This window comes from Colletotrichum fructicola, assembly GCF_000319635.2.
Source record: "Colletotrichum fructicola Nara gc5 chromosome Unknown KSG_Nara_v1_contig10, whole genome shotgun sequence".
Classification (NCBI taxonomy): domain Eukaryota; kingdom Fungi; phylum Ascomycota; class Sordariomycetes; order Glomerellales; family Glomerellaceae; genus Colletotrichum; species Colletotrichum fructicola.
Window position 1 is genome coordinate 1 of NW_027094060.1, and position 236,019 is coordinate 236,019.

The 236,019-nt window shown below is 51.9% G+C and overlaps 74 protein-coding genes across 74 annotated transcripts; 41 read left to right on the forward strand and 33 right to left on the reverse strand.

Annotated features, from left to right (window-relative positions):
- Positions 1-9,496: 9,496 nt before the first annotated feature.
- On the reverse strand, positions 9,497-14,772 carry CGGC5_v015514 (Bloom syndrome protein-like protein; the record flags this gene model as incomplete). The annotated part of the gene is made up of 5 exons (XM_066153279.1): positions 9,497-14,243; positions 14,298-14,315; positions 14,481-14,488; positions 14,559-14,614; positions 14,748-14,772. The coding sequence occupies 5 exons, from the start codon at positions 14,770-14,772 to the stop codon at positions 9,497-9,499; spliced, it is 4,854 nt and encodes a 1,617-aa protein (XP_066007110.1).
- Positions 14,773-16,007: 1,235 nt separating this feature from the next.
- Positions 16,008-16,923, forward strand: CGGC5_v015515 (uncharacterized protein; the record flags this gene model as incomplete). The annotated part of the gene is made up of 2 exons (XM_066153280.1): positions 16,008-16,808; positions 16,909-16,923. The coding sequence occupies 2 exons, from the start codon at positions 16,008-16,010 to the stop codon at positions 16,921-16,923; spliced, it is 816 nt and encodes a 271-aa protein (XP_066007109.1).
- Positions 16,924-22,848: 5,925 nt separating this feature from the next.
- vrtE-0 (Cytochrome P450 monooxygenase vrtE) lies at positions 22,849-24,318 on the forward strand (the record flags this gene model as incomplete). The annotated part of the gene is made up of 1 exon (XM_032028057.2): positions 22,849-24,318. One exon carries the CDS (start codon positions 22,849-22,851, stop codon positions 24,316-24,318), a length of 1,470 nt encoding a protein of 489 aa, XP_031875637.2.
- A 1,760-nt stretch (positions 24,319-26,078) lies between these two features.
- CGGC5_v015517 (uncharacterized protein) lies at positions 26,079-26,494 on the reverse strand (the record flags this gene model as incomplete). Its single annotated transcript, XM_032028056.1, has 3 exons — positions 26,079-26,225; positions 26,280-26,382; positions 26,436-26,494. The coding sequence occupies 3 exons, from the start codon at positions 26,492-26,494 to the stop codon at positions 26,079-26,081; spliced, it is 309 nt and encodes a 102-aa protein (XP_031875636.1).
- A 2,460-nt stretch (positions 26,495-28,954) lies between these two features.
- CGGC5_v015518 (Maltose permease MAL31) lies at positions 28,955-30,550 on the reverse strand (the record flags this gene model as incomplete). The annotated part of the gene is made up of 1 exon (XM_032028055.1): positions 28,955-30,550. One exon carries the CDS (start codon positions 30,548-30,550, stop codon positions 28,955-28,957), a length of 1,596 nt encoding a protein of 531 aa, XP_031875635.1.
- A 2,544-nt stretch (positions 30,551-33,094) lies between these two features.
- CGGC5_v015519 (putative phytanoyl-CoA dioxygenase) lies at positions 33,095-34,668 on the reverse strand (the record flags this gene model as incomplete). Its single annotated transcript, XM_066153281.1, has 9 exons — positions 33,095-33,226; positions 33,289-33,371; positions 33,430-33,628; positions 33,673-33,759; positions 33,822-33,878; positions 33,937-34,001; positions 34,052-34,158; positions 34,221-34,384; positions 34,444-34,668. 9 exons carry the CDS (start codon positions 34,666-34,668, stop codon positions 33,095-33,097), a joined length of 1,119 nt encoding a protein of 372 aa, XP_066007111.1.
- A 5,531-nt stretch (positions 34,669-40,199) lies between these two features.
- On the forward strand, positions 40,200-40,760 carry rmt3-0 (Ribosomal protein arginine N-methyltransferase rmt3; the record flags this gene model as incomplete). Its single annotated transcript, XM_032028052.1, has 1 exon — positions 40,200-40,760. The coding sequence occupies one exon, from the start codon at positions 40,200-40,202 to the stop codon at positions 40,758-40,760; it is 561 nt and encodes a 186-aa protein (XP_031875639.1).
- A 286-nt stretch (positions 40,761-41,046) lies between these two features.
- Positions 41,047-43,314, reverse strand: CGGC5_v015521 (uncharacterized protein; the record flags this gene model as incomplete). The annotated part of the gene is made up of 2 exons (XM_066153282.1): positions 41,047-42,899; positions 42,963-43,314. 2 exons carry the CDS (start codon positions 43,312-43,314, stop codon positions 41,047-41,049), a joined length of 2,205 nt encoding a protein of 734 aa, XP_066007136.1.
- Positions 43,315-44,308: 994 nt separating this feature from the next.
- CGGC5_v015522 (uncharacterized protein) lies at positions 44,309-45,218 on the forward strand (the record flags this gene model as incomplete). The annotated part of the gene is made up of 2 exons (XM_032028048.1): positions 44,309-44,563; positions 44,649-45,218. The coding sequence occupies 2 exons, from the start codon at positions 44,309-44,311 to the stop codon at positions 45,216-45,218; spliced, it is 825 nt and encodes a 274-aa protein (XP_031875633.1).
- A 410-nt stretch (positions 45,219-45,628) lies between these two features.
- Positions 45,629-47,169, reverse strand: CGGC5_v015523 (uncharacterized protein; the record flags this gene model as incomplete). The annotated part of the gene is made up of 2 exons (XM_032028047.1): positions 45,629-46,338; positions 46,389-47,169. 2 exons carry the CDS (start codon positions 47,167-47,169, stop codon positions 45,629-45,631), a joined length of 1,491 nt encoding a protein of 496 aa, XP_031875629.1.
- Positions 47,170-48,006: 837 nt separating this feature from the next.
- CGGC5_v015524 (uncharacterized protein) lies at positions 48,007-50,048 on the reverse strand (the record flags this gene model as incomplete). Its single annotated transcript, XM_032028046.1, has 3 exons — positions 48,007-49,575; positions 49,629-49,925; positions 49,977-50,048. 3 exons carry the CDS (start codon positions 50,046-50,048, stop codon positions 48,007-48,009), a joined length of 1,938 nt encoding a protein of 645 aa, XP_031875630.1.
- Positions 50,049-56,229: 6,181 nt separating this feature from the next.
- ustP-2 (Peptidase S41 family protein ustP) lies at positions 56,230-58,545 on the reverse strand (the record flags this gene model as incomplete). Its single annotated transcript, XM_032028043.1, has 2 exons — positions 56,230-58,044; positions 58,102-58,545. 2 exons carry the CDS (start codon positions 58,543-58,545, stop codon positions 56,230-56,232), a joined length of 2,259 nt encoding a protein of 752 aa, XP_031875631.1.
- A 3,020-nt stretch (positions 58,546-61,565) lies between these two features.
- Positions 61,566-62,030, reverse strand: CGGC5_v015526 (uncharacterized protein; the record flags this gene model as incomplete). Its single annotated transcript, XM_032028359.1, has 2 exons — positions 61,566-61,882; positions 61,940-62,030. The coding sequence occupies 2 exons, from the start codon at positions 62,028-62,030 to the stop codon at positions 61,566-61,568; spliced, it is 408 nt and encodes a 135-aa protein (XP_031875356.1).
- A 1,285-nt stretch (positions 62,031-63,315) lies between these two features.
- Positions 63,316-65,046, forward strand: CGGC5_v015527 (uncharacterized protein; the record flags this gene model as incomplete). Its single annotated transcript, XM_032028360.1, has 1 exon — positions 63,316-65,046. The coding sequence occupies one exon, from the start codon at positions 63,316-63,318 to the stop codon at positions 65,044-65,046; it is 1,731 nt and encodes a 576-aa protein (XP_031875357.1).
- Positions 65,047-66,266: 1,220 nt separating this feature from the next.
- Positions 66,267-66,589, reverse strand: ustYa-4 (Oxidase ustYa; the record flags this gene model as incomplete). Its single annotated transcript, XM_066153283.1, has 2 exons — positions 66,267-66,380; positions 66,446-66,589. The coding sequence occupies 2 exons, from the start codon at positions 66,587-66,589 to the stop codon at positions 66,267-66,269; spliced, it is 258 nt and encodes an 85-aa protein (XP_066007230.1).
- Positions 66,590-75,169: 8,580 nt separating this feature from the next.
- On the reverse strand, positions 75,170-76,858 carry CGGC5_v015529 (uncharacterized protein; the record flags this gene model as incomplete). The annotated part of the gene is made up of 1 exon (XM_032032037.2): positions 75,170-76,858. The coding sequence occupies one exon, from the start codon at positions 76,856-76,858 to the stop codon at positions 75,170-75,172; it is 1,689 nt and encodes a 562-aa protein (XP_031888279.2).
- Positions 76,859-77,430: 572 nt separating this feature from the next.
- CGGC5_v015530 (uncharacterized protein) lies at positions 77,431-78,876 on the forward strand (the record flags this gene model as incomplete). Its single annotated transcript, XM_032032038.1, has 1 exon — positions 77,431-78,876. One exon carries the CDS (start codon positions 77,431-77,433, stop codon positions 78,874-78,876), a length of 1,446 nt encoding a protein of 481 aa, XP_031888280.1.
- Positions 78,877-79,271: 395 nt separating this feature from the next.
- On the reverse strand, positions 79,272-81,246 carry CES4A (Carboxylesterase 4A; the record flags this gene model as incomplete). The annotated part of the gene is made up of 3 exons (XM_032032039.1): positions 79,272-80,349; positions 80,415-81,044; positions 81,107-81,246. 3 exons carry the CDS (start codon positions 81,244-81,246, stop codon positions 79,272-79,274), a joined length of 1,848 nt encoding a protein of 615 aa, XP_031888281.1.
- Positions 81,247-83,646: 2,400 nt separating this feature from the next.
- Positions 83,647-84,213, forward strand: BCHE-1 (Cholinesterase; the record flags this gene model as incomplete). The annotated part of the gene is made up of 2 exons (XM_032032040.1): positions 83,647-83,929; positions 83,981-84,213. 2 exons carry the CDS (start codon positions 83,647-83,649, stop codon positions 84,211-84,213), a joined length of 516 nt encoding a protein of 171 aa, XP_031888282.1.
- A 172-nt stretch (positions 84,214-84,385) lies between these two features.
- ache (Acetylcholinesterase) lies at positions 84,386-85,465 on the forward strand (the record flags this gene model as incomplete). Its single annotated transcript, XM_032032041.1, has 1 exon — positions 84,386-85,465. One exon carries the CDS (start codon positions 84,386-84,388, stop codon positions 85,463-85,465), a length of 1,080 nt encoding a protein of 359 aa, XP_031888275.1.
- A 616-nt stretch (positions 85,466-86,081) lies between these two features.
- Positions 86,082-86,762, reverse strand: CGGC5_v015534 (uncharacterized protein; the record flags this gene model as incomplete). The annotated part of the gene is made up of 1 exon (XM_032032042.1): positions 86,082-86,762. One exon carries the CDS (start codon positions 86,760-86,762, stop codon positions 86,082-86,084), a length of 681 nt encoding a protein of 226 aa, XP_031888276.1.
- A 2,894-nt stretch (positions 86,763-89,656) lies between these two features.
- CGGC5_v015535 (Transposon Tf2-6 polyprotein) lies at positions 89,657-94,551 on the forward strand (the record flags this gene model as incomplete). The annotated part of the gene is made up of 1 exon (XM_066153284.1): positions 92,038-94,551. One exon carries the CDS (start codon positions 92,038-92,040, stop codon positions 94,549-94,551), a length of 2,514 nt encoding a protein of 837 aa, XP_066007349.1.
- A 1,803-nt stretch (positions 94,552-96,354) lies between these two features.
- On the reverse strand, positions 96,355-97,636 carry CGGC5_v015536 (uncharacterized protein; the record flags this gene model as incomplete). The annotated part of the gene is made up of 3 exons (XM_066153285.1): positions 96,355-97,086; positions 97,171-97,263; positions 97,340-97,636. 3 exons carry the CDS (start codon positions 97,634-97,636, stop codon positions 96,355-96,357), a joined length of 1,122 nt encoding a protein of 373 aa, XP_066007335.1.
- Positions 97,637-99,936: 2,300 nt separating this feature from the next.
- CGGC5_v015537 (uncharacterized protein) lies at positions 99,937-100,424 on the forward strand (the record flags this gene model as incomplete). The annotated part of the gene is made up of 3 exons (XM_032032044.1): positions 99,937-100,223; positions 100,276-100,286; positions 100,348-100,424. 3 exons carry the CDS (start codon positions 99,937-99,939, stop codon positions 100,422-100,424), a joined length of 375 nt encoding a protein of 124 aa, XP_031888278.1.
- A 596-nt stretch (positions 100,425-101,020) lies between these two features.
- CGGC5_v015538 (uncharacterized protein) lies at positions 101,021-102,415 on the reverse strand (the record flags this gene model as incomplete). The annotated part of the gene is made up of 1 exon (XM_032032045.2): positions 101,021-102,340. One exon carries the CDS (start codon positions 102,338-102,340, stop codon positions 101,021-101,023), a length of 1,320 nt encoding a protein of 439 aa, XP_031888283.2.
- Positions 102,416-104,244: 1,829 nt separating this feature from the next.
- Positions 104,245-105,169, forward strand: CGGC5_v015539 (uncharacterized protein; the record flags this gene model as incomplete). The annotated part of the gene is made up of 3 exons (XM_032032046.1): positions 104,245-104,381; positions 104,439-104,534; positions 104,617-105,169. The coding sequence occupies 3 exons, from the start codon at positions 104,245-104,247 to the stop codon at positions 105,167-105,169; spliced, it is 786 nt and encodes a 261-aa protein (XP_031888284.1).
- A 941-nt stretch (positions 105,170-106,110) lies between these two features.
- On the forward strand, positions 106,111-106,656 carry CGGC5_v015540 (uncharacterized protein; the record flags this gene model as incomplete). Its single annotated transcript, XM_032032048.1, has 1 exon — positions 106,111-106,656. One exon carries the CDS (start codon positions 106,111-106,113, stop codon positions 106,654-106,656), a length of 546 nt encoding a protein of 181 aa, XP_031888231.1.
- A 454-nt stretch (positions 106,657-107,110) lies between these two features.
- Positions 107,111-107,735, forward strand: AAED1-0 (Thioredoxin-like protein AAED1; the record flags this gene model as incomplete). Its single annotated transcript, XM_032032049.1, has 3 exons — positions 107,111-107,308; positions 107,363-107,589; positions 107,651-107,735. 3 exons carry the CDS (start codon positions 107,111-107,113, stop codon positions 107,733-107,735), a joined length of 510 nt encoding a protein of 169 aa, XP_031888461.1.
- Positions 107,736-108,238: 503 nt separating this feature from the next.
- Positions 108,239-109,195, reverse strand: CGGC5_v015542 (uncharacterized protein; the record flags this gene model as incomplete). Its single annotated transcript, XM_032032050.1, has 1 exon — positions 108,239-109,195. One exon carries the CDS (start codon positions 109,193-109,195, stop codon positions 108,239-108,241), a length of 957 nt encoding a protein of 318 aa, XP_031888463.1.
- A 1,700-nt stretch (positions 109,196-110,895) lies between these two features.
- On the forward strand, positions 110,896-112,999 carry bznB (Benzaldehyde lyase; the record flags this gene model as incomplete). The annotated part of the gene is made up of 5 exons (XM_032032051.1): positions 110,896-111,004; positions 111,052-111,920; positions 111,973-112,330; positions 112,386-112,807; positions 112,856-112,999. The coding sequence occupies 5 exons, from the start codon at positions 110,896-110,898 to the stop codon at positions 112,997-112,999; spliced, it is 1,902 nt and encodes a 633-aa protein (XP_031888462.1).
- A 134-nt stretch (positions 113,000-113,133) lies between these two features.
- On the reverse strand, positions 113,134-114,459 carry CGGC5_v015544 (uncharacterized protein; the record flags this gene model as incomplete). Its single annotated transcript, XM_032032052.2, has 1 exon — positions 113,134-114,459. One exon carries the CDS (start codon positions 114,457-114,459, stop codon positions 113,134-113,136), a length of 1,326 nt encoding a protein of 441 aa, XP_031888460.2.
- A 945-nt stretch (positions 114,460-115,404) lies between these two features.
- On the forward strand, positions 115,405-116,132 carry CGGC5_v015545 (uncharacterized protein; the record flags this gene model as incomplete). Its single annotated transcript, XM_032032053.1, has 3 exons — positions 115,405-115,730; positions 115,854-115,897; positions 115,957-116,132. The coding sequence occupies 3 exons, from the start codon at positions 115,405-115,407 to the stop codon at positions 116,130-116,132; spliced, it is 546 nt and encodes a 181-aa protein (XP_031888459.1).
- An 88-nt stretch (positions 116,133-116,220) lies between these two features.
- Positions 116,221-117,954, reverse strand: pdcA-0 (Pyruvate decarboxylase; the record flags this gene model as incomplete). The annotated part of the gene is made up of 1 exon (XM_032032054.1): positions 116,221-117,954. One exon carries the CDS (start codon positions 117,952-117,954, stop codon positions 116,221-116,223), a length of 1,734 nt encoding a protein of 577 aa, XP_031888562.1.
- A 641-nt stretch (positions 117,955-118,595) lies between these two features.
- On the forward strand, positions 118,596-119,654 carry CGGC5_v015547 (NAD-dependent protein deacylase; the record flags this gene model as incomplete). The annotated part of the gene is made up of 1 exon (XM_032032056.1): positions 118,596-119,654. The coding sequence occupies one exon, from the start codon at positions 118,596-118,598 to the stop codon at positions 119,652-119,654; it is 1,059 nt and encodes a 352-aa protein (XP_031888561.1).
- Positions 119,655-120,315: 661 nt separating this feature from the next.
- Positions 120,316-120,927, forward strand: CGGC5_v015548 (uncharacterized protein; the record flags this gene model as incomplete). Its single annotated transcript, XM_032032057.1, has 2 exons — positions 120,316-120,588; positions 120,661-120,927. The coding sequence occupies 2 exons, from the start codon at positions 120,316-120,318 to the stop codon at positions 120,925-120,927; spliced, it is 540 nt and encodes a 179-aa protein (XP_031888458.1).
- Positions 120,928-121,062: 135 nt separating this feature from the next.
- Positions 121,063-122,424, reverse strand: CGGC5_v015549 (uncharacterized protein; the record flags this gene model as incomplete). The annotated part of the gene is made up of 3 exons (XM_032032058.1): positions 121,063-122,028; positions 122,096-122,124; positions 122,322-122,424. 3 exons carry the CDS (start codon positions 122,422-122,424, stop codon positions 121,063-121,065), a joined length of 1,098 nt encoding a protein of 365 aa, XP_031888457.1.
- Positions 122,425-123,189: 765 nt separating this feature from the next.
- On the forward strand, positions 123,190-127,565 carry CGGC5_v015550 (uncharacterized protein; the record flags this gene model as incomplete). Its single annotated transcript, XM_066153286.1, has 2 exons — positions 123,190-126,291; positions 126,600-127,565. The coding sequence occupies 2 exons, from the start codon at positions 123,190-123,192 to the stop codon at positions 127,563-127,565; spliced, it is 4,068 nt and encodes a 1,355-aa protein (XP_066007270.1).
- Positions 127,566-128,605: 1,040 nt separating this feature from the next.
- Positions 128,606-129,756, forward strand: CGGC5_v015551 (Secondary metabolism regulator LAE1; the record flags this gene model as incomplete). Its single annotated transcript, XM_032032061.1, has 3 exons — positions 128,606-128,966; positions 129,018-129,222; positions 129,291-129,756. 3 exons carry the CDS (start codon positions 128,606-128,608, stop codon positions 129,754-129,756), a joined length of 1,032 nt encoding a protein of 343 aa, XP_031888596.1.
- A 741-nt stretch (positions 129,757-130,497) lies between these two features.
- On the forward strand, positions 130,498-131,016 carry CGGC5_v015552 (uncharacterized protein; the record flags this gene model as incomplete). The annotated part of the gene is made up of 1 exon (XM_032032062.1): positions 130,498-131,016. The coding sequence occupies one exon, from the start codon at positions 130,498-130,500 to the stop codon at positions 131,014-131,016; it is 519 nt and encodes a 172-aa protein (XP_031888430.1).
- Positions 131,017-133,193: 2,177 nt separating this feature from the next.
- On the forward strand, positions 133,194-134,400 carry CGGC5_v015553 (uncharacterized protein; the record flags this gene model as incomplete). The annotated part of the gene is made up of 2 exons (XM_032032064.1): positions 133,194-134,217; positions 134,351-134,400. 2 exons carry the CDS (start codon positions 133,194-133,196, stop codon positions 134,398-134,400), a joined length of 1,074 nt encoding a protein of 357 aa, XP_031888263.1.
- A 594-nt stretch (positions 134,401-134,994) lies between these two features.
- CGGC5_v015554 (uncharacterized protein) lies at positions 134,995-135,362 on the forward strand (the record flags this gene model as incomplete). Its single annotated transcript, XM_032032065.1, has 3 exons — positions 134,995-135,093; positions 135,145-135,204; positions 135,291-135,362. 3 exons carry the CDS (start codon positions 134,995-134,997, stop codon positions 135,360-135,362), a joined length of 231 nt encoding a protein of 76 aa, XP_031888429.1.
- Positions 135,363-136,491: 1,129 nt separating this feature from the next.
- Positions 136,492-138,433, reverse strand: CGGC5_v015555 (uncharacterized protein; the record flags this gene model as incomplete). The annotated part of the gene is made up of 7 exons (XM_066153287.1): positions 136,492-137,150; positions 137,204-137,292; positions 137,483-137,709; positions 137,760-137,919; positions 138,116-138,121; positions 138,310-138,355; positions 138,424-138,433. 7 exons carry the CDS (start codon positions 138,431-138,433, stop codon positions 136,492-136,494), a joined length of 1,197 nt encoding a protein of 398 aa, XP_066007269.1.
- An 8,003-nt stretch (positions 138,434-146,436) lies between these two features.
- On the forward strand, positions 146,437-147,765 carry CGGC5_v015556 (uncharacterized protein; the record flags this gene model as incomplete). Its single annotated transcript, XM_032032068.1, has 1 exon — positions 146,437-147,765. The coding sequence occupies one exon, from the start codon at positions 146,437-146,439 to the stop codon at positions 147,763-147,765; it is 1,329 nt and encodes a 442-aa protein (XP_031888586.1).
- Positions 147,766-150,416: 2,651 nt separating this feature from the next.
- On the forward strand, positions 150,417-151,124 carry CGGC5_v015557 (uncharacterized protein; the record flags this gene model as incomplete). Its single annotated transcript, XM_032032069.1, has 1 exon — positions 150,417-151,124. The coding sequence occupies one exon, from the start codon at positions 150,417-150,419 to the stop codon at positions 151,122-151,124; it is 708 nt and encodes a 235-aa protein (XP_031888587.1).
- Positions 151,125-152,150: 1,026 nt separating this feature from the next.
- hpm9-0 (FAD-linked oxidoreductase hmp9) lies at positions 152,151-154,047 on the forward strand (the record flags this gene model as incomplete). Its single annotated transcript, XM_066153288.1, has 2 exons — positions 152,252-152,287; positions 152,344-154,047. The coding sequence occupies 2 exons, from the start codon at positions 152,252-152,254 to the stop codon at positions 154,045-154,047; spliced, it is 1,740 nt and encodes a 579-aa protein (XP_066007138.1).
- Positions 154,048-154,133: 86 nt separating this feature from the next.
- Positions 154,134-155,598, reverse strand: fdh-1 (S-(hydroxymethyl)glutathione dehydrogenase; the record flags this gene model as incomplete). The annotated part of the gene is made up of 3 exons (XM_032032072.1): positions 154,134-155,102; positions 155,158-155,390; positions 155,445-155,598. The coding sequence occupies 3 exons, from the start codon at positions 155,596-155,598 to the stop codon at positions 154,134-154,136; spliced, it is 1,356 nt and encodes a 451-aa protein (XP_031888467.1).
- Positions 155,599-156,852: 1,254 nt separating this feature from the next.
- CGGC5_v015560 (uncharacterized protein) lies at positions 156,853-157,771 on the forward strand (the record flags this gene model as incomplete). The annotated part of the gene is made up of 2 exons (XM_032032073.1): positions 156,853-157,456; positions 157,536-157,771. 2 exons carry the CDS (start codon positions 156,853-156,855, stop codon positions 157,769-157,771), a joined length of 840 nt encoding a protein of 279 aa, XP_031888466.1.
- A 644-nt stretch (positions 157,772-158,415) lies between these two features.
- Positions 158,416-159,933, forward strand: nadA-2 (NADH-dependent flavin oxidoreductase nadA; the record flags this gene model as incomplete). The annotated part of the gene is made up of 3 exons (XM_032032074.1): positions 158,416-158,609; positions 158,702-158,961; positions 159,014-159,933. The coding sequence occupies 3 exons, from the start codon at positions 158,416-158,418 to the stop codon at positions 159,931-159,933; spliced, it is 1,374 nt and encodes a 457-aa protein (XP_031888465.1).
- Positions 159,934-160,464: 531 nt separating this feature from the next.
- Positions 160,465-162,639, forward strand: fsdR-5 (Fusaridione A cluster transcription factor fsdR; the record flags this gene model as incomplete). Its single annotated transcript, XM_032032075.1, has 4 exons — positions 160,465-160,492; positions 160,562-160,724; positions 160,778-161,516; positions 161,572-162,639. 4 exons carry the CDS (start codon positions 160,465-160,467, stop codon positions 162,637-162,639), a joined length of 1,998 nt encoding a protein of 665 aa, XP_031888443.1.
- Positions 162,640-163,554: 915 nt separating this feature from the next.
- On the forward strand, positions 163,555-165,248 carry aif1 (Apoptosis-inducing factor 1; the record flags this gene model as incomplete). The annotated part of the gene is made up of 2 exons (XM_032032076.1): positions 163,555-163,771; positions 163,828-165,248. 2 exons carry the CDS (start codon positions 163,555-163,557, stop codon positions 165,246-165,248), a joined length of 1,638 nt encoding a protein of 545 aa, XP_031888442.1.
- A 3,795-nt stretch (positions 165,249-169,043) lies between these two features.
- ecdD-3 (Major facilitator-type transporter ecdD) lies at positions 169,044-170,703 on the forward strand (the record flags this gene model as incomplete). Its single annotated transcript, XM_032032078.1, has 2 exons — positions 169,044-169,169; positions 169,234-170,703. The coding sequence occupies 2 exons, from the start codon at positions 169,044-169,046 to the stop codon at positions 170,701-170,703; spliced, it is 1,596 nt and encodes a 531-aa protein (XP_031888464.1).
- A 910-nt stretch (positions 170,704-171,613) lies between these two features.
- On the forward strand, positions 171,614-171,904 carry CGGC5_v015565 (uncharacterized protein; the record flags this gene model as incomplete). The annotated part of the gene is made up of 1 exon (XM_032032079.1): positions 171,614-171,904. The coding sequence occupies one exon, from the start codon at positions 171,614-171,616 to the stop codon at positions 171,902-171,904; it is 291 nt and encodes a 96-aa protein (XP_031888446.1).
- Positions 171,905-172,337: 433 nt separating this feature from the next.
- On the forward strand, positions 172,338-173,990 carry CGGC5_v015566 (uncharacterized protein; the record flags this gene model as incomplete). Its single annotated transcript, XM_032032080.1, has 1 exon — positions 172,338-173,990. The coding sequence occupies one exon, from the start codon at positions 172,338-172,340 to the stop codon at positions 173,988-173,990; it is 1,653 nt and encodes a 550-aa protein (XP_031888445.1).
- Positions 173,991-175,681: 1,691 nt separating this feature from the next.
- On the forward strand, positions 175,682-176,799 carry CGGC5_v015567 (uncharacterized protein; the record flags this gene model as incomplete). The annotated part of the gene is made up of 5 exons (XM_066153289.1): positions 175,682-175,706; positions 175,990-176,131; positions 176,195-176,230; positions 176,613-176,677; positions 176,783-176,799. The coding sequence occupies 5 exons, from the start codon at positions 175,682-175,684 to the stop codon at positions 176,797-176,799; spliced, it is 285 nt and encodes a 94-aa protein (XP_066007258.1).
- A 37-nt stretch (positions 176,800-176,836) lies between these two features.
- On the forward strand, positions 176,837-178,675 carry Bco1 (Beta,beta-carotene 15,15'-dioxygenase; the record flags this gene model as incomplete). Its single annotated transcript, XM_032032083.1, has 2 exons — positions 176,837-176,968; positions 177,023-178,675. 2 exons carry the CDS (start codon positions 176,837-176,839, stop codon positions 178,673-178,675), a joined length of 1,785 nt encoding a protein of 594 aa, XP_031888510.1.
- An 821-nt stretch (positions 178,676-179,496) lies between these two features.
- Positions 179,497-182,009, reverse strand: CGGC5_v015569 (uncharacterized protein; the record flags this gene model as incomplete). Its single annotated transcript, XM_032032084.1, has 2 exons — positions 179,497-181,530; positions 181,809-182,009. The coding sequence occupies 2 exons, from the start codon at positions 182,007-182,009 to the stop codon at positions 179,497-179,499; spliced, it is 2,235 nt and encodes a 744-aa protein (XP_031888243.1).
- A 2,642-nt stretch (positions 182,010-184,651) lies between these two features.
- RFT1 (Oligosaccharide translocation protein RFT1) lies at positions 184,652-186,379 on the forward strand (the record flags this gene model as incomplete). Its single annotated transcript, XM_032027237.1, has 2 exons — positions 184,652-186,252; positions 186,310-186,379. 2 exons carry the CDS (start codon positions 184,652-184,654, stop codon positions 186,377-186,379), a joined length of 1,671 nt encoding a protein of 556 aa, XP_031876379.1.
- A 65-nt stretch (positions 186,380-186,444) lies between these two features.
- Positions 186,445-188,367, reverse strand: DBP3 (ATP-dependent RNA helicase DBP3; the record flags this gene model as incomplete). The annotated part of the gene is made up of 3 exons (XM_032027236.1): positions 186,445-186,601; positions 186,657-186,769; positions 186,823-188,367. 3 exons carry the CDS (start codon positions 188,365-188,367, stop codon positions 186,445-186,447), a joined length of 1,815 nt encoding a protein of 604 aa, XP_031876377.1.
- Positions 188,368-189,627: 1,260 nt separating this feature from the next.
- CGGC5_v015572 (uncharacterized protein) lies at positions 189,628-190,605 on the forward strand (the record flags this gene model as incomplete). The annotated part of the gene is made up of 2 exons (XM_032027235.1): positions 189,628-190,232; positions 190,293-190,605. 2 exons carry the CDS (start codon positions 189,628-189,630, stop codon positions 190,603-190,605), a joined length of 918 nt encoding a protein of 305 aa, XP_031876378.1.
- Positions 190,606-190,995: 390 nt separating this feature from the next.
- On the reverse strand, positions 190,996-192,040 carry tropG-0 (Short-chain dehydrogenase/reductase tropG; the record flags this gene model as incomplete). Its single annotated transcript, XM_032027234.1, has 2 exons — positions 190,996-191,110; positions 191,163-192,040. 2 exons carry the CDS (start codon positions 192,038-192,040, stop codon positions 190,996-190,998), a joined length of 993 nt encoding a protein of 330 aa, XP_031876373.1.
- Positions 192,041-193,234: 1,194 nt separating this feature from the next.
- CGGC5_v015574 (Iron sulfur cluster assembly protein 1) lies at positions 193,235-194,178 on the reverse strand (the record flags this gene model as incomplete). Its single annotated transcript, XM_032027233.1, has 5 exons — positions 193,235-193,384; positions 193,443-193,509; positions 193,564-193,683; positions 193,885-193,980; positions 194,039-194,178. 5 exons carry the CDS (start codon positions 194,176-194,178, stop codon positions 193,235-193,237), a joined length of 573 nt encoding a protein of 190 aa, XP_031876401.1.
- Positions 194,179-195,697: 1,519 nt separating this feature from the next.
- ubp14 (Ubiquitin carboxyl-terminal hydrolase 14) lies at positions 195,698-198,237 on the forward strand (the record flags this gene model as incomplete). Its single annotated transcript, XM_032027232.1, has 4 exons — positions 195,698-195,731; positions 195,803-195,870; positions 195,926-198,042; positions 198,099-198,237. The coding sequence occupies 4 exons, from the start codon at positions 195,698-195,700 to the stop codon at positions 198,235-198,237; spliced, it is 2,358 nt and encodes a 785-aa protein (XP_031876394.1).
- Positions 198,238-198,800: 563 nt separating this feature from the next.
- mad2 (Mitotic spindle checkpoint component mad2) lies at positions 198,801-199,803 on the reverse strand (the record flags this gene model as incomplete). Its single annotated transcript, XM_032027231.1, has 5 exons — positions 198,801-199,315; positions 199,385-199,413; positions 199,501-199,539; positions 199,606-199,631; positions 199,723-199,803. The coding sequence occupies 5 exons, from the start codon at positions 199,801-199,803 to the stop codon at positions 198,801-198,803; spliced, it is 690 nt and encodes a 229-aa protein (XP_031876395.1).
- An 825-nt stretch (positions 199,804-200,628) lies between these two features.
- Positions 200,629-202,120, reverse strand: mtr-5 (N amino acid transport system protein; the record flags this gene model as incomplete). The annotated part of the gene is made up of 2 exons (XM_032027229.1): positions 200,629-200,688; positions 200,747-202,120. 2 exons carry the CDS (start codon positions 202,118-202,120, stop codon positions 200,629-200,631), a joined length of 1,434 nt encoding a protein of 477 aa, XP_031876376.1.
- A 2,871-nt stretch (positions 202,121-204,991) lies between these two features.
- On the reverse strand, positions 204,992-206,790 carry CGGC5_v015578 (uncharacterized protein; the record flags this gene model as incomplete). The annotated part of the gene is made up of 4 exons (XM_066153290.1): positions 204,992-205,727; positions 205,798-205,919; positions 205,990-206,276; positions 206,346-206,790. 4 exons carry the CDS (start codon positions 206,788-206,790, stop codon positions 204,992-204,994), a joined length of 1,590 nt encoding a protein of 529 aa, XP_066007125.1.
- Positions 206,791-207,638: 848 nt separating this feature from the next.
- sdnS (Transcription factor sdnS) lies at positions 207,639-209,874 on the forward strand (the record flags this gene model as incomplete). The annotated part of the gene is made up of 2 exons (XM_032027226.1): positions 207,639-207,699; positions 207,821-209,874. The coding sequence occupies 2 exons, from the start codon at positions 207,639-207,641 to the stop codon at positions 209,872-209,874; spliced, it is 2,115 nt and encodes a 704-aa protein (XP_031876387.1).
- Positions 209,875-211,158: 1,284 nt separating this feature from the next.
- Positions 211,159-212,112, forward strand: eglD-6 (putative endo-beta-1,4-glucanase D; the record flags this gene model as incomplete). The annotated part of the gene is made up of 6 exons (XM_032027225.1): positions 211,159-211,309; positions 211,379-211,514; positions 211,566-211,681; positions 211,732-211,950; positions 212,004-212,047; positions 212,101-212,112. 6 exons carry the CDS (start codon positions 211,159-211,161, stop codon positions 212,110-212,112), a joined length of 678 nt encoding a protein of 225 aa, XP_031876402.1.
- A 754-nt stretch (positions 212,113-212,866) lies between these two features.
- On the forward strand, positions 212,867-213,842 carry eglD-7 (putative endo-beta-1,4-glucanase D; the record flags this gene model as incomplete). Its single annotated transcript, XM_032027224.1, has 6 exons — positions 212,867-212,930; positions 212,984-213,162; positions 213,224-213,431; positions 213,494-213,638; positions 213,690-213,744; positions 213,798-213,842. The coding sequence occupies 6 exons, from the start codon at positions 212,867-212,869 to the stop codon at positions 213,840-213,842; spliced, it is 696 nt and encodes a 231-aa protein (XP_031876398.1).
- Positions 213,843-214,003: 161 nt separating this feature from the next.
- On the reverse strand, positions 214,004-215,083 carry napA-0 (AP-1-like transcription factor napA; the record flags this gene model as incomplete). Its single annotated transcript, XM_032027223.2, has 5 exons — positions 214,004-214,015; positions 214,091-214,097; positions 214,298-214,641; positions 214,702-214,905; positions 214,970-215,083. The coding sequence occupies 5 exons, from the start codon at positions 215,081-215,083 to the stop codon at positions 214,004-214,006; spliced, it is 681 nt and encodes a 226-aa protein (XP_031876397.2).
- A 4,968-nt stretch (positions 215,084-220,051) lies between these two features.
- Positions 220,052-221,373, reverse strand: CGGC5_v015583 (putative peptidase; the record flags this gene model as incomplete). The annotated part of the gene is made up of 3 exons (XM_032027222.1): positions 220,052-220,692; positions 220,749-221,277; positions 221,347-221,373. The coding sequence occupies 3 exons, from the start codon at positions 221,371-221,373 to the stop codon at positions 220,052-220,054; spliced, it is 1,197 nt and encodes a 398-aa protein (XP_031876396.1).
- Positions 221,374-221,699: 326 nt separating this feature from the next.
- Positions 221,700-223,379, reverse strand: faeB-1 (putative feruloyl esterase B-1; the record flags this gene model as incomplete). Its single annotated transcript, XM_032027221.1, has 1 exon — positions 221,700-223,379. One exon carries the CDS (start codon positions 223,377-223,379, stop codon positions 221,700-221,702), a length of 1,680 nt encoding a protein of 559 aa, XP_031876384.1.
- Positions 223,380-223,938: 559 nt separating this feature from the next.
- RPO31 (DNA-directed RNA polymerase III subunit RPC1) lies at positions 223,939-228,482 on the reverse strand (the record flags this gene model as incomplete). The annotated part of the gene is made up of 4 exons (XM_032027220.1): positions 223,939-227,958; positions 228,013-228,162; positions 228,220-228,331; positions 228,394-228,482. The coding sequence occupies 4 exons, from the start codon at positions 228,480-228,482 to the stop codon at positions 223,939-223,941; spliced, it is 4,371 nt and encodes a 1,456-aa protein (XP_031876374.1).
- Positions 228,483-230,172: 1,690 nt separating this feature from the next.
- On the forward strand, positions 230,173-233,423 carry CGGC5_v015586 (putative phospholipase; the record flags this gene model as incomplete). The annotated part of the gene is made up of 6 exons (XM_032027217.1): positions 230,173-230,418; positions 230,475-231,643; positions 231,696-231,928; positions 231,983-232,403; positions 232,451-233,242; positions 233,297-233,423. 6 exons carry the CDS (start codon positions 230,173-230,175, stop codon positions 233,421-233,423), a joined length of 2,988 nt encoding a protein of 995 aa, XP_031876389.1.
- Positions 233,424-233,561: 138 nt separating this feature from the next.
- CGGC5_v015587 (uncharacterized protein) lies at positions 233,562-234,409 on the reverse strand (the record flags this gene model as incomplete). Its single annotated transcript, XM_032027216.1, has 2 exons — positions 233,562-234,207; positions 234,270-234,409. The coding sequence occupies 2 exons, from the start codon at positions 234,407-234,409 to the stop codon at positions 233,562-233,564; spliced, it is 786 nt and encodes a 261-aa protein (XP_031876403.1).
- Between the last annotated feature and the right edge of the window lie 1,610 nt (positions 234,410-236,019).

Below are 236,019 nucleotides of genomic sequence, written 5' to 3' on the forward strand. Positions count from 1 at the left end.
CCCCCCCCCCCCCCCCCCCCCCCCCCCCCCCCCCCCCCCCCCCCCCCCCCCCCCCCCCCCCCCCCCCCCTTCGCTATTTTTGCTACTCCTATCTTCTTATGGTTCTGATCTGCGGACTTCTTTATCTTTTAACGCATTCTATATAACCTCTATTGTTAAAATCCTTTTATTTACTGTCGGATTTCTTTTCCTCTATTGCTACCTCTTAACCCTAACTTTTTCTCTTTGAATCTTTTGCTTATTTTACCTTATTACTCTACTTTTCCTTTTTTTATTGCTGCTTTGGTCCTTCTGATTCCCTCTGTTATTTTTCTTTCTTTATCTGTCTTTCGATATGAACCTATATGATCTCAAAATGCCTTGTACCTTTACTTATCTATCCTACTACTCTGATTATACACTATGTGCTATGGTATTATGGACACTTCTTAATACATAAACTATATCGTCTTTACTACTTATATCTCTAATGTAACCTGCTACTTACTAATTATTCTCATAATAACTATAATAACTTTGGAATATATATGGAAAACCATCTTGTATACTGCTATTGTTCTATCTTGACGTACTCTCTGGCTTGATATTACTTCCTCTGAACTTAATGTTGAATCATATTAAACTGGTTCTGTTTTTTTCTCTTGTTAATATGGCCTTACTAATGGATGATATGTCTATATATATGTTCTATATAACTTCGAACCTTTTAACTATTTCTTTCTTACTATTTCCTCTTATTACTCTTTTATACTATTCTGCCTTTGGCTTTAAACTGACGTTCCTTTTGCATTTCCTGGATGGTTATTATTGTTTTGGGGTCTATACCCTTATCATTGTATTATTTCATATCTAACCCTTGATTCTAATTAACCCTAATACATAACCCTAACTTTGGACGGTTAACTCCATCTGTTTTATCTTACCTTGCTACTTATACCATGTTTTTTATATGTGTGAATATCCCCCCTCTTCGCTTGTTGTTGTTCATATACCTCTGGCCTCATGCTATTTGATGCATCGTCTGTGTCTACTTTAAACCTCTTATCCTTACTTTTATGTTTCTTTTCCTTCATCTCTCTCTTTTCGTTTTGTTGTTTTTTTTCTTTCTCTTTTTTTTTTCTTCCTCCCGCATACCCTATGTACTACCCTATCCTCTTTAAAACTATTTGGTATAAATGCTTTATTCTCTCCCTTCTCCTTAATGGGTACGAACTAAATGCTATTTCACTTTGGGCAAATGCTTTGAACTTGACTGTGCACTATATTGCCCTGTTACTAACCTTAACCTTAATCTCTCTGCACTATCCCTAACCCTTTTCTTTCATCTGTCCCTAACTGTCTCCTTCTACTCTGACCCTAACCCTTTCCTTCCGTCCCTAACTATCTCTTTTTTGCTCTGACCCTACCCTTTTTCTTTCATTTATCCCTACCCCTCTCCCTCTACTATTATCCTAACCCTTTCGTCTCTACATTTTCTTATCTAATCCTAACCTTGCTCTTTCCTCTGTCCCTAACCTTTTTCTTTTACCTGTCCCTAACCCTTTAAAATCTATCTGTCCCTAACTGTCTCTTTGTCCTCTGACCCTACCCCTTTCCTTTTGTCTATCCCTAACCTTTCTCTTTGATCTGTCCCCAACTTTTTTCTTTTATTTAACCTTAACCCTAAAAACTTTTGTATAACCCTACCCTTTTTGTCTTGTATAACCTTAACCTTTTGTCTTTACTTTCTCTCTTACCCCTCTATATATATAACTTGAACTTGTAAATAAATGTAAATTAATATGTTTCCCTCCTTCTCTATAAATTACTTTGCCTTCCTATCTCCCCGTCTTAACTATCCTATTTACTAACTTATCTTTATTTCTTTTCTTCTTATATTCTATATCACTCCTTACCCTAAACATACCTTATTATGCTTACCTCTTTTGTTTACTGTGGAATTTTGTTTCTACTATTGCTACCTTTACTGTCTTACTACCTCTCTTCTTACTTTCTACTTACTTCACCCTATTCCTATTATTCTGCCTTTCTTTTCTGACTAACTTGTTATCTGACCTTAAAACTAACCTAAAACCCTAAAATCTTATGTCTATATGTTATACATATTGGTTTACCTTCTCTACTGCTTATCTGGACCTTTTGTACTATATCACTCTGGGTCTAAAATCCCTGGTCTCCTTACCTACTTACTATTTCTTTCTATATTATACCTCTTACTTTTCCTCTAACTCTCTCCTTCTGGCTGCTTCTTGACTGCTTATTCCCTCTGTTACTATCCCCTCTTTAACTCCCCTATAATATTAACCCTTATGGTGGTAAAATGCCTTATGCCCCATTGCATCTATCCTACTACTGTGATTGTGTGTAACCCTTGATGGCATTACGAATCACTTCTTGATACATGACCTGTATGTTATTTGATGCTTGAACCCTGTAATAAAACCTGCATTCTGCTTATGTTTTATTGATTTATACTATAACCTTGAAATATATAAACCCTGATTATATCTTGAACTATACTCCTGTTATCTTATATTGACCTCCTCCTCCCCGCTTGACTTTGCTTTCTCTTAACTCTGTATGTAACTATATATGAACCGGCTCTTGTGTTTGTATTATGGATATTGCCTTACTAATGAATAAAACGTCTATCTATCTTATGTATCACTACGAACCTAAAAATTACATCTTTGTTATTGTTCTTCTTTTCTTTATTCTGGGATGCTTATCTCCTTTTGGCCCCCTGTTGAATATCCCTATTATATTTCCCGAATGATCATTATTACCTTGGCGTCTGTGTTGATACCCTCATCGTTATTTATTCCATATGTAATCCTTAATCCTAACCATCTTTAACGAATAACTCTCACTTCGGACGGTTATCTCTATCTATCTTACCTTAACCTACTTATATTACGCTCTATTCCTGTGTGAATGTTCCCTCTCTTTGCTCCTTTTTATTTACATGCCTCTGGCTTCGTATTGATATACCGTCTATATTTGCTTAAAACCTTCCATCTTTACCTTTGTGCTTTCGCTTCCCCCCCCTTTTCCCCCTTTTTTCTTTTCTCTTCTTCTCATCAATTGTTTATTTCTTCTTTTATTATTCTTATACCTTCTATATCACTCTAACCTCTGTAAAACTATTTGGTATATATACTATATCCTCTTCCTCCTCTGTGATGTGTACGAACTGAATGCTGTTTCACCTTGTGGAAATGCTTCTAACCTGACTGTTTACTGTATTACCCTGTTATGTATGTATACCTTGTTTTCCTGCTCTTTTGACTTGACCTCCCCGCCCTTTCCCTGCCCTTTTTCTTTTAACTGTTACTAATCTTTTCCCTCCATCTATCCCGAACCTGTTTGTTTGATTTTATCTCTAACCCTAACTCTGTCCGCCCCTGCCTATTTCATTCTATGTGTCCCTAACCTTTTATTTCTCATCTATCCCTTACCTGTATTTCTATCTTCTTTCTCTACCCCTAACCCTTTTCCTTTCTCTATCCCTAACCTTTTCCTTTTCTCTCCCTAACCTTTTCCCTTCATCTGTCCCTAACCTTTTCCTTTCATCTGTCCCTAACCCTTTGCTTTTATCTACCCCTAACTATCTCCTTCTGCTCTATATCTTACCTTTTTCTTACATCTATCTCCACCCCTGTCCCCCCTGCCACCAACCTGACCTTTTATCTCTACCTTCTCCCCATCCCTCCTGCCTATATCGAACCTGAACTTGTCATTTAATCCCTTTTCCTCCTTCTTTGTTCCTTTTTTTGCTTATCCTTATCCCTTTCCCCCTCTCAACTCCTCCACCTATTAACCTGTTTTTCTTTCTTCTTTTCTTTTTGATTTTATTTTTCCCTTTTCTTTTTTTTTGCTTTCCTTAACTCCTATCCCTATCTTCTAAACCATAAAACCGCCCCTCTCTCTGAAATATACTCCCTAACCCTAACACCTGCCTCTCTTGCTTCCATCCTATTCTCCTACTCTTATATGTCTTATGCGTTTTGCTGTGTAATTATGTCTGCGTAAACTATACTATTTACTTTGTCATGTTAACCACTTTATTTCTTCTCAACCTTTGCCCTCTTCCTTACTCTTTCCCTTATGTTCATTCTAAACCATCTTTATCCCTCTGGATTGACGCTAAATACGTCTGTTCTATCCTTAACGTTTTCTTCATATCTAACCCTAACTATCCCCTCTGCTCTATCCCTAACCTTTTCCCTTCATCTGTCCCTAACCTTGTTCTTTTCTCCGTCCTTAACCCTGTCTCTCTATTATAACCCTGACCTTCTATCTCTTCCTTCTGCATCTATCCCTAACCCTTTGCTTTTATCTTTCTTGAACCTTTGTCTTATCTCTACTTTTTCTCTAACTCTTCTGTCCATATTTGACGTGAACTTATCATGTAATCACTTTGCTTCCTTCTTTGTTTATTATTTTGCTTCCTTCCTTCCTCCTCTTAACTCTTCTACCTGTTAACCTGTTTTCGTTCTGCTTTTGTTTCTTTCTTTTCCTCTTCCATTTGACTGCTATTTCTATTTTCTATTGCTTTGTTTGTTTTGAACTTTTGCCCTTCTCCTCATGCTCCTTTGACTGAATCTCTTCCTTACTCTTTCCCTTATATTTATTATGAATCACCTTTCTCTGAATGAACGCTAAATACTTCTGTTCTATCTTTACCATTTCCTTCGTACTTGATCACTGCTATTTCCTCTGCTCTATTTTAACCTTTTTCTTTTTTCTTTTTTCTATCTAACCCTAACTAATATTTTCTTTATATTTAATTATCACTATTTCCTCTGCTCTATCTTAACCTTTTCCTTTTTCTTTTTTCTATCTAACCCTAAACCTTTTCCCTCTACCTATCCCGAATCCCTCTTCTCTTTATATTTAATTATAAATCTTTCCTCCTGCTCTCTCCCTCTACGCTTATAACCCTACCCTCGTCTATCCCTGACCTCTCCTCTTATCTGTTCCTGACGACCTCTATCTGGATTAACGCTAAATACTTCTCTTCCATCTGTAACGTTTTCTTTCCATTTCATTCTCACCGTTCCCTCCGCTCCATCTCTACCCTTTTCCTCCTACCTATCCCTAACCTTTCCTCCCTATTTATCTCCTCTCCTGTCCTCTTTATATTGAATTGTGACTGTTTCCTTCTGCTCTCACCCTAACCCCAAAAAAACCCTAACCTTTTGTCTCTCATCTTTCTTATGAATCCCTATCCTTTCTCTCTGCCCTATCCCTAACCTTTCTTCCCCATCTGTCCCTTCCCTATACCCCTCTCCTCTTCATATTCAATTATAACCCTAACCCTTCTGCTCCCCCCCTCTATTTTTATAACCCCAACCTTTTGTTTCTAATCTTTCCTATCTATCCCTAACCTTTTTCTTTTCTCTATCCCCTCCCCAATCCCTCTACTTTTTTAACCCTAACCCTTTGTTTCTAATTTTCCTTGTCTATCTCTAACCTTTTCCTCTTACCTATTCCGACCTACTTCCTCCTGCCCGAACCTTAACCCTTTTCTTTTACCTATTTCTACCTACTCCTTCTATAACAACTCTAACCTTCCCTTTCTCCCTTTTGCTTAACTCTTCTGTCTGTATTCAAACGTGAACTTACGAATAAATAACCTAACCTGCTATATCACTTGCCTCTCTCACTCAACTCCTCATCTTGACTTCTTTGTGAATTGATCTTTTTTGCTCCCTACCTCTCTCTACCTTATTTCCTCTCTTCTAAAATTCCTTCTGACCCGTAACTCTGAAACCTTCCCTTATCATCCCTTATTCTCTTCCCCCTCATCGCTATCTCTACTACTCCTGTATCATTATCGTCTTATCCCTAAACTCCGTTATCTTCCGACGCATTCTACATAACCTCTGTTGTCTTCATCCCTCTGTTCACCGTTGAATTTCCTCTCCTCTCTTAATATCTGCCTTCACCCTAAACTCTATTATTCCCCTCACTCCACTTGTCCTAAACTCTTTTGACTGGAACTCTTTGCCTACCCTTCCCCTTGTACTAACCCAAACCGACTCTCATCTGAATGAACCCTCCAAATTCGCCTCTTATCCTTGACCTTTTCTTCCCATCTATTCCCCACTATTCCCCTCTGCCCTGTCCCCACCCTTTTTCCTTCATCTATCCCTTCCCTTTTTCTTTTATCTGACCCTGACCCTTTTCTCTCACCTATCCCTAACCTTTTCAACCCTCTGTCCCGACCCGTCTCCCTCGTCTGTTCCTGACCATCTCCTCTAACCCTAAACCCCCACCTTTGTCTCTCCTCCATCCCCGACTCGCTCCTCCTGCGATAACCCCTACCTCCCCTCCCCTCTTTCTCTAACCCCCCCTGTTTATGTTGGACTTGGACTTGTGAATAAATTACCTTACCCGCTGAATGAATCATTCCTCTCACTTACTTCCCCGTCTTACCTACCCTGGCAACTGAACCCTTTTGGTTTTTGTTTTTTCTGTTTTTTCTGTTTCTTTGTTTTGGCTTTTTTTTCTTTTCCCCTACTAACCCTCTCCATCTCCACATCCTTTCCTCCATCCCAAAACTCCTTCTGCCTGGCGACCCTGACCCGAAAAATATCCTTCATTCTCTCCCTCCTCCTCCCCTTCTTCTCCTCCCACTCTATCCTTAACCCTCTGCCCTGTTTTTCCATCTCATCCCTCAACCTCTACTCCTAATATCCTTGTTGGGCTGTTCAATGCCTTAACTTTCCCTTTCATCTGTCCCTAACTACCTTCTTTCGCCTGTCCCTAACCTTTTCTCTCATCTGTCCCTAACCTTTTGCTTCCATCTGTCCCTGAATATCTCTCTCTGCTCTGTCCCTAACTACCTTCTTTCGCCTGTCCCTAACCTTTTCTCTCATCTGTCCCTAACCTCTTCCCTCCATCTATCCCTAACCTTCTTTTTTTATCTACCTCTAATTATCCCCTTCTGCCCTGCTCCTAACCTTTTTCTTTCATCTGCCCCTTCTCTCTCCCTCTACCGTCATAACCCTGACCTTCTGTTTCTTAATAACCCTAAAATCTATCCCTAACCCTTTCCTCTTATCTATCCCTGACTACCTCCTCCTGCTCTGACCTTGACCTGTTTCTTTTGTCCGTCTCTACCTGCCCCTCTTGCGATAATCCTACCCTTCTCTCTCTCTCCTCTTTCTTTAACTCTTCCGTCCATGTTGAACGTAAACTTACCAATATATAACGTGACCTGCTATATGTAACTTCTTTGTCTTGCTCATCTCCTCGTCTTAACGGCTCTGTGTTTATTCATGACCCTAAAAACCTCCCTCTCTCCACTTGATTTCCTCCGTTCTAAAATCACTTCTGACTGGCTACTCTGAAACCTTCCTTCGTAACCCAAATTCTCTTCCCCCTCCTCGCTATCCCTGCTACTCCTATGTCATTATGGTCTTCATCTGTGGACTCCCTTATCTGCGTCGTCTTTATCCCTTCATTCACTGTTGAAATTCCTTTCTTCTGTTGCTACCTCCATCATCTCACTCCTTCTTTCTTAACTTTTTACCTGCTTCACCCTATTACTCTACCTTTTATTTAACCCTGGCTTATTATCCAACTGTGGAAATTGTGAACTGTACTTCCACCCTAACCCTAAAATCTTATACCGCTATTCTGGCTGTCCTGTATTATGTAACCTTGATATGTATCTCCTAACCCTTTTTACCTGCTTGGTCTCTCTTGCTCTGTTGGACCTCTTGCTCTCCCTCCTACTCTCTCCTTCTGCCTGCCTCTGGACTTTTCAACTCTCCCGTCAATCTTCTTTCTTCACCTCCTGTGTAACATTAAACCTTGTGATGTGGAAATGCCTTATACTTTGTTCTGCTTATCTTTCTACTGTTATTATCTGCTGTGTGTCGTGGTATCATGAACCCTTCGTCATATGTGGACTATATATTCTCTTTGCTGCCTGTGTTTTCTGATATAACCCTAACCTGCCTATCATTCTCTTAATAACTATCATAACCTTGAAATGCGCATCAAAAATCGACCTTTGAACTATACTATTATTATTCTATTTTGACGTCCTCTCTGGCTTGGTATTGCTTCTTCTGAACCTTATGTTAAATTATATATAAACTGATTTTGCTCTTTTCCTTTTGAATATCGCCTTACTGATGATTTTGTATACAACTGTGCATCTTTTGATAATATCCTAACCTAAATTTCCTCTTATTACTCTGTTATATTCAATCTTCTTTTGGCATTATACTGATGTCCCTGTTGTATTTCCCGGATGATTATGATTATCTTGGCGTTTGTGCTTATACGCTTATCGTTATGTGATTGTATATATAACTATACAATCTGACGATCTTCAATGTATAACCCTGACTTGGATGGTTATCTCCATCTATCCTACCTTAACTTACTTATACTACGTTCTATATATGTGTGGATGTTCTGTCTCTTTGCTCCTTCTTATTGGTATGCCTCTGCCCTCATTCTGTTTGATATATCGTCTGCATCTGCTCTCAACCTCCTATCCTCTACCTTTATGTCTTTCTCCTCTTTCCTTTCTCTTCTCCTTTTCATTTTGTTGTTTTTTCTTATACTCTATATATCTGGTATATATACACTGTGTCATCTTCCTTCTTTGTGATGTGTACGAACTGAATGCGATTTAACCTTTGGAAAATGCTTTGAACCCGGCTGTGCACTTTATTGCCCTATTACGTACGTACACTACATTTTTCCGCTCTTTTGACTGACATCTCTGCGCTGTCCTTGACCCTTTTCTTCCATCTATCCCTAACCTTTTCCTTCGTCTATGACTCTGACCTTTTTCCCTTCTTTTAACCCTGCTCTATCTACTTACGCCTCATATATCTACTTATTGATAAATAAATCTGCCTCCTTCTTTACTAACTTGTTGTGTTTATTTCCGTTTCCTTACTGATTCCCCCGTCTCTTTACTAACTCTGAATTTCCTTATCCACACTCTCTCCTCTCTGTGAATCCCCGTTCTGCCTTATTGACTGAAATCTTCCTTCATCGCCCTCCATCGACCTCCATCGACCTTCATCGATCCCTATCGTCCTCTGTTGTCCTCTATCTTCTTTTCAACTTACTATCTATTTCTGATACTGGCCCCTGAAATATCTAACACTGCCTCTTTGCTATATTATGTTTGAATCCTTCCCCTGCTCCTCCGCTCCTCGTGACTTTCTATTCTACATCCCTTTTATATTTCTATCCCGCCCTTCGTATTCTTCCCTTCCTCACCTTTACTAACCCTGCTCCTCTGATTATCCTCTTCCTTCCCCTTACTAACCCTATGTCCCCTCCGTCACTCTTTGCTGTCTTCTTTCTGCCCTCACTTGTTATGCGAACTTATCCTGTGTGAAAACGTTTGATACTCCGTTTGCTATTGTGCTTCCCTGCTCTACTTCTCTACCCCTTACTGTCTAACTACAATACTCTTATATACTACCCTTACTCGCCGGCTTTACCCTGCCCCCTCTCACCCGTCTGCTACCCCCTCCACTGCCCTCTGCCACAACTGACTCGTCAAACGGCACAACTTGCTTGACTGCACCCCTCCCCATTGGATCATCTGCCCTAACCACTCGTACACCTCCTTCTCGCTTGACGCCCACTCCTCTAAACCGTCCGCCCTACGCATCGCCCTCACCGTCTCCTCGTACACCCTCGACCCTACACCGATTGTTGCGACGGCGAACATCGCAACCATCAACCCTTGGTACTGGCATGAACCGCCCTCGACCTCCCTGAACCGCCCGCCGTCCTCGCCCAACGGCTCCCATCGCTGACACCAACCCTGCGGCAATCCGCAATGGAAACAACTGCTGAAATTCTCCATCCTCCGTCCGTCGAACATGGCCTCCTCCATCTGCCTCCTGTACTGCGCCGTCCACCCCCACGCCTGCTCCCCGCGGCCTGGGCAATCGTCCAACGTGTGCCCGTCGCTCTCTCTCCGGCGTATCCCGCAATACGTGCACCGTCCCGCCCATCGCGCCAACTGCTGCTTGAACGTCTCCCCCTCCTCCCCTAACCCTGAACGCTCTGCCCTGGCCTGCCACCGGCGGAACTGCCTGGCTTGCTGACTGGTCTCGAACGCGGCCCTGATCTCTTCGTCTCTGGCTCCATGTCCGTCCCCGTCATCTGCCCACATCACCTCCGACGCCCTCTGCTGGCACATGTCGCATGCCTCTTCACCCTCCTCGCATCCTGAACGGTCCGTCCGCCCGTCCATGACCTCGTCCAACACGATCCGCCGGCATACCTCTCCCCTGATGTATGTCCTCGTCGACACCTCCCATCCCCCTCCGGCTGCCCTCCCATCTTTCGCTGCCTCCCCTGCCTCCTTCTCTTTCTCCTCCTCCTCCACGGCTGCCCTACTGCATATAACAACCGACCGGCTTGGCTGGCCGTCTCGCCCGGCACGCCCGCTCTCCTGGACGAAATCCCGTAACCGCCGCGGCATGCCCGCGTGGACCACCAACCGCACGTCCGGCACGTCGATGCCTAACCCCAACGCGTTCGTCGCCACGATGACGCCCCCATCGGCGCCGTCGCCCCTCCTCCACGCCTCCAACCTCGACGCCTTGTCCTCCGTGCTGCCGATGCTGCTGTGGAACGCCGCGCACCCCAACGCCTCGGCCATCCGCTCGACGCCCTCGATCGTGCTGCTGTACACCACCGCCTTGCCGCGTGGCTGCTGCCGCAACCAATCCCTGACCTCCTGGCAACCGCGCTCCTCGACGGCGCTCAACTCGCCGTCCTCACCTTCTTGACCTGACCATAACCCTAACCCTGACTTTGCCCGGCGGCTGCGGCTTGCCGCCCCACGACCACGACCACGACCCCCTGACCCTGACGCAACGACGACAACCCCATACCCGATATTCCTCCGCGTCGTCGCCTCGCGGAACACCCGCACCCGCTCCGGCCGGATCCCCGTCACGGCGAAAAACTCCCGCTCCTCCGCCGGCGGCAACGTCGCCGTCAAACACACCAACTGCGCCCCGAACTCCTGCACCGTCCGCCCCAACGCCCGCAACGCCGGCCGGAACCCCCTCGACCCGTCCAACACGACGTGGCACTCGTCCAACACCACCCGGTCCAACTGCTGCCGCCGCTGCAACCGCCCGACGAAATCCCGGAATCCCTGCGTGACGGCCGACTCGGGCGTCACGAACACCACCGTTGCTGCCGTCGTGTTGGCCCGCCCGCCGCCGCGCCACGTCGTCGACGTCAACCCCGACCTCGAACACCGCGCGTCCATGTCGGTGCGCAACGCCACCAACGGCGTCACGACGATCGTCACCCCGTCCGGTGCGCAATACGCCGGCAACATGAACGACAAACTCTTGCCGCCGCCCGTGCCCGTCACCTGCACGATCGGGTCGTCGCCGCGCATGATCGACCGGATCACCCGCTCCTGCTGGCCGCGGAACGCCGCCCGCGGGTCCCCCATCATCTGCCGCAACTGCGCGGCGGCGTTGGCCAACTGCAACCGCGTGAACCGCCGCCGCCGCTGCCCCTCGAACTCCTCGTCCGCCGCCGTCGTCGCCGTCCGCCGCCGCTTGGTCGGTGCCCCGCCGCCCCGGTCCTCCGCCCCGAACCCCAACAAACGGTGCCACTGCCGGCTGACGGCCCGGAACCTGTCCCGCAATGCCGCCGTGCCGAACGGTGCCTCCTGGTACAACCGCCCGTATATCATCCCCGCCACGTGCGTGCCGTGCCCGGCCTGCAAATCCAATGCGCTGTCCTCGACCCCCACGTCGTCGTCGTCGTTGTCGTCGTTGTCGTTGTTTCTGTCGTCTGCCCGCCCGAACGCCTCGTTCAAATACCGGTTGGCGATGGCGACGGCCATGTGCCGCCACCCGCTGATGTTGATCTTGCTGCCGACCAACCGCTCGCTGTGCTGCTGCATGATCCGCCTTGCCTTGTCTGACGTCCACAACCGTTCGTCCGTCCACGGGGCCCGGCCGGGGGTGGCGGGGGTGCTCTCGTCTGTGATGGTGTTCTCACGGGCGTCGTCGTCCTCGGTGTTGTCACGGGCGTCGTTGTCCTTGGTGTTATTGCGGCGCTCGTCGCCCCTGGTGTTATCACGGCTCGCCTCGCCCGCCGCCCTGCCCCTTACAACCACGTCGTCCGCCCATAAAAATGCGCTCTTCCGGTCCGTCTGATGGATGATGCCTCCTACCTGCTGCCAAAACGGCAACACCAACCATAAATACCACACCAACAACTCGCCGACCTCGCGCGGCAAATACCGGTGTATCACCTTGGCCGTCCCCGTCTGGCGGTAATTCTTATGATACGACGTGACGAAACAAATCATGCTGTCGTGTGCAAACACGTTCCTGACCCCGCCGTTGGCCGTGTTGCTGTGTCTGATTCCTGCTAACTCGGGCGCCCGCGCCGGCTGCCCTGCCACCATGTGCATCAACATCCACAACCGCTCCCGGAACGATTCCAACGCTTGTCTGTATGCCTGCACCGTCCTCTCGCGGTATGGGTGGTGACTATTGCTGCGGTTGGACGTGGCCTCCTCCGTCCTCTCGCGGTACGGGTGGTGACTATTGCTGTGGTTGGACGTGGCCTCCTCCGCCTCTCCTGCTGCTGCCACTGCCGCCGCCGCCGCCGCCGTCCCTCGCGTCGGGTCTAACCACGCCCGCCGCCGTGCCTCCGACTCTGCGATGCGCCGTGCGATCCACCCCTTCCCCTTGCCCACCCACGCCTCGTTGCGGTCATCGTGTAAAAACGAATACCCCGGCCGGTCCTGGCTGTGGTCGTCGTGCATGCTCTCCCACCTGATGGCGGGCAACGCTGCTGCCAACGCTGATCGGCCTCCATACCCATCGCCATGCTCATCGCCGTGCTCATTATCCCTGTCCCCATCCCCATCCACCACCGCCAACTGCGCCAACAACGACCGCGCCTCCTGCGCTAACCCGTGGAACATCTCGGCCAACTCGCACACCCGCACCTGCACCCGTCGGAACGATATCCGGTCGCCGCTCCAATCCACCATCCCCGGCGCCACCGTGTTGAACCGGATGTGCATCCCGTACGTGCGCGCGTCGTAAATCCAATTCATCGCCCTGGGCTCGTCGTCCGGCCGCCCGGGCATCCGCGTCATGAACCGCCGCACCTTGTCGCGCACCAAATGGAACACGCTGCTGGCCTCCTCGTACGCCGCCTCGGCCCCTTTGGTCGCCGTCAACTCCGCCACCTCGTCCTGCCGCTCCAACCACGCCTGGTACACGACGAACATCTTGGCCACCTTGATCACGGCCGAATAATTCGTCGTGTACTCCGTCGCCTGGTGCCACCCGCCGTCCTCGCGGATGCCCAACACCGCCAACGCGCCGATCATCGCGCTCTCCTTCTGGCTCTGCTTGTACGGGTCCTCGATGATGGCGATGATGGCGTCCAAACACATCCTCTCGACCTCCTCCGCCTGCGCGGCCTGCCTGCTGCCGACGTCCGCCTCGACACGGCTGGTGAACGCATCCCACAACGACCCCTGCCGCATGGTGAACCGGTACGGCGGCCGCTCGCGCTCCGGCCACTCGTCCATGCGGAACCATATGCTCACCATCTTGCGCCAAACCTCCTTGTACCGCTGCCACGTGTCGTCCTCCATGCGGTTGTCGAACGGCCGCACCGGCTGCTGGCTGATTTCCTTCCGCTCCGCCTCGAACAACGCATCGTGCCCGACCTTGTGCGGTGCGGCCGTCGCGCGCGCCTTGTCCGCGACGCTGTTGAACACGGCCCACACGAACCGTAACGTCTCCTCGCCGTCCTCGATCGGTCGCGTGGCCTCCTGTAACTGCGTCTTGTTCAACCCTTCCAAATCCCTCGTCCACCCGACGCGGTATAACCACCCGTTCGGCTCCAACTTTTCGTCTACTATACTAACCTCCTCGCGCGCGTCGGCCTCGAACCGCTTCTCTTGGTTCTCGTGCAACGCGACGAACCACGCCGTGTTATCCGTCCCCGGCTCTGGTGGCTCGCTTTGAACGGCCATCCCTAACCCCCGCCCGACCTCGAACCACCGGCTCCCGGCGCGCGATGGGAAAAACCGCTGGCACGGCACCCCCGTCGTCCACGGTAAATCCCTTGCTACCGTGGCCCTCTTACGCACATTGCCCCCCTTCTGCCAATCATTGTGCCATCCGTGCTCGGCCCGGCAATGCCTTTGGATGACTTGTGCTGGGGGATGAATAATGATGAATCTATTCTGCTGTTAATGGCTTGTTAAATGGCTTCCTCCTATGCTAAATACTAACATTACCTGCCTCCTGAAACTATTTACTTCTAACCTGTCTCTGCATCCTGCCCCCTTGAATCATCTTCTCCTGCTGGGTGGTGTGTTATCTGATTCGCTGGATGGCGCGCTCTTCCCAACTCGATGGGTCCGTGCGCGCCCAATCACCAACAACATCCCAATTTCCTCCTCATACGAAACCGACCTGTTCCTCTGTTACGGTCAGCTATCCGACAGTAGGGTCTGCTAACAGAAGCTGGGGATTGAGACGTAATAACAGTACACTTGGTCGTGGTCTGGGTCGCAGGTGGTAGACTGTAGTAGATCGGTCTTCAGAGGCTAAGGTGATCAGTCTTAGGCTCAACAAGTAAGTCGCAGTGAAGGTAAGCTGAGAGTATCCGTGAGGATGAATACTAAGTTGATTGCTGAAGAGCTATGGAAGTCTGACCATGAGCCAGGCTCAGGGTCATACTATATACAAGTCTAATTCCGAACATGTTCCTTTGTACCTTGGGTCGATCTGGATCATTCTGATCCAGAATGATCGTTCGGCCCCCAAGTCGTGTTGGATCATATTGATCCAATATGATCGTTATCTTATCGTCACGTGACTTGGACCATAGTTCTTCCGTTTACCGAGTGAGTCCCTGTTGTTCCCGTGATCCTGCAGTACAAATGTCCTGTCCTAGCCGCCCGCTGCCTAAGTGGGTTGGTTATCTGTTATTCCTGCATATCGGGTCGTAACATCCTCCTTTTACATGCATCGAGCACCTTTGAAAATATACCTCTGACTGGATCTACATTATGGCTTTTGATGCATCCTACTTTCGTTTATTTTGGGGCTGAAAATCACTATGAACTCTACTACCCTATTTTCAATGAACCCTACCCTATGCCTCTGCGGGCCCACTTTAATCTGGCTGGCCGTCTTGATGAACCCGACATCAGTTCATCGTGGACGTGATGTCAGGGTTAGGGCTAGGGTCAGGGTTTCATTTCGGAACGCGTCGAGATTTCAATTGAAGGTGGAGACACTGAAGTCAATCCCGGCCAATCAGAGGACCCAGGGAACGCGTCGAGATTTCCAAGTCGGGCAGGGGGTGACGGGTGGGGCTCCGGACAAGTCGGGCCAATGGCTGTACACGGACGGCCGTATCTCGACGCGTTCCGGCATGGAATAACTGAGTAGGGTTAGGGTTAGGGTCAGGGTTCTCTTTCGGAACGCGTCGAGATTTCAATTGAAGGTGGAGACACTGAAGTCAATGCCGGCCAATCAGAGACCCTAGGGAACGCGTCGAGATTTCCAAGTCGGGCAGGGGGTGACGGGTGGGGCTCCGGACGGGTCGGACCAATGGCTGTACACGGACGGCCGTATCTCGACGCGTTCCGGCATGGAATAACTGAGTAGGGTTAGGGTTAGGGTCAGGGTTCTATTTCGGAACGCGTCGAGATTTCAATTGATGGTGGAGACACTGAAGTCAATGCCGGCCAATCAGAGACCCTAGGGAACGCGTCGAGATTTCCGAGTCGGGCTGGGGGTGACGGGTGGGGCTCTGGACGGGTCGGGCCAATGGCTGTACACGGATGGCCGTATCTCGACGCGTTCCGGCACAACATCACTTCCCTCCTACATACCACCCCACCGGCACCCACTGTTAGTGCCGCGCTGGGTCCGCCACCCTAACACTAACACCACCAAATCTACCCCCCACGACCAGAACCCTCGCCCGCGATGGCCTCACAGCCAGCCGCGGGCCCCTCGCAGGGCCCTAACGGCCTCCTACTCTCTATGCATAACCTGCCGAAGACCCCTCCCCCCCCTACCTCCCTACCCCCGCGCCCGAGGGGCCTCACGCCCCCCCCTATCCGGCCCCTGGGAAGAGGGCCACGAACGGCCACTGCCGCCCTTCAGCAAGCCCGGGAAGGCCGGGCCCTCCAAGATGAGGCCCTGGACCTCCTCGCAAAAGGTCTAGATGCCCTCATTGGGACGGCTCCAGCACGTCTGAAGGCTACAGCCCAGGACCTTATCAACTCTTTTGCCAGATTTGCAACCTCAGAAATTTCTGGACCCACCCCTATCCCCGGCCCCGGAAAAACATACGCCCAGGCCGTCGGAGGCCCCACTACAGGTGGACCCCTCTCCGGCCCCGGCCCCGGCCCCAGGCCGAACCGAACAACAGGCCGGCAGGCCACCAACAACGCAAACAAACCAAAACAGACCCAGGACCTCCGCCTACTAGTTCGGCTCCCTGCAGAACATATCCCTACGTCCAGAACCCTAGCCCCCCACTCAGTCAAGATGGTAGTAACAAAGGAGCTCAACCTACAGCCGCAAGACCTAGTTGAGGTCCGCCATACTGCTACAGGCTTCTCACTCCGGCCCCAGAATAAGGAAATCCAGGCCCTACTCCTCCAGAGGGCCCCTGAGATCAAGAACTGTCTCACAGCTGAAAAGGTGGAGGTGCCTACAAAGTGGTATCAGTACAACATCCCATTCTGCCCCCTCTACTTCACAAGCCTTGATGGTAGTAGGGTAGGCTTAGAATCTGAAATAGAGGAGGAGGTCCTTCTAAGGACAAAGCAAAGACTTCTCTCCTGGCGCCCAACCCGAGATAGCCCTAACCTAGCTACAGCCACGCAAAGCCTGATTATTGCCCTCCCTCAAGAGGTTAAGGAAGGCTTCCGCCTGTTTGGCCAGTCAGGCCCTGCCCGTCTGCTTCCCCCAAGGAAGCATACCCCTAAGCGACACTCTCCTGGCTGCCAGGGCTTTCACTCAAACCGCTTTTGCACCAGGCAAGCCCTCTGTGAGAACTGCGGCAAGCCCTTAGATACTCATGAGGCTGGGCTATGCCTAGCCAGATCTAAGTGTGCTAACTGCTATGGGCCCTTCCCATCAAGCCATACAGACTGCCCAGCTAGACCTTTACTAGTGAATGGGAGCCTCACTATCCCAACTCAGAAGGAACTGCGAGGGATCAGAAAAGCTGGAGAGGAAGCAACCAAGAACCTCTCTACTAGTCAGACCTGCCCCCCAGGAAGCACACAACAAGCTAAGGCTAGGCTAAGCGCTACACAGAGGCAACAGCTGTCATCAAAGCGCCCTCGCCCCCCCACACCTACACAAGACTCAATTGTTGTTGCAGATACTGCTAGCATGGCTAGAAGCAGCAGCAGTATGGATGAGGATGAAACTGAGGACTCTGATGCCCTCCCCCTAACTAACCGCCCTATCCGCCCGCTTCCAAGCAGCAGCAGAAGCCAGAGGGTAGCACAGAAGCCTGACTATAACGTTATTAATGCCTATACCCACCTCGACCTCGACTCAGAGCAGTAGGCTCAGAACGGCTACCCCACGGGTACTACGGGTCGCCCAGTGTAACGTGGGGAAGATAAGTCCAGCTCACACAGCTCTCCTAGAGCTCTGCTGGGCAGATCAGATCGATATAGTACTGATCCAGGAACCCTGGATAGGCTATAGAGATAAGATGCAAATTAACACACACCCAGGTTATAACTCATATGTGCCAATAGACTTCTGGAACAGCAGGGACACAAGGCCTAGGGTTATGACCTATACACGTAAAGGTCTAAGGCTGCAGATACAACAACAAAGACCTACCCAATCAAGGGATATCCTATGGGTTAAGGTTGGCAACTTCACTATCATAAACGTCTATAGGCCACCAGGCGAGCCTATAAACCATACAACAAGTACCCTCCTAGGCTATCAACCGCCAGCAGGAGCTCTTATAGCTGGGGACTTTAACGCGCACTGCTCATACTGGGAACCTGGCTCCCGAAGCCGGAACCGGGGAGACGACATCGCGGAATGGGCTGAAGGCCACGATCTTGAGTTTATTGGGGAGGTTGGAGCTGCTACCCACACTTATGGGCACACCCTCGACCTAACCTTCTCAAACATCCCCTTTGCTGAGGCCTATATTAGCCCACATATACACCCAGGGGCTGATCATCAAGCTATTACGACCATTATACCGATAAGCAAGGCCCAGGAACAGAGGCGTCAGACTAGCCACCCTACAGTCCCAGACTCAGCTATACTCCGGCTAGCTGACCTAGTTAAGCTGGGGATCCCAGCCCTACCTACCCTAGGGGATACACCTACTCCAGCAGAAATAGACTCTCTAGCTACCCAACTAGTCAGCCTCCTCTCTACAGCTATAGAAGCAGTAGGGAAGAGACGGACTAACCAGGGCAGGGGAGCCCCCTGGTGGACAGAAGAGTGTTCAGAGGCCCATCGAGCAGCTATTGAGGCTAGGCGACGACAAGCCCAAGAACCTGGGCTAGTAATACCACTGCCTATCCTAGAGGAGCAGAAGGCCTTTCTGACTATAGTCAGGAAGGCAAAACGCGCCTACTGGGCTGCTAAGATTGAGGAGGCTGGGTCTAACCAGAACTTATACCAGATACTAAGCTGGCGTAAGTCTGGGCTAGCTATCAAGGCCCCACCTCTAATAGTGGATGGACAGGCTATCAACAACAGTTACAATAAGGCCCAAGCCCTGCGGAAGGCCTTATTAGAGAGATTTGATGCTGCAGACGACCTACCTGGGAACCCGTTCACTGTTCCTATAGTTGCAAGGCGTCTAATACCCTGGCAGCACATAGTCAGCATAGAGGAAGTACGCCAGGCTACTCTCACAAAGGCTACAACCCCTGGGATTGATGGGATCACTACTAAGTTACTACAATCTATTTGGGGCCTAATAGCTACACCGGTACAGCAGCTTTTCCAAGCCTGTGTCCGCATAGGCTACTTCCCTAGGACTTTCCGAAAAGCAGAGGTAGTTATGATCCAGAAGCCGGGGAAAACAGACTTCTCAAAGGCTGGATCCTGGCGGCCAATAGCCCTCTTATCCTGCCTAGGCAAGGGCTTAGAGCGACTGATAGCAAAGAGAATGGCATATCTCACCATTCTGGAAGGGGTTGCTAGCCCACAGCAGGTTGGGGCATTGCCAGGGAGGGCTGCAGTCGACCTAACAACCTGTCTAACCCATGAGATCGAAAGGGCTCTAGACTTAGGGCTTACCGCAACTCTAGCAACAATGGATGTTAAGGGGGCTTTTGACTCTGTTCTACGAAATCGACTTATTCTTAGGCTACGACAGCAAGGCTGGCCCAGTAGTCTGATTAGGCTGATATTTACCTTTGCTTCTAGCCGGACCGCCCGAGTCAGGCTAGAGGAGACTACTACAGAGGACTTCCCCCTATCCTGTGGGCTCCCTCAGGGCTCTCCGCTATCCCCTATCCTTTTTCTGCTCTATGTAGCTGATATCCTAGCTGATAACCAGAAGCTACGGTTCGGCTATGCAGATGACATAGGCCTGCTGGCTACTAGCCCTTCTCTAGAGGGAAACTCTGCAGCCCTTGGCCAGGAGATAACTCAGATCCTCAACTGGGGTATTGATAATAAGGTTGCGTTTGACCCAGCTAAGTGTGAAGCAATCCACTTCAGCAGGAAACATAAGCAGAGGGAAGACCTACCAGAGATACAGGCAAAGGACCTAACTATCAAGGCCTCAACTAAGCCTATACGATGGCTAGGGGTCTGGTTTGATAAGAAACTCACCTTCCGGCACCACGTCGATACAAAGGTAGCAGCAGCAAAGAAGGTAGCCCAGTTCCTACGCCATCTATCAAACACCAAAGGGGGGCTCCCAGCTGCTGCTGCCCGCCAAGCTGTTATTGCCTGTGTCCTCCCAACCGCCCTATACGGAGCTGAGACCTGGTATGCAGGTTTAAAGAGACCAGCCAGAAACAGCAGCACTACTGCTACTAGCAGCAGTGCTAATAACCAGGCAGCTACTATTAGTACAAGGCAGAAGGGCTTAGTAAAGAGGGTAGAGAAGGTTATGACAGCAGCAGCAAGGGCTATCCTACCCGTCTGGAAGACTACGCCCACTAGTAGCCTCCTTCGAGATGCTGGCCTGCCAACGGCAAAAGTAGCCCTCGAAGGGGCACGCCTACGCTTTGCTACACGCCTACAGAAGGTTGACCAACAGCACCCTTTAGTCCCTAGGCTTTCACAGCCAGGGCGGCAGCAAACAAGACTACAAAGAACAGCAGCCCTCCTACCTAGGTGCCCAAGGCCGTTACTCCTACAGCCGCAGCATCTTTCAGGACTACAAGACCCTACAGCTGGACGAAGCAAGGAGAAAGCAGCTAAAGCGTTTCAAGACTGGCTTAAGACTGTGCCAGATAACCATACGATCATCTACTCAGACGGCTCTAAAGCCCCTAACGGGGCTACAGGTTTCGGCTTTGTTATCTACCGCAGTAACAAACGCATAGCTCAAGGGTGTAGCCGCCTCGGCATTGCGGAAGTGTTCGACGGCGAGGTAGAGGGGGCGAGGGCAGGGCTCCGAAGGGCCCTCCTGACTTCCCAAGGCCAGCCTATACACATCTGTATCGATAACACTAGCGTTATCCAGGGGATCCGAGGTGAGGCCCCGGAATCCTCACAAGCTGCCTTCCTAGAGATCCAGGAAGCAGCTAGGATACACAATATACAAACCCACTGGTCCCCAGGGCACCAAGGGATAAAAGGGAATGAGGAGGCTGATAGCCTAGCTAAGGAGGGTACAACGCTACCAGTCCCCAGAGGCCTACTAGCTACCCTAGCAGGGATCAAGCGGCTTGCTCAAGAGCGTAAACGACACCAGTATGGGAAATGGTGGAGGCAAGAGGCAGCCTCTCGCTATATACAACTAGGGCTTAAGGCTACCCTGGCCTGCCCCCCTGAACTAGCCTTACCACGGGTAATCGTACATCATCTCCTAGCAGCCCGATCAGGCCATGGGGACTTCGAACAGTATCATCAACGCTTCAACCATACAGAAGCACTGCTCACCTGCTCTTGCGGGGAGGCTAAGGAAGTAGACCATCTGGTCTACTGCCGAAAGACCTTAGTGAGGAGGCAACAGTGGCCTACCCTCTACCCTTATGGTCGCCAGGAGCCTATAGGACCTATAGGATCTCTTGAGCGCTACTTCAAGGGGCTAATCACTGACCATGAAGGCTTCCAGGCCTTCCTTAGCGTGACAAACTTCTTCCAGAAGATCTGCCCGCAGTACTGAGAGATAGGCCATAACCTATACTCCGAACAAAAGTCTACCTCATAGGGGAGACCAGACTACTGTAACGGAACTAGGGCACCAGTGGGAACTAGGGATGGATAGAACACGGAAGTGACTCACGAGTAAGATCTGGAGGACGGGAGGGACAGCGTGTACTGTATAGTATATAGCGAGAACCTACGGCCCTCCACGCCACATACCCTTCGGGAGGTCGGCCGCAAGGGCGGCTGCGCCCTTGCCGCCACGGCGTTAAATACAAAACAAAAAAACAAACAAACAAACGACGCGTTCCGGCATGGAATAACTGAGTAGTTCATCGTGGACGTGATGTTAGAGAGCCCATTTAGTCCGGGTTCGGTGACTAGGGAGGTCGTCTCGGTAGGCAATGGCACTCTGACGACAATGTCGGTGCCACGGCATGTGCTGTTTGAAGCCCCGCAACAGTACGTCGCGGTGACATCGTTGCAAGCCGTCAGGATGGTCGCGTTGGAGGAGGACCCACCGGACTGTCTCCCGATAGCTGATGTGCGGCCGGCGCCGAGGCAGAAAAGTCAGGCGCCGGGGGGGGAAACGTCGGCGCCGTACCTCTTCGTCTATGCAGATGCGCGGCTCTTCCAGGCCTTGTCGGCACGCATGCCTCGGACTGGGTCCCCCGAGGGCTATGCATAGACTGATGATCCGCTAATGTCTGTTTTCACGCAGCAGTTTGCGAAAATGCCTGATTGCGTTATCCTCGTGGCGGTTGTGTTACCTATGGCGAGCTTTCAACGCACTTTACATCACCAAGACCCCAACCACCATAAACCCTGCGCCTCTAAGTCGCGGTCGGAAACCGGACAGTCGATCTATCCACATCATCACTGTCCCATATAAGAAGGTTCCCTGAACCCTTGTGGGAACTCGGAAGTCCTCGATGGATGAAAGGAATTGCACAGCGTCTTTACACCTGCACCTAGTCTGGCATGATCTGAAGAAAACGTAATCGAAAACCCAGACCAGGTTCAGTTCCTCAAATCATTCGAGCCTCGGTCAATGTGTCGCCATTTCAATTGTATGAAAGAACGACACTTGGTCTGTGAACTAAACGTTAGTTCAATAATACGCCGTCTTGAAAGCGCGTGGTAGAACCTGTGTCGAAATCTTCCGTGTTCTGTGTGCGGGGTAAGTGACATTACCAATCCTTCCGAAATTCCGATCATTGCGATCTCCTCATTCTGAGACGGAAACCGGACCAGAAAGCTCGGAACGTATCATTGCAACATTCCGACCGTTATTTAAGAACAATGTGTCGTAATCTTCTCCCGCTCTCACCGCAGGCAGGTTCCAACAAGCTTATATTAACACAACGTAACTAGCTCTCAAATCACGTTTGGAATTACATCGTCACTCCTCGATCTACGAGTAAACAAACGGACTTCCTATCATCAAAGTTCAAACAAAGTGAGGTTCGGCGTATTACCAGAACAGATTGACAGAATGGCCATTGCATTTCTCCAAGTAGCGTTGGCAGCAGGTTGCTTGGCCTTCATTCATCTTGTGAGCAACCACTTCGCAGCTGGCATACGGAAGGTACCTGGGCCATTCTTGGCAGGTCTCAGCAATCTATACCGCGTTTACAACGTTAGCAAGGGAAACAACCAAGCATCCCTAATTGCACTCCATGATGAGCTTGGCGACAACGTGCGGCTCGGTCCTCGCGTGGTGAGCATTAGGAACCCCGCCGACATCGCAAAGGTCTACAGCGTGAAGAATGGATTCCCAAAAAGCGGCTTCTACGCCGTTCAGCAGCAGCTTGTTGACGGAAAAGCGACCCAAACACTCTTTACGACGCTCAGTGATGCCTTCCACGCCCGCATCAGACGGCCCGTGGCCAATGCCTACTCTATGACGACCTTGACCGACTACGAGCCGCTCGTCGACTCAGCCATTGTGTCGCTTCTATCTGAACTCGAAATTCGATATGCCAGTACCGGAGTACCGGTTTCTCTTTTCGAATGGTTCCAGTTCTACGCCTTCGATGTCATCACTGAGCTCACTTGCGGCAGACCCTTCGGATTCATGCGGGAAGGACGTGACCTGGAAGGAATCATCGCGGCGTTGAACACGGCGATGGATTACAATGCCATCGTAGGGCAAGTCCCCTGGTTAGACCGTTGGCTCAAGAAAAATCCGATCATCTGTCGTTTCAGTCGCTCCACTGGTCCGGTAGCTCTGTTTGCCAATCGAAGGTTACAAGAGCGATTGATCGCAGAACAGAACCAAAAGCCTTATGAATGTCAACTCAATGGACAGAGCTTGGACTTTGTCCACAAATTCTTCCGTGCCAAAGAGGCTCATCCCGACATTGTTAACGACGGCCAAGTTCTCTCCTACATGATCACAAACATGTTTGCAGGTTCTGATACGACAGCCATTTCGTTACGTGCTATTCTTTACTACACGACCAGGAGTCCTCGGGTCTATTCCAAGCTCATGGCCGAACTTGATGAAGCCCGCGATGAAGGTCGGCTGTCCATTCCAGTATCTTGGAAACAGAGCCAGCAGCTCACATACCTGATCGCCACTGTTTCTGAGGCACTGCGACTTCACCCGGCGGTAGGCTTGATACTCGAGCGTATAGTGCCTGAGGGGGGGCTTGAGCTTGCGGACGGAACCCGCCTACCGGGGGGAACCATTGTCGGGGCCTCCCCATGGGTCGTTCACCACGACAAAGAAGTGTTCGGAGACGATGCCAATTTGTTTAGGCCGGAACGATGGCTACAAGACGGGAACGAATCCCAAGAGGAGTTTGACAAGCGCTTCAAGACGATGGCTGCCGCTACATTTACCTTTGGAAAAGGCCACCGTACCTGCATCGGCAAAAACATCAGCCTACTCGAAATATTCAAAATGATCCCAAGCTTCTTTCTCAAATTTGAGGTCTGTATTATGTGCGAGAACCCTTAATATCTCTCTTATTAACGATAGATATCGGCAGGCCCGCTCTACTCAACCCCATGAGGAATGGAAACTACAAAACTCGTGGTTTGTGAGACAAGAATGTCCGGACTTTTGGATTGGTTTACGACAAAAGGACTAAATCTTAAGGTATTGCGATCCGTATTTTCTCTGGCTTATTTCCCCTGATCGTATTTCTACCTACGGTGGAGTACCTCACATTGCAACGCTTTGTCTGTCGATATTCATTAACCTCGTTTTATTTGTCTTGATCTCGATATTCGAAGGAGTTGTAAGCTATGGATACTTTTGTCCAGATGGCCGTCGAACTGTCGAGAATCAGTGTCTCTTAAATTGCAGTTTGGGATTGGTTCGGGATCGTTCGGGCTGGCGTTGTTCTAGACCCCGTGCTTGGACCACGGACAGTGTAGAGACGTGTGCACCCCGTTCGCCAAAGCCGTGCGTCAAGTTGAGCCAGTAACCTTGCCACTGAAACTGTCCTAGATGAGAACTCATCATCGCTGCAAGGAGCTGGGAAAAGGCTAGCGATAAATACATTGTGGCCTTTACTACCACTTGTTGCAGACCACTCGGTCGTGTTGGACATCCCACAAACCTTGTCGACCTTGCCGATATTGAATTGGTACGAGTTTAGGGCCTGAGCCAGCGAGAACTTCCGCGATATGTATTGCGTTACTGATGCGGAGATAACGCCAGCAACCATTGCAAGCAGGCTGATGAACTTCACGTTTGAATTGAATCAAGGTCAGAGTTTCAAAGGTCAAAACAAGATATGAAATTATAGATGCAACTACCTCCGCTTTCTTTCTTCCAAATGTTTCAGTGGAATTTAGCCTGTCTCAGAGCTCGTGATACAGAGTGCAACCCAGGCGGGGACTTGGTAGCCCAGCGATGCCATGTGGTCCAGTGAAGCCCATAGCCCACCGAAGTCACCGCCCTTTCATGATTTTGAGCGTGTTGATGACGCCGAGAAGTACAGCGTGACTGTGAAACGGTTAGTTCCCACATGTAGGCTTTCCCCTCACAGATAGCCTCCGATTCTGCGACACAACCCACGCCAGATATTGACTATACATTGAACGAGGTACTTGAAGGCGGGCACCATGATCCTCTCGTCACTTCATCCAGCGGCATCTTGCTTCAGTGATGGGTCACGACCGCCACTAAGCTACTGAGCTGCTCTCCTGCCCATGGACAATCGCCAATGGGAGGCACATTGCAGGTATCTGCGCTGTCTTCGAAGCTTAATTAGGAACCATCTATGATCTAAAAGCAAGCGTTGGGCAGGCGTGGCAAAAGGAAGTCATATGTGGTTGGCAAAGTGGGGCCGAGCGATTCGGTGCGCGCAACACTTGTCAAGACTGCGAGTAGTGGGGAATCACCAGCTCTGCCGCACCTTGTCCCGCAGTCCGCCCTCTGAGCACAGAAATGTTCTGCTGCAGTGGACAGAATTGTGTCACCGGCATAGCTCCGGGCTATCCTGATAACAGGGCCCGTCTTTATTAATGAGTGCGTTCCTCTGCCGCGTGCGATTGAATGACAGCGCTGACGACTTTAGGGATTTCCAACGTCTAAGAACGACCACCCCAATGTGTAATTATTGTATTATACCAGAATATCATCCAAGATGATTTGGACCGAAACAAAACATTTATGAGCACAAGACGAGCTGCACTTCGAAACAAGGCCTTTGCACGACGAGGCTCGCACCTCGGAGCTCTACGTCTGCTTGAAAGCCTTCAGTGCGTTCAAGAGCAAGTGCCCCGGTAGCCAGCACCCCTCTCCCACTGCTCGTAACCATTTACCAACCCATAGAGTTTGCATGCAGTGAAGAAATCGTCGCCGCTGATGACGTTGCCAGGCTTCTGGATGCACTTTACGCCATCAAAGGTCGCCTAGTGCTCGCGTTAACTAGGTCGATAGACAGCAAAAGATATGAAGATACTCACCACTGATCCCCATCGATCTTCACACACCGCCTTCGTCCAGTCATTCCTTGGAATCCATCCCTCCGCAGTCAATAAACAGCAGTTATGGCTGCTGTGGTCCTTGCTGGTGTCTGACATTAGCATATGCGTCTTGGTTCATGGGAATCAAGCGTTTACCTTTCAGCAACCTGAACAAGAAGGAATGCAAGGGCGAGGGTCTTCAAAAAGGCAGCCATTGTAGCTTGTTGGTGTGTGGTTGTTCTTACGTGTTGCAAAGGCAGGGTCGACGAAGGAAACAATTCGAAGTCCCGGAGATGACGGCGGAATGCATCTATTTAAGAATATCTACGATGTCACGCTCTACACACCGCCTGTTGACAATCTGTTTAGCGTCAAATCTGTCTCCATCCGAATGATCCTTTTGCTCTGGGTTGACAAGGGCTTCTACATCAATTTCAAAGGCTTCTCATAGAGCCGATAGACTGGCTGGAAGATCCTGGTATCACCCGCACATGTCTGCGAGAAATCTAGCAAAGGTTACCCAGTTCCCAACGTCGTAAACAACAGGCAGCGATTTAAGGTTTTCCACCTGCGGATACGGATAGGACGGACATTGCGGCGAGTCGGGCGACTCCCACACAACGGTACGTGTGGGATGTTCTTCATTTATCAGCCATTCGGGTTTAATATCAACGTAATAGACCCAGCATACTGGCCCCAAGCCAACATTTCCTGTTAACAACTTGAACTGGACGAGGATTGGGAATCCCCTTGTCGTGGAAGTTGGTATTGTCAAGGCCAATTGGCTGAAGCGGTCAGCCAAAGTTGGGTGAGTCCGCAGTCAATGTTGTTATGTGAGTAGTTCGTCACGCCAGATATCAACCTCAGTGAAGCTAAGCCGCATCTTGACAATTTGGTGGCTGCTGTACGTGCACGAGGGCTGCTGTAGCCAAATATCTGCTGCCCAATGTTTACTTCAGAAGGCGTTCAGTCGACTCGTATGGGGATCCATATTCACACATCCAAATTGTCGGCCACCCCCGTTGTCTGGCTACTTGCATCTGACTCGGCGGTATTGTGATCGTCCCTAAGTCTTGCGAACCCCACAGAGGCTTGCTGAGGAGTACTTTTCCTTCTCCTTTCACATAACCCTAAATCCTTTTCGTAGAAGCTCAGACAACTAGAGGTAAAATCTAACACGCTTCTGACTGCATGAAGAATAGCAGTCCTCGAAGGAAAACTGCAACCATACTTTGAAGACAGTTGTCCAGAATGACATGGCTAGCGGCTGTTCTGCTGTTCCGTCACGAGGGTCTCGCGAGTCGCGTCGTGATAAATGCCTGGGTGGTGGGGCTTGTCGAGTCATGTCTAAAGCTACGGTCCATCACCTCCATTTTCCCTTGCGGTGAGGCACGGTTGAGCCTAGCGCATCTTACGTCCGTACTGACCTCGCAAGGCGCTCTAATCGCTCGTGCGTTTCCGTGGCAGTTGTTTCCACTGGTGGTCAAACCTGCAGCGACAACGAAGTTCACGGCAAATCATACAATCCACCAGTAGAAGTCACCACCGGTGTGCCATGCTTGTCAACACAATTGAACCAAAACTCATGTTCACAGCGACGTATCTGTTTGCAGACACGTACACCATCGCGCGCTGACTCATAGCTGCACTCCCAACGCCGTGGATCAAAAGGAAGTCCACGGTAGCATCTTGTGATTGAGGTTACGGCGCCTCGAATTGGCTCGCTCTCATATCGACTTAGAGCACACAGTTGATGCAACATAACCCTTCCTCGTTGCTGTAACCGTGCGCTGAATGAAGGTGTTATCCTTTGCTCGGGATGGCTCTGTTGGGTGCATGCTTTGTCTTACACAACCATGTCTACATCGTCACCAGACATGGATGGTGCCGCAGCTCCCTACTGCGTACACACACCATTCTGCCCGGAAGTTTCCTGCAACTTCAAAGAGGCACAAACAAATTAGCAAAGCTACTGCCCCCCTAACAAGTGTCAGTAGATGCCACATCGCGGTCGGCTTTCCTAAATTCCATATGCAAAAGTAATGGCTTAAATTGTGCGATGTGACACGAAGTTGCATCTCACTGGTCACTCAGAGCGTCCGTCGTCTCGTGGCTGACTTGGCCTGCGTAGACTGGTAGAAATGAACTTTGATGTCTTGACTATGAAAGAGGCTGCACCTGTTGCAGATACCGACAATATTTGTGAGTCCATGAGTAGGTAACCTAGCGAGGGACGAGAACTAGCTACTGTGAGTTGTTCTTTTCCAATGATTGATTCGCAGAGCTTTCAACAATGTCCAGTCGGTTCGTCAATAAGCAAAGACTCAGAAGAGCATCGTGTGGGAAGTCTGAGTAGCGACGCAAGGCGTTCATCGCTTCTGCGTCCGACGTCGGAATCACCGAAAAGATGGGAGTGCAAAGCACATTCCATTGTCACCCACCCAGAACGTTTCAGCACCTTGTATGTCCACCTGAAGATGCAACAGCTGGTCGATCCGGTCTAGCAGCAGGCCTCAATTCAAAGTGTTGACCCGGTTTCTAAGTTAAAACTCCTCTTTTCAATGATAGCATGCGTAACATGGCATTCTAAAAGCTCACACGCGAATATTTCCAGAAATTCGTTCACAACTTCAGCTTTATTAACTTTAGCTCCTAGTGAAGGATTGACTGCTGAGTTATGTCTTACTTGACCCAGTTGCTACAGCCTCCGGCTCCGCATATGGGTCAATTTTGATGTCTTTAGACTTCCGCGCCGAGAATCCGGTCTTGAATAAGATATCCAACTCTTGATACGTGCGATTTTTCATCTCTGGAAGCCGAAAGTAAGACCAGACTGCAGAGAGAAAACATGTGCTCCCGTAGACAAAAAACGTCTTCCCTTTCAAGTTGAGCTCACTCGGGTTCAGGAGGTATGGTGTGGCGATGCCAAAAATGATGAACCAGAAGTAGAACGCGCAGCGACCAATAGCAATAGTTTTGGAGCGCAAACGTGTCGATCCGACCTCGCTGACGATACAGAAGGCCAGAGGGCCGACCGAAACGTCATACAAAAACACCCATACAACAAGGAGAATTGCCTGCGCCCACATCGCCGGGTTATTTGAGCTTGGTGCAAGTGCTGCAAAGGCAATAGCAAACATGACAAGTGACATGGTGCCGAGTCCGACGATGAAGATGCTGCGACGTCCAAAGCGTGTGATGAGAAACCACGAGATGATCGTTCCGAAGAAGCCAATTGCGAAGTAGCCAATGCTCATATCAAAGGCCGTTTGGTGACTCATGCCTGCTTGCTCGAAGAAGTAAGTGTTATACTGGTTCATGGAGATTCCCGCGAACACTTGGATTGACCACGCACAAAAGCCAATTTCAGTTCTTCGCTTATCGGGTCCTTTGAAGCAGTCCCAATATGAGCTTCCTTCTGATTCCTTCTCTTCTCGATCCGTCTGGGCCATCATAGCCAAGGTTTTCCTTATGTCCATCGCAGATCTCGAGGATAGGCGCCTCAAAGAGCGCTCGGCCTCGTCCATGCGACCTTTGCGCAGGAGCCACCATGGAGATTCAGGGCAGTAAAACATGCCAACGAGCAGAGGAATGGGCCAAACCCATTGGATGGCGAAAGGAATGCCGTAGGCCCATTTTCCATCCATCCCCTGCACACCCCTAAACACACCCGCAGAGATCAATTGCCCGATAACCCATGTCAGGTTGATAAATGTCGTGAGGTAACCACGCAGCACGGTTGGGCAGACCTCAGAAGCGTATGTGGGAGCTGCAGCAGTGAAGATTCCCCAAGGAATACCGCATAAAAGCTGCCCCAACAAAAGAAGCATATTGTTCTGACCGAAAACCAGTATAAAGGTGAAAGCTGTGATGGCAACATAAGCGCCAATCATGGTCCTTTTCAGTCCGAATCTTTCCGAAATGATGCCGTTCAGTAATATTCCGAATATGACGCCCACGTAGGCGGCATTGCCGAGGATCGTCTGCCACATTGCACTGAGTTGGTATCCGCCGTCGAGTGGCTCTCCAAACTGCTTTTGGAATGCTTTCATTGCGAACAATTGCCCAATGACAGCCATATCGTAGCCTTCCATAACGCAGGCCGTCGATACGAGAACAGACCAGCCAATAGCTTGCGGGTACACCCTCAGAGCGTCTCGTAGAGTGAGGTTGTGCTCAGCTTCAGTAGCGTCTTTCGCATCGTTCAGGAGTTGTTGATCCGGATACCCTGCGATCCCTTCAACGAGAGATACTCTAGGAATCGTCTCCATGGCGTCTTTGGTGCTGTCATTAACAGCGTCGCGAGTGTCATTCATAATAATAGAGAGAATGGTCCTCGAAAAGAATAACAAAAGTAACTATTGGTGTGCAAAATGTTGTATTTTTTGGGACTCGATATTACTGGATGTCTAAGGGAGCTGTTAGACGATATCGTCCGAGGATTCAAGTCTAATATAAGAGGTCTCACTCATGCTCTTCCCCGCACTGTTCAAAACCCCTAGAGGATCTCAAGTACATGCCCTTCCCTTTTAGGAAATCCCCGCATTCCGCCTTAATGAATCGTAGAGGTCGTGGGCTTTTAGACCGAACTTTATCCAAGCCCAAGCGGAGTCATGTCTTTGGCCATAGAGTTTAATTCTACCTCATAATCGAGACATCAGCAAGTCTTTATCTCAACATATAAAGGGCCAAAAAAGTATCAGAAGAGATTATCTTCACGGATTCTTAATGCTTTTGTAACTGATGATGGTGCGTATGAACGGAATCCTTGACTTGAAAAGTGCCCAGTGTATAGGTATAGCGAAGAGTATTCATAACATATGTGGGAAGTTACACAAATCAAGGGTGTTTGCTTTTTCTTAATATCAAGGGGGAATAAGGGAAGACGTTCTACGTATAAAAAAATAGCCACCTAACTAACTTCTTCTTCAAACCCATCTGATACTACTTGCACGGAAATCGTTAGGGACGAATACTTCAGACAGCATTATGCTTTCACGATCGAATCACCCAAACACTACAGTCTAGATATATGTATCACTCAAGTAAAATGAAAACAGGTATGAACTTGGGTTTGCAACATGGATACCCGCGGCAATACTGCTCATTAGAGCAGATGAAAGTGTAAATCACGTCACCTTATTCCGGGAAGCGTGATAGCAATGGTTGCATCCGGAATTGTTTTCCTCTTGGGGTAAAGGTGGGTCACAAGTAGGTAGGCCGTCCCACCCTCTATCGTTCTCAGTATGGATTTTTCAGGCCTCGGTCACAGGGTCGTCTCCTACAATACCTCGCCTTTGCGCGATACTACAGCAATACTTTTGTCTGGCTGTCACAAAAGGTAACCCTCAGTGTCTCTACCTGTGGTTTGCTGACGTTATTACCACACTAACTGCTGGTCTACAGCTTTTACATATTCCAGAGGATAATAACGGCCAGGTGAACCCAGCGCAGCATCTGTCATCATGACTTTCGCCTCTTAGGCTAGCACGACCAGATTTACATCTTATTGGTTGATGGATATGTCAAAGACTGGAGACAAATGCACCACTGCATACTTCAATCCAATGGTTTCGAGATGTGAGAAAATGATGGGGAGTTGACCGCAAGAGCTTGTCACGACACCGTAGCACGACGATATGACGGCGCGGAAATCAACCGCTGTGACTAGCAACCTCCTCAAAGTCCTCGCCTGTTCTGAGGATCAAGGCACCAGCTTGATACCTCGTTGACCATCCTAGACTGGGCGCACCTATACTGATGAAGATGATAATAAAAACGCGACGTTGTCGAGTGTACCTGCAGCTCGCAAGACATTTTGCGGAATATGAAAGAAGAATCTGCCGATCAAAGTGCTTATGGAGCATATCCGCACAGTTCGTCATGTCCCTCCCAGACCTCATTGGGTCATTTCCTACTCACGTTAGATTGATTGAACAGGCACAAGTCCAAAGAAAAGCACCTACAAGCAAGAGCGCTCAGTGCTCCGCGCTTCTTGCTCGGCAACCCCATTGCAGATTTGCGGGGTGGAGAACACACGCAGATTACCAAATGGGGTAAACGATATTACAGCCGCTCCGTAAGTATCGGTCTACATTTTTAACACAGACGGCACGGTCTGGGTTTTATTACTCAACATGCAGTTCAGTTCATAGAGGCTTGGAAATCGGGGATGATGGGTTATGTATCTCATATACACGTCGTGAATTACTACAGATGACATGAGACAGAATCAGACAACACACAAAGCTTGGTTATGAGAACTACCTCTTATGGCTTTCTTCGATTGATTCGCATTCAGCTGCTGAGTATATCAAGGCATATATAGAAATCTCAATGGCCGCCGAGACATAATGCATGCTAATGCTAACGCAATTACTGCTATAGTGACCATCCACTCTCGTGTCATTAGGAGATTACCATAAGAATTCCGTGATGATTGATTGGGGTCACGATGTGACACATCAGCCTTGACTTGATACCCGATCACCGAACGCATTCATCCACTTCATGATTTATTCTCGGAGACACAGGAAATCAAGGTCGGACAGAGTTCATATAGTAGCTGCCTGTTTGCTGTTCTGTGAACTTATACGACGTGTCCAACCGCGGTCTGGAAGCGATCATTGGTGAGGATCACAGATGTCACGGTTTTTGTGGTCCCATAAGTTGGTCAAAAATACCCCTAATCATTCATATGCAGTCCATCAACAAGTGGAGGAAACCCAAACGATATGCCCACGATTTGCATCACTGTTGCAATTTCAGTGCGCAGCCGCTTCCTTGCCATAACACAATTAAATGCGATCGCTAATCTAGGAATCATATGGGATAATTCCAATAGCCTGTTGTGTAGTTTTATTGACAGTCGGCGGGCCGTAGGGATGGAGTATGTTCCATTTCGCCATCTGATGTTCCTTGAGAACAAAGTCGGTGGGATCATGAGACTGATATTGATGTCAATAATTGTCCATTCATGACCTAATTTCTTGAGAATGTCTTTGCTTACAGTCATATAGCCACGCTTGAAAGCCTCCACTTTGCGCTGTCTCTGTTCTTCAGACAGAAACTCAATGGGCTTGTAGCAGGTATCTGGACAGCTGTTAAGCTTTGCAATATCAAGATTGTGCGAGCCAGCGGTTATTCTTACAAACAGCCATGCGCTTGTTGTCATTGATAGGGGCGGCGCCATAATGGACTGCGCGGGAGTCCCAGAGAATGAAGTCCCCAGGATCCATAGTAGGCTTCAACCACCGGCATCCACGCTCTTCGAACCACTTCAGTGTTTGGTCATCCCAATTGAAAAGATCGCGCTTGATCCAACCACCTTCGGGCTGCAGATATTCATGCTATCAGTGGATCAACTTAGAACAACGTTGGGTGTGAGATTTACTGGTGTATGTTCTTTGAAGTACTGCTCAAACAACGGGGCAGAGCCATCCATGACAGCCAGACCGCCATCTTCTGGTCCGTTGGGAAGCTACGGAGGCAGAGTCAGTGTGCTTTGTTAGACTTTCTAGTATGAATCTTGAGAACACATACTAGGTTCAGAAGGCCCTGAATGCAATGAGGATGAGGGCGGTAGGCGCTCTGATCGGACTAGTTCTCAGGTCAGCATTACACACAAGCGGACATGGATGGCTGCTGTGGTGCGTACATGCGGCCAAGGTGCCCTGCCGTGGTCAGGCTCGTCCGGTGTGGGAAAGGCCAAAGTGCCCCCATCTGAAAAGATTTTAGTTCACGTCGTCTAACAGTGGGCGATCATCTGTTACCAAAGGACACGGTGAGCTTATCGGTTCCCCAAATCGTTGCAAATATCTGGCGGACGTTGGGTTCGGACTTGCAATCCCAGACAAACTGAGCGTGGGCAAATGAGAAACTGGCCCAATTTGAATCAATCATCCCTGACAACTTGAAAGGAGTGCGTCAAGTAAGACTTACTGGTCAAAAAGACCCCCATAACGGTGTCGGGGAATGTTCGTTGACCTCCACGTCGACGGATCATCACGCTTGTATCCCAGTTTGAATCCTTCAAGCCACTCCTCACCCTTCTCAGCGTACGTGAGAGCTCTTTGCTTCGGTACAGCTCCTTTGACTAGTGCCCACTGGTCCGCTTGTCAGCATAATCCGGCCTTCTACTTGGTAAACTTGAAGAATGACGAACACCCCTCTTGTGCAGGTCGTGAAGCCACTGTGGGCTTTCGGGTGTGAGAGGAGCGAGCTTTGGACTCGGTCGATTGATGCCCAGCGGACCTTTCGGGTCTTCCCAGTTATCTTGTTCCAACCAAGTGATGATGGTCCGTTTGGGCTGTGCCCGGATAACGGCTTGGGTGGATCGAAGCTTGCAAAAAGACGGGGTTCCGCGACGGCACAGGTGGTTGAGCAACATGATGTGGGAATGGAAGAAGGGCAATTTAGCACAAAATTCATAGACTACCGGAATAAGTGAAAAGCAGATCGCCGGCAAGTTTGAATATTTTTGGCACTCCTTTATTTTGCTACAGCTAGCGTGACTTGTATTATAACCCTAAGGACTCATCCTTCAGCTACCTTTTTAGACACTTCCTCCCCGGCGACGGCGTGGTTAGATCATACTACATTGCCTCTTGAGTCGGCATGCTTTTACAGGAAATTTCGACCGATGCGGGGCCCCGCACTCCATGGTGGAGAGAGCCAAGGGGGTGTGATGAGGGCCACATGGTGGAGTGTTACATCTTGAATTACAAAGCCATTCGCATGAGTGGGAAATCAAAACCTTTCAGGTGCTGTCTTAGACTAGATCAGCTACGTTGCGGTTTTCATGTTACTATCGTTGTAGGTCGGCCTTCACTCAGGGTTTCAGAAGGACACCTTACTTGGGCTGCATCCTTCTGCTGATTGTGACATGCGAATAATTGCTGTGAGTACCACATGAATTTCAAGCACACATCATTCACCCTGCCAACATAACCTCTAGCGGGCGGAAACTCGAATCAGTGACATACTCAGGAACCAAAGGCCGAGCGGTTTCCAACTGAACGGATAATTTCTTATCCGGCCACACGGCTGATATTTCACGCGGCCAATTTTCACACGTACATCTACGATTTCTGCATTCTCTCCAAGCGTTTGTCTAGAAGTGGAACAGTCTCGCTGCAACCATAGGGTTTATTGCCGCAAACCCACATATCACACGTTGACAATTCCCGGTAGGGCTCGTCTTCTCCTGGCCTTCCCCGGATTTTCCATCTAAGGCAATGGATCATCCAGCCCAGGTTCTAGAACTACCCCATCAGGCAGTTTACTCCGCTTCCCCAGACGCTATCAGATTCCCGCCAAGGGTTTGCGATCGGTAAATTGCCACATCTCCACGGCGGAGCTTCATTGTTGCATGCCACATCAGCCTCGTATCAACGTCCAAAACAGAGGTAATGACGTGGCTTAAGCCCAGTATCGGCGGGTCTGCTCAGATGATGTCACCAGCGTGGACAAGAAACTCTCGTTGTCATTGCCCCCGTTAATCTAGATGACTCTGTACACCCTCATCCCATTAATCCTATCCCCCTAAGATGCTCTAAAATCTTACTAAAACAAAATGTCGTCCAAGTACGTCTTTGTACCGCAGTCAAAGTTGAACTTGGATGGACGAAAGCATATCCGTTCTCGAGTTGCTTGCGAACCGTGTCGCAACAAGAAGGTGCGTCAGCTCTAAGTGATGACGAGTGCCAGGCTTGTTTCATGAAGGTGGTCCGTAAACACATGTCTGACCGTATAATCTGTTGTCCAGAGACGGTGCGATCACCAGCACCGAGAGGCCTCTTCGACCATCAAGCCCGCCGTCATCCCGAAACGTATTCAGACGAGTGCACTCGATATCACTCAGGATGTTTGCGAAATAGATGATGATATTGAAGATGGCCCGGCAGTAGAACAAGCGACTACTGTAACCCAGCGGTCAGAAAAGTCAAAAGGCGACGATGAACTATCCCGTCATACGCCCGACTCTGGTCCTGGGCCGACTTCTGGCTCCGCCTTGGACGTTTCTTCTGTTCCCGAGACCGCCAGCATTCAATCTTCTGTGCATCCCCCTCCAATATATTCTATACGCCGAACTTTCACGTCTGCATCACCCTTAGTCGATGCGGGCTCAAGCACGCCACGTTTTGTCAGCGATCTGAACCCAGAAGCAAGACTCTTGGATGCAGAGAATTACTGTGAGCAACCAAAGAACCAGTCGCCCGAGATCGTGGGCATTTGGGTGCAACCACAACCTGGGCTTGGATCCGTTCAGAACGACTTTCAACAAGATTCTCCCTGGAGAAACCACACATCGAGTGAGGTCGGAGGTGCTGCTGACTCCGACGTCTTAGCTTTCGATACCATCGTGAAGCTTTCTGACATTTACTTCGACAATATCCAACCCATATTACCCTTGTTGAATGAACAAGATTATCGCCAATGTCTAGCAAAGGCAACATTGCCCGTTACACTAGCGCATGCTGTATGCCTCGTAGCTGCAAAGGCTTCAGCTGCCGAGCGACATCTGAGGCTTCGCCACGCCGGGAATATACCGGTATCAACGAGGCAATTTTGCAGCCACTTACACGCCTCTCTCATCTCTACTCTTCACAACACAAAGCATTTACGGAAGATAACGGTTATCAGGATTATGGCTCTCTTGTCGCTTCATCACGAAGGAGCTGATGGCGCTGAACAGGCCTCTGGGTTTGTCGCACAAGCCATCCATTCGGCGCAAAGCATTGCGTTACATCTCTGTCGTCCGGTTGATGATGGTTACGAAATGAGGCGTCTCTTCTGGTGTCTATGGATACTAGATAGATTAAACTCCTCTATGCATTCGAGGCCCTGCTTTCTAGCCGATGTGGATATAGCCATCAAGCCACTTACTCCAGAGCAGTCCGGATCGGTGGCCTTTGATATCTTGTTCAAGATAGTAACAACTCTGTCCAAAGCCGTTGCACTTTACCGCCCGACGAATCCCCTCTCCATTAATGGCCTTGATTTCGATTATTCCGGCTTTGAACAGATTGTCGACGAGTCGGAAGGCTGGAAACTTTCGTCATCGACTCTTGGTAGGTTCTTTTTCTTAGATTACTGCCACGGCGGGGCGGTTTCTGCCACCCAAAAAAGCCTCAGGATCAAAGACATGGGGGAAATCGGGGATGCGAAATAAAACTGGCCAAGTCGGTTTGTGTTTTTGTTTCTTCTCGCTTTTGTTTCTTTGCATTTTACATATAAAGCTAGCTTCACAGGGGACTTACTGACTTATTCACCAAATTATTTAGCCACCCTTCATATCTTTTGGCTGACGACAGCCATCCTATCTCACCGACTCAAATCGGTCACTATACTACCGGCTCCAACGCCCTCACGCCTCAGACAGCAGCTGTCTGCAATACAGGTTATTAGACACATGCGAGATTCACAACGTCTGAATGCCCTGCACCCCTTTCCCACCGTTGTTTACGCTGTGTCCCTCGCGCTCTCGGTCTCGTATCAGCAACTCAGGTTCAGCCGTTTGCGTTCTGAACGGGAAGATGCCCGCGAGGACTTTGACGCTGCGTGTGGCATTCTCCAAATTCTGCGGCAAAAGTGGGCATCTGCAGACGTTGTTGCAGCTCTCTCCCGCCGAATCTCTACAGGACTGGCTACTCTATGCAATCTAGACGTCCTTCATGTCTCCCGTGGGCGTATAAACTGCGAGTCTGCTAACGTCGCACAATATCGGAGACAACAGGGGCCTGAAGCAAGAACCGATGAACATGCAAACATCGCTGTAACACAGCAACAGCTGCACGATGAAGTCGGCTCAGATACCAATCAATCGGCTGCATGCAGGGAACCGTGGGGGCCTGTACCTGCTATGTTTGATATCTTTAGCGATATGGACGATATGTCGTGGGCATATCTGGAAGTTGGAAACCCGGTCGGCTTCGATGTGGCATTGCAAAACCTTCCAACTTGATACAGAATTGTATTTATGTCTGATTAAAACCATCGTACAAGCTATACAACCCAGTCTCACACCACTTATCTCTTGAAGTACAGGCCATAGCTGCTTGATGGCCAGGGCAGCATCATTACAGCTCATCTTGTTTCCATTGAATTAGGCTGAACTGGTTTTCACCAGTTTTCGGTTGTAAAGTTTCCGTAACTTCCAAAATCTGCACATACCTGGTCTTGGACTTTGAATTTAAACTCACGTCGTCCGGGGTGATCGGAAAGTAGCAATGCTTGATTTTCCCGACTGAGCTTGGAGAGAATCTCGTCCAGCGGCTTTTCTGAAATGCCGCAACTTTTAACCCGCATTCAGGTGATGTCGAAACGTGGATGTCGCTTAACAGGTTTCCAGTTTCATAATCGGAGCACTGTGCTCCGACTCGGCTTTACCCAAGCCGACAGCCCGACTCGGTTGACGGCAATTCGGCCGGAGTTTCTGAGAATGGCAATAAGTTCGGAAGCCAAGATTTATGGCCGTGCTCGGGCGCTCCTTTGGGCAAGACCGAATAACCAGGTCATAAAACAACTATGCGATAATTCAGCGAATGCTTGTATCGGCACTTCTGTAGTTATTTTAAGCATGAGATGGCGATGATAGGGATTTCTGATCAGAACTGGGCTAAATGAGCAACCCTCAACTGCCATATCACAAACAACTTAACCAAGCTTGTGTAGATTCAGATACTAGCAGTTCAATAGATTAAATGCCTTTAGACTGGACAAATAGGAAGCGGCTGCGGAGAGGTCTAGGCCAGATGTTCGACGATTCAGACAGGTGACAGGTCAATGTTGATTAACTCTTCCAGACGTTCATCGTCAATTTGGCTGAAGACATTGTCGATCCTTCAAATTATTTACGGTCTGCATATGTTGTCTTCTCCTTTTCCGCCTTACACTTAAATCTTCTCCCGACCTAGTGTGCCTGGGACAGCACCGCGGTCTGTCTTTAATGTCTCGTTACCAGCCCACGAAGCCATTCTATTATCAACAGAGGTTGGCATTTAGTGGCCCACAACGCAATCTCAAATAAGCCTCGTGAGATTAAAAACGAAGTGATACGCCGCGCAAGGGCTGCTTATTAAGTAATAGCTCGCTCAAAAAAATATCCTATAAGGGGAACCGGTCTGACAGTGTTTTGAGACAGCGTTGTCAGGTTCAGGGAGCCGGCATGCACCGCATGGATGTTGCATAAAGTCTCCACTGCGACCAGCTGCCAGTGGCTGGGATTGGGGATACAGTGTATAGTGAGATTCAGCAAATCCACCTTCCACATACGACCATACCCTTTGGAAAACTCGGGATCCCGTCCGCTCTCCCGTAGATAAACCAATGAGGGATAGAGTAGTAGTCGGGTCGGTGACGACCGGTGAATGCCTGTTGTTGTATGTCATTTGGGTTTCCTTTTTGCTTGTGAAGACCTCTTGGGTTGCCTTGTCATAACCAACCTGCCTGAGATGCATGAGATGCAAGGGCCATGTATAGATTGGAACTCGCAGGTCAGTCGTCTCGAGGCGTATATCAACTTGACAGACGTCTAGTGGTACTAGTCTGGATAAGGTCTCTGCAGAGGATGAAGACTTGGAGTCGATACACTAGCTTTCCGACCCGTGATGTGATAGGATGATGCTCGCATGAGGAGGCTCTCGGTCAAGATTTGCCCCATGAAAATTGTTTCCCGCAGCGGGGCCGCAGGTCGCAACCTCCGGGATCCGTCTGTCCGCCGAATCCCTGCGATATAAGACAGGCCACTTTTGAATGTTTCACAAAAGGATCATGGCCGAGCCCGCCGCCGCCGACGTCGCCTCTGACGCTTCGTCCGAGGTGGACATCCTCGACCCGCGCTACGTCGAGGGCTAAGAGGACGTAAACCAATCCGACGACGAAGACAAGGTCCAGGTCAAGAGCCTCTTTGCCGACGTCATGCACTCCATGGCCGACGCGTTTAGCAGATGGGGAATCGGGTACTGGGGTAATGTCTGCAGCTTCAACCTATCCAACATGTCCAGCGGCACCGAGCAGCGCAAGATTTACATCAACAAGCCCCAGCCGGACCATCTGGCTGCGCGCGGGCATCGGTTCAAGGCGTCTGATTTGCATCGCATGAAGGCGGAGAACGTGGTTTTTGACGCGCCGTTTTGGATGGATGTTGAGACTAAGCCGGACAGTCTTGATGCGTGGATGATTTGGTACGATACATTTTTCCTCACGGCGCCGGGCACGAATCTCGCTCAGAGCGCTCAAGGCCACCGGGATCTTAAACAGGATTGCGTTGATGGGGTTATCGTTGCGACTGGTCCGCATGGCAAAGTGGCACATTGGGGCGCTGGGCATCTCCCCGTCGTTCGAACACCAACACGGGCACCAGCGGTCCCGCTAGCACTGGGAGATTCCATCACTGGCACGGTCAAGTTTGGGCAACATCGCGGATCGCCTCGCGATGTGGAGATGACGGTTAGCTGGACGATCCGAGACGCGGCGTAGACGGGTGAGCAGGCGTGGCATACGGGCAACGCCGTGGAACATCCGCCGAGCATGGATCAAGATGCTCTGGAAAATAATGATCTCCAGACACGTCCAATCCAATATTCGACAGACACAAGGCTGCATCGATCGATATCACTGGTCGAAGCTCCGCGAGGCCAGTGTAATCAGCGAGCAAGCTCAACCGCACCCATTCCCTTTCTGTCTTGAGATCTGAATACATGCGAGCGGATCAGGAGCCATCGTGTCAGCATTCGCGAGCAGCTTTCTTGCTCCGCCACGTCACTTAGAGAATGGTTACGGCTTGCTTCTCCGCTCCCGAAAACCACGATAATGCCGATATCTCGTCTTTTTGATACTTCCGGGACATGCTGGTAATCAGGCCGATCCGCTCGAATGCAGCCAACTCCGCCCCCGACGCCGCATGATCGCGCAATGAGCGCTCGATGGACGTCTTCCCCGGCGCCGCAAGCACGAGTCCATAAACGGCCCGCGTCACCACGTTGTGGAGCACCCACAGACACGCGACGGCGTCGCCGTGGCTCATGGAGGATACACTTCGCTGAGCGGACTTGGACACGGGATCGCTCGACACATCGTGGCCATCGGCAACCGTGTTGGTGTCGGGCGGATTCTGGTCCGGCACAAAGAAGATTCGGTCACCGTTTTCGTTGTTCAGGCCGACGACAGTGTTGGGGCAGGCGTCAAAGTCCAGTGTTGCTCGTTTCACGTATCCGGTCAACGTGAGGCTGCCTCCTTTCACCCTTCCAAAGCCGTCCAGACCCTGGGGGATCGTCGTTGCGTTGAGGACCTCCACCTGGGCGGCTGCGTCGTAGAGGCTATAGTCCCAGATTACAGGCGTGGTAAGAGGCGCCCACGACCACGTCGGCGCGCAGTACTCGGCCGGGCGCTGCGCGAAGCGCCGTTGGAATGCGCGCCAGCAAAGCAGCCATGGAAGATCAGTTAGCCACAGGCCGGCGAGATAAATCTGTTGGGTGGCGGGCGGCTGTAGGGTGCTGGGTCCCTGAACTTGCGCCGCATACCGCCGCGCCAGGCCTGCGATGGCGGGTAGTTTGTCTGTGACGAACGTCAGGTTACGCCCGGTGTACCCACCAATGATCAACGTCCAAGTCTTGATCGTTTCCAGCATCCGTGGGCGGTTGGCTAGGCTGAGATCGCGGTCACTGTCCTCTCGTCTAGACATGACCTCGCGCTCTTGTCGTTGCCGAACCATTGCTCTCTTATACGAGACTTTGGGACCATTGTGCCCATCTAGTCCATGAAACTCGCGCGCAATGCAATCGCATTCACAGAAGAGCGTCTGCTTGCACTCCCAGATTAGTTCAAAGGCCGTGAGGTGCAGCGTACGGCGCGCGAGCAAGCGTTCTTGCAGCGTCCAGGCTCTGGTGAGGAGCGGATAGCTAACGTCGTGATAGGTCCGGGGAAAGACGATGTCGGAATGTAACAACGGCTCTCGTACTTGGATGATACATTCCGCTCCCGTGTCGTCTTTAATTGGTACACTCAGCACATCATAGCTGCGCTTCCCTCGAGGCTTGTCCGGTTTGGCGATAGCGTCTTGCACAGAGATCTTTTCGAGATGCCGAGGGGTGAGGATGCCCCAGGTTGGGTCCCGAGCCGCATCGGTGGCGATGGTCAAGAAGGCATTCTCATATACATCGGCCATGCGCGCCGCCTCCTTCTCCCAGTCTGACGGAGAGTCCTGGATAATGCAAAAGGCGTCGATCCACATGTAGCGCACCCCGAGACTACGACATATCAGGATAGCATGCCGGAACGATTCCGAGAGGCCGTCCCAAGGGATGCCAGCTTTCCGCTGCGCGAAATTTGAACTTGTGGTTGTCAGATTGAGAACTTTGCCCCAATAGTAGCTGAGAGCAATGTAACACGCCTTTGAGCTCCGAAGAGGCTCGTACAGACGTACATTGACAGGTCGGTCAGATTGTCCAAGGTCCAGAACTCGTGTTGGAAGGGGTTGGACGCGGTCTGATTGGCATTGAGGATGCTCCTGTTCGCATGCAGTAATCCAGCGTTTGCAAAGCTCGAGGCAGCGCTCGAGGTCAAGAGACGGCGCAATGTCTCCCGCCGGACCGATAATCGGCCAAGACGTTGCCTGGTCTGTACTCAGGCGGACTTGTTAAACATTATCGCATTTTGACAACATTCAGATGATGGACCTACTGCTGTACGTGAAGAACTCTAGTCCTGGGAAGTGCTTCTCCTTGGGGAGCGGGTATAACGACAGCAGCAACGTCTCCCCGAGGATGCCGCTGAGGCTGATATTCACGGGTTCGTCCTCATCAACGGTCGTCCCTGCAAGCTCCGAGGCCAATTCGCCGTGGAAGTAGAGTAAGGCGTCCCAAACCAAGCGGCAAGTTGGGCATCCTCCGTCGGCCGACTCACGCCATTCTTGCATGGGAACAAACCATTTAAACGTCTTGAATCGATCTGGGCCGGGCCAATTCGTTTCATCAGATGATTCGTTTGTCGTAGCATCGACTTGAAGACTGTTGCAGATGCTGCAGAGTGACATGGTTGAGCCAGCTATTGAACACCAAATCTCCGAGAAGAGTCATAGTGGAGCCCCAAGCATGGATGTGGTGTTTCGAGCACGTGACATACTGCAGGGGAGCGACCGGGGTGCATCTTTGATAAGATAGCAGGTAGCAATGAACGTGGCGCACGGCACGGTCACAGCCCCATCACACGTCAATCCACTTCAGTGTCTCTCCGGAGAAGATGGACGTTTGTTCCTTCGCGCGAGGGGTCGACTCCAGGCCATACTCGTGCCTGGTCGGTCGCCTGTTCGATAAATTCTGGACGCAAGGAATGGTGAGCATCAGTCCTCGGGGCACCCACTGCAGTGGCTGGCCTGAGGAAGCGGCCCGGCCCGTTTCCTCCTCCATGCGGTGAACTAGGAACCCCCCGCAACACCGTTAAGTACACGTGTACAGATAGTTCACAGAGTAGGGCTGTTCATACCTAGTCCCCGGCCCCTTGGACTTTTGGTTCAATCAGCATGGACACTGTCGCCTGTAGTGCGATAGGCTGCGAACAGATTGGCGTCGGCAAGGAGTCGTCTGGAGCTTTTTGGGCTCTGCGATGAGGTGGGGAATATCAGGTGATACGAATTGACGTACGTAGCGTTGTCAGCCATCAATCACTGCTTGAGCTGGCGCCAACCCGCTTCCCCATGCCAAACGTGACTGGCTCGGTTGAGCTCGCCGAGCCTGCAGTAATCCTAACGCGTGCGGAAACTATGGGTCTTGGGCAGCAAAAGGCTCCGAATGATTGGCTTGTTGGCGAGATATGCAGAGTGTGTCTCATTCCTTGCAATGACAGACCAATCAGTGCGTGGAATCGGCCATTAATGCTGCATAAATCAATTCAACCAAAATGAACGATAAAAGGGGGGAAACCCTATTCCATCATAGTTAGTCGAATGAAGCGGCCGTCCCTCAAACGTTCCGGTTACCTTGCAAGCGACTCATGACTTTCTGATTGGGTCCTTCCCGTCGTTATTCAACATGTTTCCGTTCAATTCCGCGCTAAATCCGGCCTCCGTGGCGAAGCGCCAACGGCCAGAACTGCCGTCGCCACGCCATGAGGAGCGTGCCTGCATGGAGGTCCCTGAAGATGATGAAATGGCCGACGCGACGGAAGATTTGGATTTCCGCTTCCACGACATCGACACCGAACCCGGCACGCGGGCGAGAAAAGCTCCCGTGCCAAGAGAGATGGCCGGCAACGAAGATGATTTTGAGTATGATGCCCGCGCACCGGTAAGCCTTCCCATGGAGAAAGAAAGAAATTGGTAAAAGATACCTACCTACGAACCTGTGTTAACGATGGTTGCCCAACGCAAAGTCTGCTCTGAGTTTTGATTCCGGAGGTGTTGAAGGCTGGTTCCCTTACGTTCGAGAACGACTAGGCCAGCTGGAAACTATCACCCTCAATTTCAGGCATCTATCTGGCCAACGGCGGACGGCCAACGACCAAGCAAGTTTGCAGCACCTTTATGAGAGTCTTGTTATGCAAGTCCATTCGGAACAAGCAGAACTAGAGTATACTTTAGGACAGACCGATGGCACAAGACATGACTTTCCTATGGGGGATGGACTCGACTCGGGAGGCATCTTGACATGGCGGAAACAGTGGCAGAGACGCAAGAGGATACGTGAGACGATCAAAGAGGCCTCTTTGACGCTCAGTGAGTGTTACAGAGGTTTGATGGAATCGTCTCTCACCACAGGGGCTAATGTTACGGGGAGCGAGACAGAGGAGGCGAATCTGCTGGCTAGACTGGAGTCCGCTCGCCAGAAGCTGGAAGAGTCAATTGATCCGCAGGGAAGCAAAAGGATCAACTATCCTCCACGCGTGCGACGCGAAAGGTTGGACAGGGGTAGGAAGGCAGGGTCATCATCGATGCCTGATTGAATACTGCACAAAGTTCGAGCATTTTCAACTTGCTTGTCTCGCATACAATGAGAGCAGATACAATGTCCAATAAAAACATAGCGAGAGGCTTCAACCACATCCTTCGGGTGACCGAGTTGACAGGGAGATTGTTAATAACATCAATCATGGAATGAAATTAATAGCTAAGCATCCTGACAGAGTGGCACATGGAGATTAGAGTCCACAGCACTCAACAAGAAGAACCGGCCAAATGCGAGTTTCAAGTTGAAAAATAGCAACTCATAGCAGTCAGAAGTTCAAACACTGGAAAGAATTTGTTTGAAATAAATTAGCAAAAACTGCTATATGAAGTCGACATTGAATATGCAACTTCGAAAGCGAGCGCTAGGTAGGCCTTGTTCCCATAGGCTGAAGTACACGCTCGGCTCTCACACAGTTGCACCAGTAACCTGCACCGTGGGCATTTCTGCTAGCAACCCAAATAGCCTTCTCTTCCATAGACGCCCCAAACCAACGCAAACCTGCTGGATCCACAGCTTTCCGTCGACCTCAAAAACGTACGAAGACGAAGATCTTGCCGTGTCCCCCTTCATTTGCATGATGTCAGTCAACATGCGATCAGCTGTCTGCTCATCCGCGGCGATCAGATGCATCACGGGCTTCTCCTGGTACATCGTCTTCACCATCTTCTGCACAACTGCACGACTGAAGAATCCCGATCCCACGATCACCATGAGAACCATCTGTGCCATTGGCATAGCCAGCAAAGTCACCGCCGCGAATACTGACGTGGCGAATACGTAGCAAGTGAGGCCACCTGCGCGGAAGAAGAGTCGGAGACCGGACAACCAGTACGGTGGGCGCTTGTCGTCTTGAGAGACGGAGATAACAACTAACATCTGCCGACTTGGTCGAGACGAGCCGTAGTTGTGCCTGTCTACCGCGTTCCACTTTGGTTCAGCAGTCTTGATGCTCTCCTTCATCATTTTGTCTTTGAAGCCATCGAGCAGAAAGTTTCCCTCCTCGGGGGCCGCTCTGTCGCTTCCGTTGAGCGTCACATCTTGGCGAGTGATGTATAGCTTCCAGTGCTCATGGAAAGGAATGTTGACATATCCGTCCACGATGGCAACGAATGTTACTATTCAAATGCGTTAGCAGTGCTCGGCAACGGTTTCCAGGTCGACGTACCGACGAGGTACCAAATGTGAGCCCACGAAGTGAGAGTACACCAATTGGCATACACTGCACCCTGCTCAATGACGGCCAAGGAAGCCTGCGAAGCCCCTACGAATACTGCCAGCACAAGGCATCCAACGATGAAGAACCATTTCGCGGAGAGTCCTGCGTATCCCAGCGATCCTTGTTGCTCCTGATCCATCGCATATCGGATACGCTGCTGGACCTCATTCGCAGTTTGTTCGTAGGTCGCTCCTTCGTCTTCTTCTCCCTTTTCCGTCGCCCGCGGGACACGCATCGCCGTGCATCCCTGGGCTTTAGAGACCTTTAGATAGTCCTCCGTCTCAGAAGGCACCATGGTTGCGCCAAAGGTCAGACACTGTGCCAGGAAGCCAGCTATCGGAGACATTCTCAGCAGCGCCCACAATTCTGCCGTAGGGCTCCCGAAGAGAGCGCCAGCGGTGGGAAGGAGCGTCAAGACGCCCGCCGAGGCGCCATACTCGGTCTGCTGGAGGGCAGACAGGTCATCGAGGACCGCGATGAGATTGCTCCGACAGACGGCATAGGTATCAGTGTTGCGAATGCATTGGCCGCGGCGGAGCCAGACGTCGCTTGAGAAAAGGCCGCCTGGGTGCTGGATTGTTGGGTCTTTGAAGTTGTCAGAGAGACATGGTGAGGTATAATTGTCGTCCTGGGCTAATGCACTTGTTATAATCCATGTCAGGATTAGGAAGATGGATGTGCGGATATGCTGGAATGGGGTAGTGAATCTAGCCCATGTAAGCGAGTCCATTTTGGCATGTAACCGGTGGTGCTTCAACCATTTCCGTTGATAACTGTCAGCCGCAGCGAGAATGATGACTACTTGTAGTTTTCATATGTGATGGGGGATACGAAATCTGCCAACCACCAAAAAAAACGCTCGTTGGTTTCGTCAGCCTGCTGAATGTAGGCAGTCGTAAAACCTTTTGTTCAGCTGCTCCACAAGGCTGCGACGTCAACCAAGTCCATGTCAGCCGATGCCGGGATAGACGCAGTGAGACCCTTTCCTGGGTGCGAAAGAGTGAAATTGACGTATCACGAGCGTTCATTGACGCAGCTCCAGAAGGCTGTGGGATTGAAGCCCTGTCGGTGCAGGGGTCAGCCACGGGTGCCTAGAGTGGTTTCTAAGCGCGAAGAGTGTGCGAGATGCGTGATAACCGCTAATGGCGTGATCTTATCTTGGATTGTGCACTGCAATTCTGTGAAAGATAAGTGAAAATTGAACCAAAGTACTTCCGCTTGGGTTCTGCGATTGGACGGGGTCCCGGCCCCATGACCAAAGGCAGCCATCTGCTTGGCTCGCCAAGCTGAATGCTGCAGCATCACGACCAACAAGGGTACAAAAGTCCCAACAAAAAGCGACACCATTCAAGTGCTCCGCTTTACTCACAGCGGCATCTCAACGATCTGAAGGTTTATTTCCTATACTGAAAGTGAACTGGAGAGATCATACAAGACTCAATTATTCGCAAGCATTACTCGAACTGAGAATAACTAAGTTGCTCATCCGCCAACGTCGCAAGCGTTTCAATCTCCTCGTTGCTATTCAAATCCAGCAACCGTCTAATGCACCAGCCCAGAGTGGTCTTCAATGCTCGCAAAAGTTCCACGTCACATCCTCCAACCTCTCCTCCTCCTCCTCCTTGAGCCAAGTCCTTTCCCTCATCACCTTCAACCTCACCTCCTTTGCCTCTGCCAGCCCCATTGGCCACTCCACCTCATCGGCAACCAACTCGCCAAGCTCAGCTGGTAAGACTCCCTTCCCGCCGTCCAACCCCGTCGTCCCAAGCCACCAATGTTTCTGCTGTGGTGGCACGTTTGAGGTACTCACAATCTCAATCGCGGGGTCCACCAGGAATAACGCCAAGATTTTCCGATGTCCCTCCTTCGTCGGATCTGCCAACCTGAATGACGAAACGTGATGCTGCAACAAGTTCGGGAAGAACAGCGCCCGTCCCGACTTTGTCACCACCGAACCAATGTCCTGGAATATGCTTTGGTACTGCTGGACGGCGAAGGTGCGCTCGATGCTGCAGTGGTCATATTGTTCGTACGAAAGTGCACCTTCGTCGAGTTCATCGCCATTGGCGGACGTGCGAAAGTCGAGAGTGCACTCGGTGATATTTTCAGAGTCGTAATAGAACAAGGCGGTGCTGACGATGTGCTCGTTGAGCTGGCCCTCAGTATGCCATGACCCACCCGCGTACGAGGGCTTGTCGGGGGTGAGGTGAATGTTTGCGAGCTTGACAATAACCTGGACCTGGGACTTATTGTTGAAGAAGCCATGTGTCTTGACATGCGAGCTGTCAATGCGGACGTACTTTTCCGCCAGAGGATCGGCGTCGGGGAGTTTGAGGGCATGTGTCGCAAAGAACCAAGCATCATCCAGCTTCTTCCGCTCAGAGTCTTTGTACTCGTCGTCGTACTGCTCTTCGTCATCTGGGTCCCTGGGCTCTTCGTCCTCTCCGACGGGACGTTTCCATGGCTCACATGAACAATCCATGTCGTCCAACTGGCACAGTTCAGGGCAAGGACAATCCCCAAACCCGGCCTCGTCTGTGCGAAGACGTTGGACTGAGAAGTCTTTTTCCCAGTTGTAGATGATGTCCCACGCCGGCAGAGACTTTTCGATGAATCTTTCAATTACAGCATACAGATCGCTGTGTTCCTTCGGGTGCAGGTTGTTGATGTAGCTTGCAATCTTGGCTTTTCCAGTCGTTGGATCGATTTTGACATCACAGGGGAGCCACTGGAACAGGTCCGAAAGAATGGTGATGCTTTCCTCGCAGAAACTGCCCGCTTTTATGAGAAACTCCGTCTCCTTTTGCTTCCGCTTCGGTAGAACCGTCCCCATGCCGCAATGCTCTAGAGCGTCATCCAGGCCGATAACGCGATCTCGGAGGACCCTAGAGCGGCCGTACATCAGTGGCCAAAGAGAAGGGTGCACAAGATCCAAAACTTGTTCATTGCTGTTGGGGTGCCAGTCTTTGTCCTCTGCAGGGACTTCTTCCAGCGGTTTGACGCCTTTCCGAAGAGACTCAGCCACATCGGGTGTCATGATGGCGTCGGATTTGATGACGGCGATGGAGTAGTCAAGTACAGGCATCAAGCCCGTCTGTTCGTATAAAACTGCCTTCTTTTTCAATTCGCTGATGCACTTGAACGCTGTCAACAATCCGTCCGCATCAAATGATCGGTCGCATGACTTACGGCGTCGGCCATCGCGGGAGTGAAATCGGCGTGCTTCAGATACAGCGTCCAGTCCATGCTCAAGGCCTCTTTCTTCCACTTTCCGGCAATCTCGTCATCTTGTACCTTGCGCCACCACTCCGGCTTGTCGGATAGCGCGTTGATAAACTTCATCATGCAGCACTCGCGGATGAGCAGCGTGGCGGCGCGCCATCCTCCGCCCCACCGGTCGTCCATGTACAACAACGGGAACCGGTTTTCGGCATCGGGCATGTGGCCAAGGGGCAGACCAAAGCCGGGCTTGCGTATGATCCAGTCCTTTCTCAAAGTCAGAGTTTGGGAGAGATAGCGACCTTATTGATAACTCACTAGCTCATTTTCCTTCGCCTTGTTTTCCTCGGAATCAAGGGTGTTGGATCGTATGACGAGTTCGTGAGACATGGTAGTGCAATGAGCGCCGTGGTATGGAAAAAGATGATGATCTAAGCTATGAGTTTTGTTGTTTGTTGGAGGCTGAAGACAGATTAAATACACACTCGCCGCTCATATTTTCGCTGAAGTCCCATGGTGTTACAAGTTCATGATAGGCAGCAAGGTGGGGCATTTACGGAGCTTGGCAGACCCTAGATGTCTTGGGGTCTTGCTGTACCCAGCAAATCTATGTTAAAAAGTCTGAGAAACCCCGTTCTTTTGTATATTTTCACGCAGTCTGCACACGCGCTAGTGTGACCGACTCGGTTTGGCGTTCGGGGCTGAACCTTTAGTGTCGAAGTCAAATCCCTCGACGTACCAACGACGTTGATTTAGGCATCATAGTCGGGGTGACAGCACTTTCGTATGAAATGGATTGAAAATTCGCTCTAATCAGTAAAGAATTTCTTGCGTAGCATGTGGCGATAGTATTACAATGATTCAGCGCCGGGTTGATAAATACACAGCAACGCAAATCCTTCCTCGATTCTCGTACAGATGCTGAAGTCTACTTTGAGTGCATGAGCATTGGCGCTTTCTTGCGTCGATGCATATGCATGCCAAAAACCGCCCGAATTCGCGAGATTGTCCCTAGGCATTATCTTCGGTAGTTTCAGCTGCCTGTCCAAGTGGTCGATCGCGCGCATGTCTACTTCAGGTCCAAATCAATGAAGAGCAAGAGTCACAAGGCCAAACATCCGCAATATTATTCATGGGTCAACTAGTGGTTTGCAGTCACGCTCCTGTAGTGATCATTTGTTAGGGGACGTGTACCGCGTTAATGTCGTCCTCACTGAGTAACAGAAGAAAATAGGATTTGCGTGATGGCTTTAGGGCTGTTGTATCACCAGAGATAAGACTGATTACGGGACAAACATCGAGAGTCAATTTGGACGTCTCTCACGGCCTCCCTATCATGTTTTGAAAACCTCTCCGCCTCAACCCTTTCAACGGTTGCTCCAATATTCGTAACCTGGCAAGCATCCAGCAACGTAACAGCTAGACGCCGACAGGTTCCGCACCCTCTGACGTATGATAGCAACAATATGCCACAATGCTCCTAATCAAGGAGTAAGGTGAGCATTAGGATTCGGATTGAGGCAGAGCCATCCGCCTTTCGGGATCTAGATTGTTGAATATCGTCACTTACAATTTAACATTGACAACCGGCAGGGCGGGGAATGATTCCGCAACAGTTTGGAGACGGCGCTCCGCCACCACCTCTCTGAGGAAGTGCCTCTCGGGGCTGGACATCGGCCTGGTTCCGGCCGGGTACTGCGAGCGCCGTGGAGGCGAAAATGATGGCAAGAAAGGTCTTGGGGTTCATTTTGAGTTTCTCTAAGTGTGCTAAAAGAGGCTGTAAGCTAATTGAAAGGAATGAGAAGTTGATTGGGATGAACGCTCATGTCGCAACTGGGGCAGCGTATTTATAGACTTCTGATTGTTGACGCGAATAGTCGAAACAAGCATTCCCCCGCCAAACGAAAAGTCATAAATTGTACAACATCACCGAGATCGCCTTCCAGGTTCCGCGGAGACTGGGCAATCCGTCCCCCGAAACTCCGAGATTTTGACGTTGCCGCAGTTGACCACCCCAACGCATGCGCGGAATCCGTGGAGCCTTCGGTAAGAGGGGCTCTTTCACCGGACAGTCGGGTCTCCTACGAAGATCTTATCCCGAGCGCATCAGGGATTGCGAAAGCGAATATCTGAAAGTAATTATTCACGACTCTTGGATCACGGAAAATAAGGCGTAGTCTAATAAGTCAGGTGCGGGTGTTTTGTAATGTAGGTCATCAATCAAGTTGACACCTTCATCTTTGGACTCGTGCCATTTGCCACAACGTGTGAGTGTTTTCTATAGACCTGAGAATGTCATTAAAGCAAGCGGAAATCCGTGACTGATGTCGCAGTTAATACAGTTAATATCATGTTCGAGCCTCCGCCGAGCCTTCCAGAAAAGTCGGTAATTATCCACGGGTCCCACGGATTTTGCAAGCTCGGAGTCGACGATTGCTCCGAAGACCGCGTTATTTTCGGCGAGACGTTTAGAGATCCTGACTCATCAGCAAACCATCTTATTCCAAGATTTTACAGCGTTTAGAAACGACAGTATACGAGCATTTGCTCACATGGGCGGCGCAAAATCTCGGCCGATGCGTGACGTATCAGTTGTCCTTTATTGCACGCGGGTTGGAAAGTTGCCGAACGTTTTTAAAGCATCACACGCTACAGTTTCTGCAAGCCGAACCACAATGTCAACTGTCAGGGAAGAACTAATGAACAGGTTTGGAACGGTCGTAGGCAGTTGTCATCATACTATTGACATTTTCAAACAGCAACTGTTGAACAAACAAGCTAAACAGAAGCTTGCACTCCAAAATAAAACAATGAGGCGGATATAGAACCCCGATAATCATTTGGAACACCTCATCAGTATTACAAACACCTACAACAAAGGTACGTCGCCGTTTGGCATTCCTCGTCTCAAAGCCTTTAGCAGCTGTAGTCTGCAATCTGACACAGAACTGACTGGGGACGGTGCCGCGTCGACTGCAATATGGGATAGGAACATAGGAAGCTTTCTATTATTCAGACTTTTGATTATTTTCGGGTATTATCGGATGCGCTGTCTTGGAGTATGCCTCGCAATAAAGGTCGGTCAATCATGCCGTGGTCTTAGCGTGGCGGTTGGGGGGGTAATGAAAAATCATTTCTACCGATCGGAATCATGGAAGCACACTCACGACGCACAAAATGTAGATGCATGTGCATTGAAATCCTTTGTGAAGATGCGCAGTGAGTATGGTGAGACACGGACGATATTAATCTCCGATCACCAGCCACCAATGAAACCACAAAAATCTTCCAAAAGAAGCAGGTCCCTGGGCCTCAGGATACCCGTTTGGTGGGGTTGGCGCCTCGAAAAAGGAAACTAACTGGGGTTGTCCTGATGCGTGATGGGGCCGAGGAGAGGGTTTAAGAAGACAACGGCTGTATTTGCAGGCAGTCGGGTGGCCACTGGTCCCCTGGCGCATGGCCGACCGGGTCTTCAATCACGCGTATGATGTTGATCCGTGAATATTTCACTCGTTATTGACTTGAGGTGTCTAAAATCATCCGAAAAAACGCATCTTGGACGGTCACGCCCCGTATCCCTTGTTATATCTCTCCTCCTATCGACCTTCACGCGTCACACACGGACCGGCATCCCCCACTCGACCAAAGCCCCGTTACCTGGAGCGTCAACCCAGAATGCTTATCGAAATCAATTGGCTTCTGTCACACAGTCAGCAAGCAAGTTACCGGCGAGCAAGCGAGGAAGAGGGAAGAAGCAGGTGGTGAGTATAGGTAGAGCGCACTCTCACTAATCGCCTTCCTCGCGGCGCGTGCGTGGGCGGCACGCGCCTGCAGCGCCGCCTTGAGCTTCTCCTTCTTGGCCTGCTTCTTGGCTCGGCCAGCCGTCATGTTGGCCACCCGGCTCTGCGTCAGACGGCTAGGCTCGGCGGTCTTTGTGGGCGTCTTGGCCATATTTGCTGTGATCCGATATCCTTGAGGAGGGGATGTGAAGAGTGTGAATGGCTGAGTGGGTTGGTGGATTGAATTCAGTGAGTGTGAGTTGTCATTGGGATGTTCGATGCGATGAAACGCGGACGCGCGAACGCGCTGATAACACCGATAAAGGATTATGTCATGCTTATGTGGGTCACTTTTAAGACTGCGGCAATGGAAAGTGGGTGCGCGTGAGGGGCTGTACCTTAGAGTTTGGGAATGAGGGGTCAGGGGTAGGTTCCTTATGCTGTCGAGACACAATCATCGCTGATCATACATGCATGATCTAGCACTTAACAGTTTGTTATTCTAGTAGAGGAACTGAATCATACTTGCCAGGGCCTTCTAACAGGTAACTGCGAAATTCTGAAATCTCCAGACACATTCAGTGTGTAGCAACGAAGCATTGCCTAGCAAGTTGAACAGAACCTTTGCTAGAGACTCTTGCATCAACATGCGGCACCATAACCCAGGAAACGTGGCGCGAGAAGCCCGAAATCAAATCGCCTCTTCTCGATGTTAGGATACTTTTCAAGGAAAGTGGGTGTTTAGGGAAAATCGCTTTAGGAAAAATCGCTTTCAACGGAGACGTTTAAACAACGTATATTTTAATCATTTTCTTCCCTCAAACCAACGCTGCGTTCGCTATAGGCTCATGCTAATATTGCTACAGATTCCAACCTAAAGTCAATCCAATTGCTAGCTATGGACGGGCGCTGCATGTCGGAGTTAAGCATCATGACCGTCGTGAGAACTGCAATCGGAAATTCTCTTCACATTTGAAGCCTCGGATGCTAAGGCTGTTATTAGGCTTGGTGACCGGGCGTAAGACTTGTGGAAAGATTTTCATGTTTAGCCTAGTTTTTAGGCTCTTCCAAAACTGCATCCAGCTACCCGTTACGTTCATCACAACCTCGAAGGCAATTGCAGACGCGATCCCGACGATCCAATTGACAGAACCCGATGTATGTTCAGCACTGTCACATTGAAGTTAGTTGAATCCTAGAATGAATGCTTGCTGGATCCTACACAAGAAGCACGCTTCTCAAACCATTAGCACAGTCCAAACCGAATCTCATTCACGAGCAAGGGATGCACTTACGCCGTACAGGTTATTTCCCGCATCGTTTTTGACAGAACACTGAATACCCTCTCCGCCGCAAGAGCGGCGCACGGGGAAGCCCTGCTTAAGTGACGAATCTTCCTGTACGTTGAGAAGTGGGATGCACTATTGGGTGGTAAGAACATGTAATTGAAGCAGTCGGAAGAAACACCTACGCAGTATACAAACTAGTCCGAGGTGGACTGGTTAGCAGCCGTTACTCAATGATGTTTTGGATATAAGCTTACATTGCTGCATTCAAGTGCTGAATCGCTAGTACCGTAGTTACAGTACTTCACATTCTGGCTCTGAACGACAGTAACCACGCTAGAGAGCAGGAAGGCTACGGAATGAATCTTCATATTGACTTGGCGCACGTTTAGGTTGGGAAGTAATAAGTAGCAAAGTTGGTGGCTGATAATTCTCACAATCTTTATCGGAATGGGCAAAAGGGTATAAATACTCAATCGTAACTGAGTCTCAAAGAACATCCTCTTCACTAGAGCTTGAATCTGGATCTGATTCATCCGGAAGATCCGGTAGTCAGCCGTTCAATGTGGGCCGCTGCTCAGCGAAATATACGGATCGGGTAAGAAAACCCCGGGATTCGGAGGGATGCTATGGACCCTCTGCTAGCAGGGCCATGCCAGAAGCCTTGCCCAGAAGTACCTGGCAAGCATTACTGAATTCTCATGGTAAACTCGATTAAATTTGGGTCGGGTTTTGTGTTGATGAAGCGGTGAGCTGGAAGCCGCAGTCTGGAACCTTCGGCCCGCAATCACCAAATGCGGTAATTGACTGGCCGAGTGAACTCCTTTGGACATTACTTCAATTTGAAGAACAAACTTTCAACCTCCGCCGAGACGGAAACTCAAATATCTCGTATTGCATGGTGGCGAGTCCGACGTCATTGTTCTGCCCGTTGACTAACATTGTGTGCCTCGGAGTATTCCAACTTTCAAATCTGACGTGCTGCGTATTTTGATGTGTCTCGAACTTACCTCGGACATAAATCTACCCAAAGTGATTTTTAGTTACGTCCTTGCACTGCGAATATACGCGTGAGAAGAGACCAGGCCTCTTTGAGTCGCACTATGCCAAAGTTGGCCTTGAAGAGGCAGGGGCTTGGATACATAAATACATGTCTTCAATCGTGAACAAACGGCAGCAACAACTTTGAAGCCATATTATTGATGAACGGTAGATTACATGATATGACATTGTTATCACATTGGCCATGTGATGGAGGCCAATGTTCGCCTTTGCCCAGTCACACGAGGTTGATTTCGTTAGATACTCATCCCTCTAGATGTAGCCCCGCAGCTTAACCACAGCGGTGCCAGTGATGTATTGCAAGAACACGTTGATCTTTAATGTCATGGCCTTGCTGATTAAACATTTACTTATATTGCACATGCTCTATTCTTTTTATATACACTGTCTATGCAACTATAACCATGTCAAACTTCAGACTTTGCACAAGCACTCTTAATTGTCTCAAACCGAGGCCATCTTGGGCTTCACCTCATAGACAAAGTCCTCAGCGGGCGTCAAGTGATCCATAATGGACCGCTTGCTGGACTTCTGGGTGTACGGTTGGGGTCCCTCGTAGTCGCCCTTGAAAGATAGACTGCCCGGTCCGTCATAGGCTTTAACAGTACTCAAAACTTTCTTGTCAAAGCCAACAACATCACTACTAATAGTATTGTTGACGTTGGCAGTGGAACCGTTTACACACTGGCCGCCTCCCCATGCAGTCTGCGCCGTAGTATTCCAGATAGCAACCGGATCGACAATCATCTCCGCCGTATAAAATAGACGGCAGTTTGATGCCTCGTACTTGAACTGTTCCGGATAACCGTTGAAGTCGCCGCGTGCGTACGCGTTACGGTAGTTGAAGGATCCGGCCTCTGCGAGAGCAGGCAATAACGGTGGCTCTTCAATACTGGGAAGCACATCGAAGGCAGCCTCGAGGTACTCTGTAAAGTTACTCTGAGAAGCGTTGAGGCCGACCTGCGCAACGAACTGCTGCAGGTTGATAAAGTTGAGCACTTGAGCGCCCTCTACACCACCAATAACCTGCATTGCCGACTCCATGGGGCGGCCGCCAAGGGTGATGGATCGGACACCCTGCTCGCGAACCAGCAGGCCAGTGAAGATTGTGCAGGTCGACGCGCATTGGCCATCTGTAACGACGACAATATTTTCAGCATCGAAAACTTGCTCCTGCGTGCTGAAGTCGAATTCTTCGCTGAGATTGTATCTCAGGAGGTGGGTCACATTCTGTTCTCCAATGAATTGCGGTCCATAAAGGTCAGCCCAAGAATCGTATGCCTCATGATTCTCGTTGTAGACAGAGGTGACTGCGTCTGAAAGAATCTCTGGAGCAACCTTCTCAGCTGTGGTACCGAGAGCATCCAGAGCGGCGTGGGCGCGAAGACGGTTTCCGTCCCAGATGTCGGCTCTGGGAAACAGTTGGTTGTAGAGCTGGTATCCGGCAAAGATGAGGCCACCGGGATTTGCTTGCATGTCGATGATCAACTTTGTCTTGCCAGCGTCCTTAGCCTTTTGCAAGAACTCCGACACCACTGACTCGGCCTCAAGCGTCTCGAAAGTACCGTTGATCTTTGTCTCCGGAATTGTCCACGGAGAAAAGGCGGGGATGGAAAGCACGGCGATGTCCTCGTATTCACTGCCGTTCATGAAGTATCCAGAGATCCAGTCATGAGCATGCTTGACAACGGGTACAGGGTAGCCTCTCAGCTGGGTACTTGTCGGCGTCGCTGATGATGTAGATGACGCTGTAGAGCTCAACGAGGATGACGAGGTAGGGGTCGCTGTGACAGGCAGCTCAAAATATTCGTGGATCACCCCAGCAGAGCCGATATAGTCGACAGCCTTCACCGAGATCGAGGCAACAAGAGTGTCGTTAAAGGTCGTGCCGTTGGTGAATTTGATCACCTGGACATCGGGGGACTGGCCAGGGAATCTGGGGCTGAATCCATCCCCAGATCCCATTGCGAGCTGCGCGGGGTTGACGAATAATGTGTTGTACTGGGCATCGGGATCTTGGCTGAGCGCGCGCCATGCCTGCGCCTCGAGGAATTCCACGATTGGGACACCATCGATACTTTCGATGTCGTACACATCAGTGTCATTGGCGACATACTGCTCAAAGTCACTCCGAAGGTAGACTCTAGGAAGAGCAGTGGCGTTGTCGGCCACAGACACAACGGATGAAAGGCTGCCGAACTGGAAAACGTCCAGGATAGCGGGTTTGTACACGAAATGACCATCTGAGGCTTGGATGAACTACTTGAATATTAGCACCTCTCACCTGTCCAGCAGAGGCAAGTGATGTGAACATACCAAGTAAGACAGCTCAAGTGCAAAATCCACTTGACTGTCATACTCGTCGTTGGTGAGCTTCGCTCGGATCTGGCCGAATCCAGACAAAACATCTACACCGGGAATGAGATAAAAGTCAGGAGGGGCCGCGAGAGGCTCCAGTGTACTTTGGAATTGAACATAGGGTTCCAAATAGTTGAGGAGGCCCATATCGTTTTCCTTGTCGACTGGAATCGACTTGAGACAGTTGTAGGCTATCGACGGAAGCACAAAAGCCCTTGTCGCCTCGGGCTCCGCCGACATGAAAGCCTCAGCCCGTGATTTTGCAATGGCACAAGGCGTATCCTCCGTGGAATGCGGCTGCGGCGCCGTCGTTGTGGCGTGGTGGTCGTTGGCAACTGTGGTACTGACAGCTGCTGCTGCAGCGGTGCCAGAAAGGCCCAGGGCCCAAATGAGTGAACGCATGATGGGTGTCGCAAGCCAGTGTCTGAGCTTCAATATGAGGAATGGTTATCAACAAAAAGGTGAAAGAACTAATACAGTAGTAGCTGTTGAAGTTGTTAATTATTCAGATTGAGAGAGGATTTCCTGCGGCTCTTATACAAACTGTCAATCGGCCGAGAAATGTCCCACTCCACGAATTCGGCGCTCTGCTTGGATTGACTCCATGCCTAGGTATCCACGCTTGGGGAACAAAACCCACACAGAGAGCCTGGCATCCTGCGCGTGGTGGGCATCCGGGGCATCATCGCACAAAGGACTGAATTCGGGTAAGCGTGGTTCGAGTCTGCGCTACTGGCTCTAGTACACAGACGGCGTTGCCGTTGATGTTCATGAAAGGGCCCACCACGACATCATAAGCCCCAGTAGGCAAACAGCATCAGCACTTGAAATACCAATGGGGTCTTTCTCAATCCTTCAAAGGATGGCGCGGAGGCTATGTGGGTAGACACGTTCAGAGCGCAGAGCTTATGCCGGCAAGAACCTGTCCGAAGGCGATGACAGAAGAATGCTCTCCTAGACCCAATGCACGAAACGGACAAGTTGTGGGTTGCGAGGTAGGCATATCCGGAAGTTCGTGTCGGGGAGAACTGTAAAGTAATGCAAAACCAAATTCGCTGGAATGACTTCGCTTAACCTACGCACCTAGCGTATGAAGGTTACTCTTGACACGATATGGGAATGTTTAGAATGCTTATTTCATTGGCAGGGGGAGTAAGACACTGAGGAATGCGGTCCACTGGACTATGGCATTCACGAAAGACCGACGAAACGGTACTAGGCCCCCCGAAAATGAAAAATGCCAGTCTCAACATTGTTGAACGGATGAACAGGTGTAGAAGAAGGCCGGAGTTGGGCGTTGGATTTGCTTGACCCATGAGCGCACCCGCAAAAGCCTTGTATGGCAATCCACTTACCACCGTCCGTCCATAGCTATCACCTCCGTGTTGGTGGAATTGTGAGACTGTGATTTCGAAATTCTAATTGGATCTCGGAAAATCCTTAGGTAGCTCGCGAGTTGTCGTTGCAGTAAAGCGCTTGCTTTGAACTGATCGTTGACGTCAGACAGTCCCAATATCGCTACAAAGTCGACGTGACAGCGGGCAAGCTCCTCGGCGGGCTCCATGGATGCTAAAACGCCAGGATTTAGCGTTGGCCCATCCCGCAATCGCTTCATCGAACGACTCGCGCCCCGGATATTCTGAGCTGGCACTGGCCGGCTGCCGATGAGACAAGTCACCAACTTTTGGTGGCGGTGGCTTACAGCGCCTCCCGCCAAGAACTACGTTTCGCGTTTCAATTCCCAAATACATTTGTACCTGTGTGCCTGCTGGCCACTGAGCCTTGCATCTGTGGAGAGGCTCGCGGAATGCCCCTAATGCGGTAAAGCTGCAGACTAAGAAGATGCAATTGACGTAAATGGCGCCAGGCAGACGGAAACCACGGATATACTCCGGGCATATGAGACATTAACCGGCTGAACGTTTGATTACCTCATTTTTTAAAATCTTCCCTACGAAGGAGCCAAATCCAATGTGATCAGTTCTTAACAACTGGAACCATCTGCTACCCATGTTTGTATTGAAACGGGGGGTGGTTGTTTGTAGGAACAAAATGCAGGGTGCGGTAAAAGGACTGCTGCAAGATGTTGATATCTTAAGAAGAACTCTACTAATCTGTATATACGCATAGGCATTAAATGTTAGACATGTTAGACAAACGATGTTGATTTAATGCAATACCACTGAGGTCCATTGATCAAAAGGTGATTGTTCTGCTTGATTGAGGGATTTCGTCCTATACCGGTCCGAGCGGGGTTCTGTCTTGTATTTACCCATCATCATCGGTTCTTGCATATTATTCAATGCATTTCTAGCATCCCTTTATCCAGACACAGTCGTCAATCCAACATTAAATACGTACGCATACTACTTACATACGCATGGTTTCTAGCTAAGTATGCGCCCTACCCCACTTCCGTTGGATTGACGACTGTGTCTGGATAAAGGGATGCTAGAAATGCATTGAATAATATGCAAGAACCGATGATGATGGGTAAATACAAGACAGAACCCCGCTCGGACCGGTATAGGACGAAATCCCTCAATCAAGCAGAACAATCACCTTTTGATCAATGGACCTCAGTGGTATTGCATTAAATCAACATCGTTTGTCTAACAACTTCAGTATACCACGTGTAATTTAGAGTATCAACGAACATTACATGATAAACTTTAAAATCAGACCTAGCTAGGGACCAGGCTGCTGGACAGACACTTCAGGACGCCAAAAGAAACGGAACATATAACACCGGGCATTCGCCGGTCGTCACCGATCCGACTACTACTCCAGCCCTCACCAGCTTATCTATGGGAGAGCGGACGGGATCCCGAGTTCTCCAGTGGGTATGGTCGTATGTGGTAAATGCCAAGCCTAGGTTTACTTATGATGCGCGTGGGCTGAGGTCTCGTATGCGGTAGCACACAGATGACGGGCTCTTTCAGCTTAGCGGCCTCATCCCAGGATATCAATTGCGCCAGGTGAACCATTCCTGCAATGTGAGCTGCTTTACCTTTAAACTCTAAATCCGAATCAGACGAAAATCGGACGTGGCCAAGTCCTAGCTATCGACACCTCGACTTGCCAACTTCGACTCAATGTCAGGAACTGGGCCAAGCTGTAACATTTTTGGTAAATCTGCTGAAATCGGAATGTGTCTATATTATTTTGGCTGCCTGCAGTTCAGATATGCTATGCTTTGGCTGATGGATTGTCCAGGACACCTCAACGTCACTGCCGGAAGATTCAAGTAGACGTCCAAAATGTTTGTTTTCTACCATTGACGTTAATGAGTAAATGGGCTTGTCAAGATGACGCCACCGCCAAAAATTACGCCAGCATCTCTCCCCCTTGTTACACATGCCTCGGCTTGTCTTTCGGATTAAAACACCACGCCCCATGTCTGATTGATTCGAAGCTGCCGCCTAAACAAGACGTCTTTTCTTGGTCTCCCCCTCTTCCTGGATCGTCTTAGACATGCCTTTGCGGCAACTGATGCGTGCGTCAGGGAAGGTTCGACGAAGGCTGTCCTCCAAGTCTTTGACCTTTACAAATGAAAGCCCATTCTTGCAGCCTATATCAAATGAGGCCCAGGTGAATGCCTCCTGTTCGTAGGCAGACTGAGCAGTCAACTTCGGTTTATCGGAGTCGGGTTTGTCGGAGTCGAAGGCGGGGGCCTTGATCTTGGAATCTTCGGGAGATGCAATGCTTGTGCGGATGGGTGTAATGTCGGGCTCAGTGTCTGGTATGTGGTATCAGTGAGGGTGGCTCGGGATGGGAAATCGGAGAGAAGACTGACCGATCTCGGACTTGATAGCTTTGGGCGCGGAGCAGGCATTGACGGCCGTGTTGCTTGCGGCAATCGGCGCGGAGTCGAGAGCGGGAGCCATGATCTAGGCGTGGTTCTGACGATCTTGGTAGACGTTTGGGAGGGTTAGACAGGCCAGGCAAGATCGTTGGAACCTGAAGTAGGAGGCTCGCAGTAGGATTGGGAGCTTCGGGGAGGATGAAGCGGGGAGGATGAAACTGGACAGAGGAGCGCGTCCGAGGGTGGAAAGGCGCCCGGTTTCGAGTGGCAGATGACGACGAGGGGTTGACTGGAGGAGAAGGAGTTGGGAAGGAAGAGGATTTTGGGGTGGGTGTGCGAGGTTGAGAGGGAGGTACGGTCGCTGGTCACGTTCGAGGATACTGGGAAGGTGCCCCTGGAGAGAAACGCAGCTTCTGCAAAAGAAGTGGAAGATTAGGCAGGCAATTTCTCGGTGTACCTCGAGGGAATGTATCGTAGGAAGGAGCCAGTCCGTCCCAGACAGCTCTTGCTAACGACGTTATTACTTCTGAGAATTCCCATCGCATGGGCGACTTCCGGTGCACTCGTCAAATTGCACCTACCCTCCTCGTATGACGGCTTGCCTGTGGGACTTCGCGCCGTTGCGATCGACTGTGGCCTCATCCTTGAGGTCTTTCATTGGAGCCGCCTGCATTGGTTTTTGTCTCACAGCCATTGCCCTGGCCTTGGTCCATGCCCGTTGTCAGTTGGACGAAGGCTTTCCTGGGTCTTTCAGATCTCACTGGATCATAATAGGTGCAGTGACGACAGGGTTTGTCTAAGAGTTGTATAGAAAAAGCCGGTGTGGGAGAGGTTGCAGCTGCTGGGAAAGAGCACCTTGATCTTCAGACCGGCAAAGAAGGTGCTGGCTTGCTGAGAGGAAGTCACCCGCTTGCTTGCCGTAGAGAAGATTTTGTGTTACTAGGTGCCTGAAAGGAAGGCATGGGGAGGGGGGGGCTGTTACCAGTCGCAGGATTCCGCATTTCGCAGACTCCAGTGTCTCTGGAAGTGTACATGTCTTATCAGGTGGAAAATGGGTGATTTTATACCTGCAGAAGGATTCGGTTCTATGTATGTAAATCGCAGGTATCTCCAGCCGAGCGTGGAAGGTTTTTGTTCACATGTTGAATGCAATATGAAATGTGGGGTAAATTTCGGTCTGCGTCCAGTGATGTTCCATCGCGCGGGGGCACCGGGACTAGTGTCTGCGGTGGGTCGTCGGTGACTTCCTCAACACTTCCATCTCTCCTCCCTAGGTAGGTGTTCAACAAGCAACACCTCCTGACTTCTACCGACCGACGAGACGTCAATCCATCGGCAACGAAACTTCCCTCGTGGATGAGTGCATAATGGAGGCTGTTGACCCGGGCTTCGTCCAGGAACTCCATGCCGACTTGGCGCGCAAATACAGAACCCACGCCGCCAAGCTCGAGACGGCATGGCGTTCTTTCGACAAATCGCAGCGAACACGATGCTTGAAAGCTGGAGCAGCAAACGGTGACATCTTGCGACACCCGTTGGACACGAGCCTCGGCAATGTGTACAAATTCATTCCAGAGTGGAATATCCGCGACCTCACCGAACCCGACTCCGACCTCCTCTTGGACCTTCTCAAACACCATGCCACTCTCTCCCTGGAGGAGCAATACTTCCGAGGATTGGATGGTAGCGACGGCAACCACGACCATATTCTTACGATGATGAAAACCAAACGACTGCGCCACGTCGCTTCCTTCGAGAACTGCTTCACTACGTTCATGGATAGCAGAACTTCCAGATACGGGCGCTCGTTCCGTCTTTTACGCGATATCGATGAATGTTTGTCGGACTTGGAACCGGCATTCCGAGCAGGTGTTTGCGTCCCTCAGTCAGTCGGCGAACTCATCTTGCAGAGGCAATTGTACATGCTGCAGTGCCTGAACATCGTGGTCGAAGATGTTCTAGAAATCGACTCTCGAACCCGGAATCAGAGCCAGCGACCAAAGAAAAGCAGCGACGACGCAACACTCAGCAACCTCGCCAAATTGTCTGTGCAAGATGTACCCACCAAGGTCGCAATAACAGATATCGCCGCAGACGCCCGCGACCGGAGCGCAACACTCCTGGAACGGGTAGAGATGTTGTCAGCAGAGCCCGTTGTTCTCGCTCATGCCACGAACATGGCTTTCTTCAGCCGCACAGGTCTTGTCCCTGACAAAAAGGGCCGCAGTCTTCCTGTCCACACCGACAAGCACATTAGCGGCGCCGTTTTCGAAGCCGTTCATGGCGAGGTCCAAGCCGCGGCAATCTGGGCCTACATTACCCGCCTTGTCGAAGCCCTCGAAGCGTCGGACCGCGACAAGACGTACCGCGCCCTCATTCTTCAGGAGCTTTCAAACGTGTGTCAGTTGGAGTACGAACGCGCACAGGCTCTGTTCCGGCGTCATGTCGCCACCGGCGCTGGCCCCAAACGATTCAAGCGCATCTCCAATACCTACGACAACGCAGGCAACGCGCGTCTCGCCATGAAGGGCAAGCCCGAAGACCTGACGAGAAGTGACCCCTTGTTCAGCTACCTTCTTCGCCTCTGTCAGCCTAGCACCGCACCCTCCAATGATACGGACTGGATGAAAAGGCTGGGCGATCTGTACACGGCCCATCCAACGGAGCGTGAAAGGCTGGAGGAACGCCAAGCTAAAGCGCTCTTCGACCTGGCCGTCATCGTTGGGTTCGTTCAGGATCTATCATCTGCTGTTACCCTTCCATCCTGTTCAAGCAAAAAGGGACGAGCGTTCGTCAAAAGATCGCGAGAGTTGGAGGCAGAGCTGACGGCTTTGAAAAACGAAATCGACCTGCGTGACTACGCCGTGCCCATCGACAATCTCTTGGAACCCGGGATGGCCGAGGGAGCTCTCGCAGCCCTTGAGGAGTTCGTGGTGGCTAACGCCGGCACAAAGATCGGTTTTCTCTACCAGGATCTCATCACTGAGTGCTTCGCTGACCTCGAGAGTCGATATGAGCAGATGAAGATCGACAAGGCAAAGAACACACTACCCGCAGCTTGCATTGACTTAGCCGTCGCTGAACCCAAAGAGGGTTAAGGAAAAGCTGAAGACGCGACCGTCCCAAGCATCTACTTACGAGCTGAGCCCCCGACATTCCGTGACCGCAGAGCAACCACGGCTTAGCGCATCATCGGAGACCATTCAGGTCAGCGCGTCAACTGCTGACTTCTTTGCCAACTTGTTCTCAAAGTCCCAAGCACGGAGATCGACAACTTGGACATCGTTCGAGACCGCCATGGCAGAGCTTGGCTTCTCTGTCTACCCTCGGTACGGGTCCGTCTACACCTTCCGGCCCCCCATGCAGTTCAAAGTCGAAAGGCCTTTGACCATCCATCGCCCGCATCAATCGCAAATTGAGGGATACAGACTGCTCATCCTTGCACGGCGGTTGAATCGGACGTACGCATGCAGTGAGAAAACTTTCAAGCTTCAGTGAGGGCATTGGGGTTGGTGGAGCCCCAGGATTGATACTACGGGGGCGGAGAAGGACACGAACTAAATTGCAAAGGAATACCAGAGTCGAGGCTTCACTCGTTGGCATTGCAAGGTCTTCTGAACTCCGACAATGTGTGAGTTTGAGTTGAGAAGGGAGAGGGTGGGGGGGGGGGGGGGGGGTTGGGGGGGGCCGGGTCCAACACAGAAGAGATTGGCTGCTGAAAAAGAGAACCAACAAGATGTGAAGAGAAGAGTAATATGCATTGAGCCTTTGCTGACTTGCTAGTGGGTTGCTTCAAAGGATTGTGAATCTTGACGGAGAAAGTAGCCGTAGCCAAGCTCAGGCAATATAGCCAGTAATGAGTCCAGGGTTTATTATTTCAACTCCCAGTAGCACCACGTTTTCAGATCTTTGGCTAATAAATAAAGCACTGTTCCATTGCCGTATACCCGTGTCAGCCGCACTCCGTTCATCTCACTACTCGACAAATTTACGGCCGATCACATCTAAAAGCCTCGTCTCCTCCGTCACTGGCGGAGCCTTTTAGACGATGTTGCCCACCTGCTAGGTTTCCTCCTAAACTCTATACTGAGGTACAGGCCCAAGTGTCGCACTCTTCTATGGAAAATCGTCGGGCGTATTCTTTCGAAAGGTGCTCTGCGAAAGGCTGTTGGGACATGCTGCCGTTGCATTCCATGCGGTCCACACTAGGGGCTATCAACACTGCTTTACCGTGCCTTGGGTCGCAGCAATATTCGTCGCAAGACTTGATTAATCATTCACATGTGACTATCTATTTGTCCGTGCCTGAGACTGCTGCTCACTCAAACATCTTCATCCAATTCATTAAATCTTCCCAATTTATGCATTGATGCTCAGTGCCAAAGCCGGTGACACCATTGAGCGTTGTGTTCGCGATTTCAACTGTCAAATCCTATTAAAGGCGTCAACTAGAATTCTCTCATTCGGATCAAGACTGTCGTGTATGACGAAACCTACCGGTTTGCACATGATGGCCTGGCGCAAAAGATCAAAACAGTGCCCCAGGTGGTACATGTCGTGCGCCTCATTGATTTCTGTGGTCTTGTCCCGTTTTCCGTGGCCTGATGATGCCGTGCTCGACTTGTTCTTGCCTTGGTTCATGATATCTGGACGCGTTTCGTAGAGAGCCCGACGAAGCATGTCAAGGCAGTGGATTTGATGAAAAACAGCCAGACAGCTCTCCTTCGGTGCAATCGTCGGGTGTGTAAAGAAGCCGCCTCGTTCAGGGAGGAGGGATGACCAAGCCTTGTCGACCTTTGGCGATGGAGGCATCGCATAATTTAGATCAAGGAGGAAGGTTCGAGGGGCGGTTTTCACTGCCGTGTTGTCAGTTTCAACATATCGACATTCTGCTGTTGCTTTCATCATTATCTCATTGACCCACGACGCATCTCTCCTCGTAGGGGTTCTTCGCCGTATAACGCACTGCCGCTGTTGAGCCGGGAGGCGCTATTGCTGACTACGGCGACGAAGACAAGGAGCAGGGTGTAAATGATGTGCACCTTTCCACGATCCCAATTTCGCTTGAACCAATGTCGTTCATGGTGTTGACTCTGTGTCTCTTCTCGTGCAATCTTTGAATATTGATAAGAATCAAGCCATAACGCCATTGTGGCGCTTCCAAAACGTCGAAGAACTAGCAGAGGGAAGTAGAAAAGTTTCGGGCAATTGTGATGGACGACAGGAAAACAATCTGCCCGAAAGTTTTGCTGACTTTCACTTGCACCGTGGCAGGTGAGGGGAAGAAGATGCAGTTGGAAACTCAATGCGTAGAGTTGGAGGCGAGGGTTTGTCTAGTGAAGCTTGATCCTCGAAGATGCGAATCCTTCTCATAAACTTCCAGACCATGCAGACCATGTTTGGAATCGTTTTATTATATTTGCACCGAATTCCACGGCAAACACTAGTGAGAAGTGGACACTCATAGATTCGGTGGCTAACGCAGCCAAGCTTTCCACGTTCCGTCATTTTCGGGTGGTGAAGCTTCCTGTCGATCATACAGTCGCAAGGATTGGGCTCCGAACGTGGGCTAGGTGAGCATGCCGATCATCCGTACCCATAATGTCAAAACGATGGGCCAGGTTGTTCGCGGGATCATTAATTCCATGTTCATAGAGTTTAGTGGATCGATCAGTTCGTCGCATCATGGTGTGTGGTTCCAATGGCCACATGGACGTGATGCATCGCAATTCTAACGCTCGCACCTTTCGGAAGCTTCAGCGGGACCCGGCCGGGCAGATAGGCGGGGCTGAGCCAGTGTCACGACTGCCCCCCCGGATGTGGAACTTGCAATTTGATCGCTCGGCCCGGTAGGTCTTGGTGCCGTCAATTTCCCGCAAACCTCTTGTTTGACGGCAAGCCGGGCATGGCCCATGTCGGCGGTTGCGGTCGCTTATCCGGAACCATGGACGGGAAGACGAAAGGATTGGCAAAAGGCTTCTGCCCATGATGTCGAGGTCACGGTCATTTGTTTCATGCAACTTTCTCTTGTTCCCCTGGTTCCTCTATCGTATCACAGCAACACCTTGGCCCAGAGCATTCCCATCGCAAACACGGTGGGGTTCTCAACCACGTCACCCATGATTCCAGCCACGAACGAAAACAATTCTCCTCCACCTTCCTCCGCTCTGTGTCTACACATATAGGCGACCACAGTGATGAACCACAACCATAGCTGATGACACGCCACAAACGACAAAACCGTATGGGCAAGGGGCCCAGCTCGAGGTACGGGCAGCATGTTTGCGAGCCCAATAGCACCCCGCTGTCCAATGGAAGATCCGGCCGAGCGTCCGAGTGCCACGCGTGTATGAGGCGTAAGTCCAGAGATCGTGGCCGCGGGTGATCTGAGTGCTGATCGCTCCTGGATCTTAGGCGATGCAAAGCGGATTGGTCCGCCCCGGAAAGTGGTCGTTACGAGAGCATTGGCCGTGGTAGTCTGGCTACGCCTTAGACCCGGTCGGATTGATCCGTCTTCACTATCCGTGGAGAGCTCAATTACCCTGACCCGTCCGTTCGGTCTGTTTGTGCGTGACGACGGGGAGGAGAGTGTTTGGCGGGTTCGCAGACGCGATTGTGTGAGTCGATTCTGCTGTGACGAGGGTCGTTGTGGCATTGCAACGGGAATTATTTGGGAGGGTGAAGCTGCCAAGATGATATGAGGATTGGGCGACCGAATGAAGAAAGATGGGCGTTTATGAGCTTCCCGAGGGGTAACATGAATACTGCTGATCCTCCATCATTACGCATCACTAGAAAAGCGGTGAGTTGGACATTTGCCGGAGTATGCCCACATGTCTTGGTGTTCATTGTCTGAGATGAGACAGAGTGTTTGACACGGGCCTAAGCCACGACAATCAGACACCCAAGGATCCAGTTACAATGAACGAAAACTTAGTGACGAAGTTCGCTATGAATGGCATTCAAGTCATGGATTAGGTTGAGTAGGTGTTGAAAGACTAAAGGACAGACGATGTTGTTTCATAGATCGATAGTGGAACCGTTCCATCAGGTAGTTAACCCATTTCCATGAAATCAAAAATTTCGAAGGAACCACTTTGAGTAGATTTGCGATGGAATGGTCGCAGAATTAATCCCTGGCCCTTCTCATTCGTTCGCTTGTGGTTCGATTTCCGTCGCATCTGCATGTACCCGTTGACGGTGCCTTGATGTTTGCCGCCGTGAACGACTCAGTGCGGAGCTGGCCTTCCTCGTAAAGTACCCGAAAGGTGGTCATTTTCAACGGGTTAAATGAAAAGCAACACTACTATGCGGTCCTTCGGCGCATACTGACCCAGACTGCCACCATCATCGGTTCCGAGATGTCAAGAGCACGAATTACTCTTCACTGAATAATCAACGAGTACCGTACGAATCAGATATCCAGCGAGTGATGCTTTCGAGGCAGTTCGAGAATTCAGATGGAACGCTTGATACAGTATTGTGCAGGGAAGTGTGAGGTCGGCTATTGTGAGGCTTCCCAGCAGTTAAAGCACACTTTGCGTACTTGAAGAAAAGAAACGCTAGATTTTGTGTGTGATGTAACCAATGCTAGGAAGACAATGAAGATGACTTTCAACCATCCTAGCTCTACGCAAGCTGAGCCAACACCTTCGAAATGAACTTGTCCTGATAGAATAGCCCCCATTCCTCAGCCAGCAAGCACCAAATACATGAATCACAGTTGACCCCTAGCCGGTTGACGGTTCTGTCGCCACGCAAAGCCCAGTTTTCGGTTTTCCATCCGACATCTCTACGGTATTCGAATTCGTAAGCCTCTCACGGTAGAAACCAGCTCGAACTGTTTTTCTGATGTATCGCAAAACTTGACGAACATGCGCACCCTATGCGAGTACGGCTGCCAAAGTGCATGGAACCGAGTTTCCAGAGATTGCTCCATGGCCTGAAGTCTCTTCGCGCTGCTTGGAATGTGGTGATTCAATGCGTTACTGGTCCGGTTGCGGCGCTGTAATTTCGGGCCTCTGCAGTCCTCGTCAAGGATAATCTCTTTGAGCGCGAGAATTGCCGCCATTGGATTGCGGTATCTGGTGTCGCGTACACCAGCAAGAGCATAGACGAAGGCCTGAGGTTGCATCCTCAGGTGGATGTTATGGAATGCAGGCCGTAGATAGGCTAATTGCGCAACGAAAGGGGCAACTCCTGGTCCTGTTCGATGGTTGATAACCACGTGGCAAGAGTCAAAGGTATCAACACCTAGGAGCACTACGGCGAGAGCGATTGGTTTGCCACGGTGAAAGACTTCGAAGTCTGGTATAAAGACTTTCAGCACAGTCTTTCTTAAAAGCTGATTGATTTGGGATACGTCTCGAATCATCTTGAAGCGTAGCGATGCGAGACGCCTTTGACGGAGGTTGAGGTTGAGCTTTGGGCCTGTGTCGTTCGGGGAATCATAAGTCGCATTCCACGTCAATGGCTGAGCAGAGATCTCGGCATCATCTACCATGGTCTGGGCAATGAGAAGGACGACCTCGAGAGGGAGACACTTTGGCGACGTTTTCCCCGGAGTATTATTTAGGTGCAAGCCTTCTCGATGAAACAAACGGGCTGATCTTCGGCAAGCCATGGTTGAGAGGTCTGTTGTGGTCGATACTGACAGAATGCTGTGTTGTACGTCTCTCAGAGAAGATTCTCTTCAACTGTACAAAAGTGGATTAAGTATGCCAAATCCATTTTCCGCTCATGGAGTCTTGATCCACGCAGACCATCTTAGAAGATTCTGGGAACATGTGGTGTTGCAAAGAAGGTCAGCATGCACTCCGATTGACGGCGGTTGTAGGCGACTAAAAGGGAGGTTTCAAAGGCTAGGTACACCAAAGACAGTGCGGACAGCCCGTCTTCATCTACACCGCGCTGGCTCTGTCACTGTCAAAGCCACAAAACATCAGAGCCTTTCCATCCGATTCGCAACGGTTGGTCGCGAAGCATCTTGCTCTGACGTAGTCGACAAAGAATGTGTCTAGGCGGCCGGTATGTATCATATCTCTGGGTCCTTTGAGATCATTACTCGGTTGCCAAGTCCGGTCTTCCAGAGCGAGTACACTTATCAGCTGGCCGGCCACTTGCCGAGGTTCGACCGGGAAGTCGGGGCCTGGTCCGGGAGATAAACGCCAACGACATCTTAAGGAACTATTTTGTTGTTGTTGTTATATTTAACGCCGTGGCGGCAAGGGCGCGGCCGCCCTTACGGCCGACCTCCCGAGGGGTATATGGCGTGGAGGGCCGCCGGCTCAAGCTATATACTCTACAGTACACGCCTCTTCCTAACGTCCTCCAAATCTTGCCCATGGGCTACTATGTGTTCTATTCGTCCCTAGTTCCCGCTGGTTCCCTAGTTCCGTTGTGGTCTTCCGGTCCTCTACGAGGAGGGGGTTGTTACTAAGGTCTAGGTCAAGACCTAGTCCCTAGTACCGCGGGCAGATCTTCTGGAAGAAGTCTGTCACGGAGAGAAAGGCCTGGAAGCCTTCATGATCAGTAATTAGCCCCTTATAGTACTGCTCAAGAGATCCTATAGGCCCTATAGGCTCCTGTGAACTAGAAGGTTGGAGGGTGGGCCACTGAAGCCGCCTCACTAAGGTCTTTCGGCAGTATACTAGGTGGTCTACTGCCTTTGCCTCCCCGCAGGAGCAGGTAGGTAGTGCTTCTGTATGGTTGAAGCGTTGGTGATATTGCTCGAAGTCTCCATGCCCTGAACGGGCTGCTAGGAGATGGTGAAGGATCGCCCGTGGCAGGGTCAGTTCAGGAGGGCAGGCGAGGAAAGCCTTAAGCCCTAGTTGGGTGTAAAAGGGCGTTGCCTCTTGCTTCCACCATCTTCTATGCTGGCGGTATATTCGCTCTCTAGCAAGCCGTTTGATCCCTGATAGGGTAGCTAGTTGGCCCCTAGGGACTGGCAGGGTTGTGCCCTCCTTAGCTAGGATGTCTGCTTCCTCGTTTCCTTTGATACCCTGGTGCCCTGGGGACCAGTGGGTTTGTATGTTGTATATCCTAGCTGCCTCTTGGATCTCAAGGAAGGCAGCTTGTGAGGAGTCTGGGGCCATGCCTCGGATCCCCTGGATAACGCTGGTATTGTCGATACAGATATGTATAGGCTGGCCCTGGGAGGTAAGGAGGGCCCGTCGCAGCCCTGCCCTCGCCCCTTCGGCCTCGCCATCAAATACTTCTGCTATGCCGAGGCGTCCGCAGCCCTGGGCTATGCGTTTATTCTTACGGTAGATAACAAAGCCAAATCCTGTAGCGCTATCAGGGGCTTTAGAGCCATCTGAGTAGATGATAGTATGCTCTTTTGGCACCGTCTTGAGCCAGGCCTGGAAGATCCTGGCTGCTACTTCCTTCGTCTGTGTGACTATAAGATTATTGGACCCTGGGAGGTATTGCGGCTGTAGGAGTGCTGGCCTTGGGCACTTAGGTAAGAGGCCAGCTGTCCTTTGGAGCCTGGTCTGCTGCCGCCCTAGCTGTAGAAGCCTTGGGACCAAGGGATGTTGTTGGTCAACCTTCTGTAGGCGTATAGCGAAGCGAAGTCGCGCTGCCTCGAGGGCTACCTCTGCTGTAGGTAGGCCAGCATCTCGGATGAGGGCACTGGTTGGTGTGGTCCTCCAGACAGGTAGGATAGCCCTTGCTGCTGCTGTAATAACTCTTCCGACTCTACAGGCTAGACCCTTCTGCCCTGTGCCAACTGTAGCTATCTGCGAAGCAGTACTGCTTCTAGTACCGTTGTTGCTGCTTAGAGCTGGTTTAGTTAGGCCTGCGTACCAGGTTTCCGCTCCATATAAGGCTATCGGGAGGGCGCAAGCAATAGCTGCTTTTCGAACTGCAGCTGCTGGGAGCCCCCCTTTTGTGTTTGTAAGGTGCTGTAGGAAATAGGCTACCTTCTTTGCTGCTGCTACCTTTATTCCTACATGGTGTTGGAAGGTGAGTCTCCTGTCAAACCAGACCCCTAACCATCTTATAGGCTTTGTTGAGGCTTTAATAGTTAGGCCTCTCGCTTGGATATCGGGTAGGTTTGTTGTCTGTTTATGTTTTCTGCTGAAGTGGATTGCCTCACACTTAGCTGGGTCAAAGGCGACCTTATTTTCTGTTCCCCAGCTGAGGATACTGGTGATCTCCTGGCCTAGGGCTGTAGCGTTCGCTTCTAGCGAGGGGCTAGTAGCTACTAAGCCTATATCATCCGCATAGCTAAACCGTAGCTTCTGATCATCAGCTAGGATATCAGCTATATAGAGCAGGAAGAGGATAGGTGATAGCGGAGAGCCTTGTGGTAGTCCACAGGATAGAGGGAAGTCCTCTGTAGTAGTATCCTCTAGCCTGACCCGGGCTGTTCGGCTAGAGGTGAAGGTGTAGATCAGCCTGATCAGACTGCTTGGCCAGCCCTGCTGCCGTAGCCTGATAATAAGTCGGTTTCGCAGGACGGAGTCAAACGCCCCCTTAACGTCCATTGTTGCTAGCGTGGCTGTAAGCCCTGCATCTAGAGCCCTCTCTATCTCATGGGTTAGGCAGGTTGTCAGGTCGACTGCAGCCCTCCCTGGTAAGGCTCCAACCTGCTGTGGGCTGGCGACCCCTTCTAGGATGGTAAGGTAGGCCATCCTTTTTGCTATCAACCGCTCTAAGCCTTTGCCTAAGCAGGATAATAGAGATATCGGGCGCCAGGACCCAGTCTTAGAGAAGTCTGTTTTCCCCGGTTTCTGGATCATAACAACCTCCGCTTTGCGGAAGGGTCTAGGGAAGTAGCCTACCTGTACGCAGGCCTGGAAGAGCTGCTGTATAGGCCTAGCTACTAAACCCCAGGTGCATTGTAGTAACTTTGTAGTAATCCTATCAGTCCCAGGGGTTGTAGTCTCTGTTAGAGTAGCCTGGCGTACTTCCTCTATACTAACTGTATCCTGCCAGGGTATAAGACGCCTTGTGACCACTGGGATAGCAAAAGGGTTCCCAGGTAGGTCATCTCTAGCGCTAAACCGTTCGAGTAAGGCCTTTCGTAAGGCTTGGGCTTTGTCGTAGGTGTTGCTGATCGTCTCTCCTTCTACTATTAGAGGCGGAGCTTTAACTGCTAGGCTTGACTTCCGCCAGCCTATGATCTTATATAGATCTTGGTCTGTCTTAGCCTCTTCAACCTTAGTAGTCCAGTAGGCGCGTTTTGCCCTTCTAACGGTTGTTAAGAAGACCTTTTGTTCCTCTAGGATAGGGGGAGGTATGACCAGCCCAGGTTCTTGGGCCTGTTGGCGCCTAGCCTTAATAGCAGCTTGGTGGGCTACTGAGCATTCTTCTGTCCACCAGGGGGCTCCCCTACCCTGATTAGTCCGTCTCTTGCCTACAGCTTGAATAGCTGTATAGAAGAGGCTGACCAGTTGGGCAGCTAGGGTGTCTAGCTCTGCTGGGCTGGGCAGTTCCCCTAGAGTAGGTAAGGCTGTAGCCCCAGCCTTTACTAGGTCGATCAGCCGTGGTAGGGCTGACTCTGGTACTGAGAGCTGGTTAGCCTGGCGTCCCTGTTCCTGGGCCCTACTCATAGGAATAATTGTTGTGATGGCTTCGTGGTCAGCCCCTGGGTGTAGGTGTGGGCTGATATAAGCCTCAGTAAAGGGGATATTTGAGAGGGTTAGGTCGAGGGTATGCCCGTGGGTATGGGTAGGGGCCCCAACCTCCCCAATAAACAGAAGATCGTAGCCTTCCGCCCATTCTGCAATATCGTCTCCTCGATTTCGGCTAGGGGACCCAGGTTCCCATGAGGAGTGGTGGGCGTTAAGGTCCCCAGCAATAAGGGCTCTCTCTGGCGGTTGGTAATCTAGAAGGAGGCTGGTTGCTTGGTTTATAGGCTCATCTGGCGGCCTATATATATTCATAATAGTGAGGTCGCCAACTTTCACCCACAAGATATCTCTTGATTGGGTAGGCCTTTGTTGCTGTATTTGCAGCCTTAGACCTTTGCGTGTGTAGGTCATAACCCTAGGCCTTGTGTCTCTGCTGTTCCAGAAGTCAACTGGTACGTAGGAGTTAAAGCCTGGGTGTGTGTTAATCTGCATCTTATCTCTATAGCCTATCCAGGGTTCCTGGATCAGGACTATATCGATCTGATCTGCCCAGCAGAGCTCTAGAAGAGCTGTATGAGCTGGGCTTCTCTTCCCCACGTTACACTGGGCGACCCGTAATACCCGTGGGGGAGCCGTCCTGAGCCTACTGCTCCGAGTCGAGGTCGAGGTGGGTGTAGGCATTAATAACGTTATAATCAGGCTTCTGAGCTACCCGCTGGACCCTGCTGCTTGAGGTAGCTGGGGTATGCTGGGTAGGTAGTGGTGGTAGGATAGGGTTGCTGTCAGAGACGTCTGCTTCAGCCTCATTCTCATCCTCCTCCATACTGCTAGAGCTTGCTGTATCGCTAACGTCCGCTACGATGATTGAGTCCTGGGTAGGGGTAGTGGCTCGTGGTCGCTTAGAGCCAGGCTGAGGGCTCGTCAGGCTGTTGCTAGGTTGCTGGGTGCTGCGGGCGTGGGTGCCGGCCTGACTGCTCTGATAGAGGGCCTCATAGGCCTTCTGCCCAGCTTTACGGATCCGGGAGAGTTCCTTCCGACCTGGGAGGGTGGGGGAGCCGTTAACCACTAAGGGCCTTGCTGGGCAGTCCTTATGGTTGGCTTGGAAGGGGCCGGCGCAGTTAGCGCACTTCGGTCTGGCTATGCAGGGCCAGGTCTCGTGGGAGCCTGCGGGCCTGCTGCAGTTGCTACAGAGTGGCTGTCGGTTACAGTACCGGTTTGAATGATATCCCTGGCAACCAGGGTCATGTCTGATGAGGGTCTTTTTCTTCTGGATAGGCTGAGATCTGCTGCTTTGGTTGAAGAGCCTGAAGGGTAGTACTTCTACAGAGAAGGAGATGATCCAAGAGACTTCGTTTGTGATAGGATTCACGCCAAGTTGGGATTGGCGGGCCCGGATAGGCTTGCATCCTGTCTGTGCAAAGACCTCCTCTTCAACTAGAGTAGCTAGGTCGAGGGTATCCCCATCGATAGTCCATAGCTTAGCAGGGCAGCGTGGGACAACATAGGTGAACCACTTAGTAGGGGTCTCAACCTTATAGGCTCCAAGACTGTCTGCTAGTTTCTGTTTGTCCGTAAGGAGAGCTTGCTGAACCTGCTTATTCAGGGGTCTCAGTGAGTAGCCAGTTGCAATGTGGTAGATATGTGGGATATCTGCTAGCTGCAGGCCAAGGGCCTGGCAGACCTTCCGGCGAAGGGCAAAAGGGGCATGCTTCCTAGCAGCCGTTAGGCCCTCCTCGGGGATGCGGGCAAAGACCCGGAGGTCCTCCTTTGGCTGGGCTAGAGTCTGAGTCTGAGCCTGGGGATGGATTGGGTTTTGGGTGCGGACCGGGGCCGGGGCCGGGGCTTGGGCTGGGGCTGCAGCTGCAGATTCAGCCGAAGCTACCACCTTAGCCCAATTCCGGCTCGGGGTCGGGGCCGCCGTTCCGTTCCCCATGATCCTCTTCAAGGCTTGAACTACGTAGGTTGTAGCCTCCTTCGCGATCTGCTTCCTAGGCCCCTCAAAGCAAGAGACCACGTTGTCTACAGACTGGGCGATAGCCATAAAGACATCCTTTCGGGCTTCGTAGAGCTTGGCCTCTTCACTAAGGGCTGTAAGGACAGCTCCAGCAGCTGTCCCATTCACAGTTGAGGGTCCCTTAGCCGTTAAGGGGGTTGTCGTAGAGGCGTCGGGCTGGCTTCCCACGAGGCTGGGCCGGGCTGGCTGGGCCTCGGTATCGCGGCGGCGTTTAGCCCTTGAGGTTGGGGACGGCTCCGGAGGGGCTCCAGAGCCTCGATCAGGGCCGGCCGAGGAGGCCGGCATCGGTCCAGAGCCCGCCGGAGGCTGCGAGGCCATCGCGGGAGGGCGCTGGAGGCGAGAATTGAAGTGTTTTCCGCTGTTAAGAATTTTGGTGGTATCCCACGTAATACACTAACAGTGGATGGCAAGAAAAATTAGGCGAGAGGGAAGTGCTTAAGGAACTATCCTACCTTCGAGTTAGTCTAGAGAATCATCCTCGTAATTTCTTAATAACTACTTGACCAGCGTTGCATCGCTTCTGCAGGCCTATGCATGCTACATCGTACGGGAGGCCAACGCGGCAAGGTCGCTCTTGGCTATGCAGGGGGTCCGGAATGCGAAATGCGGAGTGCGAGATGCGAAATACGGAGTGCGGAGTGCGAGATGCGAAATGCGAAGTGCGAGGGTGAAGATGTCCAGTAGCAGGCACACACCCATATCAAGCACCATGCAGATTCACATCCATCAAGCTGAAATGTACTCATCTAGTACAAATACCCTCTCCTGCTAGGTAACTAAGTCTTTCGTGAACCATATTCTGAAGACTCCCTTACAACACTCGCTCGCAGTCTTTAGTCTTGAATTATAAACCAGAACTTTGCTCGTTTCCACCCCTTCTACGCATCGTTATGGCTCACACAACCATTCCCACATGCAGTCATCGGCCTAGCACTGGCACGCTGCGAAGGTGGCAAATCGACCGTTTCGCTGGAGCCTTCCAGCTGTTCGCCGGCGCTTTGATTGGGTTATCTGCGCCTTTACAGACCTTTGCTTTTGACAACCTTGGTGCCAACCAAGAGTTTTGCAGCAGTACCCTGCAACTTCTCGAATCTCGAGCGTCTTCGATTCGCGAGATGAACATGACTAGCAGCATCGCCTCGCGTGAGGGCCAACCGGTCGTCGCCATCAACCCCACAAATCCGGACAATATTGTCTTCGTCTCCACACGCTTCCATCCTCTGCCCGAACTTGAGCCCGCGGGGGGCTGCTTCCTGACCTACACGCTTGACCGCGGAATTACCTGGAATAACATCACGGCGAATTATCCTTTGGGGACCGCTCCAAAGTGCGGCGAACCACAGGTCTTTGCCGACGCCAATGGAACGTTCTACCTCCTGAACAACCAAGTTTTCTCCGGCTTAGAAGACAACATGGCGGCCCATCCCCAACTGTCAAAGTCCGTCGATGGAGGCAAGACGTGGAGCGTCCCATCTGTGACGCCGCTTCATATGCAAGGTGCGACAAAGCTGCGGGTTGATGTGGCTACAGGAAAGGTGTACGCAAACGGCGCCTCGTCTTGGGAGTATCCAGCAGCTGTGTCTGTCAGCTCTGACGGTGGCGAGACTTGGGCCGCCTTCAACCAAATCCCCGGTCCCGTCGACGTTTGCCTAGACTATCAAATTTCTGACCTGCCTCCCATCTGTGGATTTCCCGGCAGATCGATTGCAGTACAAGATGGCATTCTGGTTTCGGCTGCGGAGGGCTCAAATGGTCACCCAGAGTTGTACGTGAGCCGTGATGAGGGCGTGACATGGACCACGTTTCCCTTGACGGATAGCCGAGGAAACCTTGTGGCGAACGGTACGGGCCCGATGCTGGCTGTCTCTGGCATTGGTCTCCCCAGTGATCCGACGCCATGGGTGTCGGCCGACCCTACCGCAACTGGCCGTTTCGCGCTCATGGTCCCCCGCGACCTCACGCTAGAGATTTATATTACGGATAACGCGGGTCAAAACTTCACTGGTCCGGCTGTCATTCAAACTCCTGACGCGCAGCGTCCTGCCTTCGACTTCGGCCCAAATGGCCTACTTGGCGTGATGTGGCGCACTAACTCGTCGGGTGTCCTCGACGTTTACTCGACGGTATCCTTTGACGGCGGACGCAACTTTGTCGCACCAATCAGGGTTACGGCGCAGCCACAACCTGTTGGTCAAAATGGACAGCCAGGCGATCGAGCTTCTTTTGTCTCGCTCACCGATGCGTATGCTTACGTTGCCTGGTCTGACGGCCGCGATGGCCTACTGGACGCTGTTCTTGCTGAGGTACCCCTAGATCTCTTTCAAGCCATGGCTTAGGTCTGGTTACTTAGAAATCTCAAAGTATCAGAAGTTACATTATGGCGGCGTAATATCTGCGCAAATGTGAAGAGGGGTGCGTGAATTGGATGGAAAAAATCAGTCTCCTCACACTGGCCGGTATTATCAACTATTATAGGATTGGTTGCTAGAAAGAGTCAACTGAAAGCTAAAGCTTGATACTTGCTCTTAGAGCTGTCGAACTCTGATATGAAGACATCCCATGGCTCTACCGCCTACGCCTTTGGAGTCCTTGAACCAATCAGTACTCATAGTACTATTTATTCGAGATTCCACGTGTATCAGTTTCTTTGCCATGTGCTCAGGAGTCGCTATTGTGATATACAGAATATTTGTCACACGATGACTTGTGGTAACCCCGCTTTCCTCTTCCCCTATTCAGCTAGCCAATCAGCCAAGGCAGCCAGCAAGCGGCATCGTTCTCCCCGACCATCCTCCCATTTGTCCCCATCCACAATATCTAACATGGTCTTCAGTGGTGGGTCGTTGTCGCTGCCAGGTGCATAACTGGTGATTTGTAAAGTGACCATGCCGTCAAAGGAGGACTGCTTTTCAATCGGCACACCCCCTGTTGTGTTCGTGTTCAACATCTGGGCAACACCACCTCCATCCTTCTTCCATTGAGGCCAATTCGTGATATTTGATTCAGCGCCGCGCAGTGTTGGAGCTCCGTGGATAATAAAGTCGCCCCATGCGACCTGCAAGCCCCGTCGAAGGGGCGCCGTGATAGATGTGTTAGGTGTGTTTACATCCGCGAGAAGCACATCAGTGGTACTTCCGGAGCCCACGTCTAGACCATGATATGCAGGTGGTACGCTAAACTGGTATCGCCATGCCTGACCTCCAGGCTTAGATGCGTATGCGTCTGCAAGCCAGTGCGATGGGCACATGAACGTGGCTTCCGCGTAAAAGTTGTTGGCTACTTGCTGCCAACCCGTAGCATAGTTGGATACGGTTGTGGCGAAAGGCGAATCAAGGCCATTGGTTTGAAAGCCCGGGTCAGTGTTGTTCGCGTCCTTCGAATTCACTGCCAGGAATTCTTCGTGTTTCTGAGTGTATGTCGCAAGAATATCTGTAATGTTGCTTGTCGCCAGCTTGGGATAGGTCGTCTGCAAGAACGATACAAAGCCTGCCTGGGATGTAATGTTCTGCGGGGTGAAATACGGACCCTCGTCCGCAACATTGCTGGTGAGCAGATTTACACCGTGGGCCTTGGCCTTCGCGAGTTGATTCGGAGGAATGTCCTTAACGAGTTTCCCATCAATCACTGGCCCCCATGCCCACTGCCCGTAGCGACCCTGTATACTCACCCAGTCACTCGCATTTTGAAGAGTGACTGAGTCGACGTTTTGCAGGCAGGAAAAGATAGAAGTGGAGTCTTTCGTGGTTATGCACCCAACACGCTCAGCCAGACTTTGGTATTGCTTTGTGGGCCGAGCGCCATCGAATTGACTGCAATGCTTGCTTCAGACAGGTTGCCCCATGCCTCGAAAGTTGAAAAGTAGAAGTATACTTACGGCTGAGTCGCCATGTATGGACTGCTTGCAATCACACCTCTGAAGAGACCATCTGCCTCATGCGTCGTAGCCAGATTTAGGATCGCTCCAGCTCCGGCGGATTGTCCAGCTACAGTCACTTTTCTTGAGTCCCCGCCGAACTTGCAGATGTTTTTCTTCACCCAACGAAGCGCATACACCATGTCATGCAAGCCGGCATTAGGAGTGCCGTTGGCCGCAACTTCATCCGATGATAGAAAGCCAAATGCTCCCAGTCGATATTGGATCACGACAGCGATGTAGGTGTTGCTGTTGGTCGCAATCTGAGTAGAGAAATCAAACGAAGCCGCCGAGTCAAGGCTGTAACCGCCGCCGTGGATCCAAACGATAACAGGCAGGTTCTTTGCATCTGCAGGGGCAAAGACGTTCAGGAAGAGACAGTCCTCGTCACCTGTGAAATTGAACGATTTCAAAGAGGCTTCCTCGGATGCGGTCTTGGGATACTGCAGAGAACGGCGTGCCCATGGGCAACGGGGCGGATCGGACGTAGCAGGCGTGATCTCACTATTGTTGCCGGACTTGTTGCTGCTTTCTGGTGCCTGAGGTAGTTGCCATCGAAGGGCACCTGTTGGAGCAGCCGCGTATCGAATGCTACATTACGTCAAATTCTGTCTAGATATCAAATATTGCCATGTGGTTTCTGGAGCACTTACCCTCGGAAGATGTTGAGATTCAAGGTCGAGTTATGCGTGCCCTGGTATCGGGCGTAGGAAAGATCAACCGTGGGTCGGCTCAAATCTTCTGCTGCGGCCACAAACGGCAGAAGCGCGATCAGCCCCGTAAAGAGCCTCATGATTTCTTGAATATCCAGAAAATTCAATTGCAAGAGGTCGGGTTGAAACTTGTCTGGACGTGAGGCGTCTCGTATGCCTAAGCGTAAGTCAAGAAACAAACGGAACAAGCAGAGAAGACACCAGCGACGCTCATGGATTACTACGGACCAATAAGTAAGGGACTTGAAATTGAAGAAAGTAGTGGAACTCACAACAGTTATGTCCTCCTTTTGGGACTCGAATGGGGTAGATCATGATTGACGCGTAAATTGACCGAATTAAGTTTAATTACCACCTCGTCCTTACCCCACTAACACAAAGTGCATTTCTCACGACTCGCGCGATGAACGTTAGACTTTCCGCGGCATATGTCAAGCGGGATTACGTTTGGTCCATAATCCCGACAGTCGTTACATCGCCAATTGATCGGTGACAAACACCGCAACGCTAACACCGAAAGTCAAAATCGTCTGGGAACACATCTTTCGGTCGGCTCGGGTGAAGTCTCGGACTTATGTAACAGCGGTCCGCTGCTGAAAGCTGTAGTAAGTCGATACTCTCCCATTGGAACAAGACGAGCGACTGTCATCGCGGCAAGACTAGATTGAGGAGGCCGAAGAAATGATGATAACCCTTGTGGACGTCTCGGTCGGACGTTCACGGGCGAATTAAACACAAATATTTAATGAAACATTCCAGAAGCAACAAAAATCAAATAAAAACACGGCAACTGGGAGGGAATGAAAGACATTGGGCTTGGGGATGAGTGTTTGATTGAATTAGTGTGGTTCATCGTGTGCAAGGACAGCCCGTGGCTGATCCCTCAGGGCTGGCGCATGTATAATCCCCAATCGCTCGATCGGAAAGCGACACGAAGATATAAACATCGATTTTTGGTAGTGTAATGTATCAATCGCTCCGCGATTATCTTCTACTGCGAAGGCCGTAGTTGGTCGGGTGAAAGGCGGCTGGGAAACATCTGACTGAGATAAAACCCAACGTGTCGGCAAGTGGATCAGGGCGACATACAGGCTGCCGAACGAATTACACCCTCAATCCAGAATATGAGCATTGTCGTGATACTGATAAATTCCGTGCGAGAGTGAACATGGTGTTTCGGGGTCTACAAACTCTTCGTCATGATACTGCAAGCCGCGTCCATATGCTAGGTTCAGAAATGCAGATGCAATCAGAGTCGGTCTTTACGATTTGATGTCCGGTTCAAATATTATTAGGACCCAAAGCAATAATTGGTGATTGCATGTGCTCTAGACATTGACGATGCTGACTTTCTCAGCCGAATTTCACACGTTTATAACCATGCTTTTCACGACCGATAACTGGCCAACGCCGACGCGTGCCTGTAGATACTGAGTAGTGGAGGTGGCCTTGACATTTGATTAAAGTCGCAGGAATTTGCAAGTGTCGTGCTAACGCATGAGCCTGATAACACCACTAAATGTGCTGCAAAGAACGAGAACAAAATGACATCCGCTCAACAGTACTGTGGTCTCTGACAACCACAATTTGACTTCCTTGAAGCCGTTGAGGTTGACGGAGAATTGAAAACAAAATGTGATTGCAAAATTCGCAACAGGCTCCAGTTGTTGATCATGTAGCCTGGCATGAATTATTCAAGTATCCACGAGATGAGGAAGATCATAATTGATTGCTTCGTGGCGGAGAAAGACGGCTTGCTTGGATCGAAGTTAAGTAGGTATTGACGATCATTCAAGATTTAAGACATCGTTACCAAGATGGTAATTGTGGCGAGTGTCAACGCAGTCCGTGTGTCTGCCCAGGAAACAATCGCATCCACTCGATCGGAAAAGCCTAAATTTAAGCTTGGTGAGAAATCTGCAGTGGCTTACATGATGCTTTTCAATCATTCTGTAGACGAACACTTCAGACGAAGTCGACTGGGACGGACTACTCCTATCCTTTCGCTGTGTTCCGGGTGTAAAAGGATCATTGTGGGGCGCCGAAACACAGCGCTGCTCAACGTTGACGTTCGGACTTGTCCACCAGTATCGCCATGTGGTCAATGGTTATCCCGCCGGCGCTACCCCGCGGATCTGTTTCCATCCACCAATCCCAATGAAGGTTTTGCGACATAAAGTCAAACATAGAAATTCCCTGCGTAAATGAGTCTTGCTGCAACGCCTATGGTATCGTGAATACGTTTTGTCCACCTGGGCAAGGTCGGGAAACAACCGGAAATCCCTAACTTGAGGCACACCAAGGTGGACAACAAGAAATCATTCCACAACATTTATTGGGCCGATAACGTGAAGCATTTCGGGATTGCCGACGCCTGTCGGCTTTGTACTGGTATATGATGTTATGGAGGCACCATCTACGCCTCTTTGGAAAATTAACCACAACATACCATCGACAACATTGGCTAGAGGACGGTTATCATGGCATTTCATCCAAAGTCGGCTGCCTTGGCCGACATCGCGCGGGTCGCGTTTGTCGTCATGTTCTGTCTTTCTGCCGCGACTGCTCAGCAGCCGGTACAAGTAATGCTGGACGATGGCCCTTACTCTGGAGTCACAATGGCCGGGGTCAACAAGTTTCTAGGGGTTCGGTATGCTGCCCCTCCTGAACGATTCGCACCTCCAGCTCCTGCATCTATGACGCCCCACAGCGATGCGAAGGACGCGACCAAATTTGCTCCTTCTTGCATCCAAGCTATTCCAGGTAAGGTGCCCATCTGGAAGGTGTCATGGCACTTCACTAACTCTGAAATAGCTCCCATTGCCGCCCAGATGGGCAATATGGGTCCGCAAAGCGAAGATTGCTTGTTTGTGAACGTCTTCGCCCCGTCGTCTCCTCCGCCTCCCGAAGGAAGAACTGTAATGGTGTGGTATTACGGCGGAGGCTTCCAATTCGGTAGCGCCAATACTCCGATGTTTGACGGTTCAAGCTTCGCCCAGAACCAGGATGTGATTGTTGTAACTCCCAATTATCGGACAAGTGGTTAGTTCTTCTTATCCAGGAGTCCCTCCTGAAGTGAAATATCTAATGACTTTTCTCTCTAAACAGTCTTTGGGTTTCCGGGAAGCGTTGAAGGAATCCCTCCTCAGGCACGTAATGTTGGCCGTGAGTCTATTTCTCTCCTTTCCTCAAATGCATTTGCTAACTAAGAGAAACGTCATGGACCAGAAGCTTGCTCTTCAGTGGGTTCAACGAAATATCAAAGCGTTCGGAGGCGATCCCAAGAAGGTCACCATCTTTGGTGAATCTGCCGGTGGAGCCTCTGTTGATCTGCTCCTCCTGACCAGCGGCATGAACCCTCCTTTCCGAGCGGCGATAACGGAATCCGGAACCTCGTACCTTGTCACAGCGCCACAAGCCGGTGGAGATATTGTTGGGTTGATGGCTGGCATCAATACGGGTGCGAGCATGCCAGGAAACTCTTTCAAAACTCTGGCCAAGGCTTTGAACTGCAATGGAGGCCAAGCCCTCGCTTGTGTCAAGGCAGCACCTGTGGATGCTGTTGCCTCCGTGATCTCGAACGGACCCTTCAACTTCCCGCCGGTTGCCGACGGTGACACGAACGTTCCTAGCTCTCCCGACGCTACACGATCCGCCGGTCGGGTCCCCAAGATACCACTGATGCTTGGCACCAACCTGAAAGAGGCTGAGATCTTCACCATGATGAGGCCCCCACAGCCAGTGAATGCCTTCGTTGCAGCAACCTTTCCTGGCGATACAGCATTGCAACAGGCGGTTGTCTCTGCGTACCCTATCGGGGCAGGTACTCCATTCGCAACGGAAAAGGATGCCATAACTCAGATAGCTACGGACCTGGATTGGACTTGCAGCATTAGCCATGAGGCCCGTATATCCGCGCAGGCAGGCGTTCCAACCTGGAGATATCTGTTCAACTCCACCTCCTTCCCCCCAACTCCCGGAGGCATTCTATCACGCCCAGTGCACGGCTCAGAGATTAGCTTCGTGTTTGGAAACTTACCTCCACCTCCAGCGACGCCCGATCAGGCAGCTGCGCTCAGCAAATTCATGCAGACAGCATGGGCTAGCTTTGCGAAGAATCCAGCCAACGGGCCTGGTGTTCAAACTTGGACACCACACACTGGCATGCCAGGAGCCATGGACTTGGCTAATCTGGGTGGAGTTGTTGGAAATGGAGTGGCCATGGTAGATCCGCGCACAGTTGATAGTCGGTGTAACCTCTTCGATAAGGCGTACGCTGCCGCCATGACGCCGTCTTGAAGTTCTATAATCAATCAACCGCTTGAATCTCAAGCATTATTTCTTTCATTAAGTGAACATCCCTACAACAGAAAATTGTGCTAGGACAGTAGCTATAGACTATAGCAGAGTCCCTTGTGTCAGTTCAATCACTTCGCAGCCATGTCCAAAGAGAACTCCTTTATGGGGCTGGGTCTACAATGTCTGCAAATGACACTTATCCGTCATTCGAGGGCGTGGCGCTGATTAAACATCAGAGAAGCAGAAGGCCACCTCGCAGGGTAGTCTAACTGGAGTTGTCTGCACACAATGCGAGCGATAACCTTTAGCATTACGTGGACGACATGATGGGGTATGGTTTGAGGTTTGAGTCAGTAAACTCTTTCAAATAATTCATCAGAGTATCAGCTTGTGTTACGAATTTCCAGTACGTAGATGAGGTATTTACTTCGAAATTAGCGCATGAGACACCGCACTCACGGCGACTACTGGGCAGGCCTGGCTTCTCTGGAACTATTGCAATGATCATTCGGTAACTATCGTCGTGCAAAATAAGTTTCTACTTGTGTCGATAACCCCCGACCGCACTTCAAGCCACGGAAAAATACATCTAAGTTGTCTTTGCCCAAGGTCAAAATTACTTAGCACAGCTGAGTGCCTGAAATACCCCATGAAGCTTGCCTCCAAGCCTCTTCCAAAGAGGACCCGCCTGAATGCCCTTCCAGGCACGCTGGCGATCACCAGAAGCAAAGCCTCCCGGTGTCTGTACCGCGGATAGCCCCGCCTGCAGGTTCTCTGCATGTTCCAGCAGCTTCTTCTCGAACGTCTTGGAATATCCAATCAATGAAGAACGAATGCAATGCAAGTCGTCTCCAGACTCCAGACCGTGCTTTTCAAGGAACAAGTCGTCATCCTCCTCTTCCAGAAGGCGAAGGTGCACGAGGATCAAGTCTTTCAACTCGACGAGAACACCACAATCGGCACAAGATGGATACAGCTGGCGTTCGGCCTCCGAGAAGTCGCGGCAGAGAGCATGACCGGGACTGTTGGTGTGCGGCCCGCAACGCCCGTACGCGTGGTTCAGCTTGGCATGCCAAATGGTACGAACGCAAAACTCGTCGTCCGAAACGACAGAGCAACTGTGCCCGAGCTTGCAGGCTCGATGAGCGGGATCCGCGATCGCCCACTGTGGGGTGTTCTTGAACTTGGCTAGATTTGCCATCGTTGGGAGAACATCGGCAACACAGAACTCACCACAATCACTGTGGCAGGGTACGTTGCTGTGCATGTGGGCTACCTCGATGATATGAAGAGCCATGCTGAAATTCGATGTGCGGTATGTCTAGAGGACTAGGTGAAATGAGGTCCGGAGAGATGTTCGTCCAATGACGAAGGACCAATGCGGGATTCTGAGCCCTGCGGAAGGCTGGATTTTTGAAATTGATGATGGTAGACCAAGAGTCAAACCCATTGAGGACAGGTAACAATCTCATTTTATACAAAGAAGAGCTCCCCCGCGGCAGAGGGGCATCACATGCCTGGCGTCGATATCATTTAGGTCCCCTTACCGTAACCCATACCATGTCTCGACCGCCCGGAGACACAAGGATGTCCATTACCAGGATTGAGATAAAAACGCTGAGAAGGGAATCCTCATCGTTGACACGGACGCACCTGGTATGTTTGCTGTTTCTAGCGTTCTTCATATTGCACAGCGAATCGAGACGGTCACTTGGGCCCGTCATAACTTGTCAGAATGAGAATCCGCTGACCCCTGCACACTGGGTATGCATTGGTCCAATCAATACTAACAGAACTACTTCCCCGAAACCCACCAACCAAAGCCTTGTCGACAAGGGTTCAGCGGATTCTCATTCTGACAAGTTATGACGGTATACCCGCCGTTCAAGTGGCTCTAGCGCCAGCGCATCTTGCCCAAACTAGGGGCATTTTGATCTATGTTCAGCGGGGGCTGCATTTCACATCCCAGCAAATACCACCCTTGCCTAGCACAACCATCGGGGCGGGCTCCGAAAGCCGAAACACCCTTGTCATTCAAAAAGACACACGACATTGAGCCATAAAACTGAGGGGTTGGGAGCTAACGAGCGTTCAGATCGATGAGATAACTTCAAGCCCTATCATGGATGGGGTAATGGGTCGAGTGATTGGTAGACAGGAGGCTCATCGAAAGCTGGTCAAGTGTCGCATTAAACTCCCGGGGCACGTTTCAACAGTTTCCGGAAAGCTGAAGGCTCACAGAAAAGAGTTGCTCGTAGACTTCTGTTTGCAATTGTGAGCATTATTCTAGTTGCCTCGTATGATAACATGCGCAGAACCTAACATCTTGCAACCGTACTTGTGCAAGTCTATTGCCTCATTGCAGATGCCACTTTTATTTCGAGGCGGGGGGTCAATGCAACGACGAATGCGCCGTCCGTTTACCAACTAGCTCACAGGTTCCATTTCATGCGCCGTGGGCCACGACACGTTGACACCGTCACTGGTAGCTTGTGATAGGTGCTCCACTCGGATGCACAAGTGCCAAAGAGGGTATTTCCAACCCTGGCCATCCTGCAAGGTTATGTTTTGTTGTCTCTTAGCCGAAGTAGTTGGTCACGGATTCCAACGATGACAGACCGTCCTGCCAAAAGAAAGCGTCTCCCGGCTGGTGAAACCAGAAAATGGACCTGTTACTTCGACTCATCCTGGTCGAAAGTGGCACTGACAACGTACGGATACACGATATTATTCCGGCCAAAAGTGACACTTGCTGCAGGTGATATGTCATATCCCAATAGATATTACGCGGGAGCGTGGTGGGAGCCGGAGCATGCTCAGCACCCAAGACCACTAAGGCATGCAACCGCATCCAAATGCGTGACAGACGTAATAAGGTTCGGCCCACCACCTCTACCACGGATCGTCAGTAGATGAAGACGTTCAAGGGCCTAGATCAAAGATTGATGCGTTCTATGTGATGAGTAGGCTGCCACTGCTGCGGACACTAGCTGTTGAGGCCTGCTTCCGGCCGAGAGAGCATCCAGATACTTCCTGTTTCCTCATCCTACTTAGTGTGGATCAGTGCTAATAACACGGAGGCTAGTTGAAGTTTTCTGATGAAACGCTCCAACATCACTCATAATCCGAACCGTAGCCTCGCAGAGGCATTTTTGAAGAGTTGTGCGAGATCGCATTTACAAGGAGCCTCGTTCGCAGTACAGAAGAAGAATGACAAGTGTAGTCACAGCGAAATCCCAGCGGTAGGGATCATGTAGGTTCTGGCTTGTCTAGTGTTGTTATCTCTTCTCACTAGGACGTATCTGAATAACAGCCACCACTCCTTACGCCTCTCCCTAGAGGCACTCCGCACCCACGCACGCAATTGAAATGAAACCATAATCGATCGATTCACGGCGCTGAGCTCCAAGGACTTTTGATCATTCAGACTTCGGGATGGGCCTCTCTTGGTGTGCCCGTAATCGGCGTCGCTCTCATGACGCCAGCCCGGGCCGCGGTGGTGGAAACCCCGGCTGCAGGTATCAGCACTCACCCAAAAAGGCCCATCTGCATATGCTCCCCGCAGGAAACCGTCGGAAGGGTGACGGAAACAGTAGAAGGCGGCACACAGCATGCAACGCGCTACTTTTGGAACATAGATCTTTGCATCGGCACCGATGTCCGGGCTTGGCCCACTCCGATTCGATATCCAGCCACAAGACCCCAACGAGATTGGCGGGAGGGGTTTGAGAAAGATGATGGAAATCACACCTTTTGCTGGAGTGTCAACGTGTGAGTCGAAGTGGAGGTGTAACGGGCTAGAGCCCGGCCGAGATCTCCGGCTTTGCCGGAGCAGCTACCGAGATCCGGCTCCGCCGGATCCACTATTCTGCTGTAGCACACCGCCTAGCCCCGGTCTGCATCACTGCTGCTAGGCGCCTATCCCTGTAAAGTCCTTTCCTCCTTCTTCAGCTTAGAATAGTCAATCGACGGCACCTCTACGTTGAACAAGCCTAGGGGCCAGCCCCTTACATATTCTAAGCTCGACAACAAAAGACGCTATACGAAACCTCACGAGAGCGATATGACGATTCGCTAGAGGGTAGTGCAAACGAGAAGACGCTATACGGAACCTCACGAGAGCGACACGACGATTCGCTAGAGGGTAGCGCAACGAGAAGACGCTATATGGAACCTCACGAGAGCGGCACGATGGATCCGCCAGAGGGTAGCGTAAACGACGCGATGAATGCTGAGATTGATCGCCGGATCAACGAAGCGGTCAACGCAAGCGTCCGTCCTCTTCAGGACCAGATGGCCCAGCAGACGGCCCAGATGACGCAGCTCTTGACAGCTCTGAATGGGCTTATGTCAACGGATAGAGCAACCCCTACGCCGCTTGCGAGCAGCGTAACGACCCCGTCCACAGCCGATACAACTATACAGGCAACGAGCGACGGTATAACGATGGCAGCTAGAGGGCGGAGGAAACATCAAATACCAAACCCACCAAAGTTTAGCGGCATACGTAAAGATTTCCAACGTTGGTTCCTAGAGATGAAGGGAAAGATACGAAGAGATAGGGAAGCTTTCGACTGTGATGCCGATATATTCGCATACATCTACGCAAGGCTGGAAGGCACAGCTCAAACCATGGCGTCACCCTACTACGCTCAAGGCGGAGCAGATGGAGCGGAATCCTCCGATCAGTTTATGCAATACCTTGAGACTCGCTATGGAGATCCCAATGCAGAAGCCAGGGCACTGGATAGGCTACGTACTATCCGACAGAAGGAAAACGAAAGCTTTGCTACATTCCTCCCAAAGTTTGAGAAGGAGTTAGCAGAAGGTGGAGGAGGACACTGGGCAGACGCAGTCAGAATCAACTATCTGAAAGGAGCCCTGAACTCCACTCTGCGGGACCGTCTAATTAGTGTAATCGATCCCCCGAAAACCTACCCAGAATACGCCCGGGTCCTTATGATAATAGGGTCAGGGCTAGATAGTAGGACCTACCAGGAACGTCACGAACGACGACGATACCGAGATGCCGATGGGGACACCCTCATGGCTGGAGTCAGCCGGACTAAGGAGCCCAGAAGAGCCGCAAAGTCACAGCGCTACCGCAGCGACTCTTCCTCATCAGAAGACAACATAAGGCCCCAGAAAGATAACCGTAAATGCTATAACTGCAATAAGATCGGCCATATTGCTACACGGTGCCCTAAGCCAAGACGTTCAGGGCCTAAGAAGGTCAAGAAGGTTGAGAAAGCTAAGAGGCGAGAGGAGAGCAGCGATAGTAATGCTATAGAGGAGCTAGGAAGCTCTGAAGCTGAAGAGAGCTCGGGAAAAGAGTAACTCTAACGCGAAGTCGGGCGTTAGAGGCCAAGCCTAGTGACATTACAGAATGGAAGCAGTTCAAGCATCACATGAGCAGCAAATCAGCAGTGATCACTACCCGCATACACAAGGGCACTCAAGCAGACGCCCTAGTAGACACTGGGTGCGATCTATACTCCCTTATCGACCACGACCTCGCCCGTAAGCTCCGCCTACCGGTAGTAGACCGCTCTGAGCGGCTGCTAGGCAGCTTTAGCGACGCTACAGGCGCTACAAAAGCAACAGGTGTAGTTGTCTTCAACCTAGAGCTGTGTGGTTATGATGAGAAGATCTTTGCATATACCGTACGTAGCCTTGGTGACGACCTGTTCCTAGGGAAGCCTTGGATGGAGAGGAACCGTATTCTATACGATGCCGCTGCACAACGGATACGGCATAGGAGGGGTGGCGTAGACCTACGCTTAAAAGGCGAAGAAGAACCAGATCGAGTAAGGGAGATCAGAGCCGCGCGTCTCCTTCCAGGAGCTCCTTTCACTGCACTCTATAGGAGAGCACAACGAGACACCAAACGAACTGCAGGATACGAAGTCCGAGCCATCAGCCTAGCAGATATACAGAAGGCCCTTACGAAGAAGACTGAGAAGGCAGATCTAAAGGCCCTCCTTCCGCCAGCTATACTAGCTGAGTTCCACAAGCTGTTCCAACCTGACGAAGCCGCCAACCTTCCACCACATCGTCCTGGGGTCGACCATAAGATCCCTATCAAACAGGATAGTAGTGGTAATGAGACTGTACTACCATGGGGGCCGCTCTATAGCATGTCACGAGAAGAACTCCTCGTCCTCCGTAAGACCCTACGAGACCTACTGGATAAAGGCTTTATCCGCGCCAGCAGCTCAGAGGCATCAGCACCAGTACTGTTCGTACGTAAACCAGGGGGAGGGATACGCTTTTGTGTTGACTACCGCGCCCTTAATGAACTCACTAAGCGCGACCGATACCCTCTCCCCTTAATCCAAGAGACACTACGCACTGTTAGTGCTGCTAAGTGGTTCACGAAACTGGATGTGGTTGCAGCGTTCCATAAGATACGAATTGCTGAAGGAGAGGAGCATAAGACGGCCTTCAGGACAAGATATGGGCTATTCGAATGGCTAGTTGTACCCTTTGGGCTTACAGGAGCCCCCGCTACATTTCAACGATATATCAACGGAGTGCTTCGAGAGTACCTAGACGATTTCGCTACGGCATATATGGACGACGTACTGATCTACTCAAACGGCTCACGGCAAGACCACGAAGCAAAGGTTAAGCTAGTACTACGGAAGCTTGCTCTTGCAGGGCTCCGGCTAGACCCTCATAAGTGTGCGTTCTCTGTGAAGACAGTCAAGTACCTAGGGTTCATTATCACCGCAGGAGTAGGCATCTCCTGCGATCCTGAGAAGCTGAAGGCAATCAAGGAATGGGCTGCGCCAAAGACGGTTAAGGGAGTTAGAAGCTTCCTAGGGTTTGCAAACTACTATCGGATCTTCATCCCAGCATACTCAGAGATTGCTGGACCCCTTATATCTCTTACAAAGAAGGGCGTCCTATTCCACTGGGGTAAAGAGCAGGAAGTAGCATTCCAGGAGCTTAAGAGGATCTTTGCAGCCAAGCCTATCCTACATCAACTAGACCCTGAGCGTACAACCTACGTTGAGGCTGACTGCTCAGGCTTCGCCCTTGGAGGAGTACTGTCACAAGAAGATGAGCATGGGAGACGTCACGCAGTAGCATACCACTCGCAGCGGCTGAATGCCGCCCAGTTCAACTACCCAATCCACGATAAGGAGATGCTAGCTATTATTAGCTGCCTACGAGCATGGAGAGCGGAACTGCAGAGCGTCAATAAGTTCAAGGTTCTATCTGATCATAAGAACCTGAAGTACTTCATGACAAAGCAGAGGCTCACAGAACGACAAAGCCGATGGGCAGAGGAGCTGTCTCAGTACAACTTCGAGATACAGTACCGGCCAGGAAGTGAAGCAGTAGTGCCAGACGCACTCTCTAGACGCGAACAAGACGTACCTACGTCTCTAGAGGACGAGCGCGAACAAGGCCGGATTCTCCAGCTTCTTCCCGAAGTAGCCCTTACCTCAACGCGTACACGACGCGTAGAGGCAGCCCCATCAGTGCTTGTGTTCACCGACGATAAGGAACTACAGCAACTCTGGGACCAGACCCAAGGGCAAGACCAAGTCTACCAGCAGGCATATAATGCTGTGAAACAACGAGAAAGAAGCTTCCCTCCTAGCCTCAAGCTAAAGGTCCAGATTGCTGAGTGTGAGATCGATAATGGCAACCGACTACTATTCAGAGACCGGATCTGGGTACCAGGTAGCGAAGACCTAGATAGCGAGGCGAACACACTACGTACTCGTATCGTTCAAAGCAGCCACGACTCAGTACTTAGTGGCCACCCTGGTAGAGATAATACCCTCGCGTTAGTCAGTAGGCGCTTCTACTGGCCTGGCCAGTCACAGCTAGTACGACGCTTCTGCCGCAATTGCGATGGCTGCGGGCGAAGCCACATCTGGAGAGAGCATCGAAAAGGACTTCTGAAACCTCTACCAATACCGCAGCGTATACGAAGCGACCTCGCTATGGATTTCATTACCGACCTTCCCCTTACGGATAAGGGTGAGCGATACCTTTGGGTAATTATCGACCGGCTAGGAAAAGGCGTAACCCTTGAAGCTATGGAAAGTATGGAAGCTGAAGCCTGCGCTGAACGATTCCTGAGCTGCCACTTCCGCTTCCACGGCGTCCCTACTTCAATCGTGAGCGACAGAGGAAGCAACTGGACGAGCCGCTTCTGGCGGCAATTCTGCAAGCTTTTAGGAATAGAACAGCGGCTCAGTACTGCCTATCACCCACAGACTGATGGCGGCCCAGAAAGGATGAACCAAGAGATCCAGGCCTACCTACGCAATTACATTACCTACTCGCAGAAGGATTGGGCGAATAACCTCCCAGCAGCTCAACTAGCGCTCTGCAGCCGCGATAGCAGCGCTATAGGCATGAGCAGCTTCTTCTTAGAACACGGATACCACCCAGAGCCTGTCCGGGTTCAAGAGGCAGACCCAGAAGACCATGGGGGCCGTCGCGAGGACCTGGCACGCAAGTTGGTAACAAGGCTCCAGGACGTGATGGATATGGCACGGTCGACCCTTGCCTCAACGCAGCAACGCTATGAGGAGCTGGCTAACAGGAAGCGCCAGCCTACGGAGAGACTAGAAGCAGGCGACAAAGTCTGGCTTCACATGGGCCACTACAGGTCTCCTAGGCCATGCAAGAAACTGGATTGGTTGCACCATAAGTATACCGTTACGAAGGTTATCTCACCATACGTGGTAGAGCTTAACGTGCCAACGGCTATATACCCACGCTTCCACGTGGATACCCTGAAGCGTGCAGGTAACGACCCTTTACCTGGGCAAACGCTAGACGACGAGCAGCCGCCCCCAATTATAGATGACGAAGGCGAGGAGACCTGGAATGTAGAGAGTATCGACGCCGCCGCCTGGAAGCGTCGAGGGCGTGGGAGACGCCGTGAAGTGCTGGTTAAGTGGGAAGGATACGCAGAGAGAACCTGGGAGCCTATCGAGACGCTCCAGGGGACGGAAGCGATGGAGGCTTACGAACAACGTTACGGCCCTGCGATGAAGCACGACGGAGACCCAGCTCTAGCGCCACGGACGCGCCGCCGGAGGGGAGCGGGGAGGTAATGTAACGGGCTAGAGCCCGGCCGAGATCTCCGGCTTTGCCGGAGCAGCTACCGAGATCCGGCTCCGCCGGATCCACTATTCTGCTGTAGCACACCGCCTAGCCCCGGTCTGCATCACTGCTGCTAGGCGCCTATCCCTGTAAAGTCCTTTCCTCCTTCTTCAGCTTAGAATAGTCAATCGACGGCACCTCTACGTTGAACAAGCCTAGGGGCCAGCCCCTTACAGGAGGGAACCGTTGGAATGGGGCGCCCCATCTGCGCAATTAAGTGTCCCCGAAGTTCTGGGTACTGAACCCGCGACTAGCCTTGAACTTGATTTGATGAAAGTGCTTCGATTGAATTTTGCAAACGGGCGGCTAGAGCTTGACTACTGTTTCATCGCTGCCTGATCCAGTTTCTTTCGTGGATAGGGGCATGAAGAAGGGAGTCGTCACTGAGGTATGACATATCAGCATCCAGTTTCTCCTGAGGCCAGCCAAAGAGCAATGGGTAGATTGGACTCAAGTTGCAGTATCGACGAGCTGTCCGTGGTGTTTGGATAGTGGGGTCTAAGACAAGGGTCAAATGATGCGAAAAGGCGCAATGGGAATATGGACATGGAGGTGGTCCAGTTTCGAGATCAAGACAAAGAGGTCATCCTCGTGAGGCTTAGTCGGGCACAGATACATTCGAGCCCTCTGAACAACTGTTCTCTCGGTCTTTTACTTTCCTGATGTGTCTCGGAAACACCGACTTTGATCGTCTCAATTGTCTGAGTGGAGAGGACGGAGTGACGGGTCATATGTGAGGTGTCATAATTCCTTGCGGGGTCCTGTGGGTCTCACACATCGCCAAGGCCTCGGAAGATTGATCCCAACGCCCGCCTTTGCAACGGAACCAACCACGAGAGGTTGTTTCTTTTTCGTGTTTTCCACGGTTCATTTTGGCCACGGTGTCGGTCCGGTCTGCCTTGACCGGAGAACAAGGGAATTTCCTGCCCATGCATGCTGCAACTAGTGCCGCGACCCTCACCTTGTTGCCTGCCGGCTTTCGTTACTGACGATAAGCTCCTCCATGGCGGCCAGGCGCAGTCAGCCTCCCAGGATGTGAGAGATAGAGCGGGGATTATGGGTATCCTGCACAACTTGAGTCGAGCGCCGCGGAATTTGTTTTCCCTCGCCATCGCGCTGACTCCCCATTCTCTTCTAGCGGAAGCGACAACAAGACTAGCAAGGATGACCACGCCAAACGGCTACAGACACGCGGAATGACCCTGACAACTAGATTTTCAAGTTTCAGCTGATGGTGTCTCCATGGCCTTTGCCGTAACACAAGTGTATGCCCTTTTGACATCAGTTGTGGTACACACCTACAAGGGAAGGGGGGCTGAGTGACTGCACCTGGCCGAGGCATTTCTCCGCGATCTTGATCAGCAAGATCTCACTCACATGGTCATCGGCACTCATGGAGGCTGCACCATTACCCGCAGGTATGGCAGTCGGGTACACATTGGAATGGCCAAGTTTCCAAAACTGGTTTGTTGTATAGAGTTGGTGGCCTGTGGCTTGACTCGTGGCTGTGCATTTTTGACAAAGGCATCTTCGGACATGATTCTGGAATGATTCAAGTTGCGTGCATGACCCGGCCAGCGATTCGGAATTCAGACTTGGCTCCAAAGCCGTTCAAGGTGTTGGGTGGAAGTAAAAGTCGCAGTCGCGTTGCTTGAAGTCAACTTCTCCTCAATAAATGACAATCTCAGCACTCAGCTCTATCTATTATCAACCCGCATCCCAATGCAAAAACCCTCATCAACCCAAGCAGCTCGTCACAAAGAAGTTTTGAACGCATCGAAAGCCTCGTTCTCGGCAAGCAGATCAGCATACGCTTTCTCAGCCGCCTCAAGCTCGGCTTTTTTGCCATTGACAACAACTCTGTGGTGGTCCATCTCCTCCTGTGCAACTCTCTGTGCCTTCTTGGCCTTTGCAGCCTCTGTCTCCATGGCCACGGCCTCGGCCTCAGTGCGGTGGTTGAGGAGCTCGAAGATGGTGCGGCAAGACTCCTGCACGACCTGTCTGTGTCCGTCAGGGGCAATCGCCGTCGACACGGCAGCCTTGCTGTTGCCGAGGAGAACAGCATACTTCTTGCGAAGCTTGAAGATGTCATTCTGAAAGGCTCGAAAGCCCTCGAGCTCTGTGAGCTTTTCGGACTCGGTCGGCAGACTAGCAAGGGCGTGGGCGGCCTCCCGCTCGTGTTTCTCAGCCATCTGCTGCTCGAATCGAGTTTTCTTGACAGTGGCCGACGCAATATCAACCTCCAGACGAACACGCTTTCTATGGCTCTCCAGCTCCTCGTCTAAGCATGCCATCATGGCGTCTCTCTTGCGCTTGAAGCCGTCTGCAGCTGTCGTTTCGTTTGAAGGGGAGCATGCGGGAGTGCTAGGGTCAAGTCTGCCAGAGCCTCTAGGGAACGATGCGGGTGACACAGAGTTCGGGGTCACTGGCGCAGGAAACCTGGCCGGACGATGATCGGTGATACCGGGAGAAGGGCTCGTGTCTGCCTGAGACTGGTGGCAACTAGTCAGCTGTTGTTCCCGTCAGAGTACACTGTACTGATGACACCATCTGGGTGAATATCAACATACCTTAGGCGACGGAGTGCGAGGAGATGGCAATGCAGGGGCGCGGGCTTGCAACATCCTCCGCGCATGCTTGCAACTGTCAGTGTCTCGACCGCCCTAAGCCGCAAAGTAATTAGCAAGCCAGAAGCTCCAAAGACCATGTTTGATCTTCGAACTTTAAGAAGGGACATACCTGAGTCCTTCGAACGTTGTCAACGTCCATTGCGGAAAGGAATGGGCGGTGCAGGAAACCGTTTGACGGAGTATTGCCGACTCGGTGCGTGATCTCGGCCCTGAGCAGACCACGGACGTCGGTATGGCTGAGATTGTGCGCGCAAAGCAGGTCAAGACTTTTGAGCAGGCTCAAACTCCACAGCGAGGGCGAGAGAGAGCTGCCGACGACGTCGTCCAAGCTGGAGATGTTCCACGTCTTTAAGATTCTTTCGGTGCATTCAGCCTTCTCGGCAGCGGTGTTGGACGGCGTTTGCATTGTGGGGACCCGTCTCAAGAGTGATTGGCTGACTGAGAAGAGCCAGCGGAATGGTCCGTGGGAGATGCTCATGGAATCTGATTGAGGTGTTCGCTCTAGCGGGAAAGGGTGGAGGGTGATTGCGGAGAGGAAAGGCCTAAAGCAAAGCTTCTGAAATGCTGGGAATCATGGCGTTGAAGGAGAACAGCCGGATATTTGAAGGGTGATGTATCTTTTCAGCTGCATGGTGATGATAAATGACTTCATCCCATAACCTGGCGCTTCACTATTGAAGAAGATAGCTTGTCTGAGTTACTCAAAGAGACGCGCTTCGCGTTGGCGCCTGGCCTGAGGCCACTGAGAAACACATGAGCGCATCAATGGATTCCGACTAAAACAACTGGATCTCTTTGAAATGCCATACAAAATGTCCCGGGCATCTACATTTTCATCTTGGACAGAACGGGGCATCCGAACCTGCGTTCGCTTGAAGGTGGGGCTTGTTTGCGAGTAAGACCGCACAGGTGCGAGGCTTTTTGAGAGGGGCATCCTCCAATACGGGTCCTAGATCGTCTTCTTCGACAGAGTAGAAAGTGTAACGGCGGGGGAGCAACAGCAGATACGTGTCAACGCGAAGGCTTGACCCTATTCCGTCACGGCCGGGTGGCCCACCGCAGGCCGGGCTTTTTCGTCGGAGGAGTGGGGCCGGTCGCAAAGGCGCAAGTGATCGGCGCCCGCCGATGTCCCGGCTTTGTGAGGATGAGAATGGAAAGGCCACGCCAAAAAGCCGACCGCATACGGGGATCTGTGGCCTGAGATTGAGACGTTTGAACCGCGTGGCTGGCTGATGGGTGTCGGGGTGTCTGCAATGTGAGTGAGAAAGCATCGGCGATCCCAGCCCTTGGTGTCTCGGATGTTGTCCCGCTCTTCCGCACCCTCTGCCGTTACGTAGGTCGGGTATTTTAGGGGCGGCAGCGGCTCAGTCACCGCCAGACGGGGTTTATGATAATTCCTGCTCAATATGCATGGGGGAGACATCAAGTGGGCACAGCGCTAAGTCAGCCGGAGCACCCGACGAGCGGTTCGCTATGTAACAAGCTCTTGTGGGAGGGAAGCCCTGGCGACTAGTTGCATGTTCCAGCAACGTCTTCCCGTCGCCGCCAGCGACGTTCCTCTGCTGTTTGGGAACAAACAGAATGACTACACCAAGTCCCACTCCCTGCCCAACAAATGCGCTGCAGCCGTGATTGGACGCCACACAGGAAAAGCCCCAGCACATTCATCTACTTACCGAAACACCCCAAGCACAGCTGAGCAGCAAAAAGAAACGACGCTCTCCGACGAATGAAGCGCGGGATGGATGGGATGGGATGGGATGGGATGGGCATCCACCGCCACGGCCTCCCCCCGGGCCTCCAAAAGCAAGTTGAGCCACCATCATCACCACCACACCATCACCACAACCAGCACCACCCACCCACCACGAAGAAACAGCCACGCCGCGAGGAGGAAAGGCGCAAGAGATAACGCCTCGGGACACTTTGGAGGAGGCAACCACAACTGATGTATGTAGATGTAGGTATGTAGGTATGCGTTGCCTCCGTTACATTCCATCCCGCGGCGGAGTCAATCTTGCTGCTGACCCCGCACCCAGTTCTATGTAGTTCCCCCCGTGTCCCCCTTGTCCCTTGACTGAAGCTCCCCCCCGACGACGCCGTCAAGCCATCTCCTCCCAGTCATCCCAGTCATCCCAGTCATCCCATTTCCATCTGCGGAAATATGACAGGGAGGGCTGTTGACCGCGGGACCGGCCCGGACCTCGAATCGGCGGTCATCCTGCACATCGGTCACCAGGCGAGCGGATGAGGTCCCCATCCCCTCCACCCCCCTGCACGCCAATGGCCCCCCCCGATGCTCGTTACTGGCTCGCCGAGGCCCCTCGATGCAGATGGTCATTCGCAAAAACGTATCGCTACATGTTTAGCAATGTCTCATTCGCTTCTGCCCGTCGACCGTCCTTCTTTTTTTTTTCTGCCCTTTCCTTTTCTCTTCCTTGTGAATCGAGGGCTCTGCCAACTTTCCCCCTTCTTCCATTTCTTCCCTTCTCAACCTCTCTTCCGAGCTCGAGGATGCGGCATCCGTCTTCTGGGGGAGACAACACCGTCGCTATCGGGCACCGCCAAGCTTTCCTCCTCGTCCTCGTCGTCGTCGCATGCGACCGGTAATTACTTTTCACCATAAAAGGTCCTCCCGTCAGCATGACCACGAGCCGCCAGACTGCATTACCGCCGCGCACGACCTAGATGTCCTCGTCATCGCCCATGCTCACCATCCCGCATCACCCCGCGCGCTCCGCCAAAGATGCCGCCGCCGCCGCCGCCGCCGTCTCCATCGAGCCGCCGTGTCCCAGCTGCACCCTGCGCTCGCGCCAGACACAGCCCTACACCACGCCCACCCCGGGCCACCCAGACTACTGGATCGAGAAGCTTGTCCACCTCGTGCTCGACACCGTCCCTGGAATGGAGGAGAAGATGACCGAGAGACACGCCGAGCGCAACCAGATCCTGAGACTCGTGAGGACGTTTTGCGGCGTGGAGGTGGGCACGAGGTTATGTCCTCACTGTTGGCAGTCGAGTCCGGAATGGGAGGCCAGGGTCTAGTCGGCGCACGAGTAGGTACCATGGCCAAAGACTATCATGAGAGGTTGAGAGCTGACCATGGTCGTGTGGCAGTTTCAGGCGAAGAAGAAGGAGAGGCATCAGACCACCAAGACGTGGCTTTTATACAGTGTACACAAATCTCCAACTAGGCGAGCAATACCCAAGAGCAAATGCATCCACATCTATCTGCCTCTGCGACCGACAGAAATACTCTGTTTCGTCTCAAGGACTGGGTGGCGGCGTGCTGTGGTAATCAGTGGTGATGGGAGGAGACGAGAGTTGAAAAACAGAACAGTGCAACGAGCAGGGATGCGTCAGGTGTCCCCTCATCCCCCCTCCTGCCTCGTTGCGCCTTTGATACTGCCAGCACATAGAGAAAGACCCTCTGCGTAGATGCAATCGCGACGGAAGGTAGTGCTTTGCCATGTATCGGCCTAGAACAGCAGACAGAGCGGCACGTACTTCGGTATTGGGTTCTTTCATCGCTCTGTCAATTTGCACATCTCCTCGGGCATTTTGTCAAGTCATTAATCGCCAATCTGAAGAATCTGCGGCGGACCGAGACTACAGACAGCCGTGTCTTGAAGCTATCTAGAAGTCTTGTTCGTCCAACATCCGCTCAGTACGATTCTCCAACAGGCGTGGGACTCTCCAGGGGCTCTCACTCATTGCCCAAATAGCCCGAGTACAAGTTGTCGCAAGCTAGCAAATCCATCCTCAATTCCGTTCCCAATTCTCGAGCACCTCAGCGTCTCTTCTCAACCAAGCCCGAGAGGTCCTCCATTCCTTTTGCCACCACTCCCACCAGCCGCTGCATTTCAGCTTCGTCCGTCAAACGTGCCACATCTGCTCTCATAGCCTCAACGGCGGTAGACAGTGCCTCGACCTTCTCCTGTGCTTCTCCCTCCAAGACCTCTCGTGTGCGCTCTGCCGTAGCAAGCAGCGATGCCCAAGCCTCGCCACTCGGTCTGTCAATGCCGATCCCGTCGCCTTCGTCTCGGCCAGGGGCCGCAGCTGCTATGAGCTTGTCGATGGCCTCAATCTGTTGGTGAGTCTTGTCGTGCTTTTTCTGAGCGAGTGACAGTCTCTCTTCTAAACGCCGAAGTTCCTCCTTGCAATCTCCCAAGGCTCTCATCTTGTCTCCGTTATTCTGCTTCTTTTCAGTGGTCGCAAAGGCGGACCACCGAGCGAATGCCTCCTTGAATGCTTCTCTGGCGGAGATGTTCTTGACGCTCGTGCTTGGTTGGTCCCACTGCGTCGGTGCAGTGCTTTCCTGGTCTGATTCACTTGTAGTAAGCCTTGCCCGTCTTGGGCGTCGTCTATGCAGTGATTCCGGCGACTGTTTCTCTGACGAGGCTTCAACTTGATCAAACCGTCGCTTCGCTGAGTTGTGCTGGGATGTGTCGATTTGGATTTCCGAACCGCCTGGCGAGGGGCTCATGAAACGGCTCATGGAATCGAGAGTCTGCGGCAGCATGGGTGACGGTGACATGGAGTTTCTGGTCACCGCGGTCGGCGAATCGATTGATTCGGCCTTGACCTTCGTTGCGGACGTGACAGGTCGCGACAGGTCGCTGTACGAGAGAGGAGTCTTGGGACGAGAGCTGGATCTGGTAACTCTCAGAGTAAGATGGGCCCTCTCGTCATAGGTTGAGTCGGAGTAGCACCCAGATTCAGACTCGGACTCGGATTCCGACTTGATCTGCTCTTCGGCGACGAGGGTGGTGCTGTGATCAACTTCGCTGGCTGAGATTTGACTCGAACCGTCTTGAAGGTCGACGATGGCGTCGACGCGGGATGAAACCGACTGTTTGCGAGCGCTGTTGTACTCATCGGAGATGCCAAGGCTGCGATTGACCTTTCTCAAGATGCTGTGAGTGAGCCTTGCGGGCTCTCTCTTCGAGACCGCTTCGAAAAGCCAACCTCCGTCGGCCCACAGGGTCGCAAGCTGGATGCCGCTGTTTTCGGCATGTTTCGTGATCTGGTAGAAGGCGTGGATCCACCGGCGGTGGATGGTGTCGAATTTTCTCTTGGAAGATCCCGGTCGGTATTTGCTGGGGAACATTGCGTCAAATGATCCCCACGCCTCCTCGAGGTAGGCGCGGCGGTATCTCGACTTTCTTTCTCCGGGAATCTGCATATTGAAGGTCTAAATTGGCCTGACGACTCCAGAGTCAGTTCCAAAAATGAGGAGAGGAAAGCGAAGAAGGCCGAGTGAAGGTAGCTCACCGAGTCCGTCGAAGAAGTTGCTTTGGTTGCTCCCAAGCTCACGAAGTGCTGCTAAACGAGCAGCGAAAGGTGGAATCCGGGAAACCGAAATTCAATTGGAAAGAGTGCAAGGAAGCCGGTTGCGTTGGTAGAGAACGCGATCTGGTGAGGTAGGTGGGAAGCTTCGATTAAGCCCCGCCGTTGGAGTCTCGGAAGAGTCGAGACAAAGGTTTTCTGCGGGTGAGATTTGGTGCTGGATAGCCACCTACGTTAGGCAACTGCGACGGGTTGATAGCGGCTGCTAGAAAAAGGGTCAGGACTCCAGGACTCCAGTCTTGTTAGGACGAAGTTCTTGCAGAATGGCAGGTACTTGCCGCAACCCCAAGTTGCTTGAAGATTGGCAGAGGAAAGAACATCAGCGAGAAATTTAGATCAAAGAACTGATGACATGGTCTATTCCCAAAAGAAGACAGTTTCTTAGGTGACGATATTTTCTGAGGAGAATAATTTATTTACACTAGATAACATAACAATTCACAAACAGCAGCATGGCTATTTGATTTCCACTGCAAAATGACAACACTAGAAACTACAGAAAAGGATTTCTAACGAAAGCAAAGAGGTCTTGCCTTCATCATTACAAACGCCGCAGCCTAAAACCTCTTGGTGTAACAAAAGCTTCCAAGGTTGGCCGACGTTCGCGTAACATGCAAACAAAAAGACGGACTCCTCGGCTTGAAAAAGGCTGCCAGTATTCTACGAAGCGGTGACCAAGATCTGCCTCAATCATGCTCAGTTTCGGTATGCCAGGGCCAGTCATTGAAAAGGTGCCGTCAGGAGCTGGCTGCGCATTCTGGAGTAGCAGGGGCAGGTCGAACCTTTCCACCACCAAAGTAATATCTTGGAAACTGCTAAAAGTAGACAAGGGCTGGTTGCTGGTGATTCCGCGGGCAAGAGCCCTTGAAAAGCACGAGACGTCCATCTCAAGATGATGGACAGTTATTAGGAGCTCCCTTGGCTGGATCAGTGGTGTCGATGGGTCGACCGATGGAAAAGGTGCCGGGGTAAATATAGACCATCCCGGACTAAAAGTGTCGACCGTTGGAAGCACCAGTGCGACTGAATCTCGTCTCCAACCGCCAATGAATGGAAGGCGCCCAGATCTTCTCTGAACAATCCTATTGAAAAGTTTACAGGCTTGGAGAGGTCCGTGGATCATCAACATTGCAGAATTACTTTTGGAAGGCATAGCCTGAATACTACCGTATGCAGAAATGGCTTTCCCGCTCACTCCTTTGGCGTGGGCAGGCGAGAATCAACGCTTACTTTGGTCATGGGAATCAAATCAACCCTTTCGTAGTGAATTTGTTACTGGCGGAAGGTTAGCTCTGGATTTCGTACCTATTGCCACTCACCCTGCTAAAATATGACCTTGTGTTAATAATCTACCAAGATGGTCGTGGACCGTCAAGTGATGCGGACCTGGGAATCCGGCTGTGAGGTCCTTCTTTGGCTGAGTTGGGAGCTTAACACTGTGTTTGTGGTGACCTTTGCGACCACCCTCACAGTGCTTTCTCCGCCCCAAACAGTGCAGACCTTTTATACAGCAGGTGCCGTCGACAGCTCCTTCTCTTTCCATCACCATCCCGCAACTCAATCTTCTCGACCTGTTCAACTCTCGATCAACTTTCTACTCTCATTCCCTCAATCTCACTTCACAATCTACTACATTCTCTCGACTCACAAGTCACGACCGCCGCCATGTCGAATAACTCTCTCCATCTCGTTGACCTCAGCCGCAACTCTTGCGTTGATGCGGAGCAGGAAGATGACTTTGTCTTCTTCGACCGACCTGAAACTGCCATGGACTGGGATATCGTCGATGCTCAGAACAATGAGTACGTCCCCTAGAATAATTCGCCTTGAGCCGGTGTACTAATCATGAGTCCCGCCAGTGCCGAGGAGATTTGCCAGGACAGCGGCATGGACAGCAACTTCGTTGACGGCGAAAGCTGCGGGGAGATTGACGCCGAGCCTGAGATTGAGAAGAAGTGAGTTGTTTCCTTGCATCCACTCTTTTTCCCAGTACGGAACCCGTTGCTGTCAAGTGCCTAACGACTAACTGCCCATCAGCAATGAATTCTTGACAACCTATGAGACCTGCGGAGTTACCTCGTGGAACGACGGCGTCCATTGGTGCAAGAATGAAGATGACACCTGGATCACGGAGATGGAGACGGACCTTGACGACTTATCTATTCACTCTGGCCTTTGGCATGCCACAAAGTGTGTCAATACACCGTCGCCAGCCCCCGACCCCAACCATGAGTACTCCGAGCTGCTTGGTGCTACCGAAGGCGCAAAGAGCACCGGCACTAGACCATCGATCCCCATCTTCTTTCTAGAGGAATGCGAGTTGGGCAACGGTCATCCGTTTTACGCCGACAACGACGTCACACACACCGAGCAGGCCGCGACCAAGGACAAGTCTCCCTCTCCAAGCAGAATCCCACGCTTGATCAAGACCATGAGCCTGTCGAGCAACACCGATGTCTCGCCCAAAGTTTTGGGGGAATCCAAGACTTGCTCGTACTCATACTTTGCCGGACATCGGGCGCTTCGTCGGGCGCTTCCTCTTCCATCTGGCGGAAGGGCCACGTATAGAAGGTGCGAGGCCTGTCTCTGAGAGCCATTTACGGAATACACGTTAGCTGAGGGCGCAAGAAGTTGCCGCTTTCAAGTGGTCGGAGTTTTCCCCTACGATTCTTGTCTGAAATCAAACACGCGAATGTTGGTACGGCACTGTCAGGGTTTATGGATGATTTGGTGTTTTATTTGCAACGGTTGGGGTCTTGGGTGCATGGCTACGTTATGGGTTGTAAGATATCAACTTGGCGATCCGTGGGCAAGTTGGTCATGTTGTTGGTCCGTTTCTCACAGGCTGAACGTTTCAGGGAGAATTTACTTTGCTACAGTGGTGGAATTGACGGGGATTCTATCTCCAACTTGCCTCTACTTGAAACTTTCCAGGTCCTGTTGTCCGTCAAAAGGCTAATAACTATCCGAGTACCTGCATGCCCCCACAACGCTCCTCGAGGTGACCCTTTCGCACGTCTTCTTTCAAGTAGCGGCCACAGAACCCAGTGGGCGATTCACCACTGACAGCAAAGGTGTCTCCGAAAGTGGTCCCCGAGTTACCTCTGTGGCGCTGCCCACTGCCGGCGCTGAAGAGGCAAATACTTGTTCGCGTACCAAACTCTTGGGTCTTGACGCAATTCTCTTCGTGCTCTCCATTGAGTGGAGATTGGGTGGTACCAGTCGGGTTCACGGTCCTGGAGAGCTCGATCTTGCCTTTAGTGGACAACCTGGAATGAAGACCTTGCCTGACGCCCGTCAAGGTAGCTAGCTGCCTGAACACCTGATCGGTTCAGCCTTGAATTAAAATTTCAACAAAGTTTCAATATTTTCATCTCTCGGTCTACTTGAAAGATGGAAAGAAGGACATGAAAATAGTTTATTTCTCCCATCTCCATCCATTCTGGTGCTTTTCCTTCTCATCATACCTCAGCATCGCCAACCCAAAGCGAAATTAATTGCTACCCATTCACCAAAACCTTTTCATCCAACATGGGCCACGGTGGCAACTCCGCTCACCACACGAACGGCTGTGTTGATAGCAGCATACATACCAATGCCAACACAAACGTGAGTGGCAATGCGGACACCAACAGCAGTGCAACGTCCAAGACGAAGGCCGCAGACGACAAGACCTACAGCCTGTGCCCTCGGGTGTACTTTAAGCAATTCCATGAGGCATGGATACCCACCAAGACACCACACATAAGATCGATCGAATTCCAATTTCAATACCATCGTCTGACACCAGAAAGATACAACGTCTACAAAAGATACATCGACGCAGCGTATGGCATAAGCAACGCCATCGAGCGAAATATGCACAACTGGTGCCAGGAGCAGCTGCGTCAAGGCAACCGCGTCTCGCGTCGTCAGGTCTTGGCGAATATCCGGTCCACATGCAGAACGATCGACGAGCGCCTGGATGTCCTCAAGGAGCAATTCGATTGGGAGATTATGGATCTCGAAAGGGCTGAGGCTGAGAGTCTGAGGCGCAGACTTGAGAGTTGCAGATCTAGACATGAGGGTTGGATGTAGACATAGATACACCACTTCTTGGGTGAACTTCGCAATGGATCAACGAAAGCAAATCCGCACAGAGGAGTTAGTTTGGGAAAAGGTGCAGGAGACCGTTTCGTCTGTCACTAATCTTCGAACATGTATGGATCCATTAACACCAGAGGAATCTTCAGCTCTTGACTTTAAGTATGACGCATTTGTGATGCAATTTTTTTCGTCTTTGAATTTACGCAATCTAGCTTACGTCAACGTAGGTACTTGGAAGGCAAGGCACCTTGGTCACTGAACTTGGCGGGCAGTTGAAGGATGCACTTTGGCTCGCGCCAAGATTCGAAGTCGCCAATGAAAAGAGGCCGTCAACGCCCGTCAGCTGACTCCCTTTCTTAAGTACGACCTCATCTTCCTCTCCAAACGTCTCGTCTCTCCCCATGATACATTGAGCGAGACGCATTTCATCGCATCCAAACTCATGATGGCAGAGTGCAAGCTCGACGCTGTGGAGGATCTCCCAGTTACCGACGACCTCCCTTCGACCCAGATCCTTGCCGATGCGGCCGAAATCGAAGTCCTGGATCATAAAGAACAGCCGCACCTTTTCCGATCGGTGTATGACGGGGAGGAAACATCCTCAAGAGTTGTAGTGGTCTTCATCCGTCACTTCTTTTGCGGGGTGAGCTCCGGTCTTTTTTTTGTTTTGATTCGTGTCAGATACTGACGTTGAAAGGCATGTCAATCGTACATTGAGCTCCTCTCCTCCACCGCGACGCCTGCTCTACTTTCTACCCTCCCTATAGCCACCACTTTTGTCATCATCGGCAACGGCGAGCCCGCTCTCATCGACGAGTATGCAGAGAAAACAAAGTGCCGTTTTCCAATCTTTACAGATCCCACAGGGATGCTCTTTGATGTGCTGGAAATGGCCAAGACCACGGCTGTGGGTGCCAGAACGAGGTACTCGCCCGAGAGATGGCTCTGGCTCTTTGCAGACGGGCTCAGTAATATCGTGACCCAGTTCTCGAAGCTTCTCCTGGCCGGGAACCCCATGCGTGTTGGCGGGGAATTCGTATTTGAGCCCAGTGAGGCGGGTAAAGTTGTGACTTGGTGTCATCGAATGCGGAACCATCGAGATCATACCGAGGTTGACGAGCTTTTTACAGTTTTGGGGATTCAGACACCAGGGGACGATGAGCCGAGCGAGTAGCTTCTCGGTCCCATTCATCGCAACAATACTGTATCGTGAATAAACCGGCGTGTTGGGAAGCTTTGATTTCTCGTTACACACCTGAATCTCCAAGGGTGACAAGTGTAGAAACCCGTATTCCATTGCAGCAAGCTAACTTCAACCTCGCTTCCCAGAAGGCAGTGGCATGGTAGACATCTTGAAGTAACTACCCGAGGTACTTGTGATCCATCCTGATTTTGAAACGAGCAAACGAGATCTCGTACGCCATCTTGTAGAGTCATTCCTCCCAGCCCAAACGCCTTGCCGATTTCGAACCAGATCCCTCCCGTCCTCCAAGCCTGATCCAAATGTAGCATTGCAACCTGAAAGATACAGTCTCTGTCGGAACCAGACCGACTCTCCAAGATATTTACTCACCTAGTTCTCGCCATCCTGCGACTCGGAAGACTCAGAGAATCGAGCATCCGGGCTCAGGTACCGAATCCGAATGCCATACGGCGTCCGGAGAACCTCCAAGATGGGCTGCTCGTCGCCAAAGATGCACTTGCCCAGCATCTTGACACCATTCTTCTCGAATGCGGGCCACATCGTCATGAACGCCTGCTCATGATCGTCGCACCACTGAGTTAAAGAATCAAGCAGCGCGGGTATCTCAATGATGTCGGGGGAGCGCGGGCTCAGATCATCCTCTACAACGCCTCCAAAGTCGACGTTGCAAATGATGCTCTTGAGGTTGGGCAGGGTAAGCAGACTGCCGACGCCTCTGGGGTTGTCGCTGGCGAAGAAGCCAGGTGTGTTGAGGTGGATTGTGCGGATGCAGTTGAGTACCAGAACCGTTTGCGGGGGCGGTAGAAGAAGGGTGTTGGTGAAGATGATGTTGTTCAGGCAGTCGGGGTAACCGTAGCCCATGGTAGACTGGGGCCTGAACCTGTCAATCTCGGTAAGGACCCAGGCGTCGACGATGAGGTTCTGGGCAAGGTCTGCCGTGACCATGGGACGGCGGGTGAAGTGCTGATGGACGAGGCCGCGGGTGGCCCGGCTGATCTCGAGGGGAAGGTGGATGCTGTTGAAGCGGCACTTGTGGCTGTCGTACGTTTCAGGTGCGGCGTGTTCCCTGGCGTAATCGCGGAGGACGAATCTGGTATCAACGCGGGCGTCGTAGCTGAAGCACCACAAAGCCGGGGTCTCTTCGTCCTTCGCGTCTTGAATCAGTTGATCGATGATGAGGAGGAAAATGTCGAAAGACAACGACCGGGGGCCGGCTCTGCCGGGAATATTCTGGAACACAAAGCTGTTCAGTCTCGGTCGGCGCCGCATGGGAGCTTGAGTGGTTGCAAATCGCCAGTCTTGGCCGTCGACCGCCATTTCTGCCATGTTTGCACGAGGTAGTGAGTCGCGAAGGTTATTTGGCAAAGTAGAGCACGGAATCGAGGGCTCAAGGTTCTGAGGAGAATGTTGGATCAGAGCAGAAACTTTTCGAGAGCAGTTGCTGGTGTTCAAGCTGGGGGATTCGCCTTCCGCAGGAGGAGATTAGGTTTGGAATGAAGATTTTGAAAGAGGAGGGAAACCACTGTTGCTGGTCGTCAAGTCTTGAAAAGCAAGAGTTCCTACTTTTCAATCCAGAGTTTGGCGCTCCCTCCAAAGTTGTAGGTGAGGTGCCTGGTGGAAATGGAGGATTGCTGTTGACGTGTTGTCTGAGGGACTGGAGGCCAACGAGAAGGAAGGAAGACCCAGATCAACTGAAACAGAAGGCAAGATATTTTCTCCAAGGCCAGCTATGCTCTCCCTTCCTAGAGGAGCGTCTGGATTCTGAGATTGAGCGGGCTTGAGACAGGAAATCTCATGATAAGGCCCCGCAAGCCTCAGCCAATTCAAGGGTAGTGTGGAGTTGTGAACGAGGTGGGAAGTCATAAAAGGGGGATGAAAGAAATGGAAACTGGGATTAATGGGGAGACAACCGAAAACATGTTTGGGATCATTGGCTGGGACTAACTAGGACTGCTTTGTGAAATACTGAAGGTTGGCATGTTCTCAAGTTCTCCAGGACTGGATAAACAAGCCTTGCTCTGCAGGAGTTTCCCTTCGAGAGTTAAAATCATTGCAATATAAGTAAGCAACTCCATTAATACCAGTCATACTATGCGGATGGACCGGTTGAGCTTGACTTTCTGGTGCTGGTGCAAGGTGCAGTTCAAGGCATGTTGACTGAGCTCCTTTACTGACAGACTCAGAGACCTGCCTTTGCCGACATATCGATGCCTGTCTTTTGAGACTCTGGCAACATCCGGCAGTGACAAAACTTATCTTACCCGCATTCCGTTTGCTGTTGTGCCCTGGACATAAGAATTCTGATATCAGGTCACTGAATAATCACCTCGGTCGGTAATAAATCTACGTGGACCGCCTAGAAATATACATCATTGAGAGGGGGATTAATTCAGTTTTCCCAATTGCCACCGTAGTTAGAATTTGGAGTACCAGCGTTGCAGGATGTCAGATTCAAAAACCGTCGTAGATGGAGGTCAACAAGCCAGCGCTGGCTGGAGCAAATGTCGATGCAAGAAACGTGTGGTAAATACTCATGATTGGTGTCATGTACGCTTGGAAATGTGCTGATGCTCTTCTCATGGTAATCAAAATCAACACATTGTTACCGAACGCTCGGGTTTCGCATGGTTGAGCTTTCCCACAACATGTTGTTGAGCTCTGACGGCAGCCTCTTTTTTGGGGGCTTATTTTGAAGAACGCCACGAGGACAATTCCCTTGGCGTACATGCAGATGTAACCAACACGCATACTTTTGAGGGGCCTCCTTGCCACTGTGTTTGGGGATACCGACGGAAATCAATAACCCCTCCATGCGGGGTTAGTCTCAGCACCACGCCGGTATACTCGGTAGTTCGGTTAGATTGAATGAAGATCAGATGATGTGACGACATAAACAAGAATGAGCCGCCTCGTTTTCAGAGGGCATTTTTCTGTGAAGGATCTCCTGCCACGAGGGTTCCGCAAAAGTACAATATCGCCTCACGCAAGACCAATTCGTGTATCTCACTTGCAACCCTCAAAATAAAATGTCGTTCCCACTCAAGCAGCCCAAGACCCGACAGACGGCCTGTGGCGGTGATCTCCTCGCCCAGTCTCTCGCGCACCTTGGTGCAACTACAGCATTCGGACTTCACGGTATTCTCATTGTTCGTGATTCGGAATGAAGCGCTAACAGTGCGAAGGTGGACATCTCGATCCCTTCCTCGTCGCCGCTGTTGAGGCCGACATCAAGCTCATCGACGTCCGACATGAGACCGTCGCTGTGCAGGCTGCCGAAGGCTGGGCAAAGGTCAAAGGCAACAACGTTCCTGGTGTTTGCTTCTTCACTGCCAACTCGGGCTTCGCCAACGCCTATCCTGGCCTGTGTACCGCCTTCGCCGACCGGTCTCCAGTGGTCTGTGTTACCAGCTCAGCTCCGCCCCGCGATGACTACACCAACGCGCTGCAAGGGTTCCATGATCAAGTCACCCTGTCGAAGCCAGTGACCAAGTTCTGTTATCAAATCACCGAAGTCAGCGAGATTCCCCGGATTGTCAGTCTAGCGTGGCGGGCGACCACGTCGGGCGCGCCTGGACCGGTCTTGGTGGACATTCCGATTGATGTGCTGTCGACGCCAGTCGAGAGCATTTCGTCTGGGGGACTTCTTTCCGGCTTGTCATTGAACCCTGCTCCACACCCTGAAGCCATCGAAAAGGCACTTGGTCTATGGAAGAACGCAAAGAGACCTGTCATTATTGTTTCCACCGGCGCCGCCAGTGCAGTTGAAAACGTCACAAAACTGGCAGAGGCAACGAACACGCCCATATTCCACTCGCCAAAGTACTCAACGTCCATCAAGCGTTCTCATTCTCTGTTTGGTGGATCAGCCACGCAACTTGCGGTCTTGCGCTACCTCGGCGGTCAAGTCCCGGACTTTGTGCTCTTGTTGGGAGCTCGAACGGGGTTCTTGATGGGTGGTAGAAGTGGCGGGATCATCCCGAATGAAGGCGAAGCCAGTGTTGTCCAAGTCGACCTGGACGGCGGGGAGATTGGGCGATCTCGGACTATTGACGTATAAGACTCTCATTTTCTCGCTAGAATCTTGACTAACATGACGTCCTTAGGTTGGCATTGTCGCAGACGTAGGACAGGCGGCAGATGCGATGATAGCCGCGGCATCAAAGTCGCCCTTCAAAGCAGCAGATGACTGGGTGGAGAAGACCATGGGTCTGAAGAGCTCTGCCGTCGCCTCAGCCCCGAACGAAAAGGAGCCCGTGATTCTCCTAGAGAACAACAGGTTACATCCATATCACGCCGTCAAGAAGTTGTTCCAGTCGCTGCCAGAAGACAGCATTGTCTGTGTTGATGGCGGTGAGGCTGGCGGATGGGCTCTTCAGTGCCTGAACGAGGCCAGACCCCGACTGTCCATGGTGACGACAGGTTACCTGGGGTGCCTTGGGAATGGCTGGGGATACTCGCTAGGTAAGTCATTCGGCCTCTAACTCAGTTCTACACACCAACTGACAATATGCAACAGGTGCTGCTGTGGCTTTTCCAGACAGTTTGGTTGTCAACTTGCAGGGCGACGGCAGTGCAGGCTTCCACATCGGCGAGCTTGACACGTACGCCAAGTACGACTTGAACGTCCTCACCGTCATCGTCAACAACGCCGTCTGGGGTATGTCTCTGGCAGGACAGGAGATTATCTACGGTGACAAGACCCCGCAGCGGCCTTGTATTGCGATGAACCCCAAGGTAAAATATGAGGTCGTCGCGCAAGGCTTCGGCTGCCTATCTGCCGTAGTCGATGTCCATCGTGATGACAGCTCTGAGAGTGATGGCTCCAAGACGTTGGAGTCGCTGAAGCAGACCGTCGGTAGTCTGTCGAGCTCCAAGAGTCCAGGACTGCTCAATCTCAACGTTTCCGATGTGCCATATCAAGCGACCACCAAGGCCATGGTACGTCACCGTCTTCCGTCAAAACTAATTTGCTGACTTGAGTTCCAGGTTGGGCAAAGTGATGACCCAAATATCATTGTCATCCCTTACTATGACAATGTGCCTAAACCGTATTACAAGGCTGGAACGCCCAAGACCGCGAATGGCAAGGCTGATGATAGCTTTGTTGAGGGTCACGGAACAATTGGATGACTGAGTTCAAAAGGGAATTCCTGTGAAATTTAAGCTACAATCTGGGAAATAGCAACATCATGTTGAGCGATACTTGCAAATAGGTGAACCTGAGTCCACCCCCTCCAGCCAACCTTTTCTGTTGCTGCCAATTCTCATCGTCTCCGTTCGAGCTTACTTCCTCCTCGGGGTTCCTCCAATTCTTGCATCCAGGAAGAAACGTCCTTGGGCTGAGATCCCAGGGGTGAGGAGCACAGACGGAACCCCCTATGCCAACAAAAGGTGAATCGACGGCAGCCGAGTTCATCCATCTGAACCGAAGAAGTGTATTTCTCGATGATTTGCACCTCAAGACCTCTTTGGTCGGCATTTCCCCTTAGTCTCTTGGCTGTGGGGGCTCTAGGCGTCCTATCTCTTGCCCCGTGAAGTTGCTGGCTCGCCCTGACCCTCTTCTCTGGACCCCTAGACTCGTGTGACACTTCTAAGGCCGTGCCGGGTACAGGGATGGTCTCCAGATCGAGGTCAATGACCTCGTGGTCATCAACTTGGGTGGACTCTTGGTTTTCATCCGTCATTGTGTCGCAAGCATCATTAGGCGAGATACCTGCCAGGTTTCCTGGAAATTCCAACAGAAAATCCTCTTCCTCCGAGTCGTACACATCTACTGGGCCAGCAATTCTGTCGCTTCTGAGTTTCTTTGTGCGGCAACGTGTTTGCAGCGGTAGAGATTCGCCGACAATAAGATTGTCGCCGTCCTCGAAAAAGATGATACTAAACCTGATACCGCAGGCTTTTCCGAGTCTCTCGACAAACTTGACACAGGTCCCAGGGCGTTCTGGCATACCGCAAGGCCCTCGTGAAACATGGACTTCCAACTCCAGCGGCGGTGTCCTTTCAAGTTCGAGGCAGTTCTTTAGCTGAGCTAGAGTCTGCAGAGTGATTTGATCTCTTAGGATCTGGTAGTGCTGAAGAAATGCGTGTACAGCAAAGGCGGCCAGCTTCTTCTCGCAATGATCCGCTGCCCAATTCCCTCTATCTTCCTCCCTAGCCTGGCGCCCATGACCGTCGTAGAAGGTTCGCATGTTAATGTCGAGGAGTTGCGCAAGGGTTTTGACGTGTTTAGTCCACTTGCGTGAGCATAGCCCAAAGTCGTTGAGAGCAGCGCGACGAGGTCGAAGCTTATCGCCACTTAGGCAAAGCTTAAGGATCTGCAGGCCGTCCTCAGATCTATATGCAAGGAAACCACATGTCTTCGGTGAAAAGCAAGCTCTTGCCTCGGATATCACCAGATTGCTAGTGCGGAATGTGACCCTAGCAAGCGATCTGAGTTCGCGTATAATGCTGTCGAGGTTATGCATGTAAACTCCTTCTTTTGTGATTGGAACGATGTTCCCTATGCTGACTTGTTGCACGGCAGACCTCTTGTGAAGGTTGCGCCGGGACATGGCCAAGACGTCGAAACTGGGAATGCCATCTCTCATGCTCTTGTAAAACAGATACTCGGGTTTCGTGTCGCGTGAATCAGTGTCTGGCGAAGACGATTGTGTTGTTCTCCGTTTCGGCGTCATCTAGTTCGGGATCCAAATGGGACAGTTCCTATCAGCCTTGTTAGCATACCTAGGCACGAGAAAAGATGATGAGTGACTCTTGCAACAAGGTCTACCTGCCAATTAAGCCCTCGTCATCAATGTTCGCCCCGCCACTCCTTCCTCGGACGAATATTTCGGCTTTTATTTTCAATGTGTACCGAGACAACTTCTGCATTCCGGTGGTGTCGGCTTGTCGAGAGCAGATGAGGAAGGTAGCAGGCGGTGAGGTAAGACGACCCCAGCCGTCGACGAGCCAAGTTCATTCGCCCAGTGTTGATTTTGATACTGGAACTGCCGAAGTTATCGAAAGAAAGGAAAGCCGTCAAAATTTGACAGGGTGTCGTGGTAGGCGATACTATTTTCCCCCAACAGGACGAGCTTTGCGGGGAGCACAGTTGAGTTGGTTCGGCGGCACGGGAAGGATCTATATTTGGCAGGTGGAGGGGGCTATTAAAAGCCGACTTCGAGACATGCCCCGACTTTGGATTTCGTGATCAACGTTGAGGTGCTGGGCATAAGAGCCCATTCCACGTTGTGTGCCACATGACTGGAGCTTCCGTACTGCACCGGGTGGCGGCCGGTCTAGGCAGGATGTGGGGCCGAATCGTTAGCGGCAGGCACCGACGGCGCCATTGGCCGGACATGGGTGAGTGTTGCCTGGCGCCTCTCTCCAAAGTCCCAAATCCTTGTGAATTCCTCCGAGCAACGACGAAGACGTGAATCTATAAAACGGCAAGAACTCATGTTGTTGAAAATGGCACCCAAGTCTGGACATGTCAACACATTCTTATTTACTGTCTCCTGTAGTCGGTGATTCAGCTACAGCCCACGACCGCCATGGGCACATCATCACAACCATCCTTCTGTCTCCTCACCCAGGGCCCTCCCGAGATCCTACACGAGATTCTCTCCTACTGCCAGCAAAATGACCTCGTCTGTCTTTCTCTGACATCGCATCTTTTCCGAGGCCTCACACGATCATTAATTCCCGCCAAACCTTCTTTGGTTTCCTGCGACGTATCCCTCACCGAACAGCCACGGCTAGCTGCATGCGGCCAACCCATTGGCGACGTCGCTTATCACCCCTACATGCACCGTCGACGCCGCCATCATTGCTTCCTACACAGCCGAGAGACTTGCGCCGAGCCGTGGTACTGCCCACGGTATCCTCCTGATCATAGAATTTGTCATAGAAAATGGTGCTCACACTGCGAGTGCATCACATGCCCTCTGTACAAAAGGCTTCGGGAATGGGCCGGGGATCTGAAATATTGCACCATCTGCAGCAAGTTCACCAAAAGGGAGACAACCAACAAGTACAAAGGAAGATGTGAGTTCCTTGATTTCGCTCGTCGGCACTTGCAACCATGGCTAATCCCAAGTATCCAGGCCTCCACGGTCGTCCCAAAACCCGCAAAGCTCCCAATAATCACTGGACAGCGAAAAAGGGCCAGTCATACGGCTACCGCTGGTGGAGGCGATGGGGGACTTCTGGCGTGGACTCTTGGGCTTACAATGAGAAGCCAAGGACTCCCGGTCAAATTATCAACGCCAGAGTGGTATAGTCGGAGTCGAATCATGATAAAACGCGACGAACTGTAAGATATTTCATTGTAAAATACTAGCAAGCTGTTTTGGCTTTTTCTTGTTTCATCATCCAAGATTTTCTCCGGCACTCTTGAAGACTTGCCTAAACTTCTCCGGCACATCATACTTGCCCAGTACCAGCTCAACGAGCTTCAATCCCTTTGAGGCACGGAAACTCTCCGTGTCCAGGAGTTTATCGAGCTCGCTCCATGTCTCAATCCGATGACACTGCACAGGATAATCCTCCGGCGCCCCGAAGAACCTAGGCGCGTCAAGATACCGCCACGGCGCCAGGTCGTTGTAGGGCTCATCCAATCCGTGGATGAGTCGTTCATAGGCGTATCCCTGGTTCTGTATGACGAAGATTGTAATGTCCAGCCGTTCTCGGACTATGGTACTGATCTCCTGCACCGTCATTTGTATGTTGCCGTCTCCATCAATCAAGATGGTCTGTCCCTGCTTTGCCCTGTCGCGATATCCAAGACTGATGCCCAGTGCCGCAGGCAGCATGTGGCCGATGGAGAACCACATGCCCGACGATACTGCACGCGCACCATAGGGCAAGACCATGTCACGGCCGCCGATGATGGGAGTTGCGTTTCCGAGGATGAGTGTATCGTAGGGCTGCAGGTATCTGTTGAGCCGTCGATAGAGTCCTGTCTGTGTGATCGGGCTGTCTTCCCGTTCTTCTAAGGGCTTTGACACTTTGCGCCAGTCGCCGAGAAGCTGTACCTTTTCGTTCTCCGCTCCCGGTATTCTTAGTCCTTCTTGACGAAGGCTACCACAGATGTTGGTCAAAACAGCTCTGGTATCGACGGTCACTCCATCAATGTTGTCTTTTCCGAGGACGATGGTTTTCGCTGGCTCCTGAAGAACCTGCCAGCCCAATGTTTGGGTGTCGGAGAACATAGGACCCAAAGCCAGCACAACATCGGCCGTCGCCAAGTAGGGTAGCGTGTCAACTGCTCCTACAGGTCCAGAATGTACACCATAATAATTCGGAATGTCGTTGTCCACCATGCCGGCCCCGGAAGGTAGACTGAGCGTCGGGATGCCGGACTCCCGGATGAAGTTGTTGATCTCCGCTCGAAACTCTTGCATCCCCATCCCGCGATCCACTAATAACAGCGGCTGTTTCGCAGACATCAAACGGTTCAATAGGATGTGAGCTTGTTCTTTCGTAGCGTGTCTCGTGCCAACTTCGGGAACCTGTAGATCGTCTCCAAGCCGAGCAGCGTCAACTTCTACTCCAACAAGGTCGCTAGGAAGCTCGATATAAACAGGTCGACTACGCCGTTTAGCTTCGCCGAGAACCCAATCCACCATCTCCGGCGCTGTGTTCGCATCGTCAAGCTTCGCCTGTGCAGTCGTGACCTTTGCAGCAATTTCACTGAAGACGTCTAACCTAGTTGGGTCCGCGAGCGTGTGGTGTAGGTATCGTTGCTCGTGTTCCGCCATGTGGCTCATCCTCTTCTGCAATCTCGTCGCAGGCGTGCCGACAATGTGCACAACGGGCACATGCTCCGCATAACTGCCCGCGATGGCGTTTAGGGCCGACAACTCGCCGACACCGTACGTAGTCATCAGGGCGCCAAGACCCTGCGTTCGCGCGTAGCCATCGGCTACGTATCCGGCGTTGAGCTCGTTGCAGTTTCCAATCCACTTCAGACCTGCAGGCTTCACGTAGTCTTGTGCCCTCAGGGTAAAGTCCCCTGGGACACCAAACAGGGATTTGACATTTTGTTGGGAAAGCCGCGTGAAAAGATAGCGTGCGAGCGGCAACCTCTGGGGAAGCGGCATGTCGGTGCTTTCGTCTGTATTGAGGAACAATGTTTCGGAGCAGCCTTCAACTCATTGACAGAGAGGGGCAAGATCGGACAACTGTCAGCATTGTGGTCAATACCAGGTACCCATGCCGACATCGGCTGGAGAAGACAAAACTCCATCGAATGACGTCATTGCTGATCTGGGGTTTGTTGTTGACGAAGAACCAATTGCCATGTCTGAAGGGCGGGTATTTGACTTTCGCGATATCACTTGATTTCCCGGGCTATGAAAATGGAGGGCTTCGTGGAGTGTCATTAGCCTTCACCTCCCCCCTTTTCTTTTTGCCTTTGTTTCCATTATTGGTCGAATTCTCCCGGGCAAAGACCTCTTAGTGACAATAACGAAATCTGTCTTTGAGATTCAATTATGAAGATGAGATGAAGGTGCAGTCTCATACGGTGCACGATGTACAAAACTTCATCGACTTCACCGTCGATTTGTCGGTCGCCCCTAGGTATGTTGTTGGCGCCATGAGTAACATGGGGGCTAGGCAGAGCTTAGCCGCCTGGTTGCCTTCGGACTAGGCAACCAACACCAGACGGTACCATAAAATGCCCTGCTGCTCTCACTGATGTGCTCTGAGTCGAAACTTGATTTACACTAATTAAGCCGACATGTCTACCTCAACTACCACATCGAGCAATTTAGACCCGGCAGCGGTCGCTGACTTTCATGGGACACTCAAACAATCGAAGCGCATCGTCGCCATCGTCGGTGCAGGTCTCTCGGCAGCCTCGGGTCTGGCGACGTTTAGACAAGCCAGTGGACCATGGACGAACCAGGACATGACACAAGTCGCATCGCCCGCCGGGTTTCGACACGATCCGGGCATGGTCTGGCAGTTCTACACCTATCGTCGACAGGAAGCACTTCGTGCGAAACCCAACCCAGCTCACTACGCCTTGGCTGAGCTTGCCCGCCGAGTCCCAGGCTTCATCACTCTCACCCAAAATGTCGACAACCTGAGTCAGCTTGCCGGGCATCCGGCTGATCAGATGAAAGAACTGCATGGGAATCTTTTCACGCTGTCTTGCTTCGACAAGGAGGGATGCGGGTATGTCGAGCGTGACAACTTTGAGACATCTCTTACCCCAGCCCTTGACCCCTCCAAGGACGAGCATGCGGCTATGGGAAGCATCGACCCCAATAACAGGCCAAAGGCCAGCCCGGTTCTTCTTGCCGGCATCGCTCGGAAGCATGCACAGATCCTTGGGGACAAATACAAAGAGGAAACACCAACCATCCAGGACTTGACTGCCCTCAAGCCTCCGGAACAGCTCACCGTCAACCCAGTTGCCAACGTCCGTTTGACGTCCGGGCTGGCCAAATCAGACCTACCGCAATGCCCCAAGTGTAAGACGAACCTCCTCAGGCCAGGCGTCGTATGGTTTGGCGAGCCTCTGGCCGTCGAAACAGTGGAAGAAACTAAAGCAATCTTTGACGAGCCTGCGCCTATCGATCTCTGTCTTGTTATAGGCACTTCCAGTTCCGTTTGGCCCGCTGCTGGGTATGCCGAGATGGCCAAGAAGAAAGGCGCGAGAGTTGCAGTCATCAACATCCACGCAGACGATGCAAAGGGTATTCGACCGAACCAGGATTGGGTATTTGTTGGCGACGCCGCTGTCGTTTTACCGGAGTTACTGAAGCCTATTGTTGGCGAAAATGAGACGTAGGATATTCGGAAAGGTCTCAGCATATGCCTACCCAGCCCGTCCAACGATCCGCAATGAATTCCAACCTAGTCGAAATGCTATTCTTTACAGTGAAGTGATCATCATATAAAGTGGAGACGCACAACGCGCCCAAAATGTTGCTGGCAGAATTACTAGCTGATTCTTGATACTTGGCAAATGGGGGAGCATTTGTATGTAATCTCCATTTCTTCGAGCCTGTTTCAAAGACGGTTTGCATGAGCTGTAATACAACTTGTGCACAAAATGCCCGTGAAGCTGATTTCAAAAGACCAGGGCTGTTTGTAAGGTTGCATGGGTACGGTGTGGACCCGGTCCACTTCCGGATGAATCGGAGGGGTCTCCCGGAGAGCTAAACAGGGGGGTTGGCGGTGAGATGTTCAACTGCCAATAAGAAGAACGACGGCTCGACCATCTCATGCACCTCGCCCGTAGCCGCCATGGGTTTTCTCGTTTGCGGTGCGAAATATCCACTTGACGCGGGGTCTTTGGGCACACCGACATCTGGCGACTTTTTTTTGGCCTGAAAGAAACACAACCACGACCCATCATCACAGGGTGAACGATCACGGCTCTCAGTACCGAATCAAGGCCACGATAGCTGAGTAAACGTACAAGAAGTCGTACATATAAGCGAATCAAGATGGAGGTGGCCCACGCGAAGTCGCTGCAGGCGTTAAAGGCCAGCGTGCCAAGCGAGAACGCCTCTCCAGAGCGGGTGCGCCTCTGGCTCCTCCAGCTCCTGAGGCACCGCAAAATTGACCTTGTCGATGGATCCATCTCCTTCGTCTGCCTGTGGAACGGCGCTGAGCTGCATTCCATGCACCCGAATCACGTCTTCGGATTCTTCATCTCCAAGGGTCTTGCTCCGCACAAGGCCAGCAACCTTGTCAGAGATATTACAGAATGTCTGGAGGTATGGGCTCACTCGCATGGAAACCCACTTCCCCGGTCCGGACCCCTTGCTGACGATGGTGGTACTGTCAAGGATTACCGCGCAAGGCGCGTCGCCTGTCGTGCGGCTGGCAAAGTCTGGGTCCCGGAGTCGGACTCCTGCCCAATTCCGGGCGCGGAGACCGAGCCCGACTTGATTGATCTTCCTTCGAGTACCGAAATCTCGAAGAGGCGGACGGCCTCGGAAGATATCGCCACTACTTTATCACCGAATAATCCTGGCCTTTTACTTGGAGCAGCCCTATCCACCGTCATCGGCTTTGGAGTGCTAGCGTGGTGGAGAGTGCGTATTCATTCATGATGAGAAAGAGATGAGAACACGAACTTAATGAGCAAAACGAATACGGGAATGGAAATCTAGAAGGAAAGTTTATGCACAAATTATCTCTCATTTGTTGACAAAGTTCTACTTGGTGGTCCTTCATCCAAATATATCTCAGCTCTTCGTAGCCTGGTCGTTTTCAACGACGTGAGAAGTCGCAACTTCCATTGCAAACCCGAAAACACGAGCATACCAGCCTTGAGACCAGTAGCTAAGCTCCAGATTGTGCGGTGCTCCGCGTATGAGACTAGCGTCGACTTTCTTGCTCCCACTGAAAGCCTCCGCATACTCTCGAAGGTCCTTTTCTGTTCCAAACCACAGCCCATCACGCTCGGCGAGGCCAATAGACAGGGGAACCTTGATTTCGGCCGCATATCTCTCGTTCCAAGTCGCCAAGAACTTGCTGTACAGGTCGACGATCTCGCGGAATGGCATAGGGCGGTCAAGAATAGCCGTGTTCTCTAACATTGCAGGGTCAACTCCTCCGGGAACGAACATGATGGCATCTTTCGCTTCTTTCGGTATAGTGAAGAACTCCGGTGGATTATCTCCTATGCGCGCAGAACTAGGATCGCGGAAATTCTTGGTTCCGTTCCCAAAACCTGAGATGCTGATGCCGGCGAGGGGATAAGCTGGCGACGTCTCTTTCGCGTGGAGTGCTGCAGCGACGCATGCTCCAGGGGTGCCCAAGGAATGGCAATGAAGGACGATTAAAGAACAATCGTTGGCAACGCCAAATTCTTTCCAAATTGCCGGTAGAAGTTGTTGATGGAGAAGCTTGCCCCATTCTTCTTGGAAAGATGAGGTCTCGGGAATGTTGCCGACCGCGGTTGTCTGTTCGTATCCTGGTCTGTCAATCGCAACAAATGGGACTCCAGTACCTGAGCTCATATGTCTGGCGCTGTACTCGTTGACATCGAAGTATCCGCTGCAATAGCATCCCCCATGAAGGCCAACAATCAGGGGGCAGTATTTGGGTCGCGAGTGCCCAGGGCCTCGCGGCGGGATGTTGTGACGACCAGAAATGGACGTATTGCCAGGAAGGTCAAGTTTGAAGGTTTGCATGTCGTCGGTCGATGTCTTTTACCTCATACAGTAAGCTTAGTACTTTCGCAGGAAACGCTTAAGTGCCGCAAAGTTGACTCACATAGATTTGCTTGCATCGGTCGGGAATTGCTGATGCAAAGAGAAAGATGAGCGTCACATGATGTTACAACTACATTTCGACGGCACGATTCGGTTTAAGCGACCACCAACAGATACCACATGTGTCCTTTTAATGTGTGATTTGACAGAAAGCCAAAAGTGTGGGTAGATTGCGTACAGCCTGGTCAAAATGGTCATCCCCGCTGCTGTGAGCTCGCTTTTCTTACCACAGAGACGCGCAGCCTCTGGCACCCCGGTCGATATGTGTCGGAATAACACGTCGGAATCTAGCTGTGGCAAGTGGTGTGGCGGTCCGTGGCTGACGGCCATAACCAGGCCTCACTTCACCCGTTGGAGACTCTTCCCTTCAACACACATCAAGCCAATCAATCCATACAGTTATTCGTCAAAGTACGCGATATCGCTGTATTCACCCTGCGAAACCAACACTGATCAGTGGTTAACTTCACAACCACTCGTTTCCCGCAGATCAGCAAGGTCTTCTACAGAAGAGACGTTCTTCAGCTATAGGCGAAAGGTTAACGGCCAGACTGGACGTTCAATCAGGTTCCCCTCATAGTCGACTTAACGTGCTAAGGAAGCCAGGCGAAGAGTATACGATCTATTCACTTAGAATCGTTTCAAAGGTTCCCCTCAAGCTTCAAATCTATACGGCGATTAAGAGTCCCCATATAGAGCGTCCATCACGCAAGACAAATGACGACATCCTCAACCATACGCACTTTATGGCTATAGGATCCCCTTCTCGTCGAACCATCAAGATCTGCCTCCTGCGCAGACCTCTTTCGTCCGCCAACTTCAGCTGGCTTTGCCAGCAAATATCTGTCCTTTCGGCAATATCTATCCTTTCGGCAGAACTGGAAGATCGGGCAATTCCTGACTCAGTTATTGTTTGATCACACCCCACCAGACCAGGGCTCCCCAGATCAGATCAACACCACCAATCCTAGGCCAGCTCGGGCCTCACCCACCTAAGCCGCGAGGATTCTCCACTCCAAGCCAAACGGGAGCCGCATCCCATCACAAGGCCTAGGACCATTACCACTGCAACACGACCAAAGAGACCACCTAACCATGGATTCCGAGAGTCAACAAGCGCCGTCAATAACACAAGGAGGGCATAGCCAACTCAGCCAGGCTAGCTTGATCCTGCCTATCCCCTCAAAGCTCGTAGGCTCAGTGGATCCGTCCACGTGGGGCAGGCTTGCTTCTTTCAACCCTACTGCGCCTGGAGACGATATTCAGATCGATACAGCACTTGCATTTTATGCTGAGTGCTACCATGCCGACAGAGCCCAAGGCCGAGACCTATGGTCCCAGCTGCGTAACGATTTTGAAGATTGGCCAGAGGAACTGTTTGAAAAGGCAAACCCCAATATCGTCAGGCTCTTCCGAGATACTATTATGGCCCAAGGGGTCAATGTCAAGATGAACCGTGGTTCAGTAGCCAGAAACACATACAACGCAACCCAGGGAGACAACTTCCACATATGGACTACTGAAGAAATCAACAACATGAAGAAGCGAAGCAAGACGTTTAGAGAAAACTGCCGCGATCCAGAGTTCCTTGAGGATATCAGCGAAGATCCAGATGTTGTTGAGGCACGTTACCACCAGGCCAGACGAAGTGGGCAAGCCACCCCTGGCCCAAGCAGTGCAAACACGCCTGGATTCGCTCAAGTCAACCCACCCTTAAGCCCCACACCAACTCAGGCCCCTCAAACCACTTCAGCAGTTACCCCCGAGAAGCCTCAGATCGCTAATACGATCCCTGAGTATATGCCATTACCAAGGCAGCTTACCGACCTCGGTAAGCTGTATACTGACGATATGAAGTATGGAGGGGAGATGTACGACGTTCTTGAATCGAAGCTTTTCATCTTCCGAGATAGCTGCCATAAGGTCGGGATCTCTCACTCCCAATTTGCAGGCGCCTTCTCCATCATGCTCAAAGACGAAGCCTCAGACTTTTACTTCGACTACATATCCAACAACCCAACTTTGGATTTCCATGATATGGTCAGCCGTGTCAAGCAACACTTTGAAACTGAAGAAACCCGCCAAACCTACCTATCAGAGTGGCGGAATACCACCCTCCTTCGAGTTCTCCGAGATAACCCTGATAAAACCAAGCTCCAAGCTCTTGATATCCTCCTTACGAAACTCAAAAAGATTCAGCGAGCCCTATCCACGATCCATCAGTCTGACGAGGCACTTCGCGACCAAGTCCTTAGTGCCTGCCGCGGCGTGAAGGAATGCGATCTCTGCCTATACAGCCCTGCTCCTACTTACCAGGGCGTACGCAACCAGCTCCGTTCAGCACTTGGTACAGCCGCACAGCACAGTCAAGAACAGCAACAGTTCCCAGCGGCCCCGGCCAACCAAGAAGAAAACCTAGCTGAGAGATACTGGACTGACCGAACGTACAATGGCTATGGCCGGGAGGCACGATTCGGCCGGCCACCTCGTCGACAGCGACCCTTCCTTGGCAGTAGCAGCCGCAACCAGAGATCACTTCCAGCACCAACAAAGAAGTGCTATATCTGTGGTAAAACAGGATGCTGGTCAACTAAGCACCCAACTGAGGAAAGACGCAATGCGTATACCCGATTCAAGGCAAGCCAGCACCTCCAAGACTCTTCTATGCCCGCCTTTTGCCACTTCCTCGCATGGCATGAAGGCGTTGAAGGGATAGATACCCTTGAGGCTGATGATCCTATTGCCCAATATGTCCAGGCTATGGGCATCTCGGGTGATGAGGATAGTGAGGAAAACGATAATTTTCCTACCTCCTTTTTCACAAATACCATGACCACTGTTGACGGCCGTAGGATTGCAACCATCCTGGCCGATCAATCAGTGCTTCACGCGGTGACGAAGGAAGATCCGTATAGCGATCAGCCCGCGCGTGAGCCTACCTCCCTCTTCACTTTAGAGGGCCGATATTCATCAACAACCTTTCAAGGCATTATGCCTGACTCCGGCGCAGCTGGGTTCTCCACAGCTGGCCACCCTCAATTTGTCGCTTTGAGAAAGCATATTCTTCCCTCTGTCGATTTAGATACGTCTGCTGTTGGCGAAGCCTCGATACGATTCGGCAGAGGCGATGCCATCACATCAATAGGGACAACTAAGGTTCCAACCCCTTTTGGACCTATCACCTTCCATGTGGTGCCTTCGGATACCCCTTTTCTGTTATGCTTACAGGACATGGACCGACTAGGGATTAAATTTGATAATCTCAACAACTTCCTCCAACAAGGCGATATCAGGGTGCCTATTATACGTAAGTGGGGCCACCCATGGATGCTTCTGGAGAGAGAAAAGTCCCTTGCATGGAACCATCTCACAGAGGTTGAGCTACGCCGCCTACACCGACGATTCGGTCATCCCTCGGTTCAGCGCCTCCATACCGTCCTACAGAGGGCTGGCCACCCAGTTGAAATAACAGCTCTTGAGCAACTGACTAAGATATGCCAACGTTGCCAGATGAATGGCGCAGCCCCATCCAGATTCAAATTCACCCTCCAGGATGACCATTCTTTCAACTACGAGGTGATTGTTGATATCTTCTACCTCGACGGTAACAAGCCTGTCCTCCACGTCGTCGATACAGCTACTGCATTCAATGCAGCCAGATTCCTTGAGGATATCTCAGCCAAGCAGACGTGGGAAGCCTTACGCATGTGCTGGATCGATGTATATCAGGGTCCGCCTGACTGGATCGTCACAGATGCAGGGACCAACTTCAGATCTGAGGAGTTTCGCCAGTCAGCTAGATCTATGGCTATTTCGATCAAAGAGATCCCAATCGAGGCCCATAATAGTATCGGCAAAGTCGAGAGATACCACAAACCTCTACGCCGTGCGTATGAGATCATCAAAGCTGAGGACCCTTCCCTCCGCCCAGAGGTGGCTCTACAGATGGCAATCAAGGCCATTAACGATACTGCCGGCCCGAACGGCCTGGTACCAACCCTTCTCGTTTTCGGAGCATACCCGCGGATTAACCACGATTCACCTCCATCGCCTGAGATCCTCCAGAGGGCAACAGCTATACGCAAAGCTATGGAGGAAGTGAGACGCCTCCACGCAAGCCGCCAGGTCAAAGATGCCCTTAATAAACGCAACGGCCCAGATACTCAGCCTACTCTCAACCTCCCACTTCAATCCCAGGTTCGAGTATGGCGTGAAAAGAAAGGCTGGCAGGGCCCATTCAGACTTCTTGCTACTGACGGCGAGAATTGTACTATCGACCACCCACGCGGCCCAAGGATTTTTCGTTCAACAATGGTGAAACCCTTCCACCAAGACCCTGAGGAGATCACAGAGATATCAACAAATCCACTGCTGCAGGCACCCACTGGTGGGCAACATACCATAAGCACCATAGAGAAAAGCTCCAGATGGTTACATCCTCATACGACCCATGCCTACTAATCTCATCAACTGAGAATCCAGACTTCGCTTGCGTAGGCATGCAGACCGACGATACAATCGGCCTATCAGATGAGTCCTTCTCACGCAGAGAGGATGAAGAGCTCAAGAAGGCCGCGTTCACGGCAAAACCAAAGCAAACCCTTACTGCTGACGAACCTCTCACTTTCAACGGTGGTATTGTCACTATGATCAACAGCACCCTGAGCCTTAGGCAGAAGGGTCAAGGAGAGAAGCTACGCCTCGTTATTAAAAGTCCTGTATCTAAGCAGCAATACGTTGAGCAACGTGCCCGCGGCGCCTATATCGCTTCGATTTGCCAACCAGAAGCCTGCTTCGACCTCTCAGCAGCAGCACAACACCAAGACCCATCGCCTGAGGATATTAAGAACCTCAACCGACGCCTCAAATGGCAGATGGATTCTCTTGACCGTGGCTTGACTTTTATACCGGTTGATTTAGCTACAGCCAAGCTATTCGTTTTCGTGGACGGATCTTTTGCTAATAACGCAGACCTGACCTCGCAGCTTGGATTCGTTATCATCCTTGCTAACGAGCAGACTAACGATGGCAGTAGTGAATTCACCATTCACGGCAATATCGTCCACTTCAGCTCCACGAAGAGCAAGCGAGTGACCCGAAGCGTTCTTGCGTCAGAGATATACGGCATGGTGGCAGGCGTCGACATGGCCTACGCTATAGCCTCAACAATCAGAATGATCAACAGCAACCTCAAATTAGCACCGATCCAAACGGTTGTCTGTACTGACTCATACTCGCTGTATGAGTGCCTTGTGAAACTTGGTACCACGAAGGAGAAACGCCTGATGATCGATATTATGGCCCTTCGGCAATCATACGAGCGCCGCGAGCTAAACGAGATCCGATGGATCAACGGCGACGATAACCTCGCTGATGCCTTCACCAAGAGCAACCCAAATCGAGCCCTCGAGCGATTTGTCGACAAAAACAAGGCGGTAGTCCGGATGGAGGGATGGGTAACGCGTGCCTAGATGAGAGGAGGGGGACTATAAGGGGACGAAGAAAAGAGGGATAACTGGCAAACATGGATGCGACTGAATAGCCCGTTAACCAGCCGATTCGTCGATTTGCAGCACTTTAGCAAATCAACGGCAGTTTCGGTCCTGTGTACATTAGAAGGGACTTCAGCTCCGACGTGGCAAAAAGGCAAAAAGATAAAGTTGCCAGTGTCGGAATAACACGTCGGAATCTAGCTGTGGCAAGTGGTGTGGCGGTCCGTGGCTGACGGCCATAACCAGGCCTCACTTCACCCGTTGGAGACTCTTCCCTTCAACACACATCAAGCCAATCAATCCATACAGTTATTCGTCAAAGTACGCGATATCGCTGTATTCACCCTGCGAAACCAACAATATGCTTCTTTTACTGTAGACAACCAACATCACCAACACCAGTTTTCTCCTTGTTGGGTTAGACTGCGCGGCCTCATGCAAATCCAACCAATCAACATGAAGAGCAAAGAGGGGAATGTGCATGTTCTCACCTCGGTTCGTGAGGCGGTATTACATTGAGTTTGTAGTTACGACGCAGCCCCCCCGCAAAAAGACTACGGCAAAATTCACCCCATACGCGGGCACAATTCTGGAAACACTATATGGGCACTTTGACCTGTGCCCTCTACCAATTAAGGAAAACAGTACAGAAACCCCATACGTTCCTGCTGGCAGGCAAACCCTCTGAACATCACCGCACAAAGTCAGGCGGCATTACATTGTGCCATGTTTTCTCCTCCATGGACGGGTCCTTATCGCCAAAATGATGCATGTAACCAGGGTATGGGACATGGGCTACGTAAATTTCAATCCGTTATCAATCCGAAGTAGCCCATTAAGTCCCTGCTCCAACGTTCTTTGTTCTCCCACTTCATCTTTCTCCATATCTTGTAATAAACTGCTTAGACAATTGTGTCACGGTGTAGCAATAGATCGTGGTAATTTCGACTATGGCGGAAACGCACCGGGCTCCCGGGAGTCCAAAAGGGGCCTCGCCAGAACGCGACCATGTCGCAACAATGCACTCACAAACCGACGAAAACGCGCCATCAACTGTAATTGACCATGCAGATCCACATATCGAGGCTGATGATGCGACCTCTGTGGATGGCTACGAATCCGCCAGCAGTCGCGGTTCCAGCACAGCAACATCGCTTTCTTCCAGCGTCAGAAATTTCAATTTCGAAAATAGACGCCGATACCACAAGTATAAAGAAGGTCAATATCACTTCCCGAACGATGAACCGGAGCAAGAGCGCGAAGACATGAAACATCATATGATAGTTGCTCTATGTGATAGTAAACTACATAACGCACCTATCAATAGCCCTCAAAAGTTTCTTGACATTGGTACAGGTACTGGAGTATGGGCTATCGAGAGTGAGTGACGCGCTTTTCTCTTCCTGCTTCATCATTATTAACGTCTAGCAGTGGGTGAAACGTACCCTGAGGCTGATATTGAGGGCATTGATTTGAGCGCAATTCAGCCGCAATTTGTGCCTCCAAATGTTCGCTTCATTGTGGATGATGCTGAGGCACGATGGCTATATGCAAATGATGCTGTCGACTATATACATCTCCGTCACATGGCGCCATCTATCAAAGACTGGCCTAAGTTGTTGAGCCAGTCCTACAGGTAAGCCCAATTGATGAATCGTCAAGTCTTCGACATTTCTCTCCTCAAATTCTGACCCACATATGCAGGACTCTCAAGCCGGGTGCTTGGCTGGAAATTCAAGACATAGTGCCCGAATGCCAGTGCGATGACGGCACCATGCCACCTGGAAAACAGTATGCGCCCGCAAAGATGATGGATCTCATCAAAGATGGACTTGCGCAGTTTGGTGTAGATTTTAGGGCAGGAAAAAGCCACGAGGGCCGAATCAAGGCTGCTGGCTTCCAGAATCTGGTCCACGACACCAAGAAGGTTCCTGTTGGCACTTGGCCAAAGGACTCTCGCTTGAAGTCCATCGGATCTTATGCCCGCGCAGTCATCTATGACGGGTTGCATGGTAACACCATTGGGCCTTTTACCAGAGGATTGGGGTGGAATCCAGTGGAAGTAGAGGTTTTTCTTGTCCAATGTCGTAAGGAGATGTTGGATGATAGCGTCCATCCGCACATCTTCTATCACTCTTACTCGGCGCAAAAGCCGCTGGCAAAAGAGTGACGACTTGATTGGTTGTGGTGAACTGAGTGTTCCCTTGAAGGATGAGTTTCAATATGGTGGGCTCTCTATCAATAAGAAGGATTTGGAGTCGAAACAAGTCTGTTTGTAACCCTTTCCCAAATGATTGCGCCAATGTTGATAGAGGGGGTTTTGCATTTCAAGCCAGATGACTCTTCTCAGCTATATGTGTTGTACAATGATGAAACTGAAGGCTTTGATGTCGAAGAAGGCAAAATTGCAATCCCAAAAGTTCTTGCTGATCTTCGTTGTACTTGAAGACCGTGTCTACAGTTTGCGACCCATGAACATACTTTTCTGGGTGACCTCTACGCAAAGTATTCTCAGAGACTATCATCTAACAATCTTCACTACTATCTACGGGTAGATGCAGTAGACGACGGAGCCAAGGGCAACGGCCCCAATTGTAATCTGCGGTATCCCGTCGACAAACGGATCAAGCTCAGAACGTCCGACGAAAACTCTGTTCTCTTATTTCACCGCTACTCCTCGCTGCTCAAAGATTGTGCTATCTTTCTAGAAGACATTCTGTCTCGAGCAGCGCTTCCACCCCAAATTTTGCCGAGAAACACCTTTCGTGCAGCCAAGATCCTAGCCATCAAGGCTGCACACATACAATGGCCCACGCTGAGCTTTCATCTTCCTATCGTCGGTACAAGATCAAGACCATGACCACCTGCTCGGCCTCTCGAGAAGTTAACCACCATCGAGGACGATCATATCATGGAGCTCATCTGTCTCTTCAACGATGCTCGCGACGTCCGCAACTTCCTCAAGCGTACTTGGACACGGTACGCTGAACGGAAGACCGATCTTGTGACCGCCAGTCTGGTAACTCAGGCCTCCTTCCAACACTTGACAGATCTCGAACTCAACTTCTCGCGGGGATATCGCTTTGGTTTCCTCGACATCATGTTTGGAACTCTGTACACATTTTGCGCTCTAGGAGAGGCAAAGCATTGGCTGGTGATGCCGACCGAGACCGAGGCCAAAGCGTTTGCGTACGACAACATGCAACGGATTATAAGGTCTGGGTGGATACCGACGCCTGAAATTGACGATTGGCTCATGTCAGATACGCTTGGCATGTTGGATTCCATTGCGGATGTTCTCTCAAAAGGCGGGCAGCCAACAGAAGATGCGCTCCGGCCAGTGTTGTCCAAGTGCTCGACGAACGCCGAGCATTTTCTTCCCGACACACGCCGTCTCGCTCAACTCCACATTGAGTCTAAGGCAATGTAACCATCTTTTGCTCGAGTGGATCTTGTCGCCACTCGTCTCAGAGAGACAATACAACGCACCCGGATCAGGATGAGTACCGTGGCTATGTGTCGTACTGCCTCGATCTCTACACCATCAGTGGTCTGCACTCTCTTGTTGAGTCTGATCTGAAGCAATTCATGAGCCATCATTCGATACAACATCTGATAGAGATCGACAAGAGTTCTGACATTCAGGATTCTTTGATGAAAGCTCATCTTGACGCTCTCTTTCCGCCTGTCAACTCAGATCAGAAGAAACTCTCTGTCCGCAATCCGTTGTTTCTAGGGTCTGTTCTGAGTTCTCTGGTTTTGAAACTGAACAGTTCGGAGCTCAGTCTGGTGAACAAAAGCGGATCGCTGATGGCCGCGGCGCATTTGTACAATGCTCTTCGCGTTTTCAATCCCCAGACTATGCCGCGCTGGCACGACCTAGACCTCTTGATCGAGCTGCAGAAGGAGCCTATGTTTGCCCCCGAGCCGCCAACCGAGTTCGCTCAATGCGTCAGTAGATTCTGGATAGCTCAAGGACTCAAGCCGTCGGAGATTGTGTCAGCTCGAATGACGTCCAGAAGACTGGCTCTTGCATCTGGACGTAAACATCCAACCGAACTATATGAGAAGCGTTTGGCAGGTTTGAAAAGGGGCTCCGGGGTGAGAAGAGAGCTTCGGACTTTGGCGGAGGGGTTTGATCCCTTGAAGAACACCCCAGGCAAGCGGCGCGAGTTGCGACTGGCACCGCTATTGCAACATCTTCACTGGATGCGATGCATTACCGGTGGATGGAAGCTATCAATGGACGAGAAGACGGTACGAGGGGCTGTCGAGACAGATCTGGGAAAACGTCTCGGTCGTGGTCAATCTCCTCCCCGAGCAAGTGATCTACCCGTTGTCGTCTGGCTTGGTCAACTGGAGAAGATGATCCAAGCTGAGACACCAAGCTTGTTCTTTGGCTTCACAGAATTGGAACAAATCATGCTCGATAGTCTCGGCTCTCTTGCATCGACTGGGGCGGTAGCTCGCGCCTTTGAACAGCCCGACAGTGCCCTTGCGTCGTGGAAAAAGAGCATGCCATCTGATGAATCGCTCCTCGAATTTGAGCATAAAAGTTGGTTGGGTTAGTGCAGGTAAGTCTCTTATTTCCCGTGCCCCGACCTAAATGACGTTTTCTCATACCATTCATTGTAGCAAATTGGGTATCACAGTGCCTTCCGGGCTTGTGGGCGCCACACCAACACAAACCCGATGAGATCTACCTGTGCAAGGTCTTCTGTCACACCAGCTCCCGCCTGCAAAGTTAATGAATTTGAGTTCATTTTAGTCTAGACCTATGTGTTTTTGGCATTACTAGATTGACGGATAGCATGTCGTTTCTTGTGACTTTGTCATTTGGGCAAAATTGACCTAAGAAATCCAATGGCATCATACTGAGTTACACTATTAACATGATAGCCTATTGAAGTCTACATTGCCACAGAATTGTTTGCTTTAGATCATGACTGAAGACACTTTTGAATTCCAATTTTTGAGATTGTCTGTCGTGTCAATCCGGATACCTCATTTATCATGCATTCCGACGCGTATTTACAGACATGTTCCCGATCTAACAGTGATCCCTGAGGTAGCTACGAGAAGCTGCAAAGATGACAGCAGTTGATCGCCGTTTTCAATGTTGACTTTTTAGCACAGTTCATGCAGATTCGCCTTTTCAAATGAAATAAGTCTTTTCATCTACGAAACTCCGTAGTTCCTTCTTTTATCGTTCTGGCCGATTAGGACCTTCCTAGTTGTGCCGGTTGCACCTCGATTACAGCAAGTCCTTCCCTCACCTCTTTCCTTGGATACGACCTCCTCGAGAGGGTATAAATTCCAGGCTTCTGGCCATCTGTCCCTGGTTCCTTTTGTCCTCATTCAACGCACTAATATTCGTCTCAATCGACCTTGTCAATACTTCAAAGGTCTCCAACAACATTTATCCAGTCCTCAAGCTACTTGGACACATGCTCAAATCAACTTGACTTAACCTTAAGTCATAAAAACAAAACAAGGCTATTTGGAACTGAACTTCAAACTTGCCTTCCTCACGTCAACCTTACCTTCCTCGCGTCATCCTTTCCTTCTTCACGACGCTCTTGCCTCACACTTACGGCACAATTCATGATGGAGTTCGTGCCGACTCAACATCTTGTGGTAGCGCGTTATGCCACTGAAGTCACGCGAATCGAGGATTTTGCCGAGCAAGGTGTCAGAGGCTGGCTGACAATCAACCGCTCAGCGCGAGATGGCAGGCGGACTCCATGGGCCCTTCGTATTCTTCCGGACTATATCGACGAGATCAACAGCAACTTCCCTCGAGCTCTGATTGCCATAGAGAACAGCAGAAATGTCGGCTGCATCAATGGAATTGCCATGCTCGAGACGAGGGATAAAATCACGACTGTTGGCGGTATTGACCGTCCACGCAAGTTGTATCGGGCGATTCACAGCGGACAACCTGGAGATGGAATCAAGTCCAGATTGGGCTGTGGGAGCGATGCGGTTTTCTTCCATCACCATCTCCGGCGACACTTGAGATGGCAAAGTCGAGAACCAAGCCCATTCCTTTCTGCGACTGATGACCTTAAAAAGGCTGTTCGAATCGCTGCAATCTACGTTGCGAAGGGGTTTTCCGATGTCCGAATCATCAAATTTAGCGCTCAGGGGCCTGGTTGGGAACACAACGTGACTCGAATGTGGAACCCCCGAGAGCTGGCGAGAACGCTTAGCCCGAGTGACGACAAGGATTATTTGGATAACGAGGTGCTCATTGAGCACTCCATTCCGAAGGATAGCATTGTTGAGACGTACAGATGGCAAGAGCACAAGGCGCAATTGGACCCGGGCGGCGGGATTGAAGCAGACGCAAGAGCAGTTCAGTCGATACGAGACAAGATCAAGATGGATCGCCAAGAAAAGGCGCGGAAGCTTCGCGAGGACAATAACAAGAAAGCTGCCGAGGAGACCGGGACGAGGGGTGAAGCCGAAGCTCAAGACGATCCGGGACCACGGCATGATGCGGAAGAATCTGACAAAAAGCGAAAAGCCAATGACGATGACGACGAAGGCGGGGAACCTTCTCCCGTTGCGGCGAGACGCAAGCGCTTTAAAATTGGGCAGAAGATGACTGCAAACTCAAGCCTTCAAGGTGCGTCGGAAAGTCGCAGCCATGATGAAGGGAGGGATGGAAGGCAGCGGTGCCACTGTTGGATCAATTACGGGTTTTCTTCTTTCCTATGTCTGTCTGCCTTCTTTGCGCCGTATAGGGCGCTTCGTTACAGGTGAAGGGGGCGCGCAATTCCAGCAGCACCTGGCATGGTCACTAGCATAATGCGATATAATAGCGCCAATTTCTATCATCATTCGTCTTGAACATGCTTGTGCCACTGAATCCGACTTCATACAATGTTCGCGAAAGGCGGGTAACCATTTCGGCTAAATATTTCTCAGAACACAATGAGAAAACATGGAGGCATGTGTAGACCTATGCGGTCTCGTAAAAGTTTCACCTCTGGTGGGATTGTAGACACATGTCACCTTACGCGCGCATACATACGCGTGTTCAGTAATGCGCAAGTCTCAAGTAGATTCATTGGGAGCTCGCATCAGGGTCTCGCTTATACTTAAATAGGCATATTGTTACTTGGCAACTGACTCGAGTTAGGTTGGAGACACTTGACCTCTTCTATTGAATGTATTGGAATCCTTGCACGGCTTCTTCGAAAGTCTATTTAGTGGCTATGAGACGAACTGGAACTCATCGACGAGTCAGTCACCATTTTGGTTGGTTGAGATGCCTTAGTAGTTGTTATAAAATGTCTCCTGTCTCTTGCGCCTCGACTTGATCGACTCTTGTCTCTAGCACTATTGACACGATCGTCTTATCTTGATCATTCACCAGTTCATCCGATACACCATCCTAAAAATGCAGCTGTCCACCCTCTTTTCGATCGTTCTTCCTTTGGCCCTGGCTTCCCAGGCAGCCGCCCAGAAGTCTTTCTGCAGAGCTGCTGTCGATAGCAGTGTGAGTAGCACCACCCTTCCGCATTCCATGTGTCTATCTAACATCCTGCAGAGCGACTTTCGCGGATGCACGAGCATTAGAGGCGTCTGCACAACTGCCTGTCCACGCGAGGTACGTTCCTTCGAACGCGCGACTCCTGCTTACGACCTGTTGGATGAAGGAAAAGAAACCTGGCTAACCAGCATTCTCCCCGATAGTGCGGTGCTGCATTCAAGTTGCAGAGCGTCAACGTCGGCGAAGGTGCTTGTGCTTGCTTCTGTACTAAGTAAATGGCGCACTGAGATTGAGATTATTCGGTTTAAATTTAGACCATAGCGTAGCATCTGTTATACAGTATTTGTCTTGTTATCTCACCACTCATAAACTATCATTTGGCGTGTTCCGTTCAAAGTTGGCCTCTGCTTCCCGCGTAAGCTTTCGTCTCGGGATTGCTGAAAGTATCTATCATGTTCTCCTAAATCATTGGCATTGCGACCGCTGGATTGGGGCCAGTTCGGCATTTCGTTGGAATCTATCAGTATGTGATCGCGCTGTTCGTTCAATGTTTTATAGATGCAGTAATGGAAATTCGTCAACCGGGTGCGGTCCACAGCGATGGTACGGCGCCAGCCGTAACCTGAGTCGCTCTCCTTCAATGGGGTGTTTCTTCCATACCTTAGTTAACCAACCAACCAATTGTGTGTGAGTTGGTGTTCGGGCATTTTGAGCGCCAGGTTGTGCTTGCCGATTCCTTCTGCAGATATGACTATGCGTGTATGGACAGGATCTGGCGCAACAAAATTGGGAAGATGTAATGATCCGGCATTTGGTTGTTACGATAATCCTCCAATAGGCTTGGCAACCCTTCGTGGGCTCAAGGGCAGAGAGTTGGACAGAAGAATAATGTTGAACTGGATAGGTTTCTTCTGAACTCGAGGATGAGAGAACTTGAGAGAAAGGAGCAGGGTCCTATTCTCGTCCACATTTGTTGATAGGAGGTTCAGGTTCCCTTGGACTTCTGACATTCCCAAGGGGTAATGTATGATCGGTCCGTTGTTGCCAGTCAGTGATGTAGCAACCGACCACCTTCCCTAGTACGGTATTTTGCGACGGGCTTGGGGCAATGGCCGAACTCGATATTGCATGACGCACGGTGTTTGAGGTGTGAATCACCAACCAACTCAAGCATTCAGATCAAGCGGCATACTCAGTGGCTTCACACATCTCTACTTCCAAAAAGGTGATCATGCTCAGCAGATTATCGCCGCGCCCGGAACAGATTGCCAGGTCTTGCGGGATAGTATAGACAGGGGAACTCTCCAGCAAGGCCATCGTCGGTGATGTGGTAGTGTTGCAAAACAAAGCGAGTGGCATTTTCTTCCGATCTCATGAACTGCCTGTGTGGTTGTTTGTGAACTTTCACCAATCTAGATGCGCGCAAGGTATGCTCGAGGGGGCCGAGATCATGACCTTCAGGCGGACTGCGGCAACGATCTCTTCGGTGCGCTCCATCTCTGTCTCGTAGTCAATTGCTGCGATCTGGGCTTTGGCATCTTCAACAGCAGCAGGACCATACGCTTCCAACAAAGTCGGGAGAAAGTCGTTCAGTACTTTTTGCTGCTTCTTTCGGACTTTGTCCCAGATGGCTCGCAGCAAGTTTCTCAGTTCTTCGTACGTTGCCTTGCGCTCCGACGTCGTCATAAGACCATATCGTGAGATGAGGAGACTTCCGGTGAAGTTCTGGAAGGCGCAACTGTACAGGTGATCCCAACTTTGTCTATGGAATTCAAGGATTATGGATACAGCTATTGCACAGGTTAGTGCGGTGGCGTAGTAAGAGCAAGGGTAGACTTGCCCACTTGAGGAGATTTTGTCGCTGCCTCGATGTCCTCCGAGGTGAAATGAGGAGGGAAAGTATTGGAAGGCATTATGATCGATGGGCTCCTCCACAGCTCGATTAAATGTGCAAAACGTCAAGTAGTGCAGGCAGTCTTGTAGGGGACAGCGCAAACGGAGACTTGCGGACGTATCATGCCAGACCAGAGTCGGTGTGTGGGCTGAAGCGAAAGGGGCAGTGGCTTGCATTTTACCGTCAGCATCAGTAGAAATATTTGACGTAAAAAGTACTAACTTGAAGCGAAGTGATGACGATACTTGAGTTCGGAATGAAAGTTTGACTTCGTGTGGAGTTTTACGCGTTGAAAGTATTCTGGGGTTGAACTGGTTCGACGGGAACTGAGACAAGCTGTCGGGAATGAGCGCCTCAATGTGTAGCAGTATCCAAGGGAAGGAGTTTTCGCATCAATTCCTTGTGACTTCTTTTTTAAATCAGAGATGGGGACAATAGATGCGATTGAAACCGGTGAAGTGCGTTACCTTGGTCGAGGTTTGTCAGGATCGAGGCCGAAACTTCCCTGTAGGGAATCCGACGCGCTTTTGGGCGTCGATGCGTCGATGCTTCAATGCGTCGATGTAGCTAGGAAGCTTCAGTGAACGTTTCGAGGTGTTGTAGAGCTTATCGTTCATAGTCTTCAGGTCGGGCTCGTGGTCACAATTGACTGAAAGTCTGGCTATGTGGTGAGGGAACTCGGCAGAGCAATAGTGAGATCGAGCGCAATTTGTGGTGACAACGATCCGCTTGAACAAATAAACTTAGCTTCGAAGGCATACGTACGCTCAAAACTTACGATCTTGGCGTCTTCATCAAGACCTGAGTCGCAAACGATGATTTTCTCGATGGCGAGAGCGCCAGGCTGAGAGGTTGGGTTGAGCTCGCGTGGCTCGGGCGGGTTTGTTTTAGAGAGCGTTGGCTCTTCGCTTGAAGTGGTTTTTGAATGATTATTTTCTCTGGGAAAGAAGAGATCTCAGCTTCTTTCCCAATTATTGACCTGCTGTGTGGTTGGGCGGCAGCATTCCATGCAGAGGGTCGCCAGCTTGACTGGAGTGCCCAGGCGGAGTCTATGATCCACCACCAATCTGCAAAACCAAGCCTCCGGAGGTTCACTAGTCCCAAGTGCAGTGAAAAGTTTCCTGCACTGCTCACATTTTACTTAGTCATAAAGGTAAGCTCAATGCTGAAAGGTTTTGCCCTAGTACGTTCAGGTGCAAGCGAGCAAGTGCGCACAAACAAAGGAGCAAATAAGTAGGATATAATTGTCAGAAAGTCCGGGATGGAATTCGGAAGTTCGCCGTGGATAACCGCTGTGGCGGTGGCCCTGATCCCCTGGGATTAAGGACAAGTTTGGCATGATGACCTTGAGAGATATTTGCCATAAAAGCGACCCTGAGAGGTATTAAGCAGAGTTTTTCCAGTCTGGACAAACCCTGATAGCTAGGGTAACTAAGCCCTACCTTGGGACATAAAAGAAGTCCTAGAAGATCCTCGGTTGAAGAAGAGGAGAAGATTTTTCATAAGACAATACACATCACTTTTCTGGTCCTATGACTTGGTGCACGATTCGACAATAATAGAAAGCATCTGATCACACACTTCTCCTGTAATTTCATACAGCATAAAGCCCTATAGACATAACCCACATACAATTACCAGGTCTGCCAATATGGGTATATTATTATTATTATTATTGTTCTATTTTTCAACATTAGAGCTAGGCTTAAATTGCTCCCTAGGGTATATATCATGTAAGGTAGGGCCTATATATCTAAATAACTAATATATATTATTCCCACTCCTCAAATTAAGCGTCCTCTAGTTAATCACCTCCTACGTAAAGTATTTCTAAGCTTAGAGGCTGCTCTAGCTATAAAATAGTATAAATATCCTTTATTTTTAGCTTATATTACCTAGCTAAGGCTAATACTATAAAGGTTTAAGCTTTATTATATTAAGGCTAGTATTATTATAAAATCTAAGTAGGATGCCCTTAGTTAGTAGTTAAGGCTAGAGCTTTAGCTACTTATAAGCCCCTAAGAAATAAAATTACTTATAGTTTATTATATTTTATTAGGAAAATTAGGATTTTTATAGAAAAGTTAATAAGTTAATTTTTATATTTTCTTATAGTAATTTAAATTATTTAGGCTGAAAAATTAGAGTAGAATAAGGTATAGTAGAGTTTAAGATAATTGTTAGCTAAAAGGTCTATAGTTATAAATAGATTATTTAGTAGTTTTAACTACTAAAGAAACCTATAATTTCTTTAAATTTCTCAAACTACTTTAGATTACTAATTATAGATCTTTAGTAGCATTTAAGGTCTTTAAATAAGGATAGATCTAGCTTACTATTATGTAGTAGCTAAAGCTACTAAAATTTCTTTAAGTAAGTTAAATAATAGAAAATTATATATATAAAGGATTTCTGCTTTCCATATTTATATCTCTAAGTATTCTACTATTTTTAAGTAAAGTATTTATAATATATCTTAAAATTATTATACTTTAAATAAGTAGTAATTAAGTAGTATAGGAGTTTTTATAAAAGCTTTAGCTCTAGAAAGTATTAAAATACTAGCTAAAGGTTATTATAGGTATAGTATTGAGGTGTTTTATTTATATACTACTATTTTTAGTAATACTTAGTGATTTTCTTTTATACTAAATACTTTATAATAGCTATAATAGTTAATAAGATAAAGTTAAGAAGAGCTATTAACGCTTTTTATTCTATAAGTAACGTTATATCTACTAACTTATTTCTAAGAATATTATTATAACTTATTATATATAGATAATAGTTAACTAACCTATCTAGGTATTAAGCAGCTAAGATAGGATATTTATACTATAGGATTATAGGAATAGTAAGGACTCACTTAGAACAGAAGAATTATAGTATAAATTATATAGTTAGTAATAAGATAAAAGATTAAATCTATATACTAAGAATATAGAAGCTATACTTAGTAAGGATAGATCTTATTAAAGTTAGGAATAATAATAAGATAAAAAATACTATTTAGAACTTATATATAGTATAACTTAAGCCTCACTTAAAATTAAACTCTTATAGCTCTTTAATAATTAACTTAATATTTATCCTTATAGATATTTTTAGTTTACTTTTACTGTAAAATCACTTATTAAGCTTAAAACTAATTACTTTAGCCTCTAAAGACCTAATTTATTACAGCTTATAACCTATAACTTTAACTATAACTTAGTGTACTGTTATAGTGTATTAATCCCTAGCTTCTATTAGTAGACCCTACTGTTAGATAGCTAACTATAATAAATATCTTTATAACTAAAAACTTAATAAATAAAAATAAAAAAGGTTACTAAAGTAATATACTTTTTAGCTTACAAATAGTTATTTATAAGGATAAAAGTATATTATTATATCCCTTTAAGGTGTTGATAATATTAAGGCTATTAATATAAGTATAAACTATATTTATTAAGTTTTATAAATATATTACTAGTTATATAAAGCTTAAAGTTTATAGTTTTAGCTTTAGTATTAAAGATTTTAGTAAAGCTTAAGTATTAAAAGTTTTATATAAAAGGTGTTTTAACTTTCTTCTTCTTTTTTAACTTAAGAATATAATTTAGCTATATCTAACTTCTTTAGACTTAACTTTAGATTTATTAGTAGTTATAAGTAATAATATTATTTTTAGAGATATCTTTAAGTTAAGTTTTAAATTTAATAATAGCTATTTTCTTTAAGAGGTGAAAAAAGCTTAGAAGTTATAAAAGTATTAAAATAGAGTAAAGATAATAAGTGAGTATTATAGTAATATGTTATAACTATATAAGCTTATAATAAAAGTTAGAAAGGTAAATATATAGGTATTAGACTAATAAGTAATAAGAGTTAAGATAGTTAAGCTTTATAGTGAAATAGAGCTAATAAGTTTTAAGTATAATATCTATAGGAGGGATTTTAGATTTATAGTATAATTGTTACGACCCGTTAGGCACAACACGTTGGAACAACCCCGCCTGGGATCTCGGCGGCTAACGCGGAACATATGTAAGGAGTGACACAGGTGTAACCAGAAACCATCGGAAAAGGAAGAACTATGGTACAGGTCACGTGACTTCGGGAACAGTACGGACACAAGACAAGGATGGATATGTTGGATATGAGCTATCCTAGCTATCCATGGATATGTTGGATATGAGCTATCCCAGCTATCCAGCATCGTAAGGAACTGTTCGGAACCTGTATATAGTATGACCCTGAGCCTGGCTCATGGTCAGACCTCCATAGCTCTTCAGCAATCAACTTAGTATTCATCCTCACGGATACTCTCAGCTTACCTTCACTGCGAATTACTTGTTGAGCCTAAGACTGATCACCTTAGCCTCTGACGACCGATCTACTATCAGCCTACGACCTACTACCCAGACCACGACCTCAGTGTACTGTTATAACGTGTCAATCCCCAGCTTCTGTTAGCAGACCCTACTGTCGGATAGCTGACCGTAACAATAATATAACAGTAGGAGTAATATACTATATAAGTAGAACTCTTTAGATATCAATATAAATCACTCTATTAATAAACTAAAAATACCTTTTTTAGTTTATAAAGTAGAAGGGTTTTATTAAAATAATACTAAGGTGCTACTAGTTAAGTAGAGATATAATTTAGTTTCTAAAGGCTAAGAAATTAAGTTTCTATATTATAAGTAGTAGTAAGAATAATAATTAAAGAGATAGCGTTATATATAAAAGTAAGAAGGAAACCTTTATAAATTACCCTAAAGCTATAGAAGAATTTAGTATATTTAAGAGTAGTATTAGCTTAAATTTAAATATATAGTATAAAAATAAGCTTATAGTTAAAAATAACCTTAAGCTACTTTATAATATCTTTAAGTATTATTATTAAGCTATTAGCTTTAATTAGAAGATTTATTAGCTTATATTTCTATAAAATATAAATAGCTTTACTTTTTTTAGCTTAAAGCAGACTTTACTTTTAGTATTTTAGTATAGAATATAAGTAATATTAGCTATAAGTAGCTTACCGATTTCCTCTTTAAAAAGGGATTTAGTTTATATTAAGATATTATCAGTATATTTAAAGTAAAAATTAAGGTTTTATAGCAAGAGCTTTATAAGATAAAGTAGGTATAAAATAGAGGAGGTAGGAGAGGTTTAAAAAAGCTTATAGTAAAAGAGGAAAGGTTCTAAGATAGTGCTTTTAATATAAATCTAAGCTTAGTATTTAGTTACAAATAACTTAATATAGTAGATAAAAGGTTTTAGCTATCCTTATTTATATAGCTTAATAAGGAAGTAATTATAGAGGATAGTATTAAAGGCACCTTTAGTATTAAGTATAGTAAAAGAAATAATTAAATTAGCTTTAAGGGTAGCTTTAATTTTATAAGTTATATAAGTAGTGAAATTAATTATATTATACTTAAAGAGGGCTTTAAAGTATTAAACGTTAATAATTTAAGCTAGTAGTACTATATAAGTAATATACTAAGCGAATAAGTACTTAAGGCTTTTTTTAAAGTAAGAGAGTAAAGATATAAAATAGTATAAAGTAACTTTAGTTAGGGGTTTCCCCCCTTTAAGTATAAAAACTACTTTAGCTTTTTTTAAAATCTCTAAATAGTATTTAGAAGTTAAGTAGGCTTAAAAAAGGCTTAAATAAACTTAGCTATAGCTAGCTAAGTAGCCTAAAGTATATAGATAATAATACTATTAACTCTAAGTATAATACTTATAATAAGTATAGTAGTAGCTATTTAGGTAAGAAAAATAGAGACATCTTATAAAATATTAAGGTGAAGAGGAATTTAAATACTATCAAGTCTTAAATATTATTTATAGCTAAGAAATATTTAAGAAGAGCTTTTTTAAAAGTTTATATTTTTATAATAGAAAACTTAATTACTTTATCCTTAATTTTTAGAAGTAGTAAATAGAAGTTAAGCTTTACTTAGCACTATTTTATTATATAATAGAGATTAAAGATATTTACTATATAGTTAACTTTATTATAGTATTAAGCTATCTTATAAGTATAAATAGCTTATTAAAGGTGTATCTTAACAAGCTCCTCCCCTTTATAGAGGGGGTAAGAAAGGTATAAATATAGCTTATAGCTTAAAACTTAAGTATATTAAGCTTTATATAGCTTTTATTTAGTATTTTAGTATTTAAATAAGTATTAAGCTAAGATAGCTAAACTTAAAATATACTAAAGTAAATATGTTATAATATTTATTACTTATAAGAAGTAGTAGAAGATAAATTTAGTAGTAGTATTATATTACGCTAATATTATATTTAAAGTAATAATAGAGGGTAGGTTTTATTTATAAAAAGTAGTAAATTATTTAAGTTTACTATTTAGTACTTATATTTAAGCTAGAAAGCTTAGTTTTAAAGCTAAAAAAATAAAGATATAAGCTAAAATAGCTTCATAATCTACTTTAAAGTAAAAAGAGGGATTTATTTCTACTAAAGTAAGTAAAATATTAAACTAAAATAAATCTATAGTAGTTATAGCTAGTATTATATATTAGTATTTTAAGCTTATTTAAAAGGGAGAGATTATTTTAATTTACTTAAGTTTTAATTTTTAATCTACTATTAGTAATCCTTATATTAAAAGCTTAAGAGAAGTTTCTAGTATTCTAATTATTATTTAAAAAGAAGTAAGAGGGGATAAAATATTAAAAAATATAAATAATAATATTATTATTTACTAGTTATACTAAGCTTATATATATATTTAGAATAGTTATACTTTAAATCTATACTTAAATAAGGTTAACTATAAGTTTTATAAAGCTAAATCTAAATAGCTTTTAGGTTTTTCTTAATATATATAATTACTTAAGAAATAATTTTTAAGTTATAAAATTTTTAGGTGTTAATAGAGTAAAATACTTTATAGAAGAGGTAATTTATAAGAAATAACCTCCTTTTATTTTTATTAGTATAAGGTTTTTATATTAAGATTATATTAATATACTTCTTAGTATAGCTTTATAATAATATATAATTTAAAAGGTTTTTATACTTAATATTATACTAGTTATATAATATTTAAGCTTCTAATATAATATCTTTAAGCTTACTTAAAATAAGGCGTTATTTTTAAAAAGGGGGATTTATTATATATTATTATAATAATCAGGTTCTCTAGTATATAAAGTAGTATTATAACTAAAACTATAGAGGGGGTAAAGAGTAGAAACCTATAAAGTTATAAGGTTCTTAAGTTTAAAGAGGTTAGACTAAAGTAAACTACTATTTTTTAAGCTTTCTTTAAAAACCTCCTACTTTATATCTTTTTAGTATATTATAGTATAAGTAGTATTACTAAACTTAATAGTATAAGTTTCTTTCTAATAGGAGTAAGAAGTAAGAAGAATATTTAATATCTTAGTTTTAATATCTTCTAGCTTAAAATCTTTTAAAAAGGAGTTTAAAATGAAAAAGTTATCTTCTATAGGAGTTTAAGTAGTATTAGCTATTTTATAGTTAAGTAAAGTTATACTACTAATAGTAATTATTAATTAAGCTATTTTAAACTAAACTAGAGAAGTAAAAATAGCTAAAAATAAGATATAAAAGAAGCTATTAAGCTTAAGTATAAATAATATACTATAACTAAGTAATTTATTAAATTTTTTATAGCTAGTACTTTAAAAGTATAACTTAGATAGTTACTATCTTTTAGAATAAAATAAATAGTTTAGTTATTATAGTTCATAAGAAAAGCTTTATAATAGTTTAAGTATTTAAAGTTATTTAAATAAGTTAAAGCTATATTAATATTAATATAGTTAGTTTAGCTATATTAGCTGTAATAATAAGATTTAGCATAAAAATAACTAATATAGTACTTTTAATATTTATTAGAGTAAAATATAAATACTTATTTCTTCTCTAATAAAAAGTAAGTATAAATAGATTTATAGAAAAAGCGCTATTGAGTATTTTTATAAAGTTAAAATAAGATAATAATCTAAAATTAAGTTTAAGTAGTAAGGTTTGTACCTTTTTATATTAAGTAAACTTATACTAAATATAGCCCTATATACTTATAGATATTAGTCTTAATTATTCTTTTTATAACTATAATAATAAGGTTATCTAAGTAGCTAGAGATTTCTATAGGTATTTAGTTAATAAGGTATTTATATTATTTCTAAGGGAGGTTAAGAGATTAAGTACTTATTGTCACGGGCTAGAGCCCGGATTGATATCTCCGGCTTCGCCGGAGCAGTTACCGAGATCCGGCTCCGTTGGACCCACTATTCTGCCGCAGTACGCCGCCTAACCCGGCCTGCTTCACCGCTGTTAGGTGCCTATCCCTGTAAAGTCCTTTCTTCCTTCTTCAGCTTAGAATAGTCAATCGACGGCACCTCTACGTTGAACAAGCCTAGGGGCCAGCCCCTTACACTTATAGCTTTATAAATCCCTTCTACTTATTTAAGAAAAGCTTTCTTTATAGAAGTAGAGCGTAGAATAATAATATAGCTTAACTAAGGTAGTGTATAAGATATAGGTAATATCTACTAAAGAGAGGTTTAAAGTTTTAGTAATCCTATTATAGAGGGTATATAGTAAGGCTTTATAGGCTCATACTAAATTTTTAGGGGCTTATAAGAGTAGATAGTAGTTTATAGTAGGCTTTAGTAGGGTGTAGAGCTTCTAAATACTATATAACTAGGCTGGGCTAGTTACTGCATTCTATCTAGCGGAGATTGTCTTAGAGGGAGATATAGTGTTGTTTTAGCCCTAAGGAGAGGTTTTTGCGGCTGCGTTGCCCTAGGAGAGCCTGGGGGCGACCGTTTGCTGGATATAGGCGACGAATTTCTGCGCGACGCTGCCGACAGTGTAGGTATGTGCAATAGATGAGTTGCCAGCATGGTGTGCCTGGGAATAGATGGGGTAAATTATCTGCCTCCTTAAGACCAAGACGCTGGGAAATACAAGTTTCTTCGATTTTTTTTCAATCCTGTCACCAGAATAACTACTCACTTGGTTTTACTGTTACATAAAACTGCTCAGGTTGCCCGTCAATCTGGTGTCCCTTTTCTCCGGTTGGCGATTGGAAATAAACTACTAATAATTTCACTGTTCCAAGCTGAAAGTACTTGAAAACAGCTTTATTTAAGTAACTTGAGTAGATAAGTACTGAATTCAGTCCGAAGTTTCGTCCACCCTGACCGAGGCTCACCGAGGCATACCGAGGTTTACCGAGATTTACCGAGAGTTGAAAATTACCCCAATTTCCTGCAGGGTGCATCTATGTAGATACCTTATGTCTCGGGGCGCCATCTCGTTACCCCGCAACCCCCAAGTTGCCCATTTCTCCTCCTGATTGCGTCTGATCTCACTCCTGACATCAACAACTTGAAGCAACTCAAAACCGCTCACAACCCAACCTCCTACCTCCGCAACACTCGGCTTGGGCCATGGCGTTTGCGGCCCCCGTCAGCAAAGACGGGTTCTCTTTCGCAGGCGACTCCTTTTCCGTTTCTGCGAGCGGCCATGTTCACCGGCGGAGCACGCTACCAGAACTCAAGGCGCACTTCAAAGCAATCGGGAGTGGCAAAGATCAACCGGGCCACTGGTACGAAGCCCAACTTCTTCACTATGGCCTTGCCCCCTCTAAGGTGAAGGGTACGGCCAAAATGCGTCTTATGGAAGCTGTTGCTGCTGGGAAAATGACAGTCCCAGCTTCGCTGACTGCTCTGGAAAAGGACATGAAGAAGGAGTGGACCAAGGCGAATAAAGCTACCATGGTTGCAACATCCAAGCCATCTGGGACAAGAGCCGCAGGTGGAACTAAGAGGAAGGCGACTGATGTGCAAGTCGTTGCCACCGGTGGAACATCTGTCAGTGTTTCAGTTACGGTGAACCACGGAGCGGATGTGCATGCCGCGAAGAAACCGAAGGCCACTCCAAGAACCACGTCTACGAAACAGGGTGCAACAAAGACGACCAAGTCTGCCACGCCAAAGGCCAACGGGCCGAAAACCAGTGCATCACGAACAAGCATGCGTGATTCTTCTCCTACGTCGCTTGGCCAAAGTCGACAAACAAACGCTCGACTTGCGACGTCGACGTCATCTCCAGTCCCTCGGAAGCAATACGCACGCCGAGGAAATCCTAATTTCGGAGGTCGAATCAAGGATGAACCTGACTTTGAGGACGAGTACAACAGCAGCTCATTCGACTGCACTCCAACTGGTGCTGCCTCCTCTTCCACTGGTTCATCTCGCCCAAGGCAGACTGCTCGCCGTGGTAACCCTAGCTTTGGTGGCAGAATCAAGCGCGAACCTGTGGTCAAGGACGAATTTAACGAAATACCTGCTCCCGTTAGTCTTCTGCCCCTCGGTCTGATCAATGGTCGCTACGAGGTTGTGTATATGGGCTTTGGCCGCAGTTATCTGAACGAAGACTATCGTTACCTTGTATGCACCATTGAGGGCGATCGACTATGGGTGTCTTTTGATTTCAAGGTCGTCAGAGGTGTTATGCAAACACATACGCGACCGATGGTGTCTGACCTGGAGCCATTGCTGTTTCACTGGTGCGGAGAAGGACCAGACGGCAGGACATACGACTGTTCTCATGAAGCGTCTTTAACTTTCGTTGGGGGCGGGGTGATCGAGGGTACTATCGAGTTCGCGTGCTGGAAGTATGATTTTAGGGCAGAGCGCGTTAGTGGTCAGCCTACGAGGAGTCAAATCCCTGCGTACGAAATGCGCGATAGTTGGGAGGCCTGGTGCGCTGGATAAGACATTGCACCCTCTAATCTATCAGTTAATTGCATATGCTGCTTCTAGTCCGTGTCGATTGGCCATTCACACGATCAATTAGTCTAGGTACAGAAGTAGTACACAGGTATGGAATCAGTCAATTTATATCCGCTCTGGACATATGGGCATGTGCTTTCACTTGAATAGGAACTTTTCTACCAATACTGTATCGTCCTCTCAGTATTACTGCCTCCTCAACCTATCTCAAATTGCTACTTTCAGGGCATGGTGGCAGAGTGTTTGTGAAATTGTGGCGCGAGACTTGGAATCTTGTTTCTTTGGGAGAGTCTATTCGAGCCAGGTTCACGCCGAGATCCTCTGATGATTCCGCACACTTTTAAAATGCCCGAGTTTGCGTGGCGCCAAAAATCTGACGAGAACGGCTTCATATGACAAAGTTCGTGTAAGGGATCATATATTGGGATTTGTTTTCATGACGAGACTCGTTTGGATGAAGAACATCGTACGGACCTATCTAAGGCGTTTGTTCCGAATCCCGTCAGAAATAGCCATTCATATGGGCAATACTGCATCCTTCGCACAGCACCAAACTCCTCACGTCCCATTTGCGACGCCCAACACCTCTGCAAAAGTTCATCACTAAGTTGCAAAGTTTTCTTTGGTCCTCGTGATGTTTTTGATGTAGTTGTGATTCCGGCTCGTGTACGTTCTCGAGTACAAATCTTATGACGAAGTCTACCCAGTTGCTCGAAAAGGGACTCGAGGTGCTGCGCTGCACTATTTGAAGTACGCACACCGGACAGTCTCCGAGATCATCGGTAGCATCGCGTTTGGCTTCCTCGATCCTATGGCATTCAAAGTCAGAGAAATCGTTAGCGTAGCTTTCATAGCAGGTGTCGTACTCTCTTGCATGCATTTTGTCGACGGGATCTCGCCGTCTTTGAGCATTTCGATACGGAAACATAGTTTCCGGACGCTTTTGGTTGTTGGTCTCAGTCATTAAATCGCTTGATGAATATGTCGTCATTATGAACTGGGGGGTCAGATAGAGGCCATGCGCACTATGCCCTGACCCTAGTTAATCAGTTCCAATTCGAGGCTTTTGTGCCCACGTTTCCAGCCCGTAAGTTTTATCTTGACTGACATTTCAGCCATTGAGTGTATGGTTATTGACTTTTATCATCAAGGTGATGCCGCGCCCGGCGGTGAAAGTCAATACGGTCTCTTCGAAGGGCGGAAACCTGCTTGGTCGGAAATCTCAGTTGATCCTTCAGAAAGATCAAGGTATGGATACTTTAAGTCACCTCAAACGCATTGGCAAAGGTATCGCCGTTCGGTGGCGTGCCACTTGAAAACTTTTGCGCAGTTTTGGGGAATGTATGAGGACCTGGATGGTCGACGGCGTTGTCACCGGGCTGGCTAATTAATCGGCACAGACTGGACATGCTCAACCTGAAGATTAAGACTAATCTTTCCCGGTATCGATGAGTTTCCAGAGGTGAGTTTTTTAGATGAAAATTCTTTATCCAGTATGGAAGCTTGCTTCACAAACAGAGGGCTTCCCAATGCGCTGTTTGTACAGGTGTTTACATGTATTCTGTAGAATTTTGGTAAGGTAATTAGCTGAGCCAAACTGACGTCCTCGGTCACGGAAAGCATTGAGAAAGCTGGCGCAGGATCATGGTACGCGTCTCTCGAGTTTCTCCACAATCGTGGGCAGCCTCCGATGGCCCCGAAAGTAGCCCAACGGCTCGCACGTTGTTTACCCCGGCATGCTCCCGAGCGACCAAGACCTGCAAGTTGACCGAGATTCCCTTTACCGTTCACAATTGCATTTTTGCCCGAGTTCCCAGAGCCGCCCGGCGATGTCCGAAAAGCCGAATGGGACGTCATGACTCGGTGTTGACCCTTGGCCAATCGGGTTCCTTGCTGCGACTGAGTCGTAGAGCCGGGGTATGGAGAACACTGATACTGATCAGCGGAAGCTTGGCGCTAAACTACACTTATGCTTAAGTTTATTCCGAGTTGACTGACTTGTGACTCCCTTCCCAAGCTTGATTCGAAACCTACGTAGATAACAAAGTCGAAAATGTCTCTGAGAGTCACGATATAGGGAAACCAGAGGTGGTTCGAAGCCAAGAAGATATCTCCAGGCTCTGTCCCAAATTAACACCCACCCATGCCGTGGGAGATTACGGAGCGTGGATATCCATCGGCCATACTCCGAATCTGGACAACTTCGGTCCTCTTTGGGCTACAGCGGAGATCCGGCACGCTACCCGCGAGCCTCAATTGGTAGAACCAAGAAGCTTCTCCGAGGGCCTTAAGCCTCACAAGTGGAGGAGGCTGCGTCGTGGCCCACTGCGGACCGGACCACGTTCCGCTTGACGAAGGGATTGGTGAGTTGGAACTTGGAAGGAAGGTAGGGCGCGAAAAGCGATCATGGGCGATCCGTTTATAACACCACGAGAGTCCCGCGGTAAGCCGTGTATATGTATCATGTTGTCTCTGTGGAACCAACCTCAGTCTGTCGCAGCTTTCCCCAATTGCCCAAGCGGCGTCCATTCTCTTCTACGCTTTCATTCTCTCTGACCACTGTCACTCTTTTTCCGAATCGACGAGCAGGCAGCCTGTCGCGGGTTTACACTACTTTCTATCATCCCATCACCATGCTTATGCACGCACTCGTCGCCATTCTTGGCATGACTGTTGCCGTCTCCGCCGCACCCCCTCAACTTCGCTCTCTTGCAGCCGACGACGTCGTCATTCTCCGTACCGATGGAACCTCTCAGATCATGAAGGCTGCCGAATTCGACGCCCTCGATGCGGCGACCGTCGCTCCTGCACCTATCGACTCTTACAACCAAACTAGCGTCCCCGGTATCTCTCGTCGCGGCTGCGAGGAGAGCACCGAGGTCCAGGTCCTCTCCGACGAAGAGTTCGTCGATTGGGACGTGGCCATTTCCCCCGTTGTTGCTTCGAAAGGCAACTCAGTGGGAGTCTCAGTCACACAGGGATACAAGCTCGCCAACCGCCTCACAGTCAAACACGAAATCAAGTTCGGCGGCAAGAAGATCATCAGTGTTTCCCTGAACAAGAACTTGGACATGACCTGGACTACCACGCAGAAGACTTCGCTCAGTTTCAGCGTGCCTGACGGACAGTATGGTGTCGTTGTCAGCCAGCCCTACGTCCGCCGTGTTCAGGGCAATCTGCTGAGTGGCTGCACTGATAGCCCCACCGTTGACCCCTTTACGGTCGACACATATGAGAGTCAGGCATATGACGATCTGGCTTGGGTGAAGGGCATCATTCGTCTCTGCAGCAGCGACACTTACCCAATTCCTTACTGCATTGGTGAGGGTCATCACGAGTAAAGGCAAACATGGCTTGCGGCGACGCGGGCGGAAGGCGTTCTCAATCGGGAGCCAGACTAAAGCACAAGACCGTATACAACCCTTTCAAGCCATCGTCCTTCAATTTTCGATGTAGATACCCAAGTCATAGAATAATTGCAGATAATTTCCGGATGATGAATTTTAGTTGATCTAGGTAGCTAATCTACCGCGAGGCAAAATCTCTTGAGCAACACCTATCTATCCATACTCAACTTATGACCAACTATTAACTATGTCAAGAAGCCATACTTTGATAGAGCCTATATTTCTAGAACTTCATAATCTCAAAACTACAGGCAAATCTATTGCAATCTTTTTGGTCATTCCGAGGCCATGACTGAGGCAAAGAAGCACGTCTCAGCGAGTTTAGATCAGAAGACAGATGATCACAGAATCAACGTGAGGTTGGCGTGCGAGAGCATACAAATGACAATCACAGGATTACAACTTCACCCTTGAAAGACTAATTCTACTGAGTCCATGGGGACAGGCGGCTTGCAAAGTGGGCAGAATAAATTTTCGGGATTGACGCAGAGAACTCGCGTAAAAGTCGTGGGCTCTCGTCCAACGCCGCAGGGCTACAGAACCGACAATCTGGGCCTGGCCACTTTCCATGTCCTCGTACCAGTGGGAACGAATCAGCGGTAAGCGATGCCCCCTGTCTCAGCCCAAGTCTCGCGAGATCCGTAAGCACAGGGTACCTAGATGAGCAGTTTCCGTTAAACGTTAGGACTAAGATCATCTACCCCAGCGGATCACTCAATGCCAAGTCAGACGAAAATTGTCTTCCCCGCAGACCCAATCGGATGGCTGAGCTGTTATGCAAGGTCAGCGCTGAGCCTGACATCATTTCCACGGAAGGAAGCTGGGAGAATTTATGTATGTGTGTCTATCTTTATCGGCGGATTGTTGGATAATTTGTGCTTCTCCAGCACTTCTTTCATCCTCACTGCCCCCTTCGCTCATGTTCAAAGTCGTTGTTTTCGTGTGTAGGAATTGTCCAATATGCAGCTGGCGACCTTGCTATCCCTCTCCGTCCTCGTCGGATGCACTATCGGCGACAATGTTTTGGTGAAGCACTCGACTCCCGATGCAGTCAGGCGAGAATGCAAATGCGTCGGTCAACCTTGAACCTTTCAACTGTCGCGTCTTTGATCTCGAACCACTTGGTGCTCGCCACAGACTGACACTGCAGTAGGCTCCTGGAGATGAATGCTGGCCGGCCGAGTCTGTGTGGAAAGAATTTGACACTGATCTCGGCGGCAAACTCGTCGAGACCCAGCCCATCGCACAATCTTGCTACGATGGCCCGGCCAAGGACCTGGAAGCGTGCGCACACGTAACCGAGATGTGGTCGGATCAGGATTTTCAGACATCAAATCCCATTGGCCGACCGTATCCGTACAACATCACTTGCGCGCCGGTAGATTATGCTGCGGGCCAAGTTCCAACAAAATGTTCTCTCGGCCCATTGCCAACATATGCAGTAAATGCGACAACTCGGGATCACATTTCCTCGGCCATCGGATTTGCGCGTCAGCACAGCATTCGCCTTGTTGTCGCCAGCACGGGACATGACCTTCTTGGTCGCTCCGATGGCTATGGCAGTCTTGAGATTTGGTTGCGACACTATCGCAACACGATCGACTTCCAAGACACTTACGTACCCGGCAGGTGCTGCTCCAAATCAGGATGGCACGGCAGTGCGCTTCATATCGACGGCGCGTATCAATGGCGGGACGTCTACAAAGTTGCAAAGGCAAACAATGTGATTGCTGTTGGCGGGGGTGCTGTATCTCCTGGTGCCATTGGAGGATGGCCTTCGGGCGGTGGCCATGGACCTGCGACACGAAATTACGGACTTGGGGCAGACCAGATTCTGGACGCAGAAATCATGCTCGCGGATGGACGCATTATTGTGGCTAGCCATTGTGAGCACACGGATCTCTTTCGAGCCCTCCGTGGCGGTGGCCCAGGCTATGGTATTGTTCTCAGCATGACGATTAAGGCACATCCCAATGTCGATGCCGTCACCGCTCATAAGCTCGCCATCGCGCCCCTGCAGCAGACTGCGAACAACTCTGATCTTCTCGACGCCGTGGCAGTCCTTCTTCAGTCATATCCCGACCTCAACGACGCAGGATTTGCCGGCTACGCCTTCTGGTTCCGCAACTTTCCAACTATCTTCGTTGGCAATGCCACTTCCGGCTATTCTCATGGCTTCTGGACCATTGGAAAGACAAGAGAGGAAGCTGATGCTGGTTTCGCACCTGTGCGCGAGGCTCTCGGCAAGTTCACAGACAGGCTGTTCATCAGTGAGAGCTTCGCCTCATATGATGACTACTGGTCCTTCTATGAGGCAGAGTCAGGGCTGTACGATCCCACCGGCGACACCTCCATTCTCACATCCCGCATGATAGATCGGTCGGCCGTCGAAGATTACACCCACGTCCGTGAGGCTGTGGAGGTTCTCAGCGGCAAGCCGGAGGAGTTTGCGTCCAATGTCGTACTTCTGGTCTCCGGTGGACAGGTATTTGAGGATGCCAAAGATGCAACCTCGGGCTTACACCCGGCATGGCGAAATTCTTCTTACGCTCTCATCACCGGTCGTGGCATTTCGAAAATAGCCAGCAATTCTCAGCGCAAAGCTGTGCAAGACGACATCACATACGTCAAGGGTGCGGCCGGGAAAAGGCTTGCGCCAACTACTGGAGGTTACATGAACGAAGGCGACCGGCATGATCCGGATTACGTTGAAACGTTCTACGGCGCCAACTACAACCAACATCTGGCAGCGAAGAAGAAGTATGATCCGTTCAACGTCTTCTACTGTCCCACTTGTGTTGGCTCAGAGGCCTTCGTAGAACTACCTGACGGGCCACTGTGTAAAAGGAAGGCTTAGAACATCTGACGTCACATCGACTTAGGCTTCATGCTTTCAATTGCAAATATCTCAATCATTGATCATGATCAATTATCTACAGGTACTCAATATGTTGTAAGCTCTGGCGAGCCCTCCGCCCTCGGAGACGAGAACTTTGTCTCAACGAAAATCTTCTGCATGCTGTCCTCCTTGTTCTCAAACTTGTAGTAAACCTTGCCGAGGTCGTCGAGACGAATGCGATGCGACAACATCTGATAAACATCAATGTCGTCACTCTGGATCTTCTTGAGCAAGTCCTCCCAGTACAAATGAACAGGTGCCTGTCCGTTGCCAATCAAGCGCACACCACGCTCCATGAGCGAACCGATATTGAAATGGTTGGTGTACCCAACGTAGACACCTGTGATACCACACCGACCAAAGTTGCGCACACCCTCAATCATCTCGTTAACAATCTCACTCGTATCGGTCTCGGCGCCCAAGGCAATTTCGATGGTGTGGAGCCAGCCCTTGGGGTACTCTCCAGCTGCGCATTCAAGCGCAACGTCCGGGCCTCTTCCGCCGCAAAGCTCCTTTAGCTTCGACACAACAGTCTCCTTGTTGGTCACGCCGCTCGACAATTTCTTGAAGTCGACGAGCTCCAACTTGTCCGCATGTGCCGAAGGCCACTTGGACTTGATGTATGATAGACGCGGTTCCGTGTCAATGAAGATGACTTTGGACGCACCCTCGCCAAGAGCGAATGCGCCAGCCATTTGGCCGATAGGTCCTGCACCCCAGATTGCAATTTGGTCCTTGGGATAGACTGCGGTGTCTTTGACAGCATTGTACGAGGTGGCGAGCACGTCGGACAAGTACAAGGCCTTCTCATCCGGCACATTGTCGGGGATTTCGAGGAGATTTACATCTCCGATCGGAACGCGCACATACTCAGCCTGGCCTCCCGCAAAGCCACCCGTAAAGTGGGAGTAGCCGAACATGCCCGCCGTCTGGGAGCCGTACATGGATTTCTCCATCGTGTTGGAGTTCGTTCTCTCGCATTGAGACGACAGCTTTTGGCTGCAATAGAAACACTGGACAGGTCAGCTCACACACCCCGTGACACCGAATAATTGGTTTCCGACTCACGTTTCCGCATGCAATCTGGAACGACGCGACATAACGGTGGCCAATCTTGGCCTTCTTCACAGCCGATCCGACTTGGTCGACGATACCGCAGAACTCGTGGCCGAGAATGTCGCCTTTGTTCATTTGCACCACGGAGCCATGCAGAAGATGAAGATCGCTGCCACAGACGGTGCTGCCAGTGACTTTGAGAATGACGTCCGTCTCCTCAATGATCTTGGGCTTGGGCACGTCGACTAAACTTGTGAGCTTTGATAACCCTTTGGTGAGATCAGATGGAGGTCACTGACCTATTTCAACCTTATTCTTGCCCTGCCATACGAGTGCCTTCATTGTGTCGCTGCTGTCGCTCCCTTTTGGGTAGTTGGTTACGTCCTGGGCCGTGACGGCGTCGCCCTGATGGCCGATGGCCTGTTCAGCCGCATATGCTGCTTGTGACGCCATAGCTAGAGAATGACGCAGGAGGTTTTCAGTGGTATAGATGTTGCAATGTTGATGTGAATTGGTCAATTGAATTGAGTTTGATTTTCAGGGAGATTTATCGCGGATGTCAAACATGGAAGCCATCTTATATCTCCACGACCACGGACGGGCAGCGACATTGTAAGCATCACGTAAAGACACGGTCAATGGCCTGACCATACCGTTGTGACGGAGCAGGGCAAAGATTCTGGTACTGCGACAAGGCGATGCGACCTTGTTTGGGCAATTGAAAAGCCCATGACGGGCGGCGGCGTCATTTTCGACGGAGAAGCGACGTCATGGATTCCAGAAAGGATCGCGTTGGAGCGGAGCTTCTGGTCCTGGGCCAATGAGATGAGCCGGTCCCAGCCGAAGAGCTCGCAGCCGTGATCTAGATCTGGGTAAGGCTGAGTAAACATGCCAGAACATTGTTTAAGCGATGGCCGTGATGAAAATCAGCTGTCGGCACTTGCATTTTGATGGAAGATGCGCTATATGAAGGTAAAGCTGTCAAAGTTGAGTTAGCCGGTAATTAGAGGGGTGAATATGAGCTTGATTTCATCTCATATTCATATTGAGTGGGTATTGACTCATGCGTTCATCGGATGCCAAGAGGTCTTCATCAGATGACAGAGAGGTTTTTCTCACTGAACATCCATTATGACACGGCAGTCAAAGTCGCATTCATCTTGAGCCTCAATGGGGCTTCACTATTACTTCAAAGCCAGCTGGCGATTTTCACCCGCCTCCGGGTCGGATCTCTACCGAAGGACGTGACCAAATTGCCGGGCCGGCCGCATCTGTTTGCCAGCTGACAAGGCAGTGTGGGTAAGGGGAAATTGGAGTCTTGGAGAAGACAGCGGAGTCTTGGTTCCGTCCCGTCGAGCCGTCTGATGAGTGAGGGGAAGGTGGGGTCATCTAGGGTCTCGTCCGTCTTTCTGAGGGACAGAGCCGGAATATTTGAACCTCTGGGCCGAGGTCAATCCCACTCTGGACATCGGTATCCCAAGCAGGTCGACTCGATATGGCAATCCGGAGCATGATGCGTCCGCAAAGGACAGCAAAGCCGTTTGAGCTGCCAGAATGCGCTGATGGTATTCGAAGCGACCCCTATATGAAGGACGTGTCTTCGCGTCGACTGCTAGCACTATGCGACTGAGCTGAAGCATTTGTGTTCTGCTGGCATCCTCTGTTGTTGCCGCTGCTTCATACAATCTCGCGACCCCAGCCGTCATCATGAAGTTCCAAGCTCTCCCTCTGGCGGCCACCCTCTTGGCTGGCACGGCTTCTGCCTTCCAGCTCGGCGGGAAGGAGATGCCGCAGCCTGAGACGACAATGGCTGACAATTTCCCCTGGCGCGACCCATTCACAGCAAAGACGACAGACTCCTACGACCACACATGTGAGGCGTCCAAGACGTTCGTCGCCACACAGTACACTCTGCATGACCTTTTCGAAAAGCCGCCCGTCGGGCTTTTCCCGTGGGGAGACGGCCTGAAGCTCTTCTTCTCCGGTCGCGAGTACCCCGGCGGCTGGGCGGGCCTCGATCGCCACATGTACGACCGCAACCTGCTCATGATGGACTACTCCGACCTCCCTCTTCGCGTCCGCGAGTGGATCGAGGAGCAAGAGCGCACCGAGGATAGCAATGGCAAGGGCCTCTTTGCTGTCTTCGACAAGCCCACCACCGAAGAGGAGAAGATCAAAGACCGCGTCACTGTCTCCAAGTCGCCCACGGATGTCGACCGTGACCTCGACCAGAAGCGCGTCGCCATCTTCGCGCCGGGCGCACTGTACCACATTCTGCCCCTCTTCGTCGCTGACGGCAGCGATTGCCAAGGTAAGCGAAAGAAGCTGGCCGTCCCCAAGCCTTTACGTTCTCATCATCTCGACGTATATGAAACTGACTTGGTCCGCAGCAACGCTCGCCGATTTGAGCAACTACAGCGCTACGCCAAAGGATGCTGTTGTCGTGTCATGGCCCATCAGCCACACCCGACCCAACACCGCCCAGAAGAAGAGGGATATCGAGTTCACCGTCAAGGCGCAAGTCCTCAAGCTCAAGGAGGGTGCGAGCGAGGCCGCGGAAGAGTCGCCGAGGGTTGTCAACGAGAAGGAAGCCGAGCCATCCCAGCCGGTCAAGGATGAGCTGTAGACGGGATCAGTAGGCAGGATGCACAATCGTGCAAATAGATCAGTACGTTCGGAATAGACATTCTTTCAAACCGAATGAGCGAATGATGTTACATCCTGGGAATGTGAGACTGAAAGTCATCCAAAGCCACATCCAGATTCCTAATGACATGGTCGCATGGATTATTAAGTCAGCGCACGCAAGCACTAGACCGAATCTGACGAAGGATCAAGCGGGGAGGATCAGGAGAGCGGCCAGGTGGTTGGTATCCATCATTAGTAATCGTAGGAATCCTGCAGTTTTCTCCGTGGAACGCCGTGGAGCACGCCGTGGCGGTGCCAAAGTCCGATGTGTGTTGCTTCGCGGGGCTTCACCGACACTCACCGAGAGGCACCCGGCGCTAACATTTCCCTTCTCGGACTCGAACGGCCATGCAGTCCAACACTGCGCTCCGCGGAGGCGGAGTCTCCTCCAAGTCTTCTCACCATCCGCGGCGACCAAAAGTAACAACAACACTGCCAACATTTCAGCATTACTAATGGAAACTTAGCTATAAGAACGGAACTCTCTCGCATGCTTTTGAATTTCGAACGCACATTACCGCTCGCATCTCAATCAGTTTCACACCATTGACCCGACATTAAAACCTCAACCAACAAGTCAGAATGTCTTCTCGTTACGCAAGTGAAGCCGCCAGCCCGGAGCCATTGGATCAGCCCTTGTCTTTTCCCTTCTCCACCAAAACAGCCAAGAATCGTTTCTTGAAGAGTGCAATGGCTGAGAACTTGGCGACGTGGAGTGGGAGCGAGCCATCCAAGAGAGGTGTTCCCACACCAGAACTTGTTGAGGTCTATCGCCGGTAAGTCGCATTTGCCCAACCCTCGCCTCTCTCCCATATTTGTTCTCAAGAGTCTTTTTTTTGAATATCAAGACTGACAAGTTGAAATGCAGTTGGGGTGAAGGCCCAAACAACTTTGGTGTCATCGTCACTGGCAACATTGACGTCGAGTTCGACTACATGAGCAGCATTGGTGACATGATCATCACACCCGAGTGCAAGACGGAGGGCGAACGGTTTGAGGGGTTCAAAGCCGTTGCTGCGGCTGGCAAGGCCGATGGTAGTCTCATGCTGGGCCAAGTCACCCACGCTGGAAGACAGGTTCAGAAGAAGATCCAGCCCAACCCGATTTCGGCGTCGGCAGTCGTACTCGGTATGCGGTTTTTCATCTCGCAAAAGCTCGTGGCTAAACTAACAAACTTCAGAACCCAAGATGGGCATGGAATTCGGCAAGCCCCGTGAAGCGTCCAAGGAAGACATCAACCGCGTCATTGAAGGCTTTGCGCATGCCGCCGAGTACCTGGACAAGGCAGGCTTCGACGGTATCCAGTTGCACGCAGCGCATGGCTATCTCATCGCTCAGTTCCTATCCCGTACAACGAACCACCGAACCGACGAGTATGGCATCCAGACGCTCGAGAACCGTACCCGCCTTATTGCCGACATCGGAAAAGCAATCCGCGCGCGGACATCTCCTGATTTCATCCTCTCAGCAAAGCTCAACAGCGTCGAGTTCCAAGACGGCGGTGTCACCCCTGACGAGGCCCGCGAGCTTTGTGCATTCCTATCAGAGCTCGGTTTCGATTTCCTGGAGATTTCTGGGGGCACGTACGAGGCGCTCGGCATGTCTTGGACAAAGGAGTCTACTCGCAAGCGGGAGGGGTTCTTCCTGGAGTTCGCCGAGACGGTCGTCGCGGGTCTAGGAGACCGCGACACCCGCAAGACCAAGGCGTACATCGTGGGCGGTATGAGAACCGTGGGGGCCATGGTGAAGGCCCTGGATATTGTCGATGGCGTTGCCTTGGGTCGGCCTGGGGCCCAAGAGTTCCGGATCGCTTCGGACATTCTTGAGGGTCGTATCACAGGGGCAATTCGTCCAGTTCAAATGATGGAGGACGATTTCGGGTTCGGACTCACGGCGGCGGGCGCGCATATCCGCCAGGTCAGCAAGGGGCAGGAGCCCTTCGACTCGAGCGATCTTGCGGCTACCGGAACCTTTGCATCGGACATGCAAGCTTGGTACCAAGATATGATTGCTGACGGGGACAAGCTTGAACATCATGGTGGCGTTGACTTTTCTGGAAAGACGGTGCCTTATGGAGGCGTTACGACAGCCCAGGCGTAAGAGCAAGTTGCGTCTTCTGATTCTCAGGGTTGATTGCTTTCAATGCATTTAGATTTTTTTTTTCTTAGTTAGAATCGCCTACTTACTCAGAATTCCATTAAGATCTGCTTCTATATCAATAGAAGTTACCTGCATTAGGCGCCATGTATCTCGGTGAGTCGGTGAGCATAGATGTACCACTGCGTTAATGTGGCTAAGCTGTCTCAATGAGCAGAAATAGTCACACGATTTCGGTCAAAGAGTCTGCGAACCATCCAATCGGAATACGAGCCTGCTTGTCTGGAAGGATTCATGATGGGGTGGACTGTGGCTTGGTAGGTGACAAATGGGGCTATCCTCAGTCGGATTTGTAATCCTCCGCTTACACCCACATCCCGCGTCTGATTCGCTCCTTCAGATGTCATTTAACTCATGCGGTCAGTCAAATCGCAAATACGCCTCTGCAGATGGTCATCAAAGGGGTTCGATTCTGTAGATGACCTTGTTTTGTTTTGAGGAGTTCCGACAAGAAGTGCCAGATTCCCCATCATCATGGAAACGTCTTCTCAACGGCGGAAAGGTCAGATGCACTCACCTCGTTCAACCTGCCCCAAAGACAAGTTTTCAGTCATGTTCTAACATACGACAGCCTGCGATCTCTGTTTTATCAAGAAGATCAAATGCGACATGCTCAAGCCCGCATGTTCGAACTGCCTGCTATACAAGTCAGAATGCCGGACAACAACTGTGAGGCGAAGAGCACCTCACCCAAAAGAACGACCACAGCCTCCAAAACAGAGCGAATCTGAAAAGTGAGGCGAGCTCATCCTTGGTATTTTCAACAGTCTTCTAACCAAGTACTCAGCCCAACGAAAGTCTCCGAGTTAGAGAGCCGTCTAGCGAGCATAGAAAAGCAATTGCAGCAAGCCCTCGACGCCAACCGTCAACATTCCAATCAAACCTCAACACAACCTTCAACAGCGCCGAGCTCAACTGAGAGTATCAATGGACGTGGGCAATCGGCAGAGAGCATCGAGTTCGTGGACCATGTTTCCAGCAGCGAGAGCCCAAGTGAATGGGTGACGGAGCCCGAGAAGCCCAAATTACCACCGCTCGAGGAGATCATGCCCATCATCGACGAGTTCTTCAACCGCTACAACTGCGTCATGCCGCTCTTTGACCCGCCAACGTTCATGCGTATGTTGTCAAATTGGTATGTGCCCTCTTCTGGGCAGTCCACGGCAGTATGGGCAGCAGTCAATATCGCAATGGCGCTGGGCTACCGCTGCACTTTAAAGGAGCAAGGCAACTTGGACGCTCTTGTGGACGACCAGAAAGTGATGTATCATATGCGCAACGTACAATCTGTCGTATCCGATTTGGTCACGCGGGAAGAAGATCTCCTTGGCCTTCAGGTCTTGTTGGGAATGGTGGTGTTATTCCTGGGGACGAAAGACCCAAAGCCAGCTTCTGTCGTGATCGGGACTGCCGTGCGTCTGGCACACCGCATGCACCTCCATGACAAGGAATCGCTCCAGTACTTCTCGCCGGAAGTTGCCCGACAAAGAGCGAGGCTCTTCTGGATCACTTATATTATGGACAAGGTGAGTCGCAGCTTAATAAGTCTCACGATTGGCAGGTGCCTGACCACACTTTCAGGAAATCAGCTTAAAGTCCAAGACGCCGTCATTTCAGCTTGACGTAGATATCGACTTGCCTCTACCAGAAAGAGACCCGGAAGACGCAGCAGGCATAGTGTTTGCGAGAAACGGCAGCAAATTCAACTACTTTCGAGCTCGGGTGGAGTTGAGTCACATTGCCGGCAAGGTCTATGACCAGCTGTACAGCACACGCGCTCGGAAAGTGTCGCAGCAGGATCGACAACTAAGAGTGACAAGGCTCGAGGAGATGCTGGAGAACTGGCGGCGTAATCTACCGCCTGAGTTCCAGATAGACTCGGCACTCCAATGTCTCGATTCCCTGCCGATAGTCCACATGTCGCTCCTTTACCACAGCTACTTCACGGCGATGGTGATGACACATGGGATCTACTCGCACGACGCGGACTGGGTCCGACGGATAAGCTCATACAGCCAGATGACGATCAAGGATTTAGATTCGTCTCCGAGCTCGTCATGCGGACATCAAAATCCCCCTCTGCCGCTCGGATGGGCCAAGTGCGCGGAGCTGAGCCGCAGTTGCATGAAGCTGTTCGTGGAGTCGCCCAAGACGGACTGCAGCATCTGGTCCAATTCGTGCGCGCACTTCTCCGGCCTGATCATTCTCCTGGCCAACATGTTTGTGTTCCCGGATCACCCACACCTGATGACGGACAACGAGCTGGCCAACCAGGCACTCCGGCTTTTCGAGCTGATGCTGTCGATGAAGAGTTACGAAGACTATGAGTCCTTTCATAGACTGCATGAAGTCGTCAAGGAGCTCCATCGGCGTGCGTTGGAGGCCGTGGAGGAGGTTACGAGAAAACAAAAGGAGCAGGCAGAAGCAGCAGCAGTAGCAGCTTCGGCGATGGATACCGGCTTACCGTTTGGGGCTCAGCTGGAGGATGAAGTGGAATTCTTCCGAGATGCCGAGGCGGCAGCCTTGGAGGGGCCCTTCGTTGGAACGTTTGTGCCGGCATCACCGTTTGCGACAACATCGTGGGGTTTGGAAGGGCTGCAGAGCGAGGTAGGCCAGGTGCCGTCACTGGCAACGTACAGCCCTTTCTAGTCGGTGTAGATGCGACGAGAGATCGATAATGAAGTTAATGATACACGTCAAGACGCAAATGAACATCGAATCCATACATCAGGTGCTTCGCTGTGAAGAGGTCGACCAATCTGGCCGATAAACACGAGCGGACCGGCCCCGGTTCGGATTCGGAGCCCGGGTCGATGCCCAGATCTACCCGCTAGCTCACTGGAGCTCACTGGAGCTCACTGGAGCTTTCTTTCCAGGGGGGCACGGGAGGGCAGCTGCGGGGTGAGGTGCTCCCTTCTTTAGGTAGGTAGGTACTCCGGGGCTCGGATGACGGAGAGTGGGGCTATTGGGTGCTTAGAGTTCGAGAATGGGGCCAGAGCTCGATAGCAGCGGCCAATGATGATGCAGCAATTTCCAAGCGGTGTAGGGAGGAAGGAGCTCCCGTCCACTAACAGCTTCGACAGCAGGCACCGGGCAGGCACACAGCACCCAACAACAGGCACTGGACGACGTCGTTGTGTCGCAACTCCCCCGTGCAATTGTCATGTCGTCATAGCCACAATGCTCAATCCGGACGCAATGAGGGGTTCCCGCGCGGCTGCTCCTCCTCCTCCTTTATCTGCGGCCACTGGGAGCTGCTGCCGCTGCTGCTGCTCCTCCAAGTGCCGCCGACCCTCGAAGACCCCAACTGCCTACACTATCCGACGTCGACAACCTCGCTGATTGCCCCCCTCGCCCTCGCCCACCCAATTACCGCCCCAGAACTCGAAACCATCGTCTGATCGCAAGCACGTCACGTCACGCTCCCTCGCCCAGTCCGCCTCCCAGATCTCACTCCCCACGCTGCTCATGCGTATTCCGAGACCTCTATACCGTCAATCAACCATATCCAGCCTCCTACGCAAGCCAATTCAAACCAGATCATTCTCCCAAAGTGTCAAAGACATGGCCGACTACAAGCTGAAGGCCGTCTCCTCGCTATCACTCCGACCGGGTGACAAGCAAGAGGTCGAAGTTGAGGGCATCGAAGGAGCCAAGGTTCTGCTCGTCAACGCCGGCGGCAAGATCCAGGCCGTTGGTCCCAAGTGTACCCATTTCGGTGCTCCTCTCGTCAAGGGCGTCTTGACGACTTCTGGTCGATTGACTTGCCCGTGGCACGGAGGTATGTTGACTCCTAAGCTGCACCCCCGCACGATGTCCACGCTGACGTTTTCATAGCCTGCTTCAACACCAAAACCGGTGATGTCGAGGATGCCCCCGCCCTCGACTCCATTCCCGTCTTCAATGTCACCGAGCGCGACGGCGCAGTCTACATTACCGGCGAAGAATCCGCCATTAAGAGCGGCCGACGGAAGCCCAACTTCAAGTGCAATGTCGTCAGTGGGACTCAGGAGGAGAAGGTCGTCATTGTCGGTGGCGGCTCAGGCGCCCTGGGAGCTGTCGAAGCCCTGCGCAACGGCGGTTACCAAGGTCCATTGACAATCATCTCCTCCGAGGGATACCTCCCCATCGACCGTACCAAGTTGTCCAAGGCCCTTCTCACAGACGTCAACGCCCTGCAATGGAGAGACAAGGCTTGGTTCGAGAGCGGCTCTGTTGACTGGGTTGACGACGAAGTCACCGACGTCGACTTCTCCGATCGCAAGGTATCCACAAGCGGCGGCAAGACGCTGCCCTACACCAAGCTTATCCTGGCAACCGGTGGAACTCCAAGGAACCTACCCCTGCAGGGCTTCAAGGTCCTCGGCAACATCTTCACCCTTAGGACGGCCCACGACACACAAAAGATTGTCAAGGCCATCGGCGAGAAGGGCAAGAAGATTGTCATTGTTGGATCCTCCTTCATCGGTATGGAGGTAGCCAATGCCACCGCCAAAGACAACGATGTAACCGTCATTGGCATGGAGAAGGTACCCCTCGAGAGGGTTCTCGGAGAGAAGGTCGGCGCTGGTATCCAGAAGAGCCTTGAGAAGAACGGCGTCAAGTTCCACATGAACGCCGGCGTGGAGAAGGCTGAGCCCTCTGGTTCTGACCCGTCCAATGTCGGGGCGGTTCACCTCAAGGACGGCACCAAACTGGAGGCTGACCTGGTCATCCTGGGAGTTGGTGTTGCGCCCGCCACTGAGTTCCTCAAGGAGAACAAGGTCATCCGCCTTGAGCAGGACGGTTCCATCAAGACAGACGAGAACTTCTTGGTTGTTGGGCTGAAGGACGTCTACGCCATTGGCGACATTGCTACATACCCGTACCACGGACCTGGGGGCGATGGACGATACACGCGCATCGAGCACTGGAACGTCGCCCAGAACGCCGGCCGTACCGTGGCTAGCAACATCATCAACGCGGCGGTGCAGCCTGCGCGCTTCATCCCCGTTTTCTGGTCGGCCTTGGGCTCCCAACTGCGGTACTGCGGCAATACAATTGGCGGTTGGGATGATGTTGTAATTCAGGGAAGCGTCGAGGAGTCAAGCTTCGTCGCCTATTACACCAAAAGCGACACGGTTGTGGCGATGGCGTCCATGGGCAAGGATCCCGCCATGGTTCAGTCGGCTGAGTTGATGGCTTTGGGTAAGATGCCGTCCAAGAAGCAATTGGCCGACGGCCTGGATATCACCACCATCGGACCGCTGGAAGCATAGTTTAGTCGCCGAAGAATAATAAATGGACGGTTTGTTTACGCAATGCGGCATCATATCTACACTCGTCGTTACCTACTGGAAATAATAATATCGCTCTTACCTGGCTAAGTAATCCTAGACTATAAGCTGACCAAATCTGGGCCTGCTGTCTTGAGTAGAGACCGAACTGGCTAGTAGATGCGCGCGAGAGTATTTTTGGAGGCTGAATCTATTGTAGACGCAGCCCCCAAAAAGGGATGCATGGATATGTATCGGATAGCCGTAGTCATACGAATCCATGGCAGCCGCAGCCGTCACGGGTTCGGCGCGGGGTGCGGGGGTACGAAGGCGTCGTAACGAGTTTCTCCTTTTTCCCCAGCCTCCAGTCTCCCCAGATGTTGAGCAGCTGCGCTAGTCTGTAGAACCCCAGATCATCGAGCCACAGGCTCCCGGGCGAGATCTCTGACATACTGGACATGTGACAAGTTGGTCTTACAATGGAATCGACGACCCTACGAGCAGGGGAGGCGCCGCGCCCGACGTCGCGACCATTGGGGAAGACATCGGCCCTATGGTGAAACCACCGACGGGGAGAAACGAGCAAGCGCGCCCGCAATGAAGGTGAAGCCATATGTGCGCATTATCTGTATGTGTCCAACACACAAAAAAAGATTCTGGAATGGCTTCATTCAGGGGTTGTTGCTGCAAGGCCTTGATACGCCATCAGGACATGATCGTACCGTCATCGGACGAGTGTTTGTTGGGGATGGGGTTGAGCTTTCTGCTTGAAGAAACAAATTTTCTTGTCTAATAGAACAAAATCCATCACGTTTATGCTGGAAACCATGGAAGCGCGTCTGTGTAAAAAGCCGCGTGCGGCTCAACAGAGTAGCGGCGGGATGATGCCAGCAGCTTGGCGAGTGGCAGATGGGGCTCCTTGGGGAAAAGGCATCGAGGAAAGGCCGAATAAGTGAGCGGGAGTGTGGGCGAGCAGCAGAAAAGACAAGACGATGGATCCAGTCGGGCAGGGGGCGGATCTGCACTGCTGCAAAGATTCGGACCGGAAATGGAGACGCAGGAGACTGGGATGAGAGTCAGGGTCCAGGGTGCGGACGGCTCTGTCTTCTTTTCGCGTCTTTCAAGTTGCAGGATCATGGATGAGATCTTTCCCGTAGGAGATCAACAGCACTTCAGTAGTAGTGTTGGCGGTAGTTGGCACCGTTGATGGGCAATGGGGGCAGGCAGGTGATGCGGTTTGTTGAAGTGCCTAGTGCGCTGGAGAGTCCGAAGCACGGCGGCTACTGCACACCATGAAGGCCGGTCGGAGGTGTGGTAGCGGCGGGCACCGGTGGGCGCAACCCGGGGGCCATGGTGGTGTGAGGGACGCGAGCCAGAGAGGTCGATAGGCCGTTTTGACCGAAGCCGCTGACGTTTTAGAGTTTGGCTGATGGGGTGCATTCGATGAGGTTTGGTGTTGGTGGTGTTGGTGGTGATGGCGCTCGTAGGGCGCGGCGGCCTTGTGAGAATTTCAGCGAGAGCATGGCCGGGCGGAATCGGAGGATAGGTTGGTTGGTTTGAGGCTCACGATGATAGAGAATCTTGATCGAAGCAGCGGAGAGAAAAATAGATGCGAAATAATTAGCGTTGGAAGCGAGCTGGGCTGCAGGAGCGAATAAGAGGCGGCGACGTGATGGGGAAAGAGGGCCAGCGACGTGGAAACGGGCCGAACAGCGTCCACTTCAAATCTTTCGAGACAAGCAACCGGGCGGCTGCAAGCTGGGGGGATGCCTGGGCTGGGGGCAGAGCCGAGGCCAGGCGTTGGTTGCCAGGACCATGTCAGCGGAGCGGGAACATGAAGGTGTCGACTTTGAAAATTGTGCACTCTTCTCTTGTTCGTTTTTTTTTGTTTGTCATTTGTCTTGAAATGACTGGTTCAGGAGGAGGCGACGAGGAAAGAAGCGGCTTCCTTACGTGCCACGACTCACGAGGGGTGGACGAAAGTTGGGAAGGAAGAGACATTGTGCCCAAGTACATCTTGCCTTGGCTGTAAGTGGAAGGAAAGAGACGGCGTCTACCTTTGACTGGTCGATGAGACGGGGTTTGGGGGTGTCAGATGGTGGTGTTCTCAACGGCGTGCTGGCACTGAATGGCATTGTTTTAGCGTTGCTTGTTGTTGAAGCTGGCAGCAATGGATCCAGTCAGTCAGATCATCCATCATTCATTCAATTCAAGGTTGGCGTTGGCGGCCATGCCGTGCGTGGGCCGACCCCACCTTTGCGACGGCCTCTCTGTACACTACCTTACTACGCAGTAGTGTACAATCACAGATGTACCGTTGACAGTTGTTGTTTTTCCTGCTTGTGTTCCTTGCTTTCCCCATGCAGTTTCGATTCTTCAAATTCCCCAGTTCCCACGTCCTCTCCATATTCTCCCCCCATTCTCCAGAAAACCTTGCCATTGAGCTGGGAAACTGAGTCGTGGGGTTCGGGGTAGACGACCCCCAAAAAAAAGTTTTGCATCACCTGCTGGGCCCCTCTGCGTCCACCGTAGAGTATTGACTGCCAACTGAAGTTTCACGTAGGCATCCCGGCCATTCAATTCCGGCCGTTAATTGTGCATCGTCATCACGAATGAGAATTTTTAGACGGATGCCGGCGAGATGACAGAATAAGCATCGCCTATGGTCTTGGTCCTATGTGCTGATCAGTGCCAAGTTGAGATCACCACGCTGGGCAATCTGGCTCATGTGCCATGCCCATGGCGGCTTGGCACCGTCTGCAGCTCACCTCGACTCTCCGCGGCCTTAGACGCCACCTGCCGCCGGTGCGCGTCACTTCTTACTTCACCTCAAGAAGAAGAAGAAGGGGAGATACCTCTCAGTGCTATTCAGGTAGACCTAGAAGGTGACACCTCGTTTTGCGCGACAGCAAGTACCTATCTGGCCTAGGTAAGGTAGGTAGGTACACACCCGGCAGAGCACCTACCCTACCCCAGACTCTTCTTCCTCCTCCCCCTCATCCTGCACACCCTCTTTCTTTCTTTTTTTCCTTGGGTAGGCACGACCACGAATAGAGCTAGGAGCGGTCACCCCCTGGTCCCTGCCCCGGATGGGGTTTCTTGTCGGGGGAGGAGGGGCACCCATGGGAACCAACCCGCAGCAGAAGGAGGGACACTCGTGGAGTGTTCCACGACTCGGGCAACCCGCCGTGTCTGGAAGGGCCTCGACGCAGTACCTGCCGCGTCTGCAACCTCTGTGCGCCGCCCCAAGTACCGCGCCTGCTTCTCGTGAGTACCTCGCTGCATCTCCTTCCTCCTCGTGATCGTCCATCGGCCCTACCCATCGTATGGTCTTTCCCATCCGCTCCCCACATCATTTGCCTCAACTCCACGCACCGTCGCGCAGTCCTGCCATCCATGATCCATGAACCATGAACCATGGACCATGGACCATGGAACACGCCCATGAACCACCACCGCGTCCCTACCTATCCATCGGCCGGCCATCATGGTGGCCCTGCACGCTACGTGACACCTGCGACTGTTGCGCCGTCTAGGTAAGCCTGTAAGGTATTCGTACCGCAAGGTTGGGGAACCAGAGTGTGGGAGCTCCGCGTTGTGCCACACACTCTGGGGAACTTTATATATCGACGTTTCCTCCCATCTCTTCCCCAGACGCTCCCCCTTCTGCCTCGTCTTCGTGTTCAAGCCTTCAGCTGCCCAACGTCCCTTCGATCCAGTCTCGCTTTCTGGACGTCTCACACTCCTTCTCCCTCCTCCGACCTCAAACCTCCAGCTTCATCAACAACCTAGCCCATCATGGGTATCAAGCCAGCTGGCGAGCCGGGCAAGGCCTGGCCCGCCATTCTCATCGGCTTCTTCGTCGCCTTCGGTGGTCTGTTGTTCGGATATGACACCGGTACTATCAACGGCATCCTTGAGATGGTGTGTATTCCTCTGCTGGCCCCGACACATGCGAACGGCTCAAACTGACCATCTGCTTCTTTAGTCTTACTGGCAACGTCTGTTCAGCACCGGTTACGTTAACACCAAGGGCAACCTCGATGTTTCTCCCGACCAAGAGTCCGCCATCGTCTCCATCCTCTCTGCCGGCACCTTCTTCGGCGCTCTCGCTTCTCCCTTCCTCGCCGATACCATTGGACGTCGCATGGGTCTTGCTGCCTCCACCTGGGTTTTCAACCTTGGTGTTGTCCTCCAGACCATTGCCGTTGACATCCCCGTCTTCCTTGCCGGTCGTTTCTTCGCCGGTTTCGGTGTCGGTCTGATCTCTGCTTTGGTTCCTCTCTACCAGTCCGAGACTGCTCCCAAGTGGATTCGTGGTGCCATTGTCGGTGCTTACCAGTGGGCCATCACAATCGGTCTGCTGTTGGCTGCCATCGTGAACAATGCCACCCACCTTCGCCAGGACACTGGTTCTTACCGCATCCCCATCGCTGTTCAGTTCGCCTGGTCCATCATCCTCTTCGCCGGCATGCTGGTGCTTCCCGAGACCCCCCGCTTCCTTATCAGAAAGGGCCGCATGGAGCGCGCCGCCAACGCCCTGTCCAGACTTCGCCGCCTCCCTGAGACCGATCCGGCCATCGCCGACGAGCTTGCCGAGATCAAGGCCAACCACGACTTTGAGAGCAGCGTCGGCTCTGCCAGCTACCTTGACTGCTTCAAGCCCCCTGTCCTGAAGCGTCAGTTCACCGGCATGGCCCTCCAGGCCCTCCAGCAGCTCACGGGTATCAACTTCATCTTCTACTACGGCACTCAATACTTCCAGAACTCTGGATTCTCCAACGGTTTCGTCATCGGCATGATCACCTCCTCCATCAACGTCGCTTCCACCATTCCTGGCATGTACGCTGTTGACCGCTGGGGTCGCCGTCCTCTTCTCCTGTGGGGCGCCATCGGCATGTGTATCTCGCAGTTCCTTGTTGCCATGCTCGGAACTTTGACTACCAGCCAGGACGACGCCGGCAACATCATCGTCCTCAACCTCCCCGCCCAGAAGGCCGCCATTGCATTCGTGTGCATCTACATCTTCTTCTTCGCCTCTACCTGGGGTCCCCTTGCCTGGGTCGTCAACGGCGAGATCTTCGGCCTCAAGACCCGTGCCAAGTCCCTCTCGCTCTCCACTGCCACCAACTGGCTCCTCAACTGGGCTATTGCCTACTCCACCCCCTACCTTGTCAACTACGGCGACGGCTATGCCAACCTCCAGTCCAAGATCTTCTTTGTCTGGTTCGCCGCCTGCTTCCTCTGCATCGCCTTCGTCTACTTCTTCATCTACGAGACCAAGGGTCTCTCTCTCGAGGAGGTCGAGGAGCTCTACAACGAGGTCAGCGTTGCCAGCAAGTCTGTTGGCTGGCGCCCGTCCACCACCTTCCTCGAGCGCAGTGGCGCTGAGGGCAACAAGGCTGTTCCCAACAGCGATGGTGACATCACTCACCACGAGAAGACCGTCGGCGCTTAAGATGTGGCGTCGAATCATCTGCATGAAGGGCGTTTGTAATTGGATCCCCGGGGGGATATGAAGAGATGTGTTAATGCATGTACCATTTCGAGATACCAAAGATTTTTCTGCCAATATTATTCAAGATTTACTGAATCAACCTGAGGTGCTGTACTGCTGCTGTGATCGACGATGGGGCGATGGTGTTGAGATCAATACATGAGTAGATGTATTTGATGAGTGCAGTTGGTTTATCTTCCTAGGTGTATCAAATGTCCGAAAGACTCTAGCCCTTGTCCGATAAAGCCGGCCATTCCCAAGCAACACGCTGACTGAAGGGGCTTCCCAAAGTTTACTAGCTCGTGTTGCGTCTCCCGGCCCGGCAGTGGATGGCCCTTCCCATTCGCCGCCCGACAATGATGCGAAGTTCTGCCACACCGGCTGCGTCTCCCGTCGTCCACTCGGGACTCCCGCCTCCACAACCCCGGTCAGCACGGCCGAACTCACATCCCACTCTCACCTCCAAAGACGTCGAAACATCGGCTTATCGCCGGATGACACTCGCACATGCGTCCGCGCTTTTGCCGGGAGTTGCCAGCGGCTATGCACCCACGCGACGAGCCGGCGGGCCTTATCGTGCATGCCGCAGCGCCCGTCTGTGTTCTCCCTGGGGCTTGTGGTCGAGCGACGGGCGAAGATTGGGTAATTCGTGTCACAAGATACGGAATACGTTTCTCAAAAGGCGTCAGTCTTCGGGGTCTCGCGCCGATGAGTCGCGGTATCAAGGTTCGGCGATCGATCAACCGGGCTTGAAAGGTCTATATAAGGCGACCAAACCACCCTTGGTCAGTGGCATATGAATCCAAAAGATCTTATACCAGACCCTTCAGACTATATTGTACTGCATTCATTCATCGCACTCAGAGACACAATGGCCTCCCGTCACCCGATCCCCAATACCTACCACGTCCCGCCCAAGGACCAGAAGCCGTCGTCCTCTTCCGTCTCGAGCGCCGTCAAGTCGTTCTTCACCATGCCCGAATCTTACCCCGCCATGCCGTCGACGACGTCTCGGTACCCTCTGCCCACGGCGTACACAAAGACGAAGAGCAGATCGCCAGCCCAACACGGCGCAAGCACTCAGGGGTCTTCAGGGCCCCGGGCCTCGGTCGAGTCGTGGGATACCATCGACAAACTGAAGGATAACGAGACATCTTCTTGAGTGACCAGATGCAGACAGCCCGCTAGGGATGAAGGATCTGGTGAACAAACATGTCTGGGCGAGAAGCATCCCACTTGCTCCAAGTCAAGAAAGAGTGGCGCAAAAGCCTCATCCGCAACGGCTTCTTTGTTCTCGGGTTGGCGTCTGCGCCGGCTCCGGTCGAGCAGCGGCAAGGGATGATGGGCCTATTGTTTAATTCGACGTCTAGACAAAGCTTTCATTGAAAGCTGCAATGAATGCTCATTTCCAGAATAATGAGACTGACCGCCCAACATTGAAGTGCATACAAATATAGAAACCATTCAGGTTTCCTGCTTCTCCTTGGCCCAAAAACAAAGAAGCCTACGTGTTTAAGACATAAGACTCCTCGCGATGGCACTGTTGCCCGATTGTTTCCGCGTCCAAAGACCTCTGTAAACTACCCGTCTCGACCATGTGTATCCGCCACGTCCAATTCTTCGAGTGCCCCTCGAGGGACGGCGTCCCCAAGCGCCACTCCATCAAGAGCAACATCCTCTGCTCCAACCACTTCCCCTGTCCCGACGCCCACTGGGAGTACCGCACCAGCGAGTACACCCAGATGTGCCCCGGCTGCTCCGGCGAGCCTCCCGAGGTCCCCAGCCAGAGGCCCCAGAGGGACGCCTGGGATCGCGACATGGCCATGGACAACGTCTGGGCCAACAACTACATCGAAGGCCTCGCCAACGCCGTCTTCGCCTGGGACTGGGCCCGCCACTTCAGCCAGAGCGACATGTCCTCCATCAAGCGCATTACCGAGCTCTATCCAACCTTTTTCCTCGAGCGCCGCTGCAAGGAAAACGCCCATCGGCCCTCCCGGTGTCACTGCGAGGCCGCCGGGCCGCTCGCGTACTTGTACAACCCCGCCGCTGCCGCCCGGAGGCACTTTACCGACCAGGCGGCCGCGCGCTTCGAGGCGAACGCGCAGGTACAGAGCGAGTTCGCGCGGCAGATCTTTGCCGAGATTCACCGGAACCTTGCCGCGGAGTGTACGGGCAGCAATGTCTACTTCACTGACGGCATCGCCCGACAGCCCTTCTTCTCTACGGAGGCTGTTATGCGGAGACAGGCGACGATTGACGAGATCGTCGGCAAGGCGTTCAAGACCGTCAACGACGAACTACTCGAGAGCGCGGCGGCGAACGGGGCGAAGTGGACCGACGCACACACGCTGATGGAATCCAAGGCATACCGGCGCAAGGGCCTCGTCCAATTCATGTGCCAGATTGCGGTATATGACAACGGCTTCTCCATGGCGCGGTTTTGTATTGTCGTGGAAAAGCTCGCGCGCATCATCCAGACGCCGCAGTGGCGTCGGTCGTCGGGTGTCGTTGCGCTCGAGAAGCTGGCCAACGCAGTGTCGTTTCCGCCTAGCGACGCGAATGTAGCCGGGTACGGAACCGGCACCGGGTTTGAGGAGCTCATCTGGGAGGCGATGGCGTTTTTCACAGGGAAGCGCGAGGTGTGGGCACGGGAGATACGGAACTACACGGCGAAGCGTCTCGTTTTTCAGCAGTCCGTCGAGGACGTGACGGACGCCGAGCTCCAGGCCCTCGTTAGGAACAACGGCGTCCCAGAGGAGTGCGTGATTTGCTATGCGGATTACTGGGAGCGCCGCTCGGAGAAGGAAGTCCCGCCGGCGGTGTCCAGTCCAACGGCAGCTGAGCGACCCCGTCTCCGGCCGAGACGGCGACTCAGTGCCCAGGAGAGCAACTTGTCCAACCTGTCCAACATCTCGAACCAGATTCGGCGGCTCAAGTGGGACGACGACCCCAACGTGCAACTACGGATCTTTGGTGCGAGCACGGCGGGATGGACCGTGTTGGACCGCGGAGAGCAGCCTGTCCGGATCAAACATTGCGGGCACATCTTTGGAAGGAGCTGCTTGTTCCGGACGTGGGTGACGGAGGCGAACGATCCGGACTTGAGACCGACGTGTCCGATGTGCCGGGCAGAGCCTCCGGACGGAGTGATCCGGATGATGGAGGGGTTTTTGGGACCGTTGATGACGCGCGGGGCGGCATGGGGCCTGCCTACCTCTCTATTGTCGCTCGTCCGCCGGCAATGAGTGTTTGCTGTGTTTGGCTTGGTTTGGTTTGGCGTTTGCAGGCTGTTAGTTTAGATATTCCCAAACATCATCTTTCTGGAAATGTCATGTCCTGCACACGTGTGTCGCTTCTGTAGCGGGCGTATTCGTAAGCCCCTTGCGTCGGCGACGGGATCAATGTCGCGCCTCGAGAGGTGTCGACTCGGATAGGGAGCACAAGGTCGGAGACATTGACGGCCACAAGGTTGGTGAGGCGGCGCAGTGCGGAAGCGAGCCGCGTCGGGAAAGCCATATCGACAGGGGGTGATTGACGCCAGAGCGAAGGTTTGAATCTGCGTCTGCAGCAAGCCGAAGGGCCTGGTGATTCGGAAAGGCTTGTCGGCCGTATGGAGGCCACGAAAGGAATCAACAAGTCGTCCGAGCATGATTTTGATGACTGTGTTTGGTGCCTGCCTTCCTGTGCGACCACTGCCCTCGGCGAGACCGCGAGGACGTTGGTGATGTTGGTGATTTGTCCTTGACGGGAGAGGTTGGCGAGAAGACTCTCCTCGCTTGGGCGGTTGAAGTGAAGATGCGGAATCCAAGCAGGTTGCCGAAAGGTAGGATATGCATGGTCTCAGCCCCTGGACGATAATGCATCTCTTAGATCTCCGGCTGCAACGCTGGAAAGACAAGCATGGTGAGCATGGTGATATGGCGGAAGCATTAGGTTGTGATTCGGTCATGGCCGTCCGGGTATGTGGTGGCGCTCAATACCAAGCCAGAGGAAGAACATCCGGTGCAGAAAGTGCCTCCTTCCTCAAGTCAGAAAGAACACTGTGAACACCCACTGTGCCACTGAGCTGAACTGAGGCGGTGGCCAGAGCTTCTCCCATGTGGATCCCCCTTGCCCCCAAGCGCGTCTTGGCTTCGGCTGCCGAGCTCTGGGATTGGCCGGATGATCGAACCTGTCCGCCATTGGTTCGTTTGTGCCCGCAGGGATGCAAGTGCGGGGCTCGTAGTGGAGACGCTCGACCCGACTGAGTGGATTCGTTCGCTCGCTTAAAGATGGAACGATTCCATTGCATTGCATCCACGAAGCAGCAGCAAACGGACATTCACCTTCTTCATAGATACTTACTGGGTAAAAAGGAAGGAACAAACTCATCTGACATGCTCCGGATGCGAGTGCGGCAGCTCCCAACGTTGCATCGACCGTACCCGGTGATGTGAAGTTGAAGGATGCCTCGTTTGACACGGCTTACCAGTCAAAATAATCTTTCGTCTGTTCCTTGGCAGTTGGATGACCTTGCTCCCAATGGTTCATCGCATGTTTCTCATGGGCACGTCGATGACGAGTCCATGGCTTGCGGCGGAACCCTCGGCGCCGTCACCGTCACCGCATCCCGTTTGAACCGCCCGCTCTTATGATGACGGTTTGACGTCCAACGACGCTGGCCCCCATCCTAACTGACACATGCCATTCCTTCTACTTTACCCAACCGAATAAATGTCCATTTGTTAGACATTTATCGTCTCGCGCCCGCAATAGCGCCATCACCACTCCCGCCGCTTGTACCACCATCACACACATCCTCACACGCACTCTTGTACACCCACCACCCGCCAAATCACACGCACACCCAATCACTTGAACCGCTTCTCATTCTGATGGCTTGCAGCATCGACCGTGGCCTCGTCCAGAAGCTGTCCTGATTCGGCAATAGACCCGCATGGTAGACGCTTCTCGTCTCCGCGGTACACGGACTTGGCATCTTTCTCGTCCGTAGCTACGGCCGTACCATCCCGGACGCATCGAAAAACGGCGCACATCCACCACCACCTTGCTTTTTCCCGGTCGTTTCGTTTGATCGGATCTGAGATTCTTGGTTTCCTCGTCTCACACTCACCACCACCTGCTCGCCCATCCGACCGGTAGTTCGGGTCAAACTGCTTCTCGGTTTTCCCCCGGCCCACCACCAATCCAGCCGCCCATCCATCTGCCTCCCACCCTCCACGTCCCCGGTCACATCGATCAAAGCGACTGAGCCGAACCTGCTGCTACGTCCGTATTCCGACGGTGTAGGATATCCATCCACCTTCACCCCACAGATATCGATTGCGCCTCGGCGCGCTCTCGTCTCCTGCGACGATAACTTCTCGCACTCGCTCCCGGCTAGCGTGTTAGTTGCATGGCTCTCCTAGACACACACAAACACACACTCAGACACTCTCTCTCCCATCAGCTGCGACTCGCTTAGGTCTAGCAATACCGTTTTCTGGTAAGCGCATCCGTCGTCACAACGAACAAAAAGTCCAACAATCCTTTGTGCGCTTGTACTTAAGGATCCCATCTTCCACATCCTTCCCTTCCCCTTCCATTCCAAGCCTCGACCAAGCTCTCGGATTCGCGTCAACACCGTCACTTCTAAAATCTTGGGACCCAAGCCGCTAGTGGTTTTCGATCGACTACCACTTGTTTCTTTTCCCCCCTTCGTTGACGCTGGTTGCTTTTACATGTGTTTCGTTTGCTGCACGCAGTGACCTCTTCACCACGCTCACCCCACACCTCACTCACATCATCTCACACGACGATTAACTTCACCTGGAGAACCTTTTCTCACCACACATCCCACCACACTCAGCTTACATCAATACCCTAAGCCTAGAACATCGCCCTGAGCTCAGTCCAAATGAGGATCCGTTCACCCCGCTCAAGTCTTGTCAGAGTAAGGCGACTGATTTCCTTACTAACCAAAGAACCCTAGTCGATTTTTACATGTGAACATTTCAATTTGCCCTCATCGACACCTCGCTCACAAAACAATCTCCAGGACTCGACTTTCTCTGAGCCACAAGACACCTCATCTCAGAAAACCAACCCCAAAATGGCCGCGACCTTTACCAGACTGTCGGCGATAACATCACGTCGCACCGCCAAGGACGAGGAAACGGATCTCCAAGCGTTCCGCGACAACCGGATCAGAGGCGCGTACGATGAATGGCCCAACGAAGCCGGTGTAAGAACAGCTCGCAACCCCTGACCCTATATGTCTCTGTCTGACCGAACCCAGTTTGACGGGTTGACCGAAGAGCGCGGCCCTATCGAGCTCAGTATCCAAGGCGAGATTCCCGCATGGGCAGCCGGCGCCCTCTACCGCACGGGACCAGGTAGCTGCAAGATCGAGGACACGCCCAAGGGGACGTACTACATCTCCCACTGGTTCGACGGCCTCGCGCACACGCACAAGTTCGACATCGTTCCCCGAGAAGACGACGACAGCCGGCAGGGCAGCAGCCCGACTCGCGTGATGTACTCCTCGAGACGGCAGTGCGACCAGCTGGTCCAAGATATCCAGGCGTTGGGCCCTCAGAATCGCTTCACCTTTGGCCAGCGGCGCGACCCATGTGTGGGCATGTTTGGCAAGATCATGAGTGTCTTTTCCCGGGGCACCGCGCCCAACATCTGCGTCGCCGTCAACGCAAACGTCCCCGGCTTGACCCCCACCACCCCTGGAGCCACCGATCAGGGTCCCGCCGGCCCGGGGCACCGCAACGGCGTCCGCAGTATCTGGCTTTCCACCGACGCGAACCCCCTCCTCGAGATTAACGCAGAAACCCTAGAGCCTGTGGGCACCGCGCGGCAAACCAAGCTTCACCCGGACCTGACGGGCCCCATGTCGTGCGCTCACGCCCAGCGAGACCCTGAGACGGGCGACATGTTCAACTTCAACCTTGCCTTCGGCAGGCTGGCCACGTACCGCATCTTCCGTGTCAGCGCCGCGACCGGCAAGACAGAGATCCTAGCATCAATCTCCGAGGCCGAGGGGAAGCCCGCCTACATCCACAGCTTCTTCCTCTCCAAGAGCTTCGTCGTGCTCTGCATCCCCGTGACGCATCTCGGCTACAACGGCCTCAAAGTTCCTTGGGAGCGCAACATCCTCGACTCCATCGAGCCATTCGACGCCAGCAAGCGGTGCCGGTGGTACTTTGTCGACCGCCTCCACAACAAGGGCGTTGTCGCCACCTTCGAGACCCCGGCCGGTTTCTTCTTCCACTCCACCAATGCATTTGAGGAAGCGGCAGATGACGGATCAGGGGTCGATGTGTTTTGCGAAGCGGCCTACTACCAGAACCTCAACATCCTCCAGAACCTGTACTACGATGTCCTGCTCAACAGGAACGACGCCGCCAACAAGTTCTGGACGGCAGGCGATCGGATGCAGAACGGATACGCGAGTCTCCGGCGGTACAGGTTCAGGATACCAAACGACACCCTTACCAAGACGGCAGCACCACCCACGGAGCCCGAGCTGGTTCTGTCCATCCCCGCCCCGCACGCCGGCGAGCTGCCGACGATTAGCCCGGCCTACCTCACCCGCCGCCACCGCTACGTCTACAGCCTCTCGGACCGCGGCCTCAGCACCCTCCTCGACACCATCGTCAAGACGGACGCCGACACGCGTGAGGCGCTCATGTGGGAGTGCCCGCACGCCCACACGCCCGGCGAGCCCATCTTCGTGCCTCGGTCTTCGAGCAACGGCGAGGCGTCGGCTGAGGACGACGGCGTCATCCTCAGCGTCGTGTTGGACGGCACGACGCAAACGAGCTACCTCCTCTGCCTGGACGCCACGACGATGACGGAGCTCGGCCGGGCCGAGTGCGACTTTGCCGTGGGCCTGGGCTTCCATGGCATCCATGCGCCTTCGACCTCGGGTATGAACTGAATGTGGATGGAAATCGACGTTTGGGCATGTGATTTGGATCAGTTATGGTGTTGGGCCTTTAACGACGATGATGTCTTTTTATGTCATGATACCTTGATGATGATGAATAATAGACCGTCTTCATGATGAGGATATTGGGTATGACGAGAGGCTTTCTCCCACGACCCCTAATTTTCTAGGAGACAGCGATTAATGAAAGACGTCCGTTGAAACTACTATCGTCCGAATTCGAGAATGGTTCTTGAGTGGCAGTGTATGGGCAACGCTCACCGAAACGGACTGGAGTCACTTTACTCCTTCACGGTGGCAGATCTGGCATTGGCCAAAACTCAACCCAAACCCGAGTTATCTCCAGTCTGGACCTCTGCCCGGCTACCTTGTTCTTGTTATAAGGGAGGCTGGCATCTAGCTGAGTGTGGGCTTACCCCTTCAATGTCCCTATCACTGACGACACACTTGTCTTCACAGCCTCCTTATTCCCCTCTTTCATTCTCGCCAGACATCAGTCGCGAACAAATCAAAGGCTTTAGGATGTGACTAGAATTATATTTAGAGTATGCATCGTGCTTCAATGCGGGTTGCTATCTGTAAGTATATGCTCATGGTTCTTCTGTTGGATTCATCCATCTTGATGCCCTGAATAGATAGGATATGATACGGGCGGGGGTGACAAAGGAAATGTGTAGACTAGGGGCGAAATGAATGCAAACTCGTCTAAGCAGTAGGGTATCTCCAGCTCCTATCCTTGAATATGTCCAGTAACGCCGAATGCAAAACAAAGGGACCAAAATGCCTCATGCAGGCAATCCAAGACTCGCCAATCACTCTTCGAGTCCTTCTCGCAGCGCGTCGATATCAACAAGATCAGGAGACACCTTGCTTGGGGGCCCGCGGCGCTGGTGAGCCGCCAAGTACTCCTGAAACCCAGGTATCGCCCCGGGCTGGTTGATGCCTGGTGCACGGCGAAGGTCTCTCTCTTTTTCTTTCTCCTTGCCACTCCGTTTAGGCGGCGTAGGCGTAGGCGGGGTGGTTGTTGGAGTGGTTGCCCGTGGGGGAACGGAACCTCCGCCGCTCCACGGCCGCCAGCTGACCCATCTCCCAAGACCGCTCGAGTACTGAGAGTGCTGCGATCCGGGGCTAGATGGCGATGTGCCACGTACGGGCGTTGACACCATTCTCGGCATGGGCAACCCTGCGAGGCTGTCGCGCAACATAACGTCACTTCGTTTGTCGCTTCCGCGAGAGATGGTAGACCGTGCGGTAACGCCAGTGAAGACGGCATCTGCCCCGCCTAAAGGCCGCAGGGTCATTTGACTCGGTCGTACCTTCAGCGTGTGAATGTCAAGTCCTCCAGATAGAGACATGATCGACTCATGAGAGACTGCACGATGCAGACGCTGCCGGGGTAGCTCCTCGTATTTCGAGAACGACCTTTCCGTCTCCGTCTCCATCGTCTCCGTGTCAGTCTCCGTGACCTCTTCACTGGCTGAAGTGAGATCCGGAAGCTCCTCTGTGCCGTTCTCTTCTCTTTCCTCCTCAATCGTTGTCGATATGTGCTGCGTGACGTGAAGCGCTGGTGCCGCAGGTGCAGCGGGGGATGCCACGCTTAAAAGCCTACTAGGCACGGAGAAGCTTCGCATGGACGCTTCCGATGGGCGCTTGTTGTGAGATGACTTCCATGTTGGTGAAGTCGGATCCAGACTTGTGGTTGGAGACGTGGGGATATCCATATCCAGGATTGGCCTGTCAAACATGGACAGTCGCGGATTTGACTGCGGGGAGCTTGGGACGGACGAAGGTGCGAACTCTGACGGTTGTTCCGAGAAAACGGACCATCTGTTAGATGGTCCCATGGAGACTGTCGAGGTGGAGGCCTTGTGAGAGTGGGAGGCCATGGCCGGTGTTGAGGGTGGAGGGCGCCACGCCGGAGGAGGCGTAGAGGATCTTGAAACGCTCGTAGGCGAAAAGAGTCCTGGGTTCAAGCTGTGACGCTTCTTCTTCGACTTGTTCTTTTCGGCCACATGGTAGTGGTGATGAATATGCAACTCCTGGGAGATATTTTGGGTCACCTCGGCGGGTTCCAGGGGAAGCTCTGCACGCAAAGTAGACACGGCGCTTGTGTCGTCCTCGTGAACAGGCTGGTGGCACATCAACTGGTCCCGCAAAGCCTGGATTTCGTCGTTGGAGTTGACCAGCATTTCCCGCAGTTCCGCCATGCCCAACTGCAGGTTTGCGTTATCCTGAAGCAGATCGCGCACGAAATGTGACACCACATTTGTGCCGCCTTTCCCGGTGTTGAGTGACTTGGCTGCGGCGGCTCCCTTAAGACGTCCAGCGGCGGCATTCAGCTCCTTTTCCATCTCTCGTTGACGCTCCATGCGGCCCAGAACCTCCGTGTGGCGTTCTCTTTCCTCCTTGGCTTCCTGTTCCATGCGCTCCAGCTGCTCTTGAAGATCGGAGATTCCCCTCTCGGCTTTCCTCCATCGCTGCATGGCAGAGCGGGCTTCAGATTCGGAGGTGATGAGGGTGTTCTGCAAGCGCAGCTGCTCCTGCTCGAGGAGGGCGATATGCCGTTCCATCTCAGCAGCCCGGGCTGCTGCGCCCTCAAGGCGACGGACGGCCTGGTGGGAAGATAGCAGGGTGGCCTCCAGGGTCTGGATCCGGATGTCGGAATCTTGGACGGTATTGTTCAGCATCTCGAGCTGGTCGAGCAAGGTTCGATTCTCCTCGACGGTCCTCGTGTTCTCGGCCTGAAGCTCCAGCTTATCGTTCTCCAACTGTTCGATTCGGCTTGTTAATGACAGGCGGTCTCGTTCCGCATCGGCCATGTATGCCTCGTGGCGGGCAAGCAGGGCCTGGAGTGAAAAGGTCAGCGACATTGTCGACATGAGCGGTGGTTCCGAAAAAATGCAATTGGCGATGTCAAGCGTGGAGCTGGAGAGCAAAGTTTGCGGACTGAAACGAGCACAGGGCCCCATCTTCTTGATATGAATCACAGGAAATGAGGTCTTGGAATGCATCGAGATAGGACACGGGACGAACAGAGCTGGAGCAGAGGCTGGAATGTTCTTGACTTTGAGTTGGGCGGGGGAGAAAAAAAGAAGGGTGAGGGAATAGGGCAGAGACAACGCACCTTGCCCAGCTTAGCGGCGGTATGGACATCTTTTTCGACGGTTTCTAGGAGGGTGCAGCTGTGTTTGAGAAAGGCGCAATCGTTGCGGCCGCAGCAGCAGCGAAGCTTTGGGCCATCGTCGGGGCGAGCCGTGGAAGTTGGGACGAAGTCTGCCATGGCGTCGGCGTCGCGAGATGGGGCGTCATCGGTGGACTCTGCCATTGTTATCGCGGCAGAGAAGACGTCTCTACGGCGGGCAGCATGCTGAGCTGAGACGAGGGCAGCACGGACGCGGGCACTTTGAACCGTGGACGGGGTGCTGCCGATGGGGATCACGAGCAGGTGGGGGTTGAATAAACGAGGGTTTTCGGTACCGCAGCCGTAGCGACTCGGGCTGGGGTCGACGAGATGAGTCGGTGATGAGAGTGAGACCCGGCGGGATTGTGCGCGAGAGAGGGAGGAATGATTTTATGTCGAATTGTGGTTGTTGTGTGTGTGCGTGTGCGTGTAGGTGTACAGTCTCCGTAGCTTGGGCGTACTTGTATTGGGGGTCGACGCGATTGGGAGAGAAGAGACGAGGCGGCGCGGTGAGCACCCAATGCGAGTGCCAAGGCGTGATGAGTAGGAGGATCCGCCGTTGTGCGTGTTATCGCGAAGTGGGCGTGACTGGGAGTGACTGGGAGGCCCTCTATGTGCGGTTGTGTCTTTGGCGGGCGATTGTGCCTTTACTGGAGCAGTGTGGCTCTCGATGGTCTGCTAGGCGCGGTATGGACAGGGGATGACCCAGGCCGGCGGGGGTCGACTGCAGTTTCTTTTGAGAGCATGTGGTCCGAGCCGAAATGAGTCTCATCAAATAAGAGAGAGGCAGCGCGAGAAAAGAAAAAGATTTCAACGGCAAAGGCTGCGAGGTCGGATCCGATAACGAAGCAGGGTGTCTGCCAGGTAGCAGTGTGTTGTAGGTATTGTCGTAGGAATGTATCCGTATTCGTAGGCGAGGTAATGATGCTGAAGAAACAAGATACAAAGGCGGCAGTGAGGTATCGAGCAGGTGTTCGTCCGACCCAGCAGACGACGGGAGGGTGGAGGGAGGTGGAAGGGGTCCCGGTCAGGAACCCGACAGGAACAGGAACAGAGGATGCGATGGTGAGATTGAGAAATTGAGACAGTGGAGGGCAAAGGCGCGCAGGGGCCTCGCAGGAGTCAGTCAGGACAGACGGGATGGAATGGAAGATGGGAATGACGACCCTAAGAAAAACGAGATGGAAGACGGGAGAGCTACCCAAGAAAGAAAGGAAAAAAAAAAAAAAAAAAAAAAAAAAAAAAAAAAAAAAAACCTGAAGCTGGAAATAGCTGAGACGGGACGGCGCAGCGCAGTGCAGCAGCCCAGCCCAGCAGCGCACATGGCGCCCTCCAGAGAAGGAAAGAAACGTTCGCGTCAAGCCAAACACAGGCAGGCACAGGCAGGCTCGCCCTTCCCACGCTGATCCAAACTGGGATGGCGTCTTCTGGTGGTCCCCACTTGGCGTTCTTTCGGCGTACCCACGTACCCAAGGTCTCCACCAATCCAGGAACACCACACATCAGAGTTGTCATCCCGCCCACGTCCCCCAGGAACAAGTCGACGAACCCCACCTCCAGTGCCCGCTCTGCCGCTTCACGTTCACAAGTCACTGCTGTCTGGCTCAGAGGTGAGATGTTGTCTTCAATGTATCTACCTACCTACCTCACTGAGAAAAGTACATGAGATAAGGCACCACTGGCATATGGGGTAGTAGGTACAGAAACCACAAACTGCCACCCCACGAGGCCAGCCAGCCATTTGCCAACGAATGAGACTCATCATGTCTGCCAAAATGACGACAGACTACCTGCCTGAGCTTAGGTTCCCTCAGGTTCGTCAGTGGTGTCTTGTGACAGGAGCTGGCAGCCACTCATCTCGTGGCCGCATGGCGACGGCCACCTCACCTTTACACCACCACCAGCCACCTCACTTCCTGGCAGTCGCTCCAGACCAACAACATCTCGACTCAACGAACAAGTGAAAACTCGGTGACCATGACGCAAATTTGCAGATAACGATGGCCGTGACCGCCGTCAATCTACAAGGTTCATCGCGCTAGCCCACGTCCATCTGACAGGAGTTCTGAATCGGCGCACATTGACTCAGATCGGGCTATCCCCGCGACCAAGTTTTTCTATCCCATTCCCGAGTCAAAAGCTTACTGCACGCGACCGCGACTGCTCAAAACAATGGCGCGTAAAAGAATTCCCCCGTCATCTACCATAGAGGAACTCTTCCATGTGAAGGAATCTTGTCGCGATTCCACCGTTGTGTACCTTATTCTCAGACATGACTGGCCTTCAGCTATCGGTAAGGCTTTTACCCCAAACCTGCCAATAGGACCCGTCAGTTCTAGAACGGTAGCACCTGGCCGCATCGGCCGATTCGACTACGCTGAAGCTGATGCTCGGCGAGAAGAAGGTAGTATCAGTCGGCGGCGGCCCCTCACCTTTGACACCCGCGGCGACGGGTTGGTTGCAGCCGGCCCGGCAACACGCATCGAGATTCAGTGGGCCGATCCGCTGCATCTCGGTGTGCATCCACTGTAAATTCGGTGCCTGACAGCGGGCACAGGGCGGGCAGGTACTCTCAGTGTGTGAGGTACACCGCTGTGGATCTCGGCCGAGCCACTTTTAGATCATCTCAATGACAATCCCGACGTCAAGCCTCTGACCTCCGTCAACCGGGTCCGAACACGGTTGCCTCAAACCCGTCACTCAACATCATTTCTTCCGCCCTTCCGACCTCACGCCACAGACACCACATACCCGCGGATTCGGCCCAATCCATCGCTGGGTGCGCAATGTCGTCCTCAGAAAAGACGCCGCCGGCACCGGCAGACGCCAGCAAAACCGTCGTCCGCGGCGCCTCCCTCCTCATCATCCTCCAGATCGGCTCCCGCGCAGTCACCTTCATCGCCAACCAGCTGCTCCTGCGCTTCCTGACCGCCCAGCTCCTTGGCGTCTCGACACAGCTGGAGGTCTACTACCTCTCCGTCCTCTTCTTCGCCCGCGAGAGTCTGCGTGTCGCTGTCCAACGCCAGGAAACCCGCCCCGGCTCCAGCAAGCGCGATGACGACCCGAAGGCCCGCGTCGGCCGTGAAAGCCAGGCCGTCATCAATCTAGGCTACCTCGCCGTCCTGCTGGGCTGTCTCGTCACCGTCGGCCTTGGATGGCTCTACCTCTCGTCCGCCGATGAGCTGACCCGCAACACCCCCAATTTCCTGCTCGCCCTCCGCCTCTACGCCGTCGCCGCCGTGCTCGAGCTCCTCTCCGAGCCCTGCTTCGTTCTCATGCAGACCAGGCTGCAGTTCGGCACACGCGCCACCTCAGAGTCCATCGCAACCTTCCTGCGGTGCATCGTCACCTTTGGCACCGTCGCGTGGGCGTCGCGAGCCGGCATCGAGTTTGGCGTTCTCCCCTTCGCCGCCGGACAGCTGTCCTACGGCGCCAGTCTTCTGCTCGTCTTCCTCTGGTCCGGCGCTCGTCTATCAAGCACAGACGGCTTCTCCCTCCTCCCAAAGAGCCTGGGCCCCAGTCAAGAATACGTCGCCTCTTACTTCTACCGGCCAACCGTCAGCCTGGCGTCCAGCATGATGGCCCAGAGCATCGTCAAGCACGTCCTCACCCAGGGCGACACTTTCCTGGTTTCCATCCTCTCCTCTCCCAAGTCACAAGGCGTGTATGCCCTGGCCAACAATTACGGAGGCCTGCTCGCCCGCCTCGTCTTTCAGCCAATCGAAGAGAGCAGCCGCAGCTACTTTAGCCGCCTCCTGTTGTCGCGAGACACAAAGACCAGCAAGCCCTCCAAGGAGACCGCAAACACGGCCAGCCAACATCTCCACACCCTGCTCAGATTCTACGTCCTCCTCTCAGCTGTCATTGTGAGCATTGGCCCGGTAGCTGCCCCGCCCCTGCTGTCCCTCGTAGCTGGCAAGCGCTGGGCCAGCGAGGGCGCTGGAGACGTGCTGGCAGTATACTGCTACTACATCCCTCTGCTTGCCATCAACGGCGTGGCCGAAGCATTCGTGGCATCGGTGGCGACAGAAGCACAGGTGCACAGGCAGTCAGTCTGGATGGGCGCCTTTTCTGTAGCCTTTGGCTCCGCGGCCTTCATCTTCATGCGCGTCATGGACCTTGGTGCTTCAGGTCTCGTCTTTGCCAACTGCATCAACATGCTTTGTCGCATCGTTTGGAGCATCGCATTCATCAAATCGTACTTTAAAGGTCTTGAAACACCATTCGAACTTTTTACATTGCAGCCAAACGCCGTCACCTCTATCGTCTGTTTATCTGCGCCGCACCTCATCCGAAAGGTGGCCGGCGTCGTTTCCTCGGGGGCCTCCACGTCGTTCAAGCACCTGGTCGCCATTGGCGTGGCCTCTGTCCCCGTCGCCCTTTTGATGTAAGTTGCCATCATCTTCCCTGACTCTTTGACTCTGGTATTCTAACATCCATCTAGCCTCTTTGCGGAACGGCGGTTTCTCATGCAGTGCTACAACTCGGCCCGCAGACCAAAGGCTGCTTCTTAGCTTAGACACCAATTAGATATAGAAAAGAAAATGAAATCAGACAGTTGCCTGGACAGGCTGGTAATTTAATCGTCAAACACAATCTTGGTGGCCTTCTTCGTCATGTCAACGTCCTTGAAGAAGGCGCCGTAGGTGTCGTGGGCCTTCTTCTTAACCGTCGTGCCGAACTTGAACAGTTCTTCGGGCACGGGCTGGTTGGCGCCCTTGAGAATGTTGATCAAACTAGGTCATGTGTAAGCAATTGTCTTGAGTATCGTCAAATCTTCCAGCAACTTACGATCCAGAGTGCGCCTTGTCCTGCTGCGTGAAGAGGGTGATAGCCTCGCCGGTCTTGCCAGCACGACCGGTACGTCCGATTCTGTGGACGTAGTCCTCGATTGTCAGGGGGAACTAGAAAGTGGTCAGCCAACTGCTGTGCATCGACGGCACGAATCAAGACTTACGGTCACGTTGATGACAAGCTTCACCTCGGGAATATCCAAACCACGGGCGGCAACGTCAGTGGCAACCAGGACGGGCGTCGTGCCCGCCTTGAAAGCCTCCAGACTGCGTGTGCGCTGCTCCTGGCGCAGATCTCCGTGGATGCCGCCGACGCGGATGCCACGCTGCTGCAGGAAAGTCTCGACGCGCGTCGCTTCCTTCTTGTACAGGCAGAAGACGAGAATGCGGTCGTTCTTCTTGTTGCCCTGCTGGTGCTGCTTGAGCAGCTGAAGCAGCCTCTGCTCCTTGGCCCTGGGGTCGACAACCTCGACGCGCTGGGTGATGCGCGTGTTGGCCTGCAGCTCGACGGCACCGCTGGCAGTCTCCTTGCCGCTGGAGCCGATGGTGATCTTGATGGGGTCAACCATGAAGGACTCGGCGAGCTTGCGGACGGACGCGGGCCACGTCGCCGTGAACATGACGGTCTGGCGCTCCTCACGGGGGGGCATGGCACCGAGGATGCCCTTGATGTCCTCCTCGAAACCCTTGTCGAGCATGCGGTCGGCCTCGTCGAGGACGGCGAAGCGCGTGTCCTTGAGCTCGATGGTGCCGTCGGCCATGAAGTCCTTGAGACGACCCGGGGTCGCCACGATGACGTCGGCGCCACGGTTCAGAAGGGCGCGCTGGTCATCCTTGGAGGCACCGCCGTAGATGCACACGCACTTGAGGCCAAGGAGAGACGAAACGTGCTCGAGCTGCTCCTGGGTCTGCATGGCCAGCTCACGTGTCGGGGACACGACGACGGCCTTGATGCCGCGCTTCTTGACCTTAGAGATAGCCTCGACAAGGGGCAGGGCGAAGGCCATTGTCTTTCCGGAGCCAGTCTCTGCGACACCGATGACGTCGCGGCGGGAGAGGGTGAAGGGCCAGGAAGCGGCCTGGATGGGGGTAGGCGTCTTGTATGAGGAGAAGGGGTTCTTCTGGATAAGCGGAGTTTGCGGGAGGTAAGAGAACTGGAGGATGGGGCGCAGGTGGCTGGTCTTGTCTGTCGGGTCCGTGACGGTGATGGTCTCAGCGGTCATGAAGGCGTCAATGTCGGACTGGGGGAGAGCAGACAGGGCAGCGGCCTGCGCGTACTCTGCTCCGGCGGCCACAGGCTCGGCAGCCTTTGCGCTGGTAGCACCACTATCAGCCTCCTTATCCTTCTTCTCCTTCTTCTTCTTTTCCTTCTTCTTCTTTTCCTTCTTCTCCTTCTTTTGCCTCTTCTTCTCGGCCTTGTCGTCCTCATCGACGTCCATCTTGTCCTCATCGGCAGCGGGGGCTTCCTCGGAAGCTTCCTCAGCCTCGTCCCTGCTGCGCTTCTCCTTCTTCTCCTTGTTCTTTTTCTTCTCCTCCTTCTCCTTCTTGCGCTCCTTCTTCTCCTTCTTTTCCTTCTTCTTCTGCTTCTTCAACTCGGCGGCCTCGTCGCTGTCAACATCGCCAGCGGCAGGGAGGTCCTTGACCTTCTGCTTCTTGCTGGGGATCTGCTCGACCTCGCTGTCGGCGAGAGAGTGCTTTGTGGCGGCCATTGTCGAGATTCTGGGCTCGGTCGCTGTGGGAATTGACTTGCGACGCTGAAAATATCCCCGAAGACGGTGAGCTCGAGTCGAAAGGGCGAGTGGCTGAGGGGCGAGTGCAAGTGCGATCGGATGGTCGTAGACACAGACGAAAGGGAAAAAAAATTGCTTATCGATAGGGCGATAAGATTGGCAGCCGATAAGCAGCGGCCAAGGGTCCAGGCCCGCTCGTCACGCTAATCTCGTTGTGGCCCATGCTTCCCCGCTCACCGAGCCCCGGCCAGAATCGGAGCTGAAGACCCACTCGGTGTTTACCACCTTCCTCGATCGGCCCCGGACTTCAGTGCTCTTCACTCACCCTCCCCACCTCTCCCACTTCCGCGCGAATTCCACTCCATGTGCCCTTCCCCTCACTGCCAGCTGTCACTCGCTTGTTACGATACTCCCTGTTGGGCCTTGCTGCCCGTCTCTCTGCCTCTGAGGCCGCATGCAGCCCCCTCCCAAGTCGGACGGGTGCGTGCTAATCCCAGCCGAGACTTGGTTTAAAGCACTGAGGGAGGCCGTCGTTGGCTCAAACCACCGGCGCCGTCGAATGGGATATCTTCCGTCGTGCCTCTGGAGCTGCGCTCGGGTAACTTGAGCGAAACCTGCCCAACAGGAGCGGGCCGTCAACTGTCCATTTCCGTTACCACGAAACTGGGACTATCAACGTCCAGGAAAAAGGAACCACCAGAGACACCGACGTTGTGAAATATGCAGGCGAACTTCTTGTGCGTATCTGCGAACTGCACAAGATTCGGCACACCACAGCGCTCGCGTACAGGTATCAGGTAGGCGGCCACGGGCATCGAGGCCGCCATGTCAGCCAATAGTCCCCTGGGCGTCAGCAAGGCGGCCCAACCCTTGCAACGGGAGCTAGCCACCGTCTGCAGTTCTTCGAGGGATTTCCATACCCAGCCTATATTCGTACTTCAACCCTGTCCCGTCCTGCCAATGAGTCTGGTTCTCGTGCTGCATGGGGAGATGATCGCGGCAGCGCATCACCCTGCGATGCCCATGTCACACGGCTGACGGTGCGGCGTTCACCCTTGCTGTGTCCTCTTCTGATAGCGTCCCACGTTGCACCTCGATGGCGACAACGCGGCGCCCCACGGGGGTGGGGGAATAGAACAGCTTCAAGATGAGGTAGAAATAGTAGCCTTCCCCCGAGATGGGCGTCAGTAGCCGTTGCAGCCGTCATTTCTTCAAAACAAAACCACACTCCGCGGCTCTATGGATAGCTGTCAGGTACAGGGGAGGCCTGACCTGTACGGGCTCGGCCTTCGAGTCGCATTCTACATCCAATGGTTCGGCGCAATCATTGTAGAATACCTCGAGGTCACCGACCTGCCCGACATCAGACTCATTGGCCTCCTGTTTTCCGCGGCCGCCTTCTTCGGGCTGATTGTCAAAGTCACCGTGACCACTCTACAGCCAGCTGATGTCTATATCGTCTTTCTCCTAGCAATGGGCATCTACTTCTTCCTGGTTCCATTATATATATGGAAAGCGTTGACGTGCTTCAACCCATACTGGAACCCCTTCCGATGGGCCAAGGAGGATCCAAGCCCGGCCTTCAAGGGTCTCAGCTTCACGTTGCTCCTGGCGTTGACAGCGCTGGGCATCTGGTTCTGGTGCTCGTTCGTTCCGGAGAATCCGTGCTCCTCGTCTCAGTGCGGCTTCTTCTTCAGTTGCGTCAAGCTTGGTAACAAGGCATTTGTCGCCTTCAACGCGATTCTCTGCTTTGCCATCCTACTGGTTTGTGTCGTCGTCTTGCTGCTCAAGATGGGTTGGAAGATACCGTTCTGGCGGCAGAGGCGCAAGAAGCGTAGGATCAGGTGAGTCAACTCCCAGCCACATTATGATAATGTCAGTCAATCCTAATGCCGATTCTGCAGAGCGGTGCACGTCATGTTAGTCAAGGAGACCAAGACTTTGAGCAATATTGCCGTCGCGGCCACTCTCACCGCTGCCGTTGAGCTGACCATCTCATGGAACCACATCCAAGATGTAAACAACATTTCCGACGTCGTCCAAATGCTTCCTCTCTTCATCAGCGCTGGATTTCTGGTGCGCATACTGTTCCTGCACTTTGCGGGGGCTAACGAAAGCTCGGATTCCTCCGAAGAAGACAGTGATGGCGAGTCGAGTAGTGACATGACGGAGTCACAGGGTGGGTTGCCGCCGCCACCTCCTGTTCATCCACGTTAGGAGTAGCATGTGTTGTAACTGAGCTTTTACGATATGAGTATTTGATATTGCGGCAACCAACGTACTTGTGAATTCTCCTCATTCCTATGCATTAGAGAGCCAGGTACATGCAGGAGAAATGGCCGTACCAGTATGAAAGTAGCCGGTGAGCATGAGGCAAAGAAGAACAACGATGCGCATTGCAATTGCTACCAGACCCACGAGACGTCAATGTCTACGGCAGTTCGATGTCGAGTTTTGATTATATATGTGTAAACTATTCAGGCATTCAAGCTGAGCGTTGTTCCAACCAAGAAGACATCCACGGATAATACCAATGGAAAGTCCTGGCTCTCATAACGGTGCCTTCAACATTACATTGCATCCTCAACGTTACATGAGATTTTCCCCTCAACTTGACATCCACTTTGGTATTTGAGTGAACTTTGACATTTCATCCGCGGTCTCCTTCCACAATAGCTTCTGTAGCCGCATGCCATCATCAGAATTGGCGTAGCCTTCTGGCCTGAGAAACGACGTCAGCATCATTGCCTCCATAACCAAGATCCAGTGCTTACTTCCAGATGTCTTTATCACCCAGCTGTTTCCCGTGCGTCTCAGCACCCACCACCGCGGCCGCATGAAGCCCAATCCAGCCAGACTGCTCCGGAGACCTGGCCCGTACGGCCTTCACCGCACTCATTGCCAACCTGAAAGGCAGCGGCAGCACGTCGCTCATTGCCGTCTTCACCATCCCGGGGCAAAACGCATTGACGATGACCTTCTCAGGCCCCAAATGTTGCCGCAGCTCTCGGAGAAAAAGAAACACCAGGAGCTTGCTGTCCGCGTACCGAGACAGACCGTAAAAGTTCGCCTCGGCGTCCAAGTGCTCCAACACTGACTCTCCGGGTGCGAGAGGCGCCTTTGCCGCCAAGCTGGTGTTTCCTATGGCTCGGCTTCCGGTCCAAGTGACTCTCCCGGGGGATCTCGTCCTCTGAGCCGTGGATTCTAACAAAGGGAGAAGCTGAAGCATCAAGAGCACGTTGGAGAGGTAGTTCACCTGGACCGTCGCCTCGTGATTCGTCGCAGCAACATGACGCTTGAGTCCCGGAACTCCAGCGTTCAGCATCAGAATGTGGAGGTCTTTGTGCTCACTGCAGAATGCTTTTGCAAAAGACTGGACGCTGCCGTAGTCTTCGGCATCCATCTTCATAACCCTGACGATGGCGTCTGGGTTGGCCGACTTGATAGCTGCATCATCCAGAAGTTCTCGTTTTACCGACTCGCCTTTGGAGGTGTTGCGGACCGCAAGTACAACCGTCGAGGCTCTCAGGAGAACGAGCTGCTTTGCCAAGGCAAGGCCGATTCCAGACGTGGCGCCAGTGACGATGGCGGTTTGGCCGTCAAGATACAAGTCATCCGGCAACGGCGTCACTGGGGGCTGGAAGAGTCGCATGATGGTAAAGTTGAAACGAGGTCGAATGAACTGATCTTGGTATTCTTGCTTTCCATCGTAACAGCCGCAAGAATTGCGTCTTTTATTTATGAAGCCATTACGGCCGTACATCATCGTCTTGCTCGACAAGACACTTCAAACCCGACGGCTTTCATGTTCGCCTGTTGCGATGCCATCGTCAAAGTCCGCCGAGTCCTCGTCGTCGTTTGTCCAAGACGGCGAGGCAGAGGCGTCTTTGACAATGTGGTGTTGGCGGAGTTGTCCATGGCCTCGCCCCAACGCGGTTAACCATTTGAAGAATCGGGAGCTGCTCCGACGCTGCTTACAGAGCAGGCAGATAAGATCGGGGTGTTGTGCCGCAGCCGTGGTTGGTCCTGTGCAGGCTGGCGGAGACGGTGGCAGGGGATCCGACCAGAAGTCTCCGAGGACCATCCGAAGCCCGCCGGGTCGGCATTTGGACCGGCTCACTCGCACACATTTCCTGTGATCAAAGAATGTGATTGGAATAAGTGACTCACGAGTCCCCAATCGACGTTCGTATTTCCATGCATGTTCTTGTCCTCGTGGTGTTCCACTGACCAAGAAATTACGATACGGAGTCAAAGCATGAACGTGGTCAGGCTGTACCCTTGGAGAGGGAGTCCTCCCAGCATCAATCGCACTCGCCCTGCATCACCAGTCTCGCGATGCATTAGGCCTAGCCAACGAACGCGCCGCTATCGGTGCACTCTGTTGGTCGGGCCTCGCCGAGTCTTAGGCTCAGTTCCCCATGCAATGTCAAGTTTTTGGAAATTCTCATGTTCCTTTCTTCGGATTTTCATCTGTCTTGTCGGTCGCTGATAAGCTGGCCACTAACTAAAATGGTATTTCAACACTGACGTACAACCCTGCCCCTTGGAAGCCTCTGAGATGAGATTTTGTAAAGAGTAGCTTCGTGGCAGCGTGGGCTTGAATATCGTGATGGCCGTAGCGGCCGCGATGAAGGAGCCTTCGTCCATCCAAGCCGTGTGAATCCGTATTTCCCTCCCAAACTCCAGTAATTTTGTTGAAAAAATGTTTTGAAACGACGAAGTCTTGTTTAGGCGAGAATCGCCCAATCACCAGGCCTCACCACACCCACTGCACCACTTGGCATCATTCTCCGTGTCCGAACTCCATGAAACATGTAACGGGTTAAGAAAAGAGATAAATCATTCATGCGGATGCGGAAGCGGAAGCGGCGGCGGGGGCCTCGGTCTTGGCCTCGGTGCCTGCGAGGTTGGTGGGCTTCGCGTTGGGGTTCTTGGTGTAGTAGTCAGAAATGGCGGCCTTGATGGCGTCCTCGGCAAGCATGCTGCAGTGAAGCTGTTGTTTTGTTAGCACCGGACAATGCGGCAGCTTTGCGTCGTCTGGGCAGCCATACCTTGACGGGGGGGAGCTTGAGCTCCTGGGCGATCTCAGTGTTCTTCACTCGGCCAGCCTGCTCCAAACTACATTGATGGTTAGCAAGGAGATGAGTATTGTAGAGAAATGTGTCGACTCACGTCATGCCACGGACGAGCTCGGTCAGGTAGCTGGAGGATGCGATAGCGGAACCGCAGCCGAAGGTCTTGAACTTGACATCGGAGATGGTGTTGGTCTTGGGGTCGACGCGGATGTTGAGCCTGCGACAAACTTGTTAGCATGTAGGTCTGACAGAGATGAAGGATATATATCGCATGGCGGACGGTTGATGTGCGAGTGCATTCGGGAGGGAGCCGAAGCAAAATGAAGCAGCTTGCGACCGGAGGGCATGCCGAGCCCCGCAGTGCGTGCCGACAGCGACTTGATGATATTGGGGATGTTCTTCGCGGGAGGCGTCTTACTTCATAACGTCACCGCAGGCGGGAGCGCCGACGAGGCCCTGGCCGACGTCCTTGTCGCCCTTGGGCATGGAACCGACATTGCGGGGGCGGGAGTAGCTGTTTCGCAGACATCAGTACTCTTCGTCTTCCAAACGTGATATCCGGGGTCACATACTGGTCCAGCACCTTCTCGTGGTATGCCCTCGTCGCGCCGACGGCAACAGCAGGTGCAAGCTGGCGGGCGGGAGCGGCGGAGGGGCGGACAGAGGTGGTGAGGATCGCGCGGGAGGCGACACGGAGGGACCTGGAGAACATCGTGAAGGGTATTTTCGTCGTCGGGGTCTTTTTCGGTTGGCTGTGTGCGGGTAGGTATCGAGCTTAGGAAGTCGTCGCAGGTGTGTTTGAAGTCGCAAGGATCGATTGAGGGTATCAAATGTGATTGTCGATGGTGTTGGCGACAAGAGGAGGGCGAAATAAGAAATTTGTTGAGGCAGAAGGGCACTCGACAGCTGAGGGTTTAGCGGAGGGCAGAAAGAGGAGGCGAAGATTCGGGTCAAAAGAATAAAATGGAGAGAGCTGGCGCTGGCAGTGGCAGTGGCAGTGGGAGTGGCACCGTCGCAGTTCATTCCCAGTCACTGGAGCGGGCGCTGGGACGGGCTCCAGAATCTGGCACTGGCACTCGCACACTGCGGATGCGGGACTTGTGACGGAGAACGATGGCGATCTCGGTGGTAGCAGGTGCCAGCCGCCAATCAGAGCTTTCAATGACCATGCATTAAGTCATGGAGAGCTCACTAGGCTCGGCGCCTCGGAGAAGACAAAAACTCGACCGCCTCCACTTGATTCGTCAGACGTCGTCTCATTGGCTGTGATAAGGCACGTTTCCTCGGCTCAGCGACGGGGAGAGTACGTACCACACGGCACCGGAGCGTATCCCCGTCTTCTGACAGCCAGCGCCAGGCCTCCCCTCTGTCCCTACCAGCTGGCTGGGCGGGATTCGCAGCTGCGGTGGAGCATCCGACGGGGCGGCAACAATTTGTCATTGTCCTCGTCAACGAAAGAGATTGGATCTGATTAGATACGTCCTGCACCTCCGTCGTCGCTGGTCTTACGTACTCCAGATTCAATCACCGGCCGGTCGGCGGTAGGCAGGGTTCCGTGTCCGCTTTTTTGTTCTTCTTTTTTTCTGTCCTCTGTTCTTAAGTCCGGGGAAAGTCGTTTCGATGCATAATCTCCACTAAAAAGTCGGTGTTGCATCAAAGACACCATCTTGACTCATCCACGCGCAATTAAGCAGCTGTCATGCACGTAGACAGCGCAATGCGATTAACCACTGCGACAGCCCCACTCCACTACGTAATCCCGTCGTTCAGCTCCAGGTAGCCTGTCCTTACCTAAGCTCAAGCTCTCCCGCATGCAGCAGTAGAGAGGTTCAGTGTTGCCTTGTGGTGCCGTGACCGGGTCCCCGCCGCGGGGCAGCACCAGCACCAGCACCAACCAATACAGCCCACCAAGACTTAGCTGGGTGCACCACCACAACGGCCACTACCTTACCTTTGCCTTACCACCATTTTCCTGCAAGAGCTTGAGCTTATCGGTTGTTTGCTCTGACTTGCTTTGCTCAGGAACCTGCCTTGCGCCTTCTCAACTCAGCTTCCTTCCTTTCAAGGTTGCGCTTTGACGCCTCTGCTGCACCTGCCTGTTTGCCTTTTCCACAAGACAGCCAGGGCGCATTCAAAAGTCAACACAACTTCAACCCTCACCCACCACAGCAACATTCCGAAGCTCATTGACCGCGATCTCTGGACGAGAAAAAGCAACACCAGCTTCCACTATGGCGTGCCCTCATCTGGAGACCATAGCCCCAAGTTTGTGTTCCCCGAGGCTTACAGACATCTCCCCTGCCCATGCGAAGCTTCACCCAGCTGACATCTTGCAGCTCTGCAGCCGCCGACGCCCATCCAATCTGTCTACCGAGAGGACTGCACCCAGTGCTTCGACTCCCGTGTAAGCACTTCTCTAAGCCTCCCTCGACCTTCATTTGCTGACTTGTTGTGTCCAGGACGATCCCGCCGGCGTTGATGTCTGCCTCCAGTGCTTCAACGGCGGTTGTGCTGGTGATCGCAGCCACGCCCAGCTTCACCGACGGCTATGGGAGCACCCTCTCGTGCTGAATATTCGCCGCACCCGCAAAGTCGTCGTCCGAGATGAGCCTCCGCTCAAGATGTCGAAGCTGGCTATCGCCGCCGAGACCGAAGAAGACCGATTCGACACCACAACCACCGTGAAGTGCCTCGAGTGCAACCAAGAGCTTGACAAGACAAGTGACAAGCTTGCAAATGTCGTCGATGGAATTATGAAGGCCAACACCTTTTCCCGCAAGGAGGAGGTCAAGGCTTGGGAGCAGGAGCTGACCAGCTGCGAGCACATCTTGCTTATGCAGCAGTCGGAGCCCCGAACCATTCAATCCGGCGATCTTGGACACTGCTCGGCCTGCGACTTGCACGAGAACCTTTGGCTCTGCCTGGAGTGCGGGAACCTGGGCTGCGGCCGCAAGCAAATGGGCGGTGTCGATGGTAACTCCCACGCCCTCGCACACTCGACCGAGTCTGGACATGGTGTCGCTGTCAAGCTGGGATCCATTACCCCCGAGGGTACTGCAGACGTCTACTGTTACAAGTGCGATGAGGAGAGAATTGACGGAGACCTTGGCCAGCATCTGGGCCACTGGGGAATCATCTTGGCCGATCGACAGAAGACGGAGAAGAGCTTGACGGAGATGCAGATTGAGCAAAACTTGCGCTGGGACTTCAGCATGACTACTGAGGACGGAAAGGAGTTGAAGCCTCTCTTTGGCGCCGGCTTGACTGGCCTCAAGAACCTCGGTAACAGCTGCTACCTTGCCAGCATCGTCCAGTGTCTTTTTGATACCCCCGCCTTCAAGAACCGCTACTTCTTGCCTGCCCGCGACCTTCCCGTTGTCCATGACCCTGCGGAGGATCTGGAGACCCAGCTTCGCAAGATGGCAGACGGCCTGATTTCAGGCCGCTACTCGAGGCCTGATTCCGATGCTGTCCCATCTGATCAGTCCCCCGACCTCCCGACACAGAAGGGCCTGGCACCCGCCATGTTGAAGCACTTGATCGGCAGAGGTCATGCCGAGTTCTCGACCATGCGCCAACAGGATGCCTTTGAGCTGTTGCAGCACATTTTCAAGCTTATCACTCGTTCACCGCATCCCCCCGACCTTGGAGACCCGACCCAGCCTTTCCGCTTCGTTCTTGAGCAGAGGTTGCAATGCCTTGGATGCAAGAAGGTCAGGTACTCGACTAATGAGCAAGACAACATCTTCATCGACGTCCCATTGGAGAAGCTCCCCGCCGAGGAGGGTGCCGAGGCGAAAGCCGATGCGTACAAGCCGGTCACGCTCAGGGAGTGTCTGGATAATTTCACCGCCGAAGAGGTTGTGGAGTTGACGTGTTCTGCATGTGGAAGCAAGGACGGTTACACCAAGCGATCTCTGTTCAAGACGCTCCCTGAGAACCTTGTCGTCAATGCTAGGAAGATGGCTGTCATCAACTGGGTTCCGGTCAAGATCGACGTCCCTGTCATCGTTCCCGACGAGCCGTTCCTCCTCGACGACTACCTCTCCAAGGGTCTCCAGCCATCGGAAGAGACTCTTCCGGATGATGTCGAGGAAAGTGCCCCTGCGTTCGTCGCCAACCCTGAGGCCTCCAGCCAGCTTGAAGCCATGGGCTTCGGCCGCAACAGATGCGATCGCGCCCTCCACGCCACTGGCAACTCCGACGCCAACGCCGCCATGGAGTGGCTCTTTGCGCACATGGAAGACCCGGACATTGATGAGCCTCTGGTTCTTAGCGGTGGTGCAGGCGCCAAGGGTGATGCAGCTGATCCCGAAAAGATTGAGATGCTCGGGGCCATGGGCTTCTCCGTGCCACAGGCGAAGAAGGCGCTGCGGGAGACCAGCGGTGATGTTGAGCGAGCTGTCGAGTGGCTCTTCAGCCACCCTGACGATCAAGGAGTCTTTGACGACGAAGAGGCGCCTGCGGCAGCATCCGACTCTGCTGCACCCAAGCCGGAGGCGGGAAGTGCTGTCACCCCTGCCAAGTACCAGCTCCAGTCTATCTCCTGCCACAAGGGCACAAGCATCCATGCTGGGTAGGTCTTTCTCTTTCGGAGTTGTGGACGTGAAAACAAGCTAACAATCAAACTAGTCACTATGTAGCCTTCATCCGCAAGGAGGTAGACGGCCACCCCGCTTGGGTCCTCTTCAACGACGAGAAAGTTGTTGAAGCGGCGGAGATTGAGGAGATGAGAAAGTTTGCCTACGTTTACTTCTTCAAGCGAGTCTAGGAACTCTCTTCAATGCTAGTAAGGTTGTTGAAGCGGTGGAGATTGAGGAGACGAAGAAATTTACCTACGTGTACTTCTTCCATGGCGTTTGGGTTGCGGCATAACGACGAAAACGGACAAAGGCGGTTGTCCTGGGCATACGAATGGCATGTCGAAGTTGCGTGTATCAATGATCAAGGGAAGAAGCATGGTTGGTTGCATGGCGGGAGAAGGAGGGAAGCAGTCATGTGCGGTGTGGAAAAGGAGAATACACATACAAGACAGACTCTGGTATACGGGCACAAGAAGGCAGACAAATTATAGTTTGTTCATTACTGGTGACGGCCAAAGATAGTGCTCATCACAGATTCAGACTCGGGGTGTTCCGAACATGTTCAGTGACCTCCAACGCCAAGACGCCTTTAACATGTTGATGCCCCCCAGCCCGGAATTTCGGGGGGATGTGGCATCAGATTCCGCACTCCATCATCGTACATTCATCTTTGTAGCTCCATCGTAATAGTACACGGCAACAACGTAAGGGTTTGCCCGACATAAGGGGTGGGAGAGAGAGACAAGCCGGCTCACTCGGCCAGACGGTAGCTGACGAGGGTATCGATGCGGTGGTTGCTGGTGCTGAAGCCACGCAGCTGGACGCGTTCGCCGTTCTCAATCTCCTTTGCGTCGCTGTCGCCCCACTCGACGGGCACCTCGCTGTCGGCGTCGGCGTAGACGAGCACGTTGAAGGTGCAGTCGCCGGCGAGCTGGGGGAGGAAGGTGACGGAGGCGGTGATCTGGCGGAAGATGGCGGCGATCTCGTCCTGGATCTCCTTTTCCGTCTTCTCGGGCGCGGCCTCGGCCGCCGCTGACCCGCCGCCGGGTGCGACGTTCTCCTGGTCTGCTGCTTTTGAGCTCGACTTGGACTTTGACTTTGACTTGCCAAAGATTTGCACGTCAAACTGCCAGCGCTCGACGTGCTCGCCCGTGTCCTTGTCGGTGATGACGATGACGAGCTTGGAGATCTTTCCGCGAAGCATCCAGCGGTCCAGCTGGCCCATGATCTTCTTGATGTATGCCCTGACCTGGTCGTCCGACGATACTGCAGTTGTGTGTTAGAGCAAGCTGTGACACTTTCGATCGCTCGACGTGATGGGAGGGTGTCTCGAACCTAGCATGTTGAGGCCATATTTCTTGACGCTGGACGAAGCACAATCAAGTCAGCAAACGGTAACGAAACCAATGCACAAAAAGATTTAGGATGCGCCAGGAGGGGTTTTGACTTACGCAGAGAAGTCTTCCGCAGGATAGACACCTCGTTGGAAACTGGGAGCGGGGTTAGATTATGCTGAGCGCAGTCGGGAACTCCAGAGGGAGGTTGGCAGTTCGTACAGAATGGTGTGTATCGAGTATTGAAACTACTCAGCAGAAGCCTGATCAGTATAATGTTCTGCGCATGATGCAATCAAGGGGACGTGGCCCAACGGGATGCGACGAGGGGTTACTCACGAACTCAGCGACAAGCTTCGCGCTGCCCTTGAGGGCGAGCTTGTGCACCTTGGACTTGTCGACCTTGTCGTCGGAACCCATTGTAAATGATGTCGGTCGGCGAACGAGTGAGCGGGCGGGGCGGCAGCGGTTGCACATGGAGTGTCGATTCCTGAACGAACGGTTGTTGAGGTGAGACTTGCGGCGGTGATGGGGTTTGTTTACTTTTGGACGGCATCGAATTTTGGGCTGGTTGCGGGGTGATTGGGCCTGTCTTGGCCTGGCGGTGACAGCTGACAGTGAGTACAGGGGTCCAGTTGGGCGGGCAGGGCATCCATATTCATCCACGGTTCAGGTTAGCGCTCGGCACTGCTACAGAGCCCCGCTGTTCCGGGCCGGCATTGCAACCTCCAGGTATCTTCCGCCGTACACTGCATCGCCCGGGCTTACCTATTGAGTTGCAACTTGCCAGAACCTGCCGACGGGCAACTTACACAATTTGCTTTGCCAGTCCGGGGGCCCCGCTTCGGGCTTGCTGCTACAACTGCGAAACTTTCCGTCATGGCGGTTGAACAAGGATTTGACTGTATAGTAAATATGGCTTTGTTTTGACGTCGGGGAACCCAACGGAAGTTGAACATTTGGCAGCAACAGATGTATTATCTAAAAGCTCATCATGACCTCGTTGGACTTGGTGGCGGAAAGGGATCGAACTAAACACTTTACTCGCTGGGAGCTGTTCAAGCAACCATACGACGCAACTAGAGGTTGGCAAAAACTACTTTGACATTATTCTCACAGCCTTCAGCAGCAGGTGCAGATCGGCCCAAAAAGTCACGATGCATCACATGGAGAAGACAATAGCTTGCAGTAATAAACAGGGGGTATTTGTATTATCTATGAAACTTGAAAGACTTTTGTTTTGCTTTAAGCAAGAGCAGCGCAGGTGAAGGGGCTGCTGATGGCGCCGGTCTTGAACTTGTGCGCCTGTAGAGCGGGTTAGCGTGTGGACTATGACCAAGAGCGATGAGCGGCCAAAACTTACAATCTCAACAATACTGGCGTATGTGCCGCAGACGAGAACAATCATGCCAATGACGAAGCACAGACCGTTCAGGGCGGTCTTCCACAGGTTGTGGGTGGCGAAAGGAGAGCCCTCACGGATGAGCATGAACCACATCATGGCAGGGAAGTAGAAGGTGAAGCCAGAGATGAAGAGGGAGGAGCTGATGGACAGGAGCTCGGAGAAGAAGGGGATGGCCTCGGCAATGATGAAGGCAAGGACGGTGATGACGGTGATCAGAGTAAGCCAGGTGATCCAGCCCATCTTGGTGTTGATGAAGCGGATGATGGAGTCCTTGTACATGCGGCCGTGGATGTAGCGACCGACGACCGTGGTGTTGATGGATCCCGAAATGAAGATGACGGGCAGGCCAACGCCGAAGGCGACCTTGGAGATGGTGTGGCCAGCGGACAGGAGAGCGGGGGACTGGACCTCCTGGCCGACAAAGGCGTAGATGAGGGCACCAGTGAGGGTGTAGATGAAGATCTCAATGAGACCAAGGGCCCAGATGGACTTCTTGTAGTCAGAGGGAGTGTGCATCTCGTCCATGAAGGAGAACTGGCAAATGGCAAAGCTGTAGGCGAACACAATGTTGGTGATGGCAATGAAGGCCTCGGCAAAGGTGAGACCGTCCTGGGGCCACGCGGACCAGGGAGCGGTGGTGATGGAGTCCTTGTTGATGCCGGTAGCAATCATGGTGATACCAATGGCCAAGATGATGGAGACAAAGTCGATGTATCCCAGGATGGCAACCTCGGCGAAGGAGGGGGGGATGGCGAGGATCAGCAGAATGATGGCGGAGACGACGGCGAAGACGATGGAGCAGGCGCCGTTGTTGGTGATGTTGCCAAAGGCAATGGCGCCGGTGAGGGTGTGGGAGCTAACCAGGAAAGTCAACTGCAGGGCGAACATGGCACCGACGAGTTCGTAGCCGAAGCGGCCCATCATGAGCTGGCCGGCGTCGGCGTAGTGCGAAACGTGGGGGAACTTGAGCTTGACCTGACCGACGACGTCACTGGTGTAGATGGCGATGAGACCGAGACTGATGCAGAGGATGACGCCAGGAACCATGCCGAGGGTAGCGAAGGCGGCGGGGAGACTGAGACTGCCGAGGGCGATGGCCTCGACGATGAGGACGACGGTGAGACGCTTCCAGCCGAGGCGATGGAAGTGGGCGCTGCCCTGGGCGGCCTTCTGCTTCTCCAGGTCCTGGCGGTTGAGGTCGGTGACCTCGCCGACGACCTCGCCGGGGAAGACGGCATCGCGGGAGAACTGGGGGGCGACAGCGGCGCCGTCCGCCTTGGTGTCCTTGCCCTCAGCCCCGCGGGACTGGTTGTTGATCTGGTCGTGATCCATTGCTGTTGGTGTTGGTGATGTTGGTAATTTTGACCGTTGTGCAATGGATGGTTGGATGGATGGATATGCTCCGTGGGGCCTAGTAGGGCGCACGAGTTTTCACACACGAGATGGCTGGTGTCGTTGGTGTGGAGAGAAACGGACCGACTTGGTAGTGGCGAGTAGACTGGACAGACCTACACAGGCGCGTGCTCTGGACTCTGGCGAGAGAAGAGAGGAGAGACCGGGTTGAGCTGGTCGCGAACGGCAGTTGAAGAGTCTGGAAGGACCGAAGAGTGAGAGAGAGACTGTCGAGTGCCTGGTTGGACTGAAGAAGGAGAGAGGGAAAACAACTCCGAAAAGATGGGAAGGTGGGAGGAGGATATATGGTGGCAAGAGGCGGAGCATGAGCCAGAGCCAGAGCACCGACCCCGGAGTCAGGCCGAGGAGGAGATGGGACAAGAGAGGAGAGGAGGAGAGACGAGAGGAGGGCTCGATGGAAGCCTCGCCTTTCCCTCCGCCGTCTCGACTACTCTGAGAGGACAACTCCAACAAGTTGGAGGAGACTCTTCCCCTTCCACTTCCATGCAATCAATGAACATGGACTTGTTGAACAAGGGTCCTTATCTCTGGCCCCCCGCGATCTTGGAGCGGTGACACCGGCAACGGACGAATGTGAGTGGGCGGGTTTGGGATGGGTTCATGGAGGTTCGTCAGCCCGGGTCATGACTGATATCACAGCAAGCTCGTCCCATCCCATCATCCCCGTCGCCTCTATGATTCCGTGCGTCTTGGTTTTGCGGGGGAATAGACCGTTGCAGACTTTCCCCGCGAAATCGACCAGCGTCCCTGAAATTCCAGACGCACTGTTGAAGGCGTCCCGAGTTTCCCTGGAGAAGCAACGGCCAGAACCACGATGCTGGTGCTCTTTGCGCTGGCCATTTGTCAAAGAAACCAGGTCTGCTCGCGAGGGCCTGCGAGGCACTGCGGGACTGAGGCAATTCGAAATGTTTTCACATCGTAATAGAGTGGATTTTGTGACCTCTGCTTTACCTAATGGACCCAGCAGAAGAGCCGCAGAGTGGCCTCACCTTGCCCCTTGAGTCAGTCCATACCCACGACCAGCCCCGAAATACGACCGGTGGCGCTGGGAAGAGCTGGCATAACTGGGATTGCGGATGGGTGTATCGTCAGGCATGCGTGTTATTGCCCGTCCAGACGGGAGAAACTCTGCGCTCGCTCAGTCCGCCTGCTTCGAAACCCAGACTAAGGTGCGAGCGACGCACACTCTGCAGAGCTGTGGACAGCAGCCATCAGACGTTGGGCCAAGAGTGTGAGGCTCAATCTCTTCAGACGGGAAGCAAAGCCAAGTTGGCGATTGCCGAGCAAGGGGGGGAGCGGCATGGTGGCATGAGCCGCTGCTAGCCCTGGCGAGAAAAGTCCTTTCAAGGCTGCCCGTCACGCCCGTCTGTCCGTTTTTGCAGTGTTCCTGAATGCGCTATGCCGCTCGTGGGAGCAATGCCGCATACCCGCAGCCGGCTGCAAAGGAAAACGTAATAGCGCGGGTGATGGTCCCGTAGAATCCCGACATGCTCGAGTCGTCATCCTGGCCGGTGCCCACTCACACCGTCGCACAGAGTCGTGCATTAGGAAGGCTTCTAGAAGATCGACTCGAGGGCGGAAAAGGCTTGTCGACGCCTCCGACGTCGTTCCCTGCAACGTGAGTGGCCGACTGCCGTGACGACGCGGGTTGCCCCTGCACAAATCTCACTTCTCTGCGCTGTTGGCGACGCGAGAATGAGATCTCTCACGCGACGGGGACTTTGGGAACACCCATGTCGACGACCAGAGCCATGAACTCAGGGCGGAACTGGCGCAGACCCTTTTTTTTCTTTTCTCTTGGTATTTGTTTTTTCTCATCTCATCTGCTCTTGGGACAATGTGAGTGGCCAGCCGTGTTCTGGCGTGAATAAACTGACATCTTCCCATTACCAACCGCAGAGATAATGGCTTCGGGCCTCGTTGGGGCCTTCATTAACGAGAGAAATATTCGCCGAATTGACCGACATGCGACGACGCGGTGGCAAGCAACACGGTAAAGCCGGTTTCAAGATGAAAATGATTCGAGTCTTGATTCCTTCAACCAACTGTCAGCAGTGATCACTGATAAGGCTTGTTTCCACAAATGAGTTTCAATTAAGAACACCAGTCAAAGATAGCTCGACGGGCGCGCCACGGGCAAACCGACATTTGATGGCCTGCGTCTCTAGCGGACCCGAAGGTTTGCGCGTGCATTGCAGACACTCGGCCGACGTGCCGCGAAACCGAGCATGCTTGTGCTTGTCCTTCACCTTGCACAAACAGTGTGCGAATGGCTCGGACGCGGTTTGCGCCGGGCTTTTCTTCGCTCCTCTGCAACTCAGCAGGGGGCTCGCAAAAGAGAAACAAGGGGCCAGGCAGGCAAGCAGGGGAAAGGGGGGGTGGTCCATGGACATGGGCATGGGGGCTTGTTGAGAGAGGAGCAGAGGAATGGATGGATGAGAGGGGTTGGGACGAAGCCATTGGCAATTCCAATTGTGTGATGGAATCCGGGGTAAAAATATGCGGGGATGGGGCCAGTTGGATGCAAAAAGGGCAATTTTGAGCGCCCAAGTGCTCTCATTTTCTCCATATTGTCAGCAATCCAACGCACTCGTCCCCGTTGCCTGCGGCGACTGAGTCGTGCCACCCTCACCCTCCCGCCGACAGGACGAACGCATCAACCGCCGATATTGCTGCAATACGGGTCATACCGGTCGTTTCTTCGCCGACAAGCGGGACGGCGTGTCTTGACATGGTCCTCGAGGCCAACACGCTCCGATCCCACGACAGCTTCAACCAATCTCGTTGTCGTTATTTGACCGCCGAATAGGTATGGGTACTCTGTTGCTGCGTGTGACTCCCCCAGATTTCCTCCAGGACCGGCAGACATCGCTCGTCCCGCCAAAGAAATCCCGCGAGCATCTGCTGTAAGGTTTCGCGGTTACATCGCTCTGGGGGCAACACGTCGCCGGCTCTGTCCAGAAGCTTGTGCAATCTCGAAGCGAACCACTGGCGGTCCTCTGTTGTTCCGGACCCGACGATACCGACGAAGAGGATCCAGAGCAGGGCGGCGTCGTGGGAGACCCAGATGAGTGCGATGGAGTCTGCGTCGTCCAGCGCGGCCCGCATGCGCGCCACCAAGAGCCGGATCATGTGCCCGGTAGTCGGGATCTCTCGCAGGACGACGTACAGAAAGACGTGAGCCGCTGCGACCAAGACGAGGAATCGCTTCTGGACAGGTGTCGCTGTTCGACGCTCCACGTACAGGAAGTGCAGGATCGAGCTGTCTGCGGTGTTCATGACGATTCTGATGTCGTCTGCTGACACGGCCCCCGCCTGCGAGCAGATTGCTTGCCTCAGACTCACGAAAATCTTACGTGGTTCATTGCTCTCGTCGGGATTGTGGCCTCCGAGCCTGTCCAGGTGACGCAAGGAAGGTGTCATTGCGCGATTCACGACTGACAATGGCAGAGAGACCTGGTCGAGGGTATGGAACATGGGAAATTTCGGAATCCTCCCCAGACCGGATGCCACTTGGATGTCAATCCTGACGATGGTTTGGTGAGCAAGAGTCAAATTGATGAGGAGGAGTCTGGGGAAAAGGTGGAGAGCCCTACCAGTTGATGCAACGGCAGAGGATGTAGTCGTGTTTGATCGTGTCTGGCCCGCCTCGGGCCTCCATCATGGAATGGAGTCCGGTCAGGTGTACCTCTGCTGCTGCAAAATGGCCTTGGAATGCCTGAAAGTGTGTGTCAGAGTTTTGGAGTGTGTTGGAGGCATGTTCCGAGAACCAAGAGAGGTACACTGACTTCGACGCTTCCCAGCATGGCCACGCCGGCGAGTACGGACAGGTCGTCGCTTGCGCTCTTGGCAGACTCTCGAGACTCCAGCCGAGTCCTGATGATGCGCATGGCCTCTCCTTTCTGTTGGTATCCTTCGCGCTGGAGCTTCGGATCAAGCGAGGGCATCGTCGCCGTCAAGAACTCGGCCGCCAGAGCGAGCGTGACGCGCATGATGAGAGCACTCTGCATGGCGTAGGGAAACCACGGCCTCTGCTGGTCAATCGTGGTCGAATTGAGGTTGAACCTTGTGATGACTGTGGGGTCAGCGTCTAGCATCCGTAGATGGTTTGGACGTTCAAACCTAACGCGGGGGTTCATCTTACAGTATCTGACCAGAGAATCTACCGAGGAATTGCTCGGGATGGGCAGCGTGTTGAAGGGATCTGCGTTATCGCTACCCAGCCGCTGGACCCAAGGAGGCAAAGAAGCCTGCGTCACAAATTCAAGTGAATTCTGCAACGACTGACGAGGGGTCGTCATCGACGCATTAGTGGAATGAGGTGTTGTAGTTCGTCTTGGCTTGCCCCTGGAGCTTTGCCCTGCGGAGGTAGGTTTCGCAGAAGTCGCAGGCAGTCTGAAGCGGCCCTTTAACTGCGCTTTGCGCTTGATGGTGTCCTGAGATATCAGTGCCGTATTGGTATACAGCTCAGAGGCACCCTTCTGGATGGCCGTCCTAATAGCATGGCTTCGGACGGATTTGTTTGCCGGCTGGAATTCTCCCTCGTCGGCACCAAAGTTGACGAACTTGTACTCGGCCGGCGGGGTCATGGCAGGCCCCTCCTCATGGGCCGATGCGGCTGGAATGCGGAGTGGCGGAGGGCAGCACGGCACAGCACGGCAGAGCTTGCATCAAGGGCCGTGCTTTCCTCCGTGCTTTCCTCCGGCGCAAACCCGGGCTTTGATCGGGGCGGAAGCGGAAGCGGAAGCGGTGCGGGGTCAAAGTCGGAGACGGGCCCGGGGCAGGAACGCTTGTGAAGGCGTGCTTTGCCTTGTTACAGGGAGGAGACTGGCGCCGGGTATGTGCAGTACGTATCCTGTAACGTGTCAAGAATCGCGAGAATGCTCCTGAATTTAGTAATCAAATACGAATGTGGTCCGATTTCTGAGAGCAGACGGCGCGAAGGATGCTCGACGGGTGAGATGCAAATGCATGGCTGAACGCCAGGAATGCAGCCTGCGTGAAGTGGTTTTCAGTACGTACTTATCAGCCAAGAAACACTAACCAATAACATTTGGACGCTTGTATCAAAAGCGGAAAGCGTCTGGCTTTGATTGGCTTGCCGCAAATGACTCGGGCATCATTCGTCCGTCCGAGGGCATTTCCTTGCTCCCTGTTGCTGCCACTTCGTCCGCTTCGGCCTCCGACCGGACGAAATATCCGTAAGCAGATGAATAACATCACGATAGCAATGAGACAGAAGCTGACGCTGTGGCAGGCGCGGTGATGCAATTCTCTGTGCGAAGGGCTCTTTTCATGGCTGGCTTCAGCTAATTCGCCTGGCCGCACAACTTTGACCAACTTTCACCAGATCACTGGCCACAAACCGTCAGACACAGCACTCAATTGATGCTGCAACCCTTTGCCGTGTTAGTGAACCCACCATCGTATTAACACCATGGACGAGCGCCCCTCCAAGAAGAGAAAGGTCCGCAAGGGGACACGCAGCTGCTGGCAGTGTGAGTTCGTCCGTCCGAGAACCCCGCCGTCCCGAGACCCGAACATCGGTTCAGACCCCAGAATCTGGGTTTCGGACATGGCGGATGTGAACATGGCATGGCCCGCTGACATGTCATCCAGGCAGGAAGAGAAAGATCAGGTGTGAGTTTGCCTCTGACGAAGAGCAAACCTGCGCCGGCTGCAAGACAAGGGGGACCACCTGCGTCAGCCAGGAATTCATCGACGATGAGCCGTCTGGTCCTCCCGAGCGCGGCCTGGCCCAGCGTCTCGGCCGCCTTGAGGAGTTGATGGTCAAGCTGGCCGACAAGATAGGCCCTGAATTGTCCTCCGAAAAGGCCATCACGCCGGCCACCTCGCACACGTCTCCTCGTACTTCAGAGTCTCTCTATACCCCGGACAGCCGCGTCCAGACGACCCAGAGTGCTTCTGTCGCGCCTCAGCTTCAACAATCAACCCCTTCCAAGTCGACATCAGAATCATCTCAGCCCACCCAAAAACATGAGAGAATATGCAAGGAACTGCACTCCATGTTTCCGTCCGTCCAGGACGCCAGGACAATCATCGAATCGAGCAGGGGTCCGATATTTGTCCTGATCTTGTTCTACTCCAACCAAGACATAGCCGACAACAAGTCGCCGTCGCTAGCATCCCTCTCAACCATGCCCGACATCACCAAACACCCAGCCATATTAGCCAAGCGCCTTCTTCAGTTGACCATCTGTCTCCAGCAGTTACCGCCATGCTTTGACGCCTCTCGGCTCTCCCTCAAGGATTCCATCCAGGACACCATGGCCGAATGGAGTGCAGTCGCAAGCCAGGTTACCTCCAATGACGACCTCGTCGGCTCCGTAGAGGGTCTCGAGTGCCTCATCTTGCAGGGCTTCTACCTCATCAACTCGGGCAACCTGCGCAAAGCATGGCTGGCGATGAGACGAGCCCTGAGCCTCGCACAATTAATCGGCATCGAGCGGAACGGCGGTCGGCCGCTGAAGTCTTGTGATCCCACCACCAACCCGGCAATGATACCCTCGTCGCATCAACTCTGGTACCGAATCAACTTCTGCGATCGCTACTTGTCTCTGCTACTTGGACTGCCTGCCGGCACACAAGACAACAGCTTCATGTGTGAAACTTACACAGGTAACGACACACCCATGGAGAAGCTGGAGAAACGCTACACGGCCATATGTCTCCGCATCATTGACAGGAACCATGCGTCCACCAGCGAGGGGTACGCCATGACGCAGTCCATCGACTGCGAGCTTGAGCATGCGGCGAAGACCATGGGCGCAGGATGGTGGGAGATGCCCCCAATGTCGACCTTCGCAGACCCGGAGACGCAGATGACAGTCATGTCCCACCTGATGCTGCAGATTCACCACCACAGCCTGCTCATCCTGCTCCACCTGCCTTACATGCTCCGCAACCCGACGAACAACCGCTTCGACTACAGTAAGCAAGTATGCCTAGAGTCAAGCCGGGCAGTGCTCAAGCGCTGTGTGGTATTCCGCACGGCGAACGATGCCGCCTTCTCCTGTCGACACATCGATTATTCCTCTCTAATGGCGGCGATGACACTCTTGCTAGGTCATCTGAGCCGCCCGCCCGGAGTCAGAGACGATGAGTGGGCGCTGCAACGCGATGAAGACAGGGCGCTGGCACAGACCGTCATGGAGAAGATGGAAGAGCTGGCCGACTTAAATGACGATAAGCTCTCGGGGGAGAGCGCCGGGATAATCAAGCAGCTTCTGCCCATCATCGATTGCTGTAGGAACTGCCTAACCACGGATACGGGCGAGGAGTGGAATCTCAAACTGAGTATTCCCTATCTTGGAACAATCAACATCAAAAACTCTTCGGACCAAAACGCCCAGTCTCATTTGGTGGATCTAAGCCACTCCCAGCTCCCAACGCCGTCCAACACCACTACGGTTTCGCCGCCTTCATTCCCGCCAAACCAAGAAACCCCGTCCACGACGTCTGTGGATGCTCTTCTCGGCCAGGAATTCAACACCACTCACGGAGACATATACACCGGATTCAACGCCGACTGCCTGGGATGGCAATGTCCGGGTATAACGGCCGAGGTGGGCGATTGGGCGTTCCAAGGCGTCGATACGACATACTGGTCCCTCTTGAACCCTGGCATGTCTCCTAGTGGATTTACGCAATAGTGTCGCGGCTTATGGGAAAGCGATCCTGTGGGAGGGGAGTCTTGAACATTTCCTTTTTATGACATGCTAGTAGTGGGCTGTGGCACGAGGCGTTAAACATGGATCTCATATACCCAACTCCATCTTTTCGAAGTTTTTGGCATCCCATGCTTACGTCCATGGCCATTTGACTACCCTCTCTCATTGCAACGGTAGACATCCACTGGCCCAGTTGGGCCCGGGTAAGCATGGAGAATAGAGTCATGTAATGCCCGCGACTTTCTCCAAAGAGAACCATGCGTCTCTTGAGCTAACATGACCCCTTTCTGGTTCCGGATGATGTTTGTTCGTGCCAAGCAATATTTTCGCGGTACCGGCAGTGATGTGTGTCGATCCCGTTGCCGTGCCGCTTCGAATCGGAGGCACAAGCTCCGAACCTTCGTCTCATGTATGGATGTCGCCAAAACAGAGCCACGCCGTCCGCAATCGTGTGACAAATGCCATATTTCTTGCGACAAGCTTAATTTAAAGTAGATTGGCAACATGGATGTGCGTCTCTTCCGGCGAATCGGCTATTACTCCCTGCATGCGCGACTTCTGCCGGGAGATCCTATCGACTACGGTCCTTGTTCGCATCCAAACTACTGCAGCCAATCCACTTTCATGAAACATGTCATGCCCCCTTTTTCCATTAACAACGGTCAATCTTCGGGTCTAAACAGCCGGTCCGACTCCCCTTGGCGATGGAAACATCGGCCATGACTGTGTGGACCAGCCGATTGGTTGTCGTCCTGGTTGAAAATCCAGACAAGCCACTGATATGCAGGCTTGATGTGTCCTTTGAAGAAGGAAACACAACGTCGAAGCTCTTGCCTGTAATCTCAGATCCCGTGCCGCTGGATACTACTCCGCGGGGGCGATTTATATTGCAGCTCGAAAAGTACACCAACCAGCTCGCCTCATGCATACTAGGAAGTCTAGGACGCAATAGGTGATTTGCTGGACACAGAGTCCATCATAATGTGAGGGGCGAGGCTGTTCCAGTTTACCCAGCTTGTTCACAAGTCAAAGCCCCTCAAACTCGTGACGAACTCCTCCGGGGTAGCATCGTGGAGGCAAGGGCTCCGGGCCGCCTCTGTGCAAAACACCCGCGGATGACCGTGATGAATGTCACAGTCCAGCTCCATAGTGGCTCTGAAGACAATAAATGAAGCTGGGCATTCGCAACGCCCGAGCTGTTGATTGCTCAACCACCGCCGCCACTACCCTTCAGCTCGCCACCTCACAACCTGCAAGTCATCCATCATGAAGGTCTTTGCCATCGCAGCCGCCTTGTCGGTGGCCGTCTCCGAGGTGTCTGGCCACTACATCTTCCAGCAGCTGGGCGTGGGCTCTTCCAAATTTGGCGTTTTCGAGCACATTCGCAAGAACACCAACTACAACTCCCCGGTGACTGGTACGTGTTTCGAGGAAAGGCGATTTGATTTGCAAAGGGCATCAGCCCGACTGACGAAAATACTCCCAGACCTTGCCTCCACGGACTTGAGATGCAATGTAGGCGGCGCCAGCGGTGCGCAGACGACCGTCACCTCGGTCAAGCCTGGCGACTCGTTCTCCTTCACCCTTGACACAGCCGTCTACCACCAGGGCCCGATCTCTCTGTGAGTTTCGAATAGATCAACCGGAAGACCCCGCACTCATTTGTTTGAAAGATTCCTCTCCAAGGCGCCGTCTCACGTTCAGGACTACGACGGGTCTGGAAAATGGGCCAAGTTCAAGGACTTTGGCCCGACCTTCTCCAACGGCCAGGCCACATGGCCGATGTACCGTAAGACATGTCCGCAATTTCCATCAGGAGTTTGATACTGACCCATGCAGAAACATACGAGGCCAAGATCCCGACCTGTCTTCCCAACGGCGAGTACCTGCTTCGCATCCAGTCGCTGGCCATCCACAACCCCTGGCCCGCCGGCATCCCTCAGTTCTACATTTCCTGTGCCCAGATCAATGTCACCGGCAGCAGCGCGAGCGCCTTCTCGCCGACGCTGAGCATCCCCGGTGCTTTCAAGGAGACTGACCCAGGATACACCGCAAACAGTACGTGTGCTCTGTTCGAATGTTGCGCGTACTATGCTGACAAAATCTCGCAGTCTACAATGGTTTCACTTCTTATGAAGTCCCCGGAGGCAGCGTGGTAAGTACTGGTGAAACAGTCTCGATTCTTGTTTTGATGCTAATCATTCGTAGTGGAACTGCTAAGTTGTGAGATTGGGGTTTATGTTGTACATAGTTGATCTTCCTTTCTCTCGGTGCGTGATTAGGCTTTTGAGTTGGAGGTTGGAACGTCCAAGACATGCAGATTCAAGTGGTTACAAGGAAGAGTACACAACGTAAGATTCGGCGACCAAGCCATCTGCAGCCCATGCAATTCACAATAATGCACAGTCACTTGGCATGAACTGCGAAGCATTTTCAATTGTCCCACGGCTCGACCCAGACGTGACCTGTGAGGGCGAGGCAACTCGGACATACCAATATCGTCGGAGAATCTTTATCAAGAACTAGGATTTGGTTGAATATCTTACCACGGCCGCAATATCAACATCTTGGCGGCTTCAGACGTTTGGTCGCGAGATGTCTAGACTTACCCAGAGGCATACACCAGATCGATGTTAGTGCCCTCAGGTGCCAACAAAAGGAGCACAGCATCCTCGTGACACGGAAGAAATGACCGGCTATATTCAACACAGTCGCATTGCCATGGTCTCGGCAATCTAGACTCGACACCCTCCTGAACTAATGAGGCAAGTGCCGGGATCTCAGTCCGTCTATGGGGCCCCTCCGGATCAGGGGAACTCTCCCCACCAGCCCAGACTTGGGAAGACTTCTACATACCGCCAAACAGTAAACTCACGGCCCTTAAAGCCAGCGGTCGCGCGCTTGTTGCATATCTCTTCAGAAAGAACTTCGATCCAGCCACGGACTCGTAAAGCCGCTACTCATCTGGTTCAACATGAAATCACTCACTCCAATCCTCGGCGCTCTTGCCACGTTATGTAGCCTCACATCGGCTCACTGTCAGTGAAATCAGTATTCTCTTTCATCAGCGTGTATTGACATGCTCTCTTAGACCGCTTCACAAGCTTGGTGGTGGGGGCCACCAACACCGGCGAGTACGTTAATGTCCGGAGAAACACAAACCACAACAGCCCCATCACCGACGTCTCGAGCAAAGATATCGTTTGTAATGCCGGTGGTCTCTCCTCTGGACCAGCCACCAAGATCGCTACTGTCGCAGCGGGATCCACCGTAAGTGGCCGGCCCAAACACGGAGATTTAGGACTTTGAACTGTCGTTGACAAGCAAACAGGTTGGCTTCGCCATGGACCAGTCCATTTACCACGACGGTCCTGTGATTGTGTGGCTGTCACCCGCAGGCTCCAGCAACGTCACGACGTACGACGGCAGCGGACCCTGGGCCAAGATCTGGGAGCTCGGCGCGGAGACGGGTAACGGACAGATCAAGTTTCCCGCCTCCAACCAGGCAGCCTTCAACTTTCAAATTCCCTCATGCACGCGTACGTATTGTCCTCCTGTAGATTGCCTGTGGCAAGAAACGGAACTGACTTGACGATATCAGCCCCCGGAGAGTATCTCCTCCGCATCGAACAGATTGGCCTGCACTCAGCCAGCGCCAAGAGCGGGGCCCAGTTCTACATCTCATGTGCCCAGATCAAAGTGACCGGCTCTGGAAGTGGCCAATTTTCTCCGACGGTCAGGTTTCCGTAAGTGTCCAGTGTGGATGGCTTGGAGTTCTGGTATCTGACAGGTGACAGGGGCGTGTACACTGGCAACGAGCCTGGAATCTTGATCAACATTTACTATCCCGTGGTGAGTCAGACCGAGAAATATTGCGAGCTCGGAACACTGACAAGGTTGTCCAGCCAACTAGCTACACTATCCCAGGAGGTCCGGTAGCCAAGTGCTAAAGTGCGTGTTGGTCGTGCAAGTAAGGTGGCGCTATGAGGCTTGCCCACGTTCTCATCTCGACAAGATATCATCAGGTCACATAGTAAAGAAACCAAATGAATGTTCACAGATTTTGATTGTCTACACAGAGTCTGCATGCTTCGTGTTCATACATCTCGTGTCAGTGGCATTGCTGCCAAATGTCAGCCCTGACTCTACGCCCGGCTGGTATCACTTGTAGAGGTGAAGTAAAAAGAAAAGACCATACTCCACGGCTAAAAGTAACAACGCTCTTCCGTCCAACGCCGCAAACCCCAAATAAAGACACCATCGTCCACAGGGGGCTCACCCAGACAAAGGGAATGACCGGACCCCGAAGAAACACCATAAATCATAAAATCCTGATCATCTCAAGACGGTTACCGCATAGGCCCATCACTACCTGCAAAGCTGCGCCGATCCCGCACCCACTCACGGGTAGGGGCTCCACAGTTTTTCGGGAGTGCCGGGATACTCCATATATGACTCGGTGGCCGGGCTCGAAGTTGCGATGGGGTTGGTGGTTCGGTAGGCGTTAAGCGCGGCCATGTCGAGAATCAGGTTGTTGGCGCCGTTCATATTGTTCCAGTTCGTTGACGACTGCTCAGTCACCTGGCCGGCGCGGAGGCGGCAGCACTCATTGGCCAGCAGCCTGTAGGCGCAGCAAAGGGCGTCGTTCTTCTGGTGCATATCGTCGATCTGCTGCTGGAGCTCCTCCAAGCGTTGCTCCTTGCGCTTACGGTACGCGCGCTGGTTAGCCCGGTTTTGTGCTCGTCGTTTCTGGAGGTACAGTGTAAGTTGAATGTCTCACAATGACTGGACGATGTCAAGTTCGCTTACTGAAAGCACGGTCTCGCTGCAGTTCTTGTATCTGTTGGCGCGTCTGCTCTTCTGAGAGGCCTTGTCGAGGGAGCTTTCCGACGTTGATGAGTGGCTGCAGTCATCGTGGGAGTCGCCGGCCTTGTTGGTGTCGATGCTTGATGTGGGACTCGGCGGGCAAGACCATAGTGATGTCGGGGTGCAGTAGCCGTTCTCGTTCGTACCCTGCGGTTCAAACGTGAGCTTTATGAGTTTTCAACGAGCGTCTGACTGATGAAGGAGGACTTACGATACGAGCTGCGAACTGAGAGGCAATGAGGTCATAGGCAGTGTTGTTCGGGCCCATGGGCGGGAAGCCGGTGGCCATGGTGTAGGGAGGAATCTCGGGCGATGTACTGTTCATTGCAGCGGTTGTATGATGAGCCTGCCTCTTTGATGGACAGTATGAGGTGAGTCAGGCAAGGATGAACAAGAGTCACGAAGACGATGACAGATTACAAGTCAAGAGTAGAGAGAGAACAACGATGAAGATGGATCCGTGGGATGGATAAGAAGGGGGCGTGGAAGTGGAGGGCATTAGCGGGAATTGAGAGGCGAGGGTGGGTGGACGGGAGGATTATATATCTGGCGGGACTGGAGAGAGCATCATGAAGTAGAGCAGAGCAAGATATCCGAGGGTAAGAAAGATGCGACGATGGAGCCCAGGGCAGGAGGCTATGAACGGAGCCAATGGGGGAGGGTGTTAATGTCAACGAGGCTCCCCATCTCATCTCAGGGCCGTTGCATCTTTGGGATTCGGTATTCGGTGCCGCGCCGGTCTACGGTATGGAACAGCGGGGCCTCCCCAGTGGGTGGACCGTCCGAGTGTGGGTGCAGCTGGACCGTGTTGCGTTGTGTTGTGTTCAGACTGAGTGAATGTACATAATATGTGTCTGTCTGTATGTCTGCCTGTCTGTCTGTCTGTCTGTGTTGCCCCAAGTCAGGCACATGGCAGTAGATGTCGGTCAAACGCCTACTTGAGCACACACACACACACATACATAAGACCTTAGCGTATAAATCATGGTACATACAAAACGTGAACCTGGCGGGGAATACGCAACAAGACGATTGTATGTGCTGTGTGCTGTGTGCGGTGTGTGTGTGTGTGTGTGGATGGGCGTGGTTGGGTGTGTGCGTGTATGCAGGTATGTGAGTGTATTATCCATCTGATCCCGGGACGCCGGAGATCATCGCGTGGTCTGCAGAGGGTCGAGGCCGGCGATGAGCGGAGACGCCCCGGGAATACCTGGAAAGCGGGTCCCAGGCCCCGGTACGTATCCGCCCTCGCTTCTTCTGTCGGTGCCGCGACTCTGTTATTCTCGCGAACCTTAGGTAGTTACTCGACAGACTGCCGCAACCTTTTCGTTGTTGCTGCGGCTTCTAGACTGCGTGCGGCTTAGCTTCGGAACGAGCCTGGCGCACCTTATTTTTCATTCTGTGATGCGTATTTTCTGCAGCATGGCAGGGGGGAGCAGTAAAGGCACAGGGTGGTCTAGAGATGCAGTGTCCAAAAGCTGCAAGACGCGAATAGAAGCGAGCTGGAGCGAGACCGGCCTTATCCGGTATGATGTCATTTGTGCGCGGAGATACAGCAAGCAAGTAAACAACGGACGGCTGGCTGGCTGGCTGGCTGGCTTGGGCCATCAATGTATTCGTAGACATGCTGCATCTTTTGACATGTGCAGCACCAAAGCCCATTAACACCAAGCCCCGTCAAACTCGGTACCAAACCGCAGCGTCACTTGCGCACAGAGAACTGTCTGTACTAGTACGGTCTCAACATTGCTTGTTAATGCAATTGCTCATCTTCTACCTCTCAACCGTGCGTGAAGAAATGGCGTATTGTGTACGCGACATGAACCACAGACGACGGCAGACCAGATCGGAGACGTGCGCTACATACTACGCAGTACGTGGGTCTTCTGCTCAAGGGCTTCTCCCGGCATCTCGGCGTCTCGCAAAACCGATGCCATCCTGGCCCCATGCCCCCCCATTATTCCCAGCCCGTCACCCATGGATCATGGATCATGCTTGACGGCCCTTTTCAGCTGAAGGCGCCAAAGAAAACAAAACGAAAACCCTGTGTCCAACGTTTGCGACAGACGAGTCAATTCAGATCCCCTCACGCCCTCCGGTTTGTGGCGGTTCGTTCACGCACCGGCCATGCCCACCCACCGTGGCTGAAGTCAAGGGCATGAACCGCTCGTAAAGCCCAAAAGGGAATATACATTCGTCTGGTGCTATTTCAGTTTTTACAGCCGTTGCCTATCCCCAAGTTTGATGTTAAATCCGTATCGCAACTATGCTGTGCTGATTCGTGTTGGTTTGGCCACAGTGAACAGTGCCACCACCATCACCGGTGCCCTTTCGGCTCCGGAAGACTGCGCAACAGCCAACTCTCTAGCCGCCGTCGGTCTGCCTCTCTCAAACTCTGGCGCCGCGCCTGGTGATGCAAAGTAGTCATGTACCTGCTGCCAACACATGCAGACCTGTAACGAACGAGTGAATGGGCTTCAGCCCTAGCAAAACGGCGAAGCCCCCTTTACCCGTCAGACCCGTCACACCCGGTTCAAGCCACCCAACCGGTGGCATCTATTTGACGATTCCCGACTTTCAGGAAAGCTCGGGTACGTCGGATTCGCGTCGGCCGCGTCGGCGTCGGCGTCAGGGTCGGCAAGCGGGCGGCTGGCTGGTGGACCACGGGATGTGACCAGAAAACAGCGCAAAAAATAATTCCCAGTAATTCCCATCGGGAGATTGCCAGAGGTTGGTGGGGAACTGGGACCGGGTATGCAGAGACTAGAGCATGTAGACTGTAGTGTAAACACATTCGCTGCATCACCCATGATCCATCATCTCCATCATTTGGACGTGAGAACTCGTAAAGATACGGGTACGTCGCACGCATACAGCATGCCCGGTCTCCCTTGGCTCATGCCGACCGGTCTCGCAAGGCTCCTTCCGGCTGACCACATCCACCAGCCAACGCACCTTGTCGTGTACTTGCCGTAGAACCTGGATTAAGCTTATCCACGAAGCCGTCATTGCCAATTTCTGGCTTGCTTGACGGTTCGCTTGTACCTATTCATCGTGCTTTGCTTGGTCCATCGCCCGGCTAAGCAGGAAGAATCCACCCCCGCCAGCACCAACGCTGCATAGAAGGCTTGGCGTCTTCCACTCCTTCTTCGGCGCAGCTTCCAATCACACACATCCCCCGACACTCTCCCGTCCTCTGTGGATATGATGGATATAACTGACTGACGCCTATTCAGAGAACATCCGTAACAGCGAACACATACGTGACATGACTTGGTCTGACTATCGAGCCCATACTGCAGCCGTACGATTCAGTCAATGATCACTTCCTTCAAACATTTCCAGGACATCAAGGATGCCCCTCAAAAAGGCGCTCAAAGCAGCTCGGTGCCGAACCGCACAGCTTACGAACCACTGCGCCTGGCTGAACCTGGCTGAACCAAGCTCGCGCTCGGCCAATGTTTTTGAGCACAGGTCCCGCCGTCAACCTAGAAAAGCCGCGCACAGAAGACCCTGAAAATGTCCATGGTATTCCCGAAAATTACGTCGCCAGCCGCCCAGAAACTCTGTTTAAAGCCGTTCGAACCGGGCTTACTGGCCTCTTGCATACGCACACCCATGTTCGCGCCTCACATCAGCCTTTCTGCATGACCAGACCCTTATTTTCCATCCCCAACTTTCTCATCTACTCCACTGTATTTCTGTCTGGTGTACTAATAATGAAGAGCCCAACTATGCTGCCGCCGGTGAGACGCTTTCCAGCCTCCGGACATTGACGGAGGAAAGCGGGGCTTGGTGCCGAACATGTACCCACAATTGATCGGCGCCGCCACGGCCGATGGTGCGGAGTCCCGCACGGAGCGTCTCCTGCATCTCCGCCTTCATCCCCAAGCCCAAAGGACAAGAAGCTGTGAAGTACGTGACGACGCGAGCGAACAGGGAGTAGGGCGACATGGCACATACTGCCTGGTGCGTTTCACCCAAAGGCTCCGAGGAGAAATACTGCCATCCACCCTCCCTCCCGCAGCGACAGAAACCGTAAACACCACGCAATCCTTCGTTCGTGATTTGGCTTTTTGCCCGCCGTCAGATTCATCAGACCAACATTAGCCACCATCCGAAGGAGAGACGCATCACCCTCGTCTTTGGGTGGCGTTGGACCGCGCCAGCCGCCACACCGCCGCAACTCTCCTACCCCTCCCCCACCTTCTCTCACCTTCGCGACGCGAATCTGGCCCCGAGGGCCAAGCCACACATGTGTTCATGTTTGACAAGTTGAACCATGAAATCTGGGGTATTCCTGCCGGGGCCAATGGTCCATTTCGCCCTCCCATCTCGTCCCAACTTCGCTAGATCTGTACGGGAGAACCGCAAATCACTTACCGCACCATCGCGACTCGTCATTCTCCTCGTAAGGCGGGAACCAGGGCCCTCAAAATTGGTTGCGTAGCTTCGGCAAGAGATGGGACCGTCATCGGCTTCCTTGTTCTCAGGTCCTGTTTCTCCCAAGCCGTGTTCAAGGCGTTGGCTGCCTCCAACCCACCGGGCTGGAGCAAAGTTTGCGATACTCGAGCCGATGTTTTAACATGTCGTTGCCCTCGATGATTCCAAAGCCTGGCCGCCTTGATCCGAGCCCAAGTCAGTGATGCCATTCCACGGAACCTCGTCGTCCCAAGACCCTGTCTCCCAGTCCTCCTGATCCGGGGGAGGGTGCCGTACAGCCGGACCACAAAGTATCGACATCCGTCCGCTGATAGCTAATCTCCCCGCATATCCGCGGTCCGGGGAGCTTTAACCCAGTGCGCTGTCCGATTTTATACTCGAGCCGCGACGGCTACCGGTTCCGATATCCGTCTAGGCAACGAGCGTGTATAACGACAAGTTGCAACCATGACCTGCAGATGCGCTTATCACAGCTGACGGCCATGAGGCAGCTATTTTCGAATATGTAAGCTAAAATAGCAGAAAAAAAAACTAATCGCGCCTTCATCTGGTGAGCGAACCTAATATACGCCAATGGAATTGGAGGTATCCCCTCCACCTTGTCAACATGGGCATCTGACGCGCAGAGTCTTTTACCAAAATCAGGCAGACGTACGTAAGAACAGGACGTACGCATAAAATGGTTTCAATGAACAGTGGTTACGAGAGGGACAAATATCTTATGGTGTAAAGTGTAGAAGTAGAAAACCAATCCTCGTGTGGAATTGTGACTCGCAACACCAGCGAACGCCCAGGCATCAATCATGGGATCATTAAACTTCCAAACCCCGTATCCATTCTTTTCCAGGCATCAAGCACTATTTGCGAAAAACTTGGTAATCTTTTGAGTTCCGTCCTTGGCCTTCACAGGGCTCTTGCTGCCGTTGCTCGTCGCGCTGATGCGGCTCTGCCTTGATTTCGTAGTCGGCCCCTTGTACTGGATCTTCTGTGGCGGCTCGTCGTCCTCATCCGCAGCAGAAGCCTCCCGCTTGATGCCCGCCTTTTCCCGGCTTTCTGTGTCATCCGCCGCTTTGGCAATCACCTCAGGGATCGGCTGCGATTCACCTTCTTGTGACTGCTCCGGCTCTACTTTGACCGCAACGGTGGGTTCAACCTTGGAGGCCTGCGGCTTTTGCTTGGCCGACGCGTTGGCGAAGAAATTCGCAATGTTGGATTTGTTTTCCTTGCTCGCGACAGGGATGATGAAGGATGGCGAGTTGTTGCCGACCTTGCCCACGTCCTTGGTGACCGGGTAGCATTCGAGCTCGCCGCTGAAGGGTTTCAGGAGGTTCTGCAGTTCCTTTGACCACTCGTGCCTTTTGGGGTCCAGCCATGCCTTGATCTCTTTCGATCCGGGATCGAGAATGACCGGCATTCGGTCATGAAGGAACTTGAGCTGCTTGTTCGAATCAGTTGTGATGATGGTGTATGTGTAGCGCTTCTCGTCGGAATCTGAATGGGGATATTAGAGCAATTCGTCTGCTCGTTGAGAACACATGTTAACTCACCCTCGTATTTCACACAATCCCACAGTCCAGCGAAGCACATGAGCTGGCCGTCCTTCCTCTTCACGAAATGGGGGAGCTTCTCCTTGCCATTTTTGAGCCACTCGTAGAACCCCTGCGCCACAACTATGCACCTCTTTCCCGCCTTCATGGTTGCCCACATGCCACCTGGTGTGCTCAGTGAATCGTCGCGGCAGTTGATCGTCTTTGAAAGCTGAGAGTAGCCGGGGTCGCGTTTGGTCCAGAACGGAATTAAACCCCATTGCATTGACTGCATCTTGTACTTTACGGAATCACATTCAGGGTGGGATTGGCTCATGGAAGCCTCTGCCGGTGGTTGATTCTGGCTCTTGGCTGCGTGGTCGCGGCGATGTCCTGCACCGCGATCTGGGACGTCGGCCCGGTAGACGACGCCATGGTATCCCGGCGCAAAGTTGTATGTTTGGCGCGGAGCTCCCTGGCCTTCGTCTTCCGGCGCATCGTCAATAGGCATGCCCTCATCCTGCAACATGCGCCGGATCTGCGATGGCCGCTGTGCCGAAGTTTGTTAGCTCACCAAAGTCCAGCGCAGGACGATGGGCGGGCGGGCGGATGGGCTCACCAGTGCTAGTGCATAACGTCCACACATGGTCTATGGTGAGACTGGAGCCAGAATCGGGATTTCTTCAATTGGAGGATACAACTTTTGGTCCTGTGAAATGTTCGCTACCCTCACGGAGCGAAGATGTATGTCGTCATGCCGACGCAGGGTCCATTGGACTAATTTACGCGCCTGAGACGCGCCAGCACATTTCAGTGATATCACGTGATGCTGCAATTCATTCTGAAATCACCCTGATACTGAAGTAGTCTTGCATTCTTGGATTGGGGTCTGTACATAATGCTCTACTATGTTGCGCAAAAAGGCAATATGTGACCAAACATGTATGTTGGTATCTACACGATACCACCCACTCAGGAGTCGAATCCGATGCAGCTCCAGCTGGACGCGGCATCCACATCCCCCTTGCCGTCCCACGTTGCATGTCCAGGGTACTTGCAGATGGGCCGTTGCCTCAAGATGCCATTGCTTACGGTATCGTTGGTATATTTCGTCGCAACAAGCTCGTTTACTCCTGAGCCGCCCTCCACCCAGGCAACCAGCGCAAGCAAAGCATCATGCTGGGTGTCGTCCAGTCCAGGTACAGGGAAAGCATGTTGCCCGTTCGTCTCCAGGTTTGACGCATGTCCGCTGCCGCCAAAGTACCACGGCGCGTCGTAAACGCTTCCCGAGCAGTGTTGCATGCCCGGTACGAAGAAAAGACGGTAGAACTCGTCCAGGTCCACGCCCTGCTCCGCCATCGCCATCCAGGTCTCATCATAGAGCACCCGGCTGACATCCGTGGGAATGAGTCCATCGGCGTACCCGTGATATGTAATAAGCTTGCCGCCTCGACCTCGGAACTCCGACAAGTTGAAGTTGTCCGCGTTGACGTTCCCCGGGTTGAGCCTTGCCGCCTCGACAAACGTGGAGTAGTTGAAGCTGGTTGTCCAGTCCCAGTTCAGGTCGTCAAACAGATAGTTCTTGGCGTAGTCGGTTCCGTACAGACTAGGCTCGTTGTTGGAACCGAATGAAGACGGCATCTGGATTTCGGACCCAAGTCCGAAGTTGGGATAGATATATGTCAGGTTGTGGACATTCGCATCCAGCTGGATCAGGGGCAGGTAGAGCTGTTTAAGCGTCGCGACTTGCGGCGCCGTCAGACAGGCCGACAGGTTAGTCGAGCTTGATGTGCAGAGTAACTTCTCGGGTCGGAAATTGCAATGTCTAGGATCCATGATGACCCCGTCAGCAACACCATCTGAGCCGTCGCACTGCCGGAGGACCTCGTCGCTAATCACCTCGAACATGGTAGTTGGGAGATAGCCCGGCCCATCTTCCGGCAGATTGATGGCTCCGACCTTGAGCTGCCACAGTTGTTGGCTCGTCGACTTCCAAGCCGGCGCGCCAGCGAGGATGCCGTCAAAATCTTCTGGGTGGGCCTGCGCCGACTTGACGCCCTGCCTTCCTCCCGTCGAGCAGCCCGAGTAGTAGGACTTGTTTGCCGCATTCCCGTAGTACCCCTCCACAATTTTCTTGGCCAGGACCGTCGAGCCGTGCAGACTACGGCCAGCCCAGTCGGCTTTCGTTTCGGGATTGTTTATAGCCCAACTCATGTCTTGACTTGTCGAGTTGTGACCGGTTGACGTCGAGATGGTTGTAAAGCCGTACTTGACGCCGGTGCCCATGTCATACCAGTTGATGCCTCCAGAAAAGCCTCCATTGCCAACGGCGAGGAAACGCTTATTCCACTCGTCTGGCAAGAAGATCCCAAAGGTATAGGACGATGTTGGCGAAGAGGTGACGTTGACTGTCGCGACGCAGAGAGAGGGCAAGTGGGTCGCGTACTTGGGATATGCCACATTTCCTGCCTCGCCGAATGTCCCGTTGTTGCTGACGGTGTTGGCCATCAACACTTGGGCGCTGTCATCCTGGCCAAGAAGGCCACTGAGGCCGTCAACTGAGCAGGGGGTCGTTGTGTTCTGCGCCACCACCTCGACGGCGTGTGTGGCCGCCCACAGCGTGAGACCGAGCAGACGCGGCGCAAATGGCATCGTGAACAAAACACCAAGGACGATGTGCCAAGCTGGACTGAGCCCAACAGCTCGGCTCGGCAACTCCATACGCGTCTCCTTTATAGGGAAGGGGCAGCGTCCATCACCGCGCGCGGCCGTCGGGCCATTACTGGGATGTCGCTTTCATTCCGCCTGCTCATGCTCCTGGAGTCTCCGCAACCCATCTCATTGAACCCCACAATGTATGGGTGAAGCCTGTGGGGAGCGTTGTTCAACCCCGCATTCTCAATGCGCTAAACCCCTAGAGACTGATCAGATGAACATCGTGTGTGGAATTCACTCAATGTCATGAAAAGCTTGCCTGTAAATGCAACCTTGGGGCGGCTTCCTGGATAAACAAAACCCCACAGGCGGCGTGTCGGACGCATCCCGACATCGGTAAGTCTCCCCAGCATTTGCGGCAGAGAGAGTCCATTTAATCGTCTTGAATTGACCTTACTTTAAAATCTAAAGCATATCCTTGATGGGATCCGTTACAGAATTGTACAGTCCTTGTGCTGATGGACGCCATACCGCGATAACTCCTGTTGTCCCCGTTTTAGACATTTCGACGCGACTTCCGCTTCACTGCCGTCTGGGCCGCCCACGCATCCTCAAATGTTGTCTTCCGCTGTCCAACGTCTCCCTTCTCCAGAGCGAGGCGGCGAACAACGTGGAAAGCACCAGTTCCGACCGACATGGTCTGTCCCATGATAATGCACTCACTCACTCCCTCAATCTGATCCGTCTTCATGCCTGCAGCAGCCTCAAACAAATGGTCCGGCGTCTTCTCGAATGAAGCCAGTTGCAACACGCTGTCTCTCATCTTCGAGAGACCAAATCGCGTGATACCGAGAACCTCACCCTTGTATGTCATGACATCTGCGAGCAACTGCATGTGACGCGGGTCAATGCCCATGTCTCCCATGACTTCGCCAATTTCGTGCGCAATCGTTGTCCTTGCGGCCTCGATACCCAACACATCTCGGCACTCCATGACATTGTTTGACTTGACTCTCCGCCCTTCGACGCCCTCCGTGTTCATGCATTTTTGGAGCCCATAGCCTTCAACGAGAACGGTGTGCGTTTCCTGTTCTGACGTCTGGATAATTGCTCGAGTCGCTTCTGGATATCCCGAAATGGACACGGTTGGGATCGTCCGACGGAGATAGTTGGCCCGTACCAGAAGATCGCCATGTTCATCCACGGGCTTAGCCTTGACGGACCGTTTCGAAGCGGCTGACTCGTCAAGACGTACGCGGATTTCGATCCTCCCCGGGCCAATGTGCATATCCTGCCTTGAGATTTTCATCTTCTTGTGCTTGCAAATGGCTTCGGCCACGTCGCCCAAGCCGATGCCCAGCTGCATGTTCGACAATGCATCCATGTCCACTTGCAAGACAACATTTCCAGAGTCCGCAAACCATTCGTCTTCAATGTAGCTCAGGATGTCTTCGACATATGTCTTCTCAATACGAGCCTTGACGATTCGGGCGGCAGTCAGTTCCCTGTTCTGCACCAGCGGGCAGGTGATGACGGGCGTGCTAATTGTCTTGGAGGCGTTGATGATTTCCTTGATACGTGGGACACCCTGCGTGATACTCATACCAGCGACACCGGCGAAATGGAAAGTCTTGAGCGTCATCTGAGTACCGGGCTCACCAATCGATTGAGCTCCGACGGCTCCGACGGCGTGGCCTGGCTCAACGTGTGCCTTCTTGTACTTCTCTAGGCAAAGTCGGATGAACATCCGCAGAGTCGTTTCAGAAACCTTGGCAACCTTGTCTGCGAAAGCCTTCTTCGCCTTCATCTCACTCTCGTCGACATCAACTTCCATGCTTTCGGCACCAGCAGTCAAGCCAGTGAGCTCCATGACGCGGCGGAGTTTGTTGGCGCGGCCGGCCACATAAGACTCAAGTGACCTTAGGAAATCTCTGGCACCCTCATGTTCGTCGGTGAATTTATCTTCTTCGTTATCATAGTCGAGGACATCGTCGCCGACAAGGGCCTTTCTTGGATATCGGGCTCGTTCCACAGAGAGCATGCTATCGCAATACTTGACAATCTCATCGGGGAGAAGGGCGGCCTCATCGTTGTTCCATGTCAGGTTTTCCGCGTGTGAGAAGGTTCGATCGAAGTTGACAGGCTTCGCCGATGCCTCCATGTCAACAGGATCAAGCTTGTCGGCACCAAATTGGAACTGCACAATGCCTCCGCCTGACGTTCGGACGGTGTCATCGTACTGTGTGGAAAGATCCTCCAGCGACTTCATCAGTCGACGAGACATGTATCCAGTCTCTGCGGTCTTGACAGCAGTATCAACCAAACCTTCACGACCAGACATGGCGTGGAAGATGAATTCGGTAGGAAGCAGACCTGAGTAGAAACTGTTCGCAACGAAGCCCTTGGAGGGAGGCTGAGGAGCGTTCTTGTGGAAATGGGGAAGCGTTCTGTCCTGGAAGCCATCGGCAACACGCTTGCCGCCGATAATCTGTTGACCGACGAGGGCGACCATCTGTGCCACGTTGATCTCTGAACCCTTTGAGCCGGACTTTGCCATGACTAGCGGCGCGTTGTTCCTGCTAAGCGTCTCAATACAATGAGAACCTGCTTGAGTTCTGACCTTGCTGAGAAGTCCTGAGATGGAGTTCTCGAGGGTCTCTTCCATACTGCAACCCGTGGCCTTCTCGAGCTTGCCCTTCTTGTACTTGTCGATCAGCTCATCGACATCCTTGTTTGCGTCTTGAATCATTTTGCTCTTCTTTTCAAGAAGAAGTTGAGTGGGAAAGACATCTCCAACACCAATAGAGAAACCACGGTTTGTCAAATGGCGAGCACAGAGCTTGGCCAGGCGATTCATGGTTACCACGGCGGCATCCGGGCCAAAGTCTCTGAGAATGACGTAAAAGACCGAGTCCTTCTTTCCAGATCCTACAGTAGATTTGTCCATTCTACCGCACATGACTTCCGAGTTGCGAACGACAAGCCATCCGTCGTTCGGGTCCATGTCTGGGCATTGTCCAGGCCTGGCCTTGTACTCTCTGCACTTGGCGTCCAGGTTGACCTTAACAGGACTGTCTTTGTTGGGACGCATCATTATGCTGAAGACTTGCTTGCCTGTCCAGAGAGCCTGGGGCTTCAAAATGGCTGGTGGCGGGAGATCAAGGTGAACGTTTCCGTCCATCATGTGCATGCAGATGTAGGTGAATGTTTTGCGGTCGAAGAATCTGTCCTTGCCACTCAGCAGGTAGGCAGCGGTGATGAAATCTTGCGTTGCCGCAATGACAGGCTCTCCGTTCTTGGGAGTTGCCAAGTTGTGTTTGACGCCCATGAGGTTGATGGCTTCTGCGCGAGCTTCTTCGGTCTGGGGAACGTGAAGATTCATCTCGTCACCGTCGAAATCTGCGTTGTACGGGCCGCAGACACACTCGTTGAGTCGGAACGTCCTCCACGGCCGCACCTTAACCAAATGGCTCATGATACTGAGCTTGTGAAGAGACGGTTGACGATTGAAAAGAACAATGTCGTTGTCTTCTAGATGGCGTTCAACGACATCACCAATCTTGAGATCCTGAGCGACCTGATTCCTGTTGCCGAACCTCAGTGAGATCTTGTAGCCTCCATCATCGTTTTTGATGACTTGCTGTGCGCCGGGCCAGATATTGGGTCCATTACGAACGCACTCCTTCAATTTCTTGATGTTGTAGTCGGATACGCGCTCGGGATACGTCAGGTTCTTAGCCACGAGCTGAGGAACGGCAACCTGATCGATTCCAAGGTTCGGATCAGGTGAAATGACAGTTCTGCCGGAGAAATCGACACGCTTTCCAGACAAGTTTCCACGGAAGCGACCTTGCTTTCCCTTCAATCTCTGGCAGAAGCCACGAACGGCTTTGCCAAAACCAGGTTGCTGAAGCCCAGGGACGTCGCTGTTGACATACATTGCGACCTGTAATTGGAGGTACTCCCACTGCTCCATGATGGTCTGAATAGGCGAACCCTTCTGCAGCGCAGAGCGAATCATGCCACTGACCCAGACGATGTCGGCGAGCTTTGTCGTGATATCGTCCTCGTTACTGGCATTGTCTTGGGCGACCGAGGGTCGGATGCATACTGGGGGAGCAGGGAGGAACTGCCAAATGAACATCTCCGGGCGACCTTCGGCAGGATCCAGGCCGAGAAGTTCGCAGTCGGTGGGACTGATCATTTTGAACAGATTGAGAACCCTGAGAGGATTCATGTCTTCCATGGCCTTCCGAAGATGCTTGTCCAACTCGGCATTGTTTTTCCTGGCCTCACTGAACGACTCGTCGAACTTGATCTTGCTCTCGGGAGGCACCTTCTTAGCGGAGGTGGACTTGTTGTAGGTAACAAACTTGTCGTGTGCCAGCTTGAGGACGCCAACCTTGCGGATCTGGCCTTGAACGGAGCCGCAGTACATGCAGTTCTTCACCTTGCGACACTGTTCGTTGATTCGCTTGCAGATTTGGGAGCGGCGCAGGTTATCCAGCAGCGGCCGCCTCAACTCTTTGAGAAAGGCGCGTTTCTCGGACTCGGTGAGCAGGACTTTGCCGCAATCCTTTAAACAGTTAGCTTCTGTCAACTTGAGCAAAGAGGTAGAGTAGAGGCCTACCTTGCAGATGTCCTGCAGGATCATCATGACGAACCGCAAGTAGCCAATGTGGAACGCAGGCAATGGAAGCCTGACATGTCCGAAGTGACCAGTACAGTTCTGTAGTGATTCCTGACATGTCGCGCATTTGCCAGTCTTGCTCGAAGTGCCCTAGAAGCAGCGGAGTCAGCTTCGTGCAGCGTCATGGACGGGGTCGACGGTGCTTACCAGACGCGGATCGAGGGGACCATGCTGGTATGGGGCTCTGTTCTTCTCGATATCGTAGAGGAGTCGATCGGAAACTTCGAGAACGGCTTGGTTCGCAATGTCTTGGTTGGACCTGCGGAGCCGGAGGATTAGCAATGGCACATGGTGCGAGGCGGGCTGAGGGGTGGGACTGACTGGATGCCGAACTTGATGCCCTTGAATCGCTTTGGCAGCTTGTCGACGAGCTGCGACTTGACCGGGGTGACGGTGGTCGTGGTCGCCATTGCGACGATGTTTGCGAATGCGCTGACGGCGGAGATTCTGAGTTCTTGGTCGGGGGGGAAGTGGTAGGATGTGGCGCAAGGTGAGTCAAGATTGAAATTCGTCGCAGTCTAAGTCTACCGGTCGTAGTAGAAGTTGGTGTGTTTGCGCATTCGCCGCAGGGTCATATTCGAGGCCCGAGAAGTGGTGTTGATTCAATCGCAAGAGCTAGTGCTGTCGATACGACGGGATGCTAGGGCAACGGAGTCATCGGGTGTGTATGTATGTATGTTGTTGAGTTTGAGTCGGAGGCTGGCTTGGGGTGTTGCAGACGGATGGGAAATTTTGTGATGGAGGCACGGCAAAAGGTGCTGTACCTAGCGCGGGAGGGACTCTCCAGCGTCCAGTGTCTGGTCTGCAGGTCGTACCCCACCATCAAAAAAAGCAGCTCTGCCCCACCAGTGCGCGTACAGTGTGAAGTACGCTTTGGGGAGATTATCACGGTCCCAGTGGTGGAATGTGAATCATGAAGACACAGTGCGACGGTGAGCATCACTCGGTATGAGTCTTCTTGCCTGTGACTGGGCGCCTTTTGGCGTTGGGTTTGGAGAAGCACAGGAACGTAGGGAAGGTAGGTAGGTAGGTACCTTGCCTTGATGGCATTGAGTCGCGTATTAGGTAGGTACTGGGTGTTTTCCACCGACCGCCCGCCCACCTCAAGAAAACGGCACTTCTGAGTTCTCTGTGGCTGAACGTGATGAGGTAAAATAGGTACCTCACCTGCCTACCTTACCTACCTAAGGTAGGCACCATAGTGAGTGGAGGTACCGAGTACGAACGCTGCAGCTTCCCTTCTGCCCCGCGGCTCGCCCCAGACCGCCTTCCAACGAGTCCTCGGGTCTAATCATTCGCCGGAGCTTAAGCGATCGATCCCCCGTCGTATTCCATTTACACGGGACCGAGAGATGCGTCATGGGGTCCCTGAAGACCGGAGCTGCTCCCTGCCATGTGCAAGGCAGCTGAGTCCTTACTGGAGCCTTCTGCGCCCTCATCACAGCTGCACTCGCTTCCATGTCTGTCCTCTTTTCACACCCGACCCTTAAGGTGTTTTATTTGCCTCGATCACGGGCTGAAGTTCCGGCTCTTGTGTCTCCCCTGCTCAAGAGGAAAAAAGAAGGTGGAACATCCCTTGCTTCCCGCCCCAAATGAAGGCTCCCTCACCTAGGTAAGGCAGCCTCCTCACCTTGCGGATCCAGGCCCGGCACACCTCCATTTGAACAACACACCTCTACTACCTTAGGTACACACAAGCACCACAAACACCTACCGCAATCTGTCCAGACAGCTGCCATACCTCGTTACCTGCTGTCGTCGTCGTCGTCCCTGACTACTTCGCTGCTCAGCGCTGCAACCCGGTCGACCTGGCTCTTGCTCGATCCTGAAACTGGCATTCCTTGTCTTCGTCCTTCAAGCTCGAGCTTCCCCGAAACTGCTCTCCAACTCGTCCCGTTCTCCCCGCCATCCGCCCGGAACTTGGTGACGCACTTATAAGTCCTGTCTCCGGCCTCTCCAACGTTGGCGCTCATTGTCCCGCACTCACCGCTGCGTTGGAGACGAGGCCACAAAACACTCAGTCTTGTTGTCGCTGTCTCCCGCCGCCATTCGACAGCCCCCCGGAAAACCCCCGAATGGCCCTTTGCCCAGTCGCAAACGATGGCTCCCAGCGGCGCTGACCGCAAAACAGAAAAGTCCTACCTGTCGTCAGCCGTCGACTCTATTAATCCCTGGTCCGGCAGTCGGAGCTCAACGCCCACCCCAAGAGATCCTCCGCCTCAGCCTGTTCCTGCGCCAGCGGCCCGTCAAGGTGATCATAGCATCACTCACTTATATGGCCAGAGCACCAAGAGCTACCCCGCCGACTGCCCTCCGCTCAACGTCCTGTGGTATCATGCTACCGATGTAAGAGCAGTTGCTCCAAGCCTTAAACTTCTTGAAATGGCTAATCATTGTCCCAGGTGCCCAAGCGGAAGCCGCAATTCTTGAGAGACAAACCGAAACCCACCGACGATGCTAAACCTCCGCCCCAACCGAAGAAGTTTCTGCCCTTCGCCAAGGGAGATTCGAGAGCCATAGAACTCGCTTACCAGCGTCTACTGGAGGATTCCGAGAAGCGAAGAGGCGATCGATCGCAGCGCAACGTGTCTGGCGGCTCTCGACGAGGCCGTAAGACCACCGGCGATGATGGGGCGCACAGTAGCTTAGAGACGAGCCCTGAGAGCGCCCCTAAAACGCGCGTTCCGGTGAACGAGGACTACCTCTTCGACGTGGACATTGAGAAACGCGAGCTGGAGCCCGTATACTGGCTCGGGCCTGTGTATGAGGTTCGCCGCGGTACTTGGTTCTACGACGAAGGCTCGTCCTTGAGACCATGCGAGGAGAATCTAGCGTCTCAGCTTGAGGAAGGATACCTCAAGGTCAAGCCTTGGCTGTATCCCAAGCCTCGAGTTCGAAGCGACTCAAACAAGAAGGACGTCACCCCAAAAGCGTCAGTTGATAACTTGCGGGCCGTTGCAACGGCTTCTGCGGCCGCGGAGGGTAACAACAAGCCGCAACCGCCGCAGAATCAACATCAACCCTCATCTCACAGGCTATTCGGCACATGGATGAACAGTATTGCGACATACCAGGATTCCACGACAGCCTGGATAACATCCGACAGCATGCTAGGCTGGGTGACCTCGACGATGTACGAACGATTCTCCGGCGGCGGCTTCATGAGCGGTGTCAAGCTGGTGAGAGGTTACTCTGATGTCTCCAAGAACAAAAAGGAGAAACAGCCGGCTACGCCCACTGAGGCCGCTGCCCCGGCGCAGAAAGATGATAAAGACCAAAAGAAGCTGAAGCGAAGATCCGCACCACCAACCTCTAGACCGTCGCAGTCCAACGATGACTTGACGCGCGCAGAGAACGAAGAAACCAGAGAGACTAGCTTGCAGAGGCAGATCTCATCCTTGATGGAAGGGGCCGAACATCGCAACCAAGAGGAACAGGAAGAAGAGATTAGGAAGCGCGAGGAGAAGGAGATCGAAAACGACTACAACGGCCAGTTTGGCGAAACGCAAGGACGTGACATTGAGCACTTGGTGCTCGTGACTCATGGAATTGGCCAACTTCTCGGAATCCGGTACGTGGTTGATTTGGCATTTCGGAGAAGTTACGATGACTAACGGCAACAGTATGGAGAGCGTCAACTTTGTACACGACGTGAACATCCTCCGCAAGAACCTCAAATCGGTCTACTCGAGTTCCGCAGATTTGCGGGCTTTGAACTCGGAACTGGAAGATGGGCCGAGAAACTGTCGAGTGCAGGTATTGCCTGTCTGCTGGAGACACTTGTTGGACTTTCCCAAGAAGAGAGAGAAGAAGAATGAACGGGACATTGGAGACGGCGCCTTAGACGAAGATGAATGTGAGTAAACCTCAACCAGCACCATAGAGGACACAGCTAACGAGCGTTATGCAGACCCGTCTCTAGAAGACATAACGATAGAGGGCGTTGCCTTTGCCAGGTCTTTGATTTCGGACCTTGCCCTCGACGTTCTACTGTACCAGAGCGCGTACCGCGAACAGATCGCTGAGATCGTTCTTAAAGAGTCGAATAGGATTTTCAAGCTGTTCATGGCCCGCAACCCCGAGTTCAAAGGCAAGGTGCACGTCATCGGGCATTCTCTCGGGTCTGCCATCATGTTCGATATCCTCTGCCGGCAGAAGGAAAAGGTCAAGGCCCCGGACACACCAAGGAGTGCTCTGCGCTTCTGGCAGCCGCAAGATAAGGCCGAGGGCGCCAGGGATCGCGAAGCGAATGAGCTCAAGTTTGAGTTCGACGTCGATGACCTTTACTGTCTGGGATCGCCGGTGGGCCTGTTCCAGATGCTCAAGGGCCGGTAAGTTGATTCAAGTCTCTGCCCGGCTGCGTGCTAACTCCGCAAAGGACCATATCAGCACGCCACCTTCCTCATGCACTTCCGTCGGAAAGTCCCCTAAATCCTGATTTGATGGACGATCCGTTCCTCGCAGCGGCGCCGACATCTCCATCCCAACGGGTGTCTGCAATCACAGGCTTACCATATTCCGTCTCGTCGCCAAAAGTCGCACAACTATTCAACGTGTTCCATCCTTCCGACCCGATAAGCTACAGGCTCGAGCCTCTCATATCTCCCGCCATGTCCACTCTCAAGCCCCAAGTACTGCCTTACACGAAGAAGGGCATATTCGGCAATGTGGCACAGCAAGGGTTGAGTGGTATCGGAATGAAGGTCGGCGCGAGTGTCAGCGGTCTCTGGTCCAGCTTGAGTGCGGGAATCGCCAGCAACATACTGAACAGGAGTCTCGGTCTGAGCAACGAGGACGTGGCCAAGATGAACTCGGCATCAGCGCAACCCCAAGTCTCCGCTCAAGGGGCAAACATGGCGGACAGCAGTGTGATTTCTGACGCATCGAAGTTGGGGGAGAAGACGAATGAGCGCAAGAAGCAGCTGGCGGATTCGAAATCCATGATGGGCCGCACGAGCTTGAGCGGTAACGAGATGACACTTATCGACGATGAGCTCGAGACACTCTACTCCAAGTTCCAGGAGAAGCGGGTGGACCTGGCCAAGACGAATGACGACGGCGACGCGACGGACTGGATAGAGGCGGAACGGAAGTCTCAGAAGTTGCGGCGCGAGGAGATGAAAGTGCGAGCTCTCAACCGCAACGGACGTGTCGACTACAGCATCCAGGAGTAAGTGCTACGTGATGTCCATGATGCAAGTTCAGGTATGCTAACGTGTGGCAGGAGTGTGCTCGATTTCAATCCCATGAACACGATCGCATCGCACATGAGTTATTGGTCTGATGAGGACGTCAGCCACTTTATTCTGTCGCAACTTCTTTCTAACAGGTCACGGGCGAACCGGAGATAGACATGGGCGGGTGGGTTGGCTGGTTACCTAATTAGATGAGCTCGTCACCTCACTTTGAACATGATCCATTGTGCGTGCATACTACTCGAGTGAACAGCTAAGGGTATCTTTTACATTATCACGGACTTGGCAAACTACTTATGGATGCAGAATACCGGCGTCCACGAGGGCGGCCCAGCGAGCGGGCAAGCCCTTGGCGACATCTTCGGCCGTCTGGCCAGCGTCGTTCTGGATCGCGCGGATGTCCTGAGCGTTGTCATTTGTGAGGCGAACGATTTGCAGCGCCTCGGCAGCCTGTCGCGCCGACTGGGGAAAGAGATCAGTGGGCAGAGGCGAGGCGATCCAGAGTAGCAGCCAGACGACCTCTTCCTGAGACTTCTCGACAGCAACGTGAAGAGGGCTCTTGCCACCAGCCAGGGGGTCCTGGTAGCGGATCAGCTGGCCCAGCTGAGTAATGTCGCCGTTGAGCTCCTCGTTGGCGTCCTGGAGGAGCTCCACGATGCCCTGAACATCGCCTTCTGAGCACATGAGGTGGTAGGCACGGGCGGGACGGGCCTCGGGATGGGCGTCAAGGTAGGCCTCCTCGGTGATGTTGGGCAGGATGTCCAGGCCGTCCTGCAGTCCGCCCTCGTTGACGTAGCGTGTCAAGATGGCAGCACCTGGGGTGGTGGACAGGAAGGGGTTGGTGACGGAGGGGCCCTGCTGGTTTGTTGGCAGGTATTTCTGGCAGGATGGGCAGTTGAGAGAAATGGCGATCTCTGCGGATTGGTCCAAGAGACATTGCCTGGTGCATGGTGTAAGTATGGTTAGGTCATCTCATCATGTTAGTGAGACTGGGTTGCGTACCAGTGAAAGTGGCATCCGCAGGGCAGCTCCAGATCATCGGGCACGTTCTGGGTCTCCTCGGTGCCCTGGCCCTCATCTTCACTATCAGGTTCGATGCTGATGACCAGGGGGTCTTGGCAGGCTTTGCAGACGGCAGCCATGGTTGTGATGTGTGCAAGGCGACTTGCGGTTGTGGTGGATGAGGTTTGGTGCTGCGAGAGCCAAAGTGAGGGGGCGACAAGGGGGGTGGTGGTGATATGAGCAGCAGCAGCAGCACCGTAAGTCAGAAACAGCCAGGTGAATGCGGTCTGAAGTGTGCGAATCGGGGATTGAGCCGCTTGTCCTGACACAAAAGCTTCAATGTCGCGATGAAGGCATCGAGATCAGAAAATTCGAGATGGGGGGGGGGGGGACCAGGAGCGGGGACTGTGTTACTTTGTAGAGGCACACGGCCCAGGGGGTACATTGGGGGCTATACTGCACAGTGCATCTTGAAGTACCTTAGTTGATTTCCAGTCTCGGACACCACCCTTGGCGTCGACACTAATTTTTGCCGTGGTTGTTCTGCGCATTTGGTACCTTACGTGGGCTTCCCTGTACTTGCACATGTTCCAGAACATTGCCCAGAGGGGCTAATCATCAACGGGCATCAACCCACGGCTTGGGCTGCTCTGTTGGAGCCAGACGCGGGAGAAGCATGGCAGTCCGTCCGTCGTGTTGTGCTACTTTGGTTGAATACCTTGGGTAGCGGCATAAATGTGAAATCCAGGGATGGAGGAAGGGATGGCTTCGACCGAAGCCCAAGGAGGAGCCTGAAGGCTGCAGCCCAAGATGAGGGAGGAAGCATCGAGAAGCCAAGAATCAGTCAGAGCTGATGCCTATGAAGGCGTACGTTGGTCTTTACGCAAGACCGGTACAACGGGGTGGGCTCACTAACACACTAACACGACCGTCTGTCTTGTCTGTCTGTCTGCCTCACGCAAGTCCATGTGGCTGGAGGCCGTGAGGAGGCCGCAGCGAAACAGGCTTCCCGCGTATCCTGTGCGACCGCAGCCCGGGGGGCACCCATTCGATTCGGCGGAAGGGCCGGAGACGTACCGCGAGCTGAGGTAAGCGCCATCGGGTAGTCAGTCGCGAGATACTTCTCGTTCGCAGCGCTGGCAGTGAGAGCACATGTATCTTTCATAGCAGACGCTCGTCGACGCCTAGCCAAGACAGGAGAGGCAAGGTACCGGGCTGGAATGCTCAAGGCAGCCAATCCTCGTCCCCAGGTCAGCTAATGCCTGTATCATTACATCAATGGCCCCTCCCCGCCCCCGCCAACAAGTATTATCGTCGCTGCTGGAGGAGAGGAGGTACGAATACCTTAGTGTAAGGTAATAGTGAGTGTACAGAGTAGGTAAGGTAGGTCTCTCGGGTTCTCACACTGAGGTGCGTACTATGCAGTAGGTAGGTAGGTACGCCGTATTATTGCTGCTGCTGCTGCTGCTGCTGTCTGGCCCCCGCATTGCCCTGCACCCTGCTCTGCTCCGCTCCGCCTCGCCTGGGCCCAGTGTCCATCCCATCCACTCATTACCTTTACCATTGCGATCATCCGTCATTCGGGCGCTGCCTCTGACATTTCACCTCCCCGGCCTTTGCTTGATCTTTCTTGCCTTGCTGCTGCTTGTGCCTCTGCCTCTCTCCCCATTACATACATACAACCAAACACCACAACCACAACTTCAATCGCCGCCACAAGGAATCGTCGTCTCTTCACCTCTTCACCCAT